The 288,358-nt window shown below is 45.9% G+C and overlaps 3 protein-coding genes across 8 annotated transcripts; 1 reads left to right on the top strand and 2 right to left on the bottom strand.

Moving 5' to 3' along the window:
* Positions 1–7,650: 7,650 nt before the first annotated feature.
* LOC106563430 (serine/threonine-protein kinase PAK 3) lies at positions 7,651–81,783 on the top strand. 2 transcript variants are annotated; one of them, XM_082958242.1, is made up of 16 exons: positions 7,651–7,844; positions 36,255–36,448; positions 36,933–37,033; positions 37,239–37,392; positions 38,952–38,989; positions 52,305–52,367; positions 53,796–53,945; positions 55,552–55,726; positions 56,261–56,324; positions 62,891–62,939; positions 63,098–63,210; positions 64,015–64,132; positions 78,354–78,453; positions 79,446–79,642; positions 79,742–79,879; positions 81,426–81,783. In XM_082958242.1, the coding sequence occupies exons 2-16, from the start codon at positions 36,277–36,279 to the stop codon at positions 81,513–81,515; spliced, it is 1,722 nt and encodes a 573-aa protein (XP_082814368.1). In that variant the 5' UTR covers positions 7,651–7,844; positions 36,255–36,276; the 3' UTR covers positions 81,516–81,783. The 2 variants fall into 2 exon arrangements, with proteins under 2 accessions (XP_082814368.1, XP_082814369.1); XM_082958243.1 differs by lacking the exon at positions 52,305–52,367.
* A 2,504-nt stretch (positions 81,784–84,287) lies between these two features.
* LOC106563429 (calpain-5) lies at positions 84,288–95,634 on the bottom strand. Of its 4 annotated transcripts, none has more exons than XM_014128997.3 (12): positions 95,615–95,634; positions 93,198–93,393; positions 91,754–91,885; positions 89,035–89,243; positions 88,731–88,923; positions 88,433–88,623; positions 88,220–88,297; positions 87,781–88,099; positions 87,158–87,360; positions 86,928–87,049; positions 86,656–86,792; positions 84,288–86,302 (listed from the first exon to the last, which is right to left on the bottom strand). In XM_014128997.3, exons 2-12 carry the CDS (start codon positions 93,360–93,362, stop codon positions 86,120–86,122), a joined length of 1,932 nt encoding a protein of 643 aa, XP_013984472.3. In that variant the 5' UTR covers positions 93,363–93,393; positions 95,615–95,634; the 3' UTR covers positions 84,288–86,119. The 4 variants fall into 4 exon arrangements, with proteins under 4 accessions (XP_013984472.3, XP_013984469.3, XP_013984471.3 ...); XM_014128994.3 differs by lacking the exon at positions 95,615–95,634 and adding an exon at positions 94,518–94,629; XM_014128996.3 differs by lacking the exon at positions 95,615–95,634 and adding an exon at positions 94,463–94,601.
* A 19,461-nt stretch (positions 95,635–115,095) lies between these two features.
* On the bottom strand, positions 115,096–255,316 carry LOC106563431 (neuronal migration protein doublecortin). Of its 2 annotated transcripts, XM_082958239.1 has the most exons (8): positions 255,189–255,316; positions 242,107–242,536; positions 208,794–209,134; positions 162,477–162,579; positions 155,990–156,046; positions 145,709–145,786; positions 122,033–122,175; positions 115,096–117,520 (listed from the first exon to the last, which is right to left on the bottom strand). In XM_082958239.1, the coding sequence occupies exons 2-8, from the start codon at positions 242,465–242,467 to the stop codon at positions 117,464–117,466; spliced, it is 1,140 nt and encodes a 379-aa protein (XP_082814365.1). In that variant the 5' UTR covers positions 242,468–242,536; positions 255,189–255,316; the 3' UTR covers positions 115,096–117,463. The 2 variants fall into 2 exon arrangements, with proteins under 2 accessions (XP_082814365.1, XP_082814366.1); XM_082958240.1 differs by lacking the exon at positions 155,990–156,046.
* Between the last annotated feature and the right edge of the window lie 33,042 nt (positions 255,317–288,358).

The following is a 288,358-nucleotide window of genomic DNA, read 5'->3' as shown; positions in this document are numbered from 1 at the left end:
GGGTGTCAAGAAGGGCAGTAAAGAAGCCACTTCTCTCCAGGAAAAACATCAGGGACAGACTGATATTCTGCAAAAGGTACAGGGATTGGACTGCTGAGGACTGGGGTAAAGTCATTTTCTCTGATGAATCCCCTTTCCGATTGTTTGGGGCATCCGGAAAAAAGCTTTTACAGAGAAGACAAGGTGAGTACTACCATCAGTCCTGTGTCATGCCAACAGTAAAGCATCCTGAGACCATTCATGTGTGGGGTTGCTTCTCAGCCAAGGAAAGGGGCTCACTCACAATTTTGCCTAAGAACACAGCCATGAATAAAGAATGGTACCAACACATCCTCCGAGAGCAACTTCTCCCAACCATCCAGGAACAGTTTGGTGATGAACAATGCCTTTTCCAGCATGATGGAGCACCTTGCCATAAGGCAAAAGTGATAACTAAGTGGCTCTGGGAACAAAACATCGATATTTTGGGTCCATGGCCAGGAAACTCCCCAGGCCTTAATCCCATTGAGAACGTGTGGTCAATCCTCAGGAGGCGGGTGAACAAACAAAACCCCACAAATTCTGACAAACTCCAAGCATTGATTATGCAAGAATGGGCTGCCATCAGTCAGGATGTGGCCCAGAAGTTAATTGACAGCATGCCAGGGTGGATTGCAGAGGTCTTGAAAAAGAAGGGTCAACACTGCAAATATTGACTCTTTGCATCAACTTCATGTAATTGTCAATAAAAGCCTTTGACACTTATGAAATGCTTGTAATTATACTTCAGTATTCCATAGTAACATCTGAAAAAAATATCTAAAGACACTGAAGCAGCAAACTTTGTGGAAATTAATATTTCTGTCTTTCTCAAAACTTTTGGCCACGAATGTAGAGTACATCACATGCCTTCCATTTCTTTAGCAAATTCCCATGATAAATCTGGGTCAGATGCCTACATCCCGGCTGTCTGACCCTATAGTTAACTTCACCCACCTTCTCAAGGACTTCGTATGGCCGTTCCATCGGACCAAAAACGTACATTCTGAGGTGGGCACCAACACCAACACTTTATCTCCTGGCTGGAAGTCCCTTCATTGTGCCCCTCTGTTGTGTTCCCATACCAGGGGCCACAGGGTTGCCATCCGGTCTCTCATGTCTTCTGTGTGCTCCACCATGGTTCGGTGGGGTGACGGTTGCTGTGCACAGGCTTCTTTAGCCATGTCCAACAGTTCTCGGGGGGTCGTCTCCCGTACAGGAGTTCGAAGGGAGAGAATCCTGTTGACGCTTGGGGAACTTCTTTGATCGAGAACATCAAGTAGGGATGCAGCACGTCCCAATTCTTTCAGTCCTTCGCCATTACTTTCTTTAGCATCTGCTTCAGGGTTCGATTGAATCCTTTCACCAACCCATCGGACTGCGGGGGATACACTGAGGTGCGCAACTGGGTTATTTTCATTAGCTTGCATAGATCCTTCATGATTCGTGACATATATGGGGTGCCCTACTCGGGAGAACAGCATGACTAACTCACGTGCGATTCCCTTGGTGGCCATGGTGCGCAGGGGAATAGCTTCCGGGTACCTAGTGGCCTAATCCAGAATCACCAGGCTGTATTGGTGCCCTCGGTTGCTCTTGGGTAGAGGTCCCACCATGTCCATTGCGATCCTGCTGAAAGGGACAGAAATAATGGGTAAGGGAATGAAGGGGCTACGAAAGTGGGGTTTTGGCACCACCTGCTGACATTCTGGGCAACTGCTGCAGTAACCTTCCACTGCTCTCTTCACCCCCAAGCCAGTAAAATTGTGCCTTGATCATGTCTAAGTTCTTCTCCACACCTAGGTGAGGCCCAAGAAGGTGGGAGTGCGCCAACTGCAGGACAGATGGTGCAAAGGAACGGGGCACCAACAACAACTCCATACATTCGTCATTCTTCTTCACGACCTGATACAGCAACTTCTTCTTTATAGAAAAATGGGCTAGGTGATTTGACTTACCCCCTCCTTGGGCTTTCTGTCCACCATGGTCACCTGTTGGAGAGCGTAGGCCAAGTTGGGATCCTTCCAGACTCGCCACCTCTCCCTCCAGTCTGGCTTCACCCGAGTCACCCTCCGAGAGGGATTCTGTTGACGCCTGGGGGTCCACTTCCTGGAATCCACACATCCGGGTATCCCTCCTTCTGGCGTCCCTCCCACCTCTCCAGCTTCCTCCTCCCTTCTGGTTCCCTTGGTTCCCCAAGTCTCCGGACATACTGGTCCACAGTTGGCGGAACATAGGGAAATCCCTCCTGATAAGGTCTGGCACAGGCAGGTTCGGGACGACTCCCACTGGCCCCGTGTGTTGTCCCTTTGTGGTCTGTAGGTGGAGGAGTATGGTAGGGTAGACCTTGGTCTCACAGTGTATGCAGGTGATGGCCACAGTGTCAGCCAGGTTTGGGGACTGGCCGGCGTCAGGTCAGATTAGGGTCACCATACTCCCAGGGTCCACAAGTGCTGTGGTGTCCTTTCCATTGGCTATTACGGGGGTGACAGGGGAAGGACCATGCCATCAGCAAGCCGCAGGGACGCCCGGTGGCTACCTCACTGGCTGAGGCCAAAGGCATCGGGACATTGTGGTTTGGACAGTTCCAGGCTCGCCACACTCGTTGCATTTCCTGCTGTCCAGGTTCAGGAAGGGGCGTTGTCTCGGGGAGCTGGCTGTTGGTGTCCCCCCATCCTTGGCTGGGGTCCCGGCGTGGTCCTCCACCCTTTGTCGCTCCTTCGGGTGAGTGGAGGGTTCCGCCTTCCGTGGTTGTCCGCAGTGCAGGACCTCCAAAGTCACCTGTTGTCCTTCCACCAGTTCCACCAGCTGATCTGCGCTCTGCGGGTTAGCTTGGCTTGCTAACTTTTTAGCTTTGAATGGGAGAGAGCATATATATTTATCTATGACCACTTTCTTGATGGGTGTGAGCGTCAGTGGTTCAGCAGTTAGCCAGCTCTTGGCCAGCCTAATTAGATCATGCATTTGCGATCGGAGGGAAGCTGTAGGATCATATGCTCAATCATGGAATCATTGTGCCCAGCTAATCAGGGTGTACCCATACCGGCGCAGGATTTCCTTTTTCAGACCCTCGTAATGCATCGCCTGGTCAGCCGTCAGATCCTGATAGGTCTTCTGTGCTGCACCTGACAGGAAGGGTGTTATCAGGCTGGCCCATTGCTCATAGGGTCATTTCTCTCTATCCACTGTCCTCTCGAAGGCTTGGAGGTCAATCTCGATGTCATCAGCCTCGGTCAGCTTCAGTATAAACCTACCTGGTTTGGGACGAGAGACTGCTGCGCCTGCCGCCATGCCGGCCTGGGCGGCTGTCAGCTGGCTGAGTTCAGCTCGCAGGAGAGCGGTCTGCTGACGCTGTTCCTCCAGCATCTCCTGATGTATAGCCTGCTGGGCTATGTTCACATCCACCAGTTGTTTCACCAATGCTTCCATTGTGCTCTGTGTCTGTTTAGTTATTGAGCTTGGTTTGGCCTGCTCAGATTCTCCACCACATGTAGCAGGTTCAAGGGTGTGGGGTTTCCACATCACCAAGTTCAATAACCAAACACGCACAAGGAGCACAACTAGAAAGCAAATGGGGAGTTTATTAGGGAGTTTTGTACACTGGGAAAAAGGGGGAAGTCACCAACCATTTCACAGTCCACAATCTGTTCTCGTTGTCCGTTCCGTTTTCCAGGGGTAATCCTAAAACTTGGGTCCTCAAGCCAAGGCTCGGGGGTGGAGCCAGCGGGCTGCAAGATATCTCCCTTCAATAACCACTCCCCTCACCTCTCCCTGTCGTCTGCCACAAATTGAACACTCGTCCCTTTAAAAATGGAATGCTTGTCCCTTTAATCATGGAACACTAGTCCCTTTAATAATGGAACACTGGTCACTTTAATAATGGAACACTGGTCACTTTATTAATGTCTACATACTGTTTTACTAATTTCATATGTATATACTGACCCTGGAACTGACCCTGGAACTGACCCTGTATATAGCTACTGATCCTGGAACTGACCCTGTATATAGCTACTGACCCTGGAACTGACCTTGTATATAGCTGCTGACCCTGGAACTGACCCTGTATATAGCTACTGACCCTGGAACTGACCCTGTATATAGCTACTGACCCTGGAACTGACCTTGTATATAGCTGCTGACCCTGGAACTGACCCTGTATATAGCTACTGACCCTGGAACTGACCCTGTATATAGCTACTGACCCTGGAACTGACCCTGTATATAGCTACTGACCCTGGAACTGACTCTGTATATAGCTACTGACCCTGGAACTGACCCTGTATATAGCTTACTGACCCTGGAACTGAACCTGTATATAGTTGCTGACCCTGGAACTGACCCTGTATATAGCTACTGACCCTGGAACTGACCCTGTATATAGCTACTGACCCTGGAACTGACCCTGTATATAGATACTGACCCTGGAACTGACCCTGTATATAGCTACTGACCCTGGAACTGACCCTGTATATAGCTACTGACCCTGGAACTGACCCTGTATATAGCTACTGACCCTGTATATAGCTTATTACTGTTTCCTGTTCTTTTTATTTCTTATTGTTTTTCATCTACATGATGTTATTTTTAATACTACATTGACATTGATTAGTGCATTGTTGGGTTTAGAGCTGGCAAGAAAGGCATTTCACTGTACTTGCGCACGTGACATTAAAACGTAACTTTATTTCAGCATGGAAAACTCTTTGTTTGCTTCCATGCTGTCAGCTGAAGTATACAGTACCTTTGTCTTCTTAGTATGGAATCAAGCTGGTAACTGTTTCTTTCACCAGTCATCTCTCAAAGGTACCCAACTCCTCATGCAACATACTGCTAATGTTTCCCTATAGACTTACCCTCTCTTAGACTGTAAGTCAGTTAACCACATCTCACTTTGGTCAAAATCATTGTAATGCATCACAGTACTGTCTGTCTGTCTGTCTGTCTGTCTGTCTGTCTGTCTGTCTGTCTGTCTGTCTGTCTGTCTGTCTGTCTGTCTGTCTGTCTGTCTGTCTGTCTGTCTGTCTGTCTGTCTGTCTGTCTGTCTGTCTGTCTGTCTGTCTGTCTGTCTGTCTGTCTGTCTGTCTGTCCGGTCTGTCTTTCATTACCACAGGCTCAGTGCTGGCTTTGGTTACAGCTGGCTATAGGAGGTGACTATGAGGAGAGAGAGTGATGAGAGCTTACTAATTGGATCAATGATAGTATAATTACTTTGGTTTCAGGCACAATCAACTGAGTGGGGCTTGTCCTGAATATACCGTAATGAAAGTATTTTTTGCTGTCCCTCACAGTTTCTCTAGGAGTTATATTGTCTGTGTTATTATTATAATTCACAGTGGCTGTACGGTTTTCATTAATAACCTTTGTCCCCACAGTATACAGTAAGTATCAACAAAACATGTATAATGGCTGGTAGTTGAGAGCAATTTTGTTTTATTTCCTGCTGTTAGTATATGTAAATTCAGTTTCAGTTAAGTCTGATAGATTTTTCTTCTCCTTGACTTCTGCTTTTAGTTTTAAAATAGCCTTCATTGAGACTGTAGGGGGACAGACTAAACCCCCTACATCTCTCTGCCTCAGTGCACTAAAATAAGTGACTGTATGGTGCTGTCAAATATAAATCAAACATGGGTTCTGGTATTCTCAGATTCTCTCAGGATTAATCAGCTCTCTTTTTAGTCTTTCTAAACAGCTCATTGTTAAACAGAACCTAGTCAGATAGTTTAGTATTAGGTAATAACATAACCAGGATATAAGAGTTGCAAATTATGTCACCAGTGTTTTGCCTGTGTTTGTGTATCTCAGTGTTAGTAGGATGAATGGGCTCATTCTCCATAGAAAGCTCTCAGCTATTTGCCTTAATTATCTACAAAAATCAATCACCAAGGCCTTAGAAACGAAGCAGACTGCTCTTCTCAATATATTTAGATTCCCTTTTGGTAAGTCATGGATATAGGTATGGATCTACCCGGCTGCAGCCTATGTGTGTCATCATATTGTGAAGTCAAATATAAACCTCAGCCTATTCCATGGCTCTGTCCTCCATTTGAGTGAACACTGTCAAAGAACAGGTTCATATTCTCCAACGAGTAATCAACATTACATGGGTTGTCACGACAACTAGCCATAATTCAGAATGCCTCAGATGGGTCTACACCTCAGGCAGAAGAACTAGCCTTGAGATATGAGCAGATGCTGAGACAGCCACCCAATCACAGGTGAGCAAGGGGAAAAAGATGACATCATAGGCAAATTAGGGAAAATTAAGTGAGTCTGTGGTTTGTCGTCACCGCCCCTCCAGGAAGCCAAAGAGGGATAAATAGCAGCTGTATCACATTCAAGGATACTCGCACTGCTCCCAGGGCAGGTCTGATGGTTTTGACTAGCAGAAGTGACTTTTCGTAGCATGTTAGGAGAACTTATGCAGCAGGTTAAGAGAATTAATGTGGCAGGTTAGGAGACATAGGTTAAGGTTAGGAAACATTTTAGTGTTAGGGTTAGCTAAAATGCCAAAATTATCCCTAACGCGATTGAAAAAAATCTAGCTACAACCACGCCTGCCCTGAGAACAGTGTTGGTTTCCACTAATGTGATTTTGCTAAATGGCATCCATCCATCAGAGACTAGTTAAGCTTCCACCACCATCAACAAAACACCAAATGATGGAATTTCTCGTGGAAGAATGATGTCGCATCCCTCCAATAGAGTTCCAGACACTTGTAGAATCTATGCGAAGACGCATTGAAGCTGTTCTGGTGGTGGCCTAACACCCTATTAAGACACTTTGTTGGTGTTTCCTTTATTTCTAGTTCTACCTACAGATGTAGGATCTTAATTTGAGCCAGTTTGCTACAGCAGGAAAATAATCCTTCAGCGACTTGAAATGTGAATTATTATTGATTATAAATATGGACATTTTTGTAGGGGTTTATACATTTTTCGTAAGGGAAAATCAAGTCTGAAATGTCTAAGTGTAAATTACAAACTACAGAAGCCTTTTTCAACCTCAAATACACTACACATTTTACATTTCCTGCATTGCAAGAAAGTTCTCCTGCAACAGGGTGATCAAATTAAGATCCTGCATATGTACCTCTGTCTGGGGGACAACTACAGTCCACTATGGTTATATTCCACCACAAGACTGGCCGGGTCCAGGAACTGTAAAACAAACAGGCAACACATTTATGCAGCATGATATTGAGACCATTTGAAAGGCAACCTGATATTGTGGAACTATTACCAACTGAGTGTTAATCGATGAAGGTCTAATTCCTGTCATGAGAAAGGTAGGTGTATATAGGTACTGTAACTGCATATTATGTTTCTGTTACGCCTTGATAACATTTTCACATTTTAAGTGTAATAGACAGATTAAAGTAAAAACTAGCAAAATAAGAAAGAGGAAAATATTTTAGCTATTCAGACTTGAGAGTGTTTTGAAAAAAGACAGATATGGAAATATAATCCAACCTTCCTCCTCTCTCTCGCTGAGCTGGTTTGGTCTGTCAAACAAAAGACCAACTCTGTCTGCCTCTCTCCCTCTCTGCCTCCTCCCCTAGAGCTGCTGCCTTCATTAACATGTACCCTCTCAGCCAATGGGCTGAGCAGGGCGGATGACATCATGGGCTAGGGAACAGTAAGCAGCCAGTGAAGAATCCAGCCTGCCAAACAAGACTGAGTTTGGGGTCAGGAACCGGTCTGACAAGAGAATGGCAATCCTGCCTGTGAACTGTCAATAGGACTGTATATTTGAGGATGAACCTACCAGAACACTGGATCCAAAGTCGACACACCGAACAAGAGAATGTCAAGACATATTTCAGGTAATCTCTTGTCTGTGTTTGCGATAGAGGATGTGGATGGCAGAGGGAGGGGGGTTCTGTGGGGGGTGCTTTGTAGCCTTCTTTCTCTTCCTCCCTGCATTCTGCCCTGCTGGAGAGGAGGAGGAGGAGGAGGAGGCGGCAGCTGTGTTGATCTACCTATCACTGTGAGAGGGAGAGAGAGAGAGAGAGAGAGAGAAAGAGAGAGAGAGAGAGAGAGAGAGAGAGAGAGAGAGAGAGAGAGAGAGAGAGAGAGAGAGAGATAGATAGATATTGGATGCCTGCATCAGGGGATTGGCTTTAAATGTCGTTACTGGCCAGCTCAATGTTATCAACCCCCTGTCCCCTCCATCCTTCCCTGGATTTTATGGACCCCCCTGTGTTTCACAAAAAGCATCTTTGTTGATGTGAGAGTCTGAATCATTCGTTTGTCAGGGCTGTGTGTGTGTATGTGTATGTGCGTGTGGGCGCGAGCCAGCCCTGTAGCAGAGCAGCAGCTGCAGTGGTAACACAGTAACAAAAAGAGGCAATGCTATTTTGGGTGGTGAGGTGTGAGACGGATGGCGGATGGATCTGGGGTGTAGATGCTGGGGATGGATGGGGAGTGATGGATCTGGGGTGTAGATGCTGGGGATGTATGGAGAGTGATGGATCTGGGGTGTAGATGCTGGGGATGGATGGGGAGTGATGGATCTGGGGTGTAGATGCTGGGGATAGATGGGGATTGATGGATCTGGGGTGTAGATGCTGGGGATAGATGGGGAGTGATGGATGGTTATTATGTGCACAGGGACAGCCCTTTGTTATCAATGGGATGCTGCCTCTGGACCCACTTTATTTAGGGAGGTTTTCAAACATATAGACACAGAGAGCAGTGGCTCTGTCTGTCTCCTGGTTTAAACATGGATGTGTGGAGCGCTTTCATGGCCGCCCTGCCAGCTGGGAGATATACAGCGTCTGGTCACCTGACTGAGATGGGAATGGGGCGGGGAGGGAGTGTGGGTGGGGGCTGCTCCTGTGGGAGGGAGGGAGGGAGGGAGGGAGGGAGTGTGGGTGGGGGCTGCTCCTGTGGGAGGGAGGGAGGGAGGGAGGGAGTGTGGGTGGGGGCTGCTCCTGTGGGAGGGAGGGAGGGAGTGTGGGTGGGGGCTGCTCCTGTGGGAGGGAGGGAGGGAGTGTGGGTGGGGGCTGCTCCTGTGGGAGGGAGGGAGTGTGGGTGGGGGCTGCTCCTGTGGGAGGGAGGGAGGGAGTGTGGGTGGGGGCTGCTCCTGTGGGAGGGAGGGAAGGAGTGTGGGTGGGGGCTGCTCCTGTGGGAGGGAGGGAGGGAGGGAGTGTGGGTGGGGGCTGCTCCTGTGGGAGGGAGGGAGGGAGTGTGGGTGGGGGCTGCTCCTGTGGGAGGGAGGGAGTGTGGGTGGGGGCTGCTCCTGTGGGAGCTGAGTTATCCTGCCTCAGCTTCACTGAGGGAGGGAGGGTCGGTCAGTCATCCAACCATTCTATCCATCACATTGGGCTACTGTTCATTTACACGCTGGCGTCAGGGCAGGATAGAGTAGGGCTGAGAGGACGAGTGAGAGATTCCACCTCTTCCTAGTAGCACAGTCATCCCCATGTTTGTGTGAAGCACAGCCTTCTGGGAAACCTGTTCCCTGTAGGAGAAGAATGCTGGGAAGGTGTCTGGGTGATGGCGGAGCTGGGAAGAGGAGGATATGGAAATGGAGAAGGAGTGATGGAGTGGGGGAAGGTGCTGTTCCCTGTGTGTGTGGGATGTGGTGTGTGTGCATGCGTGCGTGTGTTGAGCTGTGGTGTTGATACAGACATCAGGAGTGTTATATCTATTAATATCCACCCATCCAGCCCAACACCTGCTCCATCTCTCTCAACTCTTCACTCACAACAATGACACAGAACTAAAACAGCCTCTAGACCTTACATATCCTCATTGTTATTTTCTATCAGCGTGGCCCATAAAATTAGGACCCACTTAGCTATTGAGAGGATCCTGTGTGTGTGAAAGGTGCAAGGCCTCTCATTGCATATAAACATAGATCCAGCTCCCCATTCTAATTCCCTCTATTGTATTTTAATCTGTCAATGTAGAGCCATAGAAACATTGTGATTATAACAGCCGTTTATAAACAGTGTTATCTAGTCTAGTGGAATTGAAGACCTGTTATATCATGACGGTCCTCAGGTTGTTGCTGGGTGACAGACAGACAGACAGACAGGACAGACAGACAGACAGACAGACAGACAGACAGACAGACAGACAGACAGACAGACAGACAGACAGACAGACAGACAGACAGACAGACAGACAGACAGACAGACAGACAGACAGACAGACAGACAGACAGACAGACAGCAGAGGGAGGAAAGACAGGAAGAGATGCTGTGTGTAATAGTCCTGCATTATCTATGGATGCACCAGCTCTCTCTCTGCTCATCCACATAGACGTATGAGGTTAGGGTTTTACTCCCACCTGCCTGACTACAATGGGCATTATTGAAGAGAACGCAAGGTTAAAGGGCTGTGAGTATGAAAAATGAGCTACGCTGAACCTTTGATTACCATACAATACCTGTAGGTAATATATTCATGGATTTGTGCCCTATGTTCTGACTGATTACAGTTGCCTGTTAAGACCCACAGGCTCTAGTAAGTCAGTGCTTTATATTTCACCCTAGTCCTGAAGCCATGGCTAATCATTTTCTGTTGGACTGGTGTAGATCTGGATAATCAAGACCACCGCTTTCCTTTCCAGAGTAGGATAAAGGATAAACAGTGATGAGGGGTGTGTGTATGCGCGAGTGCGTGCGTGTGTGTGTGTGTGACAGTGAGTGCGAGGTGGGGGCGTCATAATTGATGGGTAGAACTGAGAGGGGTGCTGCTGAGGCTTATCCCCACAGGAGGGAGGCTGTGTAGAGGGGGGCTTGATAAGGAAATGGATGGATGGCCAGACCAAACAGAGGAGAGGAGAGGAGAGGAGAGGAGAGGAGAGGAGAGGAGAGGAGAGGAGAGGAGAGGAGAGGAGAGGAGAGGAGAGGAGAGGAGAGGAGAGGAGAGGAGAGTAGAGGAGAGGAGAGGAGAGGAGAGGAGAGGAGAGGAGAGCAGAAGAGAGAAAAGCAGAGGAGAAGAGAGAGGACAGTAGAGGACAGCAGAGGAGAGAGGACAGTAGAGGACAGCAGAGGAGAGAGGACAGTAGAGGAGAGGATAGGACAGTAGAGGGGAAGACAGTAGAGGACAGGGTAGAAATGAGGGCAGTAGAGGAGAGAGGACAGTAGAGGAGAGGAGAGAGTACAGTAGAGGAGGAGAGAGGACTGTAGGGGATAAGAGAGGACAGTAGAGGAGAAGAGAGAGGACAGTAGATGAGAGGGGAGAGGAGAGGACAGTGGAGGAGAAGAGAGAGGACATTAGAGGAGAGGAGATGACAGGAGAGGTGAGAGGACAGTATAAGAGAGAGGAGAGGACAGCAGAGGAGAGAGGGCAGTAGAGGAGAGGAGAGAGGACAGTGGAGGAGAGGACAGTAGAGGAGAGGAGAGAGGATGGTAGAGGAGATGAGAAGATAGTAGAGGAGAAGAGCGAGGACAGTAGAAGAGAGGAGAGAGGACAGTAGAGGAGAAGACAGTAAAGGAGAGGACAGGAGACAATAGGAGAGGACAGAAATGAAGACAGTAGAGGAGAGGAGAGAGGAGAGGACAGTAGAGGAGAGGAGAGAAGACCGTATAGGAGAGGACAGTACAGGAGAGGACAGTAGAGGAGAGGACAGAAATTAGGAAAGTAGCGTAGAAGAGAAAGGAAAGGACAGTAGAGGAGAGGAGAGAGGAGAGGACAGTAGAGGAGAGGAGGGGACAGTAGAGGAAAGGCAAGAGGACAGTAGAGGAGAGAGGACAGTAGAGGAGGAGAGAGAAGAGGACAGCAGAAGAGAGAGGACAGTAGAGGAGAGAGGACAGTAGAGGAGATGAGAGAGGACAGTGGACGAGAGGACAGGAGAGGAGAGAGGAGAGGACAGCAGAGGAGAGAGGACAGTAGAGGAGAGAAGAGAGGACAGGAGAGGAGAGAGGGCAGTAGAGGAGAAGAGAGGACAGTAGAGGAGAGAGGAGAGGACAGTAGAGGAGAGGAGAGAGGAGAGGAGAAAGGAGACAACAGTAGAGCAGAAAGACAATAGAGGAGAGGAGAGAGGACAGTAGAGGAGAGGAGAGGAGAGAGGACAGCAGAGGAGAGGATAGGAGAGGAGAGAGGACAGTAGAGGAGAGGAGAGGAGAGAGGACAGCAGAGGAGAGGATAGGAGAGGAGAGAGGACAGTAGAGGAGAGGAGACCACAGAAGAGGAGAGGACAGTGGAGGAGAGGACAGGATATGATAGGAGAGGACAAAAATGAGGACAGTAGAGGAGAGGAGTGGACAGCAGAGGAGAGGAGAGAGGACAGAAGAGGAGATGACAATAAAGGAGAATAGAGAGGACAGTAGAGGAGAGAGGACAGTGGAGGAGAAAAGAGATAGCAGTAAAGGAGAGAGTAAAGAACAGGAGAGGAGAGGAGATGACAGTAGAGGAGAGAAGGTAGGAGAGGACAATAGAGGAGAAAAGAGAGGACAGGAGAGGAGAGGGGACAGTAGAGGAGAGGAGAGGACAGTAGAGAAGAGGAGAGCGGAAAGGAAAGGACAGTTGAGGAGAGGAGAGAGGACAGTAGAGGACAGTAGGGGACAGTAGATGAAAGGCGAGAGGACAGTGGAGGAAAGGAGACGACAGTAGAGGAAAAAGGACAAGAGAGGAGAGAGCACAGTAGAGGAGATGAGAGGGCGGAGGACAATAGAGGAGAGAGGAGAGTAGAGGAGAGGTGAGGAGGGAGGACAGGAGATGAGAGTGGAGGACAGTAGAGGGGAGAGGACAGTAGAGTAGAGGAGAGGACAGGTGAGGAGAGGAGACAATAGAGGAGAGGAGAGAGGACAATAGAGAAGAGGAGAGAGGACAGTAAGGAAGAGTATAGGACAGTAGAGTAGAGGAGAGGACATTAAAGGAGAGGAGAGGACAGTAGAGTAGAGAAGAGGGCAGTAGAGGAGAGGAGAGAGGACAGTAGAGGAGAGGAGTCCACTGATTGTCAATGCTTTGTGCTCAAACCCAGCTCAGTTCTCACTGAGCAGCAGTAACAAACTCCACCCAAATAAACATAACATCTCCTGACAACAGACTATCAAGGCCCACTGTTGCAGCTGAACACAGAGATCCACTCTCTGGCACAGGTTGCAACGCCTGGGATTGGATAAGGAGGTTGCAGGACACCTGTGGTTAAGCTCCTGGGGGCAGAAGAAAGGAGACTGGCTTTTCACAACACTTCCAGCGTGCAGTTCCATGGGTCTCACCCTCATTGACACCTCACACCTTCAGGCCTGACTGTCCACATTAACCACATACTGTTAGCTCCTCCTGTGTCACAGCTATTTCAGTAGCCCCTGGCTGCAACCATCACATAGACAGCACATAGAACATATACAAACTAGTGGTCAGTTATTTAAAAAAAAAATATATATATTTCACCTTTATTTAACCAGGTAGGCCAGTTGAGAACAAGTTCTCATTTACAACTGCGACCTGGCCAAGATAAAGCAAAGCAGTGCGACACAAACAAAACTGAGTTACACATGAGATAAACAAACGTACAGTCAATAACACAATAGAGAAATCTATATACAGTATGTGCAGATGTAGTACGATTAGGGAGGAAAGGCAATAAATAGGCCATAGTGGCAAAATAATTACAATTTAGCATTAACACGGAAGTGATAGATGTGCAGAAGATGATGTGTAAGTAAAGATACTGGGGTGCAAAGGAGCAAAAAAACTAAAACAATATGGGGATGAGGTAGTTGGGTGGGCTATTTACAGATGGGCTATGTACAGGTGGAATGATCGGTAAGCTGCTCTAACAGTTGATGCTTAGAGTTAGTGAGGGAGATATAAGTCTCCAGCTTCAGTGATTTTTGCAATTCGTTCCAGTCATTTGCAGTAGAGAACGGGAAGGAAAGGCAGCCAAAGCAGGAGTTGGCTTTGGGGATGACCAGTGAAATATACCTGCTGGAGCGCGTGCTACGGGTGGGTGTTGCTATGGTGACCAGTGAGCTGATATAAGGTGGGGCTTTACCTAGCAAAGACTTATAGATGACCTAGAGCCAGTGGGTTTGGCGACGAATATGAAGCGAGGGCCAGCCAACGAGAGCATACAGGTCGCAGTGGTGGGTAGTATATGGGGCTTTGGTGACAAAACGGATGGCACTGTGATAGACTACATCCAATTTGCTGAGTAGAGTGTTGGAGGCTATTTTGTAAATGACATCGCCGAAGTCAAGGATTGGTAGGATAGTCAGTTTTATGAGGGTATGTTTGGCAGCATAAGTGAAGGAGGCTTTGTTGCGAAATAGGAAGCCGATTCTAGATTTAATTTTGGATTGGAGATGCTTAATGTGAGTCTGGAAGGAGAGTTTACAGTCTAACCAAACACCTAGGTATTTGTAGTTGTCCACATATTCTAAGTCAGAACCGTCCAGAGTAGTGATGCTAGATGGGCGGGCGGGTGCGGGCAGCGATCGGTTGAAGAGCATGCATTTTGTTTTACTTGCATTTAAGAGCAGTTGGAGGCCACGGAAGGAGAGTTGTATGGCATTGAAGCTCGTCTGGAGGTTTGTTAACACAGTGTCCAAAGAAGGGCCAGAAGTATACAGAATGGTGTTGTCTGCGTAGAGGTGGATCAGAGAATCACCAGCAGCAAGAGCGACATCATTGATATACACAGAGAAGAGAGTCGGCCCGAGAATTGAACCCTGTGTCACCCCCATAGAGACTGCCAGAGGTCCAGACAACAGGCCCTCCTATTTGACACACTGAACTCTATCTGAGAAGTAATTGGTGAACCAGGCGAGGCAGTCATTTGAGAATCCAAGGCTGTTGAGTCTGCCCATAAGTATGCGGCGATTGACAGAGTTGAAAGCCTTGGCCAGGTCGATGAAGACGGCTGCACAGTACTGTCTTTTATCGATGGCGGTTATGATATTGTTTTGGACCTTGAGCGTGGCTGAGGTGCACCCATGACCAGCTCTGAAACCAGATTGCATAGAGGAGAAAGTACGGTGGGATTCGAAATGGTCGGGGATCTGTTTGTTAACTTGGCTTTTGAAGACTTTAGAAAGGCAGGGTAGGATAGACATTGGTCTGTAACATTTTGGGTCTAGAGTGTCTCCCCCTTTGAAGAGGGGGATGACGGCGGCAGCTTTCCAATCTTTGAGGATCTCAGATGATATGAAAGAGAGGTTGAACAGGCTAGTAATAGGGGTTGCAACAATTGCAGCGGATAATTTTAGAAAGAGAGGGTCCAGATTGTCTAGCCCAGCTGATTTGTAGGGGTCCAGATTTTGCAGCTCTTTCAGAACATCAGCTATCTGGATTTGGGTGAAGGAGATGTGGGGGAGACTTGGGCAAGTTGCTGTGGGGGGTGCAGAGTTGTTGGCCGGGGTAGGGGTTGCCAGGTGGAAAGCATGGCCAGCCATAGAAAAATGTATATTGAAATTCTCAATTATTGTAGATTTATCAGTGGTGACAGTGTTTCCTAGCCTAAGTGCAGTGGGCAGCTGGGAGGAGGTGCTCTTATTCTCCATGGACTTTACAGTGTCCCTGAACCTTTTGGAGTTTGTGTTACAGGATGCAAATGTCTGTTTGTGAAAGCTAGCCTTTGTTTTCCGAACTACCTGTGTATATTGGTTCCTAACTTCCCTGATAAGTTATATATCGCGGGGGCTATTCGATGCTAATGCAGTACGCCACAGGATGTTTTTGTGCTCGTCAAGGGCAGTCAAGTCTGGAGTGAACCAAGGGCTATATCTGTTCTTAGTTCTACATTTTCTTAATTGGGCATGCTTATTTAAGATGGTGAGGAAAGCACTTTTAAAGAATAACCAGGCATCCTCTACTGACGGAATGAGGTCAATATCCTTCCAGGATACCCTGGCCAGGTCGATTAGAATGGCCTGCTCGCTGAAGTGTTTTAGGGAGCGTTTGACAGTGATGAGGGGTGGTCGTTTGACCGCGGACCCATTACCGACGCAGGCAATGAGGCAGTGATCGCTGAGATCCTGGTTGAAGACAGCAGAGGTGTATTTAGAGGACAGGTTGGTCAGGATGATATCTATGAGGGTGCCCGTGTTTACGGATTTAGGGTTGTACCTGGTAGGTTCCTTGATAATTTGTGTGAGATTGAGGGCATCTAACTTGGATTGTAGGATGTCTGGGGTGTTAAGCATATCCCAGTTTAGGTCACCTAACAGTATGAACACTGAAGATAAATGGGGCAATTAATTCACATATGGTGTCCAGGGCATAGCTGGAGGCTGAGGGGGGTCTATACCATGCGGCAACAGTTAGAGACTTATTTCTGGAAACATAGATTTTTAAAAGTGATAGTTTCTGTCTCTTAATATGAGTGAAATAAGAGATGAGATCAGAATAAGAGTTGTGTGTACAGTACAGTGAGGGAAAAAAGTATTTCATCCCCTGCTGATTTTGTACGTTTGCCCACTGACAAAGAAATGATCAGTCTATAATTTTAATGGTAGGTTTATTTGAACAGTGAGAGACAGAATAACAACAAAAAAATCCAGAAAAACGCATGTCAAAAATGTTATAAATTGATTTGCATTTTAATGAGGGAAATAAGTATTTGACCCCTCTGCAAAGCATGACTTAGTACTTGGTGGCAAAACCCTTGTGGCAATCACAGAGGTCAGACGTTTCTTGTAATTGGCCACCAGGTTTGCACACATCTCAGGAAGGATTTTGTCCCCCTCCTCTTTGCAGATCTTCTCCAAGTCATTAAGGTTTCAAGGCTGACGTTTGGCAACTCGAACCTTCAGCTCCCTCCACAGATTTTCTATGGGATTAAGGTCTGGAGACTGGCTAGGCCACTACAGGACCTTAATGTGCTTCTTCTTGAGCCACTGCTTTGTTGCCTTGGCCGTGTGTTTTGGGTTATTGTCACGCTGGAATACCCATCCATGACCCATTTTCAATGCCCTGGCTGAGGGAAGGAGGTTCTCACCCAAGATTTGACGGTACATGGCCCCGTCCATCGTCCCTTTTATGCGGTGAAGTTGTCCTGTCCCCTTAGCAGAAAAACACCCCCAAAGCATAATGTTTCCACCTCCATGTTTGACGGTGGGGATGGTGTTCTTGGGGTCCAGCATTCCTCCTCCTCCAAACACGGCGAGTTGAGTTGATGCCAAAGAGCTCCATTTTGGTCTCATCTGACCACAACACTTTCACCCAGTTGTCCTCTGAATCATTCAGATGTTCATTGGCAAACTTCAGACGGGCATGTATATGTGCTTTCTTGAGCAGGGGGACCTTGCGGGCGCGGCAGGATTTCAGTCCTTCATGGCGTTGTGTGTTACCGATTGTTTTCTTGGTGACTATGGTCCCAGCTGCCTTGAGATCATTGACAAGATCCTCCCATGTAGTTCTGGGCTGATTCCTCACCGTTCTCATGATCATTGCAACTCCATGAGGTGAGATCTTGCATGGAGCCCCAGGCCGAGGGAGATTGACAGTTCTTTTGTGTTTCTTCCATTTGCGAATAATCACACCAACTGTTGTCACCTTCTCACCAAGCTGCTTGGCGATGGTCTTGTAGCCCATTCCAGCCTTGTGTAGGTCTACAATCTTGTCCCTGACATCCTTGGAGAGCTCTTTGGTCTTGGCCATGGTGGAGAGTTTGGAATCTGATTGATTGATTGCTTCTGTGGACAGGTGTCTTTTATACAGGTAACAAGCTGATATTAGGAGCACTCCCTTTAAGAGTGTGCTCCTAATCTCAGCTCGTTACCTGTATAAAAGACACCTTGGAGCCAGAAATCTTTCTGATTGAGAGGGGGTCAAATACTTATTTCCCTCATTATTAAAATGCAAATCAATTTATAACATTTTTGACATGCGTTTTTCTGGATTTTTTGTTTGTTATTCTGTCTCTCACTGTTCAAATAAACCTACCATTAAAATTATAGACTGATCCTTTCTTTGTCAGTGGGCAAACGTACAAAATCAGCAGGGGATCAAATACTTTTTCCCTCACTGTATATTAGCTTGCAGTAGTCTATTCATAAACATACAAAGGCTTGTCACAGCTAGCCTACAGGTTAGTTGTGGTCTGGCTGCTTGTCCAGTCAGTCACTGCTGTTTGTGTTGACTGTGTGTGCTGTACTACCTCAGGACAGGTCAGGATGGGGGTTGGTTGGTGTGTGTAACCCAACGCATGGGGCTTATCTTACATCACCTCAGCCAACTCCTAACAAAAGCTCCAGAAGACCAAACGCCTTGTCTCTGCCTGCAGCTTGTCAGCTGGCCACCAGAAATGTGATATTACATACAAATAGACCTCCATTCGTCCGTCTACTTAGGATAGTAATGCTGCATGGTCTTAGAACACTTTGGGCTTTATTTTAACAAACCTAACACAATGGTCAATCTAAGTGCAGGAGGTAGCGCTATAGGTTCGGTAGTGTGTTACAAATATTTTTGCTATTGACACTGTCACAGTTATCATCGCTCTTGCTGCCGTTGGCGCTCTAAGGGCTGGGTTTTGATGAATAAACACGTTGTGGATGTGTCGAGGCTTGGCCCCTCACTGGCCAATCAGAACGAGCTCCATGGCGAAAGATGTGGTTACTTCAAGCTGTGTATTTACAGTCTTTTATGTATTGCCTTGGAATCAATTCCAATGTTAGTCTGTTATAATTTGTTAACTGGCTTACAGAAACGAAATAACAAAATGTAGACCTATCTTTGCTAAATATGTTAACCATTTGCAGTCCAAATTGTTCTAAATAATTGCATGGCTTTAATAGTTTTCACACTGTTTATAGGGGCTAGCCTACTGCAAATTGCATTATGGCTGTGCATGAACATGCCAAACATAAGCAAGATTAAATGAATTATTGATAAAGCCTAAAAAGAGAACAAATAATTCGAATCAAATTCTAAACACAACGAAACAGAAACTTGTTTTAAATAGGATATGTCACACTTACAAGCACCATAAGTTCTCCCCGTGGCCATATAATATTAAATCAACACAGACAATGGAGGGTTTACGCACATCCAAACTTTTCACAGTAGCTGGACAAAGATCCAATATAAAGAGAAAGGGAGAATGTCCACTCACCGTTATACTGCTCCCCAATAGGCCTAGAGTTTCGGAGCATAATCAGACCCATCTTACAGATCACATCTCATTCAGACATCTCCAGAAGATGCATTGCAAGCGTGCCACAGACGTTGTCACCATAAAACCAGGAAGGCGAATCATTGTAATAAGTTTGGTTGTAATAATATTTTACAAAATGCAAGCAATCAGCTTTTTTTAAAATGACAACAATAAATGCATGTAAAATGTAATGATATCATGAATAAGGCAAAAAAAAAAACAGCCATTGCTGTTGAACCAGCCTTCGTTATAGTAGGCTTAAGGGAGTGCTTGGGTTTTTAACATATGAAACGGAAAACAAGCAATTTTTACAGGTTATTAGGTTCACCGGTATTCACTAAGGTTCTCATCTATTGTTTCATGATGGGCATGGACACATTACCTACATCATGGAGGAGTTTTTACACACCAAAACGGGACCTGCATGGCTAAAATAATGTGGGCCTTCCTACAATGCACAGATAGAAAAGTCAGCTCCTGTTTTACTCCTCTCAAACTTGATATTTTAATAAAGTTTTGGTGATTAAGAGCCAAACCCTTTATCGACAGTCTTGACTACTTCGCGGTTGCATTGGGCAGACAAAAAAAAGCCTTCATTGAGAAGAGGCTATCCTAGGTTTTTTACTCAAATAACATTTAATTGGAAAAACATTAGTGTTTTATGTTTCTAAATACAAAGTATACAGGCACCAAAAGCACATTAGGCTATTCTTGTTCCATGTTCATATGGTCAGTGTGCATCACGGCTGGATAGGCTGCGTTTCCACTGTCTAAACTCATGCCATAACCAACTGCGTTATGCTAAAACCAGCAATTGGTTGCTCTTAAATATCCCTATCAGTGCTGCCTGAAATTAGCACCATGAATCATGCTTATAAGCACACACCTCAAATATTTCCACCACGCCTATCTGAGCGCAAGCGAGCTGATATAAGACAGGTAATTGCCGAACATGGCGTTAGGGCTGGAAAATGCCAGTGCCGCCTTAACGCCAGCCGAAAAATAGAGCCCTTTGGTGCAGACGACCGCTGTGCAGTGGGCAATGTGCTCTGCCAGAGTGGAGGAGGGAAGTATTGGTGTATGCTTTGGTCCGAGTGTAGTAGTAAAGTGGCCTGGTCTTAAGAAGTGTGCCTACTCCAGTGTTGTAGTGTAGTGTGTGGAGCTGTAGTGTTGCAGTGCTGTCAGAGCCACGTCTGTGTACTGGATTAGCATGGAGGCTTGAGAGCCATCTGGCCATTTTGCCTGAAAGAGGGGGAGGTGGGGTGAGGAGGGGGGAGGAGGGGGAACACTCACACATTGAAATATGTAAATATGTAATATCCTCTGTAGCTCTGTTGGTAGAGCTTGGTGTTTGGAATGCCAGGATAGTGGACCACCCGTACGTAAAATGTATGCACGCATGAATGTAAGGGGCTTTGGACAAAAGCGTCCGCTAAATGGCACATATTATTATTATTACTTTCAAATCCTCAATGTTCACTTTCAGGGTTAGATTTAAAGTTTCAGCAGGGCGGCCTGAAAATAACTCACTGATCATCTGAAACTAACACTGTTATGAGACAGACAGACAGACAGACAGACAGACAGACAGACAGACAGACAGACAGACAGACAGACAGACAGACAGACAGACAGACAGACAGACAGACAGACAGACAGACAGACAGACAGACAGACAGACAGACAGACAGACAGACAGACAGACAGACAGACAGACAGACAGACAGACAGACAGACAGACAGACAGACAGACAGACAGACAGACAGAGCAGAGCAGAGCAGAGCAGAGCGGTCCCTGAAGCTGTCTGTCTGTGGACGATGCTCAAACTAAACTCTGATGATGATGGTTACTACAGGACGCTTCTAGGAAGCACTCTTCCTCTGGGCCTGTTGTTCAGAAGGAGCATCTGTCTCTTGGCCTATAGTCAGACACCTGAAACCAGATAGAACATATCGAAGAGCCACAGGTCTGGGTTCGAGTATACAAGAATTTTGTCCACATGCCAAATAGCTACGTCTGTTTTATCAATCAACACACACACTATGGGGGTTGGGGTTGCTACGGTGAAACGAGCACCATAGCCAATTGTATAGGCAATCCCACAATACCATGTAGGTTCACAGTGTGCTTAGAACACTCCATCATTTGTAGAATCTTTGAAAACCAAAGAAATCCCACTCCTCAAAGAGGCACCATATGGCCATAGTCGAATACACGCAAGCACATACACATGCGCACGTGCACACACACACACATACACACATTCAATGTATACCTCTGTGTATTTTGGAGCTCAGTAAGTACAAGCCTCCTCCCCAAACAGCTGTGTTTGTGTGATTACCAGTATCACGAGTCTACAGTGTTACTCATGGACAGATAGCACTACTGACCCAGAAGAAATGCCAGGAATGATTATTGTTGTATTATTGTTGAACGGTCATTGGGTGTAGAGACAATACTTATACTAACACTCACACTTGACCTTTTCCCCTCCCTACTAGCACCAGTAGTGGTGCGAGGGTAAAATCACTGAGGAAGCCAAGCCAGTAAAAAAGCCATATTACAACCTATGTTGTGATAATTGCGTTGTTTGCTCGATAACCCATTCGTTCATATGTCACTGTAATATACAATAAGGCAAAAAGACAGTCAAACAGTGGTGAATAAATTCAACTACACATTGGTTTGTGTCATCAAAAAACCAGAGAGCATCATCTGTCCAGTGAAGTCCACAAAGCAAATATTGCATACAAACAGTTATATCATATGCAGTATGGTCAAGCAAGTTAATGTTTTCCACAGTCTACGAAACAACTAGTGATTTAGAACGACGGTGTTACCGCAAGTCAGCACAAAGACAACAGGAGCACTGCCTCTGCTATTCCAGCATGATTTACACTTAAACATTTAAACATCAAATCAACAAGGCTCTATATATGCTTCATTTAATACGCTGGAAAAAAAACTTAAAGATATCAGAAACTATTTAGTCCAATCAATGTTGCTAAATATCATGTGGCTGTCCATGGTACTGATTTCTGTGTGTGTGTGTGTGTGTGTGTGTGTGTGTGTGTGTGTGTGTGTGTGTGTGTGTGTGTGTGTGTGTGTGTGTGTGTGTGTGTGTGTGTGTGTGTGTGTGTGTGTGTGTGTGTGCGTGAGTGAGTGCACATGTAAAACAAAAAATGTTGACTCACCCTGCTTGTAAACTAGTTGAAACCCAATACCATCCTCCTCTCTTTCATGTTGGCAAAATGTTCTATGGCTCTGTCATACAGTACACGTTTAGTTTTTGTTGTCATAGGCTACCTAGCTAAAATGCTTGCTAGCCTGACTTCCTTGCATGGGCAACAATGAACCAGCTAAGTTACCTAGCTAGTTAATGTGAGCCTACTAAGCTACATCTAGGCTACATATTGAACTTCGTCTCAGGACAGTGGCACAACATATTCATTTATGGTTGGATCAGAATCTGCATCATAATCATTGGCCTGTACAGAGAATTAAGTCAAAACCACAAGTCCAAATCCCCATCTCCATCCATGGTTTAGGAAAGAACCGATTTAGCAAGCTAGCTACTGCAGGACATCATCAACAACACAAGCAAACCAGAAACAGACATGTTTTTCTGAAAATGACGTTATTCAAAGAAAGTGATTTGATTGGTCTGATGCCAAATCCAAACAGACCTTCCTTGGGGGATGTTTTGCTGCACCAGGACAACCCACAGTTGAGCTCAGCTCAACGCTGATAGGCTAATTCTTTATAATTTTCTTATTAAGGGAGGCCAAACGCTTGCTGGCATCAATCAATCAAATGCCACGGCGGCAACATGATATACTCTTTTGATCCAGACAGCATCAGATACATGGGCTACACATACTGAGACAGAGGGGCGCTGTTTCCCTCAATCCCATAGAAAATCTGTGGGCAGAACTGAAAAAGCGTGTGCAAGCAAGGAGGCCTACAAACCTGACTCAGTTACATTAGCTCTGTCTGGAGGAATGGGTCAAAATTCACCCAACTTATTGTGGGAAGCTTGTGGAAGGCTACCTGAAATGTTTGACCCAAGTTAAACAATTTAAAGGCAATTCTACCAAATACTAATTGAGTGTATGTAAACTTCTGACCCACTGGGAATGCGATGAAGAAATAAAAGCTGAAATAAATCATTCTCTCTACTATTATTCTGACATTTCACATTCTTAAAATAAAGTGGTGATCCTAACTGACCTTTTAAACAGGGAATTTTTACTAGGATTAAATTTCAGGAATTGTGAAAAACTGAGTTTAAATGTATTTGGCTAAGGTATATGTAAACTTATGACTTCAACTGTATGTGATTGTCCCACCTAGCTATCTTAAGATGAATGCAATAACTGTAAGTTTAGCAGACGCTCTCTGGATAAGAGCATCTGCTAAATTACTAAACATTTAAAAAAAAAAATGTATACCTTTTTGGTTAATTTTGCATGAGAGAAGCAAGTGCAAGACTTCTAGATGGTCAGCAGGTTAGGGCTATCGCTATGCCCTTAAGGGAAGAGTTAATTGCACACATACTTACACACTCTCGCACACACACTAGATACTCACACAGACTCGCACACACACTATCTTGCACGTGCACAAACACACACACACAGACAGACGCACACGCCACATCCCACCTGTCACCTGTTCTTAGCTGCTGTTGAACTGTGGCTCATTGTGAACCTAATGGACGTCTAGTGGCTGTAAGCAGAGCAGGCTCAGTATCCCAGCAGCACCTGGAGGAGGAGAGGGTTGGGACTCTGGAAGGAAGGGAGGTGATGCTTGTAGAGACAAAGGCTTATACGGTATATGAGTCAGAGGAAAAGACAAATCAGAATCACATGGAGTCAATTATCTGTTGATTTTCAAGTTTAACTCCAGACAGCAAGAAATAAACTTAATCAAAGAGAATACTTGTTTGTGTAAATTTCCCTCTAATATGACCTGATCTCTGCTGTCACTGCACTGTGTTCCTAATTAACTAACATGATGCATGACTGTCAGTTAAAAAAAGTATATATATACCCTAATCAAAACTTAGATCAGCTATGATATGGCTGCCCTCAGTGGATCAGTGTGGACCTCAGAGTTTTGGAGATCTCTATCTTGTGACTGGTCCCTCTGTTGCCCTTGTCTCTGTCAAAGAGAGCCCTTGTTGTCAGTTCAACCCAGGACGGTTTTCTCTCTGTCGGTTCAAGTGAAGAGGGGGGTCAAATTATATTTTCATTCCTTCCATGACATCTGCAGAACAACTCTCAGAGGCTGCCTGTTTTCCGTGGTGACCTTGAAAGGGAAATCACGCGAGATGTGAGTGTTTGAGCTGTAAAGAGAAGACATCTGCTGTGGTTTGGCATGTGTGTGGTGGTCTGCTCTCTGCTGTGGGCCCTCCTCTGTGCTGGGAGGAGAGAACGTGGGGAGAGAAGGCTGTTGTTTTGACATGGCTGCTTATAATTTATAGGCTTTCAACTAATGTGTGAAGAGAGCCAACAACTACAGGTTAAACTCAAATAAAGCATACTGCCTAATGGCAAATGAACCTGGAAAATATCTTGCAGCTCTCACAAAACCAATACATTCTAAACCAGTTATAATTTTAAAAGATAAAGATACAAAAGTGGTAATTGGAAACAACAACGAGATCAATTACAATTTAAAAATGTTTTACATTTATATTAATCATAAAACAGCAGTGGTATGGATCCTACAGCTTTCTGAGACTCAACAACCCTGAAGCAATTATCAGCAGACAAACAATTATCACTAAAAACAGAGATCACCCCCCCCCCCCCCCCAAAAAAAATAAGACACTGTTAAAACATTTGCACAGAGAAAAGCACCAGGAATGGATGGCTTTCCCATACAATTATATTCAACATTTTGGGAGCCCCCCTATTTACACAAATGACAACACACATGACACTCAATTTAGTACTTCCTAGTTCCATGTATCAAATGGTTATCTAAAGAGTGCCCTGCTGATTATAAGTTTAATAAATTGTCACAATAAAATAATAACAAAGTCTTACCAGACTTGATACAAATCAATCAAACAGGGTTTATTAAAAATAGACACTTACAAACAAATACAAGAACATGTTTCAGTTTAATACAATACTAAAAAAAATATATATATAGATTCATCAATAATGGCTGTTGATGCCGAAAGGCGTTAGACCATCTTGAATGGCCTTTTCTTTTCAAAACTTTGGAATCTTTTAACTTTCCAGTTGAAATAATACATTATCTGATGAAATCACTTTAGAAAGGGGAACAAGACAGGGATGTCCCCTCTCCCCCTCCTGTTTGCACTGGTAATTGGACTGCTTGCAGAAGAATAAGACAATACCCAAATGTAACAGGTATTAGTATTGGTAAACATTAATATAAACTAAACTTATTTGCAGATGATCTCCTGATGTTCCTGACCAATATTGAAAACTCAATGACAGCTTTACTAAAAATATTTTCAGAATACTACAAAATCTCAGGATATAAAATTAATGTGGAAAAAATGAAATAATGGCAATATAAAAGAAAAATAATAACTCATGTTTTACAGCAATCCTTTAAATGGACTACAAAAAAATATAAACTACTTAGGATGCTTAATAAGTGACAACAAACAACAAGTATATAAAGATAAAATTATCCCATTACTAAACAATATGAAAGCAGATCTAATTAAATAGAACAATCTTCCCATAAATCTTACAGGTGGAATAACCCTCTTTGGAATGGCATGGCTGCCAAAGTTTTTGTATTTATTTTCGGTAATACCAATTACCACACTGAAGACATTCTTTAAAAAAGTATACTCGGTCATAACAAACGGTATATGGGAAAATATAATTCATAGAATAATAAGGAAAGTCTGAGGGTGGTTTTAACCTTCCAGACTTGGAATTGTATCAATTCACTACCCAAGGCTTTTACTTGCGACAAATAGTTATTTCAAAGGATAAAGCTAAGAACATTAGCAACTTCATAGTTAACAACACTATAACAATATGGAAGAACATTAAACGTATTCTACAAGAACCAATATCCCTCCCTAAAAACTTTTCAGAATTCATCAATTAAGTTGGAACACATGGAAAACTAAAGGCATAAAAAAAATGTTAATGACTTGGTACAAGGAAATAAATGTATTTACATGACATAATTAAAAAGTCATTTTGGACTGATCAATGTAGATAATTTTAAATACATGCAACTTAAAAGTTGCATATCACAACAGTTCGATTTGAAATATTTTTTACATCAGAGCAACCTTGAGGGAATATTATTTGAGTCAGAAAAGGATGTTCATATTTTTTTATTTAACTTGGCAAGTCAGTTAAGCACAAATTCTTATTTTACAACGATGGCAAACCCTCCCCTAACCCGGACGACGCTGGGCTAATTGTGCGCCGTCCTATGGGACTCCCGATCAAAGCCAGTTGTGATACAGCCCGGGATCGAAACCAGGGTCTATAGTGACGCCTCTAGCACTGAGTTGCAATGCATTAGACCACTGCACCACTCGGTAGCCTATGATGATGTATGACAGGGAAGATATACAAAACCTTGCAGAGAGCTTATACAAACGACAAAATTACACCGAGAGTACAAAACATTAAGGACACCTTCCTAAAATTGAGTTGCACCCCCCCCCCACCTTTGCCTTTAGAACAGCCTCGATTCGTCGGGGTGTGGACTCTACAAGGTGTCGAAAGCATTCCACAGGGATGCTGGCCCATGTTGACTCCAATGCTTCCCACAGTTGTGTCAAGTTGGCTGGATGTCCTTTGGGTGGTGGATCATTCTTGATACACACGGGAAACTGTTGAGTGTGAAAAACCCAGCAGCGTTGCAGTTCTTGACACAAACCGGTGCACCTGGCGCGTACTACCATACCCCGTTCAAAGGCCCTTAAATCTTTTGTATTGCCTACTCACCCTCTGAATGGCACACATACACAATCCATGTCTCAATTGTCTCAAAGCTTAAAAATTCTTCTTTAAGCCGTCTCCCCTTCGTCTACACTGATTGAAGTGGATTTAACAAGTGCCATCAATAAGGGATAATAACTTTCACCTGGATTCACCTGATTAGTCTTTGTCATGGAAAGAGCAGATGTCCTTAATGTTTTGTACACTGAGTGTATAAACTATTGGAACCAATACTTAAAAAGAACTGATGTTAGCACAAGATGGAGGGAAAGTTGGAGCGTAACTAACGCAGAATGTATCCTTAACCCAGTATAAACTAATGTATAGAATTTATTATACAAGAGACACAATTCACACATTTTACAGCACAACGTGTCTTAAGTGTAAAACTAAGAATGACTCAATAGTCCGTGCTTTCTGGAAATGCTATAAAGTCTGGAAGTTGTGGGTGGAGCTAGAAAGTTGGCTGTCAGAAGTATTACAATATACTGTAAAGTTACTTTTAATCCATCTGTCTTCCTAACCAAGACATGGCATATGGGGTGTAGTGAGATAATCCATCTGTCTTCCTAACCAAGACATGGCATATGGGGTGTAGTGAGATAATCCATCTGTCTTCCTAACCAAGACATGGCATATGGGGTGTAGTGAGATAATCCATCTGTCTTCCTAACCAAGACATGGCATATGGGGTGTAGTGAGATAATCCATCTGTCTTCCTAACCAAGACATGGCATATGGGGTGTAGTGAGATAATCCATCTGTCTTCCTAACCAAGACATGGCATATGGGGTGTAGTGAGATAATCCATCTGTCTTCCTAACCAAGACATGGCATATGGGGTGTAGTGAGATAACCAATGGGCTGGATGATTCTCTTCTCATCTTCAAAATACATATACTTAAACATAAAAAACAAAACATATATTAACACAATGGAAAAATCAAATAATTTATTATTGAAATATTGAAATACAGTAGCATGGGCGATCGGGATAACAAATGGATACAATTTAAGGCCAAGTGGCAAACAGTAATGCAGGCACTGGGGATGGGGGTGTGAGCATGCGAGTCTGGGCAGATGAGATGTAGTCATTGTTTGTGTGTGTAGGTAAGTTGTTGTTCGTTTGTACATGTAGTAAAAAAAAAAAAAAGATATATATATATATATATATATATATATATATATATATATATATATATATATATATATATTTTAATATATACAGTATATTATTTAAAAAAATACAGCCTCCCGAGTGGCGCAGTGGTCTAAGACACTGCATCGCAGTGCTAGCTGTGCCACTAGAGATTCTGGGTTTGAGTCCAGGCTCTGTCGCAGCCAGCCACGACCGGGAGACCCATGGGGCGGTGCACAATTGGCCCAGCGTCGTCCGGGTTAGGGGAGGGTTTGGCCGGCATGGGCTCCAGATCACAATCCTCCTACAGCTCCTCCTATTTAGCCAGGCAAATTCAGCATTAATGTTTGATCAGCTCCAAAGAGCAGTGAAAATAACTGCTCTTCATGGATATATTAATAGTTTATGGAAGAGGAATGTGAAAACATCCCCAGTAATATCTCTGAGACTAGCTGGGCCATGCAGGCAGTAGTCATTGGTGTGTGTGCTGACTCTGTGGGGTTTTTGACAACGTGTACATTATTATTTCTGTCAAGACGTCATATTCTAATGTGGCAACCGTGATGCTAGGCCAGCCGAGCAAGAAGAACAAGGCCAATTTAAGACATGTTAGGCTCAGCAGCCAATTCCTCACATCCCCATTTCTACTTTTCTGCCTGTTTTCACAGCTTGTGGTCTTAAGTGGGCATCATGGGATCATTTTAGACATAAACAATTGGAAAAAGACAGTTGTTTGTTGCTTGCCCGGGTACATTTTTAAAAATGTAGGATGGGATCAGAGAAACAGGAGATGCTCCTTTTAGGGGCAGTGCATTAACACAGTACAGAGTACACTGCCTGCCTGTCTGCCTGCCTGCCTGTCTGCCTGTCTGCCTGTCTGTCTGTCTGTCCTGCCTGCCTGTCTGTCTGCCTGCCTGCCTGCCTGTCGGCCTGTCTGCCTGCCTGCCTGTCAGTCTGCAGAGCAACTCTTCCCCTAAATAGGTCAGTGTTTTATACTAGACAGTGAAGGATAAGGAATGTCTTGGCGCCCGTGAAACGTCCATCTTTATTGGACTGACCACTCGGCAGTCCTGGAGCCATTCATTAGTCAGGTGACTAGCAGGGGACCACACCCTTGGAGGAGGGAAAGGAAGGGAACTTCCTGCAATCAACCTGCTGATGACATCATGCATGTACTCCAGAGATATAGTTAACTAACAATGCACATGCTTTTACTTTCTATATACGACACAGAAGTTGGTGGCACTTTCATTGTGGAGGACAGGCTCATGGTAATGGCTGGAGCGGAATCAGTGGAATGGTATCCAATACATCAAACACATGTCTTGCATGTGGTTGATGCCATTCCATGATCTCCGCTCCAGACATCCACTGATATACGTATCCTTTCACTTCTAGTGCATTGATTCTAGCTCCCAGTGCTGACAGTATAGTGAATTGTATGTTCCCTGATGAAATGATAGAGTACTCATGGCATCATAGAGTCTGCTTTATGTTACATAGCCCCATGCCTGAGGTTGTTAACATTAATCATCAAATTCATGAATATGCCCTATGGCCTTCAAAGTGGTGTACCCTTTATGACGTGTTCCTTGTAGAGTACCATGAGTCAGAGGTGCCATTGATGAAGCCCTGTCGTCCTGTCTCTGTGGAGGAATACTGGGATGCATTCAGAAGTGTTGTTTAAATGAGCTGCGTGCTGAAGCCTCTGAACATCCTCTGATTTGTTGATGCAAGCACTGATTATTCATTCCACCTTGTCTGCGAACCAGATAGGGACCTGATTGGTCTGTGTTTTTACTGTACTGGTCATATCTGGCCCGCGTCTGGGTTTTGTATAATTATATATATACATACAGTACCAGTAAAGGTCATATCTGTCCCGCGTCTGGTTTTTGTATAATTATATACATACAGTACCAGTAAAGGTCATATCTGGCCCGTGTCTGGGTTTTGTATAATTATATATATACATACAGTACCAGTAAAACGTTTGGACACACCTACTCATTCCAGGGGTTTTCTTGATTTTTACTATTTTCTACATTGTAGAATAGTAGTGAAGACATCGAAACTATGAAATAACACGTATGGAATCATATTGACATATTGACATATTGATTCTCTAACCTAACATGAGGGCAATTCCACATGAAAATGTATGCCAAACAAAAGCCATTGACTAAAAAGTTGAACAAACCATTCAACTCTATGCATAAGGACTACTTTTAACAAGTTCCACTGAAACATTTACAAAAACAAATTTAGTGAAAGAACTGTGCAGAGGCAAACTTAAGTAACGGAATTACAGTAACAGTTTAATATCTGCTCTGAATTAAGATTCAAAGATGTCTGCAGAAAGAATGGGGTTTCAGCTATGACATGTACTGTGCTACATTTATCCTTATTTTATCTGTTTTAACAAACCTTTTTTATTTATGTACTTATGTATTGTATATATGTTTTTTTAATGTGGTTTTCATATAAGCCCTTTGGCTTCCAACCCCACCTGCACACAGCTTATTTTAGTGATTTGTTTTTATCTGTATTGTTGTTAAACACTTGTTTTCATTGGTGCAAATAAATTCAACTTAAACTTAAGCTTAAACATGTCACCTTGAGTTTGAACAAATGTATTTTGGTTATTGAAGTACAGTAAAGGGAAGTGGATTCACATCCGGTAACGGAATTACAGTAACGGAATTACATCATAGGCTCTGATCTGTATTACATAATTATGAATTTCATTATCCTCATATTTCACACGTTTGGACATCACAGCCCAGCACAGCAGAGCACAGTAGAGTAGAGTGCTGTACAATACAGCACAGCACAGCACAGCAGAGTAAAGTAGGGTAGAGTTCAGAACAGTGCAGTAGAGTTTAGTACATTACAGTAGAGTTCAGTACAGTACAGTAAAGTAGGGTATACTCGACTCTACTCTTCTCTACTATACTCTACTTTACTGTACTGTACTGTATTGTACTGTACTAATGTGCTCTACTTAATGTACTGTACTGTGCTATCCAAACTTGTGAAACATACATTATGATACACTACATGACCAAAAGTATGTGGACACCTGCTCGTCGAACATCTCATTCAAAAATCATGGGCATTAATATGGAGTTGGTCCCCCCCCCCATTGCTGCTGTAACAGCCTCTACTCTTCTGGGAAGGCTTTCCACTAGATGTTAGAACATTGCTGTGGGGACTTGCTTCCATTCAGCCACAAGAGCATTAGTGAGGTCAAGCACTGATGTTGGGCTATTAGGCCTGGCTCACAGTCGGCGTTTCAATTCATCCCAAAGGTGTTCGATGGGGTTGATTGAGGTCAGGGCTCTGTGCAGGCCAGTCAAGTTATTCTACACCGATCTCGACAAACCATTTCTATATGGACCTCGCTTTGTGCACGGGGGCATTGTCATGCTGAAACAGGAAAGGGCCTTCCGCAAAGTGTTTCCACAAAGTTGGAAGCACAGAATTGGCTAGCATGTTATTGTATGTTGTAGCATCAAGATTTCACTTCACTGGAACTAAGGGGCCTAGCCCGAACCATGAAAAACAGCCCCAAACCATTATTCCTCCTCCACCAAACTTTACAGTTGGCACTATGCATTGGGGTAGGTAGCGTTCACCTGGCATCCGCCAAACCCCGAATTGACTGTTGGACTGCCAGATGGTGAAGCGTGATTCATTCTCCAGAGTCCAATGGTGGAGAGCTTTACACCACTCCAGCTGACACTGGCATTGCTCATGGTGATCTTAGGCTTGTGTGTGGATCCTCGACCATGGAAACCCATTTGATGAAGCTCCCGACTAACAGTTATTTTGCTGATGTTGCTTCCAGAGGCAGTTTGGAACTCGGTACTGAGTGTTGCAACCGAGGACAGACGATGTTTACACGCTATGCGTAAACAAATTTGACGAACTGACTTGTTGGAAAGGTGGCATCCAATGACGGTGCCACGTTGAAAGTCACAGCTCTTCAGTAAGGTCATTCCACTGCCAGTTTGTCTATGGAGATTGCATGGCTGTGTGCTCAATTTTATACAACTGTCAGCAACGGGTGTGGTTGAAATAGCCAAATCCACTTATTTGAAGGGGTGTCCACATACTTTTGTATATACAGTGTAGGTTCAGATTTGGTATTTTTGACTGTAATAAAACCCTTTTCTGGGGGAAAATATATTCTGATTGGCCGAGCCTGGCTCACCAATGGGTTGGCCTTGCTCCCAAGTGGGTGGGCCTATGCCCTCCTGGGCCCACCCATGGCTGCACCCCTGCCCAGTCGTGAAAAAAACTGAAATATGACATTTACATAGACCCTTTACTCAGCACTTTTGGCAGCGATTACAGCCTCGAGTTTTCTTGGGTATGATGCTACAAGCTTGGCACACCTGTATTTGGCAAAACGAAATCAGGTTTTTAGAAATGTTTGCAAATGTAAAACAATGAAAATATTAATACCTTATTTACATAAGTATTCAGACCCTTTGCTATGAGACTTAGGTGCATCCTTTAATCAGTACTTTGTTGAAGCACTTTCGGCAGTGATTACAGCCTCGAGTCTTCTTGGGTGTGATGCTACAAGCTTGGCACACCTGTATTTGGCAAAGCGAAAACAGGTTTTTAGAAATATTTGCAAAAAATATAAAAAATACCCTTTGCTATTAGACTCAGGTGCATCCTGTTTCCATTGGCCATCCTTGAGATGTTTCTACAACTTGATTGGAGTCCATCTGGGGTAAATTCAATTGATTGGACATGATTTGGAAAGGCACACACCTGTCTATATAAGGTCTCAAGCCATGAGGTCGAAAGAATTGTCCGTAGATCTCTGGAGATACCTGAAAATAGCTGTGCAGTGACGCTCCCCATCCAACCCGACAGAGTTTGAGAGGATCTGCAGATAAGAATGGGAGAAAGTCCCTGAATACAGGTGTGCCAAGCTTGTAGCGTCATACCCAAGAAGACTCGAGGACGTATTCACTGCCACAAAGTACAGAGTAAAGGGTCTGAATACTTATGTAAATGTGAAATGTTCAGATTTTTTTATACATTTGAAAAAATGACTAAGAACCTGTCTTGCTTTGTCATTATGAGGTATTGTGTGTAGGTTGATGAGAATTGTTTTTATTTAATCCATTTAAGAAGACGGCTCTACCCTAACAAAATATGGAAAAAGTCAAGGGGTCTGAATACTTTCTGAATGCACTGTATATATATACAGTACCAATAAAATGCAAATTAATTACTTAAAAATCATACAATGTGATTTTCTGGATTTTTGTTTTAGATTCCGTCTCTCACAGTTGAAGTGTACCTATGATAAAAATTACAGACCTCTACATGCTTTGTAAGTAGGAAACACTGCCGATTTTGCAGGTTATCAAATACTTGTTCTCCCCACTGTATATACACACACTAACACACACACACGTTTGTTTACTATCGTTGTGGGGACCAAACAATTGATTCCCATTCAAAATCCTATTTTCCTTAACCAAACCCTGACACTAATTCTAACTCTAGCCCTCACCGAATTCATATTGTTTTACTGTCCTTGTGAGGACCTCTGGTCCCCACAACTATAGTAAAACCAAAAACACACACAGATATTTGATGTCTCAAAGGCTCCTTCTACCACTATATATGAGAGATTGCCTGTGGTCCGGGAGTAAATCCTGTGCTGCCTGCTGGTCTTTGTCCACTAATGTAGTTCTCCAGTCTGAGGCTGTGCGCCGGGCCCTGATTCAGAGACTGTTGGACTCTACATCACATGATGGGCCTCAGGGCGAGGCTATGAAAAGATCCTAAGATGGAGGATGGAGGGATTGAGGATGAAAGAGGGGATGAGAGATATGAACATGTAGCCCAGCTCTCTCTCTCTCTTTATCCCTGTTGTGACTTCACAGTCGAACAAAGCATTTGGACATCAATAGCACAATTCCAGCACCAAATGGATCATTAGCTCGCATCCTAACAGCCTGAGAAAAATGTGCTGTCATATTGAAGGTTGCTTTTCATTGACCTTTACTAGTTTACATTGAAGAGGGAATTACAGTAATATGTTGCTGTTTTCTCCTTATCTTAGTCTGTAGTGCACAGGGTTGAGCCTAACCTTCACTTAACCACATTTATCCTCTCTGAGCCTTTCAGATGACTTTCCCATCTTCATCTGAGTGCCCTCTCCACATTACCTAAATAGGCCAATGTTCCTGATGAAGTTGGAATCCCTAACTCGGGGGCTGCTTTACTGCAAGCTGCAGGTCTGGCTCACTGTTCTGTATGCTGCTTCTATTCCTACAGGGCCCACTGTTTCCTATGCAGAGCATGCTCCTGTCAATCTCATATTACCCTGGTCCTGGTGCTCCAGGAGAGGGCTCCCTAAAGCCTGCAGCTGGAATAATAATGGAACAGAGCAGCAGAGAAAAACAAGAACCTCTGCTTCATATTATATTACTGCCCTAACCTGTTAGCTACTTACTGGGCACTGCCCTAACCTGGTCCCTGCCCTAACCTGGTCCCTACCCTAACTGGTCCCTACCTACCCTTACTGGGCACTACCCTAACTGGTCCCTACATACCCTTACTGGGCACTACCCTAACTGCAGCCGAGGAGACATGCCTTGAACACACATTCTAAATCGCAGGCCCAAATGCCTCACATATTGACATTTTGGACAGAGATGCTTGAGAGAATGTTGTGTGAAATGTAACATACACCATAGTGTTATGGAACACAATGTAACAGACACCGGAATTGTGAGCTATGTTCCTGAAACATGTAGTGTCATAAACATTGATTGATTTGAATGTCAGTGTTTCTATATCTGGGAGTGTCTGTCTGAACTGAGGCTGGGCTGAATCTCGGATTATTATGTTACACAGGCAGAATACTGTAAATAGGCTACAAAATACAGTTCAAACTGCAGTAGTTCATGATGTTACATGAGAATATGTGTCAATCAGGGATGCAAGGGTTTGACTATGCTGAGGACTAGATATTCTGTTTACAGATGATGCCGGATGAAGTCAGATGTGTACTGGTGGATTTATCTCCTATATGAATGTAAGTCGATGGGCTGCAATCTATATACTGTACACTTTCTTGTCAGTTTCTCTCCATCAGTTTGGCAGACAATTGGAACAGCATCTCAGCAAAGATGTTTAATCTACTTAGTGCAGAGCTTCTGTTGAATGTAGTAATTTAGATTTAAACATGGTTTTATAGCTAGATGTTTTCCAGTCTGTGAGTCTTGTGATTGGATTGTTTTTTCTTTGGCACACGGCAGATCTAAAACATTACACAGAGTAGTTTCTGAACACAGAGGCCTTCCTTCAAGAAAAAGATTAGGAACCAGAGAGTGAAACTATGACAGGAAATTGTAGGTTTATGTAGAGACAGATTATGGGATATTGTGCCCCCCTGGAGCACAGAGAGAGCCCTTCTTGTGACCCATGGGGATTTAAACACGCTGGCTAGAGGCTGCTCATGCCTCTACTGACAGCAAACATTACACAGTGAGGGGGAGAGAGACAGCCGTTCAAAGGCTTTATCTTGTGGCGTTATGTTGAACTCCTGATGAAGTCTAAGGCAATTCATATGAGTTACAGTATTTGTACTCACGTTCAAAACCATTACCAACGTTCCTCACATTTCTTGATTCAGTTATTGAGATTGAAAATATGTCTCTAAATGGGGGCTGGATGTTGATGGATGTTGGATGTTGATGGATGTTGGATGTTGATGGATGTTGATGGATGTTGGATGTTGATGGATGCTGATGGATGTTGGATGTTGATGGATGCTGATGGATGTTGGATGTTGATGGATGTTGATGGATGTTGGATGTTGATGGATGCTGATGGATGTTGGATGTTGATGGATGTTGGATGTTGATGGATGTTGATGGATGTTGATGTGTTGTAAGCCTGCAGTGTGCAGAGGGAGTTGTGGACCTGTAGGCAAGGCTCTCTTCTCCTTTTCCAGTTTGATCCTAAGAATCTCTTAATTTATTTTCTATTATAGCACCATGCTAAACTTCCCTCTCTCTTGTTTTTCTTTCTTCCTAGGAGATTGTGAGTGTCACTAAAGATGTCCGATAGAGTCGATATTGAAGAGAAACCGCCAGCCCCTCCCTTGAGAATGAACAGTAGTTCCCGAGACTCTACATCAGTGAATCACGGCTCCAAACCTCTCCCAATGGCCCCTGAAGAGAAGAACAAGAAGGTCCGCCTTCGCTCCATCTTCCCTGGAGGAGACAAGAGTGAGCAGACAGCTGTATATCACACTTTAATGTAGAACTAGAGTCCTGCATGAGCTTGTCCTGACCTCATGACCTAAACAGGAAAAACAAGGCCTGGAGTTGTTTTGGGTTTCCAGGAAAACTGTGTGCCCTAGATGTCGCCACTGGCTCACGAGGTCCATTGACAACAAGGAACCCGTTGATCAGTGATAGAGTAACATCACAACTTTATGAGGGTTAGGAGCCCTGTCTAAGTTATGCAATTTGAGAAAGGGGTATTGTATTTATTTTTAGCTCCACCCTCGGCAAAGAGTGAAACAATCGGAGTTATATCAAAGTTGCTGGAGACATATAATCCGTGTAAAGACAGTTCTTGTTCTAAAAATATTTTTAATCTCTGCTCAGGAATAATACGACACTGATTTGAAAATGTATCTCTTTAAAATGTCGCTGTACTATGTATCAGAACTAGATCTGAATGTTCTTTTTGTTTTCTCCCGTGCAGCGAACAAGAAGAAGGAGAAGGAGCGTCCTGAGATCTCCCTGCCCTCAGACTTTGAGCACACCATCCATGTTGGCTTTGACGCTGTTACAGGGGAGTTCACTGTACGTACATCTTTGACAGATCAACGTTCCAGTAAATATATTTCAACAGACAAGGAAGGTGTACAGTGAAGGTTTTGAGTATACCCTTAAATGGTCGATATTATCACTGCGTGTTAAAAATAACCAAGACATGAAAACTTGTGCCGTGGTAGCTATGAAGTCACAGAGTGGATCTGACCTATGACCTGTGACCTCTCTCCTCCAGGGCATCCCAGAGCAGTGGGCGCGGCTCCTTCAGACCTCCAACATAACCAAGCTGGAGCAGAAGAAGAACCCTCAGGCCGTGCTGGACGTGCTCAAGTTCTACGACTCCAAAGAGACGGTCAACAACCAGAAATACATGAGCTTCACCTCCGGAGGTAAGAACACACAAACACACAACGCCCAGATGCTGCTGTCTGTGTTTCAGATCATCTCTCTGCCTTACATTTCTGAATAATTGAGTTAGCGAAAATATGCTGCTGTGGTGAGCAAAAGCGTTGAATATTTATTGAAGAGTTTACAGTACATGCGGTCATATCCACTCTGTGACCTCATAGCTACCACGACACACTTTTTCATGTCTTGGTTATATTTAACTGTCAGTGTGTTGTCAAATTAGTTATATTTAACTGTCAGTGTGTTGTCATCTTGGTTATATTTAACTGTCAGTGTGTTGTCGTCTTGGTTATATTTAACTGTCAGTGTGTTATCGTCTTGGTTATATTTAACTGTCAGTGTGTTGTCATCTTGGTTATATTTAACTGTCAGTGTGTTGTCATCTTGGTTATATTTAACTGTCAGTGTGTTGTCGTCTTGGTTATATTTAACTGTCAGTGTGTTGTCATCTTGGTTATATTTAACTGTCAGTGTGTTGTCATCTTGGTTATATTTAACTGTCAGTGTGTTGTCGTCTTGGTTATATTTAATTGTCAGTGTGTTGTCATCTTGTTTATGTTTAACTGTCAGTGTGTTGTCAAATTAGTTATATTTAACTGTCAGTGTGTTGTCATCTTGGTTATATTTAACTGTCAGTGTGTTGTCGTCTTGGTTATATTTAACTGTCAGTGTGTTGTCATCTTGTTTATGTTTAACTGTCAGTGTGTTGTCGTCTTGGTTATATTTAACTGTCAGTGTGTTGTCATCTTGGTTATATTTAACTGTCAGTGTGTTGTCATCTTGGTTATATTTAACTGTCAGTGTGTTGTCATCTTGGTTATATTTAACTGTCAGTGTGTTGTCATCTTGGTTATATTTAACTGTGTCATCTTGTTTATGTTTAACTGTCAGTGTGTTGTCATCTTGGTTAGATTTAACTGTCAGTGTGTTGTCATCTTGGTTATATTTAACTGTCAGTGTGTTGTCATCTTGGTTATATTTAACTGTCAGTGTGTTGTCGTCTTGGTTATATTTAACTGTCAGTGTGTTGTCGTCTTGGTTATATTTAACTGTCAGTGTGTTGTCGTCTTGGTTATATTTAACTGTCAGTGTGTTGTCGTCTTGGTTAGATTTAACTGTGAGTGTGTTGTCGTCTTGGTTATATTTAACTGTCAGTGTGTTGTCGTCTTGGTTATATTTAACTGTCAGTGTGTTGTCGTCTTGGTTATATTTAACTGTCAGTGTGTTGTCGTCTTGGTTATATTTAACTGTCAGTGTGTTGTCGTCTTGGTTATATTTAACTGTCAGTGTGTTGTCATCTTGGTTATATTTAACTGTCAGTGTGTTGTCATCTTGGTTATATTTAATTGTTAGTGTGTTGTCATCTTGGTTATATTTAACTGTCAGTGTGTTGTCGTCTTGGTTATATTTAACTGTCAGTGTGTTGTCGTCTTGGTTATATTTAACTGTCAGTGTGTTGTCGTCTTGGTTATATTTAACTGTCAGTGTGTTGTTAATGTAAGAGAATGAGACATCTGGCAATGATTCCTTTCTCTTTCAGACAAGTCAGCACAGGGATACATAGCAGCCAACACTCTGGTAAGTGCTACTTCATTTCAAACATGTTCCTTTCCTCTTAACAACTCATTAGCATTTATTGAAAGATAAACAAATATGAGCGTATACTCTGTGTAGTGCTCTCTCGTCAGCTGTAGTGTGCTCTGGAGTTTTAGTTAGCACTGTAAGCCAGACTGTGTGTTCTCGCTGGGTCCATTAACATGACCTCATATGACTGTCTCAGAGTCTAACCGTCCCTTTTGGAAATCAGCCAAATGACTGTCTCTGGGCTGTGTCGCTGTCAGAGTAATGTTTCATCGGTGGACTGAGAGAGAAGACTCTCAGAGGTCGTGTGCACTCAACTGCATTCAGCCTGTCTGTTGGTACTTTACCTCTGGCTTGGGTGTGAAGAGTCGGCACACAGAGGCCTTTTCTCTATTATGGTTTTGTTATGTCTGGAGATGGCTGATTTTCCCAGGCGGTGGCGCCGGCCTGTTGACTCCCAGGACTCTGATGGTCCTGATGAAGTCTTGATAGAGCAGGTGACACACCTCTCAATAAGGAGCTGGTTCAGAACCAAGCAGTAGGTACCACACCTCTCAATAAGGACCTGGTTCAGAACCAGGCAGTAGGTACCACAACTCTCAATAAGGAGCTGGTTCAGAACCAGGCAGTAGGTACCACACCTCTCAATAAAGGAGCTGGTTCAGAACCAGGCAGGAGGTACCACACTTCTCAATAAGGAGCTGGTTCAGAACCAGGCAGTAGGTACCACACCTCTCAATAAAGGAGCTGGTTCAGAACCAGGCAGGAGGTACCACACTTCTCAATAAGGAGCTGGTTCAGAACCAGGCAGTAGGTACCACACCTCTCAATAAGGAGCTGGTTCAGAACCAGGCAGGAGGTACCACACCTCTCAATAAGGAGCTGGTTCAGAACCAGGCAGTAGGTACCACACCTCTCAATAAGGAGCTGGTTCAGAACCAGGCAGTAGGTACCACTCATCTCAATAAGGAGCTGGTTCAGATCCAGGCAGTAGGTACCACACCTCTCAATAAGGAGCTGATTCAGAACCAGGCAGGAGGTACCACACCTCTCAATAAGGAGCTGGTTCAGAACCAGGCAGTAGGTACCACTCCTCTCAATAAGGAGCTGGTTCAGAACCAGGCAGGAGATACCACACCTCTCAATAAGGAGCTGGTTCAGAACCAGGCAGTAGGTACCACACCTCTCAATAAGGAGCTGGTTCAGAACCAGGCAGTAGGTACCACACTTCTCAATAAGGAGCTGGTTCAGAACCAGGCAGTAGATACCACTCCTCTCAATAAGGAGCTGGTTCAGAATCAGGGAGGAGATACCACACCTCTCAATAAGGAGCTGGTTCAGAACCAGGCAGTAGGTACCACTCCTCTCAATAAGGAGCTAGTTCAGAACCAGGCAGTAAGTACCACACCTCTCAATAAGGAGCTGGTTAAGAAACAGGCAGTAGGTACCAGTCCTCTCAATAAGGAGCTGGTTCAGAACCAGGAAGTAGGTACCACACCTCTCAATAAGGAGCTGGTTAAGAAACAGGCAGTAGGTACCAGTCCTCTCAATAAGGAGCTGGTTCAGAACCAGGCAGTAGGTACCACACCTCTCAATAAGGAGCTGGTTCAGAACCAGGCAGGAGGTACCACACCTCTCAATAAGGAGCTGGTTCAGAACCAGGTAGTAGGTACCACACCTCTCAATAAGGAGCTGGTTCAGAACCAGAAAGTAAGTACCACACCTCTCAATAAGGAGCTGGTTCAGAACCAGGCAGTAGGTACCACTCCTCTCAATAAGGAGCTAGTTCAGAACCAGGCAGTAAGTACCACACCTCTCAATAAGGAGCTGGTTCAGAACCAGGAAGTAGGTACCACACCTCTCAATAAGGAGCTGGTTCAGAACCAGGAAGTAGGTACCACACCTCTCAATAAGGAGCTGGTTAAGAAACAGGCAGTAGGTACCAGTCCTCTCAATAAGGAGCTGGTTCAGAACCAGGAAGTAGGTACCACACCTCTCAATAAGGAGCTGGTTAAGAAACAGGCAGTAGGTACCAGTCCTCTCAATAAGGAGCTGGTTCAGAACCAGGCAGTAGGTACCACACCTCTCAATAAGGAGCTGGTTCAGAACCAGGCAGGAGGTACCACACCTCTCAATAAGGAGCTGGTTCAGAACCAGGTAGTAGGTACCACACCTCTCAATAAGGAGCTGGTTCAGAACCAGAAAGTAAGTATCACACCTCTCAATAAGGAGCTGGTTCAGAACCAGGCAGTAGGTACCACACCTCTCAATAAGGAGCTGGTTCAGAACCAGGCAGTAGGTACCACTCATCTCAATAAGGAGCTGGTTCAGATCCAGGCAGTAGGTACCACACCTCTCAATAAGGAGCTGATTCAGAACCAGGCAGGAGGTACCACACCTCTCAATAAGGAGCTGGTTCAGAACCAGGCAGTAGGTACCATTCCTCTCAATAAGGAGCTGGTTAAGAAACAGGCAGTAGGTACCAGTCCTCTCAATAAGGAGCTGGTTAAGAAACAGGCAGTAGGTACCAGTCCTCTCAATAAGGAGCTGGTTCAGAACCAGGAAGTAGGTACCACACCTCTCAATAAGGAGCTGGTTAAGAAACAGGCAGTAGGTACCAGTCCTCTCAATAAGGAGCTGGTTCAGAACCAGGCAGGAGGTACCACACCTCTCAATAAGGAGCTGGTTCAGAACCAGGCAGTAGGTACCACTCATCTCAATAAGGAGCTGGTTCAGATCCAGGCAGTAGGTACCACACCTCTCAATAAGGAGCTGATTCAGAACCAGGCAGGAGGTACCACACCTCTCAATAAGGAGCTGGTTCAGAACCAAGCAGTAGGTACCACTCCTCTCAATAAGGAGCTGGTTAAGAAACAGGCAGTAGGTACCAGTCCTCTCAATAAGGAGCTGGTTAATAAACAGGCAGTAGGTACCAGTCCTCTCAATAAGGAGCTGGTTAAGAAACAGGCAGTAGGTACCAGTCCTCTCAATAAGGAGCTGGTTAAGAAACAGGCAGTAGGTACCAGTCCTCTCAATAAGGAGCTGGTTAAAAACCAGGCAGTAGGTACCACACCTCTCAATAAGGAGCTGGTTCAGAACCAGGCAGTAGGTACCACTCCTCTCAATAAGGAGCTGGTTCAGAACCAGGCAGTAGGTTCCACACCTCTCAATAAGGACCTGGTTCAGAACCAGGCAGTAGGTACCACACCTCTCAATAAGGAGCTGGTTCAGAACCAGGCAGTAGGTACCACACTTCTCAATAAAGAGCTGGTTCAGAACCAGGCAGTAGGTACCACACCTCTCAATAAGGAGCTGGTTCAGAACCAGGCAGGAGGTACCACACCTCTCAATAAGGAGCTGGTTCAGGACCAGGTAGTAGGTACCACACCTCTCAATAAGGAGCAGGTTAAGAAACAGGCAGTAGGTACCAGTCCTCTCAATAAGGAGCTGGTTCAGAACCAGGCAGTAGGTACCACTCCTCTCAATAAGGAGCTAGTTCAGAACCAGGCAGTAAGTACCACACCTCTCAATAAGGAGCTGGTTCAGAACCAGGAAGTAGGTACCACACCTCTCAATAAGGAGCTGGTTCAGAACCAGGAAGTAGGTACCACACCTCTCAATAAGGAGCTGGTTAAGAAACAGGCAGTAGGTACCAGTCCTCTCAATAAGGAGCTGGTTCAGAACCAGGAAGTAGGTACCACACCTCTCAATAAGGAGCTGGTTAAGAAACAGGCAGTAGGTACCAGTCCTCTCAATAAGGAGCTGGTTCAGAACCAGAAAGTAAGTATCACACCTCTCAATAAGGAGCTGGTTCAGAACCAGGCAGTAGGTACCACACCTCTCAATAAGGAGCTGGTTCAGAACCAGGCAGTAGGTACCACTCATCTCAATAAGGAGCTGGTTCAGATCCAGGCAGTAGGTACCACACCTCTCAATAAGGAGCTGATTCAGAACCAGGCAGGAGGTACCACACCTCTCAATAAGGAGCTGGTTCAGAACCAGGCAGTAGGTACCATTCCTCTCAATAAGGAGCTGGTTAAGAAACAGGCAGTAGGTACCAGTCCTCTCAATAAGGAGCTGGTTAAGAAACAGGCAGTAGGTACCAGTCCTCTCAATAAGGAGCTGGTTCAGAACCAGGAAGTAGGTACCACACCTCTCAATAAGGAGCTGGTTAAGAAACAGGCAGTAGGTACCAGTCCTCTCAATAAGGAGCTGGTTCAGAACCAGGCAGGAGGTACCACACCTCTCAATAAGGAGCTGGTTCAGAACCAGGCAGTAGGTACCACTCATCTCAATAAGGAGCTGGTTCAGATCCAGGCAGTAGGTACCACACCTCTCAATAAGGAGCTGATTCAGAACCAGGCAGGAGGTACCACACCTCTCAATAAGGAGCTGGTTCAGAACCAAGCAGTAGGTACCACTCCTCTCAATAAGGAGCTGGTTAAGAAACAGGCAGTAGGTACCAGTCCTCTCAATAAGGAGCTGGTTAATAAACAGGCAGTAGGTACCAGTCCTCTCAATAAGGAGCTGGTTAAGAAACAGGCAGTAGGTACCAGTCCTCTCAATAAGGAGCTGGTTAAGAAACAGGCAGTAGGTACCAGTCCTCTCAATAAGGAGCTGGTTAAAAACCAGGCAGTAGGTACCACACCTCTCAATAAGGAGCTGGTTCAGAACCAGGCAGTAGGTACCACTCCTCTCAATAAGGAGCTGGTTCAGAACCAGGCAGTAGGTTCCACACCTCTCAATAAGGACCTGGTTCAGAACCAGGCAGTAGGTACCACACCTCTCAATAAGGAGCTGGTTCAGAACCAGGCAGTAGGTACCACACTTCTCAATAAAGAGCTGGTTCAGAACCAGGCAGTAGGTACCACACCTCTCAATAAGGAGCTGGTTCAGAACCAGGCAGGAGGTACCACACCTCTCAATAAGGAGCTGGTTCAGAACCAGGTAGTAGGTACCACACCTCTCAATAAGGAGCAGGTTAAGAAACAGGCAGTAGGTACCAGTCCTCTCAATAAGGAGCTGGTTCAGAACCAGGCAGTAGGTACCACACCTCTCAATAAGGAGCTGGTTCAGAACCAGGCAGGAGGTACCACACCTCTCAATAAGGAGCTGGTTCAGAACCTGGTAGTAGGTACCACACCTCTCAATAAGGAGCTGGTTCAGAACCAGAAAGTAAGTACCACACCTCTCAATAAGGAGCTGGTTCAGAACCAGGCAGTAGGTACCACACCTCTCAATAAGGAGCTGGTTCAGAACCAGGCAGTAGGTACCACTCATCTCAATAAGGAGCTGGTTCAGATCCAGGCAGTAGGTACCACACCTCTCAATAAGGAGCTGATTCAGAACCAGGCAGGAGGTACCACACCTCTCAATAAGGAGCTGGTTCAGAACCAGGCAGTAGGTAGCACTCCTCTCAATAATGAGCTGGTTACGAAACAGGCAGTAGGTACCAGTCCTCTCAATAAGGAGCTGGTTAAGAGACAGGCAGTAGGTACCAGTCCTCTCAATAAGGAGCTGGTTAAGAAACAGGCAGTAGGTACCAGTCCTCTCAATGAGGAGCTGGTTAAGAAACAGGCAGTAGGTACCAGTCCTCTCAATAAGGAGCTGGTTAAGAAACAGGCAGTAGGTACCAGTCCTCTCAATAAGGAGCTGGTTAAGAAACAGGCAGTAGTTACCAGTCCTCTCAATAAGGAGCTGGTTCAGAACCAGGCAGGAGGTACCACACCTCTCAATAAGGAGCTGGTTCAGAACCAGGCAGTAGGTACCACACCTCTCAATAAGGAGCTGGTTCAGAACCAGGCAGTAGGTACCACACCTCTCAATAAGGAGCTGGTTCAGAACCAGGCAGTACGTACCACACCTCTCAATAAGGAGCTGGTTCAGAACCAGGCAGTAGGTACCACACCTCTCAATAAGGAGCTGGTTCAGAACCAGGCAGTAGGTACCACTCATCTCAATAAGGAGCTGGTTCAGATCCAGGCAGTAGGTACCACACCTCTCAATAAGGAGCTGATTCAGAACCAGGCAGGAGGTACCACACCTCTCAATAAGGAGCTGGTTCAGATCCAGGCAGGAGCTACCACACCTCTCAATAAGGAGCTGGTTCAGAACCAGGTAGTAGGTACCACACCTCTCAATAAGGAGCTGGTTCAGAACCAGAAAGTAAATACCACACCTCTCAATAAGGAGCTGGTTCAGAACCAGGCAGTAGGTACCACACCTCTCAATAAGGAGCTGGTTCAGAACCAGGCAGTAGGTACCACTCATCTCAATAAGGAGCTGGTTCAGATCCAGGCAGTAGGTACCACACCTCTCAATAAGGAGCTGATTCAGAACCAGGCAGGAGGTACCACACCTCTCAATAAGGAGCTGGTTCAGAACCAGGCAGTAGGTACCACTCCTCTCAATAAGGAGCTGGTTACGAAACAGGCAGTAGGTACCAGTCCTCTCAATAAGGAGCTGGTTAAGAAACAGGCAGTAGGTACCAGTCCTCTCAATAAGGAGCTGGTTAAGAAACAGGCAGTAGGTACCAGTCCTCTCAATGAGGAGCTGGTTAAGAAACAGGCAGTAGGTACCAGTCCTCTCAATAAGGAGCTGGTTAAGAAACAGGCAGTAGGTACCAGTCCTCTCAATAAGGAGCTGGTTAAGAAACAGGCAGTAGGTACCAGTCCTCTCAATAAGGAGCTGGTTCAGAACCAGGCAGGAGGTACCACACCTCTCAATAAGGAGCTGGTTCAGAACCAGGCAGTAGGTACCACACCTCTCAATAAGGAGCTGGTTCAGAACCAGGCAGTAGGTACCACACCTCTCAATAAGGAGCTGGTTCAGAACCAGGCAGTACGTACCACACCTCTCAATAAGGAGCTGGTTCAGAACCAGGCAGTAGGTACCACACCTCTCAATAAGGAGCTGGTTCAGAACCAGGCAGTAGGTACCACTCATCTCAATAAGGAGCTGGTTCAGATCCAGGCAGTAGGTACCACACCTCTCAATAAGGAGATGATTCAGAACCAGGCAGGAGGTACCACACCTCTCAATAAGGAGCTGGTTCAGATCCAGGCAGGAGGTACCACACCTCTCAATAAGGAGCTGGTTCAGAACCAGGTAGTAGGTACCACACCTCTCAATAAGGAGCTGGTTCAGAACCAGAAAGTAAATACCACACCTCTCAATAAGGAGCTGGTTCAGAACCAGGCAGTAGGTACCACACCTCTCAATAAGGAGCTGGTTCAGAACCAGGCAGTAGGTACCACTCATCTCAATAAGGAGCTGGTTCAGATCCAGGCAGTAGGTACCACACCTCTCAATAAGGAGCTGATTCAGAACCAGGCAGGAGGTACCACACCTCTCAATAAGGAGCTGGTTCAGAACCAGGCAGTAGGTACCACTCCTCTCAATAAGGAGCTGGTTAAGAAGCAGGCAGTAGGTACCAGTCCTCTCAATAAGGAGCTGGTTAAGAAAAAGGCAGTAGGTACCAGTCCTCTCAATAAGGAGCTGGTTAAGAAACAGGCAGTAGGTACCAGTCCTCTCAATAAGGAGCTGGTTAAGAAACAGGCAGTAGGTACCAGTCCTCTCAATAAGGAGCTGGTTCAGAACCAGGCAGGAGGTGCCACACCTCTCAATAAGGAGCTGGTTCAGAACCAGGCAGTAGGTACCACACCTCTCAATAAGGAGCTGGTTCAGAACCAGGCAGGAGGTACCACACTTCTCAATAAGGAGCTGGTTCAGAACCAGGCAGTAGGTACCACACCTCTCAATAAGGAGCTGGTTCAGAACCAGGCAGTAGGTACCACACCTCTCAATAAGGAGCTGGTTCAGAACCAGGCAGTAGGTACCACACCTCTCAATAAGGAGCTGGTTCAGAACCAGGCAGTACGTACCACACCTCTCAATAAGGAGCTGGTTCAGAACCAGGCAGTAGGTCCCACACCTCTCAATAAGGAGCTGATTCAGAACCAGGCAGGAGGTACCACACCTCTCAATAAGGAGCTGGTTCAGAACCAGGCAGTAGGTACCACTCATCTCAATAAGGAGCTGGTTCAGATCCAGGCAGTAGGTACCACACCTCTCAATAAGGAACTGATTCAGAACCAGGCAGGAGGTACCACACCTCTCAATAAGGAGCTGGTTCAGAACCAGGCAGTAGGTAGCACTCCTCTCAATAATGAGCTGGTTACGAAACAGGCAGTAGGTACCAGTCCTCTCAATAAGGAGCTGGTTAAGAGACAGGCAGTAGGTACCAGTCCTCTCAATAAGGAGCTGGTTAAGAAACAGGCAGTAGGTACCAGTCCTCTCAATGAGGAGCTGGTTAAGAAACAGGCAGTAGGTACCAGTCCTCTCAATAAGGAGCTGGTTAAGAAACAGGCAGTAGGTACCAGTCCTCTCAATAAGGAGCTGGTTAAGAAACAGGCAGTAGTTACCAGTCCTCTCAATAAGGAGCTGGTTCAGAACCAGGCAGGAGGTACCACACCTCTCAATAAGGAGCTGGTTCAGAACCAGGCAGTAGGTACCACACCTCTCAATAAGGAGCTGGTTCAGAACCAGGCAGTAGGTACCACACCTCTCAATAAGGAGCTGGTTCAGAACCAGGCAGTACGTACCACACCTCTCAATAAGGAGCTGGTTCAGAACCAGGCAGTAGGTACCACACCTCTCAATAAGGAGCTGGTTCAGAACCAGGCAGTAGGTACCACTCATCTCAATAAGGAGCTGGTTCAGATCCAGGCAGTAGGTACCACACCTCTCAATAAGGAGCTGATTCAGAACCAGGCAGGAGGTACCACACCTCTCAATAAGGAGCTGGTTCAGATCCAGGCAGGAGCTACCACACCTCTCAATAAGGAGCTGGTTCAGAACCAGGTAGTAGGTACCACACCTCTCAATAAGGAGCTGGTTCAGAACCAGAAAGTAAATACCACACCTCTCAATAAGGAGCTGGTTCAGAACCAGGCAGTAGGTACCACACCTCTCAATAAGGAGCTGGTTCAGAACCAGGCAGTAGGTACCACTCATCTCAATAAGGAGCTGGTTCAGATCCAGGCAGTAGGTACCACACCTCTCAATAAGGAGCTGATTCAGAACCAGGCAGGAGGTACCACACCTCTCAATAAGGAGCTGGTTCAGAACCAGGCAGTAGGTACCACTCCTCTCAATAAGGAGCTGGTTACGAAACAGGCAGTAGGTACCAGTCCTCTCAATAAGGAGCTGGTTAAGAAACAGGCAGTAGGTACCAGTCCTCTCAATAAGGAGCTGGTTAAGAAACAGGCAGTAGGTACCAGTCCTCTCAATGAGGAGCTGGTTAAGAAACAGGCAGTAGGTACCAGTCCTCTCAATAAGGAGCTGGTTAAGAAACAGGCAGTAGGTACCAGTCCTCTCAATAAGGAGCTGGTTAAGAAACAGGCAGTAGGTACCAGTCCTCTCAATAAGGAGCTGGTTCAGAACCAGGCAGGAGGTACCACACCTCTCAATAAGGAGCTGGTTCAGAACCAGGCAGTAGGTACCACACCTCTCAATAAGGAGCTGGTTCAGAACCAGGCAGTAGGTACCACACCTCTCAATAAGGAGCTGGTTCAGAACCAGGCAGTACGTACCACACCTCTCAATAAGGAGCTGGTTCAGAACCAGGCAGTAGGTACCACACCTCTCAATAAGGAGCTGGTTCAGAACCAGGCAGTAGGTACCACTCATCTCAATAAGGAGCTGGTTCAGATCCAGGCAGTAGGTACCACACCTCTCAATAAGGAGATGATTCAGAACCAGGCAGGAGGTACCACACCTCTCAATAAGGAGCTGGTTCAGATCCAGGCAGGAGGTACCACACCTCTCAATAAGGAGCTGGTTCAGAACCAGGTAGTAGGTACCACACCTCTCAATAAGGAGCTGGTTCAGAACCAGAAAGTAAATACCACACCTCTCAATAAGGAGCTGGTTCAGAACCAGGCAGTAGGTACCACACCTCTCAATAAGGAGCTGGTTCAGAACCAGGCAGTAGGTACCACTCATCTCAATAAGGAGCTGGTTCAGATCCAGGCAGTAGGTACCACACCTCTCAATAAGGAGCTGATTCAGAACCAGGCAGGAGGTACCACACCTCTCAATAAGGAGCTGGTTCAGAACCAGGCAGTAGGTACCACTCCTCTCAATAAGGAGCTGGTTAAGAAGCAGGCAGTAGGTACCAGTCCTCTCAATAAGGAGCTGGTTAAGAAAAAGGCAGTAGGTACCAGTCCTCTCAATAAGGAGCTGGTTAAGAAACAGGCAGTAGGTACCAGTCCTCTCAATAAGGAGCTGGTTAAGAAACAGGCAGTAGGTACCAGTCCTCTCAATAAGGAGCTGGTTCAGAACCAGGCAGGAGGTGCCACACCTCTCAATAAGGAGCTGGTTCAGAACCAGGCAGTAGGTACCACACCTCTCAATAAGGAGCTGGTTCAGAACCAGGCAGGAGGTACCACACTTCTCAATAAGGAGCTGGTTCAGAACCAGGCAGTAGGTACCACACCTCTCAATAAGGAGCTGGTTCAGAACCAGGCAGTAGGTACCACACCTCTCAATAAGGAGCTGGTTCAGAACCAGGCAGTAGGTACCACACCTCTCAATAAGGAGCTGGTTCAGAACCAGGCAGTACGTACCACACCTCTCAATAAGGAGCTGGTTCAGAACCAGGCAGTAGGTCCCACACCTCTCAATAAGGAGCTGATTCAGAACCAGGCAGGAGGTACCACACCTCTCAATAAGGAGCTGGTTCAGAACCAGGCAGTAGGTACCACTCCTCTCAATAAGGAGCTGGTTAAGAAACAGGCAGTAGGTACCACACCTCTCAATCGGTCAGCACTCTGATAAACTGTATGTATAAAATCTAAGTTTATTTGTTCTTTGAACAGTATACAACAGGTCCTACAACCTCTCTCTCAACAATGCAGTGTTCAAATACTAGATCAGATATCAAAAGATAGAATGGATTTTTTAACAAATCTAAGAATAAATACTCACAAGGAGTAAAACACACAAGAATGTACACTATATACAAGGTCGCTACCAGTATCATATCCATGTGCAGGGATACAGTGGTAGGTACCATACTATGGCATTAGGTAAATGTGCAGGGTAACAGTGGTAGGTACCGTACGATGGCATTAAGTCAATGTGCAGGGTAACAGTGGTAGGTACCGTACGATGGCATTAAGTCAATGTGCAGGGTAACAGTGGTAGGTACCATACGATGGCATTAAGTCAATGTGTAGGGTAACAGTGGTAGGTACCATACGATGGCATTAAGTCAATGTGTAGGGATACGGTGGTAGGTACCATACGATGGCATTAAGTCAATGTGTAGGGATACGGTGGTAGGTACCATACTATGGCATTAAGTCAATGTGCAGGGTAACAGTGGTAGGTACCATACGATGGCATTAAGTCAATGTGCAGGGTAACAGTGGTAGGTACCATACGATGGCATTAAGTCAATGTGTAGGGATACGGTGGTAGGTACCGTACGATGGCATTAAGTCAATGTGTAGGGATACGGTGGTAGGTACCATACGATGGCATTAAGTCAATGTGTAGGGATACGGTGGTAGGTACCATACTATGGCATTAAGTCAATGTGTAGGGTAACAGTGGTAGGTACCATACGATGGCATTAAGTCAATGTGTAGGGTAACAGTGGTAGGTACCGTACGATGGCATTAAGTCAATGTGTAGGGATACGGTGGTAGGTACCATACTATGGCATTAAGTCAATGTGCAGGGTAACAGTGGTAGGTACCATACTATGGCATTAAGTCAATGTGTAGGGTAACAGTGGTAGGTACCATACGATGGCATTAAGTCAATGTGTAGGGTAACAGTGGTAGGTACCGTACGATGGCATTAAGTCAGTTTGCAGAAACAAAATGTTCTGCCACTAATATCACGCTAGTGATCACCTTGTCATCTCTACGTCAGAAGCTAGGGCTGGTCATCAGCAGGAGGTCCGCAAAACATCATTTGTGTCTCTTCACCCATGAAAATCTCTCCTCATTTGATATGTGATGATCCATTCATCTGTAGTCTTCCCCTGTCCTCTACTCTCCCCCATCTCTCTGTAGTGGGCCCCTGTCCTCTACTCTCCCCATTTCTCTGTAGTGGTCCCCTGTCCTCTACTCTCCCCATCTCTCTGTAGTGGTCCCCTGTCCTCTACTCTCCCCATCTCTCTGTAGTGGTCCCCTGTCCTCTACTCTCCCCCATCTCTCTGTAGTGGTCCCCTGTCCTCTACTCTCCCCATCTCTCTGTAGTCGTCCCCTGTCCTCTAATCTCCTCCATCCCTCTGTAGTGGTCCCCTGTCCTCTACTCTCCCCATCTCTCTGTAGTGGTCCCCTGTCCTCTACTCTCCCCATCTCTCTGTAGTGGTCCCCTGTCCTCTACTCTCCCCATCTCTCTGTAGTGGTCCCCTGTCCTCTACTCTCCCCATCTCTCTGTAGTGGTCCCCTGTCCTCTACTCTCCCCATCTCTCTGTAGTGGTCCCCTGTCCTCTACTCTCCCCATCTCTCTGTAGTGGTCCCCTGTCCTCTACTCTCCCCCATCTCTCTGTAGTGGTCCCCTGTCCTCTACTCTCCCCCATCTCTCTGTAGTGGTCCCCTGTCCTCTACTCTCCCCATCTCTCTGTAGTGGTCCCCTGTCCTCTACTCTCCCCCATCTCTCTGTAGTGGTCCCCTGTCCTCTACTCTCCCCACCTCTCTGTAGTCGTCCCCTGTCCTCTACTCTCCCCATCTCTCTGTAGTCGTCCCCTGTCCTCTACTCTCCCCATCTCTCTGTAGTGGTCCCCTGTCCTCTACTCTCCCCATGTCTCTGTAGTGGTCCCCTGTCCTCTTCTCTCCTCCATCCCTCTGTAGTGGTCCCCTGTCCTCTACTCTCCCCATCTCTCTGTAGTGGTCCCCTGTCCTCTACTCTCCCCATCTCTCTGTAGTGGTCCCCTGTCCTCTACTCTCCCCATCTCTCTGTAGTGGTCCCCTGTCCTCTACTCTCCCCATCTCTCTGTAGTGGTCCCCTGTCCTCTACTCTCCCCATCTCTCTGTAGTGGGGGCCCCTGTCCTCTACTCTCCCCATCTCTCTGTAGTCGTCCCCTGTCCTCTACTCTCCCCATCTCTCTGTAGTGGTCCCCTGTCCTCTACTCTCCCCATCTCTCTGTAGTGGTCCCCTGTCCTCTACTCTCCTCCATCCCTCTGTAGTGGTCCCCTGTCCTCTGCTCTCCCCCATCCCTCTATAGTCCATTGCTCTGTAATGTTGTGTGGGTCTGTGTTCAGTAAATCCTCCCATTTTCAACCTTCACATTCAGAACCGACTGCTGTCGTCTGGGCCTCCTGTCAGCCTTAGAACCTGCAGTGCATTATTTGACAAGGTAACTCCTACATATTCCTTTCCACATACCTCTACATTGGCTGAACACTAAATGGAACCATTTTGAACTCTTAATGTTGTTGATGCTGGGTTTGCCCAGATATGCAGGCTCTATTGGATCGACATGAATGTTTGAGATATTAGAGAACGCTTCACTCTCTTTTAAGTGTAATGGCTTCTCTATTTCACCTCTTGTTGTAAGCAGTTCCTTAAACAATTCCAAATGGCCCCTGCTTAAAACTGTCAGGGCAGGGCGCATGCCTAAGAGGGCTATTATGATCTTCAAGATCCTGCATGTCTGAACACGTGTTCTTCACTCCCTTCCCCACAGAGCCAGTATGTCCCTGCTTTAGATCTGACCGCATGGCCCAGTAGAACCATGCTTGCTTACACTGCTCATCATTAGCCAGGTAGCCTCTCATCTCCACTGCCTTCTTCGGCTCTGTCTGCGCTGTGAATCTGGGTCTGTCTTCAGAACACTGACCCCTATTATCCCTCATGGTACCGCTTAAACCAAATCAACTTCCACTGCTAAGCAAAGAGCTGCTGGCTTGGCACCAATAGCCCGCAGCTAATCACCACTACTGCTATGCTGTGCTGCTTTGGATATGTTTTACCATCTACGTTACATATTTAGGCTAGGGATGGAGGAAATCTATCCCACTGTACAGTCCAAGTGGTCACCCAGATGGTGGTGTTTATGATGGAGTACAGGAGAGAGTGACGGGCTTTGCATAGCACTCTGATCCACCATAAGAATGGGTGTGTGACTTACTGTATTGTACGGCTGCTTTTAGTGGCTATGGTTGGAGTTGGTGTGTTGGGTCAGGAGTTGGTTTGCTTGTTTGGCTCTCCAGGTCCAACTGTGTGCTGTATAATGCTGTTCTATGAGCTGTCACTGAAACACATCACGACAGAGAATGTTAGCCACGTTCTAGCTGGTTTTCTCACAGCTGTCATGGATCTATACCTCAGCCCATATGATCAGAAGCCATTCTAGTTCTGGAGCTTTCTTGTCCAAGGCCCGTATCCACAAAGGCTCTCAAAGTAGCAGTGCTGATCTAGGGTCAATTTTTCCTTTTAGATAATAATAAATCATATTATATGGACAGATCTTAGATTTGTGGATAAGGGCCCAGGTTTAATCAAGTGGATCATGTTGGATAACTAGATTCCTGATTACACTGTGGAATAAATAGAATATTTATGTTATACCCTATCTTATTTCACAGCTGAGCACCCTGATGTAATGGTATGGTCTTAGGAGGTGTCTATTGTCAGCATGGACGTGCCTTATTACATGGAACATTAGGAGTCCCTGGACAAACCATTTACAGTAATGCAGGTGACGCAGCTGTCCCAGTGTTTCAGATTGGCACAGTCCAATGTACTACAGACCTCCTCACTGACACCTTGTTTTACACCTCAGGATGCAAAGACATCCACAGAGCCCCCTATAGCACCCCCTGTGTCAGAGGAGGAGGAGGAGGAGGAAGAGGAGGAAGAGGAGGAGGAGGATGACGATGATGACAATGAGCTGCCACCCGTCATCGCACCTCGACCTGAGCACACTAAATCTGTGAGTCACCCTGAGGTTATGAACAATGACTTAACACAATGTTACAGATCTAAGACTTAAGAAGGCTTACAGTCTAATCACCTCAATAACTCAACTCAGTACAAAGTTGTACAGTATGCTTGTTGTCCTGCCCCTCTCTGACTGTGTCCTGCTCCTCTCTGACTGTGTCCTGCCCCTCTCTGACTGTGTCCTGCTCCTCTCTGACTGTGACTGTCCTGCTCCTCTCTGACTGTGACTGTGTCCTGCTCCTCTCTGACTGTGACTGTGTCCTGCTCCTCTCTGACTGTGTCCTGCTCCTCTCTGACTGTGTCCTGAACCTCTCTGACTGTGACTGTGCCCTGCTCCTCTCTGATTGTGACTGTGTCCTGCTCCTCTCTGACTGTGTCCTGTTCCTCTCTGACTGTGTCCTGCTCCTCTCTGACTGTGTCCTGAACCTCTCTGACTGTGACTGTGCCCTGCTCCTCTCTGATTGTGACTGTGTCCTGCTCCTCTCTGACTGTGTCCTGCTCCTCTCTGACTGTGTCCTGCTCCTCTCTGACTGTGTCCTGCTCCTCTCTGACTGTGTCCTGCTCCTCTCTGACTGTGTCATGAACCTCTCTGACTGTGACTGTGCCCTGCTCCTCTCTGATTGTGACTGTGTCCTGCTCCTCTCTGACTGTGTCCTGAACCTCTCTGACTGTGTCCTGAACCTCTCTGACTGTGACTGTGCCCTGCTCCTCTCTGATTGTGACTGTGTCCTGCTCCTCTCTGACTGTGCCCTGCTCCTCTCTGACTGTGACTGTGCCCTGCTCCTCTCTGACTGTGACTGTGCCCTGCTCCTCTCTGACTGTGACTGTGTCCTGTTCCTCTCTGACTGTGTCCTGCTCCTCTCTGACTGTGACTGTCCTGCTCCTCTCTGACTGTGTCCTGCTCCTCTCTGACTGTGTCTGTGTCCTGCTCCTCTCTGACTGTGACTGTCCTGCTCCTCTCTGACTGTGACTGTGTCCTGCTCCTCTCTGACTGTGACTGTGTCCTGCTCCTCTCTGACTGTGACTGTGTCCTGCTCCTCTCTGACTGTGACTGTGCCCTGCTCCTCTCTGATTGTGACTGTGTCCTGCTTCTCTCTGACTGTGACTGTGTCCTGCTCCTCTCTGACTGTGTCCTGCTCCTCTCTGACTGTGTCCTGCTCCTCTCTGACTGTGTCCTGAACCTCTCTGACTGTGACTGTGCCCTGCTCCTCTCTGATTGTGACTGTGTCCTGCTCCTCTCTGACTGTGTCCTGTTCCTCTCTGACTGTGTCCTGCTCCTCTCTGACTGTGTCCTGAACCTCTCTGACTGTGACTGTGCCCTGCTCCTCTCTGATTGTGACTGTGTCCTGCTCCTCTCTGACTGTGTCCTGCTCCTCTCTGACTGTGTCCTGCTCCTCTCTGACTGTGTCCTGCTCCTCTCTGACTGTGTCCTGCTCCTCTCTGACTGTGTCATGAACCTCTCTGACTGTGACTGTGCCCTGCTCCTCTCTGATTGTGACTGTGTCCTGCTCCTCTCTGACTGTGTCCTGAACCTCTCTGACTGTGACTGTGCCCTGCTCCTCTCTGATTGTGACTGTGTCCTGCGCCTCTCCTGACAGATCTACACCCGCTCTGTCATCGAGCCCTTGGCGCCTCCCACCCCTGTGAAGGAGGCCACAACCCCACCGGAGTCCCAGGTACAGCCGGAGAACACGTCCAGCACTCTGTACCGCCACACCGATCGGCAGAGGAAGAAGTCCAAGATGACAGACGAGGAGATTCTGGAGCGACTGAGTATGTTGTCTCTCTGTGGATCTATGGAGCATGGAGAGTCCCATAGAGATTGTGCTGTGACTGTACTGTGATGTGTCCAGGCCTTTCAGCTCTAAACCCATCCTACCGCAGTGATTAGTGTGGGCTGCTCAGTAAGCCACAGATTACAGCCTTAGGACGGCCAAGCGCCCCTCTATAGTCAGAGTACTGCTCTCTCTGCAGTGTCCTCTCTGCAGTGTCCTCTCTGCAGTGTCTGCATGTGCCCCTGTCCAAAAAATCAGCAGTGCTCTACTGTGCAGGACAACCTCCCAGCATGCAGCAGTGTATTTGGCTTCAGTACGAGGCCCCACAGCAGGCGACATCCCTGAATAGCGTGGGCAGAGGAGCGTGTGTGTAATGCAGGGTTGCCCTCTCCATGGCCGTGCTGTGTGTGTGTGTGTGTGTGTGTGTGTGTGTGTGTGTGTGTGTGTGTGTGTGTGTGTGTGTGTGTGTGTGTGTGTGCCTCAGTCTGACCTAGAGACACTCTCCACTAATCACCTCTCTCTGTCTTCCCAGGGAGCATTGTGAGTGTGGGGGACCCCAAAAAGAAGTACACACGCTTTGAGAAAATAGGACAAGGGTAAGTCCACTTTCAATCCAAATCCACTAGCTACTTACTGCCTCTTATTGGAACAAAGTAGTCTTTGGTAGTCAGCCCAACTGAGAGAAAGAAAGACAACGCCTCACTCAGGAGTGACCAGAGATGAGAAAAAGAAAGAGGTTTTAGAGTCTGAGAGAGAAGTAGAAAGGAACTTTATTCAGACATGGCTGCGGGCCAGATGAGCTCAGCCTGCTCTCTCTCTGATTCTCTCTCTCACTCTTTCTCCCTCCTTCTCTCTCTCTCTGATTCTCTCTCTCACTCTTTCTCCCTTTTCTCTCTCTCTCTCTCTCTCTCTGATTCTCTCTCTCACTCTTTCTCCCTCCTCTCTCTCTCTCTCTCTCTCTCTCTCTGGGCGAGCTGGGGTGAGCTTAGCCCTGACATCACCACTCCCTCCACCTCAGACCTGAACACAACAACAGCAGTAGCCAGCTTCCTCCAGCACTGTCTGCTTAACACACTACTAAGGGCTCCCCTGATCAATGTGGGTGGTAACGACAGACAAAATGCACACACTGTCTATAAATGAAAACAGCTGTGCACAAGGATATGAACACTAAACTGTGGTTTCTCACAGACCTCTCTGATTAAAACCACAGGGAAATGTTACCTGAGGATGAGAGCAGTTAACAAATCCTGAGCTCAGTGGCCTTAGCCACCTCACACTCCATCACCTCTGGAGATCACATGAGAAGCTTCCTGATGAGTCAATGATCAGTGTGGATTGGTTCCACAGCTACCTAACAACAGGGCATTACCTTGCTGGCTGCAGCGCATCAGTGGCTGGCTCGGGATACGCTGCAGAAACACTCATTCATTATTCATACACACTCACAATACAATACAATGGTGTAGCCTGACAGTCTCAGGGAGGGACAATAAAGAAGAGAGAGGGCAAGGAGAACAGAGTGAGAGACGTGAGAGAGATGTGTGACTTGACTAAATCTCTAGAGTGTGACTTGTAAAATGAGTCTTCCACTTCATTCTGTATAAGGTCAATCTGTGAGACCTCATTATCGAAATGAAGCCATTCTGCTGCAGCAAAACAGACTGTAGTCAAAAAGACTTCTGGGGTGTTATGAGACTGGGAAGGTTTAGTGATGGATACAAGGAAGGCATGGGCTACTGGTAAAGTTAATGCAGTGGAAACTAGGCTAAAGGTCAGGGTGTGGAACCAAACAGTAAACCAGACTCCTGGCAGGGGACTTCCCCATGGGTCTGTGTTATATTCCTGGTTACAGCATTCCCCATGGGTCTGTGTTATATTCCTGGTTACAGCATTCCCCATGGGTCTGTGTTATATTCCTGGTTACAGCATTCCCCATGGGTCTGTGTTATATTCCTGGTTACAGCATTCCCCATGGGTCTGTGTTATATTCCTGGTTACAGCATTCCCCATGGGTCTGTGTTATATTCCTGGTTACAGCATTCCCCATGGGTCTGTGTTATATTCCTGGTTACAGCATTTCCCATGGGTCTGTGTTATATTCCTGGTTACAGCATTCCCCATGGGTCTGTGTTATATTCCTGGTTACAGCATTTCCCATGGGTCTGTGTTATATTCCTGGTTACAGCATTCCCATGGGTCTGTGTTATATTCCTGGTTACAGCATTCCCCATGGGTCTGTGTTATATTCCTGGTTACAGCATTCCCCATGGGTCTGTGTTATATTCCTGGTTACAGCATTCCCCATGGGTCTGTGTTATATTCCTGGTTACAGCATTCCCCATGGGTCTGTGTTATATTCCTGGTTACAGCATTCCCCATGGGTCTGTGTTATATTCCTGGTTACAGCATTCCCCATGGGTCTGTGTTATATTCCTGGTTACAGCATTCCCCATGGGTCTGTGTTATATTCCTGGTTACAGCATTCCCCATGGGTCTGTGTTATATTCCTGGTTACAGCATTCCCCATGGGTCTGTGTTATATTCCTGGTTACAGCATTCCCCATGGGTCTGTGTTATATTCCTGGTTACAGCATTCCCCATGGGTCTGTGTTATATTCCTGGTTACAGCATTCCCCATGGGTCTGTGTTATATTCCTGGTTACAGCATTCCCCATGGGTCTGTGTTATATTCCTGGTTACAGCATTCCCCATGGGTCTGTGTTATATTCCTGGTTACAGCATTCCCCATGGGTCTGTGTTATATTCCTGGTTACAGCATTCCCCATGGGTCTGTGTTATATTCCTGGTTACAGCATTCACCATGGGTCTGTGTTATATTCCTGGTTACAGCATTCCCCATGGGTCTGTGTTATATTCCTGGTTACAGCATTCCCCATGGGTCTGTGTTATATTCCTGGTTACAGCATTCCCCATGGGTCTGTGTTATATTCCTGGTTACAGCATTCCCCATGGGTCTGTGTTATATTCCTGGTTACAGCATTCCCCATGGGTCTGTGTTATATTCCTGGTTACAGCATTCCCCATGGGTCTGTGTTATATTCCTGGTTACAGCATTCCCCATGGGTCTGTGTTATATTCCTGGTTACAGCATTCCCCATGGGTCTGTGTTATATTCCTGGTTACAGCATTCCCCATGGGTCTGTGTTATATACCATGGGTCTGTGTTATATTCCTGGTTACAGCATTCCCCATGGGTCTGTGTTATATTCCTGGTTACAGCATTCCCCATGGGTCTGTGTTATATTCCTGGTTACAGCATTCCCCATGGGTCTGTGTTATATTCCTGGTTACAGCATTCCCCATGGGTCTGTGTTATATTCCTGGTTACAGCATTCCCCATGGGTCTGTGTTATATTCCTGGTTACAGCATTCCCCATGGGTCTGTGTTATATTCCTGGTTACAGCATTCCCCATGGGTCTGTGTTATATTCCTGGTTACAGCATTCCCCATGGGTCTGTGTTATATTCCTGGTTACAGCATTCCCCATGGGTCTGTGTTATATTCCTGGTTACAGCATTCCCCATGGGTCTGTGTTATATTCCTGGTTACAGCATTCCCCATGGGTCTGTGTTATATTCCTGGTTACAGCATTCCCCATGGGTCTGTGTTATATTCCTGGTTACAGCATTCCCCATGGGTCTGTGTTATATTCCTGGTTACAGCATTCCCCATGGGTCTGTGTTATATTCCTGGTTACAGCATTCCCCATGGGTCTGTGTTATATTCCTGGTTACAGCATTTCCCATGGGTCTGTGTTATATTCCTGGTTACAGCATTCCCCATGGGTCTGTGTTATATTCCTGGTTACAGCATTCCCCATGGGTCTGTGTTATATTCCTGGTTACAGCATTCCCCATGGGTCTGTGTTATATTCCTGGTTACAGCATTTCCCATGGGTCTGTGTTATATTCCTGGTTACAGCACTCCCCATGGGTCTGTGTTATATTCCTGGTTACAGCATTCACCATGGGTCTGTGTTATATTCCTGGTTACAATATTCCCCATGGGTCTTTGTTATATTCCTGGTTACAGCATTCCCCATGGGTCTGTGTTATATTCCTGGTTACAGCATTCCCCATGGGTCTGTGTTATATTCGTGGTTACAGCATTCCCCATGGGTCTGTGTTATATTCGTGGTTACAGCATTCCCCATGGGTCTGTGTTATATTCCTGGTTACAGCATTCCCCATGGGTCTGTGTTATATTCCTGGTTACAGCATTCCCCATGGGTCTGTGTTATATTCCTGGTTACAGCATTTCCCATGGGTCTGTGTTATATTCCTGGTTACAGCATTCCCCATGGGTCTGTGTTATATTCCTGGTTACAGCATTCCCCATGGGTCTGTGTTATATTCCTGGTTACAGCATTCCCCATGGGTCTGTGCTATATTCCTGGTTACAGCATTTCCCATGGGTCTGTGTTATATTCCTGGTTACAGCACTCCCCATGGGTCTGTGTTATATTCCTGGTTACAGCATTCCCCATGGGTCTGTGTTATATTCCTGGTTACAGCATTCACCATGGGTCTGTGTTATATTCCTGGTTACAGCATTCCCCATGGGTCTGTGTTATATTCCTGGTTACAGCATTCCCCATGGGTCTGTGTTATATTCCTGGTTACAGCATTCACCATGGGTCTGTGTTATATTCCTGGTTACAGCATTCCCCATGGGTCTGTGTTATATTCCTGGTTACAGCATTCCCCATGGGTCTGTGTTATATTCCTGGTTACAGCATTCCCCATGGGTCTGTGTTATATTCCTGGTTACAGCATTCCCCATGGGTCTGTGTTATATATTCCTGGTTACAGCATTCCCCATGGGTCTGTGTTATATTCCTGGTTACAGCATTCACCATGGGTCTGTGTTATATTCCTGGTTACAGCATTCCCCATGGGTCTGTGTTATATTCCTGGTTACAGCATTCCCCATGGGTCTGTGTTATATTCCTGGTTACAGCATTCCCCATGGGTCTGTGTTATATTCCTGGTTACAGCATTCCCCATGGGTCTGTGTTATATTCCTGGTTACAGCATTCACCATGGGTCTGTGTTATATTCCTGGTTACAGCATTCACCATGGGTCTGTGTTATATTCCTGGTTACAGCATTCACCATGGGTCTGTGTTATATTCCTGGTTACAGCATTCCCCATGGGTCTGTGTTATATTCCTGGTTACAGCATTCCCCATGGGTCTGTGTTATATTCCTGGTTACAGCATTCCCCATGGGTCTGTGTTATATTCCTGGTTACAGCATTCACCATGGGTCTGTGTTATATTCCTGGTTACAGCATTTCCCATGGGTCTGTGTTATATTCCTGGTTACAGCATTTCCCATGGGTCTGTGTTATATTCCTGGTTACAGCATTCCCCATGGGTCTGTGTTATATTCCTGGTTACAGCATTCCCCATGGGTCTGTGTTATATTCCTGGTTACAGCATTCCCCATGGGTCTGTGTTATATTCCTGGTTACAGCATTCCCCATGGGTCTGTGTTATATTCCTGGTTACAGCATTCCCCATGGGTCTGTGTTATATTCCTGGTTACAGCATTCCCCATGGGTCTGTGTTATATTCCTGGTTACAGCATTCCCCATGGGTCTGTGTTATATTCCTGGTTACAGCATTCCCCATGGGTCTGTGTTATATTCCTGGTTACAGCATTTCCCATGGGTCTGTGTTATATTCCTGGTTACAGCATTCCCCATGGGTCTGTGTTATATTCCTGGTTACAGCATTCCCCATGGGTCTGTGTTATATTCCTGGTTACAGCATTCACCATGGGTCTGTGTTATATTCCTGGTTACAGCATTCACCATGGGTCTGTGTTATGTTCCCTTGGAGCTCATACAGAAGTGGAAGCATCATAGAAACAAAAAGACATTCAGTCAGGTATAAACCTGACCATGCCCCAGGATGTACCTGGGGGTGCCTGTGGTGTCTTGCCCAAAGGCAGATTGTGAGGTGGTTGAATACAGAATCATGTCTCTGCCCTCTACCATTCAGAGGTGTAAAATGTCAGGGCAGAGAGAGGGACAGCCAAGCTTTTTTTCTTTTTACATTGTAGTCATTTAGCAGACGCTCTCATCCAGAGCGTTAAGTACCTTGCTCAAGGGCACATTGACAGGTTTTTCACCTCGTCAGCTTGGGGATTCAAACCAGCAACCTTTCAGTTACTGGCACAATGCTCTTAACCACTAAGCTACCTGCCTTCAATTTACTGTAATCTGTGTCTGTCTGATTAAATTGATGCTCAGGCTACTGTAGAGGCACTATCAGATCTGTGAATCCACTGGAGCCCCAACACCCCAGTGGCACAGGGATCAGAATAACACACCATTTACAGTACATATACTGTACATGGTACAGAACAGACACTTTGCAAGGAATCAAATTGTACATGTTGAAAAGGGTACTTCAAACACACTGTACACTTGGCAGAGTGGGTTCATATGCCAGTCATGAACTGTATGCATTACAGACTTGGTACTGTACACACAAGTCATACACTAAACACATCACAGAGTGGTGAGCACCCCACACACTCTCCAAATGTAACTTAGACACACCACACACTCACAGCAGAATGAGCTTGTGACATTCTCCACATATGCAAGTGATATAATGTGCACATTATAGACTGTAGGGTCTTAAATCATGCAGGACATTTATAGATATCAGAGAGGAAAGGTCATCTTATTGACCGGTTAATTACTCCTATTAGTTATTACTGACCCAGGGACACTAGTGCTGCCTTTTCCAACGGCCAATGGTCAATGCTGCCATCTGGTGGCCAAAGGAAATGGTACTTGATAATTTATGAAAGGAAGCCATTGAACTGCTTGCATTCAAATACATTCTGTAATTGTTTTTTTGAAGGAGATTTTTGTGTTAATAAAACAATTGACAAATGTCCTCCAGGCTCTTGAGAGTTGGCATACCGCTAATATTATGGAGGTACCGTGGAGAGACAGGTTTTGGAAGGAGCAAACATGAAAGGCCTTTCACTGTACTTGTGGACATGACAATAAAAACTAGAAACTTGAAACTTTGAGAGCTTGGGCGATCTGTTCTAACTCCTTGCATGAGGACTTGTTTCTATGTGGAACTAATGCATTGTTCTCTTGTTTCCTCAGGGCATCTGGCACTGTGTACACAGCCATTGACATTGCTACTGGACAGGAGGTAAACTAACTTGACTACCACAGTCACTTCAGAAAATCATCCACATCTTACACGTCTATCTGTCACCCTGCTGATTCTCTTCTGGCACATTAACGTGTAATCTGTCAGAGCACTGAAGACAACATGTGGTGTCCTGCTTATGGTTGTTCCTCTATCAGGTGGCCATCAAGCAGATGAACCTCCAACAGCAGCCTAAGAAGGAGCTCATCATCAACGAGATCCTGGTTATGAGGGAAAACAAAAACCCCAACATAGTCAACTACCTGGACAGGTGAGGCTCACACACATACTGTGGTTGCTGATGGGGAGAACCACACGTATAGCAGCTACTGTAAATATGACCATCACATGCAATGACTATACTTCATCTCTCTTTCCTCTGTCTGTAGTTACCTGGTAGGGACTAGTATACTTCATCTCTCTTTCCTCTGCCTGTAGTTACCTGGTAGGGACTAGTATACTTCATCTCTCTTTCCTCTGCCTGTAGTTACCTGGTAGGGACTAGTATACTTCATCTCTCTTTCCTCTGTCTGTAGTTACCTGGTAGGGACTAGTATACTTCATCTCTCTTTCCTCTGTCTGTAGTTACCTGGTAGGGACTAGTATACTTCATCTCTCTTTCCTCTGTCTGTAGTTACCTGGTAGGGACTAGTATACTTCATCTCTCTTTCCTCTGTCTGTAGTTACCTGGTAGGGACTAGTATACTTCATCTCTCTTTCCTCTGTCTGTAGTTACCTGGTAGGGACTAGTATACTTCATCTCTCTTTCCTCTGTCTGTAGTTACCTGGTAGGGACTAGTATACTTCATCTCTCTTTCCTCTGTCTGTAGTTACCTGGTAGGGACTAGTATACTTCATCTCTCTTTCCTCTGTCTGTAGTTACCTGGTAGGGACTAGTATACTTCATCTCTCTTTCCTCTGTCTGTAGTTACCTGGTAGGGACTAGTATACTTCATCTCTCTTTCCTCTGTCTGTAGTTACCTGGTAGGGACTAGTATACTTCATCTCTCTTTCCTCTGTCTGTAGTTACCTGGTAGGGACTAGTATACTTCATCTCTCTTTCCTCTGTCTGTAGTTACCTGGTAGGGGATGAGCTATGGGTGGTGATGGAATACCTGGCTGGAGGTTCACTGACTGACGTGGTGACTGAGACCTGCATGGACGAGGGCCAGATCGCTGCAGTCTGCAGAGAGGTAAGACATTTAATGAGCCCTACATTAGACATTTTATGAGCCCTAGATTAGACATTTAATGAGCCCTACATTAGACAGTTTATGAGCCCTACATTAGACATTTAATGAGCCCTACATTAGACATATTATGAGCCCTATATTAAACATTTTATGAGCCCTACATTATACATTTATTGAGCCTTACATTATACATTTATTGAGCCCTACATTAAAGACATTTAATGAGCCCTACATTAGACATTTTATGAGCCCTACATTAGACATTTAATGAGCGCTACATTAGACATTTAATGAGCGCTACATTAGCCATTTAATAAGCCCAACATTAGACATTTAATGAGCCCTACATTAGACATTTTATGAGCCGTATATTAGACATTTAATGAGCCCTACATTAGACATTTAATGAGCCCTACATTAGACATTTTATGAGCCCTACATTAAAGACATTTTATGAGCCCTACATTAGACCTTTAATGAGCCCTACATTAGACATTTTATGAGCCCTACATTAGACCTTTAATGAGCCATACATTAGACATTTAATGAGCCCTACATTAGATATTTAATGAGCCCAACATTAGACATTTAATGAGCCCAACATTACACATTTAATGAGCCCTACATTAGACATTTAATAAGCCCTACATTAAACATTTTATGAGCCCTATATTAAACATTTTATGAGCCCTACATTAGACATTTATTGAGCCCTACATTAAAGACATTTAGTGAGCCCTACATTAGACATTTTATGAGCCCTACATTAGACATTTTATGAGCCCTACATTAGACATTTTATGAGCCCTACATTAGACATTTAATGAGCCCAACATTAGACATTTAATGAGCTCTACATTAGACATTTAATGAGCTCTACATTAGACATTTAATGAGCCCTACATTAGACATTTTATGAGCCCTATATTAAACATTTTATGAGCCCTACATTATACATTTATTGAGCCCTACATTAAAGACATTTTATGAGCCCTACATTAGACATTTTATGAGCCCTACATTAGACATTTTATGAGCCCTACATTAGACATTTAATGAGCCCTACATTAGACATTTAATGAGCCCTATATTAAACATTAAAAAGCCCTACGTTAGATATTTAATGAGCCCAACATTAGACGTTTTATGAGCCCTACATTAGACATTTTATGAGCCCTACATTAGACATTTAATGAGCCCTACATTTGACATTTTATGAGCCCTATATTATACATTTTATGAGCCCTACATTAGACATTTAATAAGCCCTACGTTAGACATTTAATGAGCCCTACATTAGACATTTAATGACCCCCCATTAGACATTTTATGAGCCCTATATTAAACATTTTATGAGCCCTACATTAGACATTTTATGAGCCCAACATTAGACATTTAATGAGCCCTACATTAGACATTTTATGAGCCCTACATTAAACATTTTATGAGCCCTACATTAAACATTTTATGAGCCCTATATTAAACATTTAATAAGCCCTACATTAGACATTTAATGAGCCCAACATTAGACATTTAATGAGCCCTACATTAGACATTTAATGAGCCCTACGTTAGACATTTTATGAGCCCTATATCATACATTTTATGAGCCCTACATTAGACATTTAATAAGCCCTACGTTAGACATTTAATGAGCCCTACATTAGACATTTAATGACCCCCACATTAGACATTTTATGAGCCCTATATTAAACATTTTATGAGCCCTACATTAGACATTTTATGAGCCCTACATTAGACATTTTATGAGCCCTATATTAAACATTTTATGAGCCCTATGTTAGACATTTAATAAGCCCTACGTTAGACATTTAATGAGCCCTACGTTAGACATTTAATAAGCCCTACATTAGACATTTAATGAGCCCTACATTAGATATTTTATAAGCCCTATATTAAACATTTATGAGCCTTACATTAGACATTTAATGAGCCCTACATTAGACATTTTATGAGCCCTATATTAAACATTTTATGAGCCCTACATTAGACATTTAATGAGCCCTACATTAGACATTTAATGAGCCCTACATTAGACATTTAATTAGCCCTACATTAGACATTTAATTAGCCCTACATTAGACATTTAATGACCCCTATATTAGACATTTTTTGAGCCCTATATTACAAATGTTACGAGCCCTACATTAGACATTTTATGAGCCCTACATTAGACATTTTATGAGCCCTACATTAGACATTTTATGAGCCCTATATTAAACATTTTATGAGCCCTACGTTAGACATTTTATGAGCCCTACGTTAGACATTTAATGAGCCCTACATTAGACATTTAATTAGCCCTACATTAGACATTTAATTAGCCCTACATTAGACATTTAATGACCCCTATATTAGACATTTTTTGAGCCCTATATTACAAATGTTACGAGCCCTACATTAGACATTTTATGAGCCCTACATTAGACATTTTATGAGCCCTACATTAGACATTTAATGAGCCCTACGTTAGACATTTTATGAGCCCTACGTTAGACATTTTATGAGCCCTACGTTAGACATTTATTGAGCCCTACATTAGACATTTTATGAGCCCTATATTAAACATTTTATGAGCCCTATGTTAGACATTTAATAAGCCCTACGTTAGACATTTAATGAGCCCAACATTAGACATTTAATGAGCCCTACATTAGACATTTTATGAGCCCTACGTTAGACATTTTATGAGCCCTACATCATACATTTATATGAGCCCTACATTAGACATTTAATGAGCCCTATATTAAACATTTTATGAGCCCTATATTAAACATTTAATAAGCCCTACGTTAGACATTTAATGAGCCCTACATTAGACATTTAATTAGCCCTACATTAGACATTTAATGACCCCTATATTAGACATTTTATGAGCCCTATATTACAAATGTTACGAGCCCTACATTAGACATTTTATGAGCCCTACATTAGACATTTTATGAGCCCTACGTTAGACATTTTATGAGCCCTACGTTAGACATGTAATGAGCCCTACATTAGACATTTTATGAGCCCTACATTAGACATTTTATGAGCCCTACATTAGACATTTTATGAGCCCTACGTTAGACATTTTATGAGCCCTACGTTAGACATTTTATGAGCCCTACGTTAGACATTTAATGAGCCCTACATTAGACATTTTATGAGCCCTATATTAAACATTTTATGAGTCCTATGTTAGATATTTAATAAGCCCTACGTTAGACATTTAATGAGCCCAACATTAGACATTTAATGAGCCCTACATTAGACATTTTATGAGCCCTACATTAAACATTTTATGAGCCCTACATTATACATTTATTGAGCCCTACATTAGACATTTAATGAGCCCTATATTAAACATTTTATGAGCCCTATATTAAACATTTAATAAGCCCTACGTTAGACATTTAATGAGCCCAACATTAGACATTTAATTAGCCCTACATTAGACATTTAATGACCCCTATATTAGACATTTTATGAGCCCTATATTACAAATGTTACGAGCCCTACATTAGACATTTTATGAGCCCTACATTAGACATTTTATGAGCCCTACGTTAGACATTTTATGAGCCCTACGTTAGACATGTAATGAGCCCTACATTAGACATTTTATGAGCCCTACATTAGACATTTTATGAGCCCTACGTTAGACATTTAATGAGCCCTACGTTAGACATTTAATGAGCCCTACATTAGACATTTAATAAGCCCTACATTAGACATTTTATGAGCCCTACGTTAGACATTTTATGAGCCCTACATTAGACATTTTATGAGCCGTACATTAGACATTTTATGAGCCCAAGCCCAAAAAAGCCTAAACAATTGTGCCGTTATCCAGTACATAGCCTATTTGATATATAGGCTACTGCACATTACACATGACAGAAAAACATACATTGGGGTAACATCTCACAGCAAGAACTGGCAAATCTGGTCCAGTCCATGAGGAGGAGATGCACTGCAGTACTTAATGCACCTGGTGGCCACACCAGATACTGACTGTTACTTTTGATTTTGACCCCCCTTTGTTCAGGGACACATTATTCCATTTCTGTTAGTCACATGTCTGTGGAACTTGTTCAGTTTATGTCTCCGTTGTTGAATCACATGTTAAGTTTGCTCAAAATGAACGCAGTTGACAGTGAGAGGACGTTTCTTTTTTTGCTGAGTTTATATGCTCTTGGGTAAATGAATGAAACTAGCTCCAGTAGGCTTATCTTTTTGAGTGTGGACTCTATTACTGTACTGTATTGTATTATACTGTATTATATGGACTGGAATTACGCACATCATTCAAACCTTGTTAAAGCAGAAGAGAACATGTGATTCTGGTGCAGCACATGCGGCATACAAAGTTACAAGTATTGGCTAGTGAAATTGATTTTAATTATGAAATATAATAGGGCCTATTTGTATAATTAGTAGGCTGACGCATATACAGTTGAAGTTGGAAGTTTACATACACTTTAGCCAAATACATTTAAACTCAGTTTTTCACAATTCCTGATATTTAATCCTAGTAAAAATTCCCTGTTTTAGGTCAGATAGGATCACCATTTTATTTTAAGAATGTGAAATGTCAGAATAATAGTAGAGAGAATGATTTATTTCAGCTTTGATTTCTTTCATCACATTCCCAGTGGGACAGAAGTTTACATACACCCAATTAGTACTTGGTGCATTGCCTTTAAATTGTTTAACTCGGGTCAAACATTTCGGGTAGCCTTCCACAAGCTTCCCACAAAAAATTGGGTGAATTTTAGCCTATTCCTCCTGATAGAGCTGGTGTAACTGAGTCAGGCCATTTTGCCACAACTTTGGAAGTATGCTTGGGGTCATTGTCCATTTGGAAGACCCATTTGCAACCAAACTTTAACTTCCTGTGTAACGGTCGTCGTATGGAGTGGACCAAACTGCAGCGGGTATATTTATCATCTTCTTTTATTAGAAGGAAAAACAACAAAACACTTACACAAAACAAATGATGAAAACAGTCCCATAAGGTGCTCAGACTATACAAGGAACAACCACCGACAAACACAAGAGAAAACTAACCCACTTAAATATGGCCTCCAATTAGAGGCAACGACAACCAGCTGCCTCTAATTGTAGGTCGTTCCAAAACCCCAACAAAGAAATAGAAAAACTAGATAAACACATAGAAATAGAAAACATAGAACATCAACCAAAAACCCAGAAACACACTAAAAAAAACACCCCCTGCCACGCCCTGACCAAACTACAATAACAAACAACCCCTTTTACTGGTCAGGACATTACATCCTGACTGATATCTTGAGATGTTGCTTCAATATATCCACATAATTTTCCTGCCTCATGATGCTATCTATTTTGTGAAGTGCACCAGTCCCTCCTGCTCCAAAGCACCCCCACAACATGATGCTGCCACCCCCGTGCTTCACTGTTGGGATGGTGTTCTTCGGCTTGCAAGCCTCCCTCTTTTTCCTCCAATCCTAACGATGGTCATTATGGCCAAACAGTTCTATTTTTGTTTCATCAGACCAGTGGACATTTCTCCAAAAAGTAAGATCTTTGTCCCCATGTGCAATTGCAAACCGTAGTCTTGCTTTTTATGGCAGTTTTGGAGCAGTGGCTTCTTCCTTGCTGAGCGGCCTTTCAGGTTATGTCGATATAGGACACGTTTTACTGTGGATATAGATACTTTTGTACCTGTTTCCTCCAGCATCTTCACAAGGTCCTTTGCTGTTGTTCTGGGATTGATTTGCACTTTTCGCGCCAAAGTACATTAATCTCTAGGAGACAGAACGCGTCTCCTTCCTGAGCGGTATGATGGCTGCGTGGTCCCATTGTGTTTATACTTGCACACTATTGTTTGTAGAGATGAGCGTGGTACCTTTAGGCATTTGGAAATTGCTCCCAAGGATGAACCAGACTTTTGGAGGTCTACAATTTCTTTTCTGAGGTCTTGGCTGATTTCTTTTGATTTTCCCATGATGTCAAGCAAAGAGGCACTGAGTTTGAAGGTAGGCCTTGAAATACCTCCACAGGTACACCTCCAGTTGACTCAAATGATGTCAATTAACCTATCAGAAGCTTCTAAAGCCATGACATAATTTTCTGGAAATTTCCAAGCTGTTTAAAGGCACAGTCAACTTCTGGCCCACTGGAATTGTGATACAGTGAATTATAAGTGAAATAATCTGTCTGTAAACAATTGTTTGAAAAATGACTTGTGTCATGCACACAGTAGATGTTCTAACCGTCTTGCCAAAACTATAGTTTGTTAACAAGAAATTTGTGGAGTGGTTGAAAAATGAGTTTTAATGACTCCAACCTAAGTGTATGTAAACTTCCGACTTCAACTGTATACCTTTTATAATATTTCCCCTAAAGTTATTAGCCTACCTCCTCTTTCTCTCTCTATTGTTGCTTCATTCCTTCCTCGCTTTCAACAGTTAAATTAAATGTTTCGTTGTCCTTATATTCATCATTCTAATGCCACCCATGAATAATACAGGACTAGAACTAGAAGCAGAAGACTTTCACTTCTCTTCAGGAAGATTGAATGGTTATGGGTCTAAATAAATAACTGCTATAGCCTATCGCCATCACGGGTTTGCTCCTTTCAATGTACCTGTGAGTTCTATTGGCTGTTGTATTTAACATTCAGCAAGCAAGAGCTTGCATCCCTCTTCAAATAGTCTACTGGTATAATAAATGAAAAATAAAATGTCCATCAAACTTTCTAGTCTGGCTCTTCCTGCATGGGACTCCAAGAGCTAAGGAGAGGTTTTTAAAGAGAGAAGCCGGAGGTTCATGTGTATTACGCAAGAGGCAGAGGCTAGAGGTTAGAAGCTCACTATGCATAACCCATCATTAATTAGCTGAAAGAGGTAGGCTAGGACATATACAGTATATCAATCTTTAACAGGATGATCTATTTTGGATGCAATTTGAATGGAATTGATGGAGAGAGAGACTGCTCACACATGCTCTGATTTAAAGCATCCAAATTCAAGTGATAGGCTGTTTTAAAACTTTGCAGCTGCAATTAAATATGGTGAATCCCGAAAGCCAGAAGGAGATGTGTAAATTAGACATGCATTTGGACCTTAATGTAGCATAGGCTATGCTGCAGCCAATGTAGGTCTACCTGTCACAAGAAATAAAGTCACCATAGTGAGATGCTAGGTCTACCTGTCACAAGAAATAAAGTCACCATGGTGAGATGCTAGTTCTACCTGTCACAAGAAATAAAGTCACCATGGTGAGATGCTAGTTCTACCTGTCACAAGAAATAAAGTCACCATGGTGAGATGCTAGTTCTACCTGTCACAAGAAATAAAGTCACCATGGTGAGATGCTAGGTCTACATGCGTTGTGAAGCGCTCCATACTGAGATGAGCTGTCCCACCCTGAGTGTTGATTCATCATGCAGAGGCCATAGAGAAGCCAGATTTAGACATTGCATTTAACTTAACACTTCCATTTCACACCATGCTGTTCATATAAATAACTTATTATAATTTACCGGTTTCTCGCCATTATTTATCCCGGGAAAAGGGTGTGGTTTTGGGCTGTAAATCTCGGTAAATCTCAGTAAACGTGTTTCTGCAATTCAACCCTAGTTACCACCCCTCAGTGACAGATCTCTACTGTAAACCCCTTACCAGTTACCACCCCTCAGTGACAGATCTCTGCTGTCAACCCCTTACCAGTTACATACCTTCAGAGGCAGTCCTCTACTGTCAACCCCTTACCACTTACCACCCCTCAGTGGTAGTCTTCTACTGTCAACCCCTTACCAGTTACTAGCCCTCAGTGGTAGTCTTCTACTGTCAACCCCTTACCAGTTACTAGCCCTCAGTGGTAGTCCTCTACTGTCAACCCCTTACCAGTTACTACCCCTCAGTGGTAGTCCTCTACTGTCAACCCCTTACCAGTTACTAGCCCTCAGTGGTAGTCCTCTACTGTCAACCCCTTACCAGTTACTAGCCCTCAGTGACAGACCTCTACTGTCAACCCCTTACCAGTTACTAGCCCTCAGTGGTAGTCCTCTACTGTCAACCCCTTACCAGTTACTACCCCTCAGTGGTAGTCTTCTACTGTCAACCCCTTACCAGTTACTAGCCCTCAGTGACAGACCTCTACTGTCAACCCCTTACCAGTTACTAGCCCTCAGTGACAGACCTCTACTGTCAACCCCTTACCAGTTACTAGCCCTCAGTGGTAGTCCTCTACTGTCAACCCCTTACCAGTTACTACCCCTCAGTGGTAGTCTTCTACTGTCAACCCCTTACCAGTTACTACCCCTCAGTGGTAGTCTTCTACTGTCAATCCCTTACCGGTTACATACCCTCAGTGGCAGTCCTCTACTGTCAACCCCTTACCGGTTACATACCCTCAGAGGCAGTCCTCTACTGTCAACCCCTTACCAGTTACCTCAACGTGATCTAGACAAAGGAGCTGATCGTGGACTACAGGAAAAGGAGGGCTGAGCACACCCCCATTCACATTGACGGGGCTATAATTGAGAGCTTCCACATTACCAACAAACTATCATGGTCCAAACACAGGGCACAACAATGCCTATTCTCCCTCAGGAGACTGAAAAGATTTGGCATGGGTCCTTAGATCCTCAAAAGGTTCTACAGCTGCACCATCGAGAGCATCCTGACTGGTTGCATCACTGCCTGGTATGGCAACTGCTCGGCCTCCGACCGCAAGGCACTACAGAGGGTAGTGCGTACGGCCCAGTACATCACCGGGGCCAAGCTTCCTGCCATCCAGGACCTCTATACCAGGCGGTGTCAGAGGAAGGCCCTAAAAATTGTCAAAGACTCCAGCCACCCTAGTCATAGACTGTTCTCTATGCTACCACACGGCAAGCGGTACCAGAGCACCAAGTCTAGGTCCAAGAGGCTTCTAAACAGCTTCTACCCCCAAGTCATAAGACTCCTGAACATCTAATCAAATGGCTTTTCCAGACTATTTGCATTGCCCCCACCCCCCACCACCCATTTACACTGCTGCTAACCGGTGTCCCCGCACATTGAGTTTGTACCAGTACCCCCTGTATGTAGCCTCGCGTTTTGTTATTTTACTGCTGCTCTTTAATTATTTGTTACTTTTATTATTTTTAGGTATTTTCTTAAAACTGCATTGTTGGTTAAGGGCTTGTAAGTAAGCATTTCACTGTAAGGTGTTGTTGTATTCGGCACGTGACAAATAAAATTAGATTTGATTTGGAACCTCTGCCTTCTTTGTAATCTCTGTCTTCTCCACTGTAACCTCTGCCTTCTCCACTGTAACCTCTGCCTTCTCTGTCTTCTCCACTGTAACCTCTGCCTTCTCCACTGTAACCTCTGCCTTCTCCACTGTAACCTCTGCCTTCTCCACTGTAACCTCTCCCGTCTCCACTGTAACCTCTGTCTTCTCCACTGTAACCTCTGTATTCTCCACTGTAACCTCTGTATTCTCCACTGTAACCTCTGCCTTCTCCACTGTAACCTCTCCCGTCTCCACTGTAACCTCTGTCGTCTCCACTGTAACCTCTGTATTCTCCACTGTAACCTCTGCCTTCTCCACTGTAACCTCTGCCTTCTCCACTGTAACCTCCCCCATCTCCACTGTAACCTCTGTCTTCTCCACTGTTCATATTAAATATCAATCAATCAATCAAATGTATTTATTTATAAAGCCCTTCTTACATCAGCTGATGTCACAAAGTGCTGTACAGAAACCCACCCTAAAACCCAAAACAGCAAGCAATGCAAGTGTAGAAGCATGGTGGCTAGGAAAAACTCCCTAGAAAGGCCAGAACCTAGGAAGAAACCTAGAGAGGAACCAGGCTATGAGGGGTGGCCAGTCCTCTTCTGGCTGAGCCGGATGGAGATTATAACAGACATGGCCAAGATGTTCAGCAGGGTTAAATAATAATAATCACAGTGGTTGTCTAGGGTGCAACAGGTCAGCACCTCAGGAGTAAATGTCAGTTGGCTTTTCATAGCGATCATTCAGAGTTTCTCTACCGCTCCTGCTGTCTCTAGAGAGTTGAAAACAGCAGGTCTGGGACAGGTAGCAAGTCCGGTGAACAGGTCAGGGTTCCATAGCCGCAGGCAGAACAGTTGAAACTGGAGCAGCAGCATGGCCAGGTGGACTGGGGACATGGTCCTAGGGCTCAGCTCCTCAGAGAGAGAGAGAGAGAGAGAGAGAGAATTAGAGAGAGCATACTTCAATTCACACAGGACACCGGATAATACAGGATAAATACTCCAGATATAACAGACTGACCCTAGCCCCCCGACACATAAACTACTGCAGCATAAATACTGGAGGCTGAGACAGGAGAGGTCGGGAGATGCTGTTGCCCCGTCCGACGATACCACCGGACTGGGCCAAACAGGCAGGATATAACCCTACCCACTTTGCCAAAGCACAGCCCCCACACCACTGGAGGGATATCTTCAACCACCAACTTACCATCCTGAGACAAGGCCGAGTATAGCCCACAAAGATCTCCGCCACGGCACAACCCAAGGGGGGCGTCAACCTAGATAGGAAGACCACATCAGTGACTCAACCCACTCAAGTGACGCACCCCTCCTAGGGACGGCATGGAAGAGCACCAGTAAGCCAGTGACTCAGCCCCTGTAATAGGGTTAGAGGCAGAGAATCCCAGTGGATAGAGGGGAACCAGCCAGGCAGAGACAGCAAGGGCGGTTCGTTACTCCAGTGTCTTTCCATTCACCTTCACACTCCTGGGCCAGACTACACTCAATCATAGGACCTACTGAAGTCATCAATAAAGTCATCAATAAAGTAATCAATAAAGACTTAAAGGTTGAGACCGAGTCTGCGTCTCTCAAATGACTAGGCAGACCATTCCATAAAAATGGAGCTCTATAGGAGAAAGCCCTGCCTCCAGCTGTTTGCTTAGAAATTGTAGGGACAGTAAGGAGGCCTGCGTCTTGTGACCGTAGCGTACGTGTAGGTATGTACGGCAGGACCAAATCAGAAAGATAGGTAGGAGCAAGCCCATGTAATGCTTTGTAGGTTAGCAGTAAAACCTTGAAATCAGCCCTTGCCTTAACAGGAAGCCAGTGTAGGGAAGCTAGCACTGGAGTAATATGATCAAATTTTGGGGTTCTAGTCAAGATTCTAGCAGCCATGTTTAGCACTAACTGATGTTTATTTAGTGCTTTATACGGGTAGCCGGAAAGTAGAGCATTGCAGTAGTCTAACCTAGAAGTAAGAAAAGCATGGATACATTTTTCTGCATCATTTTTGGACAGAAAGTTTCTGATTTTTGCAATGTTACGTAGATGGAAAAAAGCTGTCCTTGAAACAGTCTTGATATATTCGTCAAAAGAGAGATCAGGGTCCAGAGTAACGCCGAGGTCCTTCACAGTTTTATTTGAGACGACTGCACAACCATCAAGATTAACCTGTTATGGATAGGGGGCAGTATTTTCACGGCCGGATAAAAAAACGTACCCGATTTAATCTGTTTATTACTCCTGCCCAGAAACTAGAATATGCATATAATTGTTTGATATGGATAGAAAACACCCTAAAGTTTCTAAAACTGTTTGAATGGTGTCTGTGAGTATAACAGAACTCATATGGCAGGCCAAAACCTGAGAAGATTCCAAACAGGAAGTGCCCTCTCTGACCATTTCTTGGCCTTCTTTATTCTCTTTATTGAAAACAGAGGATCTCTGCTGTAACGTGACACTTTCTAAGGCTCCCATAGGCTCTCAGAAGGCGCCAGAACGTTGAATGATGACTTTGCAGTCCCAGGCTGAAAAACAGTAGCGCATTTGGATAGTGGTCGATCTGAGAACAATGAGACAGGTGCGCGTGTGCACGTGAAGAGTCCATTTTAGATGATCAGTCTTTGAACGAAAACAACGACTCCCGGTCGGAATATTATCGCTATTTTACGAGAAAAATCGCATAAAAATTGATTTTAAACAGCGTTTGACATGCTTCGAAGTACGGTAATGGAATATTTTGACATTTTTTGTCACGATACGCGTCCGCGCGTCACCCTTCGTTACCCTTCGGATAGTGTCTTGAACGCATGAACAAAACGCCGCTATTTGGATATAACTATGGATTATTTGGAACCAAACCAACATTTGTTGTTGAAGTAGAAGTCCTGGGAGTGCATTCTGACAAAGAACAGCAAAGGTAATCCAATTTTTCTTATAGTAAATCTGAGTTTGGTGAGTACCAAACTTGGTGGGTGTCAAAATAGCTAGCCTGTGATGGCCGGGCTATCTACTCAGAATATTGCAAAATGTGCTTTCACCGAAAAGCTATTTTAAAATCGGACACCGCGATTGCATAAAGGAGTTCTGTATCTATAATTCTTAAAATAATTGTTATGTTTTTTGTGAACGTTTATCGTGAGTAATTTAGTAAATTCACCGGAAGTGTTCGGTGGGAATGCTAGTTCTGAACGTCACATGCTAATGTAAAAAGCTGGTTTTTGATATAAATATGAACTTGATTGAACAAAACATGCATGTATTGTATAACATAATGTCCTAGGAGTGTCATCTGATGAAGATCATCAAAGGTTAGTGCTGCATTTAGCTGTGGTTTTGTTTTTTGTGACATTATATGCTAGCTTGAAAAATGGGTGTGTGATTATTTCTGGCTGGGTACTCTCCTGACATAATCTAATGTTTTGCTTTCGTTGTAAAGCCTTTTTGAAATCGGACAGTGTGGTTAGATAAAGGAGAGTCTTGTCTTTAAAATGCTGTAAAATAATCATATGTTTGAAAAATGGAAGTTTTCGGATTTTCGAGGAGTTTGTATTTCGCGCCACGCCCTATCATTGGATATTGGAGCGGTGTTCCGCTAGCGGAACGTCTAGATGTAAGAGGTTAATTGTCAGATTCAACAGAAGATCTCTTTGTTTCTTGGGACCTAGAAGAAGCATCTTGTCACGTCCTGACCAGCAGAGGGAGTAGTTGTTTAGTATTTGGTCAGGACGTGGCAGAAGTTGTGTGTTGTATGTAGTTTCTAGTTGTTCTGTTTCTGTGTTAGTCTGTGTGACTCCCGATCAGGAACAGCTGGATATCGTTGTTCCTGATTGGGAGTCATATATTAGGTGTGTGTTTTTCTCTTGGGGTTGTGGGTTGTTGATTTTGCACTGCTGTAAGTATCTATATAGCCTCTAGAACTGTCGGTTTGTCCTTCGTTATTTTCTTGTTTTCCGTGTTCTCATTATTTAATAAATTATGATGTTGAGCACGCAATCCGCTGCGCCTTGGTCTTCTCTACAGTACGACAACCGTTACACATCTCTTTTTTGTCCGAGTTTAAAAGTAGAACATTTGCCGCCATCCACTTCCTTATGTCTGAAACACAGGCTCCCAGGGAGGGCAATTTTGTGGCTTCACCATGTTTCATTGAAATGTACAGCTGTGTGTTGTCCGCATAGCAGTGAAAGTTAACATTATGTTTCCGAATGACATCACCAAACAATAGTGGTCCTAAAACGGAGCCTTGAGGAACACCAAAATTTACAGTTGATTTGTCAGAGGACAAACCATCCACAGAGACAAACTGATATCTTTCCGATAGATAAGATCTTAACCAGGCCAAAGCTTGTCCGTGTAGACCAATTTGGGTTTCCAATCGATGGTATCAAAAGCAGCACTAAGGCCTAGGAGCACGAGGACAGATGCAGAGCCTCGATCTGACGCCATTAAAAGGTAATTTACCACCTTCACAAGTGCAGTCTCAGTGCTATGATGGGGTCTAAAACCAGACTGAAGCGTTTCGTATACATTGTTTGTCTTCAGGAAGGCAGTGAGATGCTGTGCAACAGCTTTTTCTAAAACTTTGGAGAGGAATGGGAGATTCGGTATAGGCCGATAGTTTTTTACATTTTCTGGGTCAAGGTTTGGCTTTTTCATGAGAGGCTTTATTACTGCCACTTTTAGTGAGTTTGGTACACATCCAGTGGATAGAGATGTTTATTATGTTCAACATAGGAGGGCCAAGCACAGGAAGCAGCTCTTTCAGTAGTTTAGTAGGAATAGGGTCCAGTATGCAGCTTGAAGCTTTAGAGGCCATGACTATTTTCATCAATGTGTCAAGAGATATAGTACTAAAAAACTTGGTTCAGAGATCAAGGCTGTTGTGGTTATTCTAGAGATCTTAATTGGGAGAAATGTGTATGTGTCTCCACTCTCTACAGTGTCTGCAGGCTCTGGACTTCCTGCACTCCAACCAGGTGATCCACAGAGACATCAAGAGTGACAACATCCTGCTGGGCATGGACGGCTCGGTCAAGCTCAGTAAGTCACCTCACCAGTAGGGGACAGGCAGGGATCAGGGTGGAATGATGCAGTCAATGGTATGTTGGTGGAGAGAGTCGTGTGGAAATGGATGGGGTTGGGGGAAAGAGTCTTGTGGAAATGGATGGGGTTGGGGGAAAGAGTCATGTGGAAATGGATGGGGTTGGGGGAAAGAGTCATGTGGAAATGGATGGGGTTAGGGGAAAGAGTCATGTGGAAATGGATGGGGTTGGGGGAAAGAGTCATGTGGAAATGGATGGGGTTGGGGGAAAGAGTCATGTGGAAATGGATGGGGTTGGGGGAAAGAGTCATGTGGAAATGGATGGGGTTGGGGGAAAGAGTCATGTGGAAATGGATGGGGTTGGGGGAAAGAGTCATGTGGAAATGGATGGGGTTGGGGGAAAGAGTCATGTGGAAATGGATGGGGTTGGGGGAAAGAGTCATGTGGAAATGGATGGGGTTGGGGGAAAGAGTCATGTGGAAATGGATGGGGTTGGGGGAAAGAGTCATGTGGAAATGGATGGGGTTGGGGGAAAGAGTCATGTGGAAATGGATGGGGTTAGGGGAAAGAGTCATGTAGAAATGGATGGGGTTGGGGGAAAGAGTCATGTGGAAATGGATGGGGTTAGGGGAAAGAGTCATGTGGAAATGGATGGGGTTAGGGGAAAGAGTCATGTGGAAATGGATGCGGTTGGGGGAAAGAGTCATGTGGAAATGGATGGGGTTGGGGGAAAGAGTCATGTGGAAATGGATGGGGTTGGGGGAAAGAGTCATGTGGAAATGGATGGGGTTGGGGGAAAGAGTCATGTGGAAATGGATGGGGTTGGGGGAAAGAGTCATGTGGAAATGGATGGGGTTGGGGAAAGAGTCATGTGGAAATGGATGGGGTTGGGGGAAAGAGTCATGTGGAAATGGATGGGGTTGGGGGAAAGAGTCATGTAGAAATGAGTGGAGTTGAAACCAATGTCTGACGTGTTTCTCTCTCCCTGCAGCCGACTTTGGGTTCTGTGCCCAGATCACCCCAGAGCAGAACAAACGAAGCACCATGGTGGGCACGCCCTATTGGATGGCACCCGAGGTGGTGACCCGTAAGGCCTACGGGCCCAAGGTGGACATCTGGTCCCTGGGTATCATGGCTATAGAGATGGTGGAGGGAGAACCTCCCTACCTTAATGAGAACCCTCTCAGGGTAAGACTGAAACACACCATCTACACTACACACACATATACTGGAGTTATTTCATCAGTAACTTATTGGCCTTCTCCATCCCTCTTTCCATCTCCTCAGGCCCTGTACCTAATCGCCACCAACGGGACTCCAGAGCTCCAGAACCCTGAGCGTCTGACCTCCGTGTTCAGAGACTTCCTCAACCGCTGCCTGGAGATGGACGTGGACCGCAGAGGCTCAGCCAAGGAGCTACTCCAGGTACACAACAACCCCACCCTGACCACCAAAACATAACCAACGTAAACCTGACCACTCTAACATAACCCAAAGCTGACCACTAAGATTACCCTAACCTAAACCTGACTGCTCTAACATAACCCAAACCTAAACCTGACCACTCTAACATAACCCTAACCTAAACCTGACTGCTCTAACATAACCCAAACCTAAACCTGACCACTCTAACATAACCCTAGCCTAAACCTGACCACTCTAACATAACCCTAACCTAAACCTGACCACTCTAACATAACTCAACCCTGACCACTCTAACATAACCCTAACCTAAACCTGACCACTTTAACATAACCCTAACCTAAACCTGACCACTCTAACATAACCCTAACCTAAACCTGACCACTCTAACATAACCCTAACCTAAACCTGACCACTCTAACATAACCCTAACCTAAACCTGACCACTCTAACATAACCCTAACCTAAACCTGACCACACTAACATAACCCTAACCTAAACCTGACCACACTAACATAACCCTAACCTAAACCTGACCACTCTAACATAACCCTAACCTAAACCTGACCACACTAACATAACCCTAACCTAAACCTGACTACTCTAACATAACCCTAACCTAAACCTGACCACTCTAACATAACCCTAACCTAAACCTGACCACTCTAACATAACCCTAGCCTAAACCTGACCACTCTAACATAGCCCTAACCTAATCCTGACCACTCTAACATAACTCTAACCCAAATCTGACCACACCAACTAGTCTGCTCCTACATTACTATAGCAACACTCATGCCACACCCACCTGAGGATCTGTCTTTTCAGCCATCTATTACCTGTGTTTAAGGGGTGCAAAATCCACTTGTTACTTAAATCTGGCTGGCTGGATTGCTTTCATTTTACTCCTGCAACTCTTTCATACTCTTGCTTGTGGCTGTCGTTTTTTCCCGTTAACGTTACCACATTATGTTTGTAATGACGTGTCAAACACACCCCGGTAATGGCTGAAATGGGCTCAATGGAATACATTGTCTTTCTGTTGCATCCATAAGATTGCTAAAGCTTTGTCTGGGATTTAACACATCAGATAAACATTTACATCATAAGAAAGATAACTTTATTTTCAGGGGTATACATTTTTCGTGGAATTGAAAAAAGTAATAATTTAAAATCTATTCATATATGCAAATATACCCTGTGTATGTAAGCAAATGAGGCACATATCATTTTCTTTATTTTAACACAAAATATGAAAGAAATACCTGATACCATTAGAACATGTATATATGAGTGCATTGTAAAAGAAATGGGAAACAGCATTTTTATACATGACCCTAAGCATGATGGGATGTTAATTACTTAATTAACTCAGGAACCAAACTTGTGTGGAAGCACCTGCTTTAATATACTTAGTATCCTTCATTTACTCACGTGTTTTCTTTATTCTGGCAGTTACGTGTACAGTTCTAACCTTAAATCCCAGTCTGTACACGCAGGGTTGCAGAGCATTTCCCTCATCACTATTCTTCTCTTGTGTTCTTTGCAGCATTCATTCCTGAAGTTAGCCAAGCCCCTGTCCAGCCTGAGCCCTCTGATTGTAGCAGCCAAGGAGGCCATAAAAAACAGCAGCCGCTAGAGGGCGCCATGTGTCCACACACAGAGCTGGACCCTGCTCCATGGTGTTGTGTGACAGACAGACAGACAGCACAAGGACAGACCAGTAACCAACCCCCCTGCTGCCTCATACAGGGGATGGATAGCTGGCCTACAGGGCCTCTCAGCGGTGGGACGCTGCTGCTGAACTGCCTGCTGCCTCCTCCTCTAGTCCTCCAGCATTCTGTACATGTGGAGCAGTCTGTCAAACGTCTGTTAGCGTGTGTGTTAGCGTGTGTGTTAGCGTGTGTGTTAGCGTGTGTGTAAGCGTGTGTGCGTAAGAGTGTGTGCATAAGCGTGTGTGAGTAAGCGTGTGTGCATAAGCGTGTGTTTGTCCTGTGAGGGGAGTAGAGGCTCCTAAACTAAATACTAAAAATAGAAAATACGAAGAAAAAAAAAGCTTCTTTTCAAAATGGAGAGATCCAGGAAGAGAGGCAGAACGTAACAGCACTGAGATAATGTGATTCCTTCCTTGTCTGTCCAGCAATCGCCTTGGTTCCCTTTCCCTTTCCATCAGGCATCTCCTGCAGTGAACATTTTATATGACACAGACTTGGGGACTCTGGACCAGCATATGCCTGCATGACTTTGGCTCCATGTAACCAACTTGCAACCTGTGTGTGTGTGTGTGTGTGTGTGTGTGTGTGTGTGTGTGTGTGTGTGTGGCGCGCGCGCGTGCGCACGTGCATATGTGAGAGAGAGAAAAGAAGGGAGGGATAGAAGAGGCAAACATTCATCAAAGCCAGTTGGCTGTGGTACTCCAGGACACAGCTGTAATTTCTTGCACACCCTAACATTGCTAGATGTTTAGAGATCTGACAGAGAGAATGGCTTTGCCAGGGTGCAGTGGAGGCTGATTCAATAACTACTGCGTGTCTGATGGGCCACAATGTGTTCAGAGTTCAAGTCACAGCTTTTTAAATATAAAAACCCATGTTATTGGCTAATTACCTTTAGTTAGTTAAAAATGGATTTAGTAAATGAATTGATTTGTAATTGTTTGGCCAGAGTCATAGAGTCTGAGGCTGAAGGGCAGTTAGAACAATTCTGCAGTTCTCCCAATCTATTGGAGGACGTTAGACTGTGTTACTGGGTCTATTTATGTTGGGACATTTGCTTGTTTTTTTGGGGGGGGGGTCAGTGTTTGTCAATGTTACCGTTTGTTTCACATCAATGAGCCTTACTTTTGCATGCTTAACCTCTGATCTGTGAATTTACTTAGATGTATCAGAAGTAGAAGCCATGCTTAGTGTGAAAAGCCATTTGTTCAAGTGAGCACAATCCCTGAGTTAGCGCACATGTTCATGTCTATCTGTCTGTCCGTCCATGATGTGTTTATCTAGGTTTTTTTAATGGGATGCTATTATTTAGCCTAACCCCTCTCAGTGTAAGTTAAGAGTTATTGCTCCAGTGTCTTGTTGCTGAACTTTGTGATGTACTGTGTGAGTTTGGTTGTGTCTGTTTCTATATGAGTGTTTCTGGGAGTTTTGGCTGTTTGGCAGGTTGGTGAGTGGGTGTTAATCATTTGACCATGAAAAGGTTTTTGGATTGAAGACTGAGTGCCATTTTTTGGTTGTAACCTGTCTTGCGGACCATTGGAAACTAGAGGGTCACATTCCCCTTCACTTTGCCATTCCTATCATCCCATAGCAGAGGCTACTAGAAAACAAGTCTGAAAGCTCTGCAGATAAGTATAGACTGTTTCTTGATTCTTCATTCAATAGCTTAGTAATAACCATCAACATGGCATCCTCCGTCTGGTCCATAGTAGTCACAGCATCCCTTAGGATTGTACTGAAGTCCAGATCCGGGACAGAGAGAGTAGGCGACAGGAAAGACACTTGAGGGTCTAACCTGTAGTGTACACTATATAGTGATATCAGTCCCTGATCTCAGGGCTCTCACAGGGAGTCACTGACCACTGATTTCATGGGCTATATTCCATGAGCTCACACTGTATCCCTGGTAGATGGTGTTGGGTGTGTGTATGAATGGGAGTGTGTGTGTGTATGCATGAGTGTCTTTGTAAGGGAGAGAGTGACCTCAGTCTGCACTAGATACCACACCTGTTCTCCACCTTAACTCAGACTGTGTAGTGCAGGGTAGCTGCTCGCTCATCCCTCCACCACACAGGAGAGCCTCACACTGTCCATTGCAAGGAGTACATCTCCGATTTCATGCATGGGAAAACAATACATTAATACATTTTCCAATTAGGCTAACATTGTTAGGATATGTGTGTGTATGTAAATAGGATGGGATTATTTTCCGTTTTCTGAGTTACATAACTTCAAAATGAAAGGATAATATCCAGGTTGCTCTGGTTTTTATTTATAAATGTTTTGCACCCTGGAAATTGAACGAGAAAATAGAACACACTCCTGGATGGATCGATCATGCTTGGGCTGTGTCAGACAGGACTCCACCTGGACACAGAGCCGTTGGAAGCAGACCCCCGTCTGTCTCCAGCAGTCCCATGTCTGTCTGTACGGAGCACTACTTCTGAGTGTGCCTGTGGCTGAGAGTCTTAGGGACCTCACAGAGACTATCTGCCCTCTGACCTTTAGCCGCACCTCTATGTACAGGCCTGAACTCTGAGCACAAAGATGAACTCTGGGACAGCTAGCGGCCTTGCCCCTCCCCGCCGGCCCACTCCTCTTCCGAGGTCGATCCTGTACATTCCTATCTTCTGAATGTGTAAACCTGTACACGTGGTGTGAAAATTCCTCCATTAATGTGTATCATGAGAACTGAACAAAGGCAAAAAAGTGTTTATTTAAAATGATGATTATTATTATTATCTGGGTTTGTAAACTGCTGACCCATCTGGTGAACCTCAGCAAGCCCCATCTTTGGAAAAGGACAGATGAGAAAAGCAACTGGGGACAACTAAGGTTTTGGATAAGCTATTTTTAATTGTGGTTAAAGCAACATACTTTTTGGAATTCTGAATTGTGCATGGCTGTGTCTTGAGTGTAAAACAACAAAATACTGCAGTTTGGGAACGGAACTGAAATTAAAAAAAATACAAAAATAACTTTTTGGTTTGAATGGATTTACTTTTCTTTGCTGTTAGTAGAGAGGGACTAAAAGTGGCAAGACATTTCGAGCAAAGGAGTATGGTAGTTTAGAGGCAGTACATACTCTTTAGACATTTCAATAAGTTCAGTGGAATGACACAAATGAATGACCATGGTCCAAAACTTACACTCCAGATACATTCGGCTCTTTCAAGACTTTCCAATATTTTGCAGCAAGAGCCTTTTGGCTGTTTTTCAGCAATATGAAAAGAGGCACTTTTATTTGTATATGATAACAAACATATTATTAGAATGTATAAGTTGCATAATGTTGTATACAGATACAGTATGCGTATTACTCTGAAGAGTTATTATGTTTCATAGTGTATAGTCTAATATAAAATAATTATATATTTACAGTTATTCATCTTTCAAAAAGTAATGTCTTGTCCCTTTACAAAACACAATAAGAACAAACAAAACTCCAGAAGGCTTGAAGCTACTTCTTGGTCCATGACCAAGGCAGTCCTTAATAGATACTTCTTGGTCCATGACCAAGGCAGTCCTTAATAGATACTTCTTGGTCCATGACCAAGGCAGTCCTTAATAGATACTTCTTGGTCCATGACCAAGGCAGTCCTTAATAGATACTTCTTGGTCCATGACCAAGGCAGTCCTTAATAGATACTTCTTGGTCCATGACCAAGGCAGTCCTTAATAGATACTTCTTGGTCCATGACCAAGGCAGTCCTTAATAGATACTTCTTGGTCCATGACCAAGGCAGTCCTTAATAGATACTTCTTGGTCCATGACCAAGGCAGTCCTTAATAGATACTTCTTGGTCCATGACCAAGGCAGTCCTTAATAGATACTTCTTGGTCCATGACCAAGGCAGTCCTTAATAGATACTTCTTGGTCCATGACCAAGGCAGTCCTTAGTAGATACTTCTTGGTCCATGACCAAGGCAGTCCTTAATAGATACTTCTTGGTCCATGACCAAGGCAGTCCTTAGTAGATACTTCTTGGTCCATGACCAAGGCAGTCCTTAATAGATACTTCTTGGTCCATGACCAAGGCAGTCCTTAATAGATACTTCTTGGTCCATGACCAAGGCAGTCCTTAATAGATACTTCTTGGTCCATGACCAAGGCAGTCCTTAATAGATACTTCTTGGTCCATGACCATGGCAGTCCTTAATAGATACTTCTTGGTCCATGACCAAGGCAGTCCTTAATAGATACTTCTTGGTCCATGACCAAGGCAGTCCTTAATAGATACTTCTTGGTCCATGACCATGGCAGTCCTTAGTAGATACTTCTTGGTCCATGACCAAGGCAGTCCTTAATAGATACTTCTTGGTCCATGACCAAGGCAGTCCTTAATAGATACTTCTTGGTCCATGACCATGGCAGTCCTTAGTAGAATATATTGTAAGCTCACATTGATAGTCATTCTGAGTGATAACTTTATGCCTTGTAGTGATGAGCCCCTGTTCAAAGTGTCAGAGGCAACAGAGTGTTGTACACATTGTCAATGTGACCCAGGTAGTAGTCAGCTGATCCAGGTCACATGTCTGTGAGCTCGGTGCAGGTGACGATACGGAGGGTGATGGAGCCAGGCATCTCGTCGGCCATGGCTCTGCCTCTCTTCCTCAGCTGGAGCCTCTGGGGGTTGGTGGAGTCCTTCACTGAGCCTGTCAGAACCACCTGGCCCAGGAACTGGTCCTTCACAGCATTACTGTTCCACACCTGGGGAGGAGGACAGGGAGTGGGGACGAGAACGGAAGTGGAGACCATTTAAGACCAAGGTTTTGCGTGAACACTATCTGACCATCCATTGAAGACACTAAGGGCTTTATTCAATCCGTAGCGCTGAAGTGCCACATTTAAAGGCACTGTTCCTGCGTTAGCAGAAACTGCATTCACGGTAATCTCTGCAAATGTCGGCTCAACTTTACATTTCAATCGCACTGTAGTGCTGAACTTCAGCGATATGAATTGAATCCAGCCCTAACTTCAGACATCTAAATGTAACAATTCACTAGTCAGTTTGTCCTCCCAGCCGATTGGTAGTGATGTTCTTTGACCCCCATATACCTTACCTCCACAGTGATTGGCTTTGTGGGCTTCTTCCTGTAGAAGATGGCTCTGGTATCAAACACCGGCTTCACGGTGTCCGCCTTGACTGTTGACCGAACTGAGGAGCCCTCACAGGATACGATCACATATGGATCTGCGCCTGTACAATGACGCAGTATTAACCAGCCATTAGGCAATGCTGAATATACTCCCAAAATGTCACTAACATTTTTACTTATGTTTCCCTGTAATGTATGAGATAGTTTAAATATAAGGTTGTGGAGCGTTCTCTCACCCCCTGTGCGGTCCTGGTTCTCCAGCCCCTCTGCTCCGTGGACGTAGATCTGGGACACGACAACAGGGTAGCCAGTCAACTTACTCCAACACGTCATCCTGGGCTGGTGTTCTGTCAGTTCTCTGAGAGAGAGATCATCTTATACCTTTACAGTAATGCTAAAGTAATGGTATACTGCATAGATATCATACTGAAGTGTATTGCTATGTGTACAGCTCTATTTCCAGTACCTGCATCCTGAGTCTACGTTAGTGTAAACACGCAGCATGAACTCTCCCAGAATCTCAGGTTTGAAGGTGGAGGGGATGATGATGTAGCGACCCTTGGGGAGCGTGGCCCTCATGAACACCGTGCGGGCGTTGATGTACGTAGTAGTTTGCACGTTAAGTTGGGTGATGATGTCATGCATGCGGTATTTCCTATTCAGTTCAACCTTAAATCAAAAGAAATCATTTTTCACCATGACTGTTCCCCAGTGTTTGTTGTTACAGCTTGATCAGATCTAAAATATTAATCGTTTAGTGATGACAGGTCGTTGAAAGTCTGTGTCCCTGATATGAACAAGCCAATGTGACATTTATAAGTAATGTCTACCCATTATTATAAACACCCTCTGGTTTATTTGCTGTTTGTTCAATGGACGAAGAGGGAAAATTGAAATTCCACTGATTTAACCAAATTCGTGTGTACAGCGGGGAAAGGCAAACATGTGGCGCAGAGAACTTCTCTGCTAAAATGAACTGAAGTTGGACCAACGCCCCAGATGCATACCCTGTCTCTTAGACAAACCCTCACTGGCCCTGTCTCACCCCAGTCCCACTAGTCATTCTTAGAGGATGTTAATATGAACTACCTTGAAGACGGCGAAGCCGAGGGTGAGGTTCTCTCCCTGGCCAGTACGTCTGTGGATCTTCATGTCTCTCTGCTGTAGGGAGATCAGAACCTCATCCACTTCCTTGGTCACCTCAAACAGGTACTGGGGGTTCTGTAAGAAGGTATGTTTGTGGTTCATGCAGCCTCCACAGCGGTTGCGCAGAGGTTCTGCATTCTTGGTCCAACTCCCTAAAATCATCACTTCGTTCCATGTCTTGTCGATGGTGAGCAGGGAGGTGTTGATGAGATGACACACGTCTGCATCTGTGAAGTACTTACACCAGTCTCTAAACTCCATCCTTTGAAGATACAGTAGCGTGTACACACAGAGATGCAAATGAACATGGGTAGACAGATAAAACATTCTCACATGCTGAACAGAAGAGATAACAGCCTTTAATAGTTTTTTTTACACTCACCAGAACTCCCCATCATCTTGCACTGTGATGCCAAGCTTATTCCTCTCCATGCTGCCAACCTTTTTCCATTCCGCTGAACTGAAGTAGGAGAGGGGGAGAGGCAACAGGAAATAGAGGGAGGGAGAATGAAATAATGAGTTGATGAGGTCACCTGTGCACTGAAGTGTGGAGAGGTTGACCAGTAAGCGAGCGGGGAGGATATGTCCTCCTCACCTGTCACTCCAGGCTCCGTTCCACTCAATCTTTCCCCAGGGGTTCCTCATGCGAATCAGGGGGATGGTCTCGTTCTGGAAGTAGGCCATCAGCCCGTGGCCCAATCGTACTTTCTTCACTGAAGTGACTGAGTAGGCATGGCCCTTCACCAGCCCACACGCCAACCGTGCCTCGATTTCAGAAGGAGACGCCTAAAAGAGGTCCAAGCACAGTAGTCAGTCATTTGTGTCTACTATACACAATTACCTGTGACTATAGTGTGCTGACCAATTGAAAATGATCAATTGAAAAGACAGACCTTGATGGAGCAGCTGATTATTCCATCCCTGTCGTAGACGTTGAACAGGTCCTCAAACAGTTTGTCCATTCTCCCCTGGTCTTTGTGGAAAGCTTCAGCTTCAAGGTTAATGGCCTCTGCCACGGCTCCACTGAAATCCACCACCGCATCCCCAGTGTTGCCCCCGTCCAGCGACTCATAGCAGCCAGAGAGCCTGGAGACAAGAGGAGAGAGAAGAGAGTCCGGAGAAGATACAGAGTGGTTAGAGGGTACGAAACGTTATGATTTATGAATCAAGGGTTGAGAAATGTTAGAGTATACATGCTTGGCATAGGCTTTCTCAAGCAGGGCACTCCAAAACTCGTTGTTGACTTTGGAGTGGCAGTAGATGAGCTCTCCATTGATGGTGGGCAGGCGGTCATCCACCACCACGTCCACCCACTCCCCAAACACCCAGAACTGGAAGTGGAAGATGCCAGCGTAGTTCTCCGGGTGCTTGGAGTCCCATTCCTGCTCCTTCCAGTCAGGGATGACCTGTCAACACAAAGGGCTTCACAGTAAACAACATGTCTAGTCAAATGTGAATAGTTCTAAACATGGGTGGGGATTTTTTTAGAATTTTTATTTCACCTTTATTTAACCAGGTAGGCCAGTTGAGAACAAGTTCTCATTTAAAACTGCGACCTGGCCAAGATAAAGCAAAGCAGTGCGACACAAACAACAACACAGAGTCACACATGGAATAAACAAATGTACAGTCAATAACACAATAGAAAATCTATATACAGTGTGTGCAAATGAAGTAAGATTAGGGAGGTAAGGCAATAAATAGGCCATAGAGGCGAAATAATTACAATTTAGCAATTAAACACGGGAGTGATAGATGTGCAGAAGATGAATGTGCAAGTAGAGATACTGGGGTGCAAAGAAGCAAAAAAGTAAATAACAATATGGGAATGAGGTAGTTGGATGGGCTATCTCCAGATGGGCTATGTACAGGTGCAATGATCTGTGAGCTGCTCTGACAGCTGATGCTTAAAGTTAGTGAGGGAGATATGAGTCTCCAGCTTCAGGGATTTTTGCAATTCGTTCCAGCCATTGGCAGCAGAGAACTGGAAGGAAAGGTGGCCAAAGCAGGAATTGGCTTTGGGGGTGACCAGTGAAATATACCTGCTGGAGCGTGTGCTACAGGTGGGTGCTGCTATGGTGACTAGTGCGCTGAGATAAGGCGGGGCTTTACCTAGTAAAGACTTATAGATGACCTGGAGCCAGTGGGTTTGGCGACGAATATGAAGCGAGGGCCAGCCAACGAGAGCATACAGGTCACAGTGGTGGGTAGTATATGGGGCTTTGGTGACAAAACAGATGGCACTGTGATAGATTGCATCCAATTTGCTGAGTAGAGTGTTGGAGGCTATTTTGTAAATGACATCGCCGAAGTCAAGGATCGGTAGGATAGTCAGTTTTACGAGGGTATGTTTGGCAGCATGAGAGAAGGATGCTTTGTTGCGAAATAGGAAGCCGATTATAGATTTAATTTTGGATTGGAGATGCTTAATGTGAGACTGAAGGAGAGCTTACAGTCTAACCAGACACCTAGGTATTTGTAGTTGTCCACATATTCTAAGTCAGAGCCGTCCAGAGTAGTGATGCTGGACGGGCGGGCAGCGATCGTTTCAATATCATGCATTTAGTTTTACTTGCATTTAAGAGCAGTTGGAGGCCACGGAAGGAGAGTTGTATGGCATTGAAGCTCGTCTGGGGATGACCGCGGCAGCTTTCCAATCTTTGGGGATCTCAGACGATACGCAAGAGAGGTTGAACAGGGTAGTAATAGGGGTTGAAACAATTGCGACGGATCATTTTAGAAAGAGAGGGTCCAGATTGCCTAGCCCAGCTGATTTGTAGGGGTCCAGATTTTGCCTCTTTCAGAACATCAGCTATCTGGTTTTGGGTGAAGGAGAAATGTGGGAGGCTTGGGCAAGTTGCAGTGGGGATGTAGGCAAGTCGTATCTTTCCCAGCCAGGCTTGAATAAGGAAAATATGAATGTTTCTGAGTGGTAATGGTCATTTAAGATGGAAGGATGACACTAGTTTCCTTTCAATGGGAGTGAAAAGCCCCTCGGGTGAATTCCTCAGGTGAACTAAGTTACGTCCACTCTGAGTCAGATATCAACAGTATGGAATGGCACACAGACATCCACCCACATACTTCATAGACATTATCTGCTCAATGTGAATCACACATTAGGAATGTGACCAAAATAGCTTTTTACCACCTGAGCAACATTGCTAAGATGTGTCCGTTTCTCAGTCTGATACAAAGAGACTCATCCATGCTTTTATTACAAGCAGGTTTGACTACTGTAGTGCTCTCCTGTCTGGTCTACCCAAGAAAGCCATTGGTCAACTACAAAATATACAGAATGCTGCAGCACGGGTACTGGCCAAGACCAGACGGAGAGCACACATTATCCCCGGTTTTAAAGTCTTGTACTGGCTGCTTGTGAATTTTTACAATTCATTGTACGATTCTTCTATTGGTTTTTAAATCAACCCACGATTGTGTACACCAATACATATCAGACATGCTTTTGAGTTTTGGACCCAGTAGGTCCCTCAGGTCCTCTGGCACTTGCATTTTAACTATCCCAAAGCCTAGGACCAAGAGGCCTGCCAGAGAACCTGAGGGGGGCCAAAACTGTGGACATATTTAAAATAGATCTTAAAACACACCTTTTTAGCTTTGCTTTTCCTTAAGGTGCTTTTTAGTCTTTCAGTTGTTGTTATTCTTTAGTTTTTTATCCTCTTACATTTGCTGTGTAGTAAATATTTCTGTTTTTATTTTCACTGTATTTTTATAGTTTTCGTCCCTGAGAAGTGCATTGCGTTGCATCTGAAATGTGCTATATAAATAAAGGTTGATTTGATGTGTTCCTTCACAAACAGCACCTTGTATTCCCCTATAAGGAAATACACACATAGTCTGCTATTGTGACACTCATCTCAGACTGTGTGACCAGACAGGAGGAAACCAAAGTCACCTTCTGCCAGAGGTCTGGCTTCAGTGCCAGGCAGGAGCATGCCGCCACAAACCAGCAGTTACCCAAAAGCCCCTGGTTCAGGTCATGGGAGCTGATGCCCTCCACAAACAGATGAGGCCCATCACTGACCTCCTGTAACAGAGAAAGAAAATGTTGTTGACAAGTTATGATGAGGGGCGGTAAAATGTGAAATTGTGAGGTAAAATGTTCCAAGTGAAAAATTTAAATACCTTAGAATGTGCTCACTAATAAGTTATGCTTGTAACAATAGTCGCAAATCCTTGACAAATAGTTCTGGCTTAGAGCACGTTTTCTTTTTAAATGAGTTGGAACTCTCTTGAGGTGTACTGTTGTTATGAATAAGAAATTGTGTTTTCTCTTCTTGTCACTTGGGCAACATGCCATATAGATGCAGGATCTTAATTTGACCACTCTTTTGTTGCTGATCATTTTCCTGCATAGCAGGAAATGCAAACTTGTAGTGTATTTGAGATTTTAAAAAACTCTTGTAAAGTTAGTCATTTCCACTTTGAAATGTCAGACCTGATTTACCCTAACAAAACAATACATCAACCCATACAAAAATGTCAATTTATTATAATGTTTGCCTCAGGATAATTCACATTTCCTGTTGCTGCAGGATCATTTTCCTGCTGTATTAAGCTGGCTCAAAGTAAGATCTGACATCTGTACATAGAACAGATACAGTAACACATTAAACAGAAATATAACTCCAGTTTTCTCCATTGAACAGAATGGCAGCTGTACAAACATAGATTTTATTTTATTTTTTCTCTTGACAGTATTGAAACACATGTTCTGTCATATATCTCAGACACTATGTAAAGTATACACTTTGAGACACTTTCCAGCACCACCCTCACCTCAGTTTCACACCACAGTTTGCTGTCTGTCACCACAATAAGCATTGTGGATGACATTTAACCTTTAGCACAATCCTCAGAGGCAACCACTCAAAAGGCATTAACCTTTGAATTACTCCATCACAAAATGTTGTATGAGTCTATATAAAACCTGTCAGACAACACCTTTCACAATACCTATGTATGGCCAAATATAACACAGTCATACTCTTTGTTTATCCAAGTCAGCACACATGAAAGTTCAATCCTAGACATGACATGTTTATATTGCACAAGAAGAAGGTCATGCTCTGATCCCAGAAAGCGCTCTATAGCACTTTTATAAGCTTACATTTTTACTAATCAACAGCAAACTAGAAGTTGGTCTTTTAAGCGATAACATTTCCTAAAAACTATGAGGAGAAACATGAACATCACATATAGTTTCAGTGAATCATTAGAGCTTGTGACATTCTATTTCATGTTTAGTGTTCTTGCATACAGATTCTGCTTTTGGTATTAAGCTAATAGACGAAAAATAAAGTACAAAGGTGCTCTGTTTAGGCATCTCAGTCACTCACCCGTGGTCTCTTCCACTCCACCATACCAGGGGGTGGTTTCCTGTAAAACAGGGATGCATTGGTGACAGGAAACTCTGGATCCTCAAACAGTTCCTTGTCCTCCAGACATTTCCTCTTCAGCTCAGAGTAATGCTGGTTCTTGTATGAAGTGGCCGTGGAGAACATGGTTCAGACGCTGGAACCTTGAAACTGCAAACTGACCACAGAAGAAGACGTCCTGTTACTTTACAGGCAGACTACCAGGACAGTCCTTGTCAGCTTAGGATCTATTATAGTTCACCTTTGACTCTGGGTGTCTGGACAAGAGCTCAGCATACCCTACAGTAATACACCCCATAAATCCCAGAGTGGCTCTTCCTTGGAAAATGTTGTAATGGAATTTTTCATCTGAATCACCGTAGTTTGGATATAGTCTCCCATAGGGGCCAACCAGGCAACAAGCTGGCCTAGAGATAAATATATCCAATAACCAATATGCAAATGATACATATTTAAATAATTTAAAGTAGAAAAACAGTCTTCTACGAACAACTACGCTACATCACTTTAAAAGTTACAGTCAAGCATAGATTTTACTGTAACTCTGACCACAAAAACAGCAAAAGTCTAAGCTTTTCCTGGTTTTGCGATGGAAACATCTCATGGGTGATCAAAAACATCTGATCAAATCATCTGCGATCCTCTGGGAATATTCTGATATTCTAACTCTACGACCAGTACAGTCTCTTTACTCCTGACCCCCGATCCCAGAGGTCAAGCTCTTTATAAACAAGATTCGATTTTATATGGAGTCTGTCTGCCAGTGCAGTTTTGTACATTTGCTGTCTGCCATGAATAACACAGACACAAATAATTCAATTCCAAAGGAATTCCATTTTGTGGCCCCCGGAGAACAGTCAAGCTCTAAACTCCCGGTGAGTCTCTAATGACACTATTCCCAAAAACATTACACACTTTAGGAAATGCCTCTTAGAGCAAAGCCCATTTGGAACACAGTGAGAGACAGTTCACGATGAAGTTGTCATGACGATTTTGACAGTTCATTATCATCATGGCCAACTCTCTGCTTCCTGTTTTCAGTCAGAACATTAAGCAGAAATGGACCCATACCAATACACTAGAATAATTGGTGGGAAAAAATGTGAATGTTTTTCACCTCTGTCTTTCTCTCCCTCTCCTGTACACTCTCTCTCCTTCCTTCACACACAGAACAACCACATTCTCTGTCTCTTCCTCAAACTTTTAAAGCAAAGAGAACTCCTTACATGTATCACATTTAAGGATCTAGAAGAAAAAGCCCAGTAAAAGTGTCTTCTGTACCTCAGTCGTAGCGCTGTGACAACTGCCTCCTCCAGGATAGTGAAAGAGAAGGGTGTTTCCACCAGGTCTTTGTACCTGTCTGTCTCACCCCTCCCCCTCATTCCCCTCATTCCCCTCCCCCACAACATCTCTGCAGTGGCCCAGTTTAGTTTTGCTTGTTCATGCTCAGGGCCACACCCATATCCCAGGAACAAGTGTTCTACTTCACACAGTGAATGTCTGTGTTCACTTATTGTGTCCGTGGGTTACTATCATGAAATGAGTGTGTGTGTGGCTTTATTGATTGAATAAGTAACTGTGATGTGAGTTTGCCATGCAGTGTTAATCATTCCTTCGTGATGTCACTTCCTTGTCGAAGAGGAAGTCCTTCCTCGGGTGTACACTGACGTGTCTGTGTGTGTTTATACCAGGTGAAATCTCAATACCTGACTGACGAGCTCCAACAGGTTTTTCTGTGTTTGGCGTGAATGTCGTCACTGCAGGGGAGATTGAGGAGGGGGGAGTATCGCTGTTATAATTGCCACAGCTGTTGGGTTTATTGTTATAATGGTCTATTTTAGTGTACGCTGATAAAATAGGCTTAGACTCGATGGTCACCAACAATGTACTAAAAAGCTGTTGCTGTTTAAATGGTAAGGTCACCAGTATGCATCATCAAAGGTTATGTTACTAGCAAAGTTAGAACAAGAATGGTGGCAAAACTACAAGCTTAATTCACTGTAATAATGCCTGTATACTAAATGTTTTAGGTGGAATGCTATTATCACTATCCAACTGGGAGAATGTACACATCCACTGTGGTTTCAGTTTAGCATAGCAGAGCTGCCTTAGATGCAGGTTATAACATAGAGGCTGTGATAGACAGCATTCCACTCCCTCTACAACTGCTGCTGAAGAAATGGACAGATGCTACTTCTAAAGGGGAGTACATGTTATGTATATGACAATTTGACAAATTCATACATGGAAAAAAAGTTTTTAATATTATGTCTGATAATAATTGCAGCAATTAAATGTTAAACTCTGTCAATACGTATAACCAGAAAACATTCCAGGTGTGTAACCAGATGTAGTTCTCCACAGTGTGTGCTTCTTACCTGTTCTTGTCCTCCTAAAATCCAGAAAGAAATCCCAAAGTTCCTTATAAGGTTGCAAAAATGCCCCCTCTGATACACCTTGGGAAGATCTACTGGGACGTCATAACTAAAGCCAAAGGGTTGTGTCCTCCTGACTGTCCCTATGACAACGGTCTGCAGCACGTAGGTCTCCCAAAGGAGCAACCAAAAACACACAGCAATGGTATTTCCACTCCTAACCCCCAACACACTCATTAACAAACAGAAAAACCCACATTCACTGACGCACACAGACAATCGGTCTGACGAGTGGTTCATTAGGGCAGAATGCATCATGCAAAGTGCTGGCTCCCAGTCTCATTCCTTTCTAGTGAAGTTCGATGAGAGAAATGTTATCCACTGCATTCCTGGAGCCGTTAGGCTCTCCGAGGTGCAGAGGAGAGGAGAGGAGAGGAGAGGAGAGGAGAGGAGAGGAGAGGGAGAGGAGAGGAGAGGAGAGGAGAGGAGAGGAGAGGAGAGGAAGGTGGAAAGAAGAGGGAGAGGAGAGGAGAGGAGAGGAGAGGAGAGGAGAGGAGAGGAGAGGAGAGGAGAGGAGAGGAGAGGAGAGGAGAGGAGAGGAGAGGAGAGGAGAGGAGAGGAGAGGAGAGGAGAGGAGAGGAGAGGAGAGAAAGGTGGAAAGAAGAGGAGAGGAGGGAAGAGTGAGGAGGGAGGGCAGAGGAAAGGAGAGGAGAGGAGAGGAGAGGGGAGGAGGTGGAAAGAAGAGGGGGAGGGGAGAAGAGGAGAGGAGAGGAGAGGAGAGGAGAGGAGAGGAGAGGAGAGGAGAGGAGAGGAGAGGAGAGGAGAGGAGAGGAGAGGAGAGGAGAGGAGAGGAGAGGAGAGGAGAGGAGAGGAGAGGAGAGGAGAGGAGAGGAGAGGAAACAAGAGGGAGAGGGGAGGGGGGAAGAGGAGAGGAGGGAGGGAAGAGGAGAGGAGGGAAGAGGAGAGGAGGAAAGAGAGAGGAGGGAGGGCAGAGGAGAGGAGGGAAGAGGGGGGAGAGGATGGAAGGGGAGGGGAGGGAAGAGGAGAAGAAGGAGAGGAGAGGAGGGAAGAGGAGAGGAGAGGAGGGAAGAGAGATGAGGGAGGGCAGAGGAGAGGAGAGGAGAGGAGAGGAGAGGAGAGGAGAGGAGAGGAGAGGAGAGGAGAGGAGAGGAGAGGAGAGGAGAGGAGAGGAGAGGAGAGGAGAGGAGAGGAGAGGAGAGGAGAGGGAGAGGAGGGAAGAGGGGATGAGAGGAAAGATAGGAGAGATAGGAGGGAGGGCAGAGGAGAGGAGGGAAGAGGGGGTGAGGAGGTAGAAGAGAGGAGAGGATGGAAGATGAGAGGAGGGAGAGGAGAGGAAGGAAGAGGAGGGAGAGAGAGGAGGGAAGAGAGAGGAGGGAAGAGGAGAGGCAGAAATAGGAGAGGAGAGGAGAGGGGAAGAGAAGAGAAGAGAGGAGAGGAGAGGAGAGGAGAGGAGAGGAGAGGAGAGGAGAGGAGAGGAGAGGAGAGGAGAGGAGAGGAGAGGAGAGGAGAGGAGAGGAGAGGGGATGAGATAGGAGAGATAGGAGGGAGGGCAGAGGAGAGGAGGGAAGAGGGGGGTGAGGAGGGAGAAGAGAGGAGAGGATGGAAGATGAGAGGAGGGAGAGGAGAGGAAGGAAGAGGAGGGAGAGAGAGGAGGGAAGAGAGAGGAGAGAAAAGGAGAGGAGAGGCGGAAATAGGAGAGGAGAGGAGAAGAGAAGAGAAGAGAGGAGAGGAGAGGAGAGGAGAGGAGAGGTGGAAATAGGAGAGGAGAGGAGAGGAGGGGAGAGGAGGGGAGGGGAGAGAAAAGAGGTGGGAACAGGAGAGGAGGGAGAGGAGAGGAGGGAAGAGGAGAGGAGGGAGATGGGAGGAGGGGAGAGGAGAGGCGGGAATAGGAGAGGAGGGGAGAGGAGGGCAGTGGAGGGAGAGTTTGTAGGAGGTCGAAGTCAGGTGGGAGGAGAAGTTTACTGCCACTCTCTGTTGGATCAAAGGACTAGTGGGGGCTCGTCCGGCTGGGCGCTACCTGTCTCTTCTCCTGATAGGCCCATGCAACAATAGTTAGCATACCTGTTAGTATACCTGTTCCATTGTTGCGGATAGAGCAGAGCTAACAGTCCCATGATACTCCACAGCTGTTTGGATGAAACCACAGAAACTAGATTTACCTGCAGGATTGCCTTTATGCTTCTCTATCGAGATGTCATCAACCTGTCATCAACTGTGAGCACTGATAGACTTAAAGCAATACAGTCTGGTTCCCTTCAGTGTTTCGTCAAGCACCTGTAGTCTGTAAAGCTGACTGTTTGCATAACTACACCTTACTGGCGGATGGTTGCTCTGTCTAATTTTGTGGAAACTCAGTGCCAAATTAAAAAATAAATGGGCTGGAAATATGCCACAGAACTGTCTGTATACAGAGCCATGTACTGTCTTAGTGAGGTAGCATTGGTAATGGGATGAGCTGTGTGGTGGTCCACATCATGTAGTGGCCTGGTGGTCCCTGTATGCCATGAGACAGGCTTTAGGAGGAAATTACAGTTATTAGTTTACAGCAGACAGAGAGACACAAATCCTGTCTGGCTGCCTGGCCTTGGTCTGTGTGTGGCAGGGCCAAGCGCTCAGCCAAGGGACAGTCACACAACTCTGAACATGGCAGCAGCAAATTAGGTCAAATCCATGCTAGAGTGAAACACGGCCTGAAGAGATTCCCAAAATAAAGGGGAAGCATCTGGACCAGCAGAGATGAGAGCGAAGAGGGCCATCGGAGCAGCTCTGAGGTCTCATATACAACCCAAAGTTCACAATATCAAGACCAGTAGAACTTGTGATGCAATATAATATAAACTAGCAGACTGGTCTCATAGACTAGACATAACATAGTAAAAGTAAATCCGAGAAACTCAAATTAGTATGATATGGTTATGTAAGATAGGTTACTTTTAAGGGAAAAATAAAAGAAGAGGGATTGGGTGGGTGGGCAGGTATATAACATGAACATCTAGCAACCTAAAGGTTGCGTGTTCAAATCTCATCACAGACAACTTTACAACTACTTGCTACTTCTCAAAAACTTAGCATGTTAGCTAACCCTTCCATTAACACTTCCCCTAACCATAACCTTCACCCTTTAACCTAACTCCTGAGCTTAACCCCTAACCTTAACCCCTAGTAATAACCAACATTAGCGTTAGCCACCTAGCCACCTAGCAAACATTCATAACATATCATACGAAATGGATGATGGACATCCACAAATGAATACAAACCATACAAAATGTAACATATCATACTAAATGGAGTGTCCCCGGATTTATGTACTGAATAATACGAAATGCTCTGAGACCATGTTGAAACTAGGTTTACGTGACTGAGGCTTCATGAGGAATTTATGTACATGTAGTTGTAACAGGGCAGCCCAGCTCTCTCATGGGTCCAGTTCTAGATTGTGTAACACAACATCACAAGTAGTCTCCATGCTGATGGTACAGGCAGGGCACTTCTTCAGGGCACTTCTTCAGGGCACTTCTTCCCTACTAGGGACCCAGATAGAGAGGAAAACCACCCTGACTCACTCCACACACAACAACTCTCAAGATCCCTCCGAAACATTCTCACCAGCAGTTGAGCACACAAAGTCAGTGTTAGGACATCCTTCATGAGAATATTAATGGGAAGTCAGTGCAAACGCTGATTCATTCTCAGAAACCATGTGGGGAATATAAAGCTATATCCTGTCATAGTTCTGTGGAGCTTTGTGTTCAAAGGCAAACAAAGCACAGCCCTCCACTTGTGAGTGTACTGGCAGAGTTGTATCCCATGAATGGCTATTTATATCAGAATCAGCCTGATCCCTTCTCATCAGTATGAAATCTCCCAATAGCTCCTGGTGCCATTCCAGTTACAGAGACAAGGAACATGAAAGCTGTCTGTGTCTGAGTTTGAGTGAATGTGAAGTCACTTACTGTAGTTACTGCAGAATGAACTGTAACTCTTCTATTGGTAACTTGTGTCTGGCCCTGCCTGTGTCGGTTAAATCCCACAAGACAGGATTGTTAACTATAAACCCATTTCCCTTCTAAATACAACTCTATGGTAACCACTGCCAAATCCTATTCTCAGCAGTTCACACAAAGTGTTGAAACATCTCCGTTTTTTCAGTAATTGCAGTAATTACTCAAAAGCCAGAGCCCAGATTAGTGACCTTGTCATGATGTCTAATATCAAAGTCCTCCCCTGATCAGGGGGATTCTTAGCAAGTCAGTCAAGTGAAAAGTAATCAGTGGTGCCAAATGACCTGGTATAGACCTCAGGATGAAGATTAATTGTTTAATGTTGTTTAATGTTTAATTGCCAATCAGAACTACAGTACAACAGCCTCCCCTGTCTCAAATCAGTTTCACCATCACCCTTCTGCAGGCAGACGGAACCCAGACTCCTGGTCCTCATGCCAAACTCCTCGTGGATTCCTTAGACAATCAATCCATGCAGTGGAAAGTCCTACACATTCCTAGGGAAAGATGCCAAATAAAGGGATGCACTCGTCATGCCCTGACAAGCCGCCAGATGGCAGACAAACCATGTTTTTGTTCTGGCCAATGACAGAAGTGGTATAGCAAATGGTTCAATTGAGCTGGAGCTACAGGGCAGATCTGTTCATTCAGGTAGGTGTTTGGAGTGGCCTGTGTGACCTTTTCCCCTAACATCTCTGGCAGCTTCATGAAATGTTCCTACGCACCCTTGCGCCCAGTCCCCCTCGTGGGTAACATACTGTACTGTACTTTTAGTCCCCTAATCTAACCTTAACCCTGGAGACAGGGCCCAGAGACATAAAAACATACATTTTGTTCTGTCAAAGGTTTCTCGGTGGATGATGCTTGTGTTAGGAGTGTGTATCGGAGGAGAAGTCAGGTGCAGGAGAGCAGAGTGTAGTGAACAGGCACACTTTTTATTACGGTCAAAATGACAGCACAAAAATAACACAGAACATAGACAAAAAGTAATGCGCGTAACAATATCCACAATATCAAAATACATGTAACACAAACAATCCTACACAAAGACATGATGGGGAACAGAGGAATACATTCATACGAATTGATTGGGGAATGAAAACCAGGTGTGCAGGGAACAAGACAAAACAAATGGATACATGAAAAATGGAGCGGCGATGGCTAGAAAGCCGGTGACGTCGACCGCCGAACGCCGCCCGAACAAGGAGAGGAGCCGACTTCAGCGGAAGTCGTGACAGCTTGTCTATCAACTACTCTTGCAATTAAGCTTTTGGGCCATCCTGGATATTGCCCCAAAATTCAATATGTCTGCCTCAATACCATTAAATGGAGGTTTATGCACCGATAAATGTAAAAAGATCGATGATAGAATACCATTTTCCGAGTTGTGTTATATATCAATGCTTTACTGTGAATCCAAAATGTCCGCCATACTGAGCATTAAAGCCAGGCATCACACCCAAATATTTTTTCCCCTTCTTTTATTCGTGTCACATTCAACTTTTACCAATTTAATAAAGACACAAATATAATACTTTGTTGTATTACACTTTTTCAGAAATATTTTATTATATGCAACTAAGGAAATACATGCGATTTGAGTGGGATGCAGACTGTGGCCTTCTCTCAATTGGATTAGCTCACCTCCTGCGTCCTCTCTCCTCCGTCCTCTCTCATCTCAAAAAGGTCAAAGGTAATCGAGGAAAGTCAACGAGGAGAGTGAATGTGGACAGAAATGCACTTGTTTAAAATGACACAGCCCTTCTTCACTCCCACGTCATCAGGCAAATTATCCAAAAAGAAATGCGTAAAATTAAAATTAAAAAGTAATGTAGCTAGTTGTGCAGTACATTTCCTAGATAAAATAAAACATTTAAATAAAAAACTAATGTAGCTAGTTGTGCAGTACATTTCCTAGATAAAAAACGAATGTAGCTAGTTGTGCAGTACATTTCCTAGATAAAAAACGAATGTAGCTAGTTGTGCAATACATTTCCTAGATAAAAAAACGAATGTAGCTAGTTGTGCAGTACATTTCCTAGATAAAAAACGAATGTAGCTAGTTGTGCAGTACATTTCCTAGATAAAAAACGAATGTAGCTAGTTGTGCAATACATTTCCTAGATAAAAAACTAATGTAGCTAGTTGTGCAATACATTTCCTAGATAAAAAACTAATGTAGCTAGTTGTGCAGTACATTTCCTAGATAAAAAACTAATGTAGCTAGTTGTGCAATACATTTCCTAGATAAAAAACTAATGTAGCTAGTTGTGCAGTACATTTCCTAGATAAAAGGAAAAGTACGCCTGTCATGTTGTTTTTAAATGTATGCATGCTTTTCTCCTCCCACAATGCAACAACTGATTCAAAGGGGGTCAACTACCTCTTACATTATTATAGTCCACTTCCATGTCATTAAGTGAATATGAACACACAGCTTTAATAATTAAGGAATACATTTTGTGTCAATTTGTGGTTGTGTGCAGCCTCTGCTATAGTGCAAGCTTGTCTGTCCAAAGTGGTAACGGAATGTGGTCTTTTGTAGGCGAAGTCACACACACACACACACACACACACACACACACACACACACACACACACACACACACACACACACACACACACACACACACACACACACACACACACACACACACAATATGTAGTAACTTACTTTGAAGAGATGGTGATTGTGCCTGAATTGCGATTGGTAGTCAGTGTACTTCTCTTTAAAACCTTTTACTGCAGTGTGCTAAGTCAGGGTCCCACAGAGTGTTTCTTGGTAGTCTTAAACAAATCTACTTTGAAACAAAAGTATACACCTCACTCACATGGTTATGGGCTTAACAAAAAGAGGACACCTGTACCATGTCAGATATAGAGTTGAAATGTGTTCAAGTATGAGTTTGCATCCCAATATTACACTTTATATACATGACAGAAGACTGAAATACTGTTTGATAAATAACATATTTAGGCTGACTTAATCCAGTTTTCAGACAAATTGATTTGCGATATATGCACATATTTAATGAGGTATTGATTAGTTTGTATATTTGTTATTAATATTTACAAAAAATGTTATGCAAAGTATTATATTTGTGCTTATATTCAACTGGTAAAAGTTGATTGGGATATGAATAAAGGGGAAAGAAAGACCCTATAAGGGTATGATGCCTGGCCTTAATATGTTCATACAACAAAATACAACAAGAGTGTGCGTGTGTGTGTGTGTTTGGTTTGGTATTGTGACAGCAAAATTATAATTTCTATTGTGAAATGCATTCAGTTAAGACTGACTGTATGTTGTGTCTGATGATGTGTAAAACATGACTACTGTTACAATCTCAGGAAATAAGTAGCAATTGTATTAATATCGAATACAAAATGTGTGTGAGAGAGAGAGAGAGAGAGAGAGAGAGAAAGAGAGAGAAAGAAAGAGAGAGAAAGAGAGAGAAAGAGAGAGAAAGAGAGAGAGAGAGAGAAAGAGAGAGAGAGAGAGAGAAAGAGAGAGAGGAGGAAGTGTTGTTCACTGAATGCTACTCTATGTATTACAGTATGTTGTCATGGTGATGTTAAAACACTTTCTCACAAATCCTGTTTAGTTTGATGTCACATTTATTTAAAAAAAACATTTTTTTAACCTTTATTTAACTAGGCAAGTCAGTTAAGAACAAATTCTTATTTACAATGACGGCTTACCCCGGCCAAACCCGGGCCAATTGTGCACCACCCTATGGGACTCCCAATCACAGCCGGATGTGATGCAGCCTGGATTCAAACCAGGTACTGCAGTGACGCCTCTTGCACTGGAATGCAGTGTCTCAAACCACTGCACCACTCGGGAGCCCAAGTTATTCCACGCCTATAGAGGAAATTGGTCTGTATTTCAGTCTATATCAGCACTGTCCTCCTCCCCATTTCCTGGTTTGGCATCACCATTATCAGGCTGTAGATCATACCAGTACCTACTGGGTAAACAACACAGAGAACCAGACAATCAGACACTCTGGTAGAAAACATGCCCAGGAAGTATATCCAGAAGATTTCCATTTTTACTAAAGCCTTTTTATTATGTGGAGTATTTATCTCTTATGCTGTGGTCAGCGGTTTGCTGTCCAGCCATTTCCAAGACCCCTCTTCAGCTATGTCAGACCAATCCAGATGTTGATGTTAATCTTGTTGAGGTTGTTGAGAAAGATAAAGATGTTGTCAACAAATGCAATAGGCTATATGTGTAAAATACTAGAACATACATTAGGGACCATAGATTACTATGGAAAATATCTATATCCCTCTACTCTCTTTTTACTATCTTTCTACTCTCTCTCTATACTCTATATCTCTACGCTATATCTCTCTACTCTATATCTCTACTCTATATCTCTACTCCTCTATCTCTCTCTACTCTATATCTCTACTCTATATCTCTCTACTCTATATCTCTACTCTATATCTCTCTACTCTATATCTCTACTCTATATCTCTCTACTCTATATCTCTACTCTATCTCTGTCTACTCTATATCTATCTACTCTATCTTTCTACTCTATATCTCTACTCTATATCTCTCTACTCTCTATCTCTCTACTCTCTATCTCTCTACTCTATATCTCTACTCTGTATCTCTCTACTCTATACCTCTCTATTCTATATCTCTACTCTATCTCTCTCTACTCTATATCTCTCTAGTCTATATCTCTACTCTATATCTCTCTACTCTATCTCTCTCTACTCTATCTCTCTCTACACTATATCTCTCTACTCTATCTTTCTACTCTATATCTCTACTCTATATCTCTCTACTCTATATCTCTCTACTCTATATCTCTACTCTATATCTCTACTCCTCTATCTCTCTCTACTCTATATCTCTACTCTATATCTCTCTACTCTATATCTCTACTCTATATCTCTCTACTCTATATCTCTACTCTATATCTCTACTCTATATCTCTCTACTCTATATCTCTACTCTATATCTCTCTACTCTATCTCTCTCTACTCTATCTTTCTACTCTATATCTCTACTCTAGATCTCTCTACTCTATATCTCTCTACTCTATATCTCTACTCTGTATCTCTCTACTCTATACCTCTCTATTCTATATCTCTACTCTATCTCTCTCTACTCTATATCTCTCTACTCTATATCTCTACTCTATATCTCTCTACTCTATCTCTCTCTACTCTATCTCTCTCTACTCTATATCTCTCTACTCTATCTTTCTACTCTATATCTCTACTCTGTATCTCTCTACTCTATACCTCTCTATTCTATATCTCTACTCTATCTCTGTCTACTCTATATCTCTCTACTCTATATCTCTACTCTATATCTCCCTACTCTATATCTCTACTCAATATCTCTCTACTCTATCTCTCTCTACTCTATCTCTCTCTACTCTATATCTCTACTCCTCTATCTCTCTCTACTCTATACCTCTCTATTCTATATCTCTACTCTATCTCTCTCTACTCTATATCTCTCTACTCTATATCTCTACTCTCTCTCTACTCTATATCTCTACTCTATACCTCTCTATTCTATATCTCTACTCTATCTCTCTCTACTCTATATCTCTCTACTCTATCTCTCTACTCTATATCTCTCTACTCTATCTCTCTACTCTATATCTCTCTACTCTATCTCTCTACTCTATATCTCTACTCTATCTCTCTCTACTCTATATCTCTCGACTCTATCTCTCTACTCTATATCTCTACTCTATATCTCTCTACTCTATATCTCTACTCTGTATCTCTCTACTCTATACCTCTCTACTCTATATCTCTACTCTATCTCTCTCTACTCTATATCTCTCTACTCTATATCTCTAATCTATATCTCTCTACTCTATCTCTCTCTACTCTATATCTCTCTACTCTATCTCTGTCTACTCTATATCTCTCTACTCTATATCTCTACTCTATATCTCCAGACTCTATATCTCTACTCTATATCTCTCTACTCTCTCTCTACTCTATATCTCTACTCTATATCTCTCTACTCTATATCTCTACTCTATATCTCTCTACTCTATATCTCTACTCCTCTATCTCTCTCTACTCTATACCTCTCTACTCTATATCTCTATCTCTCTCTACTCTATATCTCTCTACTCTATATCTCTACTCTATATCTCTACTCTCTCTCTACTCTATATCTCTACTCTATACCTCTCTATTCTATATCTCTACTCTATCTCTCTCTACTCTATATCTCTCTACTCTATCTCTCTACTCTATATCTCTCTACTCTATCTCTCTACTCTATATCTCTCTACTCTATCTCTCTACTCTATATCTCTACTCTATATCTCTCTACTCTCTCTCTACTCTATATCTCTACTCTATATCTCTCTACTCTATATCTCTACTCTATATCTCTCTACTCTATATCTCTACTCCTCTATCTCTCTCTACTCTATATCTCTCTACTCTATATCTCTACTCTATCTCTCTCTACTCTATATCTCTACTCCTCTATCTCTCTCTACTCTATACCTCTCTATTCTATATCTCTATCTCTCTCTACTCTATATCTCTCTACTCTATATCTCTACTCTATATCTCTACTCTCTCTCTACTCTATATCTCTACTCTATACCTCTCTATTCTATATCTCTACTCTATCTCTCTCTACTCTATATCTCTCTACTCTATCTCTCTACTCTATATCTCTCTACTCTATCTCTCTACTCTATATCTCTCTACTCTATCTCTCTACTCTATATCTCTCTACTCTATCTCTCTACTCTATATCTCTACTCTATCTCTCTCTACTCTATATCTCTCTACTCTATCTCTCTACTCTATATCTCTACTCTATATCTCTCTACTCTATATCTCTACTCTGTATCTCTCTACTCTATACCTCTCTACTCTATATCTCTACTCTATCTCTCTCTACTCTATATCTCTACTCTATATCTCTCTACTCTATCTCTCTCTACTCTATATCTCTCTACTCTATCTCTCTCTACACTATATCTCTCTACTCTATCTCTCTCTACTCTATCTCTCTCTACTCTATATCTCTCTACTCTATCTTTCTACTCTATATCTCTACTCTGTATCTCTCTACTCTATACCTCTCTATTCTATATCTCTACTCTATCTCTGTCTACTCTATATCTCTCTACTCTATCTCTCTACTCTATATCTCTCTACTCTATCTCTCTACTCTATATCTCTCTACTCTATCTCTCTACTCTATACCTCTCTATTCTATATCTCTACTCTATCTCTCTCTACTCTATATCTCTCTACTCTATATCTCTACTCTCTCTCTACTCTATATCTCTACTCTATACCTCTCTATTCTATATCTCTACTCTATCTCTCTCTACTCTATATCTCTCTACTCTATCTCTCTACTCTATATCTCTCTACTCTATCTCTCTACTCTATATCTCTCTACTCTATATCTCTCTACTCTATATCTCTCTACTCTATCTCTCTACTCTATATCTCTACTCTATCTCTCTCTACTCTATATCTCTCGACTCTATCTCTCTACTCTATATCTCTACTCTATATCTCTACTCTATATCTCTCTACTCTATCTCTCTCTACTCTATATCTCTCTACTCTATCTCTCTCTACACTATATCTCTCTACTCTATCTCTCTCTACTCTATCTCTCTCTACTCTATATCTCTCTACTCTATATCTCTCTACTCTATCTCTCTACTCTATATCTCTACTCTATATCTCTCCACCTCTCTACTCTATATCTCTACTCTGTATCTCTACTATATATCGCTCTACTCTATCTCTCTCTCATTCTTTCTCTCTACATCTCTCTACTCTATATCTCTACTCCGTATCTCCCTACTCTATATCTCTTCACTCTCTCTCCCTCTCTCTATTCAGCTCTCTCTCTCTCTCTCTCTCTCTTGTTCTTTCTCTCTACTCTCTCTCTCTCTCTCTACTCTCTCTCTCTACTCTCTACTCTCTCTTTCTACTCTCTCTCTCTACAATCTTTCTCTCTCTATACTCTCTTTCTCTTTCTCTAGTATTTGTATGTATTATGGATCCCCATTAGCTGCTGCCAAAGCAGCAGCTACTCTTCCTGGGGTCCAGCAAAATTAAGGCAGTTTATACCATTTTAAAACATTACAATACATTCACAGATTTCACAACACACTGTGTGCCCTCAGGCCCCTACTCCACCACTACCACATATCTACAGTACTAAATCCATGTATATGTATAGTGAGTATGTTATCGTGTGTGTGTGTGTGTGTGTGTGTGTATGCATGTGTCTGTGCCAATGTTTGTGTTGCTTCACAGTCCCCGCTGTTCCAGAAGGTGTTTTTTTATCTGTTTTTTAAATCTAATTTCACTGCTGGCATGAGTTACTTGATGTGGAATAAAGTTCCATGTAGTCATAGCTCTATATAGCACTGTGTGCCTCCCATAGTCTGTTCTGGACTTGGGGACTGGGAAGAGACCTCTTGTGGGGTATACATGGGTGTCCAAGCTGTGTGCCAGTAGTTTAGACAGACAGCTCAGTGCATTCAACATGTCAATACCTCTCATAAATAAAAGTAGTGATGAAGTCAATCTCCACTTTCAGCCAGGAGAGATTGACATGCATATTATTAATATTAGCTCTCTGTGTACATCCAAGGCCAGCTGTGCTGCCCTGTTCTGTGCCAATTGCAATTTTCCTAAGTCCTTTTTTGTGGCACCTGACCACACGACTGAACAGTAGTCAAGGCGCGAGAAAACTAGGGCCTGTAGGACCTGCCTTGCTGATAGTGTTGTTAAGAAGGCAGAGCAGCGCTTTATTATGGACAGACTTCTCCCCAACTCAGCTACTACCACATCAACATGTTTTGACCATGACAGTTTACAATCTAGGGTTACTCCAAGCAGTTTAGTCATCTCAACTTGCTGAATTTCCACATTATTTATTACAAGATTTAGTTGAGGTTTAGGGTTTAGTGAGTGTATTGTTCCAAATACAATGCTTTTAGTTTTAGAAAAATATAGGGCTAATTATTCCTTGCCACCCACTATGAAACTAACTGCAGCTCTTTGTTGAGTGTTGCAGTCATTTCAGTCGCTGTAGTAGCTGACGTGTATAGTGTTGAGTCAACCATGTACATATACACTTTGACTTTACTCATATCATTAGTAAAAATTGAAAAAAGCAAGGGGCCTAAACAGCTACCCTGGGGAATTCCTGATTCTAACCGGATTATATTTCAGAGGCTTCCATTAAAGAACACCCTTTGTGTTCTGTTCGACAAGTAACTCTTTATCCACATTATAGCAGTGGGTGTAAAGCCATAACACATACGTTTTTCCAGCAGCAGGCTATGATCGATAATGTCAAAAGCTGCACTGAAGTCTAACAAGACAGTCTCCACAATCATTTTATCATCAATCTCTCTCTGCCAATTATCATTAATTTGTGTAAGTGCTGTGCTTATTGAGTGTCCTTCCCTATAAGCGTGCTGAAATTCTGTTGTCAATTTCTTTGCTGTGAAATAGCATTGTATCTGGTCAAACACCATTTTTTCCAAAAGTTAACAAAGGGTTGGTAACAGGCTGATTGGTCGGCTATTTGAGCCGGGAAAGGGGGCTTTACTATTCTTGGGAGGTAATGACTAGATTCCCTCCAGGCCTGAGGGCACATGCTCTCTAGTAGGCTTAAATTGAAGATGTGGCAAATAGGAGTGGCAATATCGTGTGCTATTATCCTCAGTAATTTTCCATCCAGATTGTCAGACCCCGTGGCTTGTCATTGTTGATAGACAACATACATTTTTTCACCTCTTCCACACTGACTTTACGGAATTCAAAAGTATAATTCTTGTCTTTCATAATTTGGTCCGATATACCTGGATGTGTAGTGTCAGCATTTGTTGCTGGCATGTCATCCCTAAGTATGCTTATCTTGCCAATCAAAAAGTCATTAAAGTCGTTTGCAATATCATTGGGCTTTGTGATGAATGAGCCATCTGATTCAATGTTGGCTTTTTTTTCCCAAAATGTCATTTAAATTGCCCCAAAGCTTTTTACTATTATTCTTTATATAATTTATCTTTGTTTCATAGTGTAGTTTATTTTTATTTTTATTTAGTTTAGTCACATGATTTCTTAATTTGCAGTACGTTTGCCAATCAGTTGGGCTGCCAGACTTAATTGCCGTACCCTTTGCCTCATCCCTCTCAACCATACCATTTTTACATTCCTCATCAATCCACGGGGATTTAACAGTCATTTTCTTAATGGGTGTGTGCTTTTTAGTAACTGGAATAAGTAGTTTCATAAATGTGTCAAGTGCAGCGTCTGGTCGCTCCTCATTACACACCACAGACCAGCAAATATTCTGTACATCATCAACATATGAATCACCACAAAACTTCTTGTATGACCTCTTATACACTATATTTGGCCCAGCCTTTGGAACTTTGGTTTTTCTAGATTTGGCTATTATATTGTGATCACTACATCCTATGGATTTGGATACTGCTTTAAAGCAAATATCTGCAGCATTAGTAAATATGTGATCAATACATGTTGATGATTTCATTCCTGTGCTGTTTGTAACTACCCTGGTAGGTTGACTGACAACCTGATCCAGGTTGCAGGCACTAGTTACAGTTTGAAGTTTTTTCCTGAGTGGGCAGCTTGATGATAGCCAGTCAATATTTAAATCACCCAGAAAATATACTTCTCTGTTGATATCACATATATTATCAAGCATTTCACACATATTATCCAGATACTGACTGTTAGCACTTGGTGGTCTATAGCAGATTCTCACAAGAATGGGCTTTAGGTGAGGCAGATTAACCTGTAGCCATATTACTTCAACAGTATTTAACATTAGATCGTCTCTAAGCTTTACAGGAATGTGGTTCTGAATATAGACTGCAACACCGCCTCCCTGGGCATTTCTGTCTTTTCGGTAGATGTTATAACCATATATTGCTACCACTGTATCATCAAAGGTATTATCTAAGTGAGTTACATTATCTGAGTGTTCAGCTTGTGCTGTGCTTCCTGGGGTCACTGCATCCTCAGTCTCGTTTCTCAAGCCAGGAGATGTGTATGGAGTTTCGTAGTTTTGGTCTTCATAGACGTCGTCAGAGTTGCCGGCTCCATTATCAAACGGGTCCCCTAAAATACATTGTTTTCCACTAACATCTTCATAGACATAAGCAGTGGACCCAGACATCTCCACGGTCTACCACTGACTCTGTATGAAAGCTGTTCAGTGAGTTCAGTCTGGGTATTGCTATCTGGACAGGGAACTATCATACCAGGAAGATATAGACTATAGAGGGGAAGTAGAAAACAAAGGCTAGACGTTGACATATTTAAAAAATCATACAAATATCAAACAGCCCCAAGAAAATTCAGGGAGTATCCTGAAATCCCCCTTCCTTTCACCTTTCTGCAGATTTGGACCCTCTGTTTCCTACCAAATATACATCAACATGTTCAGAAAGTCCAGGACTAGAAACATGGATCGTTATAATGTCCATAACATTGATGCGTAGGTAGGCTTAAAGCTCATTATGGTGACCATTTTTGGATTATGGTGGCCATTTTATAATTACCCCCAAACTAGTCGAAATTAGTATAGATAATATAACACAGCTCTGAAAATGGTTTTCTATCATACAGTTTTTCTTCAACGGTATTACGGCAGCCATATTGGATTTTGGCCACCATATTGGATTTGGGGCAAAATCCAGCATGACAGCCCATCTCAAACCCAGCTAACCATAAACCTAACCTAACTTAACCTTAATCCTAGCCCTACATTAGCTTCATGTCCATGGATCTGTCCATGGCAGAGATTCAGTCCTGCAGCAGAGGGCGTCAAAGCCACAAATTCACTCTACATGGCCATTAGAGCACAGGGACATGGCCTAGAGTGCACTTATTTGTTTGTGTCTTCCTCTAGAGAGCACTTATTTGTTTGTGTCTTCCCCTAGAGAGCACTTATTTGTTTGTGTCTTCCCCTAGAGAGCACTTATTTGTTTGTGTCTTCCCCTAGAGAGCACTTATTTGTTTGTGTCTTCCCCTAGAGAGCACTTATTTGTTTGTGTCTTCCCCTAGAGAGCACTTATTTGTTTGTGTTTTCTCCTGTTTGATCAGTGTCATGTGAGTCATTTGGGGTTGTGCATGAAGCGATTGTAATTATTCACAAGGGAAATTGTGCTATGCATTGTGTGGATGCTTTATATCTGTTGTGCTTGTGTACAGGAATAACAAATGTTGTGACAGTGTTCACAAAGAACGAACCAGGGACTGAGACAAAGCAGATCGTGTTTTCTTTGTAATCACATTTATTTATTTGTGATCTTTTTATAGGACAGCAATGTTCACAAAAATGAAAGCTTCGGATTTTAATTTCAAGCAGTTTTGATCTTTACATTGTATAGCTGTGTCCATATAAGGACCATAGAAAACCCCTACCTAACCCAATATTGGTACATGCATTAATGTACTAAGCATGCAATCTTACTTAAAAAAAAATCTTACTTAGAAATGTTTAGTTTTACAAAGATAAATTATTTTTTTAAGACAAAACTCACCAGAACTAAATGGACATACATCCTCTCAGCAAGACACACATGTTGAATTCTATCATTTTGCAAACTATCCTCTAAACTACAGAACCTTTGTTTCTTTGCCTTCTAAAGTCTATAACAGTAGAAATATCCATGTGCAAAATGAATATCTCACAAGAAATATTCATTTAAACAAAGGCCAAAAAGTGGGCATGACTGAGAATCGTCCACATGGACAGCCAAATAATCAACACATGAGATGGAGTTCAGACAATCATGATTATGTTTTTCTGTGCTATGAATAATCAGTAATGACCACAGATTTATAATCCATGGCTGATAGGGGATGATTTATGACTGTTTATTTTGTTTTTGACATGCCTTCAAAGGTAAACTGGACTTTGCGTTGTTCCAAATAATACATACAAACATTGTTAGTTACTTAGCTACATTATCTAAGAAATTAACCATTGTATCAATCTGTTTATTATTCTTGAGTAAATATTGTAGCTCGTTTCTTTGCAAACCCACTGATGATAGTATTGGTTATTCATCAGAACGTCCTTGAATACAGTACTGTAGACTAGAGTGTAAAGGTTTGAATGGTCCTCTATTAGGAGATTCCTAGACTAGATGAGAAATCAAAGGTTTGAACGGCCCTCTACTAGGAAACTCCTAGCATCATGGTAGAATGTAGAGTAAGGACCTATTTACAGATTTGCCCAAGTGCCCTGTCCATTTCCAATAGACTTTGTCATATTGTGTGTGTGTGTGTGTGTGTGTGTGTGTGTGTGTGTGTGTGTGTGTGTGTGTGTGTGTGTGTGTGTGGGTGTGTGTTTGGCTTTACTATCCTTGTGGGGACCAGAAGTCCTCACAAGCATATTAAAACAAGGAAAATTAATTTAGCCTGTTCCCACAAGCAAAAAAGGCTGTTTTAGGCTTAGGGGTAGGTTTAGGGTTACAATTAGGTTGAGGGTTGGAATTAGGGTTGGGGGTTAAGTTTAGGACTATGGTTAGGTTATGGGTTAGGTTTAGGGAAAATAGAATTTTGAATTGAAATCAATTGTTTGGTCCCCACAAGGATAGTAAAACAAACGTGTGTGTGTACAAGCATGTGTGTATCTATGTGTGGGCAATAGTGTGGGCAATAGTCCTGTATCCTTCATAGGGTTGACCAACTCTCAGCAAAAGTGCCAGAGTTTATTTATACCTGTAATATGTTATATTCTAGTGGATGAATGACATGAATCTGTATTGAATTATATAAGGTACACAGTAATTGTGGATGTTTTTAGCCCATACAGGTGGCTGGGTGCATGTGTTGATAAATGCTTTATCTTAGGATTGTCTTATTGCAGTTTTGGTTGCACTCTCCCCAGTAAAATATGAGTAACAATGAAGATATACTGTAGTAAATATGATGGATTTAGGCAGATTTTGTCTGTCTGTATGGATGCATTTACTACCAGAAAATAATTGACATGCTACTCTCTCTCCACATACCATCTTGGACACTGCTCTTCAGAGAGAAAACATGTCTTCCAGTCGCCCTGGTATGTTTTACCAGAGGAACCCATACAGAACAGCAGCAGTTATTTAGTGCTTGGCTGTGTTTCCAGCAGGTCTACTAATGTGCCACGGTCACAGCTGCATTGAAAGCAGTGTAAACGTGAGGGGAACTCCCCAGTAGTGTACATCGCAATGAATTCCCCAGACACCCCTGTTTATACTGGAGATTCGTGTTTACTGTTGAGACTCCGTGTTTCCATGGCAACGGAGACAGACAAAATGGTGAGTTCTCTTGAACAGAATAGAAATACAGCGTTTCTCACACTGTGGTACTGCTTGTGGCATTCCTTCTATATAACCATGTTATTTTTTACTCATTGTTATGTGTTATTCACTGTGTATTTATTCCTCATGTCACTATTTCCATTTGTTTATCTTTCATTTGGAATTCTTGGAACAGGACCCGTAGTCATTTCACTGTTAGTCTACACCTGTTGTTTCCGAAGTATGTGACAAATAACATTTGATACGATTTTTTTGTAGCTCTTGATGTCTCTACATATCTATGAACCTTTGCATCTCTTTCAGACTTCCCCCTACCACAAACACACATGCATCTGCACACAGACACCCACACGCACAACAAAATACACCCATGTGCAAGTCATTCTGCTGAGCACTACCAACGGACATATGAATAGGATACAACTGTATTTTTACCATGGCAACTTAAACATCATTTTTTTTACTTGCTGTTTCAAATGGGGGTGATATGATCATCACTTAAAATTCCTTCCAAATTCACCCAAGCTTGCATGTCTCTAGAATACAGCTAAGAGGAGCTAATGCTAATATTACACAGAATTCACCCAAGCTTGCACGTCTCTAGAATACAGCTAAGAGGAGCTAATGCTAATATTACACAGAATTCACCCAAGCTTGCACGTCTCTAGAATACAGCTAAGAGGAGCTAATGCTAATATTACACAGAATTCACCCAAGCTTGCACGTCTCTAGAATACAGCTAAGAGGAGCTAATGCTAATATTACACAGAATTCACCCAAGCTTGCACGTCTCTAGAACACAGCTAAGAGGAGCTAATGCTAATATTACACAGAATTCACCCAAGCTTGCATGTCTCTAGAATACAGCTAAGAGGGGCTAATGCTAATATTACACAGAAGAATCTACTGCAGCACAAGCTGCTTTGTTCACTAGCCTAATAACGGTCAAAAACAGCTAGAAGGACTGTCGTGATTTCAACATGATTTATGGATATGACTATGTGTGGATATTGATGTATGGTAGTAGTGTGAATAAAACAATGAGACAGAAGTGTAGAACTGTGTTGCTCAGTTAAGACTGAGCTAACAGCCATCACTGGAATACAGCCAGAGGGAGAGGTGGAATACAACTCTTTTAATTGCAAAAGGGAATTGATTAATACATAGAACGAAGCACTGAAACAAGCCACTGTGACATTGCAAAAAACACCATCAAAGACATTGTACATTTCCCAGTAACCCAAGTCATAAAGAGAATAATACATTTGCACCATGATAAAGTTATCCTGGCAGTCTACAAACAATGAGTTTACACTGCGCTGACCGCAGCGCTACAATTCAAGACATTTAAAAATGCTTTACAGTTGGTTAACAAAGAACAAGTCTTAGTTTTCCTCTTTATTCTTTTTTTTATCAAAAAAAAAGGCACCACTGGAGCTGAGAGGTGTTGACCTCCTGTCTTACATGGTGACTGCAGCTTCACACAAAACAACTGACACAATGTTAAGCTGAAGAAAATCTGGGGCAAAGACAAAAGATATCAAACAGCTGGTGAGATAAAGTAGAACTGAAATGTCCACATAAGAAAAACAAACTCTTAAGGTTTTATTTTACACAGTGTTGATTCCCAGACGGTGTAAAAGTGGACCTGCAGTTGGACTAGCTGTAGTGCTGACATCACAATGACATCACCCGGCAGAAGGAGGGTGGGAGGAGTCTAGTTGCTGCGCTGCTCACTTCGGTCCAATTTAGCTGATTATTTTTGCAGAGTCAGGTAGATCCAGAGAGAGGTGCACACTGGATCACCTGGCATACGTTATACATAGTCTGTCTACCTAATAGACTAGTATGTCACTATTCCTTGCGATGACTGCCACAGAAAAATGTCCCTGTATGCCTGCACCAATTCACTTTTCATTACACAATGTGTCCATCAGATTTAATTGGACATTCTCTCCAGGAACATGACATTATTATAACCATTCATGTGTTATTCTTCAAGAAAAGGAAAATCAGCTATTGTTTTAGACATATACGTATATTACTTTTAACATCATTTTATCAACAATAAAATTAGACTTTTTTTTTTAGAACAAATCCAAAAATGCAATTTCCTCCTATCTAAAAACTTTGTATTCAATCATTAAGCACTAAGAAAAAAAGAAACAAGATTTAGCCATGCAAAATGTGAGAAGCTCTACTTATTGTTTTTCTATGCTGGTGAAAATCTATTTCCCCTATATGGACATGGTCTGGTCAGATTGGACTAATGGGAGGTCCAAGTAACATACAGACAGTACATGTAGCCTACACGTATGACTCTACTGGGGCATTACAGATTATCTACATTTCAGATTTCCACGTTGCTCGTTTATTCAAAACTTGCCTCATTATAGTACACCTGGCTTTATCACATGAACATTAAAGTCTCCTTAGAATCAGTTTGAAAAAGGAGTAAAGATAATCATGCTAAAATAGACTTAAAAATCCTAAACCCTTTTTTAATAAAAAAAGATGTGCTTGTTTGTTTTAAAAAAAGGGCCACATTTTCTGGCTTTGGTTGGTTGGTTGGCTTCTACACACTAAGAGGACTTCCCCCCCCCCCAGTACTCCTACTCTAACGGTTTCAGAGCTTCTTGGCTCCTGTGCCTTGCAGTTTTCTTCCCCTCATAGATAGATGAAAAACATGTTATGTTGATTCAACGTTTGGCAGACATTGTATTGACGTTCGATGGAAGCATGAATGTTAGGCCTTAGCTGGGATGTAGCGATGGCTATACACAATATTTACAGCAGATGAAAAGGACATTCACCTCTCATAGCTAAAGAGCCTTCCCCTAAAAATGTTCATGACTTTAACACCTTGAACCATAGCACAGAAAGAGAGATGGATACAGAGGGACATTATTAAAACTTTGACTCAAGTCTGACGACTACATCCCTGGATAAATACTCCATTTGCTGCTTGGAATTGTTCACTTGAATTTGGAAAATGTGTTTGCACTATATCAGAATGCATGGTTTTCAAGTTAAAAAGACACTGTAGATATATTGTGGGAACTGCCTTTTTGAAATTGCTTGTAAATAAATGATGTGCTCTCCTTTGAAAGTATAACAATAAACATGTAATAGTGAACTTTCACACAATATAATGATTTGGTGAATTTGTTAGAGGCGGTAATTCGTACATCATTGTCGTATACGCCCAGCATATACATTCTTAACAACATAGGATATAAAAACATGATCTAGTCGTGAATTCTCAAGCAGCAAAAGGTGGAACAGCCGTGGTGGCCAAGGCCAGGTAGACAACGCGTGGCACCAGGGAGAGATCAAATGGAGAAGTCGTCCAGGAACACTAGAGGGCGCTGGCCGTTAGTGAAGGTGGAGAGCATCAGAGATACATCTGAGTGGTAGGTAGGCCTGGGTGAGACAGGCAGGCAGCAGCAGCAGCTGACTGACAGACAGAGACAGACAGGTAGGAGACTCTACATAGACTCGCCAAGAGAATCATCATCATCCAGAGATAGGGGCAGGTAGAGATCCTACAGGGAAAAACATGGAGGATCATTATCTGAATGAGCTGGGGCAGGGGGTTTCAAACTTGTCTTGCCCAGGGACCCCCGTCCAGGCAAACCGGCAGACCAGGTATATATTAACAAAAGAATAAATAAACACATCTTGTCTTATCATCAGATAAATGATAATGGCAAGTAGAAGTAATCAACATTTTATCAATTTATTTGGTAGACAGTTTCTTTATTATGACCTCCCCACAGTTCACTAGAAGAGAAAGTGGAGACTAACAGTCTATTAGCTAGAAAGGTGCAGGTATCTTGGCGCCATAGAGAACATTTGCTATAGTAAAGCACATTTTGCAATTCTACCCATTTTTCCATGGCGCTGAGAGACAATTTTGATGTTTTTAAAGCTAATTTCCTGCAATTCTATGCATTTTGCCATGGCTACTGCGGTGTTCCTCTGCGGAAACGTAATAAAATAATATATGGGCTTGTGCCCTGAAAGCCCAGATTTTGGAATTTTCGATTCTCCCTGACAAACCATGTTTCCATCTACAGTTTTTATTCGAGTCAAGTCATACCGTATGAAAAAAAATAACGAGAGTTGTGATGGAAACAGGAACGGTCGGTCCAATTTCATAACATGGGGGATCTTTTGTGACTAACTATTATTATACATGTTTTGCTTTAATATTGCAGACACAGTGCATTCAGAAAGTATTCAGACCCCTTGACTTTTTCCACATTTTGTTTCATTACAACCTTATTCTAAAATGGATGAAATAACCCTCCCCCTCACCAATCAACACACAATACCACAAAAACAGTTTTTTGCACCTTGGCAGCAATTACAGCCTCAAGTCTTCTTGGGTATTAACCTACAAGCTCGGCACACCTGTATTTGAGGAGTTTCTCCCATTCTTCTCTGCAGATCTTCTCAAGCTTTGTCAGGTTGGATAGGGAGCATCGCTGCACAGCTATTTTCAGGTCTCTCCAGAGATGTTCAATCGGGTTCAAGTCCGGGCACTGGCTGGGCCACTCAAGGACCTGTCCCAAAGCCACTCATGCATTGTCTTGGCTGTGTGCTTAAGGTTATTGTCCTGTTGGAAGGTGAACCTTTGCCCTAGTCTGAGGTCATGAGCACTCTGGAGCAGGGTTTCATCATCTGTACTTTTCTCCATTCATCTTTCCCTCAATCCTGACTTGTCTACCGGTCCCTGCTGCTGAAAAACATCCCCACAGCATGCTGCTGTCAACACCATGCTTCACCATAGGGATTGTGCCAGGTTTCCTCCAGACGTGACGCTTGGATTCAGGCCAATGAGTTCAATCTTGGTTTCATCAGACCAGAGAATCTTGTTTCTCATGGTCTGAGAGTCTTTTGGTGCCTTTTGGCAAACTCCAAGCAGGCTGTCATGTGCCTTTTACAGAGGAGTGGCTTCAGTCTGGCCACTCTACCATAAAGGCCTGACTGGTGGAGTGCTGCAGAGATTGTTGTCCTTCTGGAAGGTTCTCCCATCTCCACAGAGGAACTCAAACTCTGTCAGAGTGACCATCGGATTCTTGGTCACCTCCCTGACCAATGCCCTTCTCCCCCAAGTTTGGCTGGGCAGCCAGTTCTTCCATTTAAGAATGATGGAGGCCACTATGTTCTTGCGGACCTTCAATGCTGCAGACATTCTTTTGGAACCCTTCCCAAGAGCTGTGCTGCGAAAGAATCCTGTCCAGGAGCTCTATGGACAATTCCTTCAACCTCATGGCTTGGTTTCTGCTCTGACATGCACTGTCAACTGTGGGACCTTATATAGACAGGTGTGTGCCTTTCCAAATCATGTCCAATCAATTGAATTTACCACAGGTGGACTTCAAGTTGTAGTATCATCTCAAGGATGATCAATGGAAACGGGATGCACCTGAGCTCAATTTCAAGTCTCATAACAAAGGGTCTGAATACTTATGTAAATAAGGCATTTCTGTTTTATATTTTAGATTCTTCAAAGTAGCCACCCTTTGCCTTGATGACAGCTTTGTACACTCTTAGCATTCTCTCAACCAGCTTCATGAGGAAAGTTTTTCCAACAGTTTTGAAGGAGTTCCCACATATGCTGAACACTTGTTGGCTGCTTTTCCTTCATTCTGTGGTCCAACTCATCACAAACCACCTCAATTGGATTGAGGTTGGGTGATTGTGGAGGCGAGGTCATCTGATGCAGCACTCCATCACTCTCCTTCTTGGTAAAATAGCCCTTACACAGCCTGGAGGTGTGTTGGGTCATTGTCCTGTTGAAAAACAAATGATAGTCCCACTAAGTGCGTCTCACAAAGACACTGCGGTTGGAACCAAGGATCTCAAATTTGGACTCATCAGACAAAAGGACAGATATCCACCAGTCTAAAATCAATTGCTCATGTTTCTGGGTTGAGAGAATGCCTAGAGTGTGCAAAGTTGTCATCAAGGCAAAGGGTGGCTACTTTGAAGAATCTCAAATATAAAATATATTTTGATTTGTTTAACACTTTTTTGGTTAATACATGGTTCCATATGTGTTATTTCATAGTTTTAATGTCTTCAGTATTATTCTACAATGTAGAAAATAGTAAAGATAAAGAAAAACCTTGGAAGGAGTAGGTGTGTCCAAACGTTTGACTGGTACTGTATGTATGAAATTTGTTTTGATTTAGAAGGGACCATTATCATGCACCTGTATCGAAACAGGGGCAGCGGGAAAAAAATACATGTCATCTATGCACTTAAATAGCAAATGGAGGATGCTTTTCCCAATGGTTTATTTTCATGCCAGCCAGGTAGGCTATACTCCTTGTCACGTCTACTCCCGCTCCTTCCCTCCGGCGTTCGACGTCGCCGGTTTACTAACCACCGGTCCTAGCATTCACCATTACACGCACCAGGCATTCATCATTAGGCACACCTGGACTCCATCACTTCACTGATTACCTCCCCTAAATATGTACTCCCTTAGTCAATACTGTCTGGGGAATGGAACCGTGTGTTTCATGTCTATACGCTACTCGTGTTTGTTATATTGTTCTCTGTTCCGTTTATTATTAAACTCACCAACTGCACGTGCTTCCGTACTCCCAGCGTCTACGTTACCCTCCGGTTGTAAATATAAGCAATGTGCTTAATATCAGGAAAGTTGAGAAATAAATATAGTAGGCCTAGCCTATAGAAAGCTGATGGGATCCTCCTCTTTTTATTAGAGGCCATGACTCTGTTTTCTCACTCAATTGCATAGCCTAAAGAAATGTTGTGCAACATGAGCTCATGGGCTCTCATGAAGTGTTTGATTAGATTTTCTATTACATTTGCATCGATGTCAGAGTGATTAGAGGGGCAATAGAGTGCTGAGTACTAAGCAGTTAGCAAGTTTGGTAGGCTACTAATGACCAGCAGCAGCATCAAAGCTTGGAGAAGCCTAATTATCGTGACTAAACGGTCATGTGGAATTTGACTGCATTCATGACTCGTGACCGCGGTAATATAGTCACCGCAACAGCCCTAGTCCTCCCACTACGACTCTGGAAACAATGCAGTTTATTAGGCTACAGATGAACTAACTTATGATAAACTTCACAGGGTGGGGAAAGTGCACAGTAATCTTAATTATCTTTTCCAATAAATATCGAGGGTCTGATTCTGGTGACATGATGATCGATGCTTGACTGCCGTTTGACAAATAAAAATATTCTCCATAATAATCTCATCATGTAGACAAGCATACCGGCATGGCACACCCTACCCACACTATTCAACGCAACAGTTTTTGTGACAAAACTATCGGTAGAGCTGAAAATTTATTTGGTACATGAAAACTTAAGCGATAAAGTACTTTGTGTGCACACACCACTGCTGGGAAGGTGTATATTTTCTTTATGCGGATTTTTAGAACATTCACATGAAAATCTGTCACCAATTAAGTGGAAACCTAGCTAGTGTCTAGCTTTAATTTGATTGTTAGTTCTCAAAGATGGTATTAATTATTCTTCGATCTGGTTTTGGTCGTTTAAGTTGACAGTTTTCCATCCTGAAAATGGCCGACTAAGACTAAGAATTTTCTATACAGAAAAAAACCTGTAATTGGCTCCAATGACTGTAATTTCCTCCATAATAAATGGGTAGTTCAAGATAGCCATTTATCTACTTCCCTAGTCGGATGAACAGAAACAGCTAGCATGCTAACTGTTCCTGTAGACTTCCAGTCATTACACTAACGCTAGATGGCATTGGCTTGTGAAACTACCTCTAACTTCCTTCATATGGGATGCAGATACATAAAATAAAAATGTTAAAAATCAAAAAAATGTGCGGACTCCCTGAGTACTTCATTGGACCCGTCGATCCTCGTTTGAAAACGTCTGAGCTAGGGGACAGATCCTGTTCAATGAGTTCTGAGCTGAGCTATGGGCTTGTAGGTGAAGTATGAGAGAGATGAAGAGAGAAGGCAGTATAAGGGAGAACAGGGAAAGAGAGAGGGGGAAGAGAGTGAGGGATAGGTAGTGGAGAGGATGGGGTACCTTCTGCTTGCGGTGGATGCCTGGGCTGTTGGGGGTGGAGGTGGGGGACTGCTTGCGGTGGATGCCTGGGCTGTTGGGGGTGGAGGTGGGGGACTGCTTGGAAATTGGGGTAGAGAGCTGGCTGCTGGAGCCCGTCCCGTTGGCTGTGAGAACCCAGACGGAGTGAGAAAGAAAAGGTGTACAGAGAGAGAATAAGAGAGAGACCAGTCAATTAGATTGTGTAAGACCTGTATGCCAGGAGTAATGTCTATCACAGCCAGAAGAGGTCTGGCCATTCCTCAGAGCCCGGTTCCTCTCTGGGTTTTTTCCTAGATTCCTGCCTTTCTAGGGTGTTTTTCCTAGCCACTATGCTTCTACATCTGCATTGCTTGCTCTGTGGAGCAAGCAATGCAAGTTGAGTATCTGTATAGGACTTTATGACAACTGCTGATGTAAAAAGGACTTTATACAATACATTTGATGTATTCATTGAGTGCTTGGCCCTCACTTGGCTGTGGACAGTCTCTTTCTGGGCGGCTGACTGACTGGTCCCTGTTTGTTCCTCCCTGCCGGGGGACATTTGGCCATTACTCTACAGCCCTTTCAGGTTGCTAAGATACCCCTGGCCTAGACAGTGTTTACATCAGAGTGGTGTGATGTCGTAGTTTGTGGAGTAAGACTTTTTAAAAGAGCAAAACTGAATCCTGAAGGAAAGACTAAAACAGATGGCCACTCTCTCTTCCAGGCTGAACTGTAAACGGGTACAGTAGCACAAGAGCAGAGCTTTGCAGATGAAGCCAACTTCAATTCCATAAAGTTCATATCTTCATCCAGATCTAAAATGTCTATTTAACTAAAACCAGAACTAAAAAGCCAAGAATTAATGATATGAAAGCAATGAAGATATGGACTATTCTAGTCCATGCCTATTTCAGAAGATTGGCCTATGGGTGTAGGGTGCTGTAGGGCAGTATAATGGCAAGGAGATGACCTTTTCCTGTCACATACAGCCAACTTTTAGTCTGATTCCAGGCTTTAAATATAAATTGAATAAAAAAATAAGCGCAGGGTGTTACGGAGAGAAGCAGGGGTACACAGAAACATGCATCACAGAAAACCTGGATTTTATTTCAATTGAAGAAAAATAACAAAAATGTGCAACAAAACTAAACAAACAAACAAAACAAAAGCGTGAACAAAATAGTAAAACCCAAACCACCATTGGAGGAGGGAGTTAGTAGGGTTAATATTGGGAAGGTACATAAAAGGGAGCAAGCATGCTGGCAGTCAGGCTTAAGTTTACTACCACCATGATAAACATATAATCAATATACAATAAATATTTTCAGACCAAGCTAAAACAATGAAATACCAAACATAAAACAGTGTGATGATGTCCTTTAAAACCAAACTATTTTGATAATGTGTCTGACTGCAGTGTAACATTGGTGCCTCCATGGAGGCTGTAAAAATCGTTTTCATTGAGACATTTGTCTCATGTTCTCCTGCTCGTGACGTGGCTGCATCAGATCAAATAAAACAGGCCAACACTGGTACCCTCTACCCCTGTCTCTACCCTATGTGTTCCCCCCACCCATCCTGATTCCATCACCCACCCGGGTGGCCACTCTACCCTCATCACAATAAAGAGGCTGTTTAACCTTGGACATTAGAAGGCTTAGTCACTTGGCTGTCCATCTGCTGCCTTTACAAGCCTGGGCCCCACCGGTACGCACTGAAATATTAAACCTAACACTTAATGGAGGTGCACACATTTACGTCAAATAGCCAACGTTTGATCAGTGAGTTCAGTCTGAGCAAGCACCTCACTGTGGAGTGACACATGACCAGGGAGCATGCGACACTAAACCAATCAGTCGGCGTGACACATGTCAGCTAGGAAAGCACCTTAATGGTGTGTGCTTCTCTTAGCCAATGTGTGCACATTACTGGATGAATTGGTGTGAGAATAAAGTGAATAATGGTGCCATCTTGTGCAATCAACCTTTCACCTGTCTAGTGAACCCTCTGACCAATATGATGAGTAAGTAGAACAGGTCTAGTAGTCATAACAGGTTTAGTAGGTATAACAGGTCTAGTAGGTATAACAGGTCCAGTAGGTATAACAGGTCTAGTAGGTATAACAGGTCTAGTAGGTATAACAGGTCTAGTAGTCATAACAGGTCTAGTAGTCATAACAGGTCTAGTAGGTATAACAGGTCTAGTAGGTATAACAGGTCTAGTAGGTATAACAGGTCTAGTAGTCATAACAGGTCTAGTAGTCATAACAGGTCTAGTAGTCATAACAGGTCTAGTAGTCATAACAGGTCTAGTAGGTATAACAGGTCTAGTAGGTATAACAGGTCTAGTAGTCATAACAGGTCTAGTAGTCATAACAGGTCTAGTAGTCATAACAGGTCTAGTAGTCATAACAGGTCTAGTAGGTATAACAGGTCTAGTAGGTATAACAGGTCTAGTAGGTATAACAGTTCTAGTAGTCATAACAGGTCTAGTAGGTATAACAGGTCTAGTAGTCATAACAGGTCTAGTAGGTATAACAGGTCTAGTAGTCATAACAGGTCTAGTAGTCATAACAGGTCTAGTAGTCATAACAGGTCTAGTAGTCATAACAGGTTTAGTAGGTATAACAGGTCTAGTAGTCATAACAGGTCTAGTAGTCATAACAGGTCTAGTAGTCATAACAGGTCTAGTAGTCATAACAGGTCTAGTAGGTATAACAGGTCTAGTAGGTATAACAGGTCTAGTAGTCATAACAGGTTTAGTAGGTATAACAGGTCTAGTAGGTATAACGGTCTAGTAGGTATAACAGGTCTAGTAGTCATAACAGGTTTAGTAGGTATAACAGGTCTAGTAGGTGTAACAGGTCTAGTAGATATAACAGGTCTAGTAGATATAACAGGTCTAGTAGTCATAACAGGTCTAGTAGTTATAACAGGTCTAGTAGGTATAACAGGTCCAGTAGGTATAACAGGTCTAGTAGTCATAACAGCTGTAGTAGTCATCACAGGTCTAGTAGTCATAACAGGTCTAGTAGTCATAACAGGTCAAGTAGTCATAACAGGACCAGTAGGTATAACAGGTCTAGTAGGTATAACAGGTCTAGTAGTCATAACAGATCTAGTAGGCATAACAGGTCTAGTAGTCATAACAGGTCTAGTAGTCATCACAGGTCTAGTAGTCATAACAGGTCTAGTAGTCATAACAGGTCAAGTAGTCATAACAGGTCTAGTAGGTATAACAGGTCCAGCAGGTATAACGGGTCTAGTAGGTATAACGGGTCTAGTAGTCATAACAGGTCTAGTAGGTATAACAGGTCTAGTAGTCATAACAGGTCTAGTAGGTATAACAGGTCTAGTAGGCATAACAGGTCTAGTAGGTATAACGGGTCTAGTAGTCATAACAGGTCTAGTAGGTATAACAGGTCTAGTAGGTATAACAGGTCCAGTAGGTATAACAGGTCAAGTAGTCAAAACAGGTCAAGTAGTCAAAACAGGTCTAGTAGTCATAACAGGTCTAGTAGTCATAACAGGTCTAGTAGTCATAACAGGTCTAGTAGTCATAACAGGTCTAGTAGTCATAACAGGTCCAGTAGGTATAACAGGTCTAGTAGGTATAACAGGTCTAGTAGTCATAACAGGTTTAGTAGGTATAACAGGTCTAGTAGTCATAACAGGACCAGTAGGTATAACAGGTCTAGTAGGTGTAACAGGTCTAGTAGATATAACAGGTCTAGTAGATATAACAGGTCTAGTAGTCATAACAGGTCTAGTAGTCATAACAGGTCTAGTAGGTATAACAGGTTTAGTAGGTATAACAGGTCTAGTAGGTATAACAGGTCTAGTAGTCATAACAGGTCTAGTAGGTATAACAGGTCTAGTAGTCATAACAGCTGTAGTAGTCATCACAGGTCTAGTAGTCATAACAGGTCTAGTAGTCATAACAGGTCAAGTAGTCATAACAGGACCAGTAGGTATAACAGGTCTAGTAGGTATAACAGGTCTAGTAGGTCATAACAGGTCTAGTAGGTCATAACAGATCTAGTAGTCATAACAGGTCTAGTAGTCATAACAGGTCTAGTAGTCATAACAGGTCTAGTAGTCATAACAGGTCTAGTAGTCATAACAGGTCTAGTAGGTATAACAGGTCCAGCAGGTATAACGGGTCTAGTAGGTATAACGGGTCTAGTAGTCATAACAGGTCTAGTAGGTATAACAGGTCTAGTAGTCATAACAGGTCTAGTAGTCATAACAGGTCAAGTAGATATAACAGGTCTAGTAGGTATAACAGGTCTAGTAGGCATAACAGGTCTAGTAGGTATAACAGGTCCAGTAGGTATAACAGGTCAAGTAGTCAAAACAGGTCAAGTAGTCAAAACAGGTCTAGTAGTCATAACAGGTCTAGTAGTCATAACAGGTCTAGTAGTCATAACAGGTCTAGTAGTCATAACAGGTCTAGTAGTCATAACAGGTCCAGTAGGTATAACAGGTCTAGTAGGTATAACGGGTCTAGTAGTCATAACAGGTCTAGTAGGTATAACAGGTTGAGTAGTCATAACAGGTCTAGCAGGTATAACAGGTCTAGAAGTCATAACAGGTCTAGTAGTCATAACAGGTCTAGTAGGTATAACAGGTCTAGAAGTCATAACAGGTCTAGTAGTCATCACAGGTCTAGTAGTCATAACAGGTCTAGTAGTCATAACAGGTCTAGTAGTGTTAACAGGTCTAGTAGGTATAACAGGTCTAGTAGTCATAACAGGTCCAGTAGGTATAACAGGTCCAGTAGGTATAACAGGTATAGTAGGTATAACAGGTCTAGTAGGTATAACAGGTCTAGTAGGCATAACAGGTCCAGTAGGCATAACAGGTCTGTCTAGTAGGCATAACAGGTCTAGTAGGCATAACAGGTCTAGTAGGTATAACAGGTCTAGTAGCTATAACAGGTCTAGTAGTCATAACAGGGCTAGTAGGTATAACAGGTCTAGTAGTGAAAACAGGTCTAGTAGTCATAACAGGTCGAGTAGTCATAACAGGTCTAGTAGTATTAACAGGTCTAGTAGGCATAACAGGTCTAGTAGTCATAACAGGTCCAGTAGGTATAACAGGTATAGTAGGTATAACAGGTCTAGTAGGCATAACAGGTCTAGTAGGTATAACAGGTCTAGTAGTCATAACAGGTCTAGTAGTCATAACAGGTCTAGTAGGTATAACAGGTCTAGTAGGTATAACAGGTCCAGTAGGTATAACAGGTCTAGTAGGTATAACAGGTCCAGTAGGTATAACAGGTCCAGTAGTCAAAACAGGTCTAGTAGTCATAACAGGTCGGGTAGTCATAACAGGTCTAGTAGGTATAACAGGTCGAGTAGTCATAACAGGTCGAGTAGTCATAACAGGTCTAGTAGGTATAACAGGTCTAGTAGATATAACAGGTCTGGTAGTCATAACAGGTCTAGTAGTCATAACAGGTCTAGTAGTCATAACAGGTCTAGTAGGTATAACAGGTCTAGTAGTCATAACAGGTCCAGTAGGTATAACAGGTCTAGTAGTCATAACAGGTCTAGTAGTCATAACGGGTCTAGTAGGTATAACGGGTCTAGTAGTCATAACAGGTCCAGTAGGTATAACAGGTATAGTAGGTATAACAGGTCTAGTAGGCATAACAGGTCTAGTAGGTATAACAGGTCTAGTAGGTATAACAGGTCCAGTAGGCATAACAGGTCCAGTAGTCATAACAGGTCCAGTAGTCATAACAGGTCCAGTAGGTATAACAGGTCTAGTAGTGAAAACAGGTCTAGTAGTCATAACAGGTCGAGTAGTCATAACAGGTCTAGTAGTATTAACAGGTCTAGTAGTCATAACAGGTCTAGTAGTCATAACAGGTCTAGTAGGTATAACAGGTCTAGTAGATATAACAGGTCTAGTAGTCATAACAGGTCTAGTAGTCATAACAGGTCTAGTAGGTATAACAGGTCTAGTAGTCATAACAGGTCCAGTAGGTATAACAGGTATAGTAGGTATAACAGGTCCAGTAGGTATAACAGGTATAGTAGATATAACAGGTATAGTAGGCATAACAGGTCTAGTAGGTATAACAGGTCTAGTAGGTATAACAGGTCCAGTAGGCATAACAGGTCTAGTAGTCATAACAGGTCTAGTAGTCATAACAGGTCTAGTAGGTATAACAGGTCTAGTAGTGAAAACAGGTCTAGTAGTCATAACAGGTCGAGTAGTCATAACAGGTCTAGTAGTATTAACAGGTCTAGTAGTCATAACAGGTCTAGTAGTCATAACAGGTCTAGTAGGTATAACAGGTCTAGTAGATATAACAGGTCTAGTAGTCATAACAGGTCTAGTAGTCATAACAGGTCTAGTAGGTATAACAGGTCTAGTAGTCATAACAGGTCCAGTAGGTATTACAGGTATAGTAGGTATAACAGGTCTAGTAGGTATAACAGGTCCAGTAGGTATAACAGGTCTAGTAGGTATAACAGATCGAGTAGTCTTTACAGGTCTAGTAGGTATAACAGGTCTAGTAGATATAACAGGTCTAGTAGTCATAACAGATCGAGTAGTCTTTACAGGTCTAGTAGGTATAACAGGTCTAGTAGATATAACAGGTCTAGTAGTCATAACAGGTCTAGTAGTCATAACATGTCTAGTAGTCATAACAGGTCTAGTAGGTATAACAGGTCTAGTAGTCATAACAGGTCCAGTAGGTATAACAGGTCTAGTAGGTATAACAGGTCTAGTAGATATAACAGGTCTAGTAGTCATAACAGGTCTAGTAGTCATAACAGGTCAAGTAGGTATAACAGGTCTGGTAGGTATAACAGGTCTAGTAGTCATAACAGGTCTAGTAGTCATAACAGGTCAAGTAGGTATAACAGGTCTAGTAGGTATAACAGGTCTAGTAGGTATAAAAGGTCTAGTAGTCAAAACAGGTCTAGTAGTCGTAACAGGTGTAGCAGGTATAACAGGTGTAGCAGGTATAACAGGTCTAGTAGGTATAACAGGTCTAGTAGGTATAACAGGTCTAGTAGTCATAACAGGTCTAGTAGTCATAACCGCTCTAGTATTCATAACAGGTCTAGTAGTCATCACAGGTCTAGTAGTCATCACAGGTCTAGTAGTCATAACAGGTCAAGTAGTGTTAACAGGTCTAGTAGGTATAACAGGACCAGCAGGTATAACGGGTCTAGTAGGTATAACAGGACCAGCAGGTATAACAGGTCTAGTAGTCATAACAGGTCAAGTAGGTATAACAGGTCTGGTAGGTATAACAGGTCTAGTAGTCATAACAGGTCTAGTAGTCATAACAGGTCAAGTAGGTATAACAGGTCTAGTAGGTATAACAGGTCTAGTAGGTATAACAGGTCTAGTAGTCATAACAGGTTTAGTAGGTATAACAGGTCTAGTAGTCATAACAGGTCTAGTAGTCATAACAGGTCAAGTAGGTATAACAGGTCTAGTAGGTATAACAGGTCTAGTAGGCATAACAGGTCTAGTAGGTATAACAGGTCCAGTAGGTATAACAGGTCCAGTAGGCATAACAGGTCTAGTAGTCATAACAGGTCTAGCAGGTATAATAGGTCTAGTAGTCATAACAGGTTTAGTAGGTATAACAGGTCTAGTAGGTATAACAGGTCTAGCAGGTATAACAGGTCTAGCAGGTATAACAGGTCTAGTAGTCAAAACAGGTCTAGTAGTCATAACAGGTCTAGTAGGTATAACAGGTCTAGTAGTCATAACAGGTCCAGTAGGTATAACAGGTCTAGTAGGTATAACAGGTCTAGTAGGTATAACAGGTCTAGTAGTCATAACAGGTCTAGCAGGTATAACAGGTCTAGTAGTCATAACAGGTCTAGTAGTCATAACCGCTCTAGTAGTCATCACAGGTCTAGTAGTCATAACAGGTCAAGTAGTGTTAACAGGTCTAGTAGGTATAACAGGTCTAGTAGGTATAACAGGTCTAGTAGGTATAACAGGTCTAGTAGTCATAACAGGTTTAGTAGGTATAACAGGTCTAGTAGTCATAACAGGTCTAGTAGTCATAACAGGTCAAGTAGGTATAACAGGTCTAGTAGGTATAACAGGTCTAGTAGGCATAACAGGTCTAGTAGGTATAACAGGTCTAGTAGTCATAACAGGTTTAGTAGGTATAACAGGTCTAGTAGTCATAACAGGTCTAGTAGTCATAACAGGTCTAGTAGTCATAACAGGTCAAGTAGGTATAACAGGTCTAGTAGGTATAACAGGTCTAGTAGGTATAACAGGTCTAGTAGTCATAACAGGTTTAGTAGGTATAACAGGTCTAGTAGTCATAACAGGTCTAGTAGTCATAACAGGTCAAGTAGGTATAACAGGTCTAGTAGGTATAACAGGTCTAGTAGGCATAACAGGTCTAGTAGGTATAACAGGTCCAGTAGGTATAACAGGTCCAGTAGGCATAACAGGTCTAGTAGTCATAACAGGTCTAGCAGGTATAATAGGTCTAGTAGTCATAACAGGTTTAGTAGGTATAACAGGTCTAGTAGGTATAACAGGTCTAGCAGGTATAACAGGTCTAGCAGGTATAACAGGTCTAGTAGTCAAAACAGGTCTAGTAGTCATAACAGGTCTAGTAGGTATAACAGGTCTAGTAGTCATAACAGGTCCAGTAGGTATAACAGGTCTAGTAGGTATAACAGGTCTAGTAGGTATAACAGGTCTAGTAGTCATAACAGGTCTAGCAGGTATAACAGGTCTAGTAGTCATAACAGGTCTAGTAGTCATAACCGCTCTAGTAGTCATCACAGGTCTAGTAGTCATAACAGGTCAAGTAGTGTTAACAGGTCTAGTAGGTATAACAGGTCTAGTAGGTATAACAGGTCTAGTAGGTATAACAGGTCTAGTAGTCATAACAGGTTTAGTAGGTATAACAGGTCTAGTAGTCATAACAGGTCTAGTAGTCATAACAGGTCAAGTAGGTATAACAGGTCTAGTAGGTATAACAGGTCTAGTAGGCATAACAGGTCTAGTAGGTATAACAGGTCCAGTAGGTATAACAGGTCCAGTAGGCATAACAGGTCTAGTAGTCATAACAGGTCTAGCAGGTATAATAGGTCTAGTAGTCATAACAGGTTTAGTAGGTATAACAGGTCTAGTAGGTGTAACAGGTCTAGCAGGTATAACAGGTCTAGCAGGTATAACAGGTCTAGTAGTCAAAACAGGTCTAGTAGTCATAACAGGTCTAGTAGGTATAACAGGTCTAGTAGTCATAACAGGTCCAGTAGGTATAACAGGTCTAGTAGGTATAACAGGTCTAGTAGGTATAACAGGTCTAGTAGTCATAACAGGTCTAGCAGGTATAACAGGTCTAGTAGTCATAACAGGTCTAGTAGTCATAACCGCTCTAGTAGTCATCACAGGTCTAGTAGTCATAACAGGTCAAGTAGTGTTAACAGGTCTAGTAGGTATAACAGGACCAGCAGGTATAACAGGTCTAGTAGGTATAACAGGACCAGCAGGTATAACAGGTCTAGTAGTCATAACAGGTCAAGTAGGTATAACAGGTCTGGTAGGTATAACAGGTCTAGTAGTCAAAACAGGTCTAGTAGTCATAACAGGTCAAGTAGGTATAACAGGTCTGGTAGGTATAACAGGTCTAGTAGTCATAACAGGTCTAGTAGTCATAACAGGTCTAGTAGTGATAACAGGTCCAGTAGTCATAACAGGTCTAGTAGGTATAACAGGTCTAGTAGTCGTAACAGGTCCAGTAGGTATAACATGTCTAGTAGTCATAACAGGTCTAGTAGTCATAACGGGTCTAGTAGGTATAACAGGTCTAGTAGTCATAACAGGTCCAGTAGGTATAACAGGTATAGTAGGTATAACAGGTCTAGTAGGCATAACAGGTCTAGTAGGTATAACAGGTCTAGTAGGTATAACAGGTCCAGTAGGCATAACAGGTCTAGTAGGTATAACAGGTCTAGTAGATATAACAGGTCTAGTAGTCATAACAGGTCTAGTAGGTATAACAGGTCTAGTAGGTATAACAGGTCTAGTAGTGAAAACAGGTCTAGTAGTCATAACAGGTCGAGTAGTCATAACAGGTCTAGTAGTATTAACAGGTCTAGTAGTCATAACAGGTCCAGTAGGTATAACAGGTATAGTAGGTATAACAGGTCTAGTAGGCATAACAGGTCTAGTAGGTATAACAGGTCTAGTAGATATAACAGGTCCAGTAGGCATAACAGGTCTAGTAGATATAACAGGTCAAGTAGTCATAACAGGTCTAGTAGTCATAACAGGTCTAGTAGGTATAACAGGTCTAGTAGTCATAACAGGTCTAGTAGTCATAACAGGTCTAGTAGGTATAACAGGTCTAGTAGTCATAACAGGTCCAGTAGGTATAACAGGTCTAGTAGTCAAAACAGGTCTAGTAGTCATAACAGGTCGGGTAGTCATAACAGGTCGGGTAGTCATAACAGGTCGGGTAGTCATAACAGGTCGAGTAGTCATAACAGGTCTAGTAGGTATAACAGGTCTAGTAGATATAACAGGTCTGGTAGTCATAACAGGTCTAGTAGTCATAACAGGTCTAGTAGTCATAACAGGTCTAGTAGGTATAACAGGTCTAGTAGTCATAACAGGTCCAGTAGGTATAACAGGTCCAGTAGTCATAACAGGTCTAGTAGTCATAACGGGTCTAGTAGGTATAACAGGTCTAGTAGTCATAACAGGTCCAGTAGGTATAACAGGTTTAGTAGGTATAACAGGTCTAGTAGGCATAACAGGTCTAGTAGGTATAACAGGTCCAGTAGGCATAACAGGTCTAGTAGATATAGCAGGTCTAGTAGTCATAACAGGTCTAGTAGGTATAACAGGTCTAGTAGTGAAAACAGGTCTAGTAGTCATAACCGCTCTAGTAGTCATCACAGGTCTAGTAGTCATAACAGGTCTAGTAGTCATAACAGGTCAAGTAGTGTTAACAGGTCTAGTAGGTATAACAGGTCTAGTAGGTATAACAGGTCTAGTAGGTATAACAGGACCAGCAGGTATAACAGGTCTAGTAGTCATAACAGGTCAAGTAGGTATAACAGGTCTGGTAGGTATAACAGGTCTAGTAGTCATAACAGGTCTAGTAGTCATAACAGGTCTAGTAGTCATAACAGGTCTAGTAGGTATAACAGGTCTAGTAGTCATAACAGGTCTAGTAGTCATAACAGGTCTAGTAGTCATAACGGGTCTAGTAGGTATAACGGGTCTAGTAGTCATAACAGGTCCAGTAGGTATAACAGGTATAGTAGGTATAACAGGTCTAGTAGGTATAACAGGTCTAGTAGGCATAACAGGTCTAGTAGGTATAACAGGTCTAGTAGGTATAACAGGTCTAGTAGGCATAACAGGTCTAGTAGGTATAACAGGTCCAGTAGGTATAACAGGTCAAGTAGTCAAAACAGGTCAAGTAGTCAAAACAGGTCTAGTAGTCATAACAGGTCTAGTAGTCATAACAGGTCTAGTAGTCATAACAGGTCTAGTAGTCATAACAGGTCTAGTAGTCATAACAGGTCCAGTAGGTATAACAGGTCTAGTAGGTATAACGGGTCTAGTAGTCATAACAGGTCTAGTAGGTATAACAGGTTGAGTAGTCATAACAGGTCTAGCAGGTATAACAGGTCTAGAAGTCATAACAGGTCTAGTAGTCATAACAGGTCTAGTAGGTATAACAGGTCTAGAAGTCATAACAGGTCTAGTAGTCATCACAGGTCTAGTAGTCATAACAGGTCTAGTAGTCATAACAGGTCTAGTAGTGTTAACAGGTCTAGTAGGTATAACAGGTCTAGTAGTCATAACAGGTCCAGTAGGTATAACAGGTCCAGTAGGTATAACAGGTATAGTAGGTATAACAGGTCTAGTAGGTATAACAGGTCTAGTAGGCATAACAGGTCCAGTAGGCATAACAGGTCTGTCTAGTAGGCATAACAGGTCTAGTAGGCATAACAGGTCTAGTAGGTATAACAGGTCTAGTAGGCATAACAGGTCTAGTAGGTATAACAGGTCTAGTAGCTATAACAGGTCTAGTAGTCATAACAGGGCTAGTAGGTATAACAGGTCTAGTAGTGAAAACAGGTCTAGTAGTCATAACAGGTCGAGTAGTCATAACAGGTCTAGTAGTATTAACAGGTCTAGTAGGCATAACAGGTCTAGTAGTCATAACAGGTCCAGTAGGTATAACAGGTATAGTAGGTATAACAGGTCTAGTAGGCATAACAGGTCTAGTAGGTATAACAGGTCTAGTAGTCATAACAGGTCTAGTAGTCATAACAGGTCTAGTAGGTATAACAGGTCTAGTAGGTATAACAGGTCCAGTAGGTATAACAGGTCTAGTAGGTATAACAGGTCCAGTAGGTATAACAGGTCCAGTAGTCAAAACAGGTCTAGTAGTCATAACAGGTCGGGTAGTCATAACAGGTCTAGTAGGTATAACAGGTCGAGTAGTCATAACAGGTCGAGTAGTCATAACAGGTCTAGTAGGTATAACAGGTCTAGTAGATATAACAGGTCTGGTAGTCATAACAGGTCTAGTAGTCATAACAGGTCTAGTAGTCATAACAGGTCTAGTAGGTATAACAGGTCTAGTAGTCATAACAGGTCCAGTAGGTATAACAGGTCTAGTAGTCATAACAGGTCTAGTAGTCATAACGGGTCTAGTAGGTATAACGGGTCTAGTAGTCATAACAGGTCCAGTAGGTATAACAGGTATAGTAGGTATAACAGGTCTAGTAGGCATAACAGGTCTAGTAGGTATAACAGGTCTAGTAGGTATAACAGGTCCAGTAGGCATAACAGGTCCAGTAGTCATAACAGGTCCAGTAGTCATAACAGGTCCAGTAGGTATAACAGGTCTAGTAGTGAAAACAGGTCTAGTAGTCATAACAGGTCGAGTAGTCATAACAGGTCTAGTAGTATTAACAGGTCTAGTAGTCATAACAGGTCTAGTAGTCATAACAGGTCTAGTAGGTATAACAGGTCTAGTAGATATAACAGGTCTAGTAGTCATAACAGGTCTAGTAGTCATAACAGGTCTAGTAGGTATAACAGGTCTAGTAGTCATAACAGGTCCAGTAGGTATAACAGGTATAGTAGGTATAACAGGTCCAGTAGGTATAACAGGTATAGTAGATATAACAGGTATAGTAGGCATAACAGGTCTAGTAGGTATAACAGGTCTAGTAGGTATAACAGGTCCAGTAGGCATAACAGGTCTAGTAGTCATAACAGGTCTAGTAGTCATAACAGGTCTAGTAGGTATAACAGGTCTAGTAGTGAAAACAGGTCTAGTAGTCATAACAGGTCGAGTAGTCATAACAGGTCTAGTAGTATTAACAGGTCTAGTAGTCATAACAGGTCTAGTAGTCATAACAGGTCTAGTAGGTATAACAGGTCTAGTAGATATAACAGGTCTAGTAGTCATAACAGGTCTAGTAGTCATAACAGGTCTAGTAGGTATAACAGGTCTAGTAGTCATAACAGGTCCAGTAGGTATAACAGGTATAGTAGGTATAACAGGTCTAGTAGGTATAACAGGTCCAGTAGGTATAACAGGTCTAGTAGGTATAACAGATCGAGTAGTCTTTACAGGTCTAGTAGGTATAACAGGTCTAGTAGATATAACAGGTCTAGTAGTCATAACAGATCGAGTAGTCTTTACAGGTCTAGTAGGTATAACAGGTCTAGTAGATATAACAGGTCTAGTAGTCATAACAGGTCTAGTAGTCATAACATGTCTAGTAGTCATAACAGGTCTAGTAGGTATAACAGGTCTAGTAGTCATAACAGGTCCAGTAGGTATAACAGGTCTAGTAGGTATAACAGGTCTAGTAGATATAACAGGTCTAGTAGTCATAACAGGTCTAGTAGTCATAACAGGTCAAGTAGGTATAACAGGTCTGGTAGGTATAACAGGTCTAGTAGTCATAACAGGTCTAGTAGTCATAACAGGTCAAGTAGGTATAACAGGTCTAGTAGGTATAACAGGTCTAGTAGGTATAAAAGGTCTAGTAGTCAAAACAGGTCTAGTAGTCGTAACAGGTGTAGCAGGTATAACAGGTGTAGCAGGTATAACAGGTCTAGTAGGTATAACAGGTCTAGTAGGTATAACAGGTCTAGTAGTCATAACAGGTCTAGTAGTCATAACCGCTCTAGTATTCATAACAGGTCTAGTAGTCATCACAGGTCTAGTAGTCATCACAGGTCTAGTAGTCATAACAGGTCAAGTAGTGTTAACAGGTCTAGTAGGTATAACAGGACCAGCAGGTATAACGGGTCTAGTAGGTATAACAGGACCAGCAGGTATAACAGGTCTAGTAGTCATAACAGGTCAAGTAGGTATAACAGGTCTGGTAGGTATAACAGGTCTAGTAGTCATAACAGGTCTAGTAGTCATAACAGGTCAAGTAGGTATAACAGGTCTAGTAGGTATAACAGGTCTAGTAGGTATAACAGGTCTAGTAGTCATAACAGGTTTAGTAGGTATAACAGGTCTAGTAGTCATAACAGGTCTAGTAGTCATAACAGGTCAAGTAGGTATAACAGGTCTAGTAGGTATAACAGGTCTAGTAGGCATAACAGGTCTAGTAGGTATAACAGGTCCAGTAGGTATAACAGGTCCAGTAGGCATAACAGGTCTAGTAGTCATAACAGGTCTAGCAGGTATAATAGGTCTAGTAGTCATAACAGGTTTAGTAGGTATAACAGGTCTAGTAGGTATAACAGGTCTAGCAGGTATAACAGGTCTAGCAGGTATAACAGGTCTAGTAGTCAAAACAGGTCTAGTAGTCATAACAGGTCTAGTAGGTATAACAGGTCTAGTAGTCATAACAGGTCCAGTAGGTATAACAGGTCTAGTAGGTATAACAGGTCTAGTAGGTATAACAGGTCTAGTAGTCATAACAGGTCTAGCAGGTATAACAGGTCTAGTAGTCATAACAGGTCTAGTAGTCATAACTGCTCTAGTAGTCATCACAGGTCTAGTAGTCATAACAGGTCAAGTAGTGTTAACAGGTCTAGTAGGTATAACAGGTCTAGTAGGTATAACAGGTCTAGTAGGTATAACAGGTCTAGTAGTCATAACAGGTTTAGTAGGTATAACAGGTCTAGTAGTCATAACAGGTCTAGTAGTCATAACAGGTCAAGTAGGTATAACAGGTCTAGTAGGTATAACAGGTCTAGTAGGCATAACAGGTCTAGTAGGTATAACAGGTCCAGTAGGTATAACAGGTCCAGTAGGCATAACAGGTCTAGTAGTCATAACAGGTCTAGCAGGTATAATAGGTCTAGTAGTCATAACAGGTTTAGTAGGTATAACAGGTCTAGTAGGTATAACAGGTCTAGCAGGTATAACAGGTCTAGCAGGTATAACAGGTCTAGTAGTCAAAACAGGTCTAGTAGTCATAACAGGTCTAGTAGGTATAACAGGTCTAGTAGTCATAACAGGTCCAGTAGGTATAACAGGTCTAGTAGGTATAACAGGTCTAGTAGGTATAACAGGTCTAGTAGTCATAACAGGTCTAGCAGGTATAACAGGTCTAGTAGTCATAACAGGTCTAGTAGTCATAACCGCTCTAGTAGTCATCACAGGTCTAGTAGTCATAACAGGTCAAGTAGTGTTAACAGGTCTAGTAGGTATAACAGGACCAGCAGGTATAACAGGTCTAGTAGGTATAACAGGACCAGCAGGTATAACAGGTCTAGTAGTCATAACAGGTCAAGTAGGTATAACAGGTCTGGTAGGTATAACAGGTCTAGTAGTCATAACAGGTCTAGTAGTCATAACAGGTCTAGTAGTGATAACAGGTCCAGTAGTCATAACAGGTCTAGTAGGTATAACAGGTCTAGTAGTCGTAACAGGTCCAGTAGGTATAACATGTCTAGTAGTCATAACAGGTCTAGTAGTCATAACGGGTCTAGTAGGTATAACAGGTCTAGTAGTCATAACAGGTCCAGTAGGTATAACAGGTATAGTAGGTATAACAGGTCTAGTAGGCATAACAGGTCTAGTAGGTATAACAGGTCTAGTAGGTATAACAGGTCCAGTAGGCATAACAGGTCTAGTAGGTATAACAGGTCTAGTAGATATAACAGGTCTAGTAGTCATAACAGGTCTAGTAGGTATAACAGGTCTAGTAGGTATAACAGGTCTAGTAGTGAAAACAGGTCTAGTAGTGAAAACAGGTCTAGTAGTCATAACAGGTCTAGTAGTATTAACAGGTCTAGTAGTCATAACAGGTCCAGTAGGTATAACAGGTATAGTAGGTATAACAGGTCTAGTAGGCATAACAGGTCTAGTAGGTATAACAGGTCTAGTAGATATAACAGGTCCAGTAGGCATAACAGGTCTAGTAGATATAACAGGTCAAGTAGTCATAACAGGTCTAGTAGTCATAACAGGTCTAGTAGGTATAACAGGTCTAGTAGTCATAACAGGTCTAGTAGTCATAACAGGTCTAGTAGGTATAACAGGTCTAGTAGTCATAACAGGTCCAGTAGGTATAACAGGTCTAGTAGTCAAAACAGGTCTAGTAGTCATAACAGGTCGGGTAGTCATAACAGGTCGGGTAGTCATAACAGGTCGGGTAGTCATAACAGGTCGAGTAGTCATAACAGGTCTAGTAGGTATAACAGGTCTAGTAGATATAACAGGTCTGGTAGTCATAACAGGTCTAGTAGTCATAACAGGTCTAGTAGTCATAACAGGTCTAGTAGGTATAACAGGTCTAGTAGTCATAACAGGTCCAGTAGGTATAACAGGTCCAGTAGTCATAACAGGTCTAGTAGTCATAACGGGTCTAGTAGGTATAACAGGTCTAGTAGTCATAACAGGTCCAGTAGGTATAACAGGTTTAGTAGGTATAACAGGTCTAGTAGGCATAACAGGTCTAGTAGGTATAACAGGTCCAGTAGGCATAACAGGTCTAGTAGATATAGCAGGTCTAGTAGTCATAACAGGTCTAGTAGGTATAACAGGTCTAGTAGTGAAAACAGGTCTAGTAGTCATAACCGCTCTAGTAGTCATCACAGGTCTAGTAGTCATAACAGGTCTAGTAGTCATAACAGGTCAAGTAGTGTTAACAGGTCTAGTAGGTATAACAGGTCTAGTAGGTATAACAGGTCTAGTAGGTATAACAGGACCAGCAGGTATAACAGGTCTAGTAGTCATAACAGGTCAAGTAGGTATAACAGGTCTGGTAGGTATAACAGGTCTAGTAGTCATAACAGGTCTAGTAGTCATAACAGGTCTAGTAGTCATAACAGGTCTAGTAGGTATAACAGGTCTAGTAGTCATAACAGGTCTAGTAGTCATAACAGGTCTAGTAGTCATAACGGGTCTAGTAGGTATAACGGGTCTAGTAGTCATAACAGGTCCAGTAGGTATAACAGGTATAGTAGGTATAACAGGTCTAGTAGGTATAACAGGTCTAGTAGGCATAACAGGTCTAGTAGGTATAACAGGTCTAGTAGGTATAACAGGTCCAGTAGGCATAACAGGTCTAGTAGATATAACAGGTCTAGTAGTCATAACAGGTCTAGTAGGTATAACAGGTCTAGTAGGTATAACAGGTCTAGTAGTGAAAACAGGTCGAGTAGTCATAACAGGTCTAGTAGTCATAACAGGTCTAGTAGTATTAACAGGTCTAGTAGGCATAACAGGTCTAGTAGTCATAACAGGTCCAGTAGGTATAGTAGGTATAACAGGTCTAGTAGGCATAACAGGTCTAGTAGGTATAACAGGTCTAGTAGTCATAACAGGTCTAGTAGTCATAACAGGTCTAGTAGGTATAACAGGTCCAGTAGGTATAACAGGTCTAGTAGTCAAAACAGGTCTAGTAGTCATAACAGGTCGGGTAGTCATAACAGGTCTAGTAGGTATAACAGGTCTAGTAGTCATAACAGGTCGAGTAGTCATAACAGGTCTAGTAGGTATAACAGGTCTAGTAGATATAACAGGTCTGGTAGTCATAACAGGTCTGGTAGTCATAACAGGTCTGGTAGTCATAACAGGTCTAGTAGTCATAACAGGTCTAGTAGGTATAACAGGTCCAGTAGGTATAACAGGTCTAGTAGTCATAACAGGTCTAGTAGTCATAACGGGTCTAGTAGGTATAACGGGTCTAGTAGTCATAACAGGTCCAGTAGGTATAACAGGTATAGTAGGTATAACAGGTCTAGTAGGCATAACAGGTCTAGTAGGTATAACAGGTCTAGTAGGTATAACAGGTCCAGTAGGCATAACAGGTCTAGTAGATATAGCAGGTCTAGTAGTCATAACAGGTCTAGTAGGTATAACAGGTCTAGTAGTGAAAACAGGTCTAGTAGTCATAACAGGTCGAGTAGTCATAACAGGTCTAGTAGTATTAACAGGTCTAGTAGTATTAACAGGTCTAGTAGTATTAACAGGTCTAGTAGTCATAACAGGTCTAGTAGGCATAACAGGTCTAGTAGTCATAACAGGTCTAGTAGTCATAACAGGTCTAGTAGGTATAACAGGTCTAGTAGATATAACAGGTCTAGTAGTCATAACAGGTCTAGTAGGTATAACAGGTCTAGTAGTCATAACAGGTCCAGTAGGTATAACAGGTATAGTAGGTATAACAGGTCTAGTAGGTATAACAGGTCTAGTAGGTATAACAGGTCTAGTAGGTATAACAGGTCCAGTAGGTATAACAGGTCTAGTAGTCAAAACAGGTCTAGTAGTCATTACAGATCGAGTAGTCATAACAGGTCTAGTAGGTATAACAGGTCTAGTAGTCATAACAGGTCTAGTAGTCATAACAGGTCTAGTAGTCATAACAGGTCTAGTAGTCATAACAGGTCTAGTAGGTATAACAGGTCTAGTAGTCATAACAGGTCCAGTAGGTATAACAGGTCTAGTAGGTATAAAAGGTCTAGCAGGTATAACAGGTCTAGTAGTCAAAACAGGTCTAGTAGTCGTAACAGGTGTAGCAGGTATAACAGGTCTAGCAGGTATAACAGGTCTAGTAGGTATAACAGGTCTAGTAGGTATAACAGGTCTAGTAGTCATAACAGGTCTAGCAGGTATAACAGGTCTAGTAGTCATAACAGGTCTAGTAGTCATCACAGGTCTAGTAGTCATCACAGGTCTAGTAGTCATAACAGGTCTAGTAGTCATAACAGGTCAAGTAGTGTTAACAGGTCTAGTAGGTATAACAGGACCAGCAGGTATAACGGGTCTAGTAGGTATAACAGGACCAGCAGGTATAACAGGTCTAGTAGTCATAACAGGTCAAGTAGGTATAACAGGTCTGGTAGGTATAACAGGTCTAGTAGTCATAACAGGTCTAGTAGTCATAAGAGGTCAAGTAGGTATAACAGGTCTAGTAGGTATAACAGGTCTAGTAGGTATAACAGGTCTAGTAGTCATAACAGGTTTAGTAGGTATAACAGGTCCAGTAGGCATAACAGGTCCAGTAGGCATAACAGGTCTAGCAGGTATAATAGGTCTAGTAGTCATAACAGGTTTAGTAGGTATAACAGGTCTAGTAGGTATAACAGGTCTAGCAGGTATAACAGGTCTAGCAGGTATAACAGGTCTAGCAGGTATAACAGGTCTAGTAGTCATAACAGGTCGAGTAGTCATAACAGGTCTAGTAGTATTAACAGGTCTAGTAGGCATAACAGGTCTAGTAGTCATAACAGGTCCAGTAGGTATAACAGGTATAGTAGGTATAACAGGTCTAGTAGGTATAACAGGTCTAGTAGTCATAACAGGTCTAGTAGGTATAACAGGTCTAGTAGGTATAACAGGTCTAGTAGGCATAACAGGTCTAGTAGGTATAACAGGTCTAGTAGATATAACAGGTCCAGTAGGCATAACAGGTCTAGTAGTCATAACAGGTCTAGTAGTCATAACAGGTCTAGTAGGTATAACAGGTCTAGTAGTCATAACAGGTGTAACAGGTATAACAGGTCTAGCAGGTATAACAGGTCTAGTAGGTATAACAGGTCTAGTAGGTATAACAGGTCTAGTAGTCATAACAGGTCGAGTAGTCATAACAGGTCTAGTAGTATTAACAGGTCTAGTAGGCATAACAGGTCTAGTAGTCATAACAGGTCCAGTAGGTATAACAGGTATAGTAGGTATAACAGGTCTAGTAGGTATAACAGGTCTAGTAGTCATAACAGGTCTAGTAGGTATAACAGGTCTAGTAGGTATAACAGGTCTAGTAGGCATAACAGGTCTAGTAGGTATAACAGGTCTAGTAGATATAACAGGTCCAGTAGGCATAACAGGTCTAGTAGTCATAACAGGTCTAGTAGTCATAACAGGTCTAGTAGGTATAACAGGTCTAGTAGTCATAACAGGTCTAGTAGTCATAACAGGTCTAGTAGTCATAACAGGTCTAGTAGTCATAACAGGTCCAGTAGGTATAACAGGTCTAGTAGTCAAAACAGGTCTAGTAGTCATAACAGGTCAGGTAGTCATAACAGGTCGGGTAGTCATAACAGGTCGGGTAGTCATAACGGTATAGTAGGTATAACAGGTCTAGTAGGCATAACAGGTCTAGTAGGTATAACAGGTCTAGTAGGTATAACAGGTCCAGTAGGCATAACAGGTCTAGTAGATATAGCAGGTCTAGTAGTCATAACAGGTCTAGTAGGTATAACAGGTCTAGTAGGTATAACAGGTCTAGTAGTCATAACCGCTCTAGTAGTCATAACCGCTCTAGTAGTCATCACAGGTCTAGTAGTCATAACAGGTCTAGTAGTCATAACAGGTCAAGTAGTGTTAACAGGTCTAGTAGGTATAACAGGACCAGCAGGTATAACAGGTCTAGTAGGTATAACAGGACCAGCAGGTATAACAGGTCTAGTAGTCATAACAGGTCTAGCAGGTATAACAGGTCTAGTAGGTATAACAGGTCTAGTAGTCATAACAGGTCTAGTAGTCATAACAGGTCTAGTAGATATAACAGGTCTAGTAGTCATAACAGGTCTAGTAGTCATAACAGGTTTAGTAGGTATAACAGGTCTAGTAGTCATAACAGGTTTAGTAGATATAACAGGTCCAGTAGGTATAAAAAGTCCAATAGGTATAAAAGGTCAAGTAGGTATAACAGGTCTAGTAGTCATAACAGGTAAAGTAGGTATAACAGGTCTAGTAGTCATAACAGGTCTAGTAGTCATAACAGGTCTAGTAGGTATAACAGGTATAGTAGGTATAACAGGTCTAGTAGGTATAACAGGTCTAGTAGTCATAACAGGTCTAGTAGTCATAACAGGTCTAGTAGGTATAACAGGTCTAGTAGGTATAACAGGTCTAGTAGGTATAACAGGTCCAGTAGGTATAACAGGTTTAGTAGGTATAACAGGACTAGTAGGTATAACAGGTCTAGTAGGTATAACAGGACTAGTAGGTATAACCGGTCTAGTAGGTATAACAGGTCTAGTAGGTATAACAGGTCTAGTAGGTATAACATTTCTAGTAGGTATAACATTTCTAGTAGGTATAACAGGTCTAGTAGGTATAACAGGTCTAGTAGTCATAACAGGTCTAGTAGGTATAACAGGTTTAGTAGGTATAACAGGACTAGTAGGTATAACCGGTCCAATAGGTACAACAGGTCTAGTAGTCGTAACAGGTGTAGTAGGTATAACAGGTCTAGTAGGTATAACCGGTCCAATAGGTATAACAGGTCTAGTAGTCGTAACAGGTCTAGTAGTCATAACAGGTGTAGTAGGTATAACAGGTCTCGTAGGTATAACAGGTCTAGTAGTCATAACAGGTCTAGTAGTCATAACAGGTCTAGTAGGTATAACAGGTAAAGTAGGTATAACAGGTCTAGTAGGTATAACAGGCCTAGTAGTCATAACAGGTCTAGTAGGTATAACAGGTCTAGTAGGTATAACAGGCCTAGTAGGTATAACAGGCCTAGTAGTCATAACAGGTCTAGTAGGTATAACAGGTCTAGTAGGTATAACAGGCCTAGTAGTCGAAACAGGCCTAGTAGTCGAAACAGGTCTGGTAGTCGTAACAGGTCTAGTAGTCGTAACAGGTCTAGTAGGTATAACAGGTCTAGTAGGTATAACAGGTCTAGTAGGTATAACAGGTCTAGTAGTCGAAACAGGTCTGGTAGTCGTAACAGGTCTAGTAGTCGTAACAGGTCTAGTAGGTATAACAGGTCTAGTAGGTATAACAGGTCTAGTAGGTATAACAGGTCTAGTAGGTATAACAGGTCTAGTAGATATAACAGGTGTAGTAGGTATAACAGGTCCAGTAGGTATAACAGGTCTAGTAGGTATAACAGGTCTGGTAGGTATAACAGGTCTGGTAGGTATAACAGGTCTAGTATGTATAACAGGTCTAGTATGTATAACAGGTCTAGTAGGTATAACAGGTCCAGTAGGTATAACAGGTATAGTAGGCATAACAGGTCTAGTAGGTATAACAGGTCCAGTAGGTATAACAGGTCCAGTAGTCATAACAGGTCTAGTAGTCATAACAGGTCTAGTAGTCATAACAGGTCTAGTAGGTATAACAGGTCCAGTAGGTATAACAGGTCTAGTAGTCATAACAGGTCTAGTAGTCATAACAGGTCTAGTAGTCATAACAGGTCTAGTAGGTATAACAGGTCCAGTAGGTATAACAGGTCCAGTAGGTATAACAGGTCTAGTAGTCATAACAGGTCTAGTAGTTATAACAGGTCTAGTAGGTATAACAGGTCTAGTAGGTATAACAGGTCTAGTAGGTATAACAGGTCTAGTAGGTATACAGGTCTAGTAGTCATAACAGGTCTAGTAGTCATAACAGGTCTAGTAGTCATAACAGGTCTAGTAGGTATAACAGGTCCAGTAGGTATAGCAGGTCTAGTAGATATAACAGGTCTAGTAGTCATAACAGGTCTAGTAGTTATAACAGGTCTAGTAGTTAGTGCTGAAGGAGATTGCTGCCCACTCCTGATTGTTCTCTTCAAATCTCTGTCTGTCTATCTTGTTCGGCCCCTCCCCCTCCACAGTTAGCGTATGTCACCGATAATAATAGCTCCAAGCGCTAGAGACAGATGTGAGGTATTTACAATCCTCCACTACCTTTGTTTCCTTTTCATATTTCATATTTTCACCAATGCTTAGGACAGCAGATCTGGGTTAGTATCATTTTGTAATTCATAATCTGCTCACATTATCCGGATCAAACAAAGGCTGGATTTTTTTGTGTCCCCATTTTGATTTATTAGTGGGAGTATTGGGCAACACAGCATGCAGAAGGTGTTGTGTTGAGGTTAGAGGGCAGTGCCCACCAGTAAACATTGTCAGCCTCACTGTCTCACTCACAGTAAAGACAGACATGGCAGACAGAACAGACAACAACGGGCACCAGGGTTTAAACACACTGACTGTGCAATCAAATCCTGGACAACAACATGCAAATTACAGACATACAATTCAACATAAAAAAAAATGAATGAAACAAAATCAATAGAACAGAAAGTCACATTATGATAATGACATGTAAAAACAGTAATAACCACATGCATCCATGTCAGATGGTTTAAATCTAGCTGCATTTAGAATCAGGGTGGCTGGATGGATGCTCATAGTAAAGGTGAGTAGTAGAATCTGTAATAAAGTCTATGTGGGCCAGCATGGAGTCACATAGTAGTTGAGACAACAATGAGCTCACTCGATTCAGCAGGAGACTTGCTGCGCCGGATCGGACCTGGACTCTTAGAACCTTTCTTCTTCAGCATCCTGCACCCTTCTGTGAAGAGAAACGCAGACGCACACACACACCAGACACAGACAGACAGACAGACAGACAGACAGACAGACAGACAGACGCACACACACACCAGACACAGACAGACAGACAGACAGACGCACACACACACCAGACACAGACAGACAGACAGACAGACAGACACACAGACGCACACACACACCAGACACAGACAGACAGACAGACAGACACACAGACGCACACACACACCAGACACAGACAGACACACAGACAGACAGACAGACAGACAGACAGACACACACACACACACACACAGTGTGTGAGCATCAGACAAACAGTAATCACAGTAGCATCTTTCATGTGAAAGGCAGCATTGACAAAGAAATAGAAGTTCATAAAAACAGATTGACATGGACACTGTAAAACATTAATTGATTACCAAATGGCACACAGATGTGTCTTTAATGAAGTCCATTGTTGCTGAAATGTTTTCATTATGGGGTAGTTTGCTGGTCTCTGGTGTACAAAGACTAGCTTCATAGTGAGCTTCAGTCTATGTGGTTTCCGTGTGTACAGCAATTATATATTGTGTATGCAGAGCGGGGAGGTTTACTGTCTGTAGACAGTATGCAGAGCGGTGAGGTTTACTGTCTCTAGACCGTATGCAGAGCGGTGAGGTTTACTGTCTGTAGACCGTATGCAGAGCGGTGAGGTTTACTGTCTGTAGACAGTATGCAGAGCAGTGAGGTTTACTGTCTGGAGACCGTATGCAGAGCGGTGAGGTTTACTGTCTGTAGACAGTATGCAGAGCGGTGAGGTTTACTGTCTGTAGACCGTATGCAGAGCGGTGAGGTTTACTGTCTGTAGACCGTATGCAGAGCGGTAAGGTTTACTGTCTGTAGACCGTATGCAGAGCGGTGAGGTTTACTGTCTGTAGACAGTATGCAGAGCGGTGAGGTTTACTGTCTGTAGACAGTATGCAGAGCGGTGAGGTTTACTGTCTGTAGACAGTATGCAGAGCGGTGAGGTTTACTGTCTGTAGACAGTATGCAGAGCGGTGAGGTTTACTGTCTGTACAGTAGTTGGGTATGTCATGCAGCTTATTCTGGTTCATTGCATTAATCAGTGTAAACAGTGCAGCATGAAGCTGACAGCCACAAAGACTCCTAGACATCCTCCTCTCCATCCGTCCTCTAGCACCCAACCCTCATCCCTCCTCTAGCGCCCAACCCTCATCCCTCCTCTAGCGCCCAACCCTCCTACCTCCTCTAGCGCCCAACTCTCCTCCCTCCTCTAGCGCCCAACTCTCCTCCCTCCTCTAGCACCCAACCCTCATCCCTCCTCTAGCGCCCAACCCTCCTACCTCCTCTAGCGCCCAACACTCCTCCCTCCTCTAGCGCCCAACTCTCCTCCCTCCTTTAGCGCCCAACTCTCCTCCCTCCTCTAGCGCCCAACTCTCCTTCCTCCTCTAGCGCCCAAAACTCCTACCTCCTCTAGCGCCCAACCCTCATACCTCCTCTAGCGCCCAACCCTCCTACCTCCTCTAGCGCCCAACTCTCCTCCCTCCTCTAGCTCCCAACCCTCCTACCTCCTCTAGCGCCCAACCCTCCTACCTCCTCTAGCGCCCAACCCTCCTACCTCCTCTAGCGCCCAACACTCCTCCCTTCTCTAGCGCCCAACACTCCTCCCTCCTCTAGCGCCCAACCCTCCTACCTCCTCTAGCGCCCAACCCTCCTACCTCCTCTAGCGCCCAACGGTCCTACCTCCTCTAGCGCCCAACACTCCTCCCTCCTCTAGCGCCCAACACTCCTCCCTCCTCTAGCGCCCAACCCTCATACCTCCTCTAGCGCCCAACCCTCCTACCTCCTCTAGCGCCCAACCCTCCTCCCTCCTTTAGCGCCCAACCCTCCTCCCTCCTCTAGCGCCCAACACTCCTCCCTCCTCTAGCGCACAACACTCCTCCCTCCTCTAGCGCCCAACCCTCCTCCCTCCTCTAGCGCCGAACACTCCTCCCTCCTCTAGCACCCAACACTCCTCCCTCCTCTAGCGCCCAACACTCCTCCCTCCTCTAGTGCCCAACCCTCCTACCTCCTCTAGCGCCCAACCCTCCTACCTCCCTCTAGCGCCCAACCCTCCTATCTCCTCTAGCGCCCAACACTCCTACCTCCTCTAGCGCCCAACCCTCCTACCTCCCTCTAGCGCCCAACCCTCCTACCTCCTCTAGCGCCCAACCCTCCTACCTCCTCTAGCGCCCAACCCTCCTACCTCCTCTAGCGCCCAACCCTCCTACCTCCTCTAGCGCCCAACCCTCCTACCTCCTCTAGCGCCCAACCCTCCTACCTCCTCTAGCGTCCAACCCTCCTACCTCCTCTAGCGCCCAACACTCCTCCCTCCTTTAGCGCCCAACACTCCTCACTCCTCTAGCGCCCAACACTCCTCCCTCCTCTAGCGCCCAACCCTCCTACCTCCTCTAGCGCCCAACCCTCCTCCCTCCTCTAGCGCCCAACCCTCCTACCTCCCTCTAGCGCCCAACCCTCCTACCTCCTCTAGCGCCCAACACTCCTACCTCCTCTAGCGCCCAACCCTCCTACCTCCTCTAGCGCCCAACCCTCCTACCTCCTCTAGCGCCCAACACTCCTACCTCCTCTAGCGCCCAACCCTCCTACCTCCTCTAGCGCCCAACCCTCCTACCTCCTCTAGCGCCCAACCCTCATACCTCCTCTAGCGCCCAACCCTCCTCCCTCCTCTAGCGCCCAACCCTCCTACCTCCTCTAGCGCCCAACCCTCCTACCTCCTCTAGCGCCCAACCCTCCTACCTCCTCTAGCGCCCAACCCTCCTACCTCCTCTAGCGCCCAACCCTCCTCCCTCCTCTAGCGCCCAACCCTCCTACCTCCTCTAGCGCCCAACCCTCCTACCTCCTCTAGCGCCCAACACTCCTCCCTCCTCTAGCGCCCAACCCTCCTACCTCCTCTAGCGCCCAACCCTCCTACCTCCTCTAGCGCCCAACCCTCCTACCTCCTCTAGCGCCCAACACTCCTCCCTCCTCTAGCGCCCAACCCTCCTCCCTCCTCTAGCGCCCAACCCTCCTCCCTCCTCTAGCGCCCAACACTCCTCCCTCCTCTAGCGCCCAACCCTCCTCCCTCCTCTAGCGCCGAACACTCCTCCCTCCTCTAGCGCCCAACACTCCTCCCTCCTCTAGCGCCCAACACTCCTCCCTCCTCTAGCGCCCAACCCTCCTCCCTCCTCTAGCGCCCAAAACTCCTCCCTCCTCTAGCGCACAACACTCCTCCCTCCTCTAGCGCCCAACCCTCCTCCCTCCTCTAGCGCCGAACCCTCCTCCCTCCTCTAGCGCCCAACACTCCTCCCTCCTCTAGCGCCCAACACTCCTCCCTCCTCTAGCGCCCAACCCTCCTACCTCCTCTAGCGCCCAACCCTCCTACCTCCCTCTAGCGCCCAACCCTCCTATCTCCTCTAGCGCCCAACACTCCTACCTCATCTAGCGCCCAACCCTCCTACCTCCCTCTAGCGCCCAACCCTCCTACCTCCTCTAGCGCCCAACCCTCCTACCTCCTCTAGCGCCCAACCCTCCTACCTCCTCTAGCGCCCAACACTCCTACCTCCTCTAGCGCCCAACCCTCCTACCTCCTCTAGCGCCCAACACTCCTCCCTCCTTTAGCGCCCAACACTCCTCACTCCTCTAGCGCCCAACACTCCTCCCTCCTCTAGCGCCCAACCCTCCTACCTCCTCTAGCGCCCAACCCTCCTACCTCCTCTAGCGCCCAACCCTCCTACCTCCTCTAGCGCCCAACCCTCCTACCTCCTCTAGCGCCCAACCCTCCTACCTCCTCTAGCGCCCAACCCTCCTCCCTCCTCTAGCGCCCAACACTCCTCCCTCCTCTAGCCCCAACCCTCCTACCTCCCTCTAGCACCCAACCCTCCACCCTCCTCTAGCGCCCTTCCCTCCACCCTCCTCTAGCGTCCTTCCCTCCACCCTCCTCTAGCACCCAACCCTTCTACCTCCTCTAGCGCCCAACCCTCCTACCTCCTCTAGCGCCCAACCCTCCTACCTCCTCTAGCGCCCAACACTCCTACCTCCTCTAGCGCCCAACACTCCTCCCTCCTCTAGCGCCCAACCCTCCTACCTCCTCTAGCGCCCAACACTCCTCCCTCCTCTAGCGCTCAACACTCATACCTCCTCTAGCGCCCAACACTCCTCCCTCCACTAGCGCCCAACACTCCTCCCTCCTTTAGCGCCCAACACTCCTCACTCCTCTAGCGCCCAACCCTCCTACCTCCTCTAGCGCCCAACCCTCCTACCTCCTCTAGCGCCCAACCCTCCTACCTCCTCTAGCGCCCAACCCTCCTACCTCCTCTACCGCCCAACCCTCCTACCTCCTCTAGCGCCCAACACTCCTCCCTCCTCTAGCGCCCAACCCTCCTCCCTCCTCTAGCGCCCAACCCTCCTACCTCCTCTAGCGCCCAACACTCCTCCCTCGTCTAGCGCCCAACCCTCCTACCTCCTCTAGCGCCCAACCCTCCTACCTCCTCTAGTGCCCAACCCTCCTACCTCCTCTAGCGCCCAACCCTCCTACCTCCTCTAGCGCCCAACCCTCCTACCTCCTCTAGCGCCCAACCCTCCTACCTCCTCTAGCGCCCAACCCTCCTACCTCCTCTAGCGCCCAACCCTCCTACCTCCTCTAGCGCCCAACCCTCGTCCCTCCTCTAGCGCCCAACCCTCCTACCTCCTCTAGCGCCCAACCCTCCTACCTCCTCTAGCGCCCAACCCTCCTACCTCCTCTAGCGCCCAACCCTCGTCCCTCCTCTAGCGCCCAACCCTCCTACCTCCTCTAGCGCCCAACACACCTCCCTCCTCTAGCGCCCAACCCTCCGCCCTCCTCTAGCGCCCATCCTTCCGCTAGTGTCTATCCCTCCACCCTCCTCTAGCGCCCTTCCATACCACCCTCCTCTAGCGTCCTTCCCTCCACCCTCCTCTAGCGTCCTTCCCTCCACCCTCCTCTTGCACCCAACCCTCCTACCTCCTCTAGCGCCCAACCCTCCTACCTCCTCTAGCGCCCAACCCTCCTACCTCCTCTAGCGCCCAACACTCCTACCTCCTCTAGCGCACAACACTCCTCCCTCCTCTAGCGCCCAACCCTCCTACCTCCTCTAGCGCCCAACACGCCTCCCTCCTCTAGCGCCCAACACTCCTCCCTCCTGTAGCGCCCAACACTCCTCCCTCCTCTAGCGCCCAACACTCCTCCCTCCTTTAGCGCCCAACCCTCCTACCTCCCTCTAGCGCCCTTCCCTCCTCTAGCGCCCAACCCTCCTCCCTCCTTTAGCGCCCAACCCTCCTCCCTCCTCTAGCGCCCAACCCTCCTCCCTCCTCTAGCGCCCAACCCTCCTACCTCCTCTAGCTCTCAACCCTCCTACCTCCTCTAGCGCCCAACCCTCCTCCCTCCTCTAGCGCCCAACCCTCCTACCTCCTCTAGCTCTCAACCCTCCTCCCTCCTCTAGCGCCCAACCCTCCTCCCTCCTCTAGCGCCCAACCCTCCTCCATCCTCTAGCGCCCAACCCTCCTCCCTCCTCTAGCGCCCAACCCTCCTACCTCCTCTAGCTCTCAACCCTCCTCCCTCCTCTAGCTCTCAACCCTCCTACCTCCTCTAGCGCCCAACACTCCTCCCTCCTCTAGCGCCCAACACTCCTCCCTAATCTAGCGCCCTCCTCTAGCGCCCATTCCTCCACCCTCCTCTAGCGCCCAACACTCCTCCCTCCTCTAGCACCCAACACTCCTCCCTCCTCTAGCGCCCTTCCCTCCGCCCTCCTCTAGCGCCCAACCCTCCTCCCTCCTCTAGCGCCCAACACTCCTCCCTCCTCTAGCGCCCAACCCTCCTCCCTCCTCTAGCGCCCAACACTCCTCCCTCCTCTAGCGCCCTTCCCTCCTACCTCCTCTAGCGCCCAACACTCCTCCCTCCTCTAGCGCCCAACCCTCCTCCCTCCTCTAGCGCCCAACCCTCCTACCTCCTCTAGCGCCCAACACTCCTCCCTCCTTTAGCGCCCAACCCTCCTACCTCCTCTATCGCCCAACCCTCCTCCCTCCTCTAGCGCCCAACCCTCCTACCTCCTCTAGCGCCCAACCCTCCTACCTCCTCTAGCGCCCAACCCTCCTACCTCCTCTAGCGCCCAACCCTCCTACCTCCTCTAGCGCCCAACACTCCTCCCTCCACTAGCGCCCTCCTCTAGCGCCAACCCTCCTCCCTCCTCTAGCGCCCAACACTCCTCACTCCTCTAGCGCCCAACCCTCCTCCCTCCTCTAGCGCCCAACCCTCCTACCTCCTCTAGCGCCCAACACGCCTCCCTCCTCTAGCGCCCAACACTCCTCCCTCCTCTAGCGCCCAACACTCCTCCCTCCTCTAGCGCCCAACACTCCTCCCTCCTTTAGCGCCCAACCCTCCTACCTCCCTCTAGCGCCCTTCCCTCCTCTAGCGCCCAACCCTCCTCCCTCCTTTAGCGCCCAACCCTCCTCCCTCCTCTAGCGCCCAACCCTCCTACCTCCTCTAGCTCTCAACCCTCCTCCCTCCTCTAGCGCCCAACCCTCCTCCCTCCTCTAGCGCCCAACCCTCCTCCCTCCTCTAGCGCCCAACCCTCCTCCCTCCTCTAGCGCCCAACCCTCCTCCCTCCTCTAGCGCCCAACCCTCCTACCTCCTCTAGCTCTCAACCCTCCTCCCTCCTCTAGCGCCCAACCCTCCTACCTCCTCTAGCGCCCAACACTCCTCCCTCCGCTAGCGCCCAACACTCCTCCCTCCTCTAGCGCCCAACCCTCATACCTCCTCTAGCGCCCAACACTCCTCCCTCCTCTAGCGCCCAACCCTCCTACCTCCTCTAGCGCCCAACCCTCCTCCCTCCTCTAGCGCCCAACCCTCCTCCCTCCTCTAGCGCCCAACACTCCTACCTCCTCTAGCACCCAACACTCCTCCCTCGTCTAGCGCCCAACACTCCTCCCTCCTCTAGCGCCCAACCCTCCTCCCTCCTCTAGCGCCCAACCCTCCTCCCTCCTCTAGCGCCCAACACTCCTCCCTCCTCTAGCGCCCAACCCTCCTACCTCCTCTAGCGCCCAACCCTCCTCCCTCCTCTAGCGCCCAACACTCCTCCCTCCTCTAGCGCCCAACCCTCCTACCTCTAGCGCCCAACACTCCTACCTCCTCTAGCGCACAACACTCCTCCCTCCTCTAGCGCCCAACCCTCCTACCTCCTCTAGCGCCCAACACGCCTCCCTCCTCTAGCGCCCAACACTCCTCCCTCCTCTAGCGCCCAACACTCCTCCCTCCTCTAGCGCCCAACACTCCTCCCTCCTTTAGCGCCAAACCCTCCTACCTCCCTCTAGCGCCCTTCCCTCCTCTAGCGCCCAACCCTCCTCCCTCCTTTAGCGCCCAACCCTCCTCCCTCCTCTAGCGCCCAACCCTCCTACCTCCTCTAGCTCTCAACCCTCCTCCCTCCTCTAGCTCTCAACCCTCCTACCTCCTCTAGCGCCCAACACTCCTCCTTCCTCTAGCGCCCAACACTCCTCCCTCCTCTAGCGCCCTCCTCTAGCGCCCATTCCTCCACCCTCCTCTAGCGCCCAACACTCCTCCCTCCTCTAGCACCCAACACTCCTCCCTCCTCTAGCGCCCTTCCCTCCGCCCTCCTCTAGCGCCCAACCCTCCTCCCTCCTCTAGCGCCCAACACTCCTCCCTCCTCTAGCGCCCAACCCTCCTCCCTCCTCTAGCGCCCAACACTCCTCCCTCCTCTAGCGCCCAACACTCCTCCCTCCTCTAGCGCCCTTCCCTCCTACCTCCTCTAGCGCCCAACACTCCTCCCTCCTTTAGCGCCCAACCCTCCTCCCTCCTCTAGCGCCCAACCCTCCTACCTCCTCTAGCGCCCAACCCTCCTCCCTCCTTTAGCGCCCAACCCTCCTACCTCCTCTATCGCCCAACCCTCCTCCCTCCTCTAGCGCCCAACCCTCCTACCTCCTCTAGCGCCCAACCCTCCTACCTCCTCTAGCGCCCAACCCTCCTACCTCCTCTAGCGCCCAACACTCCTACCTCCTCTAGCGCCCAACACTCCTCCCTCCTCTAGCGCCCTCCTCTAGCGCCCAACCCTCCTCCCTCCTCTAGCGCCCAACACTCCTCACTCCTCTAGCGCCCAACCCTCCTACCTCCTCTAGCGCCCAACCCTCCTCCCTCCTCTAGCGCCCAACACTCCTCCCTCCTCTAGCGCCCAACCCTCCTCCCTCCTCTAGCGCCCAACACTCCTCCCTCCTCTAGCGCCCAACACTCCTCCCTCCTCTAGCGCCCAACCCTCATACCTCCTCTAGCGCCCAACACTCCTCCCTCCTCTAGCGCCCAACCCTCCTACCTCCTCTAGCGCCCAACCCTCCTCCCTCCTCTAGCGCCCAACACTCCTACCTCCTCTAGCGCCCCACACTCCTCCCTCGTCTAGCGCCCAACACTCCTCCCTCCTCTAGCGCCCAACCCTCCTCCCTCCTCTAGCGCCCAACACTCCTCCCTCCTCTAGCGCCCAACACTCCTCCCTCCTCTAGCGCCCAACCCTCCTACCTCCTCTAGCGCCCAACACTCCTCCCTCCTCTAGCGCCCAACACTCCTCCCTCCTCTAGCGCCCAACACTCCTCCCTCCTCTAGCGCCCAACCCTCCTCCCTCCTCTAGCGCCCAACCCTCCTACCTCCTCTAGCTCTCAACCCTCCTACCTCCTCTAGCGCCCAACACTCCTCCCTCCTCTAGCGCCCAACCCTCCTACCTCCTCTAGCGCCCAACACTCCTCCCTCCTCTAGCGCCCAACACTCCTCCCTCCTCTAGCGCCCAACACTCCTCCCTCCTCTAGCGCCCAACACTCCTCCCTCCTCTAGCGCCCAACACTCCTCCCTCCTTTAGCGCCCAACCCTCATACCTCCCTCTAGCGCCCTTCCCTCCTCTAGCGCCCAACCCTCCTCCCTCCTTTAGCGCCCAACCCTCCTCCCTCCTCTAGCGCCCAACCCTCCTCCCTCCTCTAGCTCTCAACCCTCCTACATCCTCTAGCGCCCAACCCTCCTACCTCCTCTAGCGCCCAACCCTCCTCCCTCCTTTAGCGCCCAACCCTCCTCCCTCCTCTAGCGCCCAACCCTCCAACCTCCTCTAGCGCCCGACACTCCTCCCTCCTCTAGCACCCATTCCTCCACCCTCCTCTAGCGCCCAACACTCCTCCCTCCTCTAGCGCCCTTCCCTCCGCCCTCCTCTAGCACCCATCCTTCCGCTAGTGTCTATCCCTCCACCCTCCTCTAGCGCCCATCCCTCCACCCTCCTCTAGCGCCCTTCCCTCCACCCTCCTCTAGCACCCATCCCTCCACCCTCTATCCTCTAGAGCCTTTCCCTCCACCCTCCTTTTGTGTCCATCCCTCCACCCTCCTCTATTGTCCATCCCTCCACCCTCCTCTTGTGTCCATCCCTCCACTCTCCTCTCTGTCTGTCTTTCCTGCCTGCGGAGAGCTGATCACACAGTGTCTGTTTGTCTTCTCTCTCCTAACCTTCACGCACCAGGAGTCACACAGCCAGATGTCTGTGTGCCAGTGCTCGTGTGAAATGCCGCCAGGTATTCAAAAATCCTTCACACCTAAAGAGCATATTAGACACTCACTTCCCCTCTACACCACGCTCACCTCGCCCCTCTCTGGCAGAGTGGTTTAGTCTTTGAAATGCTCTGCTACACCGACAGGGAGAGGAAATTGTATGATCCAAAGATGACAGAAGTGTTCTTAAAATGACAGAGTTGACTTATCTGAAATAGCCTTATGTATTTAGACTTTTAAAGGGTTAACTAAGGGGCTTTGAGTTCAGTCCACATTTGCCATGACCAACTGAAGGTGATCGATCCAATTCTGCTTTTAGTGATGCTTATTAAATACTGAGCTACATACACTCCCCCCTGTCCCCTGCAATGGCCATCAAAACAGGATACATTTTTACGTGCAAATCCAATTAAGCAACAGGATCCAAATCTATACCAAATATGTCTGTGTATGGTGATAGGGTTGGATTATATCTGACTGTGCTGTATCAGTTTGAACCAGTTTGGACCAGTGCAGTGTGTGAAAGACAGGGCCACTCCGTCCCCCGCCCCTGGCCCCACCCAGGCCAACTCAGTGGTCTCCAGCAGACATAATATGTCAGTGTGATGTCGGCATGACCCCACTGACCTTGGTTATTAAAGGCCCCCTGGGCTGATTTGGGTTTGGTTCCAGAGGGGTAGAGCGCTGAAAGAAAGGAACCACAACATTAAAGCACACGGGCCAACTCCTTCAGTCAAGGACCCAGTGAGAGGGCAGGCAGGGGGTTAGGAAATGGACCCTGCCTAAAACATATCAATCCTACACTGATAGTGTACCGTAATCATGTATTTTATGACTTTCCCTTGTTACTGAGCTCTCTGCTATAGAGAGGTGTGACTAGGTATGAGAGAGGGAGCTGAGTGTGCAGTGGCCTGTGTAACTATTATGTGAAAATAGCCTTTAAACACCTGTAGGAAGTGGCCAGGCTGGGAAGTGTAGCTCTACTTCTCTCCTCCACTCAGAGTCAGTATCAGCACCAATGATCTAAACCTGTCACCAACAAGATGAATGGATGTTCCTCCACCCAGACGTATCTTTCCCTGCCGCTTACTGCACACAACACAGCAGACCAAAACTTTACATTTACATTCACTACACACAGGCACACACTATATGTATATTTATTCTGGTATGTAAGAGGCATATGTTCTAGTGTAGCCTGGAAATGCCTGTCCTGCCTGTAAGCCTGTCTTTTAGAATATGATGGGAGGAAGTCCTTCCCATTATGGCCCTGGCCGTTCCTGATCCTGTTTGACATGAGGTGCCCTAGAGACTACTTACCACTCTATTTACATGACTAAAACCTCCTTTACATAAACACCATCTAAATAAATGAGCTCTAGTGCAATACTGATTTGAAAGACCTAAGCATTGGACTATAAAGAAAAAACTCCAAAAGGAGACAAAAGAAAAAGGCTATGTGATGTATTTGCCAGCCACTCCATTGAACAGCTAGCTACCATAATCTACATGTGGACTGAGCTGTATGTTGACATAACTGAGTCTGGCCTCTAGCCAAAATCTGGGTTTTCTGGGGTGCTGATATTTTATTTAACTATATATTTCAGAGAGATTATTTCCTTTCTAAATCAGACCTACGAGTTCCTATCTGCACTGTGTGTGTGTGTGTGTGTGTGTGTGTGTGTGTGTGTGTGTGTGTGTGTGTGTGTGTGTGTGTGTGTGTGTGTGTGTGTGTGTGTGTGTGTGTGTGTGTGTGTGTGTGTGTGAGAGAGAGAAAGAAATATACAGTGACTAAAATACCAATCACATTGACAGATTAGAGAATTTCACCAAAGGTTACAACTCTTCCTATGTTGCAGTGTATACAGTACAAATATAATACACATCACATCATAGAAAATGGACAATATTGTAGATAGAACAGTAACAGTAATATCTAACGACAGTAAATCAGTGACTTTTGCAGTGTATGAGGGAAACAAGTTCTGGTCCCAGGGACTTAAGCAGTGAACAGTGATTCAGTGAGAGTGGTTTGAAGGGGGACTACCCGTGTTACAGGGGTGTAGTTAGTGACTAGCGGTGGTACAGTGGTGTAGTTAGTGACTAGCAGTGTTACAGGGGTGTAGTTAGTGACTAGCGGTGGTACAGTGGTGTAGTTAGTGACTAGCAGTGTTACAGGGGTGTAGTTAGTGACTAGCGGTGGTACAGTGGTGTAGTTAGTGACTAGCAGTGTTACAGGGGTGTAGTTAGTAACTAGCCGTGTTACAGGGGTGTAGTTAGTGACTAGCCGTGTTACAGGGGTGTAGTTAGTGACTAGCCGTGTTACAGGGGTGTAGTTAGTGACTAGCCGTGTTACAGTGGTGTAGTTAGTGACTAGCCGTGTTACAGTGGTGTAGTTAGTGACTAGCCGTGTTACAGTCGTGTAGTTAGTGACTAGCGGTGGTACAGTGGTGTAGTTAGTGACTAGCGGTGTAGTTAGTGATTCGTGGTGATAAAGTGGTATGTTAGTGACTAGCAGTGTTACAGTGGTGTAGTTAGTGACTAGCGGTGGTACAGGGGTGTAGTTAGTGACTAGCCGTGTTACAGTGGTGTAGTTAGTGACTAGCCATGTTACAGGGGTGTAGTTAGTGACTAGCGGTGGTACAGTGGTGTAGTTAGTGACTAGCGGTGGTACAGTGGTGTAGTTAGTGACTAGCAGTGTTACAGTGGTGTAGTTAGTGACTAGCAGTGTAGTTAGTGATTCGTGGTGATAAAGTGGTATGTTAGTGACTAGCAGTGTTACAGTGGTGTAGTTAGTGACTAGCGGTGGTACAGTGGTGTAGTTAGTGACTAGCAGTGTTACAGTGGTGTAGTTAGTAACTAGTGGTGTAGTTAGTAACTAGTGGTGTTACAGTGGTGTAGTTAGTGACTAGCAGTCTTACAGGGGTGTAGTTAGTGACTAGCAGTGGTACAGTGGTGTAGTTAGTGACTAGCAGTCTTACAGTGGTGTAGTTAGTGACTAGCAGTGTTACAGTCGTGTAGTTAGTGACTTGCAGTGTTACATGTGTGTAGTTAGTGACTAGCAGTGTTACAGTGGTGTAGTTAGTAACTAGTGGTGTAGTTAGTAACTAGAGGTGTTACAGTGGTGTAGTTAGTGACTAGCAGTGTTACAGTGGTGTAGTTAGTGACTAGCGGTGGTACAGTCGTGTAGTTAGTGACTAGCCGTGTAGTTAGTGATTCGTCGTGATAAAGTGGTATGTTAGTGACTAGCAGTCTTACAGGGGTGTAGTTAGTGACTAGCAGTGGTACAGTGGTGTAGTTAGTGACTAGCAGTCTTACAGTGGTGTAGTTAGTGACTAGCAGTGTTACAGTGGTGTAGTTAGTGACTAGCAGTGTTACAGTGGTGTAGTTAGTAACTAGTGGTGTAGTTAGTAACTAGTGGTGTTACAGTGGTGTAGTTAGTGACTAGCCCTGTTACAGTGGTGTAGTTAGTGACTAGCCGTGTTAGTCGTGTAGTTACTGACTAGCGGTGGTACAGTGGTGTAGTTAGTGACTAGCGGTGTAGTTAGTGATTCGTGGTGATAAAGTGGTATGTTAGTGACTAGCAGTGTTACAGTGGTGTAGTTAGTGACTAGCCGTGTAGTTAGTGATTCGTGGTGATAAAGTGGTATGTTAGTGACTAGCAGTGTTACAGTGGTGTAGTTAGTAACTAGTGGTGTAGTTAGTAACTAGTGGTGTTACAGTGGTGTAGTTAGTGACTAGCAGTGTTACAGTGGTGTAGTTAGTGACTAGCAGTGTTACAGTCGTGTAGTTAGTGACTAGCAGTGTTACAGTGGTGTAGTTAGTGACTAGCAGTGTTACAGTGGTGTAGTTAGTAACTAGTGGTGTAGTTAGTAACTAGTGGTGTTACAGTGGTGTAGTTAGTGACTAGCAGTGTTACAGTGGTGTAGTTAGTGACTAGCGGTGGTACAGCCGTGTAGTTAGTGCCTAGCAGTGTTACAGTGGTGTAGTTAGTGACTAGCGGTGGTACAGGGGTGTAGTTAGTGACTAGCAGTGTTACAGTGGTGTAGTTAGTGACTAGCAGTCTTACAGTGGTGTAGTTAGTGACTAGCAGTGTTAGTGGTGTAGTTAGTGACTAGCAGTGTTACAGTGGTGTAGTTAGTGACTAGCGGTGGTACAGTGGTGTAGTTAGTGACTAGCGGTGGTACAGTGGTGTAGTTAGTAACTAGTGGTGTAATTCATAACTAGTGGTGATACAGAGGTGTAGTTAGTGACTAGCAGTGTTACAGTGGTGTAGCTAGTGACTAGCGGTGGTACAGTGGTGTAGTTAGTGACTAGCAGTGTTACAGTCGTGTAGTTAGTGACTAGCCGTGTAGTTAGTGATGCGTGGTGATAAAGTGGTATGTTAGTGCCTAGCAGTGTTACAGTGGTGTAGTTAGTGACTAGCGGTGGTACAGTGGTGTAGTTAGTAACTAGTGGTGTTACAGTGGTGTAGTTAGTGACTAGCAGTGTTACAGTGGTGTAGTTAGTGACTAGCAGTCTTACAGTGGTGTAGTTAGTGACTAGCAGTCTTACAGTGGTGTAGTTAGTGACTAGCAGTGTTACTGTGGTGTAACTAGTGACTAGCAGTATTACAGTGGTGTAGTTAGTAACTAGTGGTGTAGTTAGTAACTAGTGGTGTTACAGTCGTGTAGTTAGTAACTAGTGGTGTAGTTAGTGACTAGCAGTGTTACAGTGGTGTAGTTAGTAACTACTGGTGTAGTTAGTAACTAGTGGTGATATAGTGGTGTAGTTCGTAACTAGTGGTGTTACAGTGGTGTAGTTAGTAACTAGTGGTGTAGTTAGTGACTAGCAGTGTTACAGTGGTGTAGTTAGTAACTAGTGGTGTAGTTAGTAACTAGTGGTGTTACAGTGGTGTAGTTAGTGACTAGCAGTCTTACAGGGGTGTAGTTAGTGACTAGCAGTGGTACAGTGGTGTAGTTAGTGACTAGCAGTCTTACAGTGGTGTAGTTAGTGACTAGCAGTGTTACAGTCGTGTAGTTAGTGACTTGCAGTGTTACATGTGTGTAGTTAGTGACTAGCAGTGTTACAGTGGTGTAGTTAGTAACTAGTGGTGTAGTTAGTAACTAGAGGTGTTACAGTGGTGTAGTTAGTGACTAGCAGTGTTACAGTGGTGTAGTTAGTGACTAGCGGTGGTACAGTCGTGTAGTTAGTGACTAGCAGTGTTACAGTCGTGTAGTTAGTGACTAGCCGTGTAGTTAGTGATTCGTGGTGATAAAGTGGTATGTTAGTGACTAGCAGTCTTACAGGGGTGTAGTTAGTGACTAGCAGTGGTACAGTGGTGTAGTTAGTGACTAGCAGTCTTACAGTGGTGTAGTTAGTGACTAGCAGTGTTACAGTGGTGTAGTTAGTGACTAGCAGTGTTACAGTGGTGTAGTTAGTAACTAGTGGTGTAGTTAGTAACTAGTGGTGTTACAGTGGTGTAGTTAGTGACTAGCCCTGTTACAGTGGTGTAGTTAGTGACTAGCCGTGTTAGTCGTGTAGTTACTGACTAGCGGTGGTACAGTGGTGTAGTTAGTGACTAGCGGTGTAGTTAGTGATTCGTGGTGATAAAGTGGTATGTTAGTGACTAGCAGTGTTACAGTGGTGTAGTTAGTGACTAGCCGTGTAGTTAGTGATTCGTGGTGATAAAGTGGTATGTTAGTGACTAGCAGTGTTACAGTGGTGTAGTTAGTAACTAGTGGTGTAGTTAGTAACTAGTGGTGTTACAGTGGTGTAGTTAGTGACTAGCAGTGTTACAGTGGTGTAGTTAGTGACTAGCAGTGTTACAGTCGTGTAGTTAGTGACTAGCAGTGTTACAGTGGTGTAGTTAGTGACTAGCAGTGTTACAGTGGTGTAGTTAGTAACTAGTGGTGTAGTTAGTAACTAGTGGTGTTACAGTGGTGTAGTTAGTGACTAGCAGTGTTACAGTGGTGTAGTTAGTGACTAGCGGTGGTACAGCCGTGTAGTTAGTGCCTAGCAGTGTTACAGTGGTGTAGTTAGTGACTAGCGGTGGTACAGGGGTGTAGTTAGTGACTAGCAGTGTTACAGTGGTGTAGTTAGTGACTAGCAGTCTTACAGTGGTGTAGTTAGTGACTAGCAGTGTTAGTGGTGTAGTTAGTGACTAGCAGTGTTACAGTGGTGTAGTTAGTGACTAGCGGTGGTACAGTGGTGTAGTTAGTGACTAGCGGTGGTACAGTGGTGTAGTTAGTAACTAGTGGTGTAATTCATAACTAGTGGTGATACAGAGGTGTAGTTAGTGACTAGCAGTGTTACAGTGGTGTAGCTAGTGACTAGCGGTGGTACAGTGGTGTAGTTAGTGACTAGCAGTGTTACAGTCGTGTAGTTAGTGACTAGCCGTGTAGTTAGTGATGCGTGGTGATAAAGTGGTATGTTAGTGCCTAGCAGTGTTACAGTGGTGTAGTTAGTGACTAGCGGTGGTACAGTGGTGTAGTTAGTAACTAGTGGTGTTACAGTGGTGTAGTTAGTGACTAGCAGTGTTACAGTGGTGTAGTTAGTGACTAGCAGTCTTACAGTGGTGTAGTTAGTGACTAGCAGTCTTACAGTGGTGTAGTTAGTGACTAGCAGTGTTACTGTGGTGTAACTAGTGACTAGCAGTGTTACAGTGGTGTAGTTAGTAACTAGTGGTGTAGTTAGTAACTAGTGGTGTTACAGTCGTGTAGTTAGTAACTAGTGGTGTAGTTAGTGACTAGCAGTGTTACAGTGGTGTAGTTAGTAACTACTGGTGTAGTTAGTAACTAGTGGTGATATAGTGGTGTAGTTCGTAACTAGTGGTGTTACAGTGGTGTAGTTAGTAACTAGTGGTGTAGTTAGTGACTAGCAGTGTTACAGTGGTGTAGCTAGTGACTAGTGGTGTAGTTAGTAACTAGTGGTGTAGTTCGTAACTAGTGGTGTTACAGTGGTGTAGTTAGTCACTAGTGGTGATACAGTGGTGTAGTTAGTAACTAGTGGTGTAGTTAGTGACTAGCAGTGTTACAGTGGTGTAGTTAGTGACTAGCAGTGTTACAGTGGTGTAGTTAGTGACTAGCAGTGTTACAGTGGTGTAGTTAGTGACTACTGGTGTGGCTGCTCTCACCATTCTCATCCAGAGAGAAATCATCCTGGGCATAGCGGAACTTCTCTGGGCCACAGGCAATGAAGACATCATCGTCACCAAAGAAATCCTGAAGACAGGTGACCTGGAGGAGCAGAGAGACACAGTACCATTTTAGAATGCAGGCCTGCAACAACACATATCAGATATAAAATAAATCCATCTTAGACAGTGACCAGTGTAACATCTCAGCACTACTACCTCCTTGACTCCTAATTTTCTCCCAGGTCACATGATGCTACTAACAGTGGCGGGAGCAGATTGGCTGAATACCCGGGGCACGGGGTGCAGGGGTGTTTGGAGTGTCAACAAAGCAGCATGAGAGAAATATGATGCCAAGTTTTCAAACTACTGGTAGTTTCTTTGAGAAGATATAGCTACTGTATAGAGCGATCAATGCATTTGAACAACAGCATAAATACACCCATATCACTGTTGCATGTCAAAAACCAAACGAAATGCCAAGTTCCTTAAATCTGCTGAGAATGTTCCAAAAACAAGCAACTATTCTGCACTATTCCCATACGATGTGGGAAGGTTCAATGCAAAATAACCAATGGACAACAAAGCTCTCACCAAGATCTAAGAAGCATATTGTTCTCAGAATGTTATGTGCTAGCTGGGATATTAGCTTGAAATTGGCATGGTAGCTAACTAGCTAGCTAGCTGCTTATCAAAAAGGTACAGCATGTAACAGGCTAATTTGACCCCCCAAAAATCAACCAAACCATTTCTCAATGTTTCTCAAAATTACTGTAGCTGGGTAATTAATTTGATAATGCTTTGTGACCCCCGGTTTTTACCCTGTCACCTACAGTAGAACAGACACAGTTATGCTTTCTTGTCCTACCAGATCTGCGATGAGAAGGTTCTAGCTAGTATATACAGCTCTGTCCTTCCACTGATGTTGGATGTAGCTGTACCATGTATCAGGTCCCAGGTTCCCACGACTGTTATCATTATTTATTTACACACTAATAAACACGTTAATTGTACCTAATAGAGCAGATTTAGTTTCACATGCAACTTGTATGGAGCGAGAGACTCATTGGGAGGGAGACTAGAACAGACCCAGAAGTTATGTCTGAGCGCACATTTGAGCGCCCCAGGACAGTCCATTAACTTTGTGCTGTTAAATTTTATGCTATGAAATCCTGCGATTTCATTGGGGCAGTTCGCCCTCATAGCAAATAGCTGTAAAAACAATCCAAGCAATGTTGGCACAGCCTATACGCCAGCGGAGCTGCTGTCAGAGTCACAGGGGGGCTGAGAAGTAAGTAACTGAACAGCTTGTTTTGAACAATAGATTTTAGAAACAGCAACAATTTACACATTTACCACACTTTCATGAGCATTTAAAACATAATCCATGAATGATATATATCTATATATAAATATATATATACAGTTGAAGTCAGAAGTTTACATACACTTAGGTTGGAGTCATTCAAACTAATTTTTCAACCACTCCACAGATTTCTTGTTAACAAACTATAGTTTTGGCAAGTCAGTTAGGACATCTACTTTGCTCCCAAGGATGCTACCAGACTTGTGGAGGTCTACAATTTATTTTCTTAGGTCTTGGCTGATTTCTTTTGATTTTCCCATGATGTCAAGCAAAGAGGCACTGAGTTTGAAGGTAGGCCTTGAAATACATACACAGGTACACCTCCAATTGACTCAAATGATGTCAATTAGCCTATCAGAAGCTTCTAAAGCCATGACATCATTTTCTGGAATTTACCAAGCTGTTTAAAGGCACAGTCAACTTAGTGTACGTAAACTTCTAGCCCTCTGGAATTGTGATACAGTGAATTATAAGTGAAATAATATGTCTGTAAACAATTGTTGGAAAAATTACTTGTGTCATGCACACAGTAGATGTCCTAAGCAACTTGCAGAAAATAGTTTGTTAACAAGAAATTTGTGTAGTGGTTGAAAAAACAGTTTTAATGACTCCAACCTAAGTGTATGTAAACTTCCGACTTCAACTGTATACGCACGCACGCGCACATGCACACGCACACGCACACACACACACACACACACACAGTCAAACGTCTGGACACACCCGCTCATTCAAGGGTTTTTCTTTATTTTTACTACATTGTATAATAATAGTGAAGACATCAAAACTATGAAATAGCACAAAAAATGTTAAACAAGTCAAAATATATTTTATATTTTAAATTCTTCAAAGTAGCCACCCTTTTCCTTGATAACAGCTTTGCACACTCTTGGCATTCTCTCAACAGCTTCATGAGGTAGTCACCTGGAATGCATTTCAATGAACAGGTTTTTCTTGTTAAAAGTTAATTTGGGGAATTTCCTACCTAATTAATGAGCTTGAGCCAATCATTTGTGTTGTGACAAGGTAGGGGTTGTATACGGAAGATAGCCCTATTTGGTAAAAGACCAAGTTCATATTATGGCTAGAACAGCTCAAATAAGCAAAGAGAAATGACAGTCCATCATTACTTTAAGACATGAAGGTCTGTCAATCTGGAAGATTTCAAAAACTTTGAAAGTTTCTAGTGCAGTCCCAAAAATGACCAAGCGCTATGATGAAACTAGCTCTCATGAGGACCGCCACAGAAAAGGAAGACCCCGAATTACCCCTGCTGCAGAGGATAAGTTCATTAGTGTTAACTGCACCTCAGATTGCAGCCCAAATAAATGTAACAGACACATCTCAACATCAACTGCTCAGAGGAGACTGTGTGAATCAGGCCTTCATGGTTCAATTGCTGCAAAGAAACCACTACTAAAGGACACCAATAATAAGAAGAGACTTGCTTGGGCCAAGAAACACGAGCAATGGACATTGGACCGGAAATCTGTCCTTTGGGTCTGATGATTCCAAATTTGAGAATTTTGGTTCCAACCTCTGTGTCTTTGTGAGACTGTCACGTCCTGACCATAGAGAGCTTGTATTTTTCTATTGTAGAGTAGGTCAGGGCGTGACTGGGGGGTTTTGTCTAGTTTCTTTATTTCTATGTTGCTTCTAGTTTATTTTTTCTATGTTGGGTTTTGTCTAGTTTAAATTTTCTATGTTGTGTTGTAGGTTCTTTTTTCTAGGTTGGGGTTTTCGAATGATTCCCAATTAGAGGCAGCTGGTCATCGTTGTCTCTAATTGGGGATCATATTTAAGTTGTTATTTTTCCCACTAGTGTTTGTGGGAGATTATTTTGAGTTAGTGTATGTTGCACCTCTTCGTTACAGTTTGTTGTTTTTGTTTATTAGTTTATTGTATGTCTTGCATAGTTTCACAGATAAATAAAGATGTGGAACGATACACACGCTGCACCTTGGTCTCATTCATACGACGACCGTGATAGAGACACAGAATAGGTGAATAGATGATCTCCGCATGTGTGGTTCCTACCATGAAGAATGGAGGAGGTGGTGTGATGGTGTGGGGGTGCTTTAGTGGTGACACTGTCTGTGATTTATTTAGAATTCAAGGCACAACTTAACCAGCATGGCTGCCACAGCATTCTGCAGCGATACGCCATCCCATCTGGTTTGCACTTAGTGGGACTATTTATTTTTATTTATTTATTTCACCTTTATTTAACCAGGTAGGCTAGTTGAGAACAAGTTCTCATTTACAACTGCGACCTGGCCAAGATAAAGCAAAGCAGTGCGACAGAAACAACAACACAGTTACACATGGAATGAACATGCGAACAGTCAATAACACAACAGAAAAAATAAAGTCTATATACAGTGTGTGCAAATGGCGTGAGGAGGTAAGGCAATAAATAGGCCATAGTAGCAAGTAATTACAATTTAGCAAATAACACTAGAGTGATAGATGTGCAGATGATGATGTGCAAGTAGAAATACTGGAGTGCAAAAGAGCAGAAAAGTAAATAAAATAAAAACAATATGGGGATGAGGTAGGTAGATTGGATGGGCTATTTACAGATGGGCTATGTACAGCTGCAGCGATCGGTTAGCTGCTCGGATAGCTGATGTTTAAAGTTAGTGAGGGAAATATAAGCCTCCAGCTTCAGCGATTTTTGCAATTCGTTCCAGTCATTGGCAGCAGAGAACTGGAAGGAAAGGCAGCCAAAGGAGGTGTTGGCTTTGGGGGTGACCAGTGAGATATACCTGCTGGAACGCGTGCTACGGGTGGGTGTTGTTATCGTGACCAGTGAGCTGAGATAAGGCGGAGCTTTACCTAGCAAAGACTTATAGATGACCTGAAGCCAGTGAGTCTGGCAACGAATATGTAGCGAGGGCCAGCCGACTAAACCATACAGGTCGCAGTGGTGGGTGGTATATGGTGCTTTGGTGACAAAACAGATGGCACTGTGATAGACTGCATCCAGTTTGCTGAGTAGAGTGTTGAAGGCTGTTTTGTAAATGACATCGCCAAAGTCGAGGATCGGTAGGATAGTTAGTTTTGCGAGGGTATGTTAGGCGACGTGAGTGAAGGAGGCTTTGTTGCGAAATAGGAAGCCGATTCTAGATTTAATTTTGGATTGGAGATGTTTAATATGAGTCTGGAAGGAGAGTTTACAGTCTAGCCAGGCACCTAGGTATTAGTAGTTGTCCACATATTCTAAGTCAGAACCGTCCAGAGTAGTGATGCTTGTCGGGCGGGCGGGTGGGGCAGTGAACGGTGGAAAAGCATGCATTTAGTTTAGCTAGCGTTTAACAGCACGGAAGGAGTGTTGTGTGGCATTGAAGCTCGTTTGGAGGTTTGTTAACACAGTGTCCAAAGAAGAGCCAGGTGTATGCAGAACGGTTTAGTCTGCATAGAGGTGGATCAGGGAATCACCCGCAGCAAGAGCGACATCGTTGATATATACAGAGAAAAGAGTCGGCCTGAGAATTGAACCCTGTGATACCCCCATAGAGACTGCCAGAGGTCCGGACAACAGGCCCTCCGATTTGACACACTGAAATCTGTCTGAGAAGGAGTTGGTGAACCAGGCGAGGCAGTCATTTGAGAAACCAAGGCTGTTGAGTCTGCCGATAAGAATATGGTGATTGACAGAGTCGAAAGCCTTGTCCAGGTCAATGAAGGTGGTGCACAGTACAATCTTTTATCAATGGAGGTTATGTTATCTTTTAGTACCTTGAGCGTGGCTGAGGTGCACCCGTGACCATTTCGGAAACCGGATTTCACAGCGGAGAAGGTACGGTGGGATTCGAAATGGTCAGTGATCTGTTTATTAACTTGGCTTTCGAAGACTTTAGAAAGGCAGGGCAGGATGGATATAGGTCTATAACAGTTTGGGTCTAAAGTGTCACCCTCTTTGAAGAGGGGGATGACGGCGGAAGCTTTCCAGTCTTTAGGGATCTCGGACGATACGAAAGAGAGGTTGAACAGACTGGTAACAGGGGTTGCAACAATGTCGGAGGATCATTTTAGAAAGAGAGGGTCCAGTTTGTCTAGCCCAGCTGATTTGTAGGGGTCCAGATTTTGCAGCTCTTTCAGAACATCTGCTATCTGGATTTGGGAGAAGGAGAAGCTGGGGAGGCTTGGGCAAGTAGCTGCGGGGGGCGCGGAGCTGTTGGCCGGGGTTGGGGTAGCCAGGAGGAAAGCATGGCCAGCCGTAGAGAAATGCTTGTTGAAATTCTCAATTATCGTGGATTTATCAGTGGTGACAGTGTCACCTAGCCTCAGTGCAGTGGGCAGCTGGGAGGAGGTGCTCTTGTTCTCCATGGACTTTGCAGTGTCCCAAAACTTTTTGGAGTTAGAGCTACAGGATGCAAATTTCTGTTTGAAAAAGCTAGCCTTTGCTTTCCTGACTGACTGCATGTATTGGTTCCTGACTTCCCTGAACAGTTGCTTATCGCGGGGACTATTCGATTCTATTGCAGTCCGCCACAGGCTGTTTTTGTGCTGGTCGAGGGCAGTCAGGTCTGGAATGAACCAAGGGCTATATCTGTTCTTAGTTCTACATTTTTTGAAAGGGGCATGCTTATTTAAGATGGTGAGGAAATTACTTTTAAAGAATGACCAGACATCCTCGACTGACAGGATGAGTTCAATATCCTTCTAGGATACCCGGGCCAGGTTGATTAGAAAGCCCTGCTCGCAGAATCAAATCAAATCTATTTATAAAGCCCTTCTTACATCAGCTGATATCTCAAAGTGCTATACAGAAACCCAGCCTAAAACCCCAAACAGCAAGCAATGCAGGTGTAGAAGCACGGTGGCTTGGAAAAACTCTCTAGAAAGGCCAGATCCTAGGAAGAAACCTAGAGAGGAACCAGGCTATGAGGAGTGGCCAGTCCTCTTCTGGCTGTGCTGGGTGGAGATTATAACAGAACATAGCCAAGATGTTCAAATGTTCATAGATGACCAGCAGGGTCAAATAATAATAATCACAGTGGTTGTCGAGGGTTCAACAGGTCAGCACCTCAGGAGTAAATGTCAGTTGGCTTTTCATAGCCGATCATTCAGAGTATCTCTACCGCTCCTGCTGTCTCCAGAGAGAATAAGTGTTTTAGGGAGCGTGATGAGGGGTGGTCGTTTGACCGCACACCCATAGCGGATGCAGGCAATGAGGTACTGATCGCTGAGATCCTGATTGAAAACAGCAGAGGTGTATTTGAAGGGCAAGTTGGTCAGGATAATATCTATGAGGGTGACCATGTTTACGGATTTAGGGTTGTACCTGGTGGGTTCCTTGAAAATGTGTGTGAGATTGAGGGCATCTATCTTAGATTGTAGGACTGCCGGGGTGTTAAGCATATCCCAGTTTAGGTCACCTAACAGAACGAACTCTGAAGATAGATGAGGGGCAATCAATTCACATATTGTGTCTAGGGCACAGCTGGGAGCTGGGGGGGTCTATAACAGGCGGCAACAGTGAGAGACTTATTTCTGGAGAGATTCATTTTTTTAATTAGAAGCTCGAATTGTTTGGGCATAGACCTGGAAAGTATGACAGAACTTTGCAAGCTATCTCTGCAGTAGATTGCAACTCCAGCCCCTTTGGCAGTTCTATCTTGATGGAAAATGTTGTAGTCGGGGATGGAAATCTCAGAATTTTTGGTAGCCTTCCTAAGCCAGGATTCAGACACGGCAAGGACATCAGGGTTGGCAGAGTGTGCTAAAGCTGTGAGTAAAATAAACTTACGGAGGAGGCTTCTGATGTTAACATGCATGAAACCAAGGCTTTTCAGTTACAGAAGTCAACAAATGAGAGTGCCTGGGGACACGCAGGGCCTGGGTAAACCTCCACATCACCCGAGGAACAGAGGAGGAGTAGGATGAGGGTATGGCTAAAGGCTATCAAAACTGGTTGTCTAGTGCGTTGGGGACAGAGAATAAAAGGAGCAGATTTCTGGGCGTGGTAGAATAGATTCAGGGAATAATGTACAGACAGGGTTATGGTGGGGAGCGGGTACAGTGGAGGTAAACTCAGGCTTTGTGTGACGATAAGAGAGGTTGCATCTCTGGACGTACTAGTTATGCTGGGTGAGGTCACCGCATGTGTGGGAGGTGGGAAAAAGGAGGTATCTGAGGCATGTTGAGTGGGACTAGGGGCTCCGCAGTGAACTAAAACAATGATATCTATCCTAAACAACAGTGTACAAGGCATATTGACATTTGAGAGAGACATAAAGCGAGGCATGAAGCAATCACAGGTGTTGATTGGGAGAGCTAGCTAAGTCAACAACGGGTAAGACAACAGCAGCTAATCAGCTAAGACAACAACAACAGGTAAAATGGCGATGAATGGGCAGAGAGGGTCGGTTAACTACACACAGGGCCTGAGTTCGGGGCTGGGGCCGACAGATAAACAAAAATAAACAAAATGGAGTACCGTGATTAATGAACAGTCCAGCAGGCATCAGCTTTGTAGCCAAGTGATCATAGGGTCCAGTGAACAGCAATAGATGAAACAGGGAAGCCGCTGGGTAGTCGTTACTACCTAGCAAGCTGTAGACACGGCGTTTAAATTTAGCAGGCCGGGGCTAGTAGAAGCGCCTGCTGCGACGTCCGGCAAAGGCCGTTGGGGGCACAGCGGATGGAGTTACGTCGGCAGACCAGTCGTGGTGGAATGGCGGAGCGTCGTGTCATTTGTTTTTCAACAGGACAATGACCCAAAACACAACTCCAGGCTGTGTAAGGGCTATTTGATCACGAAGGAGAGTGATGGAGTGCTGCATCAGATGACCTGGCCGCCACAATCACTTGACCTCAACCCAATTGAGATGGTTTTGGAGTTGGACTGCAGAGTGCAGGAAAAGCAGCCAACAAGTGCTCAACTCCTTCAAGACTGTTGGAAAAGCATTCCTCAAGAAGCTGGTTGAGGGAATGCGAAGAGTGTGCAAAGCTGTCATCAAGGCAAAGGGTGGCTACTTTGAAGAATCTAAAATCTAAAATATGTTAAACATTTTTTGGGTTATTACATAACTCCATATATGTTATTTCATAGTTTTGATGTCTTCACTACTATTCTACAATGTAGAAAATAGTAAAAATAAAGACAAACCCTTGATTGAGTAGGTGTGTCCAAACTTTTGACTGGCACTGTATATATTTTTAACAATCGCTTCTAACGCCCTGATGGGCGGGCCGCCACTGATCAGTAACAACATTACAGTAACAGCTACACACAGAAAGAGCAGGGAAATTCAGCAGTAAACTTGTGCTCCAAAAAGAGGGCCAGTCTCATACTTCATTAACATTCTCTATTTCTCTCAAGTGTTTTTAAAATGCTGACTGTGTGTTAATTAAAAAAATGTTGCTTATAATTGTGCAAGGTTTGAGATTAGTGAATAGCTATGGGGCTAGCTCCTAGAATTATTTAAAACCTTGTGTTTAATACCGCTTAAATTGTAGATGGTTGCGGATTATAAATTATGTGGATAGGAAAGGACTGACTAAGACATGGGATAAAAGACTAACATCCTAGATCAAGAAATTGTATTAGGAGGAACTGAAATTTTCAGTATATAGGAGACAGAGGTGAATGTATCTAAGATGACATCTAATGAGGCAGATCTCCTTCAGCCTTCTAGGCTTGGGCGGTGTACCGTACAAACCGTATACCAGGGTATTCAGAAAGAGCCACGGGATACTTTTTCAATACCATCTAAACTATTTCTTTGAAGTTTTTTTTATACATTTAAATATTTGTAGCTACTTAAAAGTAAAGACCTGCAGTCAACTTGTACAATACGTTAGGCGATAAAGAAAATTGTGTTCTTCACTTCACCTGTCACATAATATTTCATTATGAAGCTTACTGGTAGTCCCCAGTCATGTGGTGTTTGTTTACAAACACACAACATGAGACCGGAACCTTGTGAGTCACTGTTGTGCAGCACGTGCCAGGTGATCTACTGTAGTTAGGGTATGGAATTTTAGAACTAAATGTTTGCCAGCTAGAAATGTTATAACTATTAAGTTAACTGTCTAAAATGTGCTAAACGGTCTGAAGTTGTGCATTTGATTTGCTAATTTAGTAGGTAGTTAGCTATCTAGCTAAGTGATAGCTTATTCCAAAATCAAGCTTTGCTTGGTAACAGCAGAAAATCCCCTCCTGGATCAAGAGCCTTGCTGTCTAATATTTGTTTTGTGCACGCAGCAAACGGTGAGTAGAATTTTTTTAATATAATTTCATGAGCTGGGATGTCTGTCCTGCAAATAGTTTAGGTTAGAGATTGTATAAAATGTTTGCAATCGCTTGTTAGCATTTCGTTAGCATTGTCTATGGGATTTGACTTGTACTTGTTAGCATTGCTAATCTTCGGATTACAGAGGCTACTCCGGGATGGTACAAGGTCGGTATGAAGGTATGACAATCTGGATACTGCCGAAGCCTTCTAATGTAGTCCAACAGCAGTCAAAAACGTTGGTTTACGGTATGTAACCCCGATTCTCATTGGTCACTATGGGACCAATGACCCGCCAATGAGAGCCAATAACCTGCACAAGGGTGCGTCCCATAGTGAGATGTTGAACCGAGTTGACTGAAAGAGAACTCGCCTATAACAGCTAGGCCTATAGGTAGTATGAAAGAAAGCTGCTTGTGCCTCTTAAGGACACTTGACATGTTAGCATGGCTATTAGAGCCACACATTACAATCACACACACAGTCTAACGTTACTGAGTCTTTCATAAATCACTAATTACTGTGTATAACACAGCTCAGTTTAAACCATTCCTCTAGGGTCTGCTCCCCTCCACTGCAGCTGTTCATATCAGAGGCTGCTTACTGGACAGATGTCTCTGGCCACACCCCTTTCACTGATGATCCTCCAATAGAAAAGCCCTGTTACTGGGTAGCATGTTTAATAGGCCCTCCCACACCCCACCTCGAAAACACAGTCCTACTCTCTGGTCTCCCTGGTGACAGGGGGTCCAAGCAGGGGGCCACACCCCAGAGGTTCAGGCCCTGGAAGGTATTACATCACATCACAACCTCTTTTGTGACACACGTCTAAACTATGAGCTGCTGCCAATTGTGGCACGCCCCACCCTGGCAGCTGCCATGATGCTTGTCTTCTCTACTGGAAATTCTGCTAAAAGTGGAGGAGTGTCCGGATGGCATGGCGTCTGGAAGATGTACCCCTTCCATGTCCCACGGGTCCAGGCCATGGCCAGGGGGTAGGAGTGGCACAAACCCTAGGGTCAAACAAAATGGCTATATATATGTAATCCCTTTCTTATTGCTTTGTCATTGTAGACCTCTAATTAGCAGAACTCTTTCATCAAAATGAATGGAGTGTCTGTTGAACACAATATTGTAAGCTTCAAAATAAATAACTTTTCTATTTCCTTTAATCTTACAATTGCTGTGTCCCATTTAACAGGGATGTAGCTATAATGGTGACCTTTTAAGGATGCCTCTCAGGCAATCATTTCTCAGATGGGGAGCGTGATGGGGTCCCTCTAACCCCCAACCCAGCCCCCCAGCACATCCCTAGGTGGTGCTGATGGAGATGGGATGTAAATCGGGGTCTTTGGAGGTCTCCTGGGGATCCAGGTGTCAGACCCTTTGTTGACAACTGCCCATCAAGGCTGGCCGGGCTCCCCAGCTGCACCGTTAATGAAATCAATGGAGAGCAGGAGGAGAGGGGGGCTGCGGGGGTGAAGCAAGCCACAGGGCCCTATGAGGGAGGTCATAGTTGGACCACAGTATGTCTATGGTTCATATCTGTCTCTGTCTTTCTGTGTCCCCCACACCCACTCCCCCATGCTTTTATTCAGGGTCACTCTGGATGAGTCAGAGGTCATTATTAGAGTGATGAGAATCCAGCAGACAGACAAAAGGAGCAATACAGTATAGAGGTGGACCGATTAAATCGGCATGGCAGATTAATTAGGGCCGATATCAAGTTTTCATAACAATCGGTAATTGGCCTTTTTGGATGCCGATTATGGCCGATTACATTGCACTCCATGAGGAAACTGCGTGGCAGGCTGACCACCTGTTACGCGAGTGCAGCAAGGAGCCAAGGTAAGTTGCTAGCTAGCATTAAACTTGTCTTTTAAAAAGCAATCAATCTTCACATAATCACTAGTTAACTACACATGGTTGAGGATATTACTAGGTTAACTAGCTTGTCCTGCGTTGCATATAATCATTGCGGTGCCTGTTAATTTACCATCGAATCACAGCCTACTTCAACTTTGCCAAACGGGGGATGATTTAACAAAAGCGCATTCACGAAAAAAGCACAATCGTTGAACAAATGTACGTAACCATAAACATCAATGCTTTTCTTAAAATCAATACACAGGAGTATATATTTTAAACCTGCATATTTAGTTAAAAGAAATTCATTTTAGCAGGCAATATTAACTGGGGAAATTGTGTCACTTCTCTTCGTTCAGCGCAAGCAGAGTCAGGGTATATGCAACAGTCTGGGCCGCCTGGCTCGTTGCGAACTGTGTGAAGACCATAACTAATTTTCCAGAATCGTAAGCATTCATTCAAACAGCACTTTACTGCGTTTGCACAGTGCTGTTTATGACTTCAATCCTATCAACTCCCCGAGATTAGTCTGGCAATACTAAAGTGCCTATAAGAACATCCAATAGTCAAAAGGCATATGAAATACAAATGGTACAGAGAGAAATAGTCGACGCGTCATAATTCCTATAATAACTACAACCTAAAACTTCTTAACTGGGAATATTGAAGAACTGGGAATATTGAACCACCAGCTTTCATATGTTCTCATGTTCTGAGCAAGGAACTTAAACGTTAGCTTTTTTACATGGAACATATTGCACTTTTACATTCTTCTCCAACATTGTGTTTTTTGCATTATTTAAACCAAATTGAACATGTTTCATTATTTATTTGAGACTTAATAGATTTTATTTATGTATTATATTAAGTTAAAATAAAAGTGTTAATTGTTCATTCAGTATTGTTGTAATTGTCATTATTACACACACACACACACACACACACACACATTATATATTTAAAAAAATATATATATATATATTTTTATAAGAATACATTTGGACAATTAATCGGTATCGGCTTTTTTTGGTCCTCCAATAATCAGTATAGGCATTGAAAAATCATAATCGGTCGACCTCTAATACAGTATAACTTCTTAGAAGACAGAAAATGTAGGTCAAATATAATGGTCTATAGAGAATAAGCCTCCCATGTATTGCTTTATGCAGTGATGGTCAACATTAGAATTATAATTCTATCTCATACTATCTATCAAGTCCACTACTTTAGAATGACAGGTCAGTGACCAGAGTACTGGCCTGAGGGCATCCAAACATGTCCGTGTATGAAATCAGATCATCAATACAATCAGTGACCCTAGACTTGTTATTTTGAGAATTCATCCATTTCTGGAGAAAAACATTGGAACTCATAGCCAGCGAGAAGTGTTTTGGAAACTGTGGTGTGGGAATGTGGGCTGAATAGAAAACTAATGAGTGTGTTGCTGCAGTAATGGAAATAAAATAGTCTGATCCACATGAAGCCGTAGATAGTCAGCCTTTCCAGAGATCCCGTGTCCCTCCAGAAAAGTCAGTCATACTGCACTACCATTACCACCAGGGAATCAAACCACACGCTGTCTGTCTAAGTATATACCCATCTAACCATGTTTTCTGTCCTACGTCATTGAGAAGCACTACTTGATCACTTAAATCAACTGAATGTTTATGTTTATGCTCAGACATGAGTGCAGCCACTGTTGTATGGTGCTATAGGCAGCCCACTCAGCACACCAGTGCGCTTTAGACAAGAGGAGCTGTCATGTCATCTAGTGTGACAGCCACTGATTTTGTGGGGATTTGTGCTGACACACACATAGAGCTAATTGACTGCAGAGCTCCTGATTATAGAAATGCCTGTCTGATCTGACAGCACTATCACTGTGACACACATGGCCTAGAAAGGTCCAGAAGGGACATGGACAGTAGGAGCAGTACAGCAGGAGGACCTGGGGACAAAGGCAGAGGAGACTTCCCAGTGAGCAAGATGGTCATTTTGACATCACTGCAACCAGTTTTGCCAGCTGTGTTGTCCTGTCCTCCATCTTGCTAAGGAAGTATTACATTGAGAAAAAGTATTCACGGAAGTCGGAGCAGATCAGGTCCGAGACAGCAGAGAGCATGACACGTTGCCTGTAGACACCAGCGTAATCCTGATTGGGCTCGCTTCCACCAGCTCACATAAGGAACTGTGTTGAGCTAGCCAGGGTAAGGTGGGGCCACTAACCCTCATCTGTCAACTCCTTTCACCTCTCAGCACCACAGTCACCACAGCTTACACGGACCAGCCAACCAATCACAAGCCTCAGCCAGGCAGACGCCACAGCTTAAATTGACCAGTCAGCCAATCACAACTCAGTCAGGCAGATACCACAGTTTACACCGACCTGCCAGCCAATCACATCTCACTAACCATAAGGAGGAGAGGGGCCGGTCAGAGACATGCTGTACACTTACACTAAGATCAAATATCTAATCACCACAAGGCTTTACCCAACCATTAACATGAACAGTAAGGAGGAGGTTTGGAAATACTGTATGGGTTATTTCAATCATGCCTTTGGTTGCTCTTATTAAAGTACTTATCCAGAGCGATTCAAGTTGTCACCTTTCTCAAGTCAATACATCACAATTGCAGTTTGATTTCAACTGTGCATTTACTTACATTGTAGTTGCATTGATACTAAATTCTATATAAAGTTATACCCTAACATACAGCGACATTTGTTCATACACCCTCCTCTCAGCCGAGACTTATCACTGAATATTAAAGCGGAAAGCTGTGCATCTTGGGAGAAGAGTGTGTCTGAGTGAGATCATTCTCCAGATATCATATGATGCTTACTGCTGTGAAGATAGAGGCACATCTACATCTATATTAAATGGCTTTGCTCAGGGCTTCATTTTTGCAGGGCAACAGTCACATTGCCACACAGTGAGACAGAGGAGGTTTGGGAGCACAGTCGTAGGATGAGGCTGTGGCTGACAGGGCAGCAGGCAGTGGTGATGTGATCTGAGTGGATGGGGGAGAAGATGCCCACAAACATGGACCAGGGAGGAAAGGGGAGGAGGGGGTGACCTTCAACGCGGGTGTGCCTGTCAGACTGGCTACCAGCATTCATATATACAGTAGACACACACACAGAGAGCTGGAGATGAACTCAGGGGAGGGACCGTCTAGGCCACCAACTAGGCCAGACACTCTGCAATAAGAGGAAAGACAGTGCTGTAGCCTCAACAGAGGAAGACATCAAGGCCAATCAACAGCTGCCTCTTCAGCACATAAAGGCCAATCAACAGCTCCCCCCTCAGCAGCATCACTGACATATCATCACACCACTCAGAAAGGGGGATCTACGCTCCCTCAAAGAAGAAAAGGAGTTCAAAAACATCTGATCTGAGATGACAGGTCAATGCCAATCCATTCTGTCTGAGTTCATGCAATCGCAGACAAGGCCTTTCTTACTCTTCTGTCGGTCCAAGTCCTTTATTACTACTCTGCCATTGGTCTGATTAGACAGCGCATTTGGATTAGTAGCTAACACTGTAACTAAAGACCTCCACTTCGGAGGGCTGTGAGAATGAGCACATAACACTAGAACTGCCATAGGCCAACGGCCACTGACGTTTGATTTAGTAAATACATTTTTTAAATCTTCCGGCAAAAAAAGCTACAGTGTATGTCCTGCTCCGACCCGGGCTTTTCGTAAATGTTTGTATTTTACACTATTTATAGCCTTAACTGTTTTTTTCTCCACACCTATTCCAAACTTAACCCGCCAAGAAATGTGCTGTAGGACGTTGGTACCCAGCCAGACGCTAATGCGTCTCGCTTTCCTCACTGAATGAATGACAAATAGATGAATGGCTGATAATTGTGCACCTTACTATACAATTGAATAAAAAATGAGGCCTAACTGAATGATAAGGAGGGTGAATTTAGAAAGGCAGAGTTTGTGTTATACGTATTTATCAGCAGCCTTGCGGGTTGATGCCATTCTCTTTTACACTTTACTTTTTAAAAATAAGCTGTTTTAAGAAGGATTTATTTACTATAACTCTTTTTCTAATCAAATTTATTGTAAGGGAAACAAAAAGATGCTACGTGTTGCAGTAGGCCTTTAGAATAATGCTAAACATTTCCTTGACTGGAAACAAACAATGCCAGTCAGCCTGCACAGCCAGCCCATTGAAACTACCCCGAAACTATACCCAAACTAATTTCACACATAATAAAAGTTAGCCTATAGACCTGATTAAATTGACAATAATCTGATGGGTGACAATATTAGGACTATCAGTTGTCAAACTGTACAATCCATGAAGCAATGGGTGCATCTTGTAATTGACAGATGCAGGGAAAGGAGCATCATTTTTATCATATCCTCCTTCAGAGTCACATGCAGGTAAAACATTTTGATTTCTATATAATATCAGAAAGAGCATATTCTGCCATTTCTATGACACATTTGTCAAATAACTCTCAAAATTCAAGAGGTGGAGCTCTATTTGCAAATGTCATTTTCCCAAGAATATCCATGCTGTCCATGCATTCGCCACATGACCACTCGTGCGGCAGCATTGCTCTGGCTACTATTCAAAAACTAGTAACATTAAAATATGCTACTCTGTTGTCAATGTTAGAAATGGAGAAACAAACTGATAATGGTGCATCTTCCACTGGGAGAGTCAAATCAGACACTGAGTACAACATACAATGTGTGTAGTTCACAAAGGCAAGCCCAACCAAACGACTGGATGCACTGAGTTGGAGTCGCATGGCGGATTGGATATTAAGCTTGCTGATGAAGAGTCTTCATCTGATTCTGATGTTGATTTCGAGCCTCCACCTCTGATGCCTGAGCCTCGCTGCAGAAAAACCAGAACAGAGCCAACTGAGACAGTGATCCCCAACTGCCACGGTGCGACTGGAGTCTGGGAGGGATGCCACGGTGCAACAGGAGTCTGGGAGGGATGCCACGGTGCGACTGGAGTCTGGGAGGGATGCCACGGTGCGACTGGAGTCTGGGAGGGATGCCACGGTGCAACAGGAGTCTGGGAGGGATGCCACGGTGCGACTGGAGTCTGGGATGGATGCCACGGTGAGACAGGAGTCTGGGAGGGATGGCACGGTGAGACAGGAGTCTGGGAGGGATGGCACGGTGCGACCGGAGTCTGGGATGGATGCCACGGTGCGACCGGAGTCTGGGATGGATGCCACGGTGCAACAGGTGTCTGGGAGGGATGGCACGGTGCGACCGCAGTCTGGGATGGATGCCACGGTGCGACCGGAGTCTGGGATGGATGCCACGGTGTAACAGGAGTCTGGGAGGGATGGCACGGTGCGACCGGAGTCTGGGATGGATGCCACGGTGCAACAGGAGTCTGGGAGGGATGCCACGGTGTAACAGGAGTCTGGGATGGATGCCACGGTGTAACAGGAGTCTGGGAGGGATGGCACGGTGTAACAGGAGTCTGGGAGGGATGCCACGGTGCAACAGGAGTCTGGGATGGATGCCACGGTTTGGGTAGAAACGAGAGATGAGTTTGTGACATGCAGATGTTGCAGCACATCAGAGATTGTACTGTTGACTTTGTACACAGAAAAGGAAACATTACGTGGGACATGTCTATGGACGAAGTCAAAACATTTATTTCACTCTTTTATGTCCGTGGGGCACACGGCGGAAAGAGCATGGATGTGGAGTCATTTTGGTCTCATAGGTATGAGATGGACTTTTTCCGCGAGACCATGGTACACAACCGCTTCAGAGAGATTATACGAGACCTGCAACAGCTGCACACGAAGATGTGTGCTGACTGTGGACCCAAAGCATGAAGAGACGAAGAGATTGATTAATGCGTAAAGGCACGTGTATAAGGGCACAATACAAATCAAATTTTATTAGTCACATGCCTCGAATACTACAGGTGTCAGACCTTACAGTGAAATTCTTACTTACGAGCCCATAACCAACAATGCAGTTTAAAAAACATACAAATAAGAGATAAAAGTAACAAGAAATTAAAGAGCAGCAGTGAAATAACAATAGCGAGACTATATACAGGGGGGTACCGATACGGAGTCAATGTGCGGGGGCACCGGTTATTTGAGGTAGTATGTACATGTAGGTAGAGTTATTAAAGTGACTACGCATAGATGACAACAGAGAGTAGCAGTGGTGTAAAGAGGGGTGGGGGGTGGCACTGCAAATAGTCTGGGTAGCCATTTGGCTAGATGTTCAGGAGTCTTACGGCTTGGGGTAGAAGCTGTTTAGAAACCTCTGGACCTAGACTTGGCGCTCCGGTACTGCTTGTCGTGCGGTAGCAGAGAGAACAGTCTATGACTAGGGTGGCTGGAGTCTTTGGCAATTTTTAGGGCCTTCCTCTGACACCGCCTGGTATAGAGGTCCTGGATGGCATGCATGAAGCTTGGCCCCAGTGATGTACTGGACCGTTGGCACTACCCTCTGTAGTGCCTTGAGGTCGGAGGCCGAGCAGTTGCCATACCAGGCAGTGATGCAACCCGTCAGGATGCTCTCGATGGTGCAGCTGTAGAACCTTTTGAGGACCCATGCCAAATCTTTTCAGTCTCCTGAGGAGGAATAGGTTTTGTCGTGCTCTCTTCACGACTGTCTTGGTGTGCTTGGACCATGTTAGTTTGTTGGTGATGTGGACACCAAGGAACTTGAAGCGCTCAACCTGCTCCACTGCAGCCCCATCGATGAGAATGGGGGTGGGCTCAGTCCTCTTTTTCCTGTAATCCACAATCATCTCCTTTGTCTTGATCACGTTGAGGGAGATGTTGTCCTGACACCACACGGCCAGGTCTCTGACCTCCTCCCTATAGGCTGTCTCATCGTTCTCGGTGATCAGGTCTACCACTGTTGTCATCGGCAAATTGAATGATGGTGTTGGAGTCGTGTTTGGCCATGCAGTCATGAGTGAACATGGAGTACAGGAGGGGACTGAGCACGCACCCCTGAGGGGCCCCTATGTTAAGGATCAGTGTGGCGGATGTGTTGTTGCCTACTCTTACCACCTGGGGGCGGCCCGTCAGGAAGTCCAGGATCCAGTTGCAGAGGGAGGTGTTTAGTCCCAAGGTCCTTAGCTTATTGATGAGCTTTGAGGGCACTATGGTGTTGAACGCTGAGCTGTAGTCAATGAATAGCATTCTCACATTGGTGTTCCTTTTGTCCAGGTGGGAAAGGGCAGTATGGAGTGCAATGGACATTGAAACATCTGTGGGGCGGTATGGAAATTGGAGTGGGTCTAGGGTTTCTGGGATGATGGTGTTGATGTGAGCCATGACCAGCCTTTCAAATCACGTCATGGCTACAGACGTAAGTGCTACGGGTCGGTAGTCAGTTAGGCAGGTTACCTTAGTGTTCTTGGGCACAGGGACTATGGTGGTCTGCTTAAAACCTGTTTGGGAAAGGCGTCCCGCTAGCGGCACACCTGGCCAACATCCGGTGAAATTGCAGAGTGCCAAATTCAAAAACAGAAATACTCATAATAAAAATACATAAAACATACAAGTGTTATACATCAGCTTAAATATTAACTTCTTGTTAATCCAGCCGCTGTGTCAGATTTCAGAAAGGCTTTACGGCGAAAGCATACCATGCGATTATCTGAGGACAGCGCCCCGCGTACAAAACCATACAAACATTTTCCAGCCAAGTAGAGGAGTAACAAAAGTCAGAAATAGCCATAAAATTAATCACTTACCTTTCATGATCTGCATATGGTTGCACTCACAAGACTCCATGTTACACAATAAATGTTTGTTTTGTTCGATAAAGTCCCTCTTTATGTCCAAAAACCTCCATTTTGTTGGCGTGTTTTGTTCAGTAATCCATTGGCTCAAAGGCGGTCACAACAGGCAGACGAAAAATCCAAATAGTACCAGTAAAGTTCGTAGAAACATGTCATATGATGTTTATAATCAATCCTCAGGTTGTTTTTTTTGTCTAAATAATCAATAATATTTCAACCGGTGAATAGCGTCGTCAATATAAAGGAAAAACGACGAAAGGTGCACCAAACAGGTCTGGGACTTTCCACTGTCCACTCATTCAAAGTGGTCATTCTCCCTCATTTTTCAGAATAAAAGCCTGAAACAATGTCTAAAGACTGTTCACATCTAGTGGAAGCCATAGGGAATGCAATCTGGGTCATATCCCTTTATATGGTGGATAGGCTTTCAATGGAAAAACACCCATTTCAAAATAATGGCACTTCCTGGATGGATTTTCCTCAGGTTTTCGCCTGCCATATCAGTTTTGTTATACTCATAGACATAATTTTAACAGTTTTAGAAACTCTAGAGTGTTTTCTATCCAAATCTACCAATTATATGCATATCCTAGCTTCTGGGCCTTAGTAACAGGCAGTTTGCTTTGGTCATGCTTTTCATCCGGGTGTGAAAATACTGCCCCCTTTCCCAAACAGGTTTTAAAACATGTTGGTATTACAGACTCGAACAGGGAGAGGTTGAAAATGTCAGTGAAGACCCTTGCCAGCTGGTCAGTGCATGCTCACAGTACACGTCCTGGTAATCCGTGTCCAATACAATCAACAAATTATCATTTTTATATCTTGTCATTAATATATTTCCATAAATATTTATTGTGGCAATTCATTGTTCATGCACTGATGCTTTTGTTTACCTGGCTGGTTATATTATCATCATCATCATCATCTTGTTTGTTTCTACATTGTCAGGTTGATATGCATATGCTAAAGGTGACGCCAGGCAACGTTCTCTAGCGAGTACTGATAGGCTGAAAGGCCAGGCAGTTCTAGTGTTAATGGTTAATCCTTTAGCCTTGATACTATTGAACAAACTGGAGGAGTTATACAGCAGCTCAGCCTAGCTTTGTGTGTGTGTGTGTGTGTGTGTGTGTGTGTGTGTGTGTGTGTGTGTGTGTGTGTGTGTGTGTGTGTGTGTGTGTGTGTGTGTGTGTGTGTGTGTGTGTGTGTGTGTGTGTGTGTGTGTGTGTGTGTGTGTGTGTGTTCTGAGTGATTGGAGGGAAACAACTCCCATCTACAGGCTTTACATTACCATAATTACATGTACACTTCATCTAAAAGCCATTGGAACTGTAAGACCACTAGCGCTCATAAAACAAAAGCAGAATGAGTGAAATCAATAAGCAGGGTAACCACGGAAACAGACACACAGGCTCCACACTGTGCAGGGAGCCTGAGAACAGTCTGCCTATCCCAGTTCATCTCCGTCATCTATGTCCACAGCAGTCAAGGTTACACAACATACGACAGTAACTACTGGAGAGCTTCCCAGAATTCAGCAGCTCATCTCCTGGACATAGACTTCACATTGCTGCAATGCATCTCCTTCAGTCTGAGAGACAACTGGCCCACTGAAATAACACTTAAGAGGATTCACTGTGTCAAATGTAATTTCATTTTATATATATATATATATATTTTTTTTTTACATAAACTCAACTCTCTGCCCCCCCAATGACCAGATCCACAGAATGCAGCGTCAGCCAGCAGCAACCAGAAGAGGACATGATGTCATCCCAATATTCCTGCTCCCTTCCAGGCCTGGCTAAAATGGCCGTACCAGTGTAATCCCATTAGAGCTAATCCCAGCTCGGTGCCTCTCTCCTGGGTACAGCTCCCTGCTCCGTACCCCTCCACCCCCTCTCCTTCCCTTCTCCCTGGCCCTGCCTCCCTGAGGGGTAGGGTGGGGTGAAGGCACACGGGGGGTCTAGGGTGCGCCACTAATTAAGATGTAGACATACATTGACATCCGAACATGCAGATTGGCTGTGAGAATGACTTGTGGGCCCGGAAAATGTGTGTAATCCAAACATAGGCTCTCATTATCATGCTGGGGATAAAATTATGTTTTTGGCTAATCCTATCCAAGTGCATCCTGGGACAGTGCCCATAGTGGCTGACACACACACACCAGCTCTATTAGGTCTATTGTTATACTGTATGGAACTGTCTTTGGAAACATGGAGATACTGCAAGGGGTGTTAGAAATGAGTAGAACTAATCTAGTATCACAGATCAGGTGATAGTGTGTTAGGCTCTGGAACACTGTTGTGTGTGGTATGTTTCTCTATATGGAGCCCGGCAGCAGCTTCTACACACAGCTGAAAGGTGAAAGCACAGGTTGGAATCTTCCCCTGTTGCCATAGAGACACATGATATATGCTTGTTTTACATTCAACACTTATGTAGATTTGATCCATTCAAATGAGCTCTAAATATTTCAGCATCTTGTCTCACCATAACCAATTGTACAGCAATCAGCTAGGCTGCTATATACAGCTAGGCCGCTATATACAGCTAGGCCGCTATATACAGCTAGGCCGCTATATACAGCTAGGCCGCTATATACAGCTAGGCCGCTATATACAGCTAGGCCGCTATATACAGCTAGGCTCCACAGGAGGTTGGTGGCACCTTAATTGGGGAGGATGGGCTCGTGGTAATGACTGGAGCGGAGTCAGTGGAAAGGTATCAACAACATAAAACACATGGTTTCCATGTGCTTGATGTCATTCCATTTGCTCTGTTCCGGCCATTATTATGAGCCGTCCTCCCCTCAGCAGCCTCCTATGCTAGGCCCCTATATAAACAGCAGTTGATCCATACATTGTATGCTATACAGCATTTCCTGTTGCTGCAGGATTATTTCCCTGGTGAAGCAAACTGGCTCAAATTAAGATCCTACATCTGTAGCAGTGATAATGGCACTAGAACCAGTGTTGTTCCATCCTGGCCCCTGGCTGTTTCCCCTGGTATCTGATAGGTCAACATGGAGCTAATCCTCCACAGCTACTGCCACACTGACCTGTCAATCAGAACACAGATCTGTCAAACAGAGATAACCACCTGATTAAGCAATCATACATAAATATGGCACTGCTCTGTGGATCAATACCCCCTGCAATCACAATGACTGGAAGGATCTCGCAAGCTAATCATGTAACCAAGCAAGCAAAATGTTTTATCTTATTTAATATTAATGAAACAATTACACTGCAGGCGAGGCACACTGCATTTTCCACTCTGTTGTCTTCGGTTACTGAATCTTCAGTATGAAGCCAGCCAAAGAGAAAAAGAACAATGCAATGGGATAGGACTAGGTCTCTCATTCTACATGATCTACATCCCTGTAGTTCCTAAAAAGGAACCAATGACCTTTCAACAAAAAGCCCAGTCCAGCCAAGAACGGAGACAGCAAGTCTTCCACTAGGCACCAACGCTTGTTTGAGCCAAAACTAAAGCCCTCTTCAAAGGAAAGTCTTCCACTAGGCACCAACGCTTGTTTGAGCCAAAACTAAAGCCCTCTTCAAAGGAAAGTCTTCCACTAGGCACCAACGCTTGTTTGAGCCAAAACTAAAGCCCTCTTCAAAGGAAAGTCTTCCACTAGGCACCAACGCTTGTTTGAGCCAAAACTAAAGCCCTCTTCAAAGGAAAGTCTTCCACTAGGCACCAACGCTTGTTTGAGCCAAAACTAAAGCCCTCTTCAAAGGAAAGTCTTCCACTAGGCACCAACGCTTGTTTGAGCCAAAACTAAAGCCCTCTTCAAAGGAAAGGACAATGTGTCTGTTGACTGTAGCCTTTATGCAGTGTGACTGACTGGGCCCTTGAGAGGAGCATGAGGCTAGTTAGAGAGGCTGGGGCAGAGGCCGAGACCAAGGCAGAGGGATGGTGAGGGAGGGAGGCTGAGGCTGCCCAGACAGACAGAGCCAGTGCAGCTCTCTTCTCTAATCCCCTCCCTGTTAAACGTTGACAGCAGGAGAATGATTAGTCCTGTACTCGGGCTCTCAGGGGTGCCAAGGAGAAGCTGACATATTCAAAAGGAAGCCTTATCAGCAACTGCTCACAGGGTGTTTGCACTGCGATTTCCATAAATCAGGAGTAAGTTGAGGAAGTGAGAGAGCTCACACTCTCCACCCTCCTGCTCTCATCTGCACCGCACTCCCAATACTGGAAGAAGGATGTAGTGTTTGGAGGGGTTGGATGGGCTGGGATGGGGTTGGGGATGCTAGTTTGCTTTCCTCTTCAGTCTTTCTCACAGCCGTGTGGTCCCATGTGGCCTGCTGCATCTACAGGTTCTATATGGACTTGATCAAACAAATGGAAACTCAATGTGTCCTTGAGGATATTTGTCGTGTGTGTTTTTGAAAATACAAGGGGAGTCTGAGAATCTGGAAAACACACACTAGAGGCAACATTCAAATCTGACAGAATCTGTCAGGGTATAACACAAAAGCATGAATGCACTATCATCTTTACACCTCTAGGGACAGATGCTACAAGAGGCAGATGTCTGTACTTCCCTACAAAGACAAAGTGGTGTAACTCCGCAAAACAATGAACTGCAAAATCTGACTTCAAAGTCTTTTTCTGTCTAGACAGACAGCAATTACTGGTACTTCATGATATATTCTGATCGACTGGCGTGTTCTTGTGTCAGTAAACTAAATACCACATGAATCAGATAATATACGTGTCCATTAGAAGAGATCCATTTTTCTTTTGTAAACTAACCTTCTTTTCTGAGAACTGTCTTATATTTCCAAACATGTTGAAGCAGACATCTGTGTATGCAGCGTACCGGAGGCTGAAATGTGAAATGTCACAGTCCCTCACAGCCATGACTGTAGTCAAGATTGGGCAATCTTAAAGAAGATGAGCATCATGTCTCTGTGTGAAAAGGTCAAGCCACGTCGTCATCTAAGCCTCATTTATACCTGGCGCTAGCATACATCCTTTGCCCTGATTTGATCCATATTCTGATTGTGCCCACATTTTCAGATGTGCATCTACACATGGTATTAAAATGTGTCTCATATCTGTCCACTGTTTCCGCATTGTGACCAGATTTCCAAGTCCCTCCCTGTATGCAAATTATTTGACAGCTATTCTTTCAAAATAATATTTATTCGTTATTTTAAGACACACATTGATGCCATAAGTCAATGGTGGTACCTGTCAATGATTTTAGAAGGAGGATAATCATGATTTAAATAGTTTCACTGTCCAGATCAGTCTACACTTGTAAGATATCCAGACACAATGCGTGCCTGACGACCTCTGGAGGTGGTCGGAAGATCAGATCACAATCTGTCTGAAAATGTGGGCACAATCAGAATGTGGACAAGATCAGGACAAAGGATGCATGTTAGAACCAGGTATATATGGGCTCTACTGTCGCCTAGCAACAGGATCCAGTGGTGGGGTGACACAAGACACTTTCAAGATGTTTTAATATTAATCCCTGTATTGTCTACATATACAGTACCAGTCAAAAATGTGGACACCTACTCATTCAAGGGTTTTTCTTAATTTTTTCATAGTTTTGATGTCTTGTAGAAAATAGTAAAAATAAAGAAAAACCCTGGAATGAGTAGGTGTGTAAACCTTTGACTGGTACTGAATGTTCATTTAAATGTGTCTACACAGTCTACATGTATGATCTGTACCACAGTACAGTATGTACAGTATTTACAGGGCATAGTCTATGCCAATATGAAGTATGTGTGTCTGGGTCTGTAGCCACCCTCCCTGATCTGCAGCAGCAGTAGTGGGTGTCCTGTTAAAACCTGTTTGGGCTAGGGGGCAGTATTGAGAATTTTGGAAAAAATATGTGCCCATTTTTAACTGCCTCCTACACCAACTCAGAAGCTAGAATATGCATATTATTGTTCAGGTTTGGATAGAAAACACCCTAAAGTTTCTAAAACTGTTTGAATGGTGTCTGTGAGTATAACAGAACTCCTATGGCAGGCAAAAACCTGACAAGGTTTCATGCAGGAAGTGGCCTGTCTGACAAGGAGTCGTGCGTCTTGCATCTGTTTATTGAAGAGTAAGGATCTTAGCTGTAACGTGACAATTCCCAGGGCTCCAATAGGCTCTCAGAACCCGGGAAAAACCTGAACGATGACGAGGCAGCCTCTGGCTGAAACAGATTATCGCCTTATCCAAGTGGCCGATCAGAGGACCATTGAATGAGGCGCGTGCACGATTCGCCCCCGTGGAGAAATTTAATTCGGCTGTTTAGCTTATTGCAGATTCCCGGTCGGAATATTATCGCTTTTCTACGAGATAAATGGCATAAAAATTGGTTTTAAACAGCGGTTGACATGCTTCGAAGTACGGTAATGGAATATTTAGACATTTTTTGTCACGCCATGCGCACGACCGTTATTTACCATTCGTATAGTGTCTAGAACGCACGAACAAAACAGAGGATATTTGGATATAACGATGGATTATTTGGGACCAAACCTACATTTGTTATTGAAGTAGAAGTCCTGGGAGTGCATTCTGACGAAGAACAGGAAAGGTAAGAACATTTTTCTTATAGGAAATAGGATTTTGGTGAAGGCTAATCTTGCCGGGTGTCTAAATAGCTAGCCGTGATGGCTGGGCTATGTACTTAGAATATTGCAAAATGTGCTTCATCCGAAAAGCTATTTTAAAATCGGACATATCGAGTGCATAGAGGAGTAATGTATCTATAATTCTTAAAATAATTGTTATGCTTTTTGTGAACGTTTATCGTGAGTAATTTAGCAAACTGTTAGTAAATTCCCCGGAAGTTTGCGGGGGGTATGCTTTTTCTGAACGTCACATGCTAATGTAAAAAGCTGTTTTTTGATATAAATATGAACTTGATTAAACAGACATGCATGTATTGTATAACATAATGTCCTAGGTGTGTCATCTGATGAAGATCATAAAAGGTTAGTGCTGCATTTAGCTGTGGTTTGGGTTTTTGTGACATTATATGCTAGCTTGAAAAATGGGTGTCTGATTATTTCTGTCTGGGCACTCTCCTGACATAATCTAATGTTTTGCTTTCGTTGTAAAGCCTTTTTGAAATCGGACAGTGTGGTTAGATTAAGGAGAGTCTTGTCTTTAAATAGCTGTAAAATAGTCATATGTTTGAGAAATTGAAGTAATAGTATTTCAAACGATTCAAAAATCGCGCCACTGAATTCAGGTGGCTGTTACGTAGGTGGGACGAATTCGTCCTGCCTTGCCCATAGAGGTTAAGAGCCTGGCCCCTCCCTGATCTGCAGCAGCAGTAGTGGGTGTCCTGTTGAGAGCCTGGCCCCTCCCTGATCTGCAGCAGCAGTAGTGGGTGTCCTGTTGAGAGCCTGGCCCCTCCCTGATCTGCAGCAGCAGTAGTGGGTGTCCTGTTGAGAGCCTGGCCCCTCCCTGATCTGCAGCAGCAGTAGTGGGTGGACTGTTGAGAGCCTGGCCCCTCCCTGATCTGCAGCAGCAGTAGTGGGTGTCCTGTTGAGAGCCTGGCCCCTCCCTGACTCCAGGTGTCCCCCACCCCTAATCCCTGTTTTAACAGCTGTCAGGGCCACATGCCCCCCCCCAAACTACCACCAGTACCAGCAGCCAAGCAGGGACCCCACAACTACACCAACTGAATTATTCAAAGCTCTTTTCTTGACACAATTCCAAACAATTGTTCATTCTCCCAGATGCTTTACAATCTGATAGCAGTGGATTAGTGAGTAATAAAGTCAAATCTATTCCTATAAACCAACAACTCAGCAATACTATTGAGAGTGCCCTCAAGCATATGGACAATTCTATAATTTCTCTAAAGGCAGTGAAAACATTTGTTTTCCTTCCAATATCCAGTCTAAAGAAATAGCGGAGTAACACAACCCAATTACCTAGTCCTAGGCCCAGACGCTTTGCCTTTGAAAGGAATTCATCTTCACAACCTTGGAGAAAGAGTTGGTAGAGGCACGGCTAAGAGAAGGCACTACAGCTCACCTCCAGGAAGAGAGCTGATATAGCAGGAATGAAACATGCACGCTAGTGTAACCTCGTTCTGATGTTGAATGGTGTGGATTACTGTAGCTATGATATGATTCATGTTATACAAGCCAATAAGAATAACAGAAAATATATGCCTCCCTCATTTTTCAGATAGCAGATGGGGTAATATTTCACAGTTTGACAGCAGAAAATTGGCGCTGTATTTGAAGCAAACATGTACTGCAAACAAAAGGTCCATCATTTGACTATTAATTATAAATCAGCACCAATGCCAGCTGGTTTCAAATTAAAAAATGCACCTAGGCTTTCGGTTTACAGTGTTGAAAGATAGAGTCGAATTCCAACAAAAATATATCTATACACGTCGATACATAGCGAACAACCTTTCTTACGACTGGCTTACCATTTTGTCTAAGAAACAAAGACTTAAGTTATGTCTGAACAGAGCAACACGATCTAATGCCAGATAATTATGGCTGAACACCAGTTCCTTGACTCTGACCTTGATTATTGTGCCAAATCTGACAAGCAGCAGGAAGCATTTCCCCCAATCCCAACTCTGGAATCATCTCTCCTTGTAGAACAGCCACGGGAGGTTTGGCTTGAATGCATTTATTCCCATATCACTTTTGGGCGGAAATAAATAAATGAACAAATGACTAGCCCTGAGACACCTCTTCTCTCTCTGCCTGGACTGTCGCCATCCCTACTGTTGCCCCGGGAAACCATGTTAATTCATCTCCATGCACAACAAAAGCAGAGCAATTAGTGCATTTTGGGTGAGATGGTTGGCTAATGTAATCAGGAAGGAGCACAGGTCTGGGACATGGAAGGGATCTAACTTATCTTACCAACACTTGAGACTCACAACTAATGTTAACGAGGAGTCAAAGAGAATGGAGTTAGAGTCAATGAGTAAACTATCAGTGATCTGCTCCTATTTCATCTGAAAAACAGATCTCAGTTGGTGACAGTCAGATGCATGTCTGCTTTCTATTACAGGATGCAGCTGTTTCATATGCATCCAGTGCTCCCCGTTCACAGTTATCTTACTATTAAACAATCATGCAAAGATTTATGTAACTCATACAGTATTGCTTAGCATAAGTCAAAAGAAACAACTGTAAACTTTGAGAGAACTTTGTTGGGGTTGTCTTGGGTATTTCAGTCAGCATGGACGGTCAGGTGAGCCAATCGATAGCCTGTGATACCTATTGATCTGCCGGGGGCTGTCTGTGGGACTGTGGGGCTTTGCTAGCTGTTGTTGTAGAGCCAGCACAGTAACAGCCAGCAGGCCTTACCACTGCTGTACTTTCCAGAAGACAGGGGCGAGAGGCGAGGGGCAAGGAGAGACAAACGAGGGATCTTCTTTCTACAGAGCCAAGCAGCCATGCTAAATCATTTCGGCAGCTCTTCCCAGCGCAATTTAGCAACATCTCAGATTCACTATATCATCTCCTTCCATAGACACAGGCTATGATATCGTGAAACAAAACAAGCACCATGTGAAATATTAAAGACCTAGGAACATGGGAAATGAGGTGTAGTAGAGGAGTGCATGCTGCAGTAGTTTCTGCCGCACTAGGCTTTCTCAGAGACATGGAGAGAGCGGGGGTAAGATGAGCAGAGTATTGTCCCCCATGAAATGAGAAGGGGGGCAGTGGGCAGGACAAGCATGCAGGTGGAGAAGACATGGCTAGGTTTTCTAGAGAAATCCATACATGTGCATTCCCAATGTCTGAGTTAATGGCTGAATGGCATTAGAAATGTGAAAGATATAAGACAGAAAATAAAGTCCTTTGTGAAAGTCGTAAGGAACATGCAACAGAACAATAGGTATTTATGTTTAAGCTGTCTCCACCACCACTACCCACACTATGCACCAGCACAGTGACAGAATAAAGTCCTGAACCTGAATCCAGAAGGAGCCGGTACATGATCTGAGGGCAACTCCCCACTCTATTCCTCCTCTGCAGACTCCTCCCCATGATTGATAGTGTGGGCTCTGAAGCATGCCTAAAACAGGACCCTTGTATCGTCACAAAACACTGCATTTCCCTCACCACTGCCTGAGTGCAGTTGATAAAGCACTGGGCTACTTTTTCCTATTGATTGTGTGAAAGGTAATAGTGTATGTGCTTTCATTCTTAATCACATCTGGTCTGTAATGTTGAGCAGAATGGATTACAACCTTTTTATAACAAGCCTAAATCACACTAGTCTGATAATCAACATTTGTTTCAGTTATTTTAATTGAAAGGAAGGAATTTGATGGCAAACTTCTTTGCCAGGGATTATTCTGGAAATATATGAGCTGCAGAAATAAAGGAAAATAACACATTATGTATTCCCTCTAGGTCTCTAAGAACAATATCACTGCCTGCACCTGCCCGCCCATCCAGCATCACTACTCTGGACGGCTCTGACTTAGAATACGTGGATAACTACAAATACCTGGGTGTCTGGCTAGACTGTAAACTCTCCTTCCAGACTCATATTAAGCATCTCCAATCCAAAATTAAATCTAGAATCGGCTTCCTATTTCGCAACAAAGCATCCTTCACTCATGCTGCCAAACATACAGTGGGGGGAAAAAGTATTTGATCCCCTGCTGATTTTGTACGTTTGCCCACTGACAAAGAAAGGATCTGTCTATAATTGTAATGGTAGGTTTATTTGAACAGTGAGAGACAGAATAACAACAAAAATATCCAGAAAAACGCATGTCAAAAATGCTATCAATTGATTTGCATTTTAATGAGGGAAATAATTATTTGACCCCCTCTCAATCAGAAAGATTTCTGGCTCCCAGGTGTCTTTTATACAGGTAACGAGCTGAGATTAGGAGCACACTCTTAAAGGGAGTGCTCCTAACCGCAGCTTGTTACCTGTAAAAAAGACACCTGTCCACAGAAGCAATCAATCAATCAGATTCCAAACTCTCCACCATGGCCAAGACCAAAGAGCTCTCCAAGGATGTCAGGGACAAGATTGTAGACCTACACAAGGCTGGAATGGGCTACAAAACCATCGCCAAGCAGCTTGGTGAGAAGGTGACAACATTTGGTGCGATTATTCGCAAATGGAAGAAACACAAAAGAACTGTCAATATCCCTCGGCCTGGGGCTCCATGCAAGATCTCACCTCGTGGAGTTGCAATGATCATGAGAACGGTGAGGAATCAGCCCAGAACTACACGGGAGGATCTTGTCAATGATCTCAAGGCAGCTGGGACCATAGTCACCAAGAAAACAATTGGTAACACACTACGCCGTGAAGGACTGAAATCCTCCAGTGCCCGCAAGGTCCCCCTGCTCAATAATACATATACATGCCTGTCTGAAGTTTGCCAATGAACATCTGAATGACTCAGAGGACAACTGGTGAAAGTGTTGTGGTCAGATGAGACCAAAATGGAGCCCTTTGGCATCAACTCAACTCGCCGTATTTGGAGGAGGAGGAATGCTGCCTATGACCCCAAGAACACCATCTCCACCGTCAAACACGGAGGTGGAAACATTATGCTTTGGGGGTGTTTTTCTGCTAAGGGGACAGGACAACTTCACCGCATCAAAGGGACGATGGACGGGGCCATGTACCGTCAAATCTTGGGTGAGAACCTCCTTCCCTCAGCCAGGGCATTGAAAATGGGTCGTGGATGGGTATTCCAGCATGACAATGACCCAAAACACACGGCCAAGACAACAAAGGAGTGGCTCAAGAAGAAGCACATTAAGGTCCTGGAGTGGCCTAGCCAGTCTCCAGACCTTAATCCCATAGAAAATCTGTGGAGGGAGCTGAAGGTTCGAGTTGCCAAACGTCAGCCTCGAAACCTTAATGACTTGGAGAAGATCTACAAAGAGGAGTGGGACAAAATCCCTCCTGAGATGTGTGCAAACCTGGTGGCCAACTACAAGAAACGTCTGACCTCTGTGATTGCCAACAAGGGTTTTGCCACCAAGTACTAAGTCATGTTTTGCAGAGGGGTCAAATACTTATTTCCCTCATTAAAATGCAAATCATTTTATCCAATTTTTGACATGCGTTTTTCTGGATTTTTTTGTTGTTATTCTGTCTCTCACTGTTCAAATAAATCTAGCATTAAAATTATAGACTGATCATTTCTTTGTAAGTGGGCAAACATACAAAATCAGCAGGGGATCAAATACTTTTTCCCCCCACTGTACCCTCGTAAAACTGACCATCCTACCGATCCTACCGATCCTCGGCGATGTCATCTATAAAATAGCCTCCAACACTACTCAACAAACTGGATGCAGTCTATCACAGTGCCATCCGTTTTGTCACCAAAGCCCCATACACTACCCACCATTGCGACCTATACGCTCTCGTTGGCTGGCCCTCGCTTCATACTCATCGCCAAACCCACTGGCTACAGGTTATCTATAAGTCTCTGCTAGGTAAAGCCCCGCCTTATCTCAGCTCGCTGGTCACCATAGCAGCACCCACTCGTAGCACGCGCTCCAGCAGGTATATCTCACTGGTCACCCCCAAAGCCAATTCCTCCTTTGGTCGCCTTTCCTTCCAGTTCTCTGCTGCCAATGACTGGAACGAACTGCAAAAATCTCTGAAGCTGGAGACTCATATCTCCCTCACTAGCTTTAAACACCAGCTGTCAGAGCAGCTCACAGATCAATGCACCTGTTCATAGCCCATCTGTATACAGCCCATCTATCTACCTCATCCCCATACTGTATTTATTTATTCTCCTCCTTTTGCACCACAGTATCTTACTTGCACATCCATCTTTTGCACATCTACCATTCCAGTGTTTAATTGCCATATTGTAATTACTTTGTAACCACCATGGCCTATTTATTGCCTTAATTCCCTTATTTTACCTAATTTGCACTCACTGTATATATACTTTTTGTTCTTTTTTTCTACTGTATTATTGACTGTATGTTTTGTTCATTCCATGTGTAACTCTGTGTTGTATGTGTCTAACTGCTATGCTTGATCTTGGCCAGGTCGCAGTTGCAAATGAGAATTTGTTCTCAACTAGCCTACCTGGTTAAATAAAGGTGAAATAAAAAAATAAAAATCAGTTCATATGAAGATGGTGAAATACCATGTGAGTAGTTATAATGGCAAAGATCTCCCTCCCTCCAAATGTTTCTGCTACACATGATCAGTAAAACTATAGAGCCAATAAACATGCATTGCACACATTTGAGTGGTTGGACACTGATTCCATGTCCCATTTCTATCCATACAGAACACAGATCAAGGAACAACTGCAGGGGAAGGACTGGCGGCCAATAACACCGTATACTGTGACTCCTCTGACGCAATGTGGCTTTGAGACGTGTGTTTGAATGTCAGAGCCTAATCCAGACCGGGCATTAGAAAATAGATTATTTTATATTAGTGTACATCAGCATTCTTTGGGGGGGAAAAAACTCTGAAATGCCTCAAAGTCCACAGTCAGCTCTCTGGTAACTGAACAAGCTTTTTGGTCCCAGAGAGATTGGGAAGGGATCAGGCGTGACAGCAAAGCAGAATCTTGGATACACTTTACCAAAGACTCTTTGAAAGTCAAACATCAATGTTCCCCAATAATGTAACTTTTTACAATACCATTTGTTCCAATATATCTTCGTATTACAGTACAGGTAATGCCACAATATTAGGATATTTGGGGAAATTCTATGAAAGGATGGTGTTTCTTTTCGAAATGGCATATATGTTTACCTCAACGGGGATTAGAATCCTAATCTTTGATTATAGAGCCATGTTTCAGAACCTCCGCTCCATTACTCTCCAAACAGCCAACTGAAATGACCTATTTACAAAAAAAAAACAAATACCTTATCTAGCCCAGCAGTCATGTGTGTGTTTTCCTGAGGGAGGTAGGGAGTAGGACTGTGATATTTTGGTGCGACCGGTGCTTTGAAGCCAGAGAAGAGGAAGCGAAGAGGCTGGTTTAAGGATAAGACAGGCCCATGGAAAGGAGGATTAGCAGGATTTAGAGGCAGTGTCGTGGGTGTGCAGCTCACAACACAAAATATGCTGTTTCTATCTTAGTCACTGTTCCGAAACTTTGAGAACCCTTCAAAGCGGAGACCATGACTTTATGAAAGCTTCGAGGTGGGAGGCAGAGAACACAAAAACACAATGAGCTGTAGGTCACTGAGGTCAATACACCTACTGTATTCTCTGGCTTAAATGGTTGTCTCATACACTATGGGATCTTCTGAAGCTTTTGTAAAATGGATGACACACCTATGACAAAAGATGAAGTAGGTCTCCATATGAGACAATGATAACAAACATTAAGACAACTTTGGTAAATCCAAGTGTTCAGCAGCTCTGCTGACAGGGCATTGTAACAACGTGTACTGTAAGGGAGGGGGCTCTGCAGCAAATAAGAAGCCGTTTTCTGAAATTCCCATTAGCGGTGAGCTAAATTCAGTGAGGTTCAAATGATGGGAGAATCTGGAGAAAATAACGATGCTCCGACATGGACGCAGTGTTTTGACTTAGGGATGAAAGGCGACCAGAATAAGGGATGCGAGAAACAAGCCTGGGTACATTCAGCAAACAGGGCTGCATGCAGCTCATCAGCATATTCAGGCTTCACGTATTGTTGGGGGGATGGTGAGTCAGTGGAGGTGGACTCAGGCTCTGTGGTGGGTTTAGTGCCGTATTAAACAAGCTTTTCAGACGGCTCTCTGGGTGGTTTCTCCCCTGCTCTCAGTGTGCAGTTGGACTAACTACCCTAAGCAGAGCATGCTACTTAATAGAACTTAAAGTGAGTGCTTGTAACTGCCCTCTCAACAGACATATGAGCCCTTCTTCAGAGTAACACACTAGATTATTAATTACTGCAACAACAGCTGACACAAATACAGGTGCACTCGCGTGCGCACACACACACACACACACACACACACACACACACACACACACACACACACACACACACACACACACACACACACACACACACACACTAATCACTGTTCAGGGAGCCTAGAGGTGGATATTGGACCTGCTCTCTCTGTTACCTGCACTCCTCTGATTGTAATCTGATAAGGGCTGACTGAAGAGCCTCTTGCTGGTGAGGTCAAATGAACTCCTATTCTTTTCTCTATATAGAGGTACAGAGTGGCAGTAGGGTAGAATGTGTTACGGAGGTTGGGAACAGGGTCAGAATCCCCCATCCCTCTCTCCTTGTGCACTCTGGTAATTGAGTCAGTCCTGTGTATCAGGAAGCATCAGGCAGAGAGGACTGAGGCTGCCAGGGCTTATTTATGTTAAGATTGTTATGACACTGAAACATTCCCAGCAAAGTACTCAAAATAAATACACACTCAAGTCAAGGAAATCCCTGACGGAAAAATATTTTTGTTCCAATAATGAAAGTTGTTTGCGGGGGACAAAACAAAGGGATACTGAGTCAAGAGTCTGGTCTTCTAATCTCTCCTACCTTGCAGAATGCCTCGCTTCTCATTCTTTATTTCTAACCTTATTATCTATCCAATTAAAAAGTCTAGAGGAAATGTTCTGATTTATATGCAGCTTGTTTTCTTCCATATAAGGACAAATACTGTAGGTCGCAAGGAGCGGTTACAATCACACACTCCGTTACAGGAGCGATAGTGTTGAGTGCAGACCACCCAGAGGAACCAGGGGTGAAGGAAGGAGGCCACGATGTGTAAGGACAACATCCTCTGGTCTTGTATTTCATAACCATGGCAGTCAAACCATCCTCAAATCACTACGTGACGTTACCATCTGTCCACTGGTCAGTACTATTATAATTAAACATGGTCTTAACAGTCAATCACCACTAACCTTTCTTCCTTAAGCACCAGCTAAGCCTAGCCACGAGCTGTTTACACCCTTACCGTCGATCAGAAAGTATCGGAGCATGAGGTCCAATATCAACAGGCTCAGAGACAGTTTCTATCTACAAGCCATCAGACTGCTGATCACTTGACCTGAACTGACCACCTGCACTGATTCTCAGCACCTTACTACACATGCACTCACTCAGGCAGGCACGCACGCACACACCTGCACACTCATGCTACACACACACATCCCAACTGCTGCTACCAGACTTATGTTTTCTAAATACGGCACAATTTAAAACAATTCCCCCTTCCCAAACACACGTAAAATATTGGACTATAAATTGGGCCTTCCTGTATTATACTGATGCTAAAATGCTTATTTTATTTACTTTGTTCATATTCTTATCTTTTCTTATTTATTACTGTTGTTGCATTGTCGAGACGAAACCTGCAAGTAAGCATTTCATTTGACGGTGTATACCACGTGTATCCTGTAGATATGACTAATAAAACATAAAACTGTTAAATTAACAGGTCCCTGCCTGTAAACGACCATGATCAGCCTATTACAGAGCTCTGATTGGCCCATGCTTGGTGCTTTCAACGGTGTTGAGGGCAGCAGTAGTGAAACAGAAGTCAGCCAGCCGAGCAGCCAGCCGGGACAGCCTGCAGCGGCAGCCAGCCGGGGCAGCCAGCCGGGGCAGCCAGCTCCGCAGAGTTATGGGGGCCAGCTGGTGCCTGATGTTCCTGAGGCTCCCAGGGTCACACATCACAGCTGTGATGTCACTAATGGGCTCCAAATGCTTCCGAGGTTCCTCCATGCACACACTGCTGCCTCCATGCTGCCTCCATGCTCCTACTGCTGCCTCCATGCACACACTGCTGCCTCCATGCTGCCTCCATGCACACACTGCTGCCTCCATGCTGCCTCCATGCACACACTGCTGCCTCCATGCACACACTGCTGTCTCCATGCTGCCTCCATGCACACACTGCTGCCTCCATGCACACACTGCTGCCTCCATGCACACACTGCTGCCTCCATGCACACACTGCTGCCTCCATGCTGCCTCCATGCTCCTACTGCTGCCTCCATGCACACACTGCTGCCTCCATGCTGCCTCCATGCTCCTACTGCTGCCTCCATGCACACACTGCTGCCTCCATGCTGCCTCCATGCACACACTGCTGCCTCCATGCTGCCTCCATGCACACACTGCTGCCTCCATGCTGCCTCCATGCACACACTGCTGCCTCCATGCACACACTGCTGCCTCCATGCTGCCTCCATGCACACACTGCTGCCTCCATGCTGCCTCCATGCACACACTGCTGCCTCCATGCTGCCTCCATGCACACACTGCTGCCTCCATGCTGCCTCCATGCACACACTGCTGCCTCCATGCACACACTGCTGTCTCCATGCTGCCTCCATGCACACACTGCTGCCTCCATGCACACACTGCTGCCTCCATGCACACACTGCTGCCTCCATGCACACACTGCTGCCTCCATGCACACACTGCTGCCTCCATGCTGCCTCCATGCACACACTGCTGCCTCCATGCACACACTGCTGTCTCCATGCTGCCTCCATGCACACACTGCTGCCTCCATGCACACACTGCTGCCTCCATGCACACACTGCTGCCTCCATGCACACACTGCTGCCTCCATGCACACAGTGCTGCCTCCATGCACACACTGCTGCCTCCATGCACACACTGCTGCCTCCATGCACACACTGCTGTCTCCATGCTGCCTCCATGCACACACAGCTGCCTCCATGCACACACTGCTGCCTCCATGCACACACTGCTGCCTCCATGCACACACTGCTGCCTCCATGCACACACTGCTGCCTCCATGCACACACTGCTGCCTCCATGCACACACTGCTGCCTCCATGCACACACTGCTGCCTCCATGCACACACTGCTGCCTCCATGCACACACTGCTGCCTCCATGCACACACTGCTGTCTCCATGCTGCCTCCATGCACACACTGCTGCCTCCATGCACACACTGCTGCCTCCATGCACACACTGCTGCCTCCATGCACACACTGCTGCCTCCATGCACACACTGCTGCCTCCATGCACACACTGCTGCCTCCATGCACACACTGCTGCCTCCATGCACACACTGCTGCCTCCATGCACACACTGCTGCCTCCATGCACACACTGCTGCCTCCATGCACACACTGCTGCCTCCATGCACACACTGCTGCCTCCATGCACACACTGCTGCCTCCATGCTGTCTCCACTGAGACGGCCAGGCTGGCCATGTGGCTCTGACTGATGTGGCTCTGACTGATGTGGCTCTGACTGATGTGGCTCTGACTGATGTGGCTCTGGTGTTATTAGATTTATTCTGCTCATCCCCACAGGTTGTGGTCACTTGTTGATGTGGGCTAGATATGGGGGTTGGGGTGAGGGCAGTACCAGATGCCTGCAGCTATGTCTGTTCAGTCAGGATGCTTTATGATGTGGCCATGCCCCTTGTTCAGCTCATCCATCTCTCTCTCAAATCCTGTACTAGCGAGGCAGGGTAGGAGGAAGGAATGATTGTGAATACGAATGTGAGAGGTTAGGAGTTCTGCGGCTAGCTCCGTTACAGAATGTAAAGAGCACACTCAGCGTATTTTGCTGCGTAGCCATTGTCACAGACACCGAGTCAATCACTGTGGACTAAATTGCCATGACAACCGCCTCCACTGCATGCCTTGCAAACCCTCCCCTGATCAGAGGAGCAGAAAGAAAGAACCCTGCAATCTCCAGAGGGAAGGCAGATTTTCAGGCATTCAACCTGGGAACATTTAAACATGAAGCATATGTACCTAAACCATATCCTCTGATTCACCGGCCAAACTGGATGGGTGGCGGCTGGGGGTGGGGCTGGGGGTGGGGGGTGTACTGTGCTAAGACAATTGCAGCGTGACCTTGTGCAGGGAACATGGATGTATGAGATTGAATTGAGTGCTAATTAGCATCTATAGTGCCTCTTTGTAGGAAATGAGTTTACAAGACATATGGCCAAGCTCAGCTCAGGACCTTGATGCAATAACGAACATTCTAAAACGAGAGGCCACAACACAGTGTACTCATCACTTCCTTAAAGGAATAGATGATTTAAAGAAAGATTGGAGAGCTACTCCCAATACAGCAAATATTAGAAACGATTGTGGTGTAAGTCACAAAGAATCTGATCGACAATTTGCCTGAACTTGCTGTTATAAGCCAAGGACAAGCTACAAAAAACACCTGTTCTGGGAGAGCCCTCAAGTTAAAAGGACAGTGGCAGTTAGTGAGTCACTCTACCATGAACACAGCTATTAGGAGAAAATAGGGACAAAATGGCTGCCAGGAAAATAAGTCTCTCCTCCCTGATGTACCCTGGAAAGACAGGAGAGGGCGAATGAAGGAATTCACTCCAGCTTTTTAGATACAAGGAATAATTATCCCCTGCAGTGAATATAAAATAGATCCCAATTTTCTGTTTTTTAAACTGGAGAATGCATCCTGTACCCCATCACCCCGCCCCTGTTCTCCTTGGGTCTGAATGCGCAGGCTGTTGAGGAGAAAATTGTGGCGTTTTACTCACTGACAGCGAAGGAGGGGGGCGGCGACTGGTGGGGGGCTATATCTTCACATAGCAATAAACAGTGGTGAAGTCCGCATTCAAGGACAAATTGCTGGATAACATGCAATAAGCTGGCCCCACGAATCTGCCTCTCTCTCTCTCGCTCCCTTTTACACACACACTGTCTGTTTCTTATGCAAAGCACACACACACCCAGACAGTGTACAATGAACATGCCTTACATACATGCAGTACTTAACTTGGGCAGGAGTACTGGCATCTTAAATGTTCTAGCTACTGCTTGAGCTCCTGTTCCTCTTATGGAATATTAGCTCAACAGTATTGTGGTGCTAAATACAAACAGTACCTGTCCCCAAAATGAGTACAGACACCTATTTCAGTCCAAGTCAAGCACTGCATACATGGCAGCTGATATTGAAACACACACACACACACTGGATGTGGTGACTGATAGACCAGTCCACACCAGCTGGGCTCTCTTTGTGCTTCGGATGTGGTCTCCTAGCAACCAGTCACACCAGCTGTCAGTGTGCGGAATGGGAAGAGGAGGAACGGTGCAGGATCAGGGAGGGGCTGGCACTGCATCAAGACTCCCCCTACCATATCACCAGCAGCACATCGCCCTTGCTTCGCCTGCAGTCTGCAGCTAGCCTAGCCACCCCGCCTCGCCAGCTTCAGCACACAAAGAGAGCCCTAATACTACTCACATCGCAGTTTCATCACTCCAGAAGCGGAGGTGAACCCTACGTGTCTGTGCTTTACAATGACCCTCAGGACTGGAGACATTCTGAGAAACAGACACAGTGTATTATAATACACTTTGATTAGGCTGGTGAACACATGGTTAGAGTGGCTTTGTTACTGCTACACACTACGGCATCTGAGAGCCATGTGGGTTTAAGAGCGTACTGCGTAATACACAGACCAAAGGCAAACGTGTGGGTTTCACACAAAGAAAAAAACAGATGATATGGACAATCATATCACATCAAACTGTACATACGGCACATGCAATCATACAGCCAGCAATACAATCAGTGTGTGAAGTGCATCTTATTAAACATTCATAGCATGCAACAGCCAACAGATCCTAGAGATAGAGTTAGAGAGAGACAACAGATCCTAGAGATAGAGTTAGAGAGAGACAACAGATCCTAGAGATAGAGTTAGAGAGAGACAACAGATCCTAGAGATAGAGTTAGAGAGAGACAACAGATCCTAGAGATAGAGTTAGAGAGAGACAACAGATCCTAGAGATAGAGTTAGAGAGAGACAACAGATCCTAGAGATAGAGTTAGAGAGAGACAACAGATCCTAGAGATAGAGTTAGAGAGAGACAACAGATCCTAGAGATAGAGTTAGAGAGAGACAACAGATCCTAGAGATAGAGTTAGAGAGAGACAACAGATCCTAGAGATAGAGTTAGAGAGAGACAACAGATCCTAGAGATAGAGTTAGAGAGAGACAACAGATCCTAGAGATAGAGTTAGAGAGAGACAACAGATCCTAGAGATAGAGTTAGAGAGAGACAACAGATCCTAGAGATAGAGTTAGAGAGAGACAACAGATCCTAGAGATAGAGTTAGAGAGAGACAACAGATCCTAGAGATAGAGTTAGAGAGAGACAACAGATCCTAGAGATAGAGTTAGAGAGAGACAACAGATCCTAGAGATAGAGTTAGAGAGAGACAACAGATCCTAGAGATAGAGTTAGAGAGAGACAACAGATCCTAGAGGTAGAGTTAGAGAGAGACAACAGATCCTAGAGATAGAGTTAGAGAGAGACAACAGATCCTAGAGATAGAGTTAGAGAGAGACAACAGATCCTAGAGATAGAGTTAGAGAGAGACAACAGATCCTAGAGATAGAGTTAGAGAGAGACAACAGATCCTAGAGATAGAGTTAGAGAGAGACAACAGATCCTAGAGATAGAGTTAGAGAGAGACAACAGATCCTAGAGATAGAGTTAGAGAGAGACAACAGATCCTAGAGATAGAGTTAGAGAGAGACAACAGATCCTAGAGATAGAGTTAGAGAGAGACAACAGATCCTAGAGATAGAGTTAGAGAGAGACAACAGATCCTAGAGATAGAGTTAGAGAGAGACAACAGATCCTAGAGGTAGAGTTAGAGAGAGACAACAGATCCTAGAGATAGAGTTAGAGAGAGACAACAGATCCTAGAGATAGAGTTAGAGAGAGACAACAGATCCTAGAGATAGAGTTAGAGAGAGACAACAGATCCTAGAGATAGAGTTAGAGAGAGACAACAGATCCTAGAGATAGAGTTAGAGAGAGACAACAGATCCTAGAGATAGAGTTAGAGAGAGACAACAGATCCTAGAGATAGAGTTAGAGAGAGACAACAGATCCTAGAGATAGAGAGAGACAACAGATCCTAGAGATAGAGTTAGAGAGAGACAACAGATCCTAGAGATAGAGTTAGAGAGAGACAACAGATCCTAGAGATAGAGAGAGACAACAGATCCTAGAGATAGAGTTAGAGAGAGACAACAGATCCTAGAGATAGAGTTAGAGAGAGACAACAGATCCTAGAGATAGAGTTAGAGAGAGACAACAGATCCTAGAGATAGAGTTAGAGAGAGACAACAGATCCTAGAGATAGAGTTAGAGAGAGACAACAGATCCTAGAGATAGAGTTAGAGAGAGACAACAGATCCTAGAGATAGAGTTAGAGAGAGACAACAGATCCTAGAGATAGAGTTAGAGAGAGACAACAGATCCTAGAGTTAGAGAGAGACAACAGATCCTAGAGATAGAGTTAGAGAGAGACAACAGATCCTAGAGGTAGAGTTAGAGAGAGACAACAGATCCTAGAGATAGAGTTAGAGAGAGACAACAGATCCTAGAGATAGAGTTAGAGAGAGACAACAGATCCTAGAGATAGAGTTAGAGAGAGACAACAGATCCTAGAGATAGAGTTAGAGAGAGACAACAGATCCTAGAGATAGAGTTAGAGAGAGACAACAGATCCTAGAGATAGAGTTAGAGAGAGACAACAGATCCTAGAGATAGAGTTAGAGAGAGACAACAGATCCTAGAGATAGAGTTAGAGAGAGACAACAGATCCTAGAGATAGAGTTAGAGAGAGACAACAGATCCTAGAGATAGAGTTAGAGAGAGACAACAGATCCTAGAGATAGAGTTAGAGAGAGACAACAGATCCTAGAGATAGAGTTAGAGAGAGACAACAGATCCTAGAGATAGAGTTAGAGAGAGACAACAGATCCTAGAGATAGAGTTAGAGAGAGACAACAGATCCTAGAGATAGAGTTAGAGAGAGACAACAGATCCTAGAGATAGAGTTAGAGAGAGACAACAGATCTGAGATTCAATCCAACAGAAGATCTAGTGCCTTTAAGCAGACAATGAACTTTTGACACCGTCTCTCATTTAGGAAAAACACCCCCATTTTGTATAAACGCTAAAGAGGATTGGCATATTATTCCTGTACTTCTCATGCAGGTATGGCTGTGATGGTGCAGTATAACTGTGTAACTGACAGTTAGGGATGAAGACGGCCATGAAAATAAAATAACCGTCAAAACCGTTTAAACAGGCTTACATTCATTATTATTATCATTTTTTTATGTAGATAAAGCAATTATTTAGCTAACTTAGTCGGTCTGTCTTTTAAACTGTCTACATCTCCTCTTTCCAACTGTCGTTTGGTGCTCCAGCAGCTAATCCCATGGTGGTGAAGAGGCAGTATCCTGTCTATAGGCTATGCCACTTCAGTTTAAAAAAAGAGTGGACTTTATTTTATACAATGCACATTTTCATTGCTTGCTAGTAAATACATAAATTGGTCTTCTCTTAAAAAAGGTTGATGTGTCTGACCATTGATGAATTATTCAACAGCAGTTGACTAGGTTGATCTGGCTCTGAGTCTATCGTCTACGGTATGTCCATTCTGAGAGTTTCCTAAAGTAGCCTGTCAAACGCTCCCGTCATGTAAAAGGCCTATTTTCAGTAAAGGCCCTTTCTAAAAAAGTCAATTATTTATTCGGAACAAGTTTGTTGTGTGAATTGAATTAATACATTTCTCTCTGCCTGTTTTTTTACGTTTGCAATGCATCAGTGCAGCAAGGTATGAATTTAGCCAATGTGATCACACCACACCAGAGGTAGGCTACACGTCTCTATCACCATTCAAACTTTCCCACCAGTTCATTGTAGACTATTTTATAGCTATTCAGCAAGCAAGAGGATCGATCGATGCTTCTCTTCTCCAATAGGCCTAGGCCTATTAGTTTAAAAAAAATGCTCTAAATAAGTTTCAAACTATATTGCTATTCATTGTGTACCTGGAAAGTATTCAGACCCCTTGATTATTTCCACAACTCTAGAGCTCTGTCAGAGTGACCATCAGGTTCTTGGTGACCTCCCTGACCAAGGCCCTTCTCCTTTGATTGCTCAGTTTGGCCAGGCGGCCAGCTCTAGGAAAAGTCTTGGTGGTTCCAAACTTCTTCCATTTAAGAATGATGGAGGCCACTGTGTTCTTGGGGACCTTTAATGCTGCAGAAATGTTTTGGTACCCTTCCCCAGATCTGTGCCTTGACACAATCCTGTCTCGGAGCACTCAGACAATTCCTTTGACCTCATGGCTTGGTTTTTGCTCTGACATGCACTGTTAACTGAGGGACCTTATATAGACAGGTGTGTGCCTTTCCAAATCATGACCAATCAATTGAATTTACCAAAGGTGGACTCCAATCAAGTTGTAGAAATATCTCAAGGATGATCCATGGAAACAGGATGCACCTGAGCTCAATTTCAAGTCTCATAGGTCTGAATACCTATGTAAATAAGGTATTTCTGTTTTTTTTATTGTTAATACATTTGCAGTGCCCAGTCTGAGGTTTCTTTTGCTCTCTCTTTCTACTCTCGGATCTGAAACGGGATGTGTCTGTTTGGGTCTGTTTTTCCACTGGCCTTTTCAGAACAGGTCCGACTGTCCTCGGGTACAGTCAGAATTTTTGGGACCCGTGAAGAACTCTACTTTGAACAACATATTGCCACAGAGAATGAGGTGACGTTATGCGAATTGTTCGGAAAAGTGGAGGGCAAAACGCATCGGACCTGGTGTGAATGGTCTAGTGCTTCAAAATCAGAAATCTATATTCTTTCAGTAATTCTTCTCCAATCTGATGTTTCTTCATTTGTAAACTAGACTAATACTTAGAGGTAACAATAACTTGAATACTAATGAAATGCTTCTGATAATAACAACGTGTAATGGTAATAGTGAAGTTGCAGAGAAAAGTAACGTGTTTATTTTGAGTCTGATATGCGCCAGTCCCCCCTCCCAACGGTTATGACGGTAACCATGTACATTGGCCTGGCCAATTACCGTAACCTCAAATTCCAGGACCGTCACAGCCCTACATCCAGGTTTTGTGAGTTTCAGTTTCCTGGTTTGAGATCGCTCCAGACTGGGTCAGTGAAATATGCTGATCAGACTCAATGTGAGACTGAATGTGAATATAAATCCTGGACAGTATTGTGTACACATACAAACACGCATGTATGTGCGCACGCACAGACATAAGTCCAGCATGTTTCCATCCATATTGATCCATAGCTGCCTTATATCTAAAACAAAATACACAACACTACCTAGGCTCAAAGTGACAGAAATCTTAAGGGGTTACTAGGAGTCAGTGACCTGGGGCAGCCATGCAGTGAGCCTCTAGGGTGGGATATTAAAGTCGAATCAGCCTGCTATCTCCACACTGCAGCTCTGTCCTCCTCTAAAGCCTGCTGACTCACATCTGTCCATTACTAACAGGAATAATAATGAAGAAATAACAGAGATAGAGGGAACACAATCCCTTTCTCCTCAATCAGCAGAACATAAAGCAGAGGAGAGGAGATCTGACTTCCCCACAAAAGCAGAGAGACGGAGGGGATTTTCTTAGTTAGTCTGCCGACCGTGGCCTCAGATGCGTGTTTGATGACTGATACAATCAGAGTGGTCCAGACACAAGAGATTAGCAGTCAGTTTAACCATATCTGTAAACACTCAGCCTGGCTAGGACTGGGTCTATAGTACTGGAACCTAATTGAGCCTGGCTTCTTGCAGCACTGAGTGGTGTTGGACAGCCAGGAGAAGAGAAGACATTCTAACGAACAGGGTCAGATGCATTATGACGGGGCAGAATTGTCTTTTGCTCCCAGCAAGGACATGAAATCAACGATGCCATCGTTAAAAAACGAGAAATTGCAGATTCCGCTCTACCACTGCCGACACCCTTTAGAAGGTGGGTGTAATGTCCTCTCTCTATGTCAGGTCATCAGGGTGGTTTGTGCCTCCTAACGTGTCCTCTGTGTGTCTCTGGGGCTGACCAGGCCAGGGCTGTGGCTGCCTGCTGAGGTAGAGGCACTTTAACCTCTCAGAGGAGCCCTCACACACTGTCATTACCTCCATTTCTACTACTCTATTGTACCGAAAACCTTTAAAGCTGCTTTAAGAGCCTACGCACAGCTGGCCCTTTGTCTTTACAGCTGCTAATTGCTGCACTTTGAGTGGCCTCCTGGCAGTGTAAATAGATTCATATGGATATTAGTCATTTAAATGTCCATATGCTTTATGGTGCATTACAACCCCTCATAACAAGGCAATGTTCTTTTCATGGTTGGGCTGTAGAGGTCTATTCTCTCTCATCTGAGTCATGAAGATCATGATGAAACAGCCAATTCACATATTGATTATCAGTAACTAGCCTATATGGGTGTGTCCATTCCACTGCAGGTCTGGTAGAGAGCTGGGAGCCAAGGCAGCAAAAGAGTGGATCTCCTGCCTCCCTCTGTCTGCCTTCCTTCCTTTCTGACTGAGTGATGGATGGATCGCTGTGGGACTTTCTGATGTCAGTCCAGCTCTCTGAAGAAGCGTCAGTCCTTGATCTGAGCCATCTGCACCGTTTCTGATGACGTTTCCCACCTCAGCCAACTGGTAGGCTGCTTAGTCAGGTCAGGGATGTGTGGGTATGTCTCAACAGACAAATGAGTTGCAACTTGTCAGTGAGTCGCCCCCAACCTATGGACTCAACTTCCTGGTGCTGGTGCTGCTGTGGAGTGGTTGGTTTCTCTACACAGCACCTAACAACCCAAAAAGGGATGATCAACCTGCAGGAACACCATAAAGCTTGGCCCAGGCATACACCAGGTAACACCTCATTGTGGTAATAGGAAAACGTCTTTGGGATGACATAGCATGACTTCATCCTCTTCTTTGAATGATTTGAAATGACATCAGTATTTAAACATACTCTTTACTTATTCCAGCTTTTATCCTCTTATTCCAGTTTGCATGTTCCCTAGAGCCTCAATAGAAACTACCTTATAGGGACAGCAAAACAAACTATAGGGCATTGTCAGGCTGCCTCTCAATATCAACAGAGACAGAACTAAACACAAGAGACTTGTTAGGTATATTTTTGATTCATGTTTGTTTCAGATGTTTGTATAATGACTCCGGGTTAGTAGTGCTGAATGTGACCTTAGTCTGACATCTATCTGAGTCCAACTAACATTCTGGAGGTGAACTGGGCGTTGAGGTGTGCTAGTGTGAGTGAATGTGTGACCTACCTGCTTTCCGTCCAGTGTGTAGATCCTCTTGACCACTCCACTCTCCAGCTTGATGGCCTCTGTGATATCGGTGAGCACCTGTTCGAAGGAGTGCGCTGTCTTCTTGTTGAGCAGCACGCGGACGGCCTTCCTCGGCTTCACGCCACTCCGCATCACCGTCACCAGCTTGGGCCGAACAAACTCCTTACCCTCCCGGGCCTCGTTGGCCTGCTTGCTGGCCAGGCTCTGCAGGTTTTTCTGGCTGGCCGAGGCCTTCACGTTCACAGACCAGTTGGGGTTGACGTTCTTTGTGTAGTCGACCTTCTTGTAGACGTTCTCGGACGCACAGACATAGCTCTCTCCTGGGGGGGTGAGAGGAGAGACAAAGAGAGAACGTCGTAAGGAATATGAAATATTCAACTTTGTTTGATATAAACAAAAAAAAATCTAAAAACATTGGTTTCCAACTCCCTGAGGAAATATTTGCTTCAACAGGAACCCAACATCAGTACTATTGTAAGTAGAGGTGTGGAGTTAAAGCCTGTAGGATAACCAGCTCAGATGTCACATAGACCTTCGTGAGGGAGAAAATATCAACACATCTTCATGTAAATTTGCATCCCCACTACATCTGATCTAAATGCATGGATTCAAGATAAACTGAGGAGGACAGAAAAACAGCCTTCTACTCAAACAGGACAATCTAGCTCTACCGAATCTCATAGTGTGTTGGCAAACTAGCAGTTATTTTCCCAGAAGTTTAAAAAACCAGCCAGTGACGTGTGCTTCCACCCTGTCAGTAATTGCTATAGCATCTCCATGAACCTAATCCAAAGCATGGTGACCTGTGCACTGAACTCTCCCCCAATCATCAAACAGCAGGAGGAGACTGCTCTGTTAGAGATACGCCAGACAGTGATGGAATAGCAATCAAGAAAACTGACTACTAAAGAAAATGGATCCCAATGTGACGTCTCGCTCCTTCTTTGTTCTCCCTCCCCCCATTCTCTCAAACACATACAGAACATACAATATTGTAATGTCATACCACTCCATGAGTACTCCTCCACCATGCTTTATTACAGCAATGTGAAGAGGGCGTTATTACACCTAAGCTGAAGCATTAGTCCATACTCATACTCTGGACTTCCTGTTACATCACTCACACTCCACTACCTGCACTCTAGGGTCACCTGCATCAACACACGGTGACAATGACATGGTCCTCTTAGTGGGTGTATCAACTTCTTAACATCAGCTGATGGAATTACCTTAGATCCTAGGTGTGGTAATGCTCTCCAAGTTTTAAAAATACTGATTTTTATTTTTCACCTTTATTTAACTAGGTAGGCTAGTTGAGAACAAGTTCTCATTTGCAACTGCGACCTGGCCAAGATAAAGCAAAGCAATTCGACGCATACAACAACACAGAGTTACACATGGAATAAACAAAACATACAGTCAATAATACAGTAGAACAAAAGAAAACAAAAAGTCTATATACAGTGAGTGCAAATGAGGTAAGTTAAGGCAATAAATAGGCCATGGTGGTGAAGTAATTACAATATAGCAATTAAACACTGGAATGGTAGATGTGCAGAAGATGAATGTGCAAGTACAAATACTGGGGTGCAAAGGAGCAAGATAAATAAATAAATACAGTATGGGGATGAGGTAGGTAGATAGATGGGCTGTTTACAGATGGGCTATGTACAGGTGCAGTGATCTGTGAGCTGCTCTGACAGCTGGTGCATAAAGCTAGTGAGGGAGATATGTCTCCAGCTTCAGAGATTTTTGCAGTTCGTTCCAGTCATTAGCAGCAGAGAACTGGAAGGAAAGGCGACCAAAGGAGGAATTGGCTTTGGGGGTGACCAGTGAGATATACCTGCTGGAGCGCGTGCTACGAGTGGGTGCTGCTATGCTGACCAGTGAGCTGAGATAAGGCGGGGCTTTACCTAACAGAGACTTATAGATAACCTGTAGCCAGTGGGTTTGGCGACGAGTATGAAGCGAGGGCCAACCAACAAGAGCGTACAGGTCGCAATGGTGGGTAGTGTATGGGGCTTTGGTGACAAAACAGATGGCACTGTGATAGACTGCATCCAGTTTGTTGAGTAGAGTGTTGGAGGCTATTTTATAGATGACATCACCGAAGTCGAGGATCGGTAGGACGATCAGTTTTACAAGGGTATGTTTGGCAGCATGAGTGAAGGATGCTTTGTTGCAATATAGGAAGCCGATTCTAGATTTAATTTTGGATTGGAGATGCTTAATGTGAGTCTGGAAGGAGAGTTTACAGTCTAACCAGACACCTAGGTATTTGTAGTTGTCCACGTATTCTAAGTCAGAGCCGTCCAGAGTAGTGATGCTGGACGGGCGAGCAGGTGCGGGCAGTGATCGATTGAATAGCATGCATTTAGTTTTACTTGCGTTTAAGAGCAGTTGGAGGCCACGGAAGGAGAGTTGAATGGCATTGAAGCTCGTCTGGAGGTTAGTTAACACAGTGTCCAAAGAAGGGCCAGAAGTATACAGAATGGTGTCGTCTGCATAGAGGTGGATCAGAGAATCACCAGCAGCAAGAGCAACATCATTGATGTATACAGAGAAGAGAGTCGGCCCGAGAATTGAACCCTGTGGCACACCCATAGAGACTGCCAGAGGTCCGGACAACAGGCCCTCCGATTTGACACACTGAACTCTGTCTGAGAAGTAGTTGGTGAACCAGGCGAGGCAATCATTTGAAAAACCAAGGCTGTTGAATCTACCAATAAGAATGTGGTGATTGACAGAGTCGAAAGCCTTGGCCAGGTCGATGAATACGGCTGCACAGTAATGTCTCTTATCGATGGCGGTTATGATGTCGTTTAGGACCTTGAGCGTGGCTGAGGTGCACCCATGACCAGCTCTGAAACCAGATTGCATAGTGGAGAAGGTACGGTGGGAATCGAAATGGTCGGTAATCTGTTTGTTAACTTGGCTTTCGAAGACCTTAGAAAGACAGGGTAGGATAGATATAGGTCTGTAGCAGTTTGGGTCTAGTTTCACCCCCTTTGGGAATCTCAGACGATACGAAAGAGATGTTGAACAGGCTAGTAATAGGGGTTGCAACAATTTCGGCAGACAATTTTAGAAAGAGAGGGTCCAGATTGTCTAGCCCGGCTGATTTGTATGAGTCCAGATTTTACAGCTTTTTCAGAAAATCAGCTATCTAGATTTGGGTGAAGGAGAAATGGTGGGGGCATTGGCGGGTTGCTGTGGAGGGTGCCGCGCAGTTGACCGGGGTAGGGGTAGCCAGGTGGAAAGCATGGCCAGCCATAAAGAAATGCTTATTGAAATTCTCAATTATAGTGGATTTATCGGTGGTAACAGTGTTTCCTAGCCTCAGAGCAGTGGACAGCTGGGAGGAGGTGCTCTTATTCTCCATGGACTTTACAGTGTCCCAGAACTTTTTTGAGTTAGTACTACAGGATGCAAATTTCTGTTTGAAAAAGCTAGCCTTAGCTTTTCTAACTGCCTGTGTATATTTGTTCCTAACTTCCCTGAAAAGTTGCATATCACGGGGGCTATTCGATGCTAATGCAGAACTCAACAGGATGTTTTTGTGCTGGTCAAGGTCAGACAGGTCTGGAGTGAACCAAGGACTATATCTATTCCTAGTTCTACATTTTTTTGAGTGGGGCATGCTTATTTAAAATGGTGAGGAAGGCACTTTTAAAGAATAGCCAGGCATCATCTACTGACAGGATGAGGTCAATGTCATTCCAGGATACCCCGGCCAGGTCGATTAGAAAGGCCTGCTCGCAGAAGTGTTTTAGGGAGCGTTTGACAATGATGACGGGTGGTCGTTTGGTCGCAGACCCATTACGGATGCAGGCAATGAGGCAGTGATCGCTGAGATCTTGGTTGAAAACAGCAGAGGTGTATTTGGAGGGCGAGTTAGTTAGGATGACATCTATGAGGGTGCCCGTGTTTACAGATTTGGGGTTGTACCTGGTAGGTTCATTGATAATTTGTGTGGGATTGAGGGCGTCAAGCTTAGATTTTAGGATGGCCGGGGTGTTAAGCATGTCCCAGTTTAGGCCACCTCGTAGCACGAGCTCAGAAGATAGATGGGGGGCAATCAATTCACATATGGTATCGAGGGCACAGCTGGGGGCAGAGGGAGTTCTATAGCAAGCGGCAACAGTGAGAGACTTGTTTCTGGAAAGGTGAATTTTTAGAAGTAGAAGCTCGAATTGTTTGGGTACAGACTTGGATACTAATACAGAACTCTGCAGGCTATCTTTGCAGTAGATTGCAACACCGCCCCCTTTGGCAGTTCTATCTTGGCGGAAAATGTTATAGTTAGCGATGGAGATTTCAGGGTTTTTAGTGGTTTTCCTAAGCCAGGATTCAGACACGGCTAAGACATCCGGGTTGGCAGAGTGTGCTAAAGCAGTGAGTAAAACAAACTTAGGGAGTAGGCTTCTAATGTTAACATGCATGAAACCAAGGCTTTTACGGTTACAGAAGTCAACAAATGAGAGCACCTGGGGAGTGGGAGTGGAGCTAGGCACTGCAGGACCTGGATTAACCTCCACATCACCAGAGGAACAGAGGAGAAGTAGGATAAGGGTACGGCTAAAGGCTATACGAACTGGCCGTCTAGCACGTTCGGAACAGAGAGTAAAAGGAGCAGGTTTCTGGGCACGATAGCATAGATTCAAGGCATAGTGTACAGACAAAGGTAAGTTAGGATGTGAGTACACTGGAGGTAAACCTAGGCATTGAGTAATGATGAGAGAGATATAGTCTCTAGAGACGTTTAAACTAGGTGATGTCATCGCATATGTAGGAGGTGGAACAACATGGTTGGTTAAGGCATATTGAGCAGGGCTAGAGGCTCTACAGTGAAATAAGACAGTAATCACTAACCAGGACAGTAATGGACGAGGCATATTGATATTAGAGAGAGGCATGCGTAGCCAAGTGAACATATGGGTTCAGTGAGTGGTTGGGCTGACTGGGGACACGGCGATTCAGACAGTTAGCAGGCCGATGCTAACAAGCTAACAGTTAGTAGGCCGGGGCTAAACAAGCTAGCAGTTAGCAGACCGGGGCTGGAAAGCTAGCAGTTAATAAACCGGTGCTAGCAAGTTAGCCTTTGTGGGACGTCGCGATGGGGGTAAGTCTGTTTTTCTCTCTTCGTGCAGACGTCAACAGACCAGTCGTGGAATTAGTAGGGTTCCAAGTAGCTCTAGGTAGCTAGTAGGCCGCGGTTAGCAGAATGGGCCTTTAGCGGACGTTGCGCCTGAGGGGCCTGTTGGAATCCTTGGGCAGATTATGTCGGTATTCCAGTCGTAGAGGATCGGTGGGGTTCCATGCCCCGTACCGGCAGTAGAAGGGGTCCGGATATTGTAGCCCAGGAGTGGGCTTCGGTGGTAGCACAGGAGCCCTGGCCGGGCTAGCTTCAGGCTAATTGGTGCTGATCATGAAGACCTGTGGTTCTACTGTGACCTATAGGAGGAAGGTGGTTCTATTGTGACCTATAGGAGGAGGGTGGTTCTACTGTGGCCTGTAGGAGGAGGGTGGTTCTACTGTGACCTATAGGAGGAGGGTGGTTCTACTGTGACCTGTAGGAGGAGGGTGGTTCTACTGTGACCTGTAGGAGGAGGGTGGTTCTACTGTGACCTGTAGGAGGAGGGTGGTTCTACTGTGGCCTGTAGGAGGAGGGTGGTTCTACTGTGACCTGTAGGAGGAGGGTGGTTCTACTTTGACCTGTAGGAGGAGGGTGGTTCTACTGTGACCTATAGGAGGAGGGTGGTTCTACTGTGACCTATAGGAGGAGGGTGGTTCTACTGTGACCTGTAGGAGGAGGAGGGTCGTTCTACTGTGACTTGCAGGAGGAGGGTGGTTCTACTGTGACCTGAAGGAGGAGGGTGGTTCTACTGTGACCTGAAGGAGGAGGGTGGTTCTACTGTGACCTGAAGGAGGAGGGTGGTTCTACTGTGGCCTGTAGGAGGAGGGTGGTTCTACTGTGGCCTGTAGGAGGAGGGTGGTTCTACTGTGACCTGAAGGAGGAGGGTGGTTCTACTTTGACCTGTAGGAGGAGGGTGGTTCTACTGTGGCCTGTAGGAGGAGGGTGGTTCTACTGTGGCCTGTAGAAGGAGGGTGGTTCTACTGTGACCTGAAGGAGGAGGGTGGTTCTACTGTGACCTGAAGGAGGAGGGTGGTTCTACTGTGACCTGTAGGAGGAGGGTGGTTCTACTGTGACCTGTAGGAGGAGGGTGGTTCTACTGTGGCCTGTAGGAGGAGGGTGGTTCTACTGTGACCTGTAGGAGGAGGGTGGTTCTACTGTGACCTGAAGGAGGAGGGTGGTTCTACTGTGACCTGAAGGAGGAGGGTGGTTCTACTGTGACCTGAAGGAGGAGGGTGGTTCTACTGTGACCAGAAGGAGGAGGGTGGTTCTACTGTGACCTGTAGGTAGTGTACTGTAGGAAGAGCAGTAACGGGACCGGTCACTGTGGATCAGGAGTTTCAGCACACCAGGGCCAGCTATAGGTGTTCTCTATAGACCAGTGACAGGATGACGTCTATACTGGCCTCCAGTTAAGAGAGTCAGGGATAAACATTTGATATACAGAGAGACTAGGTACATGAAAGGGGCTAGAAATTAGGTATAACTATTCAAACCACATGACCCTAAAGTGGAGAGGAGAAGCAAGCGTAATGTTTAGAGGCTGAAGAGAGGAGAGAAGAGGAGAAGAGACAGGACAGTCAGTAGATAGACTGATGATCCCTGTCACAGAGAGGAAGCGAACCAGAGAAAGATAGATGGAATCTGGAGGAGCCAGAGCTGGGAGACAAAACTCATCAGGCTGGTGATGAGAGCTAGCTAGGTGCCAGAGGAGCAATGACACACCAGAGGACAGGAAGACCAGAGGAGCAATGACACACCAGAGGACAGGAAGACCAGAGGAGCAATGACACACCAGAGGACAGGAAGACCAGAGGAGCAATGACACACCAGAGGACAGGAAGACCAGAGGAGCAATGACACACCAGAGGACAGGAAGACCAGAGGAGCAATGACACACCAGAGGACAGGAAGACCAGAGGAGCAATGACACACCAGAGGACAGGAAGACCAGAGGAGCAATGACACACCAGAGGACAGGAAGACCAGAGGAGCAATGACACACCAGAGGACAGGAAGACCAGAGGAGCAATGACACACCAGAGGACAGGAAGACCAGAGGAGCAATGACACACCAGAGGACAGGAAGACCAGAACAGCAATGAAACTATGACAAACCTTTACTTTTCTTTACTTTGAAAAGCAGTGGGCTTCTGCTTCCACATAGTCAGCCTTGAACTCCCCCAGATCTGCCTGTCAGTGGGTGTATGTGACAGGTCACATGGTTGATGGACAGAGCTCACTCTACATTTACATTTTACTAGATGCTCTTATCCAGAGCAACTTACAGGAGCCATTAGGGTTAAGTGCGTCGCACTTACAGATCTGACAGATCTGTCACGTAGTCAGCTAGGGGATTCAAACCAACAACCTTTCGGTTGCTGGTCCAATGCTCATAACCACTTGACTACTTGGCACCTCCTTCCTACTCATTTTATTCTCTGCATTTGTTCCAGACAGCACACAGAGAAGGCGCTGTCATTGAGACGTGATCATAGCTACATAGCCTACATATACATATATGCATGTTCATTCCTGGAGAACGCACACAATTATTTATATGACTTTGCCTAAGCAAATGAATAAGTTAAGTCTAAAATGAGCTCTTTGTGCATCAAAACACTGTTATAATATAATATTCTACGTCTAGTCGAAATACTAATGTGAACTTCTACTAGAAGTCTTCCTACATGTGGTGCTCAAAATCATATGTTGTGTCATGAGATCCACCACCGTATCATAGGTATATTTCTACACGTTTTTCCAATGGAAAGTGAATAAATTACACTAGCACATAACGCTGCATCTGAAACTGTGGCTGTCCTGTGTGAAAGTGCAGAGACAGCAGAAACAGCTTTTCAAACAGTGTTATGACAGCATCTACCTAGAGTGCACTGCTTACTCACAGCACGTGGAAAGAATATATTTATCTCTCTCTTTCATCAGATCTAGCAGATTCAGTAGTAGAACGGTGGAGAATTATTATAATTGAGCAAGTCTATAGAGTCAGCCAGTCCCACTAAGCCTTATACCTGGGTGGACTGTCAGCTTGGGCTGAGATCCAGTTCTCTGACCCGTACAGTACCGTAAGGTCTAGAGGCAGCTAACTCAGGCTAATACTGTATCATGTAAGCCTTCCTCTAAATGGTCTTCCGTAACGGGTATTTCGGCTGTTCGTGCACACGAAAGTCTACGCCCCTTCGTCTGTGATTGGTCAATGGTAGGGATTCTTCAATTAAGTGTTTGTTGTCATTCAACAATAGACGACTCATTTCCATGAGAAATACATTTACATTTACATTACATTTACATCATTTAGCAGACGCTCTTATCCAGAGCGACTTACAAATTGGTGCATTCACCTTATAATATCCAGTGGAACAACCACTTTACAATAGTGCATCTAAATCTTTTAAGGGGGGGGTTAGAAGGATTACTTTATCCTATCCCAGGTATTCCTTGAAGAGGTGGGGTTTCAGGTGTCTCCGGAAGGTGGTGATTGACTCCGCTGTCCTGGCGTCGTGAGGGAGCTTGTTCCACCATTGGGGTGCCAGAGCAGCGAACAGTTTTGACTGGGCTGAGCGGGAACTGTGCTTCCTCAGAGGTAGGGAGGCGAGCAGGCCAGAGGTGGATGAACGGAGTGCCCTTGCACCAAACATCTTAGATAGATTGTGCGACTAAGATTTCCTCTGCAAAAAAAAACGTCAAAACAAATGACAGATTTCTTGAGTTATCTTAGATTAATTCTGACCATTTTGAGGATGTGTATACTGGCTACAGCGTCTCAAGATGGACAAACAGTACTATTGCCACTTTTCTCTCATTTTTCAAGCAAAGGTATTTTAAGGGAGTATGCAAGCATACTCGTTCGGTTCTCCTTACCGGTTCGGCTGGCGCCCGAAGCATCCGGAAGCCTCCTTCAGCAGTCTGGGTTCATTTCCCTACATACACTGCACTGTTAGTGACCTAAATGAGAAAGAGGAGCAGCCAGCCACCCCCCTGTATCTGTTTTTCATAATACCCTCTATCTCTCCTCCATTTCTCTACCCATCTCTCCTCCATTTCTCTACCCGTCTCTCCTCCATTTCCATATGTCCCTCCCTGGTCTCTCCATCATGTAGCCCAGACAGTCAGACACTGCAGTGTGGAGGCTCTCTCATGTAGGCAGAGAGAGCCAGAGAGATCCAGAGGACATCCCTCCCTGTGCCACTGCAGCATCAGACAAGGACAGTGGGGGATAATACAGCGCAGAGTTCATTATCCTCTGTAAGAGGAGGACCTGTCCTCTTCCCGCCACCGCACACAAACTCTCGCTCTTGCACAAACACACACACTCTCCCTGCTGTGCCATACACTGGTGTACCACACACACCTTCTTATGATGGGATAAAGGTCAGCCATTTTGGTCAGGGAGCTGGTAGAACATAGTTTGCTAGGGGTTTTTCTTCCTGGGTTTTGTGGGTAGTTGTTTTCTGTTTAGTGTAGTTCACCTGACGGAACTATTGTCGGTCGTTTTGTCGTTTTGTATAAAAGTATTTTCATTAAAAGGAAATATGAGCACTCTACACGCTGTGCCTTGGTCCCCTTTATACGACCTTGTTACACATACACTGGCTGAAATCAGTTGATGATAGGACTTAGACAAGTTACAAGTACTGATATTGTATCATATAAAAGGACTCTCAGCTTTCCAAGAAAATAAACATTGAGATCTTTATGTTTGCATTTTTTTTTAGGCTATTCATACAGAAAATGTGTATAAAACCCATAACTTTTTATGATTATATGACAATATTTTAGGTTGACAAGTATTCTATTATAGAATTTCTGATATATCACAACTTTGTTTAATTTTCCTACATAAGTAAAAGTATGCCTCTACTGCCATTCATTCCAATTAGACTGGTTTGGATTTCTCCCTGACCAATATGGCTGCCATTTTCACCCCATTCTGGAACGTTGAGGGTTTATGACATAGCCCCTAATAATTTTATAGGATCTATAAAAAAAAACGGAACATGGCAAATGTGTAGAATTGCAAGTAATTAGCTTTAAAAATCCAAAATTCTCTCAGCCTGATTGCAAAATGTGTAGAATAGCATGAGATTATCTATGAAACTGCACATTTTTCTGATCTTGCGGGGGGCTCAGTAGGTAGAGCATGGCACGTGCAATACCAGGGTTGTGGGTTCGATTCCCACGGGGGACCAGTATGGAAACATTTATGCATTCACTACTGTAAGTCGCTCTGCATAAGAGCATCTGCTAAATGACAAAACAGTAAATGTAAAATGAAACTGCAGTATGCCACTAGTGCCATACATTGTCTCCACCTGGCCCGCCTCAGCCGCCCCACACAACATACAACCACTCCCTCAAGGCCCCTCTCTTTCCTAAGCAGTAAACAAGAGACGATCACCTAATTTTGATCAAATTATGCCAGGGTTTATCTCTTTGTATCATTTGTATAATCCCAGCCCCTTTCACCCACCCCCTTCCCTAGAAACACCCCCTGAAGGGCTTCCAAGCTTTTTGGAAAATACATGTGCCACACACTGGAATGAATTGGCATGTTGTTTTGTGTTGCTGTTCATTGGTGTCAGTAGAAAGACAAGACACAATTAGCCAGGGGTGTTGAGTGTAATTGAAAAACTCTGCCTCCAGGGCAGATGGCGTTGAGGGAGAGTCTTAATCAACACTGGCAGAGGACACTGAATTCCCGGGTCATACGAGTCGAGAGGAAGAGGTAAGTAATTGCATCAGAGTGAAGTGTATATGGTTACAGGGTTTTCTTACTCTGAGGGGTGTGGTCTCAAGGTAATGAACCCAAAGGTAGAGTACATTTACTGGCAAGCTGTATTTCAAATAGCATAGTGTAATGAACTAACTGCTGTATAGTGCAACTACAAGAAATCTTTTATTGCCTTCTACATTCCTTCACTTTCACTACATGGCCCTTCACACCCGTTTTCATTTGTCCTTGCTTTTTTTCTCTTTGGTTGTAGTCCAAACACGCAGGCTCTCTTTTTTTCCTCAAGTCATCCCTTTTAACAACCATAGATCATTTCCCAGCTGGCAACATAACATAATCTAAAACGTTTTAGAACGCTAAGTAGCAGTACGATCTATTTATATTCAATTAATAGACCCCAATATGATCTATTTCTCTTGGCAGGCAGCAACAGTTCTTCGCCCCTATACAGGGAACCAGCTGGTGTCTGGAGAGAGAGAGGAAGCTCAGCTCCACCTACCTGTCAGCCTCCTCAGACTGTGAATCACTTCATTCCCAGGAGAGCCTGTTTTATATAGTTACAGACCCACTTCCGCCTTATTTTTGGCCTTTCTAACAAGTAGGAATAGAGTTGCAAAGCTACTGGTAATTTACCAAATTCACCAGAGTATTCTGTAATTTAAGTAATCCACTTAAGTAATTAAGTAATCTACTTAAGTAATCTACAACTTTGGTCATTTATACTTGAATAACTTTAAAAATATATATTTTTTCTATATCTGTGTCCCTATTGTCCATGAGTTTCTAGTGGATAAATCATATGATTCAAGAGAAAATAGCCTAATTAATGAAAACAATTATAGAATCAACAAATGCAATATTTTTAATGAATTCTGCAACTCTTTCAACTATTGACTTTTTTTCACAACTGCCACCAGTTTGGCGCCAAAACATTTCCAAAGACATACTGAAATAGTCAAATAAATGTGTGTAAAAATATATACTGTATATATATGCTGAAACCTGTCACGGTTGTCGTAGGATGAAGAAGCGGACCAAAGTGCAGCGTGTGTATTGTTCCACATTTTCTTTATTAAACTGTGAAACTATGCAATACATACAAATAAACTGAAAATAACAAAACAACAAACCGTGACGAAGAGTTACAACATACACTTACTCAAAAACAATCTCCTACAAACCCAGGTGGAAAAAAACAACTACTTAAGTATGATCTCCAATTAGAGACAACAATGATCAGCTGCCTCTAATTGGAGATCATCCCAAAAAAGCCCAACATAGAAATACAAAAACTAGAACATAACATAGAAAATCTAAACTAGAAAAAACCCTTGTCACGCCCTGACCTACTCTACCATAGAAAATAACAGCTTTCTATGTTCAGGACGTGACACCTTCGCCATTGAGCAAGGCATTGCTCCTGTGAGTCACTCTGGATAAGAGCATCTGCTAAATTACTCAAATAAAAATGTAATTAAAAATATTATTAAACACCAATGGTAATTATATAGTTCATGGTTTATATTTTGGAGAATGTTTTACAGCTTTGTCATTCAAATTTTTATTTTCAAATCCTCTTATTTTATATATTTTATATGCAGTAAGGCAACACAGAGGGACAGAGATAATTACAGACACGTGTGACAATCTGAAGTACCCAAAAATGCCACTAGATATCATTTGATGAAATTCCAAACAAACCCTGAAAGTTACCAGAATTCTGTTAGTTTACTGGTAGACTTTGATAGTTCCCACTAATATAACTCCCCTTAGCAACCTTAAGAAGGAATAACTCTTATATTAATACCCTCCCTCAACAGTAGTAGTAAAAGATGTATTGGACGGGGCTGAGCATGCACCCCTGGGAGGCCCCCCTGTGTTGAGGGCCACCGTGGCTGAGGTGTTATTGACTCCTCTCACCACCCGAGGTCTGCCTGTCAGGAAGTCCAGGATCCAGTTGCAGAGGGAGGTGCTCATACCCAGGTCCTTAAGCAGTTTCAAGCGTGGAGTGGACTGTTGTGTTGAATGCTGAGCTGTAGTCGATTAACAGCATTCTCACATAGGTGTTCCTCTTGTCCAGGTGGGATAGGGCAGTGTGTAGAGCATCCAGCAGTCTCCATGATATTCTGCTTCAGAGAGATTGGCTGAGCTGGCTGGAAGACTCCCGTATGGATAATTATGAAGAGTCTGAGACTCAGCGATCACATCAAAGGTGGGGGAGTCCCCCTAATGAGGGAAGGAGACGTTACATTACATCACGCCAAGGAGAGGGGCCGAGACCCCGTCTGTCGGCTCATCAAACAGAATGCTGCCTGTGCTCCAGCCTCCAGGCAGATGGATGGATGGTTCCACTGGGACAACAGGCTCCGTTTAGAAACCATTTCCTAATTCCTGGATGCAGACGCAGCGATTACGGCTTTGGATCCTGCCAAGCACTCATTGCAATGCTCTCTCTCCCTCCACTTCTGAGCGGAGAATTCCACATGTACATTCCAGTGAGAGTCACTGACTGGATAAAAACCTCAGTGAGAATCTCTAATAATAGTGTAGGGTTTCACACAACGACAGCAACAGACTACCACTACACCATGCATATCAATGAGAGGAGGAAGACAGAATTGTGAAAACTGTTTCACTATCCGTGTCCACCCTACTGACTATGATGATCATGAGGACAGTAGTATGCATCATTATCACAATCCATCAACCTTTAAAAAGACCCACAAAGCACTAAAGCAGTCAGTAAAGTGGTGGACACCAACAGTGGAGGTAAAGTGGTGGAACAGCGGTGGAACAGCGGTGGAACAGCGGTGGAAAAGTGAAGGAACAGCGGTGGTAACGTGAAGGAACAGCGGTGGAAAAGTGAAGGAACAGCGGTGGTAACGTGAAGGAACAGCGGTGGTAACGTGAAGGAACAGCGGTGGTAACGTGAAGGAACAGCGGTGGTAACGTGAAGGAACAGCGGTGGTAACGTGAAGGAACAGCGGTGGTAACGTGAAGGAACAGCGGTGGTAACGTGAAGGAACAGCGGCGGTAAAGTGAAGGAACAGCGGCGGTAAAGTGAAGGAACAGCGGCGGTAAAGTGAAGGAACAGCGGTGGTAACGTTTTAAACCAGCACAGAGATCTTCTACCACAACCTCAACTCCTCATATTAGGAGAGTTAATCTAGATCAGGGTTTCCTAAACTATGGCTTGGGAACCAAAGTGGCCCTGGGCATGTGAGCGGAGGGTCGCGAGTTATGAGTAAACATTTGTAATTTCAGACTAGTTCTTAATTTGGGTCGTTTGAGGACAGTACATTTCTCACTTGGGTCTGGAGCTGAAAAAGTTGAAGAACCTCCGGTCTAGATTACATTCTGATGCTATCATAGGTCTGCTGAGACTGCTGCTCGCTGGCTCCTGAGGCGCTGACTGAATCACTGCTAATGAATTATTGAGATTTAACAGCATGACTGAAGTGACTGTACTTCTGCTGCTCAACAAGTACCAGCTTTTAGCATAGTGGCTCCAGAGTCCCTGGAGGACACTGTGTAAACTAGAATAGTACACCGACCCACTGCTCCATCGCCCTGTAAACCATCAGATGATCCTATTTAATATGCAGAGATTACAGCCAGCTAGACTCATCATGTCAGAGCAGAAGACGTTCACGCCTCTCGTTATTCCCGTGTTACAGGTGATGACAGACAGAGCTGGTGATGGCCATCAGAATACCGCTATGTAACCTTTCCTAATCACATTAACAGAACTTACAATGATAGGGGTCACCTAAGGAGGAAACTATGCACAAACACCCCCACTCCCTACCACCCAACCCCCCTGTGATCTCAACTTTATCCATAATGACCCCCACTCCCTACCACCCAACCCCCCTGTGATCTCAACTTTATCCATAATGACCCCCACTCCCTACCACCCAACCACCCTGTGATCTCAACTTTATCCATAATGACCCCCACTCCCTACCGCCCAACCCCCCTGATCTCAACTTCCTCCATAATGACCCCCACTCCCTACCGCCCAACCCCCCTGATCTCAACTTCCTCCATAATGACCCCCACTCCCTACCGCCCAACCCCCCTGATCTCAACTTTATCCATAATGACCCCCACTCCCTACCGCCCAACCCCCCTGTGATCTCAACTTTATCCATAATGACCCCCACTCCCTACCGCCCAACCCCCCTGTGAGCTCACCTTCCTCTATAATGACCCCCACTCCCTACCACCCAACCCCTGTGAGCTCACCTTCCTCTATAATGACCCCCACTCCCTACCACCCAACCCCCCTGTGAGCTCACCTTCCTCTATAATGACCCCCACTCCCTACCACCCAACCCCTGTGAGCTCACCTTCCTCCATAATGACCCCCACTAACTACCACCCAACCCCTGTGAGCTCACCTTCCTCCATAATGACCCCCACTCCCTACCACCCAACCCCTGTGAGCTCACCTTCCTCTATAATGACCCCCACTCCCTACCACCCAACCCCTGTGAGCTCACCTTCCTCCATAATGACCCCCACTCCCTACCACCGCACCCCTGTGAGCTCACCTTCCTCTATAATGACCCCCACTCCCTACCACCCAACCCCTGTGAGCTCACCTTCCTCCATAATGACCCCCACTCCCTACTTGGGCTGTTGCAGTGACAGTATTACTGCCACACTGGCAGTCATGAGTCATGACCGCAGTAAAATTCTACATGACTGTTGAGTCACGGTAATCTCATTTTATGCACTCTGAACATGCATTAAAGGACCCAACCCACTAACAACCAGCAGGTCCTACTGGCCCGGTGCTCTGGGCTCTATTGTCCCTCTAACCACTATGACAATGTAAATCCAATTGAAAATCTCATCAAACACTTATCATCAAAACAGTATGTGCTTTTAAAACTCACCTCACTGTGATTGATCAATTTGAAAAAGAAATTCAACAGCAGGTTCACACCGAGTGTAAAACATGGTCGTTGTGGATGTTTCAAAGCCTAACACAACGAAAAGGACCGCGCTTTCTAAGGTGATGATTCATTCAAAACACTCATATGCATATTATAACTTATGCATAAGCATTGGCCGATACTGTATATGAACCCAAGCCCGAAAAAAAACTGAATTACAATTATGATTGTGCCATTACACAAACTGATTTAAGATAATCTGAATTTGTTTAATTTAGCCTTAGCCTACAATTATAGTGCGTTTGTATTTGATTTGGAAAAGCCTGGTAATTGGCCATTTTTATAATTAATAGGCTGATATTACATTTAGCTCCAGAATATCTCACCACCATGAGTTCCATCTGCTCTCTCTTCTTCATTCCTTTCTCCAGGTGTCAGCCGTATAATTAAATATGTTTCAATGTGAAAACATGTTACTATTGATGTTGCCGAACAAATTTCACTTGGTTTCCCAAATGAAGCACTGGGTAGCTGCAGGAACAGGGTTGGAGAGCCCATGGCATACAGAGTTTGGGCGGAATATCACCTGTCCTGCAGCGAAAATACCTGAGTAGCCTACTCGACATGACTTAAAAACATACTGGCGGAAATGTGGACTCCATTTGCTATTCCAGACATATTTCTTGTCTTGCTCCTGTTCTTGCCCATTTGATAAATGGGCCATTCTAAATCAAAACAAATGTTACATATTAGTAAAGACGAGAGAATAGTCTGATGGGTGAAAATATGATCACTTGATGAGAGGGGACACAGCATGTGCAGCCTGAGGCAAGGAACAGAGAGCAAGCATTTCTTTGCGACTTTCTCAAATCATCAATAGCCTACAGTCCTGTCATGCAGCCCATATACATTTTGATTTGTAAGACATTCTAAGGTTTCTATCATTCACAACTAAAGTTGCCAAATAACTCAAAATCAAGCATATAGGACCTGTTTCAAATTATCACTTTTACGCTCCACATAGCCACTTCATATTTGCACTCGCGCCAGAATGGGGAAAAAAATCACTTCTATTTCATTCAGTTAAGTTCAATTCTATTCTTCTTACTATAAAATCATATAATAGAAAATAATGGCATGGGACATAAACATATCTTGTCGGATAAATGACCAAGCCTACAGCCTATGGCATGGAGCGTAGCCAGGTCTACGGCATGGAGCATAGCCAGGTCTACGGCATGGAGCATGGCCAGGTCTACGACAGGGAGCATAGCCAGGTCTACGGCAGGGAGCATAGCCAGGTCTACGGCAGGGAGCATAGCCAGGTCTACGGCAGGGAGCATAGCCAGGTCTACGGCAGGGAGCATAGCCAGGTCTACGGCAGGGAGCATAGCCAGGTCTACGGCAGGGAGCATAGCCAGGTCTACGGCAGGGAGCATAGCCAGGTCTACGGCAGAGAGCATAGCCAGGTCTACGGCATGGAGCATAGCCAGGTCTACGGCATGGAGCATAGCCAGGTCTACGGCATGGAGCATAGCCAGGTCTACGGCATGGAGCATAGCCAGGTCTACGGCATGGAGCATAGCCAGGTCTACGGCAGGGAGCATAGCCAGGTCTACGGCAGGGAGCATAGCCAGGTCTACGGCATGGAGCATAGCCAGGTCTACGGCATGGAGCATAGCCAGGTCTACGGCAGGGAGCATAGCCAGGTCTACGGCAGGGAGCATAGCCAGGTCTACGGCATGGAGCATAGCCAGGTCTACGGCATGGAGCATAGCCAGGTCTACGGCAGGGAGCATAGCCAGAAAACATACAGTAGGCCAACTCATATTCTGTTCTTCTGAAATACATTTTCTTCATATCATCATGTTTCTTTAGACCTGCCTAACATAGATAGTGGATTTGTTGTGATGGTGTAAATGAAATTGATTTATGACACTTTTTAAATGTAGCTGTTCCCAATGGTGCGTATCAGCATCTTAAATACAGCTTGTGTGGAGGCCTGGAGATGCTAAACATGTTTATGTTAATTAACGTCAATTACCATGAAACCGGCAGTCTTTTACATGACAATTACCGGTTGGCAAAATGTTATGACATAGCCTACAGCCCTACTCCCTACCACCCAACCGCCGTGAGCTCACCTTTATCTATAATGACCCCCACTCCCTACCACCCAACCCCTGTGAGCTCACCTTCCTCTATAATGACCCCCACTCCCTACCACCCAACCCCTGTGAGCTTACCTTCCTCCATAATGACCCCCACTCCCTACCACCCAACCCCTGTGAGCTCACCTTCCTCTATAATGACCCCCACTCCCTACCACCCAACCCCTGTGAGCTCACCTTCCTCCATAATGACCCCCACTCCCTACCACACAACCCCTGTGAGCTTACCTTCCTCCATAATGACCCCCACTCCCTACCACCCAACCCCTGTGAGCTCACCTTCCTCTATAATGACCCCCACTCCCTACCACCCAACCGCCGTGAGCTCACCTTCCTCTATAATGACCCCCACTCCCTACCACCCAACCCCTGTGAGCTCACCTTCCTCCATAATGACCCCCACTCCCTACCACCCAACCCCTGTGAGCTCATCTTCCTCCATAATGACCCCCACTCCCTACCACCCAACCGCCGTGAGCTCACCTTCCTCTATAATGACCCCCACTCCCTACCACCCAACCCCTGTGAGCTCACCTTCCTCTATAATGACCCCCACTCCCTACCACCCAACCCCTGTGAGCTCACCTTCCTCCATAATGACCCCCACTCCCTACCACCCAACCCCTGTGAGCTCACCTTCCTCCACAATGACCCCCACTCCCTACCACCCAACCCCTGTGAGCTCACCTTCCTCCATAATGACCCCCACTCCCTACCGCCCAACCCCCCTGATCTCAACTTCCTCCATAATGACCCCCACTCCCTACCGCCCAACCCCCCTGATCTCAACTTTATCCATAATGACCCCCACTCCCTACCGCCCAACCCCCGTGATCTCAACTTTATCCATAATGACCTCCACTCCCTACCGCCCAACCCCCCTGTGATCTCAACTTTATCCATAATGACCCCCACTCCCTACCGCCCAACCCCCCTGTGAGCTCACCTTCCTCTATAATGACCCCCACTCCCTACCGCCCAACCCCCCTGTGAGCTCACCTTCCTCCACAATGACCCCCACTCCCTACCACCCAACCCCCCTGTGAGCTCACCTTCCTCTATAATGACCCCCACTCCCTACCACCCAACCCCTGTGAGCTCACCTTCCTCTATAATGACCCCCACTCCCTACCACCCAACCCCTGTGAGCTCACCTTCCTCCATAATGACCCCCACTCCCTACCACCCAACCGCCGTGAGCTCACCTTCCTCCATAATGACCCCCACTCCCTACCACCCAACCCCTGTGAGCTCACCTTCCTCCATAATGACCCCCACTCCCTACCACCCAACCCCTGTGAGCTCACCATCCTCTATAATGACCCCCACTCCCTACCACCCAACCCCTGTGAGCTCACCTTCCTTTATAATGACCCCCACTCCCTACCACCCAACCCCTGTGAGCTCACCTTCCTCCATAATGACCCCCACTCCCTACCACCCAACCCCTGTGAGCTCACCTTCCTCTATAATGACCCCCACTCCCTACCACCCAACCCCTGTGAGCTCACCTTCCTCTATAATGACCCCCACTCCCTACCACCCAACCGCCGTGAGCTCACCTTCCTCCATAATGACCCCCACTCCCTACCACCGAACCCCTGTGAGCTCACCTTCCTCCATAATGACCCCCACTCCCTACCACCCAACCCCTGTGAGCTCACCTTCCTCTATAATGACCCCCACTCCCTACCACCCAACCCCTGTGAGCTCACCTTCCTCCATAATGACCCCCACTCCCTACCACCCAACCGCCGTGAGCTCACCTTCCTCTATAATGACCCCCACTCCCTACCACCCAACCCCTGTGAGCTCACCTTCCTCCATAATGACCCCCACTCCCTACCACCCAACCCCTGTGAGCTCACCTTCCTCCACAATGACCCCCACTCCCTACCACCCAACCCCTGTGAGCTCACCTTCCTCTATAATGACCCCCAATCCCTACCACCAAACCCCTGTGAGCTCACCTTCCTCCACAATGACCCCCACTCCCTACCACCCAACCCCTGTGAGCTCACCTTCCTCCATAATGACCCCCACTCCCTACCACCCAACCCCTGTGAGCTCACCTTCCTCTATAATGACCCCAACTCCCTACCACCCAACCCCTGTGAGCTCACCTTCCTCCATAATGACCCCCACTCCCTACTTGGGCTGTTGCAGTGACAGTATTACTGCCACACTGGCAGTCATGAGTCATGACCGCAGTAAAATTCTACATGACTGTTGAGTCACGGTAATCTCATTTTATGCACTCTGAACATGCATTAAAGGACCCAACCCACTAACAACCAGCAGGTCCTACTGGCCCGGTGCTCTGGGCTCTATTGTCCCTCTAACCACTATGACAATGTAAATCCAATTGAAAATCCCATCAAACACTTATCATCAAAACAGTATGTGCTTTTAAAACTCACCTCACTGTGATTGATCAATTTGAAAAAGAAGTTCAACAGCAGGTTCACACCGAGTGTAAAACATGGTCGTTGTGGATGTTTCAAAGCCTAACACAACGAAAAGGACCGCGCTTTCTAAGGTGATGATTCATTCAAAACACTCATATGCATATTATAACTTATGCATAAGCATTGGCCGATACTGTATATGAGCCCAAGCCCGAAAAAAAACTGAATTACAATTATGATTGTGCCATTACACAAACTGATTTAAGATAATCTGAATTTGTTTAATTTAGCCTTAGCCTACAATTATAGTGCGTTTGTATTTGATTTGGAAAAGCCTGGTAATTGGCCATTTTTATAATTAATAGGCTGATATTACATTTAGCTCCAGAATATCTCACCACCATGAGTTCCATCTGCTCTCTCTTCTTCATTCCTTTCTCCAGGTGTCAGCCGTATAATTAAATATGTTTCAATGTGAAAACATGTTACTATTGATGTTGCCGAACAAATTTCACTTGGTTTCCCAAATGAAGCACTGGGTAGCTGCAGGAACAGGGTTGGAGAGCCCATGGCATACAGAGTTTGGGCGGAATATCACCTGTCCTGCAGCGAAAATACCTGAGTAGCCTACTCGACATGACTTAAAAACATACTGGCGGAAATGTGGACTCCATTTGCTATTCCAGACATATTTCTTGTCTTGCTCCTGTTCTTGCCCATTTGATAAATGGGCCATTCTAAATCAAAACAAATGTTACATATTAGTAAAGACGAGAGAATAGTCTGATGGGTGAAAATATGATCACTTGATGAGAGGGGACACAGCATGTGCAGCCTGAGGCAAGGAACAGAGAGCAAGCATTTCTTTGCGACTTTCTCAAATCATCAATAGCCTACAGTCCTGTCATGCAGCCCATATACATTTTGATTTGTAAGACATTCTAAGGTTTCTATCATTCACAACTAAAGTTGCCAAATAACTCAAAATCAAGCATATAGGACCTGTTTCAAATTATCACTTTTACGCTCCACATAGCCACTTCATATTTGCACTCGCGCCAGAATGGGGAAAAAATCACTTCTATTTCATTCAGTTAAGTTCAATTCTATTCTTCTTACTATAAAATCATATAATAGAAAATAATGGCATGGGACATAAACATATCTTGTCGGATAAATGACCAAGCCTACAGCCTATGGCAGGGAGCGTAGCCAGGTCTACGGCATGGAGCATAGCCAGGTCTACGGCATGGAGCATGGCCAGGTCTACGACAGGGAGCATGGCCAGGTCTACGGCAGGGAGCATAGCCAGGTCTACGACAGGGAGCATAGCCAGGTCTACGGCAGGGAGCATAGCCAGGTCTACGACAGGGAGCATAGCCAGGTCTACGGCAGGGAGCATAGCCAGGTCTACGGCAGGGAGCATAGCCAGGTCTACGGCAGGGAGCATAGCCAGGTCTACGGCAGGGAGCATAGCCAGGTCTACGGCAGGGAGCATAGCCAGGTCTACGGCAGGGAGCATAGCCAGGTCTACGGCAGAGAGCATAGCCAGGTCTACGGCATGGAGCATAGCCAGGTCTACGGCATGGAGCATAGCCAGGTCTACGGCATGGAGCATAGCCAGGTCTACGGCATGGAGCATAGCCAGGTCTACGGCATGGAGCATAGCCAGGTCTACGGCATGGAGCATAGCCAGGTCTACGGCAGGGAGCATAGCCAGGTCTACGGCAGGGAGCATAGCCAGGTCTACGGCATGGAGCATAGCCAGGTCTAAGGCATGGAGCATAGCCAGGTCTACGGCAGGGAGCATAGCCAGGTCTACGGCAGGGAGCATAGCCAGGTCTACGGCATGGAGCATAGCCAGGTCTACGGCATGGAGCATAGCCAGGTCTACGGCATGGAGCATAGCCAGGTCTACGGCAGGGAGCATAGCCAGAAAACATACAGTAGGCCAACTCATATTCTGTTCTTCTGAAATACATTTTCTTCATATCATCATGTTTCTTTAGACCTGCCTAACATAGATAGTGGATTTGTTGTGATGGTGTAAATGAAATTGATTTATGACACTTTTTAAATGTAGCTGTTCCCAATGGTGCGTATCAGCATCTTAAATACAGCTTGTGTGGAGGCCTGGAGATGCTAAACATGTTTATGTTAATTAACGTCAATTACCATGAAACCGGCAGTCTTTTACATGACAATTACCGGTTGGCAAAATGTTATGACATAGCCTACAGCCCTACTCCCTACCACCCAACCGCCGTGAGCTCACCTTCCTCCATAATGACCCCCACTCCCTACCACCCAACCGCCGTGAGCTCACCTTCCTCTATAATGACCCCCACTCCCTACCACCCAACCCCTGTGAGCTCACCTTCCTCTATAATGACCCCCACTCCCTACCACCCAACCCCTGTGAGCTCACCTTCCTCTATAATGACCCCCACTCCCTACCACCCAACCCCTGTGAGCTTACCTTCCTCCATAATGACCCCCACTCCCTACCACCCAACCCCTGTGAGCTCACCTTCCTCTATAATGACCCCCACTCCCTACCACCCAACCCCTGTGAGCTCACCTTCCTCCATAATGACCCCCACTCCCTACCAAACAACCCCTGTGAGCTTACCTTCCTCCATAATGACCCCCACTCCCTACCACCCAACCCCTGTGAGCTCACCTTCCTCTATAATGACCCCCACTCCCTACCACCCAACCCCTGTGAGCTCATCTTCCTCCATAATGACCCCCACTCCCTACCACCCAACCGCCGTGAGCTCACCTTCCTCTATAATGACCCCCACTCCCTACCACCCAACCCCTGTGAGCTCACCTTCCTCTATAATGACCCCCACTCCCTACCACCCAACCCCTGTGAGCTCACCTTCCTCCATAATGACCCCCACTCCCTACCACCCAACCCCTGTGAGCTCACCTTCCTCCACAATGACCCCCACTCCCTACCACCCAACCCCTGTGAGCTCACCTTCCTCCATAATGACCCCCACTCCCTACCGCCCAACCCCCCTGATCTCAACTTCCTCCATAATGACCCCCACTCCCTACCGCCCAACCCCCCTGATCTCAACTTTATCCATAATGACCCCCACTCCCTACCGCCCAACCCCCGTGATCTCAACTTTATCCATAATGACCCCCACTCCCTACCGCCCAACCCCCCTGTGATCTCAACTTTATCCATAATGACCCCCACTCCCTACCGCCCAACCCCCCTGTGAGCTCACCTTCCTCTATAATGACCCCCACTCCCTACCGCCCAACCCCCCTGTGAGCTCACCTTCCTCCACAATGACCCCCACTCCCTAACACCCAACCCCCCTGTGAGCTCACCTTCCTCTATAATGACCCCCACTCCCTACCACCCAACCCCTGTGAGCTCACCTTCCTCCATAATGACCCCCACTCCCTACCACCCAACCCCTGTGAGCTCACCTTCCTCTATAATGACCCCCACTCCCTACCACCCAACCCCTGTGAGCTCACCTTCCTTTATAATGACCCCCACTCCCTACCACCCAACCCCTGTGAGCTCACCTTCCTCCATAATGACCCCCACTCCCTACCACCCAACCCCTGTGAGCTCACCTTCCTCTATAATGACCCCCACTCCCTACCACCCAACCCCTGTGAGCTCACCTTCCTCCATAATGACCCCCACTCCCTACCACCCAACCCCTGTGAGCTCACCTTCCTCTATAAAGACCCCCACTCCCTACCACCCAACCCCTGTGAGCTCACCTTCCTCTATAATGACCCCCACTCCCTACCACCCAACCCCTGTGAGCTTACCTTCCTCCATAATGACCCCCACTCCCTACCACCCAACCCCTGTGAGCTCACCTTCCTCCATAATGACCCCCACTCCCTACCACCCAACCCCTGTGAGCTCACCTTCCTCCATAATGACCCCCACTCCCTACCACCCAACCCCTGTGAGCTCACCTTCCTCCATAATGACCCCCACTCCCTACCACCCAACCCCTGTGAGCTCACCTTCCTCCATAATGACCCCCACTCCCTACCACCCAACCGCCGTGAGCTCACCTTCCTCTATAATGACCCCCACTCCCTACCACCCAACCCCTGTGAGCTCACCTTCCTCCATAATGACCCCCACTCCCTACCACCCAACCCCTGTGAGCTCACCTTCCTCCACAATGACCCCCACTCCCTACCACCCAACCCCTGTGAGCTCACCTTCCTCTATAATGACCCCCAATCCCTACCACCAAACCCCTGTGAGCTCACCTTCCTCCACAATGACCCCCACTCCCTACCACCCAACCCCTGTGAGCTCACCTTCCTCCATAATGACCCCCACTCCCTACCACCCAACCCCTGTGAGCTCACCTTCCTCTATAATGACCCCAACTCCCTACCACCCAACCCCTGTGAGCTCACCTTCCTCCATAATGACCCCCACTCCCTACTTGGGCTGTTGCAGTGACAGTATTACTGCCACACTGGCAGTCATGAGTCATGACCGCAGTAAAATTCTACATGACTGTTGAGTCACGGTAATCTCATTTTATGCACTCTGAACATGCATTAAAGGACCCAACCCACTAACAACCAGCAGGTCCTACTGGCCCGGTGCTCTGGGCTCTATTGTCCCTCTAACCACTATGACAATGTAAATCCAATTGAAAATCCCATCAAACACTTATCATCAAAACAGTATGTGCTTTTAAAACTCACCTCACTGTGATTGATCAATTTGAAAAAGAAGTTCAACAGCAGGTTCACACCGAGTGTAAAACATGGTCGTTGTGGATGTTTCAAAGCCTAACACAACGAAAAGGACCGCGCTTTCTAAGGTGATGATTCATTCAAAACACTCATATGCATATTATAACTTATGCATAAGCATTGGCCGATACTGTATATGAGCCCAAGCCCGAAAAAAAACTGAATTACAATTATGATTGTGCCATTACACAAACTGATTTAAGATAATCTGAATTTGTTTAATTTAGCCTTAGCCTACAATTATAGTGCGTTTGTATTTGATTTGGAAAAGCCTGGTAATTGGCCATTTTTATAATTAATAGGCTGATATTACATTTAGCTCCAGAATATCTCACCACCATGAGTTCCATCTGCTCTCTCTTCTTCATTCCTTTCTCCAGGTGTCAGCCGTATAATTAAATATGTTTCAATGTGAAAACATGTTACTATTGATGTTGCCGAACAAATTTCACTTGGTTTCCCAAATGAAGCACTGGGTAGCTGCAGGAACAGGGTTGGAGAGCCCATGGCATACAGAGTTTGGGCGGAATATCACCTGTCCTGCAGCGAAAATACCTGAGTAGCCTACTCGACATGACTTAAAAACATACTGGCGGAAATGTGGACTCCATTTGCTATTCCAGACATATTTCTTGTCTTGCTCCTGTTCTTGCCCATTTGATAAATGGGCCATTCTAAATCAAAACAAATGTTACATATTAGTAAAGACGAGAGAATAGTCTGATGGGTGAAAATATGATCACTTGATGAGAGGGGACACAGCATGTGCAGCCTGAGGCAAGGAACAGAGAGCAAGCATTTCTTTGCGACTTTCTCAAATCATCAATAGCCTACAGTCCTGTCATGCAGCCCATATACATTTTGATTTGTAAGACATTCTAAGGTTTCTATCATTCACAACTAAAGTTGCCAAATAACTCAAAATCAAGCATATAGGACCTGTTTCAAATTATCACTTTTACGCTCCACATAGCCACTTCATATTTGCACTCGCGCCAGAATGGGGAAAAAATCACTTCTATTTCATTCAGTTAAGTTCAATTCTATTCTTCTTACTATAAAATCATATAATAGAAAATAATGGCATGGGACATAAACATATCTTGTCGGATAAATGACCAAGCCTACAGCCTATGGCAGGGAGCGTAGCCAGGTCTACGGCATGGAGCATAGCCAGGTCTACGGCATGGAGCATGGCCAGGTCTACGACAGGGAGCATGGCCAGGTCTACGGCAGGGAGCATAGCCAGGTCTACGACAGGGAGCATAGCCAGGTCTACGGCAGGGAGCATAGCCAGGTCTACGACAGGGAGCATAGCCAGGTCTACGGCAGGGAGCATAGCCAGGTCTACGGCAGGGAGCATAGCCAGGTCTACGGCAGGGAGCATAGCCAGGTCTACGGCAGGGAGCATAGCCAGGTCTACGGCAGGGAGCATAGCCAGGTCTACGGCAGGGAGCATAGCCAGGTCTACGGCAGAGAGCATAGCCAGGTCTACGGCATGGAGCATAGCCAGGTCTACGGCATGGAGCATAGCCAGGTCTACGGCATGGAGCATAGCCAGGTCTACGGCATGGAGCATAGCCAGGTCTACGGCATGGAGCATAGCCAGGTCTACGGCATGGAGCATAGCCAGGTCTACGGCAGGGAGCATAGCCAGGTCTACGGCAGGGAGCATAGCCAGGTCTACGGCATGGAGCATAGCCAGGTCTAAGGCATGGAGCATAGCCAGGTCTACGGCAGGGAGCATAGCCAGGTCTACGGCAGGGAGCATAGCCAGGTCTACGGCATGGAGCATAGCCAGGTCTACGGCATGGAGCATAGCCAGGTCTACGGCATGGAGCATAGCCAGGTCTACGGCAGGGAGCATAGCCAGAAAACATACAGTAGGCCAACTCATATTCTGTTCTTCTGAAATACATTTTCTTCATATCATCATGTTTCTTTAGACCTGCCTAACATAGATAGTGGATTTGTTGTGATGGTGTAAATGAAATTGATTTATGACACTTTTTAAATGTAGCTGTTCCCAATGGTGCGTATCAGCATCTTAAATACAGCTTGTGTGGAGGCCTGGAGATGCTAAACATGTTTATGTTAATTAACGTCAATTACCATGAAACCGGCAGTCTTTTACATGACAATTACCGGTTGGCAAAATGTTATGACATAGCCTACAGCCCTACTCCCTACCACCCAACCGCCGTGAGCTCACCTTCCTCCATAATGACCCCCACTCCCTACCACCCAACCGCCGTGAGCTCACCTTCCTCTATAATGACCCCCACTCCCTACCACCCAACCCCTGTGAGCTCACCTTCCTCTATAATGACCCCCACTCCCTACCACCCAACCCCTGTGAGCTCACCTTCCTCTATAATGACCCCCACTCCCTACCACCCAACCCCTGTGAGCTTACCTTCCTCCATAATGACCCCCACTCCCTACCACCCAACCCCTGTGAGCTCACCTTCCTCTATAATGACCCCCACTCCCTACCACCCAACCCCTGTGAGCTCACCTTCCTCCATAATGACCCCCACTCCCTACCAAACAACCCCTGTGAGCTTACCTTCCTCCATAATGACCCCCACTCCCTACCACCCAACCCCTGTGAGCTCACCTTCCTCTATAATGACCCCCACTCCCTACCACCCAACCCCTGTGAGCTCATCTTCCTCCATAATGACCCCCACTCCCTACCACCCAACCGCCGTGAGCTCACCTTCCTCTATAATGACCCCCACTCCCTACCACCCAACCCCTGTGAGCTCACCTTCCTCTATAATGACCCCCACTCCCTACCACCCAACCCCTGTGAGCTCACCTTCCTCCATAATGACCCCCACTCCCTACCACCCAACCCCTGTGAGCTCACCTTCCTCCACAATGACCCCCACTCCCTACCACCCAACCCCTGTGAGCTCACCTTCCTCCATAATGACCCCCACTCCCTACCGCCCAACCCCCCTGATCTCAACTTCCTCCATAATGACCCCCACTCCCTACCGCCCAACCCCCCTGATCTCAACTTTATCCATAATGACCCCCACTCCCTACCGCCCAACCCCCGTGATCTCAACTTTATCCATAATGACCCCCACTCCCTACCGCCCAACCCCCCTGTGATCTCAACTTTATCCATAATGACCCCCACTCCCTACCGCCCAACCCCCCTGTGAGCTCACCTTCCTCTATAATGACCCCCACTCCCTACCGCCCAACCCCCCTGTGAGCTCACCTTCCTCCACAATGACCCCCACTCCCTAACACCCAACCCCCCTGTGAGCTCACCTTCCTCTATAATGACCCCCACTCCCTACCACCCAACCCCTGTGAGCTCACCTTCCTCCATAATGACCCCCACTCCCTACCACCCAACCCCTGTGAGCTCACCTTCCTCTATAATGACCCCCACTCCCTACCACCCAACCCCTGTGAGCTCACCTTCCTTTATAATGACCCCCACTCCCTACCACCCAACCCCTGTGAGCTCACCTTCCTCCATAATGACCCCCACTCCCTACCACCCAACCCCTGTGAGCTCACCTTCCTCTATAATGACCCCCACTCCCTACCACCCAACCCCTGTGAGCTCACCTTCCTCCATAATGACCCCCACTCCCTACCACCCAACCCCTGTGAGCTCACCTTCCTCTATAAAGACCCCCACTCCCTACCACCCAACCCCTGTGAGCTCACCTTCCTCTATAATGACCCCCACTCCCTACCACCCAACCCCTGTGAGCTTACCTTCCTCCATAATGACCCCCACTCCCTACCACCCAACCCCTGTGAGCTCACCTTCCTCCATAATGACCCCCACTCCCTACCACCCAACCCCTGTGAGCTCACCTTCCTCCATAATGACCCCCACTCCCTACCACCCAACCCCTGTGAGCTCACCTTCCTCCATAATGACCCCCACTCCCTACCACCCAACCCCTGTGAGCTCACCTTCCTCCATAATGACCCCCACTCCCTACCACCGCACCCCTGTGAGCTCACCTTCCTCCATAATGACCCCCACTCCCTACTTGGGCTGTTGCAGTGACAGTATTACTGCCACACTGGCAGTCATGAGTCATGACCGCAGTAAAATTCTACATGACTGTTGAGTCACGGTAATCTCATTTTATGCACTCTGAACATGCATTAAAGGACCCAACCCACTAACAACCAGCAGGTCCTACTGGCCCGGTGCTCTGGGCTCTATTGTCCCTCTAACCACTATGACAATGTAAATCCAATTGAAAATCTCATCAAACACTTATCATCAAAACAGTATGTGCTTTTAAAACTCACCTCACTTTGATTGATCAATTTGAAAAAGAAGTTCAACAGCAGGTTCACACCGAGTGTAAAACATGGTCGTTGTGGATGTTTCAAAGCCTAACACAACGAAAAGGACCGCGCTTTCTAAGGTGATGATTCATTCAAAACACTCATATGCATATTATAACTTATGCATAAGCATTGGCCGATACTGTATATGAGCCCAAGCCCGAAAAAAAACTGAATTACAATTATGATTGTGCCATTACACAAACTGATTTAAGATAATCTGAATTTGTTTAATTTAGCCTTAGCCTACAATTATAGTGCGTTTGTATTTGATTTGGAAAAGCCTGGTAATAGGCCATTTTTATAATTAATAGGCTGATATTACATTTAGCTCCAGAATATCTCACCACCATGAGTTCCATCTGCTCTCTCTTCTTCATTCCTTTCTCCAGGTGTCAGCCGTATAATTAAATATGTTTCAATGTGAAAACATGTTACTATTGATGTTGCCGAACAAATTTCACTTGGTTTCCCAAATGAAGCACTGGGTAGCTGCAGGAACAGGGTTGGAGAGCCCATGGCATACAGAGTTTGGGCGGAATATCACCTGTCCTGCAGCGAAAATACCTGAGTAGCCTACTCGACATGACTTAAAAACATACTGGCGGAAATGTGGACTCCATTTGCTATTCCAGACATATTTCTTGTCTTGCTCCTGTTCTTGCCCATTTGATAAATGGGCCATTCTAAATCAAAACAAATGTTACATATTAGTAAAGACGAGAGAATAGTCTGATGGGTGAAAATATGATCACTTGATGAGAGGGGACACAGCATGTGCAGCCTGAGGCAAGGAACAGAGAGCAAGCATTTCTTTGCGACTTTCTCAAATCATCAATAGCCTACAGTCCTGTCATGCAGCCCATATACATTTTGATTTGTAAGACATTCTAAGGTTTCTATCATTCACAACTAAAGTTGCCAAATAACTCAAAATCAAGCATATAGGACCTGTTTCAAATTATCACTTTTACGCTCCACATAGCCACTTCATATTTGCACTCGCGCCAGAATGGGAAAAAAATCACTTCTATTTCATTCAGTTAAGTTCAATTCTATTCTTCTTACTATAAAATCATATAATAGAAAATAATGGCATGGGACATAAACATATCTTGTCGGATAAATGACCAAGCCTACAGCCTATGGCAGGGAGCGTAGCCAGGTCTACGGCATGGAGCATAGCCAGGTCTACGGCATGGAGCATAGCCAGGTCTACGGCATGGAGCATAGCCAGGTCTACGGCAGGGAGCATAGCCAGGTCTACGGCAGGGAGCATAGCCAGGTCTACGGCAGGGAGCATAGCCAGGTCTACGGCAGGGAGCATAGCCAGGTCTACGGCAGGGAGCATAGCCAGGTCTACGGCAGGGAGCATAGCCAGGTCTACGGCAGGGAGCATAGCCAGGTCTACGGCATGGAGCATAGCCAGGTCTACGGCATGGAGCATAGCCAGGTCTACGGCATGGAGCATAGCCAGGTCTACGGCATGGAGCATAGCCAGGTCTACGGCATGGAGCATAGCCAGGTCTACGGCAGGGAGCATAGCCAGGTCTACGGCAGGGAGCATAGCCAGGTCTACGGCAGGGAGCATAGCCAGGTCTACGGCATGGAGCATAGCCAGGTCTACGGCAGGGAGCATAGCCAGGTCTACGGCAGGGAGCATAGCCAGGTCTACGGCAGGGAGCATAGCCAGAAAACATACAGTAGGCCAACTCATATTCTGTTCTTCTGAAATACATTTTCTTCATATCATCATGTTTCTTTAGACCTGCCTAACATAGATAGTGGATTTGTTGTGATGGTGTAAATGAAATTGATTAATGACACTTTTTAAATGTAGCTGTTCCCAATGGTGCGTATCAGCATCTTAAATACAGCTTGTGTGGAGGCCTGGAGATGCTAAACATGTTTATGTTAATTAACGTCAATTACCATGAAACCGGCAGTCTTTTACATGACAATTACCGGTTGGCAAAATGTTATGACATGCCCTACTCCCTACCACCCAACCGCCGTGAGCTCACCTTTATCTATAATGACCCCCACTCCCTACCACCCAACCCCTGTGAGCTCACCTTCCTCCATAATGACCCCCACTCCCTACCACCCAACCCCTGTGAGCTCACCTTCCTCTATAATGACCCCCACTCCCTACCACCCAACCCCTGTGAGCTCACCTTCCTCCATAATGACCCCCACTCCCTACCACCCAACCCCTGTGAGCTCACCTTCCTCCATAATGACCCCCACTCCCTACCACCCAACCCCTGTGAGCTCACCTTCCTCCATAATGACCCCCACTCCCTACCACCCAACCCCTGTGAGCTCACCTTCCTCCATAATGACCCCCACTCCCTACCACCCAACCCCTGTGAGCTCACCTTCCTCCATAATGACCCCCACTCCCTACCACCCAACCCCTGTGAGCTCACCTTCCTCTATAATGACCCCCACTCCCTACCACCCAACCCCTGTGAGCTCACCTTCCTCCATAATGACCCCCACTCCCTACCACCCAACCCCTGTGAGCTCACCTTCCTCTATAATGACCCCCACTCCCTACCACCCAACCCCTGTGAGCTCACCTTCCTCCATAATGACCCCCACTCCCTACCACCCAACCCCTGTGAGCTCACCTTCCTCTATAATGACCCCCACTCCCTACCACCCAACCCCTGTGAGCTTACCTTCCTCTATAATGACCCCCACTCCCTACCACCCAACCCCTGTGAGCTCACCTTCCTCTATAATGACCCCCACTCCCTACCACCCAACCCCTGTGAGCTCACCTTCCTTTATAATGACCCCCACTCCCTACCACCCAACCCCTGTGAGCTCACCTTCCTCCATAATGACCCCCACTCCCTACCACCCAACCCCTGTGAGCTCACCTTCCTCCATAATGACCCCCACTCCCTACCACCCAACCCCTGTGAGCTCACCTTCCTCTATAATGACCCCCACTCCCTACCACCCAACCCCTGTGAGCTCACCTTCCTCCACAATGACCCCCACTCCCTACCACCCAACCCCTGTGAGCTCACCATCCTCTATAATGACCCCCACTCCCTACCACCCAACCCCTGTGAGCTCACCTTCCTCCATAATGACCCCCACTCCCTACCACCCAACCCCTGTGAGCTCACCTTCCTCCACAATGACCCCCACTCCCTACCACCCAACCGCCGTGAGCTCACCTTCCTCTATAATGACCCCCACTCCCTACCACCCAACCCCTGTGAGCTCACCTTCCTCCATAATGACCCCCACTCCCTACCACCCAACCCCTGTGAGCTCACCTTCCTCTATAATGACCCCCACTCCCTACCACCCAACCCCTGTGAGCTCACCTTCCTCCATAATGACCCCCACTCCCTACCACCCAACCCCTGTGAGCTCACCTTCCTCTATAATGACCCCCACTCCCTACCACCCAACCCCTGTGAGCTCACCTTCCTTTATAATGACCCCCACTCCCTACCACCCAACCCCTGTGAGCTCACCTTCCTCCATAATGACCCCCACTCCCTACCACCCAACCCCTGTGAGCTCACCTTCCTTTATAATGACCCCCACTCCCTACCACCCAACCCCTGTGAGCTCACCTTCCTCCATAATGACCCCCACTCCCTACCACCCAACCCCTGTGAGCTCACCTTCCTCTATAATGACCCCAACTCCCTACCACCCAACCCCTGTGAGCTCACCTTCCTCCATAATGACCCCCACTCCCTACCACCCAACCCCTGTGAGCTCACCTTCCTCCATAATGACCCCCACTCCCTACCACCCAACCCCTGTGAGCTCACCTTCCTCCAGCTCGTCCATGGTGGTGATCTTGCGCGTTCCGTCGATGGAGAAGATGAAGCGGACCCCCTGAGGCAGGTTGATGTGGTCGGAGAGGGAGCGCGTCAGGTCGGCCAGGAGGGCGTCGAAGGTGCGAAAGCGTTCCACAGCCACGGCGTACACGATGCCCTTGAAGTAGCGGTCTCCGTTGCGGTAGAACCTCACCTTCTTGGCCTTCTTCTCGTTGGTGAGGGCCTGCAGGGTGCGCGTGCGGTAGAAGCTGCAGTGGGCGCTGTGGGTGGGGCTAGGCAGCCCGTTCATGCGCCCACCCCGTGGGGTACGGGGCTTGTCGCGCTCGTCAAAATGGCCGAAGTCCAGCTCCATGGTGACAGATGTCAGGGAAGGTCCGTGGTAGAGAGGTGCTGGTTGTGGTGAGCTCTGGGAAGTCTGGCACTGGAAAAACATAACACTATGAGTTATACTGATGATCATACAGTATAAAACTAAGGAGACTTGGTAGAGATATTTTAGTTTAGGCATGAACATCTAAAAAGGGCTATTCAATAACAGAGTACCAAAGTGGAAAATGAATCCCTCAACATTCCACCATCTAGCTACTGCGAAATTCCCCTGCAGTGGGTATCCCTTTCCATCTCTATCCCTCTAATACAGTAGTGTACCATGCACCACAGCTGTGCTGGGGTTCACATGCAGGAAACTAAGCCATGCCTCCCATGCCCTGCTCCCCCATGCCCTGCTCCCCCATGCCCTGTCTCTCCATGCCTCCCATGCCCTGCTCCCCCACGCCCTGCTCCCCCACACCCTGTCTCTCCATGCCTCCCATGCCCTGCTCCCCCACACCCTGTCTCTCCATGCCCTACTCCCCCACGCCCTGCTCCCCCACACCCTGTCTCTCCATGCCCTGCTCCCCCACGCCCTGTCTCTCCATGCCCTGCTCCCCCACGCCCTGCTCCCCCACACCCTGCTCCCCCACACCCTGTCTCTCCATGCCTCCCATGCCCTGCTCCCCAGCCATGCCCTGCTCCCCCACGCCCTGCTCCCCCACACCCTGTCTCTCCATGCCCTACTCCCCCACGCCCTGCTCCCCCACGCCCTGTCTCTCCATGCCCTGCTCCCCCACGCCCTGCTCCCCCACACCCTGCTCCCCCACACCCTGTCTCTCCATGCCTCCCATGCCCTGCTCCCCCACGCCCTACTTCCCCACGCCTGCTCCCCCACGCCCTGCTCCCCCACACCCTGTCTCTCCATGCCTCCCATGCCCTGCTCCCCCATGCCCTGCTCCCCCACGCCCTGCTCCCCCACACCCTGTCTCTCCATGCCTCCCATGCCCTGCTCCCCCACACCCTGTCTCTCCATGCCCTACTCCCCCACGCCCTGCTCCCCCACGCCCTGTCTCTCCATGCCTCCCATGCCCTGCTCCCCCATGCCCTGCTCCCCCACGCCCTGTCTCTCCATGCCTCCCATGCCCTGCTCCCCCATGCCCTGTCTCCCCATGTCTCCCCATGTCTCCCTATACCCTGTCTCCCCATACCCTGTCGCCCCATGTCTCCCCATACCCTGTCTCCCCATGTCTCCCCATACCATGTCTCCCCATACCCTGTCTCCCCATGCCCTGTCTCCCCACGCCCGGTCTCCCCATGCCCTGTCTCTCCCTGTCTCCCCATGCCCGGTCTCCCCATGTCTCCCCATGCCCTGTCTCTCCCTGTCTCCCCATGCCCGGTCTCCCCATGTCTCCCCATGCCCGGTCTCTCCCTGTCTCCCCATACCCCGTCTCCCCATACCCTGTCTCTCCCTGTCTCCCCATGCCCGGTCTCCCCATGTCTCCCCATACCCTGTCTCCCCATGTCTCCCATACCCTGTCTCCCCATGTCTCCCATGCCCTGTCTCCCCATATCCTGTCTCCCCATACCCTGTCTCCCATATCCTGTCTCCCCATATCCTGTCTCCCCATACCCTGTCTCCCCATACCCTGTCTCCCGATGTCTCCTCATACCCTGTCTCCCCATGCCCTGTCTCTCCCTGTCTCCCCATGCTCTGTCTCCCCATGCCCTGTCTCCCCATGCCCTGTCTCCCCATGCCTGTCTCCCCATGCCCCGTCTCTCCCTGTCTCCCCATGCCTGTCTCCCCATGCCTCCCCATACCCTGTCTCCCCATGCCCTGTCTCTCCCTGTCTCCCCATGCCCTGTCTCCCCATGTCTCCCCCTGCCCTGTCTCTCCCTGTCTCCCCATATCCTGTCTCCCCTGCCCTGTCTCTCCCCATGTCTCCCCATACCCTGTCTCCCCATGTCTCCCCATACCGGTCTCTCCCTGTCTCCCCATACCCCGTCTCCCCATGCCCTGTCTCTCCCTGTCTCCCCATGCCCGGTCTCCCCATGTCTCCCCATACCCTGTCTCCCCATGTCTCCCCATACCCTGTCTCCCCATGTCTCCCCATGCCCTGTCTCCCCATACCCTGTCTCCCCATGTCTCCCCATGCCCTGTCTCCCCATATCCTGTCTCCCCATACCCTGTCTCCCCATACCCTGTCTCCCCATATCCTGTCTCCCCATACCCTGTCTCCCCATACCCTGTCTCCCGATGTCTCCCCATACCCTGTCTCCCCATGCCCTGTCTCTCCCTGTCTCCCCATGCTCTGTCTCCCCATGCCCTGTCTCCCCATGCCCTGTCTCCCCATGCCCTGTCTCCCCATGCCCCGTCTCTCCCTGTCTCCCGATGCCCTGTCTCCCCATGCCTCCCCATACCCTGTCTCCCCATGCCCTGTCTCTCCCTGTCTCCCCATGCCCTGTCTCCCCATGTCTCCCCCTGCCCTGTCTCTCCCATGTCTCCCCATATCCTGTCTCCCCCTGCCCTGTCTCTCCCCATGTCTCCCCATACCCTGTCTCCCCATGTCTCCCCATACCCGGTCTCTCCCTGTCTCCCCATACCCCGTCTCCCCATACCCTGTCTCTCCCTGTCTCCCCATGCCCGGTCTCCCCATGTCTCCCCATACCCTGTCTCCCCATGTCTCCCCATACCCTGTCTCCCCATGTCTCCCCATGCCCTGTCTCCCCATATCCTGTCTCCCCATACCCTGTCTCCCCATATCCTGTCTCCCCATATCCTGTCTCCCCATACCCTGTCTCCCCATACCCTGTCTCCCGATGTCTCCTCATACCCTGTCTCCCCATGCCCTGTCTCTCCCTGTCTCCCCATGCTCTGTCTCCCCATGCCCTGTCTCCCCATGCCCTGTCTCCCCATGCCCTGTCTCCCCATGCCCCGTCTCTCCCTGTCTCCCCATGCCCTGTCTCCCCATGCCTCCCCATACCCTGTCTCCCCATGCCCTGTCTCCCCATGCCTGTCTCCCCATGTCTCCCCCTGCCCTGTCTCTCCCTGTCTCCCCATATCCTGTCTCCCCCTGCCCTGTCTCTCCCCATGTCTCCCCATACCCTGTCTCCCCATGTCTCCCCATACCCTGTCTCTCCCTACCCTGTCTCCCCATGTCTCCCCATACCCCTGTCTCCCCATGCCCTGCCTCCCCATGCCCTGCCTCCCCATGCCCTGCCTCCCCATGCCCTGCCTCCCCATGCCCTGCCTCCCCATGCCCTGCCTCCCCATGCCCTGCCTCCCCATGCCCTGTCTCTCCAGAGGGTGTTTGGTTTCTGCAAGATGAAGAGAGGCTAGGCCAGCCCAATCAATTCCAGCCCTCCCTATCGATTAGCCCACCCAGTCACAGACAGACACAGATGTGTTAACCCTCAGCCCTTCTCTGTGTGTGTGTGTGTGTGAAAGGAACCGGAGAACGTTCTGCCATGACAGCGCAGCAACAGAAACACAAGCCTCGTTTAGCATGTTCCCGAGTGAACAGGGGATCAATATTTAACGTCAGGTGAACAGAATCACTCAGCTGTATACTCAGTAGTACATGTCCTATGTAGGCATTACAACCCTTCACCCATTAGTTATGAACATACACTACATACTAAACATGGTATGCACTAAATGGGAAGTACAGGTCTCCTGTAGAGCGGAGGTTGCTCTGCCTGTACGTCTGTCTGTCATCTACCCTACATTCAGCCCGCGTCCTTCAGAGAGGGGAAGGGAGTGGCCAGGAAGGGACTATTATTAAGAAGGCCAAGTGGATGTGTGATATTTTGGAGAAAAATGTCTCATCAGAGAGTGTTGCTGTTTGTGGTCTGACCAGGCTGGGAAACGAGACACTTTCCCTCTGGCTCCAGGATATGTGCGCAGGTTGACAATGATTGTCATGAGTCTTGTCCTGGAGGCAGAACTGAGCGATTTCCGCTAGATGGGCCAGCTGGAAAATTGTCTATATTGTAAAAATTCTATAAAAAATAAAATGCTTTTTGGTCTTCATTTAAGGTTAGGGTTAGCAGTGTGGTTAAGGTTATATTTAAAATCAGATTTTCTGACTTTGTGGCTGTGACAGCTAGTGACCACTCTGTAGAACTGCCTCCAGGTAAAGATTCATGACAATAAATGCCAGAATGCAATATGTGCTTAATGTGATTCTGGTTTCTGTATCTGATCTCTGTACAGTTCCCCATTGCCTTACAACCATGACAATATACTAATTTTTGGGATGTGCATTTGCAAGTACTGTATATCTTACATGAAAAGGCTAACAAAAATGTTTCACCACCTGGGTCATTTTAAAGAACAGCTATGTCAGAAACAAGCCAGGAACATCTGAATCAGAGGATCGTCCCACACCTCGGGGTCTGAGCTATGAGCAGGGTCTACTGTAGAATCATCATCCCACACCTCGGGGTCTGAGCTATGAGCAGGGTCTACTGTAGAATCATCGTCCCACACCTCGGGGTCTGAGCTATGAGCAGGGTCTACTGTAGAATCATCGTCCCACACCTCGGGGTCTGAGCTATGAGCAGGGTCTACTGTAGAATCATCGTCCCACACCTCGGGGTCTGAGCTATGAGCAGGGTCTACTGTAGAATCATCGTCCCACACCTCGGGGTCTGAGCTATGAGCAGGGTCTACTGTAGAATCATCGTCCCACACCTCGGGGTCTGAGCTATGAGCAGGGTCTACTGTAGAATCATCGTCCCACACCTCGGGGTCTGAGCTATGAGCAGGGTCTACTGTAGAATCATCGTCCCACACCTCGGGGTCTGAGCTATGAGCAGGGTCTACTGTAGAATCATCGTCCCACACCTCGGGGTCTGAGCTATGAGCAGGGTCTACTGTAGAATCATCGTCCCACACCTCGGGGTCTGAGCTATGAGCAGGGTCTACTGTAGAATCATCGTCCCACACCTCGGGGTCTGAGCTATGAGCAGGGTCTACTGTAGAATCATCGTCCCACACCTCGGGGTCTGAGCTATGAGCAGGGTCTACTGTAGAATCATCGTCCCACACCTCGGGGTCTGAGCTATGAGCAGGGTCTACTGTAGAATCATCGTCCCACACCTCGGGGTCTGAGCTATGAGCAGGGTCTACTGTAGAATCATCGTCCCACACCTCGGGGTCTGAGCTATGAGCAGGGTCTACTGTAGAATCATCGTCCCACACCTCGGGGTCTGAGCTATGAGCAGGGTCTACTGTAGAATCATCGTCCCACACCTCGGGGTCTGAGCTATGAGCAGGGTCTACTGTAGAATCATCGTCCCACACCTCGGGGTCTGAGCTATGAGCAGGGTCTACTGTAGAATCATCGTCCCACACCTCGGGGTCTGAGCTATGAGCAGGGTCTACTGTAGAATCATCGTCCCACACCTCGGGGTCTGAGCTATGAGCAGGGTCTACTGTAGAATCATCGTCCCACACCTCGGGGTCTGAGCTATGAGCAGGGTCTACTGTAGAATCATCGTCCCACACCTCGGGGTCTGAGCTATGAGCAGGGTCTACTGTAGAATCATCGTCCCACACCTCGGGGTCTGAGCTATGAGCAGGGTCTACTGTAGAATCATCGTCCCACACCTCGGGGTCTGAGCTATGAGCAGGGTCTACTGTAGAATCATCGTCCCACACCTCGGGGTCTGAGCTATGAGCAGGGTCTACTGTAGAATCATCGTCCCACACCTCGGGGTCTGAGCTATGAGCAGGGTCTACTGTAGAATCATCGTCCCACACCTCGGGGTCTGAGCTATGAGCAGGGTCTACTGTAGAATCATCGTCCCACACCTCGGGGTCTGAGCTATGAGCAGGGTCTACTGTAGAATCATCGTCCCACACCTCGGGGTCTGAGCTATGAGCAGGGTCTACTGTAGAATCATCGTCCCACACCTCGGGGTCTGAGCTATGAGCAGGGTCTACTGTAGAATCATCGTCCCACACCTCGGGGTCTGAGCTATGAGCAGGGTCTACTGTAGAATCATCGTCCCACACCTCGGGGTCTGAGCTATGAGCAGGGTCTACTGTAGAATCATCGTCCCACACCTCGGGGTCTGAGCTATGAGCAGGGTCTACTGTAGAATCATCGTCCCACACCTCGGGGTCTGAGCTATGAGCAGGGTCTACTGTAGAATCATCGTCCCACACCTCGGGGTCTGAGCTATGAGCAGGGTCTACTGTAGAATCATCGTCCCACACCTCGGGGTCTGAGCTATGAGCAGGGTCTACTGTAGAATCATCGTCCCACACCTCGGGGTCTGAGCTATGAGCAGGGTCTACTGTAGAATCATCGTCCCACACCTCGGGGTCTGAGCTATGAGCAGGGTCTACTGTAGAATCATCATCCCACACCTCGGGGTCTGAGCTATGAGCAGGGTCTACTGTAGAATCATCATCCCACACCTCGGGGTCTGAGCTATGAGCAGGGTCTACTGTAGAATCATCATCCCACACCTCGGGGTCTGAGCTATGAGCAGGGTCTACTGTAGAATCATCATCCCACACCTCGGGGTCTGAGCTATGAGCAGGGTCTACTGTAGAATCATCATCCCACACCTCGGGGTCTGAGCTATGAGCAGGGTCTACTGTAGAATCATCATCCCACACCTCGGGGTCTGAGCTATGAGCAGGGTCTACTGTAGAATCATCATCCCACACCTCGGGGTCTGAGCTATGAGCAGGGTCTACTGTAGAATCATCCCATAAAGGGCTCTTGGACCAGAGAGCTGAGCTGAACATTTGGAGCGTTAGTCACTGATGAAAAGTCCATGGTATCATAGTCACTGATGAAAAGTCCATGGTATCATAGTCACTGATGTAAAGTCCATGGTATCACAGTCACTGATGTAAAGTCCATGGTATCACAGTCACTGATGTAAAGTCCATGGTATCACAGTCACTGATGTAAAGTCCATGGTATCACAGTCACTGATGTAAAGTCCATGGTATCACAGTCACTGATGTAAAGTCCATGGTATCACAGTCACTGATGTAAAGTCCATGGTATCACAGTCACTGATGTAAAGTCCATGGTATCACAGTCACTGATGTAAAGTCCATGGTATCACAGTCACTGATGTAAAGTCCATGCTATCACAGTCACTGATGTAAAGTCCATGGTATCACAGTCACTGATGTAAAATCCATGGTATCACAGTCACTGATGTAAAATCCATGGTATCATAGTCACTGATGTAAAGTCCATGGTATCACAGTCACTGATGTAAAGTCCATGGTATCATAGTCACTGATGTAAAGTCCATGGTATCATAGTCACTGATGTAAAGTCCATGGTATCACAGTCACTGATGTAAAGTCCATGGTATCACAGTCACTGATGTAAAGTCCATGGTATCATAGTCACTGATGTAAAGTCCATGGTATCACAGTCACTGATGTAAAGTCCATGGTATCACAGTCACTGATGTAAAATCCATGCTATCATAGTCACTGATGTAAAGTCCATGGTATCATAGTCACTGATGTAAAGTCCATGGTATCACAGTCACTGATGTAAAGTCCATGGTATCACAGTCACTGATGTAAAGTCCATGGTATCATAGTCACTGATGTAAAGTCCATGGTATCACAGTCACTGATGTAAAGTCCATGGTATCACAGTCACTGATGTAAAATCCATGCTATCACAGTCACTGATGTAAAGTCCATGGTATCACAGTCACTGATGTAAAGTCCATGGTATCACAGTCACTGATGTAAAGTCCATGGTATCACAGTCACTGATGTAAAGTCCATGGTATCACAGTCACTGATGTAAAGTCCATGGTATCACAGTCACTGATGTAAAGTCCATGGTATCACAGTCACTGATGTAAAGTCCATGGTATCATAGTCACTGATGTAAAGTCCATGGTATCACAGTCACTGATGTAAAGTCCATGGTATCATAGTCACTGATGTAAAGTCCATGGTATCACAGTCACTACATCGATGTGTGTTGCTGAGCACCATGTGTGAGGGTGAATTCACCCGTTTCAGTGGTTACTCATCCTCTACCACTGGGAAAGGTACATGATCCACCCACGAGTTGACATAATCCAATGTACAAAGGAAGCCGGTCTAAAACCTTATAGCATACAAAGACTCTGAAAGAAAGAACAATGACTAAGGTTGAGGGTAAAAAAATGATTCAAGGTATTTTTTAAAGGGTTTTCTATTTGGTGTCTTTTGGCAGATAACATAGCTTGTGTAAAGGCCTGAGCAGCCTAGCAGGAATGGTCTCTATCTGGGTAGTCCAGATCTCTCTGTAAAGCCTGTAGATGCTGCGAGGGGTAGAGAGCACAGCTCGCTCCTGCCAAAACTCTCCACTAACATCTGCTCTTTTTAAACGCAAACAGACCGTTTTATCCCCTCCGCAAAAAGACCGAAGAAAAGAAAGCATGGTGGGAGGGACTGGCTGGCTGGCTGGCTGGCTGACTGACTGACTGACTGGCTGGCTGGCTGGGGCTGGCTGGGGCTGGTTGGCTGGCTGGGGCTGCGGCTGGCTGGCTGGCTGCGGCGGCGGCGGCGGCGGCGGGGCGGGGCGGCGGGGCGGCGGCCAGAGACGTGTTTGCTGCTACCCAGTTCGGACTGAAACTTTGCAATAGACAGTTTGGAATAATGAGGAGATTAGCCACTAAACGGGCAGAGAGCACTCATTACTGTGCCACTCTGAATGGGATCCCAGCATCAGTCACCCTCTCTGCCATGTCTCACATCTCACACCAGTCAAAACAATGTCCCCGCCATAGGAGGACAGAGGGCACAGTGAAGGTCATCGTTGAAACGCCGTGCCCTGGAACATGCTGGGAGTCCTGCCCTGCCCAGGTCAGACTGGCAGTCTGTCTGTTCAGTCCAACGAACGTTTCCATTCCGAGCATTCAGGAGTGGAACTAGCCGACTGCAGAGCAGACAAAGAAACACGTCAGAGTCGTGGGGCAGGTTGCTTCGCTACAACGACACACAAAGCCCCCTTTCTAATGAATGTCATTAGCCATCTCTGTGTGATCTAATCAAAGTGAATAGAATTCCTCTGTATGAGATGGAAAACGTGAGGTTATGATGACCGCACAGTAGAGCTGAATGCTGGCTGCTCCATGTCAGAACAAAGACTCACTGCACTACAGCAGTATCCACGTGCTAGAGCACAGTCACAGCAGCCATATTGTACTGTACAAGACTTGTGAATGAGGTTAGCTGCAGTGGGACAAACCTCATCTACACCTGCCTAGAATGTGCTGACACTCAAGTCTGGGCTGTCTGGCTGCATTTGTAGCCATGCTTACAAGGCGAACAGCTTCTCTGTAAAAGACATCTGATAACAGGAACAAGTGGCTTTGTATTTTACACTGCAAGTCACAAGGTATGCCATCTTTTTATCCTTCAACTTCTATCAAAGTACAGTAACTACCAAGTAAAACAACATCAGTACTCTAGGGACAATATGGGTGCTCTGTTTAGCTCCAGGCCTATCTTTTTCCTATATCGTTCAACCATCATCAATAGCCCCTCTCACTCAATTGCCCCAAAATGCCTCTTCTAAACAATTCTGATCATTAACCACTCGTCAATAAGCTCACGCCCACTGTTCACAAACAAAGCATTTGTCACTGTGGCCCCCCCCCAAGGTGACTCCCAGGATATGGGCCAGTAGGGTGTTGTGTTGAAGTGGGCAGGAGGTGTAGTGGCTGCAGGAGGCAGGAGCAGATGATGTGTGATAAATGAGAGTCATTTATGACAGTCTGACCTCCGTCCCACAGAGACCACATCCCCTTCCTGGACTGGACCAAAACACATAACAGGACCCCCTCCATCCCTCCTCCTACTAACATCACATGCCTCTGCCTGATGACAAGCCCTTTTCAAGTGGCCTTAACTATCCACCCCAACCCATCCCGCAAAAATATAGTGTTCTTGTTGTGAGGCCCCTGGGGCACTTTCATATCCTGTCGAGAATTAGATTCGTCTGCTAAATTCCTAATGCAGTGTTAGTATTAGAACGAGGCTGGGGGTGCTGCTCTCTGGGGAAATGTAGCAGAGCTAGGCCTGTGTTTAGGAAAAGAGAGGTAGAATCCCAACTCTGATTCACTGGTGACACTCTTCCAGAACTGCTGCTGCTGCCTCTCTGATACACAAGATTATCACGCACAATCAACTCCACAAATACATTCTTAAGACTATTTGTGAACATTGATTGATCAATCAATCATCATATGTAGATGATCAATGACTCAGTAATTCATTTTATACAGAGTGAGTCTTGAGTGAGAAACGTGTGTAAAGATGTCACATTGTAAGGTAACTTTATAATACACCTCAATGCACCATGTAGTTACATCTACTTTTAAACAGCACATAAACCCAGTGCTCAGGACAATTATTGGATTTCTAGGTGTTAGATCTGGGCTTGTCAGTTTGATTATCGGTAGGACTGAAATAAACAGTCACCTCCAGAGGGTAGCACTGTAACAGCCGCTGTTCACCATGCCCCTACCCAACACGCAGACCCGCATGTGAGGAGGGAGGTCAGGTTATCTGACCGCTGATCAACACAGTGGGGGAGTTTGACTAATGGCCACACAAAGCTTAATCACACATTAAAGAACTGGAAAAACAGCTTTAACTAGCAATAAATGGGCTTTGGCACACATTGTTATGTCAACATGTTCAGTCCATCTTGGCCATTAATTAGTGGGCAAGATAAACATTTTCGGCATGAATCTTGTTCTGGAGGCAGTTCTGCAGAGTGGTCACTAGCTTGTACAGCCACAAAGTCATAACATTTGATTTTAAAACTTAACCCTAACCACAATGCCTAACAGTAACTTTAAATTAAGACAAAAAGCTAATTTTTGTTTTTTGTTAATTTTTACAATTTAGCCAATTTTGGCTTTGCAGCTGACCCATCTTGCGCAAATTGCTCAGTTCTGCCTCCAGGACAATACTCGTCCCAATAAACATCAACCTGCCGCTAGTGAGGGTGTGTAGATTAGAGGCTGCTATCTGTGACATTTAAAGCTCTGATCTGTGCCAGCCAGCCAGCCAGCCAGCCAGCCAGCCAGCCAGCCAGCCAGCCAGCCAGCCAGCCAGACAGACAGACAGACAGACAGACAGACAGACAGACAGACAGACAGACAGACAGACAGACAGACAGACAGACAGACAGACAGACAGACAGACAGACAGACAGACAGACAGACCGACCAGTCCTGGGCTGGGCCAAGGATTGAAGCAGCTTTACAAATTAAAGCCTGGCCACTTCCTGTCAAATCCTCACCTAGTGGCTGTGACCAGTGACCACACCTCGATGGCTTCAGATAAAGACATGCAGCCTAACCCCTCCACACCCCTGCTACCACCCGCTCTCGCTCCACATACAATACCCACACATGGCTCTACTGCTGGGTAATGGCAACCAAATGTAGACTCCATGACTTAACAGGGGCTTGTTAACTCATTTCTGCTTAAACAATGATTGTGTTAGACTGGCAACGCCCCAATGCCAAAGGTCATGAAACTCACAGCTTTTAATGGCGAAATACTGATTATGATTGATATGTCCTCCTCCCCTTGTCTCTTCACAGCCCCATCACACATGTGTCCTCCTCCATGAAGACAAACAGAGAGGACCACATTGTCCCCACCCTTAATGTGTCTGGGAGCTCCCCTCCCCCGCACACCCTGGCCCTGAGTCTGGCTGAGCTTTTCTGACAGGTCCTGAGATGGGGGTAGGTCCCAGACCAGGAAGGGATGGGTTATGGGTAGTGGTACTCCTCCCGACAGACAGGGGCAGGGAGCCCATCTGCTCCCCTAATCACTGACCCTCTCCCTATGTCACTTAGGACTATATATGGTCTACGCTCAGGACAGCCCATTGTCTCACAGGGACACCCCCATCACTACTACTACTGTAGTGCTACATCACACACGGATACAACTACAAATAATAGTATTATAGGACTAATGATTCACCCCAGTGCATTACAATCATCAGGGCTCAAATTACGGGAGGGGCCCCTGAGTATGGAAAATGGCCATCTCCATAAGGTCCAGACCACTACTCATAACGCACCCCAACAGATAATATGTCATTCAAACCCTGAATATCACAAATAAATGAATATGTGTAAAATAATACAATGTTCTCACCATGCTTACCTAACCAGGGCAGGCTACTAGTTCCTGCTCCCAGCGCAGCAGACAGACTGCAAAGCTGTTCTATTGTGTGACTGTGACATGTCTAACTGCACGACAGAGATGTGAGGCTACAGCCGTCCAGATAACAACTCTGACCTGCCCGTCAACGTCCTGCATCAAATCACCCCAAACATCCTCATCACAGCAGATCTGTGTCTTATCTAGTAACACTAAGCCAGTCTGAGCTGGTTTTAAGTCATAGAAAAAAAAATAACTAAAGTTTTTCAGTAGCCCCTCTAGCTTTCAGTAACAAAAAAAACGGATCATTTGTCCATATGACCTCAGAGAAAAGCGGTGGGCGCCGTACATACAGATGAGCCATGACAGTGTTGTACCAACGGGTACGCGCACACCTATAATCACCTGCTCATATAGCCGACAGCCTAAATAGGCAAAAATTCAACCAATCCTTTAACAGTGTCCAATACTCCTGAACACAACAACTTAACTCACCGTCAGAAACATCATTTAAATACTGACATAATCTGTTTTCGCCATTTAATTATGTTTCACCAAAATATAAAAAGTATCGGGTACTCACCCGCGCTGGAGCGTTTGGAGTGAGGTGGGTGGGTGTGGATGCTGCAGGATAGCGGCACGAGCTCTCTGCCTTTGTCTGCCTCTCTCTAGTCTACGAGCTGAGCCTACCTGACCGGCTGCACTGCTGGGTCCTAGAGGCGACCTGCGCCAAATCCGCCCTAGCATGGCAATGGCACGGACCGGCATTTTGGGGTATTTCTCACAAAAGGATGATGTAAACCTTTTCAGAGCTGATTTTTTTAACTTTCGGGAATCTACTATGCCATGATGAATAGTTTTTATTCATTCAGACACCCATGCACTGTATATGCTGCCTATTGAAATTAGAAATACAAATCTGGAGAGAGAAAAAATCTGCCTGCTGTGTTGATTTGATCCCTGTGTTTTGAGAAAATGATGCCACAGGATCTTTCCACTATTTCTATTGTAAAGTAATGTAGTGTTGATAACCCCCTCCCAACAGATTGAACTGTGTGGGTGTTGCTCCTCTCTTCACACCATCCATGTTATATTTCCAGAGGCTGAAACAGCAGGATTGTAGATTGATTCATTGACGGATGTGTGTGTATTTGTGTGTGTGTGTGTGTGTCTTGTCTTCTGAAGGTGAAAGCCCATTATCTACACCACTGCCAGAGAGACAGATAAGAGGCTCTTTATTGGGAGGCACCTGGTGTGTGGTGTGTGTTTCAGGTGCAAGTGGAAGTGTTTATGAGCACCTGTGTTTAGGTGTGTGTGTGTGTGTGTGTGTGTGTGTGTGTGTGTGTGTGTGTGTGTGTGTGTGTGTGTGTGTGTGTGTGTGTGTGTGTGTGTGTGTGTGTGTGTGTGTGTGTGTGTGTGTGTGTGTGTGTGTGTGTGTGTGTGTGTGTGTGTATTAAGTTGTTATCATACAATCCTGTGTGTAATGAACTGAGACAAAGTCATCCCAGACTATCTGCATTGACCCACTTTGCACTAACTATTTTGACTCATCACATACCACTGCTGCTACTGCTTATTATCTATCATGTTGCCAAGTTACTTTATCCCTACCTATACGTACATATCTACCTCAATGACCTCATACCCCTGCACATGGACTCAGTACTGGTACCCCGTGTATATAGCCAAGTTTCATTACTCATTGTGTATTTATTTCTTGTGCTACACATTCATTATTTTTCTCTCTGCTTTGTTGGAAAGGGCCTGACAGAAGGCATTTCACTGTTAGTCTACACCTGTTGTTTACGAAGCATGTGACAAATACAATATGATTTCATTTGATCTCTTTCAGAGTACTCAGTAATGGCGTTGGGATGCAGGGCCTGTTTGGGGAGTATTGATAAAAGCCTAAACACCTCAATGCATGTGTCCAATCTGCCTTGCTTCTGTGGAGTTGGGGTTTTAAGACGAGCCGACTCTTTAAATCAAATGTGTGTCTTGGTCCAGTCAACAACACACACACTACATCACCCTGTGGTGACAGAGGGGAGTAGTGTGGTGTCATATAACACCATCACCTCTTTGTAAGGCTCCTTTCACCGTCAATAACAATACCGCTCTCCATCAAATATAGGATCCATTGGACTCGGTCCAAGTGAGTCACCAGAGCATTTGATCTTGCTGATGTCACACTGATTTGCAAACCTGTGCTGTCTACATTTGTCCCCTCACCTCATGGCCAGGCGGAATGTATCATAAAACGAGAGTGTGGTGAAGTATTGACGTTAGTCACTCACAACTCTGACAGAGCAGTGCAGCCATAAAGTGTAGACCAGGAGACCTCTGACCTGAGGGACCTGACCTGGAGCATGTCATTGGATACTCTCAGAACTCTAGTCAGGTTGATTCTTGCTTGTCCTAACCCATCGATAGGTCAGAGTGTATCAACGAGGAAAAATCATGACAGAGTACAATGACAAATAAAACACAAAATGTTCTACCAAGCCAGGTATGAACACTGGAACAGTGGCTGGTGACTTCAGCGCCTATGGTGACCGCTGGAGCAAAGCGAGGGTTGATTTTCTCAATTTGTGAAACTATTTCCGTCTGACATTTTCAGGAAATAGTTTCCAATTGATCTTGCAGTTCACAACAAGAAATGACTTGTGGCCATTCATTCCACAGAAACCACCAATCTCTGCCTCTGTTACACCAGGGAGACAGTCCTGCTGTTTAATGTTTCATGCTCTCAGGTACTGCTGGTGCCAAGAACACGGGAACGGTGGCCTTTCTTTTGGTTATGTATCCATTTGTTTCTCTATCCACTGTGCTTTTTATTAGATACAGACAATGGTTTGTATATTTAAATCCCAGGGAGTTTGATTGTTCAAACAGTTGCCTCTGTCAAAAAGACCGTCTCTGTCAAAAAGACTGTCTCTGTCAAAAAGACCGTCTCTGTCAAAAAGACCGTCTCTGTCAAAAAGACCGTCTCTGTCAAAAAGACCGTCTCTGTCAAAAAGACTGTCTCTGTCAAATAGATCACCTAAATAGAGCAGCCTAATTCTTTACAAATGTTCTTCCTATTTAACATGACATAACACAAGGCCACCATTTGTCGCCTAAGAGAGCTCACAGAAGCATTAGTCCTTTTCAGAGGGGTCACTATTTTGACTGCTCACCCCCTCTCCCCTCAGGCGTAAAACACACACTTTCAGAGTCAGCTGTTGCTGCATTCTGGAGCCTCTCCTGTGCATGTCACACATAACTCTAATTCAGTCTGACCGATGCCTCCTCACCCCCCCCCCCCAGCTGTCTGAGAGGGGCTGCCTCCTCACCCCCTCCCCCAGCTGTCTGAGAGGGGCTGCCTCCTCACCCCCTCCCCCAGCTGTCTGAGAGGGGCTGCCTCCTCACCACTTCCCCCAGCTGTCTGAGAGGGGCTGCCTCCTCACCCCCTCCCCCAGCTGTCTGAGAGGGGCTGCCTCCTCACCCCCTCCCCCAGCTGTCTGAGAGGGGCTGTCTCCTCACCCCCTCCTCCAGCTGTCTGAGAGGGGCTGCCTCCTCACCACTTCCCCCAGCTGTCTGAGAGGGGCTGCCTCCTCACCACTTCCCCCAGCTGTCTGAGAGGGGCTGCCTCCTCACCCCCTCCCCCAGCTGTCTGAGGGGCTGCCTCCTCACCCCCTCCCCCAGCTGTCTGAGAGGGGCTGCCTCCTCACCCCCTCCCCCAGCTGTCTGAGAGGGGCTGCCTCCTCACCCCCTCCCCCAGCTGTCTGAGAGGGGCTGCCTCCTCACCCCCTCCCCCAGCTGTCTGAGAGGGGCTGCCTCCTCACCACTTCCCCCAGCTGTCTGAGAGGGGCTGCCTCCTCACCACTTCCCCCAGCTGTCTGAGAGGGGCTGCCTCCTCACCCCCTCCCCCAGCTGTCTGAGAGGGGCTGCCTCCTCACCCCCTCCCCCAGCTGTCTGAGAGGGGCTGCCTCCTCACCCCCTCCCCCAGCTGTCTGAGAGGGGCTGCCTCCTCACCACTTCCCCCAGCTGTCTGAGAGGGGCTGCCTCCTCACCACTTCCCCCAGCTGTCTGAGAGGGGCTATCTCCTCACCCCCTCCTCCAGCTGTCTGAGAGGGGCTGCCTCCTCACCACTTCCCCCAGCTGTCTGAGAGGGGCTGCCTCCTCACCACTTCCCCCAGCTGTCTGAGAGGGGCTGCCTCTCGCCCGCAGACTGCCGGGACACAGACAGGAGGGGCACGAGTGCATTTGGTTGGGGGACTGGCACAGGAAGGGGGGCAGATTTGGACCTTAGCCACTCAGTGGGGTGCTGTGTCACACAATGCTTCGGCCAAACTCAACATGCGCTGTGCCTCATTAAAAAGCTCTTGTGGATTAAGCTTATTTGGGCTTCAATTTTGACTACGTTTACCACCGCAGAGAACCTAAATCAGATTAAGCTTATGTGTTTTCCTTTGACTCCTAGCTTACTGTACACATACATTTCAACATGAGTCAATTAGCAATTTGTTCAAATGATGAACAGATTATCTACAGTGAATTAGCTATTACTGTGCCTACAACATACAATTTGATGCACAATGTAGGAGTGAGGTGAGAGCAGATCTTTAGATGGTATTTTGGGGAAACGTGAGAAAAAGGGCCTGCAATGGGGAAAGGGGCTGCTATGTCGACGGATTGACGAGGACGTAAACAGACGATGGGTCATGGTGGCTGATGTCCATGAGGCTAGCAGAGAGGGACATGGTCCAGGCCAGTAGAGAGGGACATGGTCCAGGCCAGTAGAGAGGGGCATGGCCCAGGCCGGTAGAGAGGGACATGGTCCAGGCCAGTAGAGAGGGACATGGTCCACGCCAGTAGAGAGGGACATGGTCCAGGCCAGTAGAGAGGGACATGGTCCACGCCAGTAGAGAGGGGCATGGCCCAGGCCGGTAGAGAGGGACATGGTCCAGGCCAGTAGAGAGGGACATGGTCCAGGCCAGTAGAGAGGGACATGGTCCAGGCCAGTAGAGAGGGACATGGTCCAGGCCAGTAGAGAGGGACATGGTCCAGGCCAGTAGAGAGGGGCATGGCCCAGGCCGGTAGAGAGGGACATAGTCCAGGCCGGTAGAGAGGGACATGGTCCAGGCCAGTAGAGAGGGACATGGTCCAGGCCAGTAGAGAGGGACATGGTCCAGGCTAGTAGAGAGGGACATGGTCCAGGCCGGTAGAGAGGGGCATGGTCAAGGCCGGTAGAACTATAGGAGACAGGTGGAGGAGGGGGGTCCTGGCCCAGGCTGGTAGAGAGGGATCCTGGCCCAGGCTGGTAGATAGGAATCCTGGCCCAGGCTGGTAGAGAGGGATCCTGGCCCAGGCTGGTAGAACTATAGGAGACAGGTGGAGGAGGGGGGTCCTGGCCCAGGCTGGTAGAACTATAGGAGACAGGTGGAGGAGGGGGGTCCTGGCCCAGGCTGGTAGAACTATAGGAGACAGGTGGAGGAGGGGGGTCTTGGCCCAGGCTGGTAGAACTATAGGAGACAGGTGGAGGAGGGGGGTCCTGGCCCAGGCAGGTAGAACTATAGGAGACAGGTGGAGGAGGTGGGTCCTGGCCCAGGCTGGTAGAACTATAGGAGACAGGTGGAGGAGGGGGGTCCTGGCCCAGGCTGGTAGAACTATAGGGGACAGGTGGAGGAGGGGGGTCCTGGCCCAGGCTGGTAGAACTATAGGAGACAGGTGGAGGAGGGGGGTCTTGGCCAAGGCTGGTAGAACTATAGGAGACAGGTGGAGGGGGGTCCTGGCCCAGGCTGGTAGAGAGGGATCCTGGCCCAGGCTGGTAGATAGGAATCCTGGCCCAGGCTGGTAGAGAGGTGTCCTGGCCCAGGCTGGTAGAACTATAGGAGACAGGTGGAGGGGGGTCCTGGCCCAGGCTGGTAGAGAGGGATCCTGGCCCAGGCTGGTAGATAGGAATCCTGGCCCAGGCTGGTAGAGAGGGATCCTGGCCCAGGCTGGTAGAACTATAGGAGACAGGGGGAGGAGGTGGGTCCTGGCCCAGGCTGGTAGAACTATAGGAGACAGGTGGAGGAGGGTGGGTCCTGGCCCAGGCTGGTAGAACTATAGGAGACAGGTGGAGGAGGGGGGTCCTGGCCCAGGCTGGTAGAACTATAGGAGACAGGTGGAGGAGGGGGGTCCTGGCCCAGGCTGGTAGAACTATAGGAGACAGGTGGAGGAGGGGGGTCCTGGCCCAGGCTGGTAGAACTATAGGAGACAGGTGGAGGAGGGGGGTCCTGGCCCAGGCAGGTAGAACTATAGGAGACAGGTGGAGGAGGTGGGTCCTGGCCCAGGCTGGTAGAACTATAGGAGACAGGTGGAGGAGGGGGGTCCTGGCCCAGGCTGGTAGAACTATAGGAGACAGGTGGAGGAGGGGGGTCCTGGCCCAGGCTGGTAGAACTATAGGAGACAGGTGGAGGAGGGGGGTCTTGGCCAAGGCTGGTAGAACTATAGGAGACAGGTGGAGGGGGGTCCTGGCCCAGGCTGGTAGAGAGGGATCCTGGCCCAGGCTGGTAGATAGGAATCCTGGCCCAGGCTGGTAGAGAGGTGTCCTGGCCCAGGCTGGTAGAACTATAGGAGACAGGTGGAGGAGGGGGGTCTTGGCCAAGGCTGGTAGAACTATAGGAGACAGGTGGAGGGGGTCCTGGCCCAGGCTGGTAGAGAGGGATCCTGGCCCAGGCTGGTAGATAGGAATCCTGGCCCAGGCTGGTAGAGAGGGATCCTGGCCCAGGCTGGTAGAACTATAGGAGACAGGTGGAGGAGGGGGGTCCTGGCCCAGGCTGGTAGAACTATAGGAGACAGGTGGAGGAGGGGGGTCCTGGCCCAGGCTGGTAGAACTATAGGAGACAGGTGGAGGAGAAGGGTCCTGGCCCAGGCTGGTAGAACTATAGGAGACAGGTGGAGGAGGGGGGTCCTGGTCCAGGCTGGTAGAACTATAGGAGACAGGTGGAGGAGGGGGGTCCTGGCCCAGGCTGGTAGAGACGGATCCTGGCCCAGGCTGGTAGAGCTATAGGACACAGGTGGAGGAGGGGGGTCCTGGCCCAGGCTGGTAGAGACGGATCCTGGCCCAGGCTGGTAGAACTATAGGAGACAGGTGGAGGAGGGGGGTCTTGGCCCAGGCTGGTAGAACTATAGGAGACAGGTGGAGAAGGGGGGTCCTGGCCCAGGCTGGTAGAGACGGATCCTGGCCCAGGCTGGTAGAACTATTGGAGACAGGTGGAGGAGGGGGGTCCTGGCCCAGGCTGGTAGAACTATAGGAGACAGGTGGAGGAGGGGGGTCCTGGCCCAGGCTGGTAGAACTATAGGAGACAGGTGGAGGAGGGGGGTCTTGGCCCAGGCTGGTAGAACTATAGGAGACAGGTGGAGGAGGGGGGTCCTGGCCCAGGCAGGTAGAACTATAGGAGACAGGTGGAGGAGGTGGGTCCTGGCCCAGGCTGGTAGAACTATAGGAGACAGGTGGAGGAGGGGGGTCCTGGCCCAGGCTGGTAGAACTATAGGAGACAGGTGGAGGAGGGGGGTCCTGGCCCAGGCTGGTAGAACTATAGGAGACAGGTGGAGGAGGGGGGTCTTGGCCAAGGCTGGTAGAACTATAGGAGATAGGTGGAGGGGGGTCCTGGCCCAGGCTGGTAGAGAGGGATCCTGGCCCAGGCTGGTAGATAGGAATCCTGGCCCAGGCTGGTAGAGAGGTGTCCTGGCCCAGGCTGGTAGAACTATAGGAGACAGGTGGAGGAGGGGGGTCTTGGCCCAGGCTGGTAGAACTATAGGAGACAGGTGGAGGGGGGTCCTGGCCCAGGCTGGTAGAGAGGGATCCTGGCCCAGGCTGGTAGATAGGAATCCTGGCCCAGGCTGGTAGAGAGGGATCCTGGCCCAGGCTGGTAGAACTATAGGAGACAGGTGGAGGAGGGGGGTCCTGGCCCAGGCTGGTAGAACTATAGGAGACAGGTGGAGGAGGGGGGTCCTGGCCCAGGCTGGTAGAACTATAGGAGACAGGTGGAGGAGGGGGGTCCTGGCCCAGGCTGGTAGAACTATAGGAGACAGGTGGAGGAGGGGGGTCCTGGCCCAGGCTGGTAGAACTATAGGAGACAAGTGGAGGAGAAGGGTCCTGGCCCAGGCTGGTAGAACTATAGGAGACAGGTGGAGGAGGGGGGTCCTGGCCCAGGCTGGTAGAACTGAAGGAGACAGGTGGAGGAGGGGGGTCCTGGCCCAGGCTGGTAGAGACGGATCCTGGCCCAGGCTGGTAGAGGTATAGGAGACAGGTGGAGGAGGGGGGTCCTGGCCTAGGCTGGTAGAGACGGATCCTGGCCCAGGCTGGTAGAACTATAGGAGACAGGTGGAGGAGGGGGGTCTTGGCCCAGGCTGGTAGAACTATAGGAGACAGGTGGAGGAGGGGGGTCCTGGCCCAGGCTGGTAGAGACGGATCCTGGCCCAGGCTGGTAGAACTATAGGAGACAGGTGGAGGAGGGGGGTCCTGGCCCAGGCTGGTAGAACTATAGGAGACAGGTGGAGGAGGGGGGTCCTGGCCCAGGCTGGTAGAACTATAGGAGACAGGTGGAGGAGGGGGGTCCTGGCCCAGGCTGGTAGAACTATAGGAGACAGGTGGAGGAGGGGGGTCTTGGCCAAGGCTGGTAGAACTATAGGAGACAGGTGGAGGGGGGTCCTGGCCCAGGCTGGTAGAGAGGGATCCTGGCCCAGGCTGGTAGATAGGAATCCTGGCCCAGGCTGGTAGAGAGGTGTCCTGGCCCAGGCTGGTAGAACTATAGGAGACAGGTGGAGGAGGGGGGTCCTGGCCCAGGCTGGTAGAACTATAGGAGACAGGTGGAGGAGGGTGGTCCTGGCCCAGGCTGGTAGAACTATAGGAGACAGGTGGAGGAGGGGGGTCCTGGCCCAGGCTGGTAGAACTATAGGAGACAGGTGGAGGAGGGGGGTCCTGGCCCAGGCTGGTAGAACTATAGGAGACAGGTGGAGGAGAAGGGTCCTGGCCCAGGCTGGTAGAACTATAGGAGACAGGTGGAGGAGGGGGGTCCTGGCCCAGGCTGGTAGAGACGGATCCTGGCCCAGGCTGGTAGAGCTATAGGAGACAGGTGGAGGAGGGGGGTCCTGGCCCAGGCTGGTAGAGACGGATCCTGGCCCAGGCTGGTAGAACTATAGGAGACAGGTGGAGGAGGGGGGTCTTGGCCCAGGCTGGTAGAACTATAGGAGACAGGTGGAGGAGGGGGGTCCTGGCCCAGGCTGGTAGAGACAGATCCTGGCCCAGGCTGGTAGAACTATAGGAGACAGGTGGAGGAGGGGGGTCCTGGCCCAGGCTGGTAGAACTATAGGAGACAGGTGGAGGAGGGGGGTCCTGGCCCAGGCAGGTAGAACTATAGGAGACAGGTGGAGGAGGTGGGTCCTGGCCCAGGCTGGTAGAACTATAGGAGACAGGTGGAGGAGGGGGGTCCTGGCCCAGGCTGGTAGAACTATAGGAGACAGGTGGAGGAGGGGGGTCCTGGCCCAGGCTGGTAGAACTATAGGAGACAGGTGGAGGAGGGGGGTCCTGGCCCAGGCTGGTAGAACTATAGGAGACAGGTGGAGGAGGGGGGTCCTGGCCCAGGCTGGTAGAACTATAGGAGACAGGTGGAGGAGGGGGGTCCTGGCCCAGGCTGGTAGAACTATAGGAGACAGGTGGAGGAGGGGGGTCCTGGCCCAGGCAGGTAGAACTATAGGAGACAGGTGGAGGAGGTGGGTCCTGGCCCAGGCTGGTAGAACTATAGGAGACAGGTGGAGGAGGGGGGTCCTGGCCCAGGCTGGTAGAACTATAGGAGACAGGTGGAGGAGGGGGGTCCTGGCCCAGGCTGGTAGAACTATAGGAGACAGGTGGAGGAGGGGGGTCCTGGCCCAGGCAGGTAGAACTATAGGAGACAGGTGGAGGAGGGGGGTCCTGGCCCAGGCTGGTAGAACTATAGGAGACAGGTGGAGGAGGGGGGTCCTGGCCCAGGCTGGTAGAACTATAGGAGACAGGTGGAGGAGGGGGGTCCTGGCCCAGGCTGGTAGAACTATAGGAGACAGGTGGAGGAGGGGGGTCCTGGCCCAGGCGGGCTAGGAGACGGGAGGAGGGGTCCTGGCCCAGGCTGGTAGAACTATAGGAGACAGGTGGAGGAGGGGGGTCCTGGCCCAGGCTGGTAGAACTATAGGAGACAGGTGGAGGAGGGGGGTCCTGGCCCAGGCTGGTAGAACTATAGGAGACAGGTGGAGGAGGGGGGTCCTGGCCCAGGCTGGTAGAACTGGAGACAGGTGGAGGAGGGGGTCCTGGCCCAGGCGGTAGGAGACAGGTGGAGGAGGGGGGTCCTGGCCCAGGCTGGAGGATAGGGGACAGAGGAAATCAAAGGATGCAGAGAGGGAGGAGAGGAGGGTTGAGGAGGCAGAATCAGGAGATAGGTTGGAGAAGGTTTGAGCAGAGGGAAGAGATGATAGGATGGAAGAGGAGAGAGTAGCGGGAGAGAGAGAGCGAAGGTTGGGACGGCGCAATACCATCCGAGTAGGGGCAGAGTGAGAAGTGTTGGATGAGAGCGAGAGGGAAAAGGATACAAGGTAGTGGTCGGAGACTTGGAGGGGAGTTGCAATGAGATTAGTGGAAGAACAGCATCTAGTAAAGATGAGGTCAAGCGTATTGCCTGCCTTGTGAGTAGGGGGGGAAGGTGAGAGGGTGAGGTCAAAAGAGGAGAGGAGTGGAAAGAAGGAGGCAGAGAGGAATGAGTCAAAGGTAGACGTGGGGAGGTTAAAGTCACCCAGAACTGTGAGAGGTGAGCCATCCTCAGGAAAGGAACTTATCAAGGCTTCAAGCTCATTGATTAACTCTCCAAGGGAACCTGGAGGGCGATAAATGATAAGGATGTTAAGCTTGAAAGGGCTGGTAACTGTGACAGCATGGAATTCAAATGAGGAGATAGACAGATGGGTCAGGGGAGAAAGAGAGAATGTCCACTTGGGAGAGATGAGGATTCCAGTGCCACCACCCCGCTGGCTCGATGCTCTAGGGGTATGCGAGAACACGTAGGCAGACGAGGAGAGAGCAGTAGGAGTAGCAGTGTTATCTGTGGTAATCCATGTTTCCGTCAGCGCCAGGAAGTCTAGGGACTGGAGGGTAGAATAGGCTGAGATGAACTCAGCCTTGTTGGCCGCAGACCGGCAGTTCCAGAGGCTGCCGGAGACCTGGAACTCCACGTGGGTCGTGCGCGCTGGGACCACCAGGTTAGAGTGGCAGCGGCCACGCGGTGTGGAGCGTTTGTATGGCCTGTGCAGAGGGGAGAGAACAGGGATAGACAGACACATAGTAGACAAGCTACAGAAGAGGCTACGCTAATGCAAAGGAGATTGGAATGACAAGTGGACTACACGTCTCGAATGTTCAGAAAGTTAAGCTTACGTTGCAAAAATCTTATTGACTAAAATGACGAAAATGATACAGTACTGCTGGCTGGTGGAGTAGGCTAGCTAGCAGTGGCTGCGTTGTTGACTTTGAACGTGTAGCTGGCTAGGTAACCTCGATAGTTTCAGTACTACACCTTGTCATGATACAAAGCAACTTTGTAGCTAGCTAGCTAACATAACACTAATCAAGACGTTCCTTGTAATGTATTTAGTTTCTACAATGCTGCTTGTCGGTTATAGTTGGCTGGGTTAGGAAAAATGGCGTCGCGGGGGACGGAAATAGCTGGCTAGCTAACCTCGATGGCTGGCTAGCTAACCTCGGTAATTACTAAACTACACAATTATCAAGCTATGACAAATACAACTAAGTAGCTAGCTAGCTAACACTGCACTAGTCAAATCGTTCCGTTGTAAAGTATTAGTATCTACAGCGCTGCTAGTCGGTAACTGTTGGCAAGCTAGCAGTGGGTTAATGATGACTAGGTGTGTTGACTAGGTCTGGCGCCGCGTCGCGGCTGGCTAGCTCACCTCGATAATTACTCAAACTACACAATTATCTTAGATACAGAGACAGCAAAGACAACTATGTAGCTGGCTAACTAACACTAACACCACACTAATCAAGTCGTTACGTTGTAATGTAATAGTTTCTACAGTGCTGCTAGTCGGTAGAAGTTGGCTAGCTAGCAGTGATGACTAGCTAGCTAGCAGCTAGCAGTGTTGACTACGTTAGGAGGACGAAGATAGCTAGCCTCGATATTTACTCTAATTACTCTAAACTACACAATTATCTTTGATACAAAGACGGCTATGTAGCTAGCTAAGAAGAATTGCTCAGATCAAACAAATCAAGCCGTTGTAATGTAGTGAAGTGTAATATTACCTGTGGAGCGAAGCATAGTGCGACTGCTCGCTCCAAACCGATCCTGGCCCAGGCTGGTAGAACTAAAGGAGACAGGTGGAGGAGGGGGGTTCTGACCCAGACAGGTAGAACTATAGGAGACAGGTGGAGGAGGGGGGTGCTGGCCCAGACAGGTAGAACTATAGGAGACAGGTGGAGGAGGGGGGTCCTGGCCCAGGCTGGTAGAACTATAGGAGACAGGTGGAGGAGGGGGGTCTTGGCCCAGGCTGGTAGAACTATAGGAGACAGGTGGAGGAGGGGGGTCCTGGCCCAGGCTGGTAGAACTATAGGAGACAGGTGGAGGAGGGGGGTTCTGGCCCAGACAGGTAGAACTATAGGAGACAGGTGGAGGAGGGGGGTCCTGGCCCAGGCTGGTAGAACTATAGGAGACAGGTGGAGGAGGGGGGTCCTGGCCCAGGCTGGTAGAACTATAGGAGACAGGTGGAGGAGGGGGGTTCTGGCCCAGGCAGGTAGAACTATAGGAGACAGGTGGAGGAGGGGGGTGCTGGCCCAGGCAGGTAGAACTATAGGAGACAGGTGGGGAGGGGGGTCCTGGCCCAGGCTGGTAGAACTATAGGAGACAGGTGGAGGAGGGGGGTCCTGGACCAGGCTGGTAGAGACGGATCCTGGCCCAGGCTGGTAGAACTATAGGAGACAGGTGGAGGAGGGGGGTCCTGGCCCAGGCTGGTAGAGACGGATCCTGGCCCAGGCAGGTAGAACTATAGGAGACAGGTGGAGGAGGGGGGTCCTGGCCCAGGCTGGTAGAACTATAGGAGACAGGTGGAGGAGGGGGGTCCTGGCCCAGGCTGGTAGAACTATATGAGACAGGTGGAGGAGGGGGGTCCTGGCCCAGGCTGGTAGAACTATAGGAGACAGGTGGAGGAGGGGGGTCCTGGCCCAGGCAGGTAGAACTATAGGAGACAGGTGGAGGAGGTGGGTCCTGGCCCAGGCTGGTAGAACTATAGGAGACAGGTGGAGGAGGGGGGTCCTGGCCCAGGCTGGTAGAACTATAGGAGACATGTGGAGGAGGGGGGTCCTGGCCCAGGCAGGTAGAACTATAGGAGACAGGTGGAGGAGGGGGGTCCTGGCCCAGGCTGGTAGAACTATAGGAGACAGGTGGAGGAGGGGGGTCCTGGCCCAGGCAGGTAGAACTATAGGAGACAGGTGGAGGAGGTGGGTCCTGGCCCAGGCTGGTAGAACTATAGGAGACAGGTGGAGGAGGGGGGTCCTGGCCCAGGCTGGTAGAACTATAGGAGACATGTGGAGGAGGGGGGTCCTGGCCCAGGCTGGTAGAACTATAGGAGACAGGTGGAGGAGGGGGGTCCTGACCCAGACAGGTAGAAGTATAGGAGACAGGTGGAGGAGGGGGGTCCTGGCCCAGGCTGGTAGAACTATAGGAGACAGGTGGAGGAGGGGGGTCCTGGCCCAGGCTGGTAGAACTATAGGAGACAGGTGGAGGAGGGGGGTCCTGGCCCAGGCTGGTAGAACTATAGGAGACAGGTGGAGGAGGAGGGTCCTGGCCCAGGCTGGTAGAACTATAGGAGACAGGTGGAGGAGGTGGGTCCTGGCCCAGGCTGGTAGAACTATAGGAGACAGGTGGAGGAGAAGGGTCCTGGCCCAGGCTGGTAGAACTATAGGAGACAGGTGGAGGAGGGGGGTCCTGGCCCAGGCTGGTAGAACTATAGGAGACAGGTGGAGGAGGGGGGTCCTGGCCCAGGCGGTAGAAGTATAGGAGACAGGTGGAGGAGGGGGGTCCTGGCCCAGGCTGGTAGAACTATAGGAGACAGGTGGAGGAGGGGGGTCGGCGGTGGGGCGGACCTGGCCCAGGCTGGTAGAACTATAGGAGACAGGTGGAGGAGGGGGGTCCTGGCCCAGGCTGGTAGAACTATAGGAGACAGGTGGAGGAGGGGGGTCCTGGCCCAGGCAGGTAGAACTATAGGAGACAGGTGGAGGAGGTGGGTCCTGGCCCAGGCTGGTAGAACTATAGGAGACAGGTGGAGGAGGGGGGTCCTGGCCCAGGCTGGTAGAACTATAGGAGACATGTGGAGGAGGGGGGTCCTGGCCCAGGCTGGTAGAACTATAGGAGACAGGTGGAGGAGGGGGGTCCTGACCCAGACAGGTAGAAGTATAGGAGACAGGTGGAGGAGGGGGGTCCTGGCCCAGGCTGGTAGAACTATAGGAGACAGGTGGAGGAGGGGGGTCCTGGCCCAGGCTGGTAGAACTATAGGAGACAGGTGGAGGAGGGGGGTCCTGGCCCAGGCTGGTAGAACTATAGGAGACAGGTGGAGGAGGGGGGTCCTGGCCCAGGCAGGTAGAACTATAGGAGACAGGTGGAGGAGGGGGGTCCTGGCCCAGGCTGGTAGAACTATAGGAGACAGGTGGAGGAGGGGGGTCCTGGCCCAGGCTGGTAGAACTATAGGAGACAGGTGGAGGAGGGGGGTCCTGGCCCAGGCTGGTAGAACTATAGGAGACAGGTGGAGGAGGGGGGTCCTGGCCCAGGCTGGTAGAACTATAGGAGACAGGTGGAGGAGGGGGGTCCTGGCCCAGGCTGGTAGAACTATAGGAGACAGGTGGAGGAGGGGGGTCCTGGCCCAGGCTGGTAGAACTATAGGAGACAGGTGGAGGAGGGGGGTCCTGGCCCAGGCTGGTAGAACTATAGGAGACAGGTGGAGGAGGGGGGTCCTGGCCCAGGCTGGTAGAACTATAGGAGACAGGTGGAGGAGGGGGGTCCTGGCCCAGGCTGGTAGAACTATAGGAGACAGGTGGAGGAGGGGGGTCCTGGCCCAGGCTGGTAGAACTATAGGAGACAGGTGGAGGAGGGGGGTCCTGGCCCAGGCTGGTAGAACTATAGGAGACAGGTGGAGGAGGGGGGTCCTGGCCCAGGCAGGTAGAACTATAGGAGACAGGTGGAGGAGGTGGGTCCTGGCCCAGGCTGGTAGAACTATAGGAGACAGGTGGAGGAGGGGGGTCCTGGCCCAGGCTGGTAGAACTATAGGAGACATGTGGAGGAGGGGGGTCCTGGCCCAGGCTGGTAGAACTATAGGAGACAGGTGGAGGAGGGGGGTCCTGGCCCAGGCAGGTAGAAGTATAGGAGACAGGTGGAGGAGGGGGGTCCTGGCCCAGGCTGGTAGAACTATAGGAGACAGGTGGAGGAGGGGGGTCCTGGCCCAGGCTGGTAGAACTATAGGAGACAGGTGGAGGATGGGGGTCCTGGCCCAGGCTGGTAGAACTATAGGAGACAGGTGGAGGAGAAGGGTCCTGGCCCAGGCTGGTAGAACTATAGGAGACAGGTGGAGGAGGTGGGTCCTGGCCCAGGCTGGTAGAACTATAGGAGACAGGTGGAGGAGAAGGGTCCTGGCCCAGGCTGGTAGAACTATAGGAGACAGGTGGAGGAGGGGGGTCCTGGCCCAGGCTGGTAGAACTATAAGAGACAGGTGGAGGAGGGGGGTCCTGGCCCAGGCTGGTAGAGACGTATCCTGGCCCAGGCTGGTAGAACTATAGGAGACAGGTGGAGGAGGGGGGTCCTGGCCCAGGCTGGTAGAGACGGATCCTGGCCCAGGCTGGTAGAACTATAGGAGACAGGTGGAGGAGGGGGGTCCTGGCCCAGGCTGGTAGAACTATAGGAGACAGGTGGAGGAGGGGGGTCCTGGCCCAGGCTGGTAGAGACGGATCCTAGCCCAGGCTGGTAGAACTATAGGAGACAGGTGGACGAGGGGGGTCCTGGCCCAGGCTGGTAGAACTATAGGAGACAGGTGGAGGAGGGGGGTCCTGGCCCAGGCAGGTAGAACTATAGGAGACAGGTGGAGGAGGTGGGTCCTGGCCCAGGCTGGTAGAACTATAGGAGACAGGTGGAGGAGGGGGGTCCTGGCCCAGGCTGGTAGAACTATAGGAGACATGTGGAGGAGGGGGGTCCTGGCCCAGGCTGGTAGAACTATAGGAGACAGGTGGAGGAGGGGGGTCCTGACCCAGACAGGTAGAAGTATAGGAGACAGGTGGAGGAGGGGGGTCCTGGCCCAGGCTGGTAGAACTATAGGAGACAGGTGGAGGAGGGGGGTCCTGGCCCAGGCTGGTAGAACTATAGGAGACAGGTGGAGGAGGGGGGTCCTGGCCCAGGCTGGTAGAACTATAGGAGACAGGTGGAGGAGAAGGGTCCTGGCCCAGGCTAGGTAGAACTATAGGAGACAGGTGGAGGAGGTGGGTCCTGGCCCAGGCTGGTAGAACTATAGGAGACAGGTGGAGGAGGGGGGTCCTGGCCCAGGCTGGTAGAACTATAGGAGACAGGTGGAGGAGAAGGGTCCTGGCCCAGGCAGGTAGAACTATAGGAGACAGGTGGAGGAGGTGGGTCCTGGCCCAGGCTGGTAGAACTATAGGAGACAGGTGGAGGAGGGGGGTCCTGGCCCAGGCTGGTAGAACTATAGGAGACATGTGGAGGAGGGGGGTCCTGGCCCAGGCTGGTAGAACTATAGGAGACAGGTGGAGGAGGGGGGTCCTGACCCAGACAGGTAGAAGTATAGGAGACAGGTGGAGGAGGGGGGTCCTGGCCCAGGCTGTTAGAACTATAGGAGACAGGTGGAGGAGGGGGGTCCTGACCCAGACAGGTAGAAGTATAGGAGACAGGTGGAGGAGGGGGGTCCTGGCCCAGGCTGGTAGAACTATAGGAGACAGGTGGAGGAGGGGGGTCCTGGCCCAGGCTGGTAGAACTATAGGAGACAGGTGGAGGAGGGGGGTCCTGGCCCAGGCTGGTAGAACTATAGGAGACAGGTGGAGGAGAAGGGTCCTGGCCCAGGCTGGTAGAACTATAGGAGACAGGTGGAGGAGGTGGGTCCTGGCCCAGGCTGGTAGAACTATAGGAGACAGGTGGAGGAGAAGGGTCCAGGCCCAGGCTGGTAGAACTATAGGAGACAGGTGGAGGAGGGGGGTCCTGGCCCAGGCTGGTAGAACTATAGGAGACAGGTGGAGGAGGGGGGTCCTGGCCCAGGCTGGTAGAACTATAGGAGACTGGTGGAGGAGGGGGGTCCTGGCCCAGGCTGGTAGAGACGGATCCTGGCCCATGCTGGTAGAACTATAGGAGACAGGTGGAGGAGGGGGGTCCTGGCCCAGGCTGGTAGAACTATAGGAGACAGGTGGAGGAGGGGGGTCCTGGCCCAGGCTGGTAGAACTATAGGAGACAGGTGGAGGAGGGGGGTCCTGGCCCAGGCTGGTAGAGACGGATCCTGGCCCAGGCTGGTAGAACTATAGGAGACAGGTGGAGGAGGGGGGTCCTGGCCCAGGCTGGTAGAACTATAGGAGACTGGTGGAGGAGGGGGGTCCTGGCCCAGGCTGGTAGAGACGGATCCTGGCCCATGCTGGTAGAACTATAGGAGACAGGTGGAGGAGGGGGGTCCTGGCCCAGGCTGGTAGAACTATAGGAGACAGGTGGAGGAGGGGGGTCCTGGCCCAGGCAGGTAGAACTATAGGAGACAGGTGGAGGAGGTGGGTCCTGGCCCAGGCTGGTAGAACTATAGGAGACAGGTGGAGGAGGGGGGTCCTGGCCCAGGCTGGTAGAACTATAGGAGACATGTGGAGGAGGGGGGTCCTGGCCCAGGCTGGTAGAACTATAGGAGACAGGTGGAGGAGGGGGGTCCTGACCCAGACAGGTAGAAGCATAGGAGACAGGTGGAGGAGGGGGGTCCTGGCCCAGGCTGGTAGAACTATAGGAGACAGGTGGAGGAGGGGGGTCCTGGCCCAGGCTGGTAGAACTATAGGAGACAGGTGGAGGAGGGGGGTCCTGGCCCAGGCTGGTAGAACTATAGGAGACAGGTGGAGGAGGGGGGTTCTGGCCCAGACAGGTAGAACTATAGGAGACAGGTGGAGGAGGGGGGTCCTGGCCCAGGCTGTTAGAACTATAGGAGACAGGTGGAGGAGGGGGGTCCTGGCCCAGGCTGGTAGAACTATAGGAGACAGGTGGAGGAGGGGGGTTCTGACCCAGACAGGTAGAACTATAGGAGACAGGTGGAGGAGGGGGGTGCTGGCCCAGACAGGTAGAACTATAGGAGACAGGTGGAGGAGGGGAGTCCTGGCCCAGGCTGGTAGAACTATAGGAGACAGGTGGAGGAGGGGGGTCTTGGCCCAGGCTGGTAGAACTATAGGAGACAGGTGGAGGAGGGGGGTCTTTGCCCAGGCTGGTAGAACTATAGGAGACAGGTGGAGGAGGGGGGTCTTGGCCCAGGCTGGTAGAACTGTAGGAGACAGGTGGAGGAGGGGGGTCTTGGCCCAGGCTGGTAGAACTATAGGAGACAGGTGGAGGAGGGGGGTCCTGGCCCAGGCTGGTAGAACTATAGGAGACAGGTGGAGGAGGGGGGTCCTGGCCCAGGCTGGTAGAACTATAGGAGACAGGTGGAGGAGGGGGGTCCTGGCCCAGGCAGGTAGAACTATAGGAGACAGGTGGAGGAGGGGGGTCTTGGCCTAGGCTGGTAGAACTATAGGAGACAGGTGGAGGAGGGGGGTCCTGGCCCAGGCTGGTAGAACTATAGGAGACAGGTGGAGGAGGGGGGTCCTGGCCCAGGCTGGTAGAACTATAGGAGACAGGTGGAGGAGGGGGGTCCTGGCCCAGGCAGGTAGAACTATAGGAGACAGGTGGAGGAGGGGGGTCCTGGCCCAGGCTGGTAGAACTATAGGAGACAGGTGGAGGAGGGGGGTCTTGGCCTAGGCTGGTAGAACTATAGGAGACAGGTGGAGGAGGTGGGTCCTGGCCCAGGCAGGTAGAACTACAGGAGACAGGTGGAGGAGGGGGGTCCTGGCCCAGGCAGGTAGAACTATAGGAGACAGGTGGAGGAGGGGGGTCCTGGCCCAGGCAGGTAGAACTATAGGAGACAGGTGGAGGAGGGGGGTCTTGGCCTAGGCTGGTAGAACTATAGGAGACAGGTGGAGGAGGGGGGTGCTGGTCCAGCCTGGTAGAACTTTACATACCCATAGAAACTCACCCACTATCCTTCTGTAATTCAGTGGAAACAGACGCAATGATTGACACTAGACTATCAAATATTAAAGCTTTTGTGTTCCTAGCTGTTGTGTCTCATCAGCTACCACGCTGTCAGATCTAGCCAAACAAATAAAAACATTGGTATTCATTTCAGCTGTGATCAAATAAGGATCATATAATCAAATCCTGACCTGAAAATGGATCCCATAATTCAGTTTGTGCTAAATTGCATTTTATCACCCTGGTGGTGTTTCTGGAAAACCACCAGCTTCATCCCTCAATCATTTAACAAAGGATCTGATCATACAAACAGTTCAAGATGCATATTAAACGTTTATATGCATGAATATTTCTCTTCATAAAAGTTAAGTGATGTAAATGTCTGCTGTGTTGTATTTATATGATGGTGAGACGGCTGTGTTGTGAGATAACATACAGATACATGGTCCCTGGTCTTTCATCTTTTAAAGAGGGTTTGGAAGGAGCACCTGCTGTTCTCCAGACTAGAACAGTGTGAAGTCTGACACACAGTCAGCCAGTCAGTCAGCCAGTCAGTCAGTCAGCCAGTCAGCCAGTCAGTCAGTCAGTCAGTCAGTCAGCCAGTCAGCCAGTCAGTCAGCCAGTCAGTCAGCCAGTCAGTCAGCCAGTCAGTCAGCCAGTCAGCCAGTCAGTCAGTCAGTCAGTCAGCCAGCCAGTCAGTCAATCCATCAACGATGCACATGTTAATAACATTAACCATCATGCACCACAGTTTTCAGTCTAAATACGCTGACAATGAATCTCATCATGATAAAAGTTATCAGCAAGACCACTGTGACCACTTTTATTGATCATATTTCAGCAGCTCCTTTATACTTTCTGATAGATTCATTGATGATTGAGCCGATGAGCTAATATGGCTCTGAGAAACTAATTAGTGCTGTTAGAAAGCTTTTTATCACAGCAGCAGTCTGAATGGATCCATCATGCGGCCTCTTCCTGTTCCTTCCTGTTCCTTCCTGTTCCTTCCCGGCTCAGTCAGCACTCTGCTGGAGCACTCAGTGACATCATCAGTATGTGGCTGACCAGCAGGAAGCATGACAGGGCATCATCACATCGACCCAACATGCAGCCCTGACTCAAACAGACAGGCCATGAGGCAAGCCAAGGGTTGGAGGGTCCAGTGGGGTTGAAATTGGTTGCCACAGATTTCAGAAGAGCGGGTGGAAAGGGAGGAATTAGTAGTGATGACAGTACCAGTAGGATGATGACCCCTCCATAAAACTGTGTGTCTAATGAGACCCCATTCATGCTCTGAGGAGCCAGAAGTGGTTTACATCCAGAGGCCCAGGGTTAGGGATGAGCTCAGTCACACACACTGCCAGGAACCCATGTGAACACTAGAGGACTAGAGGATGACATCATGTGTGTATGGAAGTACTGTGCTTTCTCTCCCTCAAAGATACTTATCATCACATCTGGGGAATCACAGCTGCTCCCCGCACCACATGCATGTGTGTGTATGTTTGTGTGTATGTATGCGTGTGTGTGTGTGTGTTATTGCACTTTGCAAGGTGATATCAGTCAGTGCCTGTGCAGTCAGTGTGGCAGAGGGCTTTGTCTCTCTCAATGCCAGTTGAGACTGAGGCAGACCTACAGACAGACTAGAGCCTGAAACACCCCTCTGACCGACTGCAGGAGATAAAGAGTTATAATTGTTTCAGGGGCGTTGCATGCTGGTTACACTGTATGAAAACAAAGATGGCGTGAAAGCTGAGGGTGTTGTAGAGACTGTGTAGGCATGTGGGGTCTGAACATTGTCGCCATATTTATTGTATGACGTGGATGAAATTGGAGGTTAGTGGGTGGGTATGGAGGAAGGGGCGGTGTGAGGTTGGGGCGGTTCAAACAAAAAGACATGACCTGGATTTCCTTTATCCGCTCTCCCATCACTATGGTTACCACAGCCAGTTACCTTTTGTGCAGAGTAACAAGTAGCCTGTTCTCTTTACCCCATTTTCTAATGAAGAGGTTTGGAGAGGGATGACAGCACACGCTGCATGCTCACAGGGGGACCGGAGGGGCATCAAAAGAGAACGTCCATTAAGATGTCGCCTCAGACTGAAACCCCCTCCATTCCTCTGTCCTGTTGGCAGTTTGACAGTACTATGTAGACAGAGTGGCATTAGTCTGTTATTTCACCCACTGAATGTCAGACTCACTGAAAGCCTCTAATTTAGACACTGTTTAGGAAAATGGTTCGGGCGGAGGGAGCACACAGCCTTTAGAGAAAAAATAGGAATTCAGACAGAGGTTTGCTAGGAGTTCAGACAGAGGCTTGCTAGGAGTTCAGACAGAGGCTTGCTAGGAGTTCAGACAGAGGCTTGCAAGGAGTTCAGACAGAGGCTTGCTAGGAGTTCAGACAGAGGTTTGCTAGGAGTTCAGACAGAGGCTTGCTAGGAGTTCAGACAGAGGTTTGCTAGGAGTTCAGACAGAGGCTTGCTAGGAGTTCAGACAGAGGCTTGCTAGGAGTTCAGACAGAGGCTTGCTAGGAGTTCAGACAGAGGCTTGCTAGGAGTTCAGACAGAGGCTTGCTAGGAGTTCAGACAGAGGCTTGCTAGTGTTTTGTGGTTTGTAGTTTCTAGTGAATAATAGAAGAGGAGCAAAGCTCTTACATACTTACAGTGCCTTCGGAAAGTATTCAGACACCTTGGACTTTTTCCACATTTGGTTACTTTACAGCCTTATTCTAAAATGGATTAAATACAAAAATATCCTCATCAATCTACACAAAATACCCCATATTGACAAAGCGAAAACAGATTTTTTTACATTTTTGCAAATGTATTAAAATAAAAAACAGAAATACCTTATTTATGTAAGTATTCAGACCCTTTGCTATGAGACTCGAAATTGAGCTCAGGTGCATCCTGTTTCCATTGATCATCCTTGAGATGTTTCTACAACTTGATTGGAGTCCACCTGTGGTAAATTCAATTGATTGGACACGATTTGGAAAGGCACACACCTGTCTATATAAGGTCCCACAGTTGACAGTGCATGTCAGAGTAAAAACCAAGCCATGAGGTCGAAGGAATTATCCGTAGAGCTCCGAGACAGGATTCTGTCGAGGCACAGACCTGGGGAAGGGTATCAAAATCTTTCTGCAGCATTGAAGGTCCCCAAGAACAGAGTGGCCTCCATGATTCTTAAATGTAAGAAGTTTGGAACACCAAAGACTCTTCCTAAAGCTGGCCGCCCGGCCAAACTGATCAATCGGGGGAGAAGAGCCATGGTCAGGGAGGTGACCAAGACCCGATGGTCACTCTGACAGAGCTCCAGAGTTTCTCTGTGAAGATGGAAGTATCTTCCAGAAGGACAACCATTTTTGCAGCACTCCACCAATCAGGCCTTTATGGTAGAGTGGCCAGATGGAAGCCACTCCTCAGTAAAAGTCACATGACAGCCTGCTTGGAGATTGCCAAAAGGCACCAAAAGACTCTCAGACCATGAGAAACAAGATTCTCTGGTCTGATGAAATCAATATTGAACTCTTTGGCCTGAATGCCAAGCATCACGTCTGAAGGAAACCTGGCATGGTGGTGAAGCATGGTGGTGGTAGCGTCATGCTGTGGGGATGTTTTTCAGCGGCAGGGACTGAGAGTCTAGTCAGGATCGAGGGAAAGATGAACGGAGCAAAGTATAGAGAGATCCTTGATTGATGAAAACCTGCTCCAGAGCACTCAGGACCTCAGACTGGAGCGAAGGTTTACCTTCCAACAGGACAACGACCCTAAGCACACAGCCAATACAACGCAAGAGTGGCTTCGTGACCTTGAGTGGCCCAGCCAGAGCCCAGACTTTAACCCGATCGAACATGTCTGGAGAAACCTGAAAATAGCTGTGCAGCGACGCTCCCCATCCAACCTGACAGAGATTAAGAGGATCTGCAGAGAAGATTGGGAGAAACTCCCCAAATACAGGTTTGTCAAGCTTGTAGCGTCATACCCAAGAGGACTCGAGGCTGTAATCACTGCCAAAAAAAGGTGCTTCAACAAAGTACTGAGTAAAGGGTCTGAATACTTATGTAAACAATATTTTTATTGTTTTAATTTGCAAAAATGACAAAAAAACTGTTTTTACTTTGTCATTATGGGGTAATGTGTGTAAATTGATGAGGGGGAAAAAAACATTTAAACCATTTAGAATAAGGCTGTAACATAACAAAATGTGTAAAACGTCAAGGGGTCTGAATACTTTCCGAATGCACTGTACATTAGGGGGAGAAAGTCTTTGTTGTGCATCAGCACTTCCCATGTAGTAGCTGACCCCAGGCCAACACTGGATGTGATGAAACAGCCTCCAGGTCAGCTATTAGGATGACAGGTAGTCTAGCGGTTAGAGGGACAGTAACTTCCCATGTAGTAGCTGACCCCAGGCCAACACTGGATGTGATGAAACAGCCTCCAGTTCAGCTATTAGGATGACAGGTAGTCTAGCGGTCAGAGGGACAGTAACCGAAAGGTTGCTGGTTTGAATCCCTGAGCTGACAAGATGAAACATCTGTTGATGTGCCCTTGAGCAAGGCACTTAACCCTGATTTACTACCATGGCTGACCCTGTAAAACAACACATTTCCCTGTACTTATTCAGTGACAATAAAACCTTTTTTTATTATGTTGCCTTGATGTCAAATATGAACACTCTCCTAATATCCTAAAAACACAGAAAGGGAATATGAAAGCATATCTTATTCTGTGGGTCAGACAAAAGGACAGTGGTAGTTCAATCCCATGTTGACCACAACACTACTAGAAATACTAATCAAAGGATCTTGCCTGGGTACCAGTTTGTTTGTGACAACATTCCACTCTTTTCCACTCCTTGTCATGCACTTTGTGACAACTGCTGATGTAAAAATGGCTTTATAAAATATTCATTGATTGATGCCAAACATACTGTATGACACAGAGTACAAGGAGTGGAATACTAAGACAAAACAGGTCTGGATTTCAGGCTAACCTGGATCATGTTAGATCCACAAATATTGGAGGAATGAAATAACATGTAAAGCTGTGGGATTTAGTGTGCAGAAGGCAGCTGGAGCCAACACAACACAGCCTCTCCTCCACTTGAGATGCCAGACAAAACAGTACCATGTTATTATGGTGGCACCGGGTTGGCACCCTATTGTCAGCATGCGCCCACGTGCCTCCCTAATCTCAACTTTCCAGGGAAACATTTCGGGGAGATGTTGTTATGCTGGCGTTATCAGCTGTGTTATGGTTTAGAATCTGTGTCATATTCACTCTAAACTTCAAATGGATTAAAATAACTATTTTTATGATGAAAATAGGATCTGTGATTTAAAAAGTGTATAGCCATTAGATGACCCAGTTCAAGGATTACACAACAAATGCAACCCTCACTCACCCAGCAGGCGACAACAAGCTTAGCTGAAAGGAAAAAGGGTATTCCTACTGAGTGGAACAAAAATGAACTGGCGGAGCATGAAGGCTTTGCCACAAAACAATCTATATTGTGTGGATTGTGGATACTCACTTTGTCATTCCTCCTTGATCAATAGCTGTGTCCTCAAAGTGTCAGTGAGGACTCGCTGTTTGATATGAAATGAAACACAAAAAGTGGACACTGGACAAAAAACATCACAGGTGAGTTGAAACTGACCTCACATATCAAACAGGCGAGGACTCAGGACTCCACCCAGCCACGCCTCTGACCTCTACACAATAAAATGGTTTCACATGAAGGAGAAGATCAAAGATTGAGAAAAAACTCTCTAGAAGAAGCTCAAGGCTCTTTGTAACAGAGGGTCAAAAGAGAAGGGCACCCATTGTTTAGGGACATTATCTCTCTCAACCAGTGCTCTCAATCCCAGAAATACCAAAGGAAGAGACATTTACCACTATCCGTTTTATCTTGACATCTCTAAAGCAAGGTTATCCATCATATGAGGATCAATAGCCGTAGCCCAATAGAAATGACAAGATTTCTAGTAGTGAGATACAGCATATGATCACAAGGGCCAAGCATCACTTGCGATGTGCTAACTGTAAGACTGAAGTTCCACCTTGTGGACAATCTAAAAACTGCACTCGCCTTTTTCTTCCTTACATTTTACGGTCAGAAGGATAAAAGGACAAACATGATCTGTTTAGTCCCTTAATGATCTGCTCCAAGATAATATTAGGTACAACATAAATAATAAGAAAAAAAATATATATAGTCACATACACCGGATAGGTGCAGTGAAATGTGTTGTTTTACAGAGTCAGCCCCTGGAGCAAATTAGGGTTAAGTATTTTGGCCCTTTTATTCTGTGATCACTTGTCAGCAATTAGGTAGTGTGGGCTAATGAGTTGACATATTAAACTAGGATGTAATCTATGAATGATTGTAGGCTATCTTTTGAGTCTTGGTGAATCTTCGAACACGGTGATGTTATTATTGCCAGAGCCAGTCAGATAAGCTGTTCTAGTGCCCCCTGGTGTGAAGGCTCATAACCACACTCCATATTAGCTTCTGGAGGCCCCACTGAAATTTTATGAGTGGTGTAGCCTAAAGCGCAGACGAAATCTGTGTGGACTAAAAAGCGTTGCTGCACTAACCTAAAACCCGGTGCTATGTACGGTGCATTCGGAAAGTATTCAAATCACTTCACTTTTTACTATTTTGTTACATTACAGCCTTATTCTAAAATGTATTAAATAGTTTTGTCCCCTCATCAATCTACACACAATACCACATAATGACAAAGCAAAAAAATGTTTTTTTGAAATTCTTGCACATAAGTATATCACATAAGTATTCAGACCCTTCACTCAGTGCTTTGATGAAGCACATTTGGCAGCGATTACAGCCTTGAGTCGTCTTTCGTATGACACTACAAGCTTTGCACGCCTGTATTTGGGGAGTTTCTCCCATTCTTTTCTGCAGATCCTCTCAAGCTCTGTCAGGTTGGATGGGGAGCGTCGCTGCACAGCTATTTTCAGGTCTCTCCAGAAGTGTTCGATCGTGTTCTAGTCCGGGCTTTGGCTGGGCCATTCAAGGACTTGTCCCGAAGCCACTCTGGCATTGTCTTGGCTGTGTGCTTAGGGTTGTTGTCCTGTTGGGAGGTGAACCTTCATCCCAGTCTGAGGTCCTGAGCGCTCTGGAGCAGGTTTCCATCAAGGATCTCTCTGCACTTTGCTCCATTCATCTCGAACCTGACTAGTGTCCCAGTCTCTGCCACTGAAAAACATCCCCACAGCATGATGCTGACACCACCATGCTTCACTGTAGGGATGGTTCAATCTTGGTTTCATCAGACCAGAGAATATTGTTTCTCATGGTCTGAGAGTCCTTTAGGTGCCTTTTGGCAAACTCTAAGCGAGCTGTCATGTGCCTTTTACGGAAGGGTGTGTTCCATCTGGTCACTCTACCTTAAAGGCCTGATTGGTTGAGTTCATCAGTGATGGTTGTCCTTCTGGAAAGTTCTCCTATCTTCACACAGGAACTCTGGAGCTGCGTCAGAGTGACTATCAGGTTCGTGGTCACCTCCCTGACCAAGGCACTTCTCCCCCGATTGCTCAGTTTGGCCGGGAAGCCAGCTCTAAGAAGAGTATTGCTGGTTCCAAACTTCTTCCATTTAAGAATGATCGAGGCCACTGTGTTCTTGGGAACCTTCAATGCTGCATACATTTTTCGGTACACTTCCCAAGATCTGAGCCTCAACACAATCCTGTCTTGGAGCTCTATGGACAATTCCTTCGACCTCATGGCTTGGTTTTTGCTCTGACATGCACTGTCAACTGTGGGACCTGACATAGACAGGTGTGTGCCTTTCCAAATCATGTCCAATCATTTGAATTTACCACAGATGGACTCCAATCAAGTTGTAGAAACATTTCAAGGATGATGAATGGAAACAGGATGCACCTGAGCTCAATTTCGAGTCTCAAAGCAAAGGGTCTGAATACCTGTTTTCACTTTGTCATTATGGGTTATTGTGTGTAGATTGATGAATATTTTTATTTATTTAATACATTTTAGAATAAGGCTGTAACATAACAAAATGTGGAAAAAGTCAGTCGGTCTGAATACTTCCCGAATGCACTGTATATGCCCAAGCCTTTCACAGCAATAACTGTCAAGGCAGGTTCCCCTTGAGAATACCTGGCAGCAGCCATCGCTTATTTTGGACTGAATGTGACCACATGACTCAGAGGGGCCCAGGACAGCTAGTCATTTAGGCTCCCAGAATGCTCAGGGGTTTCATTCCCTCTCTATTAATCTGGGAACTTGGTGTCATGTCCTAACAGTCCTCAGATTTGCCCACTAGACCTTGCTACCTGCTCTGGCACAAGGTGATGACGTAAGCTTCTCTCTAGGGCCAGAGAGCAAGCAATTATGGGGAGAAAGAAAAGGGAAATGGAGCAGCAATTAAAGCCATCTGAGTCAATAGAGGGGGAGAGATGGACTGTTCCTCCATCCCTGCCGAGCAGACACATTGAGTATCTGTGTGGATTGGCTACTCCGACTGGGAGGCTGTGGTACTACATGGCTCCTGAGCATCAGGTGTTTCAAGTTAAACACTGATTTCAAAATGCCTAAAATCAAGGAAGACATTTACAATCCTGCTGATCATTTAATCAAAGTAGTAGCATCAGTCACATGAGAGAATTGAGAGGTGTGCACCAAAAGCAGGAAAGTCCTTACAGTGCAATGACACAACATGAGAGATAAAAGTGCCAATGGTGGTCATAGAAAGATACATAGGACACACAAATACATTGATACGGACGCAGAATAATGCATTATATTACACAGACACCAACAGTACAATCCAGAAAGCAGACACATTGCGTAAAATAAAAAAATAAAAGGCTGAATTGGATAAATATGGTCCATGTTACATTCATCCTGTTATGCTAACATCGATGAGCCAACGCCTCAGACTAGCAGGGCAGATCTCCAGCGGTGTTCTAGCCTGCCTGGAGTCGGCCCCTTAGTGATCATGTCAGGTGACTGACCCTTCACTGCTGTGGCTCCTGTTATGCAAAAGATGCTACAGGTGAGGGGGGGTGGGGGGGGGGGGGCTCTCACCGCAAGAGGGCAACTCACTCTCTGCCTCCATTAGCTTTCATGTCCTGGAGAGTAGTGAGACTTGGTCCATTATCTTCCCACCGCCACAGCTCAGGCACCAGACTGATCTTAGAGTAATGCAGGAATATTTTAATGTTAATTTCCTACGGGAGCTTTAATTAAGCATTTCATTAAAACATGATAAAAGAAAGTGTACTTGAAAAAGATGTGTCTAACCCCTGTATGCAAAACATTGTAGCAAGTTAACCCTGTAGGGAAACCTACACAACAAATAAGCAAATAAAAGCTCTCCGATCTGATTCATTGTGTTGGGTGAAATAATGGCTCTGTAATGTCAATGTTACAGAAACAATCTGCAGGTGTTACATGTTAAATGTGGAGATATTACATGTCAAAAGAGTCCAAACTAATATCAAGATGACAAGTATGGCACTATTTTCCGACATCAATATGCCTCCTCCCACTCCTCCTCAATTTGTTGACAACTCTGTTTAGTTAGCACTTGCCATGTTGCCTTCTACTACTGAGTAAGGTGAGAGAAACGGTACAATATCATTATCTGTTTATCAAAAAAGAAACCCAGTTTATAAGACAGGTCCACAGAACATAAAATAACGTTTTCCTATGGTTTATATTTTCTAAACATTGTTAGAACGTTTTCAGTCAAGTATAATAAAAATGATCTGCCACAAAAGAAAGTGCTTAAAATGTTTCACATGTAAAACAAAGTATTTGACAGGTGTAAATATTTAAAGCATATAAATCACAAAACAATTTATTAGACTAGTAATTTATACTATAGTTTGATCTGCACAAAGGTGATGAGAGAGGCAAGACGATGCGTCCGAGTGGGCTCCGATCATCCGAAACAGCTACACCGCGGCCAGTTCAACATCTGGAAACATTTCCATATGACCTGCATTCTCCATATCTGTGGTCAACGGAGCAATTTTGTGTTTCATTCGGTAAAGCATTACGATCAACATGACAAGCAAAAATAAGAACAAACATACAAAAAGTCCAACGTATGTCGATAAACTTGGTAGCGTTGGGTCTTGACGTTCTATTTGCGCGACAGTTGTTGTCCAGATGTGCTCCTCGCTGGAGTTGAATACAATTTTGGAAAAACCATCAGGTCTTGGCGTAAAAAAGTTCCTCCAGATTATTTGGTGATTCATCATGGTGAATATTTACAATGGTGTCCTCAAGCTGTTGACTGCGGGTTTCACGTGAACAAATGGTTTATGTCCAGTTGCGCAATGCCCAATGTATGTCCCAATTACATTTAAATGTGCAATCGTCGACATAATTCAAACGGTTTGGTGAATAAAGACCGGTGGCCAGTCCGAGGACAGGTTTCTAGGATACACCGTGACCGTAGTAGACGTTAAGGTGTGCATATAAGCACACGGGCGCGCGGACTTCTGTCACGCCTGTGAGTGCGCTCTTCGCGTTTTCTCGGTAGGATTACGTCGCCCTTATAATGAGAGCAAATGCCGGACACAAAGCTTACGAGGAGACCGCTGTTTATTTGAATGGATTTAAAATTGACTTCTAATATACTTTACATTTAAAATAGATACATTGTCTAGGCTTTTTGCGCACTGTCGTGACCGCGTTTATCTTTGCCTCCTCCCAGTGACATTTCAAAAATTCATGAACGGATGAGTTTTGTGTCATAAAATAGAAGCAGTGACCTTGCATCCTCTTAAAAATACCCTGAACGTCGAACCATTGACTGAAGGCATTGATTGGGAGGCTGGAACACAACGGTTAAGAAATTCATTTATGGTTTTCTTCTTCAGAAATTACAATCATGTTTGATGCTCAGTATTTTAAAATATGATCTATCTTCTGTTTGTGGCGATGGGTGGGGGGTCCTCTTATTTTGCCATTTACTCTAAATAGACTATCCTTGAAAGCTAGAATCCGTAATTGAAACAATAACAAAGCGTATTCCCTGCCTCAGTTTTGGTTAAAAAAAAAAGCTGAGGGATAGGGCTGGAGAAATGTAACCACTCTTAAATTCATTGGCAGAGGTATGGTTGCAAGGACTGACCATTCATGATATCAAAATGATAGTTTTAACCATGTATGAGTCTATATACAGTGTTGGTTGACATTATATTGTTTACAAGCTTTGGAGTAAAACAAGCTAATATTTGGGGTTCTGATGGGGTAGGACAGTTGAACTATGCTCATGAGGCATTTAGAAATGATATTCTTATGATTATTCTAAACGGGGAAAACATGTAGGGGGATGTGGAGGTGGAGAGGGATGGGTTTAGCTTGGGAGGGACAAGGCAAATTTAGCTATACTACAATGTAATTGTATTTATTTTTGCAACTTGCAAACCTGCTGTAAAATGAACAAGATATCTGTATAGATAGGGAGAGGATGTCAAGTCAGTATTTCTTGTTTGTTATTATAGCTAAGATTCAATGGTGGTTATTGGTGAGAGTGGAGAGGGGCTCTATCCGGGGGATAGGGTGACAGGAAGGAGACATTTCTCTGAGATGAGTGTGGGGCCTCCACTCGTCTCACTTCAGTCTCTAGGTGGTCCTACACACCAAGTTTCTTAAATATTGCCTCAAAGTACATAGAAGTACTTTATGTTATATTTTTGTTTTCTGTTAAATGTCTGCTCAGCCCACACTGTAAAAAATGGACCCACGGGCTTAGTAAATATTGCAAAAGAAAAGTTATGATTTTTTTGAAAATAATAGGTTTCTGGTTTTACTTACATTTTTGAATATAGTACTTCATTTATATGTGTTGAAAAAGACTAGCATTTCAAAATAAAAATCAAAGGTAATATGCTGCTAAATATGAATGAATATTTCTAAGTAACAACCAAGAACTTAAAAATATGATATTCAAATTATCATTATTATGTTGGACTGGCATGCTAGATCTTGGTTTCTCAAATGATTGCCTCGCCTGGTTCACCAACTACTTCTCTGATAGAGTCAAATCGGATGGCCTGTTGTCCGGGCCTCTGGCAGTCTCTATGGGGGTGCCACAGGGTTCAATTCTTGGGCTAACTCTTTTCTCTGTATATATCAATGATGTTGCTCTTGCTGCTGGTGATTCTCTGATCCACCTCTACGCAGACGACACCATTCTGTATACTTCTGGCCCTTCTTTGGACACTGTGTTAACAACCCACCAGACGAGCTTCAATGCCATACAACTCTCCTTCCGTGGCCTCCAACTGCTCTTAAATACAAGTAAAACTAAATGCATGCTCTTCAACCGATCGCTGCCCGCACCTGCCTGCCCGTCCAGCATCACTACTCTGGACGGTTCTTACTTAAAACAACTACAAATACCTAGGTGTCTGGTTAGACTGTAAGCTCTCCTTCCAGACTCACATCAAACATCTCCAATCCAAAGTTAAATCTAGAATTGGCTTCCTATTTCGCAACAAAGCATCCTTCACTCATGCTGCCAAACATACCCTCGTAAAACTGACCATCCTACCGATCCTCGACTTTTTACAAAATAGTCTCCAATACCCTACTCAATAAACTGGATGCAGTCTATCACAGTGCCATCCGTTTTGTCACCAAAGCCCCATATACTACCCACCACTGTGACCTGTATGCTCTCGTTGGCTGGCCCTCGCTTCATACTCGTCGCCAAACCCACTGGCTCCAGGTCATCTACAAGACCCTGCCAGGTAAAGTCCCCCCTTATCTCAGCTCACTGGTCACCGTAGCAGCACCCACCTGTAGCACAAGCTCCTGCAGGTACATCTCTCTGGTCACCCCCAAAGCCAATTCCTCCTTTGGCCGTCTCTCCTTCCAGTTCTCTGCTGCCAATGACTGGAACGAACTGCAGAAATCTCTGAAACTGGAAACACTTATTTCCCTCACTAGCTTTAAGCACCAGCTGTCAGAGCAGCTCACAGATCACTGCACCTGTACATAGCCCATCTATAATTTATCCCAAACAACTACCCCTTCCCCTACTGTATTTATTTATTTATTTATTTATTTTGCTCCTTTGCACCCCATTATTTCTATTTCTACTTTGCACTTTCTTCCACTACAAATCTACCATTCCAGTGTTTTACTTGCTATATTGTATTTACTTTGCCACCATGGCCTTTTTTGCCTTTACCTCCCTTATCTCACCTCATTTGCTCACATTGTATATAGACTTATTTTTCTACTATATTATTGACTGTACGTTTGTTTATCTCATGTGTAACTCTATGTTGTTGTATGTGTCGAACTGCTTTGCTTTATCTTGGCCAGGTCGCAATTGTAAATGAGAACTTGTTCTCAACTTGCCTACCTGGTTAAATAAAGGTGAAAAATAAATAAATATATTAAAATAAATAAATAAATAAAATAAAGATGCCCAGCCTTGTTTGAGCCCACTCAGGTACAAAATACAGCTGAATGAAATAGAAAATGTAGGTAATTTTTGAAAATATTAAATAAAATATATTATGTTGTCTTGACCTAATGTTCTATTCTACAATTATAAATGCATTAAAGATTAGTCTGAACATTCTCACTCTGCACATGCTTTGGGAGGAGTTTCCCAAAATCATTCTGGCTCTCAGATCATCTTTTGTTCTTATTTGTTCAGAAGATGTTTCCTCCCCTTCTCCTTTCTCTCTCTCTCTCAGATTAAGGAAGAGTTCAGAAGAATTACAACTGTTGCTCTTGAGTCCACCTTTATCCAGAAACTGGACGAATATACACCAAAACTATTGGACTTGTTGAAGTCAAAAGGAGGTGATGTAAAGGTGTGAATGCCGAAGATCTTTGAAGTTCTGTATGGGGTATGTACAGTAACACCTTCACAATAGTATATAGGTTATACTGTATGTATTTAGTTGCCGATATTAAATGCAATTATTTGTATAACATCATATTACAGTGCGACACCATCCAGGAAAGAAGAGACAGTGTGATCCGTCGCCTGATCATATACCTCAGTGAGACGGTTGAAGACCTTATTACAGAATACAAGGTTTTTATTTTTGTACCCTTATTTATCTCTAAATTAGGTATCTTCCTTTGTTTCCCTCTCCTCAAGTTGCACAGTTAATGTAATATAATGCAATTACATCTGTTATTTTTTAATTGTCACTGTTACGTTCCCCAGTTTCTGTGTTGTGGTTTTGTTTGTATGTGTGTGGTTCAGGATGGCTTCCTGAAATTCCCCCAAGCAGCTGATTGGTCGGCCCCATTGATGATTGGAGCTGACCCCGCCCTCTCATCAGAAACAGCTGTCTTCAATTACCGACTCCTTCTGAAGCTAGAAAAGCAAGTGTTCCTTTGTAAGGAAAAAGATGATTGATATGTCCTGTGTTGGTTGTTGCTGAGAGAGAGCGTATGGTTATGTCCTGTGTTA

This window comes from Salmo salar, chromosome 11, assembly GCF_965601325.2.
Source record: "Salmo salar chromosome 11, fSalSal1, whole genome shotgun sequence".
Classification (NCBI taxonomy): Eukaryota; Metazoa; Chordata; class Actinopteri; order Salmoniformes; family Salmonidae; genus Salmo; species Salmo salar.
Note: the sequence above shows the minus strand (reverse complement) of the source record. Positions and strands in the feature narration are given on the sequence as shown.

What these genes read in the sequence shown, in the direction of transcription:
- LOC106563430 (XM_082958242.1), top strand. Translation starts at nt 36,277, where the DNA reads ATGTCCGATAGAGTCGATATTGAAGAGAAACCGCCAGCCCCTCCCTTG. An exon ending in GCAGTGCATTATTTGACAAG is followed by an intron (nt 52,368 to 53,795) that starts GTAACTCCTACA and finishes TTTACACCTCAG; the next exon opens with GATGCAAAGACATCCACAGA. An exon ending in TTTGAGAAAATAGGACAAGG is followed by an intron (nt 56,325 to 62,890) that starts GTAAGTCCACTT and finishes TTGTTTCCTCAG; the next exon opens with GGCATCTGGCACTGTGTACA.
- LOC106563429 (XM_014128997.3), bottom strand. Translation starts at nt 93,362, where the DNA reads ATGTTCTCCACGGCCACTTCATACAAGAACCAGCATTACTCTGAGCTG. An exon ending in CTTGAGAAAGCCTATGCCAA is followed by an intron (nt 88,924 to 89,034) that starts GCATGTATACTC and finishes TCTTGTCTCCAG; the next exon opens with GCTCTCTGGCTGCTATGAGT. An exon ending in CAAAGCCAATCACTGTGGAG is followed by an intron (nt 86,303 to 86,655) that starts GTAAGGTATATG and finishes CCTCCTCCCCAG; the next exon opens with GTGTGGAACAGTAATGCTGT.
- LOC106563431 (XM_082958239.1), bottom strand. Translation starts at nt 242,467, where the DNA reads ATGGAGCTGGACTTCGGCCATTTTGACGAGCGCGACAAGCCCCGTACC. An exon ending in GGGGGCCTTTAATAACCAAG is followed by an intron (nt 145,787 to 155,989) that starts GTCAGTGGGGTC and finishes TTCTCTTCACAG; the next exon opens with AAGGGTGCAGGATGCTGAAG. An exon ending in GCATCCACCGCAAGCAGAAG is followed by an intron (nt 117,521 to 122,032) that starts GTACCCCATCCT and finishes TTTTCCCTGTAG; the next exon opens with GATCTCTACCTGCCCCTATC.